The sequence below is a fragment of the Pholcus phalangioides genome, unplaced genomic scaffold, assembly GCF_987345545.1.
Source record: "Pholcus phalangioides strain wild (caught in Gottingen) unplaced genomic scaffold, Ppha-v1.0 ptg000042l_1, whole genome shotgun sequence".
Taxonomy (NCBI): Eukaryota; Metazoa; Arthropoda; class Arachnida; order Araneae; family Pholcidae; genus Pholcus; species Pholcus phalangioides.
This window is the reverse complement of record NW_028301628.1, coordinates 5,900,138-6,110,875: the sequence shown is the minus strand read 5'-3', so window position 1 is coordinate 6,110,875 and position 210,738 is coordinate 5,900,138. Positions and strand designations below refer to the sequence as shown.

Sequence of the window (210,738 nt, the reverse complement as noted above, 5' to 3'; positions counted from 1 at the left end):
TTTTTTTTTTTTTAACCGAGCACAACTCAGGTCTATCGCCATAGGCAATTTTCTACCTAGTGAGTTGTGCCGGAAGTGTTATTGTGTGTACCTAACAGTCTGAGTGCGTATCTAGTATTGTGTATGATTTTTCAGTGCCGCCATCTATATCTCAGAAGTGAAGTGAGTGATGTGTCGTGACTGAATATTTGTACTGTTTGTAGGTCTGTTGCTCTCGGTGGCGAGACTTTTTAACGGGGAGATCGGCTCGCATTTGCGCCTCGAAGTTGGGAACCACAGAAAGTGACTTTTACAGCATTCTGAAAATCTTACTGAAAATTAGTAAAAAAAAAAAATTATAGTACAGTGAAATCCCTCTTAGGAGTCACCTCCTCTCTTATGCCCAAATAATAATTTTGTAGAATAAAATTATACATTTATATATATATATATATATATATATATAAAACCCCTGGATAGCGGTCACATATTTTTTGACAGACAATTTTTTTTTTCATTCCATCTGTGTCTGCAAAAGAGGTTTTATATATACTATATATTTCTCTAGTCTTGATCTTAATGGTTGATTATAATGTAGGCGAAAAGCAGAAATTCTACAATTCTAAATGTTCTACAGTAAAAAATTGTCCAAAGAGTTAATTTAAATTGACTTGGATATACAACAAAAAGTTCGTTATAATGAAATTTTACCCTGCAATTGTGTGAACTTTCATTATAACGGGGACTTTTATGTGTACTTTGCATTATTAATGGTACAAAAAGTGTTCTTAGCTTAATCAAACAACATAGCCCACTATATGGTCGACCATGCTATATTAATGCAGTTTGAAGTCCATGTGGAAATACTGCAGTCGCCATCCAGGGCCGCAACTGGACGCTTCGTCACCCGGGTCAAGCTCGCATTTTGACGCCCTCTTGTAATGTTGAAGGAGAGGTTTCAGAGAGAAATTTGCGCCGCCTGCTGCCATTTATCCAGAAATGTCTAAACTTCATTAATGTGTTATACAACACAGGAACACGGTTCGTGCTGCTATCTGTTATTCAGAAAGCAAACGATAAACTACCATTTAGTATTATTTCTGAATCATAGATGGCAGCAAATTCGTGACGTACGATAATTTTCAATCACTGGTTAAACATTGAAATTTTTATGTCAACAAACATGACGACCTGCATGATGGATTTGAAGCCAGTCCGTGGGCCAGGTTCCTGACTTTATTGCTAATATAGGTTCCTGTCGACGTAAGAAGCGCCAGTTGGGGATAAAAAAACAAACGCGTCAATGGTTGTACCGATAACCAAGTACAAAATAATCATATTCATTACATGACTTGACTTGACTTGAAAAATTAGAGTCCTCTATACCTACATTCATTACATGATATTCAATTATATTCATTACTGACGGAAACATAGTAGGTCTTGACTTAGTTTCTCCCGTAATCTACGGCTTTGACCAATGTAATTTCATAACATGAAAAATATTTCCTTGATAAAGGGTTTACTGTCATCTAGTTTTCAAGGATGACAATAGATCTAAATTTTTATTTTTTTTTATAAAAATTAGATGGCAGCATCTGTTCTATAATCGGTTCCATTTTTTCTGATATTTTCGAAATATGTCGATAGATTGTTTGGACGTTAAATTAATGTTCAATAACTAAGCGAAAAGAAATTGGTGCACACAGAGCCCTATATTTTACTAGTGACCTCAAATTTAAACAGCACATATATATTCAAGGGCGACCAAACAAACATCTTGAATCCTTTTGAGATGGGGGGGGGGGGGCGGCTCTTATCTTATGCCGTTAATCAGGACTTTGGAATGAATACTATTATTATGCAAGGGGAAATTATTATTTGGCTGTAAAAGAGGAGTGTCTCCGTTAAGAGTTTTACTGTATAGAGGGAGTAAAGCCGAAATTCGGGTCTGTTTCTCGAACCCTTCACAAAATTTCGGATCTGAAAAGCGGACATAATGCATATAAACGCATATGTTACTGCGAAAGCCCTAAGTTGGCCAGTTCATCCGGCCAGTGTCCGAATTTCGCGCTTTAGTGGGTACTAAAGTATACCGGTCCCTGTATATCCATATATATGGATCACTAAGATATCAATATTTAGATTACTTTGATCGTTAGGGTTGCCATAGCAAATCGATATAATATTTATGATTAGCTATGGTTGATTATAAATGGCCATAATTATCGCAAAATAATACGCTTACGTGATGACCCCGAATCATAGGGATCAATATATGGGGCCGACCAAAGCCCGGTGAAAGTCCACATTTTGGACATTGGGCCGGGCCAGTCCGTGAACTGGCTAACTTCTTTTAGAGAGAGAGACATCATCATCATGCCCCCCCCCCCCGTCATTCAAGTCTCTCTCCACCTATGGTATGTGCATAGTATTTGAGATGAAACAAGTCAAATGTTTTACATCGAACACTTTTTTTTTTATTCTTCATGTACACAGAGTACAAAAATAATCTTTGATATACATATATACAAATCTTCAAAGTAGTAAGTAATAAAACGTTAAAAACATTCTTTTTTTTCTGTAGTTGGTCACTCGGCACAAAACTAAAACAAATAAAAATCGCGTATAAAAATAGCTACCGAAACTATAACATAAAACAATAGTCATCAAGATACTTGGAGATATGCATATTCGATAAACTACATGTATAACATGTACAATTTGCATCGAGTAAAACATTTAATGAGAATGAATTGAGGTAATATATGCGTGCACGTAACGCATGAAAGTTGCTTCGACACACATTAATACAACCTCATCATTGTAGAGGTTCATCATATCCGAACATACAACTGGAAAGTTTTTTTCTGAAGTTTGAATAAGTTTGCCAAACATTTTATAACAAATATTTGTATTAAAAAATGACTAGATGTGTGTGTGTGGAATGATTTTTCTACCTTAAGCTTCATAGAACATTGTTTATGAGAAATACAAGGGTTAAAAGCTTTTCGTTTTCAGTCAGGTATCATGATATAGTTATTCCCAAACCAGGTGTCAAAGCATCCCAGAGATTTTTGAAATGTGCAGAGAAATATTTTGGAGTCAAATCATAAATAATGTAAAATATTTGGCGAAACTCAGAAATATGTAAGTATTTGTTGAAAGTCAGGGAGGAAATTGGAACTCAAGAAAACATTCTGAAGGTCAAGATTTTGAATTAATTTTTTTTAGAAGTCAGGGAAACTTTTGAGTTTTGGTCAAGGGGAAATGATGATGAAGATTTTATTGGAAATCTTGCTTAACAAAAGAGTTTTTTTTTTCATGCTCGGCTCATCCAGAATATTCAAACTCGAATCAGTATGATGCTAATTTTCAAATGCAGTTTGTGTATGGGTATTTAATTGGAAAACTCATTCTTATTTTAACATAAAATCAGGCGTAAGCATCAAGTGCTCTCAGGCGTTTCAGTGCGCACAGCTGTGGTCGCAAGCAACGTGTTTGAAAATCCAATATGTAAAATGCATTTTGAGGAATAGCTCACTGTCTGAAAACAAGCAAAAGATGCCGAAAACAGCATAAGTTCAATGGTATTACTGACAAAGACAGTATAAGAGTTCAATGGTTTTGCCGATAATAATGTCCAGGAAATCATCAGGACCTCTTTGTTTTAAAACAATTTTCAAAATCCAGGTCTTATTTTAATCTCAAATAAATTTTTTTCTCGATCGAATTCGCATTTAAACTTTCCAAACTTTTCTTCTCTCAAAACATGATATGCACTACCGTACGACACCATAAATCTCTCTCATTCAACACTCAAGTACAGACTAGAAACATTCAAAATTTTCTAAAGATAAAAAAAAATACATCACAAAACATCGAAATTATAGCAAATGACTTGACCAACTACAAAATAAGTTACATGAATGAACGATACAGAAATAAAAGAAACTATTGCTTCAGAGAGATAGTACAATCATGTAATATTTCCTTGCCCGTCATTAAATTTCATCCAAAAAGTCACAAAGACGCTATTGCTTTACAGGAAACTTTTGACAGTAAACACTATCAAAAAACATTTCTCAAGGCTGCTTTACAGACGAGTACTCCTAACTACTGGTGTGGCCCATAACCAGGATATGTTTCACATAGAAATTCTCTGATGTATAGCAATTTAATCGGAACTATCTAGTATAAGCTTATCAAAAGTATATCGACATTGTTTATAAGAAAAACGAATTTTTGAAACTACTAATATTTTGTTATTGCTTTTTTTTAAATTTTCATTGATTGCTCAAACATATTTCGGTACTATCCCCAAACTCAAAAATATAAATCCTCCTCAAACATCCCGTATTTGAGGATTATTGATAAAAGAAACACGATTCGTGGCTTTATTGCAATCAAGAAAATGGAAGCACTATATTAAGAGGCATTTGTTTATGAAAATATCGAGTAAAAATTTCGAAAAAAAAAAAAAATCCAGATGATATCACGAGTTTTTTCTGGTATCGAAGTGAGTGACCTTCTGAATACAACTATCCTTTAGCGTGACAGAACTAGATTTCAAATCTAGGCAGAGCACTCTTCGTAGTCATTAAATGATAATTAGTCTTTTCCTGATTTCAAAAATAACGGGTGATAAAATACAGTAAGTGATCAGTGCAGGACAACAATTAGAAACGAAAATTTACTCTGTCAAACGGAAAACCAGTAAACCTCTGATTTTCCTGTCGGCACCCCTCCTGATCTAGCGCCTGTGGCACCAGACGCTCCCCGCCTGTTGCAGTCCTGGATAAGAAAACCCGAGAACTGTCACCCGATCAACTGAATGAGGTCTTATGTTGTTCACAAATCACAAAGTCTTGGGGTCTGACGCTAGTTATGGCCAATTTTTGAAAATTGTTTTAAATCCACTTTCATAGATAGATACGGGTGAGGGGGGAACGACCCCCCTCTGCTTAGTAAAGAAAATTAATTATTGGCATAGGTAGGAGGATGGAGATGGACATTCGCCACTCTCCCGTTCGCTACCAAAGCGTCCTAGATACTACCTCATCTAGGAGGCTTTGCCACTACACACGCCCTCATTGATTCGTCCGCCCCGTTCGAGGCGAGGAGTCTGTTTCCGCTTATGCTCACTTTAAAGTATTTCTGAATAGAGTTTATCATTATTGCTAGCATTTTATTGTGTCGAGAATATTGCCTCATTGTTTTGAAATTTTTTTCTTCTTTTACTTATTTGCGTAGTATATCAAGTACCTATTTCACCATTTATTCAACAGCTTAATCCATAACTCAACCGCCGAGACACAAAGACTTTGGTTAAGGAAGACTGAAAAGAGGGAGGGGGGGGGGGGTGGGTCCAGGTCTGATATTAATTTTTTTTACTATAAATTTACTACAGAGGGGATTGGGGGATCCACCGGAGACACCAGTCTAGCGATCAAGACCTCTTTTCATCTGAAATTACTCGCATATACGAGAAAAATGGGACAAAATGAAAAAAAAGGAGCAAAAAAAAAGGAAGGAAAAAAAATGGAGAAAAACAGAGATTTTGAAGAAAAATTTAGAAAAATTCAATCATCTCAGTTTAACCGCAATCCCGAAGTTTTGAGTCTCTACTGCATTCATGAGGCTCCAATTTAGCAATCACATACAAAAAATTTTGGGTGTCAATACCGAATTCCTAGTTGTCGTAGCAACCTGGGATTTGTCAAACCATGTAATATTAGATTCTATGAGATCGCTCAAGAAGGAAGACGATGAGGAAAAAAGATTTCTGAGCGAGAGGGGAGGGGGTGAAATGAAGATGAACAAAAAGGTTTAGAAAACTAATTTTCAAATGCTCATTCAACATTATATGGGGTAAGTGTTGTCAACAGTCAAACAATTTTCCAACTAGATTCTTCTTCAAAAACAACTAGAAACAGAGGGTTTAAATAACCACAATTAATTTTAGCACTTATTCAGATGACCATACGTACTACATTTCCCGAAACATTTCCGTATTTTTTCACAGACCATCATTATTAAAGGTACACAGGAAAAATTTTGAAAAAGACCAGAACAACAACTAGCAAAAATTAGATGGCTGTCATTTCCCACTAAATGGCCAAAAAAAAAAAAAAAAAAAAAAAAAAACCAGATCTAGTTGGAAAATAACTAAGTTGACAACACTGTGTGGGGTTGCCAAAATGCATGATTGCCTCGAATGACCAAGTATGAAAGTTGCAGCTCTAGTAATGAAGTTAAGTTTCGTTGCATAAAGAAAAAAACGTCTGTCCAAGTAAAAAACTGGGGAAAACAAATTGGTCTGGAACTATAACAGTGAAAAATAACGTGTGGAATTTTAGTTTGTCTAGTTATGAATTACGACTTGAATCAAGAGGTATTAGTCTTCATTTATTAAGGAATGACCGCATTCGAACTAAAATAGTTTTGAAGGCTCAATTAAAGAACGACAGTTGATAGGCCACACATGCAGATAGGAATCACAATTTTATAAAATGGTTCACTTTATATTATACCCGTTACCCAATAAAGTGTCCAATTGTCTTTTTTTGCATAATTGAATCCTCAACCACGTTTTCACGGAGGATGAGGTGCTCAGATATGTTGCAACTGCGTTCGTACGAACACACTATCATCTAATCACGCAAATACACTCGTTTTAACATCAGAAGAGACTATACAAACACACATGTATGGATAAACCACAGGATACAAGACTAGGACATGCAGTAGCCATTTCCATCTTCTTTCATTTTACTGGTAACTGCTTGCATCCATAATTAAAAACATGAACCTGCAAACTTGAAGGGGAAAAAAAGATAACATATACAGAGCTGAAAATTTTTTAGCATTTCATTAAGGGGCAATTTTATTTATCACTATGAATATAAAAAATAGCTTTCGTTATTATTACCTGCGTTTATGAATAGCATTTATTCACCGTCTATCTTCATTCACCTGGAAAGAAGAAAACAAATAATTGAATAATACGTTTTACATAAATTGAACACATCTTAACCAGCATTTCTCAAACGAGATTCTCAGAGATATTGTTTGGGGTTCCTATTAGAAATACTGTGGTGATGAACAACATAGACAAATACAATATGCACTTAGTTCTGACACTGCCCTAGAGAACCATGGGCGTAAACACTTATATTGTGGGCCCAAGCCTTCCCAATATTTGTCACCATACACTCAATAGTATAAAATTCCCAGAAAAATCTGCTTGATCGTTTTTTCCCTGGCCGAAATTCAAAAATTTCCATGATTTTCCCCGTCCAAAACTCTGGAAGAAAGAACTACAGTATAATTCAAAATCTTAAAATCTTAACCTTCCAAATTTCAAATTTTCGAGTTTGTTTTTCCCCCTTTCACAGAATCTTTCCCCTGACTTTTTTCCAAATATTTTACATTTGCTCTGACTTTCCTCAACCATTTTTCCACTTCTGGTGAGGCCATCCCCCCAAATATTTTCAACAACTTTATGCCTTATGCAGAGAACCCTCTTCATTATTGGAACATAAATACTATTTCAAGAATTCCACAAATATAAAAAAATATTGAGAAAAATTGATCTAAATATAACATAAAAGGTTTATATGCAATTCATGTGATACATTTTTATTTGAAGACATTTTTAGGTGGGCGAAATTTGAAAGTTTGTGTAAAAAAAAATAATATTCTTACGAATTTTCAATTTGTCATTTTTGTTGTAGTGAAAAAAATTGCACAAAGTGAAATCACATACGTCTACAGACCATATTAAAAAATTTATATCATATGGCACAGGAAAAAATACAAAAAATGGAGAGAAAAATGAGCATTTTTCATTTAAGGTGGAGACTTTAGGGGAATTTTTTAAAATCTAATTTTCTAATACAACTACTGCATAAAAAAAAAAAATCCACAAATTCACTACTTCTTATAATACGTAATCTGATGCTGTTAATCTATAACATGTTCACTTGATTATGAAAAAAAATCTACTTGGTTATTTTATCTACTAAATACAAACATACATTACTTTCATCTTGCTTTTCGCTGCCTGTAGATGTACTGCATTTCTCTGCTAGATCAGCAAAAGCATTCAGAGGTGGCAGATCTCCGATAATTCCCCGAACTTCCCACCTTTTATGGCCAACAGAGGATGAAGCTGAACTGTGGGTACTCGAACAAGTTGGAAAATTTGGTTTGTTGTATGATGGGATATCATCTGTATCTGCAAAATATATATATATATATATATATATATATATATATATATATATATATATATATATATATATATATATATATATATATATATATATATATATATATATATATATATATATATATATATATATATTATACATATAAAATTTCAGACAATGATAGAATAATTTGGTTTAGAAAAATGGATAGTCATGAATATGATCTGCGTTTTTCATATATTTTAGGCTGTCCGGACTTTTCACTAAATACGGTCGAACCTTGTTAAGCCGATGTCAAAGAAACATTAAAGATATTTCTAATATTAATCTGAATTTTGTATTAACCAAGTATTAACTAACAAAACAGTGATTTCATTAATGTCCAACATGAAAAATATTTTGTTCGTATGAAGCAAATTTATCTTAACGTTTGACTACATTTCTAGTTTTCATTTTTTCCCCAATGAATTTTTATACTTGAATTCATTGAAAAAAATTCTTTCTCCAGCAAGGAATAACTTCCTCAGTCTTTAATATATTTTTGAATTTTATGTTTTCTACGTTTATCTTTACTGTGAAATTGCCTAAAATTATTTTCTGCAGACAGATGAGTATGAATAAAAAAGTCACTATCAAATTTTTACAATAGCTAGAACTAATTTTGAGGGCTCTATGAGAATTTCATTCAGCCAGGGCCAACTTTGGGCTGTTTAATGTCCCCAACAGGCGACGCAGGTAGCTACTAAGGAGAATAAATGAGCAAAGGAAATCAACTGTACCATAAGACATAGATAACTCTGAAGCGTTTTTATCATAGTCTTTCCTGTTTTGTCTGCCTCTCGATGGAAGAGTTCCGCAATTGCCATCATTGCTATGAGAACTCGGGGGTCTTGATGAACGATTTCTGACACTTGTGAATGCCTTACCTGGAATTGAAATTTTTCGAATGATTTTCCAGTAAAGAATTTGACGTTTTTCCAAAATAAAGTTTTATTTCATGAACTATGTATACATTGGCTGTTTCACCATAATTGACCGGAAGGAATATAAAAAATTTCTGTGGTTCATTTCGAAATTCAACAAAAATATGAAAAATGATCAGCGAAGAGCCTGGAATTCATCTGTAATAGTTGAACTCCCAAATCATTATTGGGGAAATACAAAAATTAAAATTTGTATACGATTCCCAATATAAATAAATGTCAATTGATAAATTTTGCGCCTTTCTTTATGAAACAAAGAAATTTTCCATGCGAAATTTGAATCAAAATTTACCGAGATATTGCAGTTTTTCTCATCTAACAGTCTTTGGGGACTAATCAGTTCGCAATTAAAAAAATAGTAATCTAACTTATAGTAATTTATTTGGTAATCTAATTTATTAAAAAAATTAAATTAAAGTATTACTTAAGGAAAAATAATTTTTTCTGATTGAACCAGGATGAATTATGAATAATTAATAAGCAGTTTAATGATTTTTTCTTTACTGCCAAGAATTATAAGATAGATATTTACGAAGAAGGATTTTCCACATACTGGAAAGAAACGCACACATTGCTCATGAATTATTCTAAATTAAGTGCAAGAAAATTCGAATTAAGAAGAAAAATTATTCAGATTCAAAATTTTCAACTATTTACGCAAATTTTCAACACATCGTAACCCACGTATAATACCAAGTTTGAAGGTCTTTCATCATTCGGAATTTCGGGCTTTCATTTAGATAAATGAATAATAATAAAAATGGTCGCAAAATATTCTTTTAATCATAAACTCCATCTTGTACTATGGGTGAAAACACGAAATTTACTATTTTTTTAATTTTCTATATAGAATGCTAGTCCAGTATTTTTACAAACATAAATTTATTAATGTTCCCCATTTGGCTTCTCGAAGGCTAAATCGACTAAGAAATTTTCCCTGGTAAAGGGCCAAAAATCACGAGTTATGACTATTAATATCTCGATGAATTTTGATCCAAATTTTACGGGTAAATTTCTTTGAGTTTTATAGAGAAAGGCGCAAAATTTACTAATTACCATTTTTTTGGAATAGGGGGTGCATAAAAATTTTAATTTTTGTATTTCCCCTAATAATGATTTTTGGGGAGTTCAACTATCACAGATGAACTTCATTCTCTTTGCTGATCATTCTTCATATATTTGTTGGATTTTAAAATGAATCATAGAATTTATATTCCTTTCGGTCAGTGTCATGGTGAAACAGCCTGTGTATATGTGTCTTTCTCAATAAGTTAAATCCCAAGAATATATGGAAATACCAGCATGATATTCTGCAATGAAATTATTGCTGTACTCATTCCTTGACACTTTTGGTTGACACTCTTCAGCAAAGGAACTATTCCCATTCTGGCAACTCTTTATTGGGCTTTCATCATTAATGCTCGTGGTGTTTGTGAAGAAGTCTGTGAAAAATTATTGATAAACTGAGCGAGGATAAAAGCAATATGTTCATTAGTAAAGCATTCAAATACTTATAATGCCACATATACTTGCATAATCTAAATATTATTTTAGAGCCCAGGAAAAATGCCATATAAATGCTTTTTTTTTTACCTATTTACAAACTTTTTTTTGTAAAATGTTTTTTTTTTGAATTTTTTCTACTGTAAATGCATATTTCGATATTGATTTATGTTCATTTGTGAATTTCAAAGGACTTATTCTGCAGAACCTAGATATCTATTGTATTTAGAACTTACTAGCATCCTCTGTTGTTGATCTAAAACACTAATTTCTGAACTCGTCCATATTAAAGAAATATTTATTTCTTTCTTCTGTGGAAAAAATTATGTTTTAAGTTATTATTTTGATTAAATTCATCGCAGTTGAGCTCAATTATAGCAAAATTTAATGCAGTCAAATATCAGCAAATCTATTTTTCAATTTTATCTCATTTAAGTGTAATGAACAAATAATTCATTTCAAATCAATTTAAGTTTCGATTTTGTGCGTGCCAAAATAATTAGTTTCGATTTTAGTGACATCTATCTTTGACTTTAAATATCATTTTCTGATGGTACACGTATAGAGAGAGATTTTGGCCATATATTTTTTCAATTTCTATCGTTTTTTTTTTCGGGAAATCAATTTCCTCAATAATTTACAGACTGATTCAATATTTTGTTGTGCCCCACTTTTAAAGGAATCGGATACAGTGGTTAATATCGGTTAATACGATGTTTCTTCTGCTTTCACGAGCCAGAACCATTGGAAAAACATTAAAAAAAACTTTACCATTGTAATGCATTTATTTATTATGTTTTGAATGTAAGAAACAGGGGCCAACATGCCCGGGGCATGCAAAAATTTTGACCGTTCATACATTTTTTGGCATATGCCTATATAACCGCTTCGTTCGATACATAAATTTTTCATATTACTATTATACTCCCAATCTTGAACGCTGATGTTTCGGAATGACGAGAAGTACTGTGAGTTGCAGCACTATAGTAATAATGCACAAATAATCCAAAGCACTCTTCGGATTATTTTCTAAAAAGACTTCTCATCGCTTTTCTTTCGGCGTTATTCATTTCTAACGCTCCCACTGTACGTTTTCCCGCTTAGTACGACTTATTTTCGTAGTCTCAACTTTTACTAAAGCCGTATGCACTGTGTTTTTTTTGTCTCGAGATTATCTTTCGGCTCGTGATCTATGAGTTGATTCCGAATTGTAAATTTCTTGTACCATTTCACATCGGCGTGGACTATTTCTATGTTTTACCATTTTTCTATATATTTTACACGTATTTTCTGTACTTTATTTCTATTTCTACGCTAATTATTGCAATCTATCATTGAAACAGTAGATTCAATGAGTGCGGCCAATTTTTAGCCAGTTTTCGGAAACTTAATATCGTATAGTTTTTAGTTACTTTTCCCTTTTCCATTAATTATAAATGCCCTTTTTAATGCCCATTTCAAGCATTTTCAATGTCTTTTTAACGCCTTTTTAAAGCATTTTTAGTCTCTTTTAATGATTATTTTAAGCGTTTCTAGTGTCTTTTAATGCCTATTTTAATCATTTTTAGTCTCTTTTAATGATTATTTTAAGCGTTTCTAGTGTCTTTTAATGCCTATTTTAATCATTTTTAGTGTTTTTAATGTCTATTTTAAGCATTTCTTGTGCCTTTTTTGCCTGCCTATTTAGACCATTTTTAGGGCTTGAGAATTTAGGGTCTCTAATTGTTTGATATATGTAAACCACTTTGGTGAAAGGTTAAGAGACTTACTATTCATTTCAATTCGTTCACTGTCATTGGAAGAATTCATATTATTGAAGGCAGTATTCTGTAACAAGGCACCACTTGAGTGCTTTTGGCTGATGATATCACTACTACTCGGTTTCAAGAAATATGTGAATGGGACGCCTATAAAAATAGGTGAGAAGTTTTACAATATCAAAAAAATTATAATCCAAGAGTGCCGAATCATAAACGACGAAGCATTTAATCGATTACTAAATTATAAAGTGCGTATATATTCGATTTATCAGTCCAAATATTTTTACCTGATGCAGTTGATATCATTCCATTTTGACTGACTCTTCGACCAAATCCAGATGCTTGAGATCCCATGAGTGCAGCCATAGTGGACTGGATATTTTTATCGGCACTGCTTAGATTTTGAGGCAAAGTTCTCTGAGGCATCAAAGATGATGATCCGTGTTTGAAACCAAATATTCCCATTGAATTTCCAATATCATTGTCCATGCCACTTCGACCCAAAGTGCTCCAAGGAGAAGCATGTTTTCCAAGGTTTCCTCGATATACCTATATAGAATTAATGTTTCAGGATGATAAAAGAACTATTTGTCAAAAGAAAAAAAAAAACAAAACAAAACCCATCATTCTCTATGTAAGAAATATTTCTTGAAAATGATTGTTGAACCCACACACACACGCACAGAAATTTATACAATACATTACATGTGTGTAAGACATTCTTCAAATATGATTTTGTGCATATTTATTTCCAAATGATACGCAATCCATATTTGAAATCACTTCATAAGTGCTCAAATGTTCACAGTGAATGTGAAGACATTATTATTCGGCGGAGGACGCGGCATGATTAAATTTTCATTATGCTGTAAATGCAACATAGCTTGAGCCCGTTTAAACTCTTTTAAGTCAAGGAAATACTAATCAAAGGAGTGCAAAGAATTATTGTCGGTCAAATGAACGTTTGGGGTGTAAAATGCCACCCAAGCATCAGGTCTTGTTGCTGAACCTACCTTCTAACCGTTTTGCAAAGTGAGAGAAAGCATATTTCCTTTGACCGATTCACACAATTGTTTATAGTAAATCTGATAAGAAATGAATAGACATGGATGTGTATTCACATTTTCCAAGTACTGTATGCTCAGTCTCATGTTCACTATAACTTAGAAATGGCGAGTAGTGCTATTAAAATTTTAAAAGTAACAGTTAATTCAAGGAAATGTCAGACTGAAAAATTGTTAATAACCTCATTTGCTTGTTGATCTGGAGGTGGTGGCATCACATCAGACCAATTTACAACCGAATTTTGTGTGGCTCCAGAGTGTGGAAATTTATTTTTCATTTTTCTAACTTGATGACCATAATCACTCACTAGAATGTAAGAAATAAATGTACGTGAGGAGAAGAAAAGTCAATAGATAAAAGAATACCTCATTACATGTTAAATTGAAAAAAAAATTGTGTTTGAAGGTCACATATAATTAAATCACTATTTTGCAAACCACAAAAAAAAAAAAAAAACACACACACACACACACGCACGCACACACAAAAAGCTTTTAAAAACAATGGATGAACAAAAAAACTTTCTATGAAAACATTGATAACCATGGAAAATGAAACTTTTTTTAGACGCTTAAATTTAAAGAAGTTTATAGATTGGATTATTTTCTACTATAAAGTATTCAATAATATAACTTCTTTTATGAAATCAAGAAAAACTCAATAATGAAGTCAAAAATTACTGGATCTTTTATTCTGTTAGATGCTTGTTTTAATACAGTTAAGAATGGAACACTTACTACTGATAAAATTTCCTGTTTGTTGGTAGTGGTTCTGACTGCCCAAGAGTGGATCAGACATGTCTTCAGCAACTTAAAATATAAAACAAACACAATTATGAGATAGGTGGGTTTACTATTCTATTAAAAAACATTATGACCTTCCACCATTTTATTAACTATAAATGACACATGCATCATGTAGGATTTATCCTCACAGAGAAACTGTAAATCATATTACGGTAATAGTATGACTGTAAATACTATTATCAAAAAGAAGATTAGCCTTTTATTTGTATAGACTAGACATTTAATTCCAAAAAATAGCTTTTTACAGTTCAGGGGAACGATAAAGGGAACTTCATATAACTTCGTTAAGTGATTTTAAATAAGACAAAATAAAATTTAGTTTAGGACACACATAAAAAGAATCAGTTTGAGGGGCAAACACAAAAATAGCAATACGATATTGAAGATCAAACTACTTTTTTTTATTGGAAGAGTCAGGAACACTTTGATTGACCTCAATGGAAGACTTCATTTCAAGAAAAATAGAAAAGCTTCAGTCAATATAGAAGCTTGAGACAGAGCTTCGTTAAATTGAATTTAAACAAAAGTGAATTCTTAGTTCATACATCGTCCTTCTTATGCCAGAGACATGAATGTGCAAATTTCAAAAACTTGTGAATGACATTTGAATGTTCACTCTACCCATGTTGCTGTATGGATGTTATTTTCCTAAAATATTATTTTGTAACATGTTTTTCAAGAGGGAGATACATATTCCTGGAAGAACTCAGATAGCAAAGTAAGTTAACCAACCAGTTGATAAACCCAAAAAGTGAAAATTTACACATTCATGTTTTTGGCATAAAGGGAACGATACAATACTTGTACCTGATTGTATACTGTAACTCAGTGTTTCTCAAAGGGTGCGTCGCGGTTCTTAGGGCATCACAGCGAGCTGGAGATATTGATTTGTGTGCCTATTTATGCTTTAAAAAAAAAGTCCCTTTTACGTCCTCTGAAAATATCTACTACACTATTCTAGAGAGCAGCAGATAAACCATGAATTGGGCAAGGGAGCAGTTCGTGACAAAAGTTTGAGGACCACTGCTGCAACTCATTCCAAAAATCTTACCATAATTTGAGTGTTAAAATAAAATAAAGTGTAAAAAAATCTTGCAATATCACAGATTAATGTAATTTTAAAGGTAAATAAAGTGCAGTGATTATGCAAAGATAAGTTGATGACCCACCTTCGTTGATGCGCATGGTAAGATCATGAAGTTTATCAGATTTTTTGCTCAATTCGGAACTGTTGCTTTTGCATTCGTACACCTGACAAAAGATAAGTATTCATGTATAAAAGAAAAAATACAATAAGCAAATTTTTGGTAAAATTATTATATTTTATCACATTTAGCGCACAAAATTCTTATGTTTATGCTATTAACTTTGAAAATCTGAAAATAAGAGACATTTATTTTTAATCGCACATAAAATTAACTGTTCTGTTTAATAAAATACAGTGATAAACACCTCTTTTTTCTAATTGTAGATATTGCAGATTTTTTTGTTTTCGATATCAAACAATGCAGTGTAACATACTGTAAATTAAAGGTATCATGATATGATAGAATTGCCATATAAAATCTTGAGATACAGAACTTTCTACATACCATTTATACTCGTGTATAAATCAATTTTTTTTTGTTCAAAATTCGTTTTGAAATTAAGGCTGTCGACTTATATATGGGTGAGTTTTTGAGGAGAGAACCTTGCTCTCTGTGATGGGACTTTGGTGGTCCTCAAGTGGGGGGGGGGGGAAATTAGACTTATACACATTGAAAATTCAAGGATCAGACACGGATCAGATCACATCCCGGAGAGATATTGAATTGTTGTCAAAGAGAGGGGGTATCCAATATCTTTATTAAAAACACAGGAACAAAGCCACCTCAGACGGAAGCCACATCAGTAATCGGCAAAATGAAATCATGATATAACACCGATCCCAATTGGCTGCAAACGCCAACGGGGGGTCAAATTATAAATAAGTATGAATGTAAGGTGATGGTGAACAACTATCCACCATATAAAAACCTATTAATTGTCAGTTAGTATTAGCTGTGATTTACAATCTTATATATAAGATTATCAATAATCTTGATATATAAGATTGCAAATCACAGCTTATACTCAAGTATATACGTTAATTTGATTTTTGATTATTACTATCATACCACACTAATTTTACACACACTGGGTTAATTGGGCTGGAAAAGTCCAAAACTAGAGAAATTGGAGTACCCTGATGAAAAAGACACCAGGCAGATCATACATATCAAATATTTCATTTTATATACAATGCTGTGCATCTTTTATAATATCAATAATAGATGACACACTTGATAATTTATGACACATCAAGTCAGTGTCATAAAGAAAAAAAATTAGAATACACAATTGTTGGTACAAACAAAATTATACTCACCGATCCAGTGGTCTGCTTGGGTGCATTAATAAGGGTGGTAGTTGCATAAGGAGCTAAGACACATGGCATCTCTCTTTTGTAAAATGTAGCCATGCTATGAGTATCAACTTCAGCATAATCAGGAGCACAGACACTGAAAGAGAGAAGTAAATATTGTTTGAACTATTTAGTTTGAAAAACATCTGTTTCGTGCATTTTGGCGCAGATTAACGACAATGTGCTGGAGAGGAGAACTTGGTGGGCAACAAGGCCATACATGACCATACATTTCGTATTTTACTAGACAGAACAAATATACTTCATATGTTATATTTTACTCTTGACATGTGCGGGGGGGGGGGGACGCTCCGGATCTCCGCACTTGGGGGACCATCATAAGAGCATCAGGAGACCTCAGACAAATAAATTTTTCTGAGGCCCTTATCTGACTAGAAATGCCTCCCTACCAATTCACGCGCTCGCTCAAACGCGAAAATCTTGACCAAATATCATTATCATAAGGTCCCGGGTCCCACCCATGCGTTAAGACAGTTCTTCTTGCAAGTAGTTTTTCCTCTTTCATAGTTCTGAAATCCAGCTTTTTTTTTGAATCCATTATTCATGATTATACAAATAGAATGGTGATAAGGGAAGTTGAGAATGATCATTAAGCGAATAACACAAGTTGTGAAAATGATAATTTTTTTTTTGAATTTCAGAAAAATGAATTCGAGAGTCACTATCAAAATAAAAAGACAAAAAATAAATCAAAACTTTGCTTAGGAGAGTTCTGAAAATAAGTGAAACAATTTCAAATTACAAAGAAATATTTTTAAAAATATTTTGAAATTTTAAGATTACCATATTTATTAACGAAAATTTGTTGGAACTATCAAGAGACACATGCACCTTTACGAAACATTATTTTAATGTTCAGAAAATCTCTTTTGATGTACCTGTAATAGTTATGTTCCACAGACGAGTCGGGCTTCTCTAATATTTTTATTTCAGTAGTATTAACTTTTTCTGCATGATTGGAGCTCAAAGTCTGATTGATCCAGAGTGTTTCACAGGAATTCATGCCTCTGAAAATAATAATGATAGAAAAAATATAATAAATACAAAAGTAATATACATAACATACATAGTTTTTGTACAAAAATTTATTTCTTTTTTTTTTATGTTTATACTTCGAATAGATTTGAAGAAAGAGAAACAAAAATGAAATGCGTTTAATTTTTTTAAATATATATATAATAGAAAAAAAACTTACCTCATGCCATCATTCTTGTGAATCGGAACTGAGGAAATTAAAATATATATATATAATTAATTCTACAATGGAAGGTTTCATTTCATGAAAAAAGAATACAATTTCAATAAAATAATACAGCAAATGAAAGAAATATTCAATTATATATGTGTGATTGAAAGTCATAATTTTTTTTTTCACTAAAACAGTGAGAAAATTAAACAGTTTAACTGTAATCTTGTATCTTTCCATGTTATGTCACACTTTTTATTAATGTACATACCATTGAGCTGAACACCAAGAGCTTTCTTCCATGCCAGTCTTCTCCGCAGAAATACAGCTACAAGAAATACAGACAGCAACAAAAATAAGAAACTTCCGAGCAATGCTATGAACCATGGCTGTTGCACAACGGTGTGGAAAGTTGAGGAATGACGAGAGAGACCACTATCAAAATTTTCAACCATATGTGGATCTAGTAAAAAATAAGGAGCAAATCAAATTAATTGAATGCATATAAAAAAATAACATGTTTTAATATATTTACTCATTAACTAAAATTAAAAACATTCATAAGTTTTTTCCTTCAAAAAGATAATTAGTTCAAACTTAAATGATCAAATAATTAAAATTGGTAACAAGTTGCAAATTTCTCTTCCACTTCACCATCAATTAATTTGGGTGAATATATCACTGAAATCGTATGCATATAACACAAACCATTAGACAACAACAGTTATCAGTCAGATTTTTTTAAAAAATTATCTTTAATACTTACCTATGAATAATGGTAACAGTTTAGTTGAAGGTCCAGTACCGGCACTGGTAAAAGCCAGAGCTTTTACTTTGAACCGAGTGCCAGCAGTCAAGTTCCTAAGAACTACAGATGTTGTAGTACTGTTTGCTGTTATATTTGAATGTAGGTTGGACTCATTTTCATAAATTTGGATCTGCAATTAAAAAAAAAATAATTTAAAGCCCTTCGTGTCAAGAATTCAAGAAAAATGAAAATTACAAAAAGGGGTTGACAAGATAATTTATCTGAAAAAAATATCTGAATAACTAAATTAATATAATATCATCATCTCTGTATTATATTTTTATATTGTTTAAATGCTCTTTTATATCATTCATATCACATACATACCTCAATAATTATATAAAAAAAATTCATTCGAATAAAAGAATGTGAGTACATATATCATTATTCCATGATCTGTGATCTGTACATAATCTGCTTAGTTTTTCAGAGCAAAAAAAAAGAGAAAAAAGAAGACAATAATTTTCCTTGACTGTCTATATTTGAAAAAGTGATTGTTTTGTGGATAATCTGAACGAAAGCATATCCGAATTTGTGTCTTAAATGAAACTCTTAAACATCAGTGGCTTGATTATATAGAATGGACGAAAACGCCCTGGACACATTTAACAAATTAATAACAAATCAACCGATTGACATAGAGGCACAGTTTGTAATAAAATAAATGTTGTATTTGAATCCCTCCCCGATTACTATGGCCTAGAGTTTTTTGATAAATTAAAAAACGTTAAAATTTTACTCATAGTTGGTACTGTAAAACCAAAAACGACGTTACACATAAAATGCAACGCATTAATTAATGTTCATGACAATTTGCGTTATATAAAACTTCCATATTTAAATACGAGCAATCTTTCACCTATTTAGATATAGCCTGAGCTGAAAAGGGCGCTCTCATATTGAAAAGTGTTATCTAACGCAAATTGTCATAAACATTATTTATGCACTGTTTGTGTTGCATTTTATGTGTTGTGTCAAGTTTTTCGTTTTACAGCAGCACCTATGAGTAAAACTTGAAATTCTTTTAATTTATCGAAAAAATCTCTAATCCACGATAAGTATTTTAGTGCAAACCAAGATTTTTTATGTCAATTGGTTGATTTGTTATTAATTTTTAAAATATGCCCAGGACTTCTGGTCTAACCTGTATATCTTAACAAAATTTTAAAGGTATAAAGTGAGAAAGAAAGAATAATAAATAACATAAGAAAGAATATGCTAAAAGGAACAAAAGGAAAAAAGAATCAACTACTGTAGATAAGAACATACTGACATAGAGTGTAGTATAACAGTCTTTTAGAAGAGAAACATGTTATTTTTTGGCCTACAACATATCAAAGAAAGATATTTTCTGGACATTAGTGCTGAGATGAATTTCTTAAAGAAAAGTTACAGGTGGAGACGGGCAACTTTTCTTTCCAAAGTTCATCTTGGCATCCCGAAATATGAATTACTTATAGAAACAGAAAAGATCTACCAAATTTAAAAAGATAATTCAGATATCAAATACGACTATAAAAATCAATAACAGTGTTAAAATTAAATCTTGTGTCTCCGCTCATAATTTTTGAGCAGTCTGAAATAAACTTATTTCAAAATATTAAAGAGAATAATAGTGCTATTATTATAGTCGAATCCCGTTATGACGAACTCCAAGAGACCGGAGAAATCACTTTGTTAAAGCGAAATTTCGTTATAAAGGAATTCCAAGTTTTTGCATTGTTCCTATGTAAACTTATCTGGCGGATTATAAAAATGTTCGTTAAAACGGGATCGAGATTTTCGCTATATCTGTATTCGTTAAAACGAGATCCCACTGCATGTACGTAAACCAAATATAAAGGTCTAATAGAAATATGACAACTTAATATGGAGATCTAATTGAAATATGGCAACTTAATATGGAGATCTAATTGAAATATGGCAACTTAATATGGAGATCTAATTGAAATATGACAACTTAGAAACATGTAGAACAAGTCTACACTTCTTGGTGCTGACGATTCACTCGCTTGAAATACTTTTCAATTTTGTAATATATCATATGTGCATCAGACATGAAAACTTAACAGAAATTCTGCTTGTTTAAGGAGTAGATAATAAATATTATAATGAATACTCACTAAATATCCTTTAAGGCCTCCATTGATATGTTGTGGGGGTGGAGATGACCAATATATGGCAACGCTGTTGACATTTAGAATCTCAACATGCAAATTATCTGGAGGTGCAGAGGGTGCTGGAAAAAGTGAGTGGAAAAAAAACATGTCATTATGTGTAAAAAAATATTTCTACCTTTTCATCAAATTGATTTACTAACTTCAGTTGGGAATAATGCACAACCGCTGGTGAAATTGATAAAAATAGAGAAATTTATCAAACCTACAAAGACGATTGGTTTGAATCCCTTTTACCGTAACATATGCTTCCAAAATAATTGTGTGTGAATAAAAATATTTTGAATAAAAAAAATAAAAACATTTTTTCACAAAACAGAAAAAAGGTACGAACCATCTTCAAAAGTCTGTGCGCTTTGTGAGTTGCTTGGTGGTCCTTCGACACTCTTGTAAAATGGCACTAGAAAAAACTCATATTTTGTGAATTTTCTGAGATCAGCCAGGACATAAGATGAGGCACCACCGTTCAACACGGTTACCATATTGTACTTTTGTGAACCTGAACTGAGATCTCTGAATCTGATATAAAATCCTTCTACATGTTCTGCTGCTCCTTGTATCTGAAACATAACAGGTATGATGAAAACAGAATGTTATATGCAAAGTTTTTGATATATAGTAAAACGTCCCGTAACAGTAATCTCTGAACGACGCCCACATTTTATTGAACGCAACGCATTCCTTTGGATTAACATTAAGGTTTACAACTGAAGAAGGATTTCTGGGACAAAATTTTCACTCTTTCGAGACATCATTTCGGTGTCCCCTATGACATATAAGCCTCATTAGTAAAAATGGTTATGAAAATTACCAGCTAGATGAAATGCATTAAAAACTAGATTTCTCTACGAATTATTCCATCTCACACATTCGTCGTTTGAAATTTCACAGAAAAACATTTTTTTCCAATTTTTCTTCAATGATTCTTCCTGTTTATTACTGATTTGGTGGTCCTACTATAGCGGGGTTCCGTGCGGTCGCATGCGTTGAACAGGTCTAGTACCACCCCTGTTATGTCAGTAGTTTCCTAAATGCGGTCCGTGGCTCCCAAGGTCTCGTAAGTAGTTGCTAACAGAGGGTGTATAAGATCTTTTCATAAGAAACTCATGTCCATATTCAATGAAAAATGCCTTACCATATTGCAAAAAGCTTCTTTTAATTAGTTATGGTATATATTTTTATATATATAATTCATATGAAATCAAAAATTTCATTTTTTTTACTCAGAAACATTAAACCTCTTAACAGCAGCAACCTCTCAATAGCAACCACATTTTCTTGGTCCCGTTAACGGCTGCTGTTGGAAAGCTTGACTTTAACACCCATTTACATACTTTTACCAGAATTTTACTTTATAGCTTACCTTCCAAAATATCTTAACAGCTGTTGAGCTTATTGGTCTTATATCTTGGAGTTCCACAACAACTGTACTAAGTTGGATTCTCGCCTCTTCTAAATCATAATCAGGTAACATATGTGGAGGCAAACCTGAAACAATTGAAATAGTACCATAGAAATTCCCCTTTAGCTTTAACAGGCATTAGTTTGTCCTGTGTGTGTGTGACTAAATAAGAACATGATTACATTGTGAAAATCCCATCAGGTAAATACATTTTCCAACATCAAATGGATCATAAATAGGAAAAGCTGCATTATAAACACTTATAAATAAAAACATCAATCAGAAAAAGGGGGCATTGCAGAAAACATTTGATAGGAATGGGAAAATCTGAACCATTGCAGGAACTATTTTGTTGCGTAAAAAACACCAAATAGATATACAAATTCATGAGGAAAAAAGGTGCATAACTATGAAAACATGAAATTACCTAATGTTTTAATGACTTTTGAAGTTGGACTTGGAAGCCCCAGGCCATGGGAATTTTCGGCTCGGACCAAGAACACGTAATGTGTATCTGGACGAAGGTTTTGGACAACATGGGATTCAGAAGCAACGTGGTGTGCAGTGACAACCCAACCACTTTGGAGATCACTACTATAATATTCCACTAAAGATGAGAAAATATTTTACTTGTATATATACGACAATCAATATCATATTTTCATAAAACTGGGACACAACGAAATTGCGTCCCACAGGAAATATACAATGCCGAATAGTTTTGACCTGCTGAACATGAATATCACCATGAAAAAGTTTTATTAGTTCTGGTTGTGGAGATATTTCCACGTTAATAGTCAAAAGTGCTTCACGAGTGTTATTGTAAGGTTAAAAAGTATTAAAGACCCCACAGAATCACGTTAACGAAGTAATATACAGTAGTCAACCTCTATTCTGGCTGACTGCTGTAGGGCAATTTTAAGACATGCTCCTTATGCCCAGTTTAAGCGCAATGCAAAACGACGCAAGTGTTAGACAGACGCCAAATTTATTGAACTATTATACTGTTACACATTTGTGTTTCTACCTTTTTTTATGTTTTTATATATATTAATGCCTCCGTCTATTGGTTAATTTTCCATATATTTTTGTGTTATTTTTTCTATATATTTATTTTGCTTCCTATATTCTGATGTTTCATTTCACAATATTGTATCGTGCTATTGTATGCATATAATTTTTAAGAAAACCATAGTTAATCCAGCTTTTTTATGGTCAAATTCGTATTCAGCACCGAATCACATAAAGAAAGTAAGAAAAGACTATTATTGTTTCTGACACAGAAACATTTTGTCAAATTTTATTGTTCAGTGTAATTGCTTCTGGAATGTCCAGAGAAATTGGAACGATGGATCAGAATCATTGAATCTTCAGAGAAATACTAAAATGAATTTATAAGTTTTTTCAGAGTAGTTCATACCACGGTAGCCAATGAGAGGCGAGGCACCTAAATTACTGCTCTTCTGCCAAACGAGTTTTACCGACGTCTCTGTCACATTTATGGCTGATGGTTGACCGGGAGGCCCAGGGAAAGTGACAGCGTCTGGGGCACGATGGAATATAACGTTTGGATTTCTTGGAGCTGCAAAGAGAAATAAATTTCTTATAATAATTAAAACTTCTTGCATAAAAATAAATTCAAAATATAAAATGTGATTTGAAAGTGACATTTTTAAAAAGCAATAAATTTTTTTTTGTTAACTTATTAGGGAATATTACGTAGGTATACACATATGACATGCTAAGGAACAAGGAAATAAGTTTTAAAAATCATAGTGAGTTCTCATAAACCAGGGATATAAGGGACCTTATATATTTTTGTATGACATTTCCTCAAACATTTCTGAAATTTCTTCTTTTCGTTCTTTTTTTCATAGGTTTCTGGAATTTTTTTATTCCTTTTTCTGGAAAGAAAGTTACACTTTAAAACAAAAATATGTTCATCAGCGTGTATTTATTTGAATGCTTTGACTAATTGCCACCGTCAAGACCATAGCAAGAGCTAATGCCATGCACTGGGAAGGAGTTACCCGGAGATAAGGCGCCTATCTATAGGTGGCCTCTGTAGAGGCTAATTGCAGAAGCTCTCCCCAGACCCGGCTCAAGAGTATCATGTGCTTTTGGGCAAAGTAATATTCCTGGATACCTCATACCTGGTTTGAAACAAAAACTCATACTAATTTACATATTTTTCAAAATCACAGCAGAGCTAATTATTATTATTCACCCGAACCCCCAGTTCCCGACCCTGCCTTGGTAGAACCTGTGTGTTAAGATGACCCTGGGAGTCAGGTAACTACGCAGAGAGGGACACAAGGGGCCCGTTCTCTCCTCCAAGAAAATCCAAAACTAAAAACATTTTTGTTAAATATCGGAAGAAAACACTCTTATTGGGTATTTTGATGTATTTCTAGTATTTCAAAAATGTTTTTGAAGGTTAGTAACTCAAAATTTTTAGAATAAATTCTTTGTACAAAGCGCCAAACCCAAACCAAAACCTGCAATGCCCCCTATACTAACACTGTGTGTGTGGAATGCCCCATTCATTGATAAATACCTTCTGTTGTGAAAAGCGTAATGGAAAAAAAAATATATATTGAAAGCGACTATTTTTTGTTGGGAAACTGGATAAGGCCGGAAATACACCAAAAAAGCTTGATAAAAGTTATTTTATAAAATTTCAAAAATGCAACCAACAAGCGTGCCGGTTACATTCGAGCGAATATAACCAATAGGCTTATTGGTTGTTTTTCTTTCACGTCCTGTAAAAAGGTGTTTTATCAAAATTTTGTAGCGTAATCTGACTTACGTTGCTGCTTATTTGGGCTTTGTTTGCGTGACAATGCCATCTGTTGTAAAAATATGTAAGTGGTGCTGTTGAGGCTGTGCGAGAAGACATACATATCCTCATTTTTAAATTTCGGTGTTCGGAATCTGATAACCCTATACATAAACCCTTTGTAAAAATTATATCAACAGGACATTCACTATAATTTCTTGCTCGTAACCCATCGATTAAATTATCTATAAGAAAAAAAAAAGTTAATTTTTTATGGAAAATTCAATTGCAGCTAATTGATTATCAACTTTTTCTTACTGAGGTAGGTTACAGTTGAGATTAATCTACAAAAGTTAAATGTTTTGTGAGGAAATAGGACATATAGATGTAAATGGAAAAATCAACGCATTTTTTTTAATTTAGAGAATTAAAGCAACCATGACCAACCACCCTCTTCCATTTCTTGAAAATTTCATTAGTAGTGATATAGATAGCTATATACTAAAAATTTGCACCCGTGGATAACATGTCATCACAGATTATAGGCAAGAAATTACGATACGTTAAAGTTTCATTTTATGCTCACGATTAACGAGAACAAGAACTCAGATTTCAAGAACTCAAGTCAATTACAAACATACGTCACAATATATTACTTACACTCGACTGACAACGAGGCACTCCATGAGGTTTCTCCACTTTCGCTAGAAGCTGTGCATGTATAAATACCTGAATCTGTTGTTTGGAGATCTTAAATTGGAAATCAAAAAAAAAAATAAATGTCATTTCATAGGGTTAAAAATTATGTGAAAATGCCAAAAAAAAAACAAAAAAAAAACAAATATAGCAAGAACTCTATAAATGAATATTGGATAAGAGGGAAAACTCCGGTTAAGTGGACATATTTTTTGTCGCTTTCTCAAATGCATGACTCCCACAAGCGTGGACCCGAAAGGGCTCTAACCAGAGACTTGGGACAATTTTTTCATAATTTATTGTTTTTTCACACTATGAATTCACTATAGAGGGCTCCGCTTCTGAATTTGGGAGGGGGGCATGGCCATATGTAAAGGGGAAAAAAAGCCTCACTTGAATTAATGCCTACTTTCACACAATGTGAGTCACGAATTTTAGGCATGCTGGAAGTGTTTTAAACCTGCGGGTGCTCGGTTTGAAAGCTTTATATAATCAATAAAATTTTTGTTTGTGAATTGATTCTGGGGTGCTCGGGCTCACACCCGGTTCCGACGCCAGTGAACGTCTTCAATATATGTGAAGGGTTTCACGTTAAAGAACTGATTCCCGTCATTTTTTCAAATCCTTTAGACGGTCATGCCTAACACGTCCCACCCGGGTGCTTTATATCGAGCGTGATTAGCCGACTGCTTCAGGAAGAGTCTAATGCGTCATATGCCGCACTTTTTTGTGTGTAGATCTGTATTCTATGGTGCGTAATGTTTTTCAAATGAATGGGTGATGAAAAAAAAGTATATATTTTCAATATAGCATATTATACTCCAACAGTCGAATTCCGATGTAATGAACTTCGATTTAACGATTTTTTTTAATATAACTTAAGCGTGTGTAGCGATACTTAATTGTGTAGATATACAGGATGTTCTGTTAATGGATCGGCAAACTCAAAGGATTGTTAGTAGGCATCAAGAGGAACAAAAATTGCGTTGAGAGGGTGAAAATCACCTCGATGTTACACACACAAGGAGGTGGATTGGACACGCGGGGACCCGTTGCCTGGCCTCCACGTTCGCCGGATCTCAATCCGTGTGACTTTTTCCTGTGGGGTCACCTTAAATCACTTGTTTGTGCAACGCCAGTGGACACACCGGAGGACAGCGCGGATTGTCCTCGCTGCGGCAGACATCGGAAGCATACCTGGTATCTTCGAGTGCGTCCGGGAATCGTTTTTACGTCGTTGTAGACTGCAATGACGTCAGCGGCCGCCACTTCCAACAGTTCTTGTAATAATAAATCTTTTTGTAGTTATTATTGTGTGTACTTTTTGTCGCTCCAGCGTGACGTCGAAACTTGCGTGAGTTTCTCGCGATTTTCCACCTTCTCAGCGTGGTTTGTGACATCATGTTCTCCATTGCAATTTTCGTTCCTCTTGATGTTAATGTTACGAAACGAGGAAAAACGTTGCATACTACACCTCACAGGTGTAGTATGCAATCCTCTTCAGGAGAGTGCAAGCTACTTCATTGATTTGAAAACGAGTCATGAGCCACTTAGTCAAGTGATATGGAAATGTGCCGCGAGACACTCAAGTGATCTGTAAATATGCCGTGGATTGCTTAAGTGCTCTGGAACTGCACCACGGTGATCTGTAAATATGCTTCGGTACAATTGAGTGATCTGCAACTGTGATGCGGATCACTCGAGTGATATTTAAATGTGCTGCGGGCCACTTGGGAAATGTGAAACTGTGCCGTGGGTCACTTAAGTGATCTGAAAGTGTGCCGCGGGTCACTTAAGTGATCTGAAACTGTGCCGCGGGTCACTTAAGTGATCTGAAACTGTGCCGCGGGTCACTTAAGTGATCTGAAACTGTGCCGCGGGTCACTTAAGTGATCTGAAACTGTGCCGCGGGCCACTTGAGTGATTTGTAAATATGCCGCGGGTGAATCAAGTGATCTGTGAATATGTCATGAGTCAATCAAGTGATCTGTGAATATGTCATGAGTCAATCAAGTGATCTGTGAATATGTCATGAGTCATTCAAGTGATCTGTGAATATGTCATGAGTCATTCAAGTGATCTGTAAACATGTTACAGGTCGATCAAGTGATCTAAAAATGTTTTGCGGGTCACTTGAGTGAGGTGAAACTGTGCCAGGGGGCATTTAAGTGATTTGGAACTGTGGCGCAGGTCACTTAAGTGATCTGTAAATGTTCCGCAGGGCACTTGAGAACTTTAGATATCTATTAAGGCCCCGCCTATCGCTCAAGTTATCTGCTAAATATGTTATGGGTCACTCAAGTGATCTGCTAAATATGTTATGGGTCACTCAAGTGATCTGCTAATATGTTACGGGTCACTCAAGTGATGTATAACTGCACCGCGGGGTCACCTAAGTGATCTGGAAATGCGGCGCTATGTTCATTTTCACAAATTAGGCTTGAGGTCGTTGTCCACATCAGATGACACCGAGGGCCACATTTGCTCAAGAGCTGAGCATATATGCTGTACATAGATGAGAGTTTGAACCTCATCTACCTTTTCTATCTCATTAAGTGAGAGTAGAATAGTAAATGGGAAGATCCCTCCCCACCCAGTGCCGGGTTTCTTCAGTGGACGACGTACAGAAAACTCCTTGTTGTACGCGAGTGACACTATCCACGTATGTCACTGTACAGGAGTGTATGTGCATAGTTTTCCCACTTTAAATTTTCCCTCGTCTCTCATTGAAAGAAAGAAATAGTTCACACAAAAAGACGCGAACTAACCGTCGATCTGTAGCGTTCCCGAATCCAAGACAACGAAGCGAGGCACATTGATTGGTAGAGGCCCATTATTCACAGACCATCGAATGGATGGAGTCGGACTTCCTGTTGCTTCACATGGTAGCATAGCTACGGTGCTCAGAGGCAGAGTTTGGTTGGCAGGACCAAGTAGGATGATTGGTGGAGGTAAATCTCCAACGGCTGAAAGTAGAACAAAAATAAATAAATATAGTTTATAAAATAACGGAAAAAAAGGGTCGATGGAGGAAACAGATCGACATTCCAAAAATACATTTTCTTTGGTCTACAATTTTCTCTGAAAGTAAATAAGAATTTCTGTCAAACATAAACAGATAAAGACAAATATAAGCATTTTTTTTATTATTATTTAGGAAAAGAAGGATACGTGATTGAATGGGCGTAAAAAGAAGAGAAAAGTAAAAAAAAATTATATTTACCTGTAACTTCCAAATACGCTTTCGCCATGCTCGATCCAATACCAGAGATTACAGAACAAATATAATAACCTTTGTCTTCTTTACGTACTCCAGAAATAGTAAGAGTGCCTTCTCTGGTCACTGAAAATCTTCCGTAAGACCTTTCAGGAAACATCAGTACCTGAAATTATGAGATGAACTCTCGCTAAAATACACGAGAACAAACGAGGAAAAACACAAAATAAAAGAGATGCAAGTATTATCCGCATTGTGGGTTTTTTTTTGTTGTTGTTGTAGTTTTCATCTCATCCGAGTTACTGACGGTAAACAAACACGAAAGAAAATTGCTGAAAGTCAAACATTTGAACAAACACACACAAAACAACAAGATGAATGAATGTAATTTTCGTTTGCTTCCCGACAAGTTCCCTTTACCTTAAAATTTTCGCTTTCGTTTTTCTTGAGAGGGCGAAAAAAAAAAAAAAGAAACTAACCTTTAATTTCAAACAGTACATACACCTTAATCTCTTGAAGTTTTTCACCGAACCGAATTAATTCCACGTAAAATATAAATGAAAGAAGCAGCACATTGTTAATTAAAAGACATTTTTATTAACTTGGAATGGTTGTCTTGTGCTTAAGACGAACGCAAACATGGTTTAGTAATTTTAAAATACATTTGAGATTAATTAATTTAAATTCTCATTTCTTGAATGTGAAATGTTGAAACACAGGAGCCTTCAACCTTTCAGACATTGCGGGCCAAATCAAACTTATCACGAAGCCGTGAAGCCATACCACGATTATTATCGATTATTAAACAGGGTTCCCAAATTTTTATTAAACACTTTTATTTTTTCTAAATTTATTTATTTCATTAAATTTGAATTTTTATTTATTTTTAAATATTTTTTAAATTATTTCATTAATTTTTTTCAATTAATTTTTTTTTTATTGAAGACATTTTCCCGATCATACTGAAATTGCTTTTTTTATTAATTTTAAATTTTCATTACGCATTAAATTATTTCTTCCAAAAATTCTTTTTTTCCATGAATTATTCATGAAATATTATTTGGAAACTTCTGAAAATTACTCTGAACGATTCTGAAATTAATTTTAACAATTCTGAAACTATTTTTTCATTGATTATAGATTTTTATTCATTATGGAATTATTTTTTTCAATTATTCTAAAATTGTTTCTTTCATTAAGATATTTTTTAGCATATCTGTAAATTCTATTATTATGTTTTTCCTTTTGGATTTTGGCCGAATTTGTCCTCTCGACATATGTAGCCTATATGAAATCAAGGCGAAACGGCGACATGACCACAGAAAAAATTGCTACCGCAGGGAGTCCCCCATCGAGGGGTTAGCGCACCAACTTCTCGATGAGTATATAAAGCAAGCCTGCCGTTCGGAATCGGCAATAAATTGTAGGTCCCGGTTTAATTAGCCCTCGTGTGCAGAAAATGACCGTGGTTTCAATGAAATCAAGGCCTCAAAAGCCCTCCCCCCTATGACCCTTCGTATCTCAGCCCATGATACCAAGATTTGAAAGTTTAAGGAGGAGTCTATTGTGCGGAACTTTATCATAGGCTTTAGGGAAATCCAAGAAGATGATATCGGTTTGTAACTTGTTATTAATGGCATTGGAAAGGTCATGGATGAAAAGGGACAGTTGGGATGTAGTAGAAAGGGATCGTCTGAAGCCGTGTTGGTTCTTTACAACAGGAGGAAGTAATATATATTGGTCTGAAGTTAATGGGATCGACGGTTTTGCGAATGGGAATAGTTTTATTGATTTTCCAATCGGTGTGGGGGGGAAATGGCAGTGTTTAATGAGATGTTAAATAAGATTAGAAGATATAATCTGAGATTTCTTCCGCGTAATAGTTGAGAATGGAGTTCGGAATATCATCAGGGCCTACAGAATGGGCCTACAGTTTTTTTAGAAACTTTAAATTTTTACTTTTCTATTCATTATAGAGTTCCCCCAACCTAAGTCCACGGACCAGAGGTGTTAAGTGAAGATAAGGCAGTTGTTCTGCACAAGCAGGCATGGAAATCTAATTCTAACAACGAAAATTGTTCGACTGTATGCAACTAGTATTAATGATATTCATATAGATTCGAATAATTAATTAAGCCTAGATTAAATTAGTGTTCAATCGAATTGTTCAAGAAATTTAGCTACCCTGGAGTTCAGAACGGTTGAGAAACGCTGCTTGGTTTATACAATATTTTAGAGAAATTACGAATATTTGTAGCACATGAATAGAGGCCGTATCATTCATATTTCTTCATAAGGGCCCCTTGAGCAGGGGCCTATGCATTTAAACGAATGCTACAAAGGACGAAAAGCGGACTTACTATTTCATCAAACACCTTTTATATTAATATTTAATTAATCTACAAAAAAATTACTCTATATACACAGTATGATTAGATATGTTATTTTAGATGAATTATTATATGTTATTAGATGAATAATTTTTATTCATTGATTTGAATCGAATATATATTTCATTCATTCATTCATAAAACATAATTTCTACAAGATATACAGAAGACTGGATGTTGTGAAGATATTTATTATTTGAGATGTTAATTTTTTTAAGGAAGGAAAAAACTCATCTCTGCCTCTACCGGGAGTCGAACCCGGGTCCCTCGATTGCCGGACGAGTGCTCTGACCACTAAGCTACAGAGGAGATAGAGATTTTCCTTCGCTAGAGCGTATATATGCCGAACGGAACCGTGTAATGGACGGTGAAACCGATCAGCTAATAGCTCATGGACGACGAGCCACCAGAGGGCTATATATATGACATGAATGTCGCTCTCCACTTGTTAATACAAGATATACACTCTAGATATATACGCTCTAGCGAAGGAAAATCTCTATCTCCTCTGTAGCTTAGTGGTCAGAGCACTCGTCCGGCAATCGAGGGACCCGGGTTCGACTCCCGGTATAGGCAGAGATGAGTTTTTTCCTTCCTTAAAAAAATTAACATCTCAAATAATAAATATCTTCACAACATCCAGTCTTCTGTATATCTTGTATTAACAAGTGGAGAGCGACATTCATGTCATATAATTTCTACAATTTATTTTGTAGTTTGTAGTGAAAAGTCTCAGCAACAGATGTCAGCACAAGAATATTTTCGAATTCGAGAAACTCTTTTCGACTCAGCTACAAATTTACACGTTTCCCGTAAGAACTTTTAATTAAACAGTATTATATTTGTGAAAATGCGCACACTAACATTGCATTACATGTATATACAAGGCCGTATGGAAGGGATGTGCTGTGCTGGACATGGTCGTCTCCAAAGCATCATGGGCCTCCCAGGAAAATAGATTTTTCTGCGGTTCCCTACTTGTTCCATGCCTCCCTCTCTCGCTTACCAATAATTTACATGCTGAATCTCGAAAAACTTAGCCTGATCTCATTATCACGAGGCCTCTCTGTCCTTGAAGCCCCCGGGTTATTTCCATGCCCGGGTAGGCCTATGTGCTATGACGCCACTGACACTGGGGAGGGGGCATGGCTGCCATAGCAACACCAGGGGTCTCCAGGCAAAATAATTTTATGAGTCCCCCTCCCCCCCCCCCAGCTGAAATTGCCTACCTAAACATTCATATATTTACCTTCGAAAATCATTGTACATATATACCAAGTTTGATTATGTATATATTTCATTTATATATATTTTTCCGGTCCGCCAAATATTTTCATTATTTATTTATCTCTTGTATGTCCACAAATGTTATCTCTCCTATATTCCTATCTATTCCTTTTTTGCTCTGATTCGCAAATTATTTCCATATTAGTTTTTTCACCGGTAAGCAAATTATTTTCTAAATCAATTTTTTACTGGCCCGTAAATTATTATTTATTTATTTTTTGCCGGTCCATAAACTATTTTTCCCATTTCGGCTGGTCCGGGGAGGTGTGAAAAGGTTGAAGAACACTGATGTAGAACAAATCACGGTTTTCCAACGACCAATCACGAATTTACATGATCATTTGACCCACCATTTTGGTCCAGCCTACATAAAACAGCAAGGACTTTGACCTACCTGAACGTATGGATTTTATATGTCAGAGCATATATACAGGGTGGGCAAAAAGTCCGTATAAACTTTAAAAATTCATAAAAACCGGAAAAATAACCGAAATAAAAAACGGTTTGCAGGGTTGGCATCGGTAGGTCACGGGAATTTTTTTGACAGGGAAAAAAACTCAAAAAGCCGGTAGGTGTCGCTGACGTACAGAAGTCAAAGAAAAGATACGCAAATAACGAACAGAATGCCTCCAAATCGTTTATTACAGCAGTATGTGTTCCACATGACCACCACCACAGGGAATAACATTGCAGGCGAGTTACAAATTCAGCAACGGCAGAGTGCAGCAGGTACACACACACACACACACACACACACGGTTCACAACACAGTGAACTGATTGTATATTAGGAGCGCAAGTTCTCATAACCGTCTCATTGGCATATTTCCACCGAAGTCACTTGTTCCAGTGCCACCAATCGGCTGTTTTTTTATTTTTTTTTTCTTGAAAAAAATTCCCGTGCCCTAGTGATTCTAACCCTGCAAACGGTTTTTAATTTCGGTTATTTTTCCGGTTTCTACGAACTTTTTGCCCACCCTGTATAAAGTCCACAGGGACTTATACTTATAAATAAGCAAATAAATATATAAATATATATATATATAAACGTGCCATCTTTTCATGATTTAAATGGTAATATGATATTGCTTTCAGGCACACTCATTAAAACTCAAAGAAAACGCAGCGTTCATATGTGATGCATATAGGTGCAACATAGTGGTTCGCCGTGAAGATCTAAAGTTGATGTAGTCTGGAGATTGAACATTTATGATGTCTCCTACCTTTTAACATAGTAAAAAACTTTCTTATGTAGGAATATTGTTAAAAATATTATTTATACATTGATTTATTTCAAAGTTTTACCACATATATTTGATTATGTAAGTTATTTCACGAGAGTACAAAATTTTACATATCTCGAATACTTAATTTTTTACAAATTTTCAAAAAACAAAACAAAACAAACACATTAAAAACAGCATTCGAGCATGATAAAATATATCATGACATCAATTAAACTGAATAAAAATTGATTCAAAATAATAGATGTTCAGATCCAAAAATGGTGAAGATTTGAGATCCATTCATAAACACTTGGATTATAAATATTTTTAAAATTTAAATTTTTGAATAAGATTGAGTCGATAAAATCTCAATCTTTTTCACATCGTTTTATGAACTCAATAGTTTTACTTATTTTTAATCATTTTTTTTTCAATTACATTGATTTTATGCAATTTTATCATGAGCGCAAGCTGTTTTTAATAAATGTTTTTTGAAAATTTGTAAAAATTGAAATATTGGAGGCATGGGAAAGTTTGTACTGGTATATAATAGTGTATACAATCAAATATAAGTGGTAAGAATTTTAAATAAATCAATGGATAAATAATATTTTCAATAATATTCTTACATAAGAAAGTTTTTTACCATATTAAAAGGTAGGAGATCTCTTAATGTACAATTTATGGCTTGTAATGCATAATTCTAAAGACGACGTCGTGATACACATCTCTGAATAATTCCTGCTGTTGTAAAACCTTGTCAGCATCTTCACTGCAATAATACATGTTCTGTTAGAAAGTGACACATCGGGAAAGTATGTTGAGATGGAATTTACTTGCGGACCTGTGCCGTCTAAACACATGGGCTCACCCGAGCACGGCCACGACCTCCTATATAAGGTTATCTAGGTGGTCGTGGCACGGCACGGGGGCCTCATGAAAAATATATCTGATTAAAAGTTTCGACAGTAAGCATGCAAATTGGTAGGCGGCCATTTCTAGAAAGGTTCAGAGAACGCTCTAGAAAGGTTCTAGAAAGGTCAATCTCTTCACCTGAAGGCAGGCCCGTCATTTAGGGGGAAGGGGGGCTTTGAAAATATTTTGCCCTGGCTTTTGAAAATACACTACAAATGGTATATATATATATATACAAATATATTATATATGCGTACCTTTAGTACATGCTTTTTTGCCTCCCCCCCGGAAAAAGTTGAAATGACGGTCCTGCCTGAAGGGGGTCCATGATGCTCTCTTTTAAGGGGGCAACCTATTTCAGGCTAGCTAGAAGCAATTAATGTCAACATCGTAATTTGTTCACAATTAGTGACATTTTTGGCACAATAATTGGCTATTTCGTTGAAAATTGGCACCAATTTTTGTTAATAATTGGCTCTTTTGTTGACAATTGGCAGCATTTTTGGCTGTAGTTAGCAATTTCACCGACAATTACTGTCAATAATCAGCTGATAATCAGCAACACTTTTGGTAAGAATTGGTGATGTACTTATGTTTATGATCTCAATTTCTTATTGTTTTCTTCATATATTATGGTCATCCAAAACCAAGTGAAACATTTTCATTTTTGTAGTTGATTGCGTCTGACGCATCTGAATATAAAGTTCATATTTAAAATGACTTGGAAAATGTCAACTGCGGTTGTAACGGCACCTCGGTTATAACGAAAAAAAATCGAATTTGACTGCACACACATATATATATATATATAGTTTTTAAAATAATTTTTCTTCGAATAAAATATACCTGGTTTCCTTCTTTAGTCCAGAACACAGATGGTGGTGGGCTCCCAGTTGCTTTACAGGCGAATTTTGCGATGCCGTTCAGGCCGACTCTTTGATCTCGAGGAGTTACCAAGAATAGAGGGCGAGCTTTGGGAATAATGCAATTCAGATGTTAAAAAATGAAGACAAGTAAAAAAAAAAGTAGAAAATTGAGTTTTCTGGATGTTATGTCAAAACTAATATTTGGAAAGAAAAGTGATTTATTTCCTCGGGAATCGAACCTGGGTCCCATCGCAGTACGGGCAAGAGCGCTAACCAGTACACCATAGACAAACTTTTCAATTCCTTATAACACGCATTAGTAGCGTGAAGCACTGAGTAGAGACGGCAGCTTCCCTCAATCACAGCAATTTTCGCAATGCAAGGGGACCCGGGGTCGATTCCCGGAGGAGACAAATCACTTTTCTTTCCAAATATTAGTTTCGGCATAACATCCAGAAAGTTCAATTTCTCAGTATATTTCGGGCCGAAAGCATGCCATCTCTTAATATAAAAGTAGGAAAATTACACAATGTGAAATTACTGGAATAAATTACTTCCTGAAAAATAAAGAATTTGTGTTTCTCTAAAGGTTTGAAAGTTTCTCCTTAAGGTTTGACATTTGTCATTTTGGTAAAACATATATCGAGTCTTTTATTTTCATTTTCTATGAAAGCCCCATTTCTTATGTTTCCAAAACAGACCTTATTTTGTTTATACGACGCTTAAAATTGAAGCTATACGTTGCGTTCTCTTATATCCAGTAATTTGTGAAAGAATACTTTGAATGCGTTTCTGCGAAGAATGCTATTTTTGACTTTTATTTGAGTTTGAAATATGATTTCAAAAATCTATTAATTGTATCATTACAAAATATAAATATGATATTTTTTGCCATATATTACTAAGGTAATGAACTGAACTCTAAGATCTTTCACACAGTATTTGTCTAATTCTACATCAACAGATTTGGGTGTAACTTATGAGCACAATCCTCTAAATGTTAGTACCAAACCTGTATCATTAATAGCTAAATACACAGTGAGGAAAATAAAAGAATTCACAGAATTTTTCAATCCAGTTTCGAATATTACATGAATTTATTAAAAATTTGATATAAAATTGACTTCTCCATAGGTAGGTAGACATAGGTAGTCTAAAAATTACTATTGTTTTCATCATTTTGAGACACTTTCTACAAAAAATGTTATTAAAGTTCATTCCAGTACCATGGTATAGAAAAGTGCCGAGAAAGATAGTCGGATATCCTGTGGGGGGAGGTAGTAGGTGATTAATTGTAGGTAGCTTACAAGAAGAATAAGAAACGTGTAATAGTACATTCTTATTCGGAAAACAAACCAAGCTTCTAAGCAATTTAGGGGTGGAAAATGTGTTTAAGTCCATGCAGTACTGCTATCAAAAACAAAACAATTCAACGGGACACAAAGAATGACAGTTTTCAGGATCGTATCCATGCAATTTGCAGAACCTCTCTACGAAAGCACTTGGTTTCAAACCTCATCAGAAAGGTCATAATAACGTGACGTTTTATTTTTACTTTCCCACACGTGAAATTTTCATACTGGATAAAGCATAAGAATCTTTTTGAATGCATGGGATAGATGTGTTAGGTCCTCATCAAGGCAAATACCTGCATTTTCGTTTGGTTCTTTGTGATCCCCTTTTTCCCCGGCCCTATTTCAGTACGTCCACAACAAACAGTAGGAGACACGACGACCCCTTCCGGTGATTACACTATTCCGTGGGAGATACAAGTTTTTCTATCACAAGAGACACTGCATGACACTTTGTTGATTGTTATAAGTATTTTTTTCGCTATTATTTGGACTGTTATGAACTCTCAGAATAGTGTTTATCTCAGTAGTGTTGTATGATGCTACATGGGGGGTGGGGGGGGGGGGTTGAAGTCAGAGTGGTGTAAGTCGATTAATACTCATTTTCAGTAAAATAAGGTTTTACTAGAATTGTTGTCATAGTTATCCCATGTTAAAAACTTTGATTTCCACAATCTATTGAAGCTGGCAGCTAATTTTTTTCTTTCAACAGTTTAGCACTTCTACATTGTATTTCTGGGCTTGTTTCAGAATTGTTGAAAATGTGACTAAACCACTCCGTCACTTTAACCTCCCTCATATACATACATTATAGTATATATACACAAGAATTTAAATATGCAGCGTGAAAACGAAGTACTGTGTATAAGAAATGTATAATAGTACTGCACAACGTGTATACAGCACTATTATACAAAAAAACACGCTTTTAAGCAATTTCAACTTGAAAGTTCGTAAAAGTCCTAATTGCTATCAAAACAAAAATGAATTCAACGGGGTGTAAAAAAAAACAAAAAAAAAAACGGGCAGTTTTTTCATAATCATATCCATGTAATTTGCAGAACCCTTCTACGAAAACATTCGGTTTCAAACCTCATCAGAAAAGTTATAACGCTCATGATAATAACTTTGCGTTGTATTTCTACTTTCCCGCACGTGCAATTTTCACACTGGCAGAGGAATGTTTCGGAATGCATAGGATATATGTGTCAGAGAGGTCCTTATCAAGACAAACATTCGTTTTTTTTTCCTTTTGTTCTTTGCGATCCCCCTCGGCCCCATTTCGTCCACTTCAGTACGTCCATAACAAACAGTAGGAGACACGACGACCCCTTCCGGTGATTACACTCTATTCCGTGGCAGATTACAAAAGTCTTTCTATCACAAGAGACGCGTCAGGGATTTATTCGCAAGAATGAAGACCTCTTTGCTGGTTCTTATTTTTTTTTTTTTTCGTTTTTATTTGGACTTTTACGATCTCCCAGAATGGCTTTTCTCTCAATGGTGTTGTATAATACTATATATATATATATATATACGTATTCCACCTTCTAACTCCATGACCATTCGTTGCATTATCAAGCCAGTTACAGTATGTGTGTGTTTGATGTCGGGGGGCAGTTTTATGGTCTGAATCGGTGTGGTAAGACGAAACTTAATGTGATTTTTCTCTCTTAAGATTTCTTCACACATCGAAGTGGCTGCTTGCTCTTTCTCTCTCTCTCTCTCTTCAACTTTATAGTTGTTTTTCTGGAATATGGCTTGATGTAGACGTCGAGATTAAGGACACTTTAAGACTCACATTAAAGATGGAGGAGCAGATGGGAGGGAGCGAGAGAGAGAAGAGACGAGATTTTCTCTCAGTATGTATACAGTATACCATATATATACAACATCCACGAACGTCTTAAGAACGGGCAATGAAGGAAAGGAAAAAAAAATACAAGAGGTAAGAAATATGGGTTTTTACGATCTTGGACCGTAATTATTGTGCTTTGGATATTTCTTTTCCCCCAATTCTTAGGACTCATAAAACAAAGTATTGACTTTTTGGTGCGAAACGTTACTCAATTTTATACCTGATGGAAAAGTTATTTCAAAGGTAAGATGGATGAATCGGAGTTTTTCCTCCAAAATATTTCGTTTTTTTCCTTCTAATTTGGATTCTTTTTCTCCTCTGAGAACCATTGTAATTTAAAACTTCTACTATTTTTTGAAACCATATAATACAAACCTACGATATTTAATACTACTACTTAACCCAGTGGTTCACAAACTTTTTCCACACGTGACTTCCTTGGGTTCGTCATAGTTTATCTGCGGAGCCCCAGAATAAGTTTTCTTTGCTACGAAAGAAACATTTCAAAGCACTGAACATGCACACATCAATTCCCAGACAGAAGTTGGCGACGCCTCCTAGGAGCTGTGACCACACACTTTGAGAACTACTGACTAAACCATATACATGCATCTCGTACGCATTCCTCCGCGCATCTAACGACTCGTTACATGCCTGTACGTGGTAGGCGCGCACGCGCACGTGTGTGTGTGTGTGAGTATACACGCGTGGCCCTAACGTATTTATGTTGTTAGTTGTTTGAAAGAAGAAAGAGTTGTGCTTGTTTCGTGTTCTTGGTAGTACTGGCAATCGCCTTCCATATTTTGAAGTGAAGATGGTTAATGCTCGAATTTCCATGGTATGTAAGTATCATGTTAAAGGTCTGCCTCTTTTTGCGGAGAGACTTTTGCAAATGGGAGACCGGCATTCGCACCTCAAAGTTGGAAAACCGCAGAAAACCAACTTCAGCCGACCATCACCGTGACGACCAATAACACCTGGACCGTGACCTGTTTACACCTGGATTCTTACGATGAAAGCCTAGCCCACGATTCCCATACGACCGCAAAGGGCAATATATTAATTAAGAGTTAAGGGAAGCTGTATCATAAGAATGTACATTTTCTTATATTAGTACAGAAAAAATTCCTGAATACAATGCAAGAAATGCTGAAAGTATACGGGATAAAACGATTGCTAAGTATTCATATGGTTACTATTAATGCAGCAGGAATGACTACTGCTGACTACGCGACTATCTGAAGGCGAGCTGGTCTCTTAGATAAAAAAAAAAAATCTTTCCGCAGAGAGCAGGCAGATCTTATACATAACATAACATGAAAATTCAAGAGTCTGTCATCTTCATTTTTAAATATGGAAGTTGGATGGCAGCACCAGCAGATGAAACTACCACAAATCTCACAACAGGAATACGTTAAGGGCCGCACATGCTCTCAGAACCACATTGTGGCATGTACAGATTCGTTAAAAATTCTGCACAGGAATGGGTACGAGGTGCATGTACGGTTCAGTAGTAGTATATAGTATAATTTTAGGTTTATGTAGCTGCTAAATATGAGACTACAGTAAGGGTTTTTCAGATCACTGGCGTATTTGTTACAAGGAAACGTTGTCGAGATGATGTCTTCAAAAGTTTTGAAAAAGATACTCCTGATTATACTTATTTTAATATGCACAAAATTACGTAAAAATCTGGCGAAATTATTACGGGCCATTAAAAAAAAGTGTAAATATTAATATTTTGAACGCCAATAGATGCCAAGAATGAATTTAAACATCCTTCAACTCTCTTTAGGGTGTTAGAGTGACGTCACTCAAATAACACATGATCAAGTGCAGCGCAGCACGAAGAAAAAAAAACTAGTTTCTAGAACAGAAAGAAACTGGATGAAAGAAATGAAAAGAAAAGAAATAGCTGTTTTTTTCAAAATAGATATTGCCAAGAATCGCGAGAGGCGATGAGTAGCCGATATATTATCATTTTCAATAATTTTTCGCGCCTTTGATAATTGTATTTTACCAATAATTTTTTCTGTTTTTATGTGTATGTGGGTGAGATGTATGTGCTTGTGAATTTTTTCATAATTTTTTCCGGACGACACCTTGGGAACCCTTTTCTTGTTAGTTTTGAGCATAAAAGAACAGCTGTTCACAATCAAATTTAAACTGGCAGTCCTAACCAGGGCCGTCTCAAAAGTATCATAGGTCCCTGAGCAACATATGTCCATGGACCGCGACTTTGGAAATTACAAGGTGACCAGTTCATCACCTTAGTCTCAAAAATCGCAGTACCAGGTATCATTATCATGAAATCCTATTACGCACCTGAAGCCCTCGGGCCGTCAGTTAAGACGGCATCGGTACCAAGTTAAATTATCCTTGATGTGCCAAGAAATGATAGTGGTGGTGCGTAGAAAATCAGTAAATGCATAATTAATAGGGCAGCATAAGTTATTAAGACGCACAGATATTTTCGTTCAACGTCCAATGGCTGTCTCACCCTACATGTAGTACGAGAAGATAGGATTCGTGCACGTCCTAGCCGTTTTATATCTTTCCGGTGCTTTCAGAAACCAAAGCCATTTCGGATGTTGAGCACATACAGGGTGTCCCATAAATTCGTGAATAGTTTATAAACACATAAAAACTGAAGGAATTGGTATGTTTGAATGCGGTTTGCGAGACAGTTATTATTACAGAAACTGATTTTTTTTAGTTTCAGGAAAAAAAAAAATTAGTTAAAATTTTTGTCCATAGGGGATGCTGCACGAAAACAAATCACAGGAAATATGCAAGTCAGAGTCCTATAAAATACAGGGTGTACGATTACCAGCTCATTTCTGAATCTTTCTGTTACCGGCATTTACACAAGGTTTTCATTGTGATGTACACATTCACAGATACACACAGTGTATTGATGACGTTGTTTTACCTCAACTACGAAACACCGACTTGTGAATTTACGAACATCCCGGACACAGAAGAGATTGAAGGAAATTTCAGGTTTAACATCATGTGATCCGCATTCGTTTAACGCTCACTATTCGAACTTATTTTTGTTTCCCACTTAAAAAAAATTTCCCTTCGTTTGAATAACTTTTTTGCAAACCGCAATTGAAATATACCATTCCTCCGAATTTTTATGAATTTTTTAATTATTTACGAATTTATGGAGCACCCCTGTAGACTGAAAATAAAATTGCATTACTATCCATTACTTGCAAAAACTTCAAAATCGAAAATAAGCAATGAAAAGCCACCTTTACACTCGCAGCGAGCTTTACAAAACTTCAAAATTTCTCCCTCTCTAAAGAGCGTCATTCCTCTGAGAAAGGTTACAAGATAAATTTCTGAAACCTCAAAACCTAAAAATAGCTTTCATTCAAAGAATTATATTCGAAATTCTCTTTTCAAAAAAGGCTACTTGAGGTAATTATAGTCTAATTAAGTCTCGTTTAGGTATTTATACAGTGAAAAATAAGGGCGGCAAAAAACAATTTTATCTAAAAATTCACACATGGTGGAAAATATGAGATAAAACACAGAGCCTGTGTGTTAGAAAAGAAATACAGCTTGGATGTAGCAAGTTCTCGGGAGAAATTCCAAAGCAAAGAGAGATACATAGCCATACTCACAGTGTACGGTGAGGGTAACCGAGGCCGACGCAATCCCCGCAGGATTCTCCGCTTCGCATATGTAAGTGCCTTCATCAGACGGAGAAACGTCTTTGATGAGAAGACTTTTGTCTTCGCGAATCTGTGCCCTAAGAAGAAAGATGATAATAAGAATAGTGTTGGGAGAGGGAGAAGATCGAGAGAGGATTTCACAGAGACTTAAGCAGCAGGTATGGGGGGGGGGATACCTCATTAACTGAGTGCCTTGACGTTTCCTGAGCCAAGGATCCTTCTCCCTTCTCAGCTTGTCATCGTGTCCACAGCACGAGGAGAAGAATCGTTAAAATAAATGAAGATTCTCTTCTTCATCTCATTCTTATTTCCTCCCCCCCAACCCCCTTTCGTCCATCTTCTTCGTCCCCAAGGGTGAATATTATGTTCATATTAATATCCGTTTACGTGCGCCCCCAAAGTTTAATTTCTGCGCCAGGAAGAGACGGTAAGTTTAAGAAGAAATACGGAGATAACTCGCGGAATGAAATATTCCACCCGATTTCTCACGACGAGCGAGATTTAAATTCTTTATTTGGTGATTCTCACGAGGGTTTTTGAATTGCTGAATTCAATTATGCAAATTCGGAAGGAAAGTTTAATGAAGAAACTTTGAAGAACAAAAGTCGAGTCAATTTCGAACATGGGGTATATACTAAAAGGATCTATTGATTAATTTAGTTTGTTTTTCCTCTAAAGTGCAAATAGATTACAGGAGATGGGATTGAAAATTATTATTGCAAAAATTTGGATGGAAACTCAGACAACCGTCCGAGTGGCCTGGTGGTACGATGCTCGTTTACCACCGTGGAGGTTGCCGTCAGGTTCAAAATTCGAACCGGGGCAGAATATAGATAAGACGATATTTTCCCTGACGAGTTTGAGGCGATCACCTATAGATGGCACTTTCATTTCCAATCCAACTCGATAACGGTTGTAAATTGCAGTATAGCCGGAGTTGGTGAAGTAGTCGACCTTCCGGATCGAAATACGAGATCCAACGTTTTGAAAACCGAACCCAATCCCGATGCGTCACTGAAGATTGATGTTTGTCGTATATGGCTGGGGTGGGAATTTTATTATTATTTCTCTTCTAAATATTCCATATATATATACATAAGATAAAACTAGTATAGAAGATAACATAAGCAACATTACATACAACAATTACACATCAATATATACAACAATTACACATCAATATATACAACAATTACACATCAATATATACAACAATTACACATCAATATATACAACATTATACAAACGATCGATATATATGCCACGTTATTCGATACACAACGTTATATGCATAGAGAATAACCCAAACAAACATTATACAACAATTATACATTGCTATACAGCATTACACAAATGATCGTGATCTGTCTGCCTTACTTGTTTATTACGAAGTTTTGCTATATTTTTTCCAGGGACTGCAGAAATTTGTGCAGTCCCTTTGCTGAGTTTTTATTGTGAAGAAGATTGCTCCACCAGTGTTTCATATTTTTGCTTCGTTTGATGTGTCGAAATGAAATTGATTAGTAAATCTGCAATCTAATAATACGAGAATCTTGAGATACGAGATCCAATGAATTTATTAAGACCTACGCGGAAGGTATATCCCATGGTGTTGCAGAATTAAACAAAGCAATTTATTAAGAAACCAGAATTGAACTTGTGCTCAGAAACCAGGTAAGACGGATACTGTTTATAAAGAAGGACTTTTGCTGGTATTCCTTGCAATAACACATTGCAGAAGCTGCACGAAGCCATTTAGGATAAGTTCATAGATATAAGTTCGATAGATCTCATCCTCTCAACTTGTTAATACAAGATATGCAGGAAACAGGTTGTTATGTAGAGATGATGATTTTTGGAAAGACAAATTCACATTTGTCTCCACTTGGATTCGAACCCAGACCTTGGTAGTTCGAGTGAGTGCGCTACAACTACGCTGTAGAAGCAATGAGGAATTTCTTAGAGCATATATATGCTTAACGGTACCGTGCGATGGACGGTGACATCAATGAGCTTTTGGCTCATGAACAACATTGAGCGCCACCAATTAGCACAGTATTTCTCAAAGTGTGCGTCGCGGCACCTAGGGGCGTAGCCAATCATTGTCGGGGGTGTCACGGCAAGCTGGAAATATTGATTTTTGTGCCTATTCACATTTTAATGTGGTTGTTTTATAGGGCAAAATAATCTCCAAACTATTCTAGGGAGCCGCTAATGAACCATGAATTAGACAAAGAAGCCGCGGGCTGAGAACGTTGAATTAGTGACGTAGTTTTTATGCGATTTTTGAACTTCAAGGCACGAATGCAAGCCATTCTCCCATTTGAAATAGTCTCTCTCCGAAGAGAGCAGGTAGACCTTAACACGGTACTTAGATTACATGAAAAAATTCAAATAATTACCATCTTAACTTTGAAACATGGAAGACAGGTGACAGCACCAGCAAGCACACAAAACAAGCACAATTCCGACCGCATATACAGAGTGATTCGAAACTCAACGTACAAACTTTTATGGGAGGTAGAAACCACAGAAACAAAACAGAATCACACAGGCATATATCACCGGATACCTCAACCTGATCAGCTGGAGGATAAACGAAAATGCAGAAATGACAAACCAATAATGAGTGAAAAAACTCGTTATTTAGCGATACCTTACACGTTGACAGTACGTGAATCCATTAAGTTTCAATACAAGTGCTCAAAGTTCTTACCATCCACAGTTATGTGCGTTTGAGGGCACTGTTACCCGCTGGGAGGCTATGTTCGCCAGCGCTGTAGTTAGAATGCCGCGCTAATCATTTAAAGTTCCGATTGCGTACGCAGAGCATGCAAAAATTTACGAACGCACTTGTGTTATGAAACTTGACGTGTACACGTATTGCCCTCGAGTAAAGTATCACTAAATAAGCAGTTTTCCCACCCATTATTATCGGCTTGTCATTTCTGCATCTTCGTTTATCCTCCAGCTGATCAGGTTGAGATTTCTGGTCATACATCCCTATATGATCCTGTTTTGTTTCTGTGTTTTCTGTTTTCTATCTCCCCTAAAAGTTTGTATGTTGAGTTTTGAATCACCCTGTATATATAAGTACGTTAGAGCCATGTATATATATATATATATATATATATAAAACTCACACACACACAATATTTTCCTGCATGTACTGATTCATTAGAAATTTCGTAGAGTAATGCGTAAGAAATTTCTCATTGCTTCGTGGTAGTGCACTCGTCCGGATTGCGTGAGGGCGAGTCGGGTCCCAATAGAGGCAAATGTGAATTAGTCTTTCCAAAATCATCACCTCTACATAAAACAACCAGTGTTTCCTACATATCTTGTCTTTAAGTTAATAGAATTTTGTTGCATGATGTAGATGTATAGCGCGCTTATCGATGTTGCGCAAGGTGGTTTAATACAAAGAGGGTGATAGGTTACACCCATACATAGTCCAGATCTGTGAACGCGTGACTTCCACTCAGATTCGGACTTTTGAAAACAAACTGTGTAGCAGTGTTCTTCAACCGTTCGCGGACACTTGCCTCTTAGTAGAAATTTCCTGAAAATCCACAAAACGTTTCACCCGATTCATGTAGCCGCTACATATATATAATTTTCGATTTAGTCAATAAAATATAGTCTGCTTACTGTTTATGCATTTTCTCCCGGTCCGAAAATTATTTATCCTTTTCTTTTTGCAGGTTCGCAAATTATTTCCCCTTATTTCAGTAAAAGTGCCGGTTCTGTGTAAATGATTTCTTCTATTATTCATGTGTTTTTACTGATCCAAAAATTTCTTCTCCCATTTATTTATTTATTTTTCGCCCGGTACAGAAATTATTTCTCCTATTTACTTACTTTTTGCTGGTCCGCAATCCATTTCCGATGGTTTGCGCAAACCTTCAACTACTTTCACCTGTCTGCACTTGTAAAATGGCTTAAGAACATTCCTCTATAGCAATGTTTCCCAAAGTGGGCGATGGAATGGTCAAGGGGCAAGTTGACTTGCTTTGGTGGGGGGATAAGGAAAAAAAATTGAATAGGGGAGATAGGAACAAAAGGTTTGGGAAAATATGTTCTATAGCAAGAGGCGACGAACTACTTTTTGTTCGAGAGCCAACATAATGGTCAGCTGCAGTGTCGGCCACTGTGGTGGTCGAGTGGCCATAGTGACGGACTCGCGAGGTTCAAACCCTAGTGGTGGTTGCCTGAAGTTTGTTTTATGTGGTTCCTAACTTCGAGCCACGAATGCGAGTCGATCTCCACGTTAAAAAGTCTATCAACACAGAGCAACACGTCTACAAACGGTACAAATATTTAATCATTACTCTTCCTCACTTCACTTCTAAAATATAGATGGCAGTTCTGAAAAATCAGACGCAACACTAGATACTCACGCAGACTATTAGGTACACATACACTTCCGGCACAACTCACTAGGTAGTAAATTGCCCATGGCGATAGACCTGAGCTGTGCTTGGTTTGAAAGAAAATGAAATAAAAGCTGCAGTGTCGCGGGCTGCATCAGGGTTGTCACTCGGGCGTATAAGCCACACCAGCGAAATGGCACAGAAAACTCTCAGATTTGTATACGCCGCAAGTAATGTGGTGAAACACGGGCAATTTGGTCACTAAACGTTTACCCCGGGATCTGTATTCCTCAACTTCTTCGTAAACCGGCACTTAAGCATTGTTTATCTGGTTACATTTCCATCAAAGTGCATCAATCGGCACCGTTTCGCGCATCGATAGAGATTTTGAGAGAAGATTTATTAGCATTGAAAGCGTGCTAGAAACCAATTGCATAGATCGCATTGACCATCTACTCCAAAGGTGCCCGGAATGAGTGCCTTCAAAAAAGGTTCGTCACAGTGAGCAGAGCATCAAAATTGCATTAAGATACATGTACCAAAGCAGGCAACTTGCCCAAAAAATAAGAAAAAAAAAATGTCCATAACAAATCTTATGAACGAATTTGTGTGATCGAAAAGGCGAGGTATGCTGAGAACATGGCAAATTACTTTCGCTACTAGAAATAATGAATGTAATTAGTGAGTAATTTGTTAATCAGGAAGTCGCTGTTGGAACCAATAGCTCAAATATTGATCACAAATTTAATTTACACAAGCAGCATTTTTACTTTGTCGAGGCCTCATGCGGGGCCAGCTGTTGGCCACCCCTGCTCTATAGGATTATGAGTAATTATAAGTTACGCCGTGCAGCAAAATAACACCGTTGAAAGTATTGTTATTTTGATGGCCTTATGCACAATGCTCAATGAGTCACTGAAGCAGTTTTATTTCTCGGAGCGTATATCCAATTTTCTTCTGGTGAAAGAAGTTGAACAATTTCACAGACCGGCGGAAATGAGAGAAATAAGTTAATTTTCAGACAGGCAAAAAATGAATAAATGGGAACAATAATTTGCATTGAACATTGAAGGACCGGACACATCCCGCTCCCCGTCTCAAGGAGATATCGAAGCGTTCATCAACGCTACAATAATTTACAGTCAGGCAAAAAAAAAAAGGGATAAATAGGAAAAGTAATTTACAGACCGGCAAAAAATAAACGAGTAGGAGAAATAAAATTTTACGGACCGATAAAAAAAAAAACATATAGGAGAGCGCACCGGCAAAAGTAAATAAATGGGAGGAATCATTTGAGGCCAAGAAAAATAAATAAGTAGGAGAAATATATAATTTATGATATGGCAAAAAATGAATAAATAGGAGAAAAAAATAATTTGCGGACCTTCTGATATCTAAGACAGAAATAAAGAAAAAAGCCAAAATATAGAGAAGGTAATATATTTATTAAATCTAAAAAATGCACCGGCTATATGAATAGTTCGGAAGGCTTCGCGGATCGGCATGAAATTTTCACGGATCAGGGAATAAAGAACACCGGTTTAAAGCGTAATTTACATGAAAAAAAAAAGCCTTGAGTAAATGTTTGCTTACCTTCCAACAGGCATTTTACCATCTTGCCTCCTCCACGTAACAGTCGGTAAAGGGTCACCTCCAACTTTGCATTCGAAAGCGACTGCTTCATCGGCTAAAACAGTCACGTGCTCAGGTTCTACCACGAAAAATGGTCTGACTGTAAAATGGAACGGAAAATTAATTAATTCTATATTGGAAAGACAAATTACTGCACACAGTAAACGATTGCTCGATTAAGTGTCAAATCAAATACAAGTACATAAATTCAAATAACGTGGCATCTCGGAAGAATGAATAAAGCCTATAGAGAAAGAAAGAGTGTCCTGGTGCTCGGAGTGAATAAATAGTATCCAAAGATCAATATATAGGTACATACCTCTAAAACCAAAAATATTCGGAGAAAATGACGAAAAAAAAGAAGAAAAAAAATGCGTTTGATGCCAAATTCAGAGCAAGGATGAAGGAAATTTTAATGGAAAGCATGGGAATCTTCAGTGCAGGTGGATGTCTACCACGAATATTGAGGCATATTCATGTGAAATCTACCGACTGAACACTAAGTGTCCGCAAAAGTTGTCTCAACAAGAAGACAAGTAATCAAATGCTACTGTATAATTGGTGGAGTTCTGATCTATTTTTTCAGATGGCACCATTAAAAAAAACATTTTAAGGATTTAAGATCCATCGATCTTGGCGGACATCCAATGATTGCTGTGTCCGATTCAGTTTCATGCACTTGTTTTTAAATGCTTCTGTCAAAAAGTAAGAGTTTGAAAAACTGATATGATTGATTTTAAAAGAAGGGGCGTCTGCACTTTTAAATTCAAACAATATATATTATAACCAAACGCCATTTACTGTGGCCGCGAGAGCTCTTTAATATGCATCTGCTTTGCACAGGACTGTCGATGTCGGGCCTTGGTTCTTTGTACACGTTTTATGTATCCGAGGGAAGACTACGATTCTGAAGAATTTATATGGTTTTTACAGAAGACCCTTTAATATATAACCAAATGATTTATGCCAAATTTAGAATAAATTAATATCTAGTTACATTTTCCAGTACCAATGACTTTTCCCCATCACATACAGTAGAGTCTCGTAGTATTTGTAAAAGTACAAAAAACATAAAATAAAACTTACATTTTTTAAAATGAATTAATCAATTTATATGAAAGTGTTTGCCACCACAGAAATATTTGTTTGTATACTCTGGACGTATCAAGCGATCCCACGCATGTATTTATATATATATCTTTATTTCCTTTCTATCGATAAATTATTATTATTAATTGAAAAGTAGTAAGTAAGTAAAGTAAGTAAAGTAATTTAGTTTGAAAAATAACATCAACTAAAAACGAAATAAATTTAATTTGATTTTTTAAATCGAAAAGTTTCAAGTCCTTTCTGCTAATGCATAATTTCAAGTTTGCACCTAAAGCGAAAAGAAAAAATGGCGTCTTTCCGAATTTCGCTCCCCCCCACTTAAAATCTGGCTACGCCGCTGCGAATAACAGCACATTTCTCGATCTTCCTGTACTGGTGGTTAAATAAGGTTTGCATTGTGATGTTGACATTGGTGGATGAAGCACTTTAGGTGAAGTTGTTTTTCCTCTGCCACGAATAGCTACCCTGAAGCTTTACGAACGTTTCGGACACAGAAGAGATTGAATAGAGATTCGGGTCCAAAATTCTGTGATTTTTCATTCGTGTAGCGTCCTCTATTGACGAAAGTTTGCGCCATTTTTTCCCCGTACCAAAAAAGATCTTCCCATCGTGAAAATAATTTTTTTTTTCCAACCACATTCAAGTATACCAATTCCTTCGATTGTTATGAATTTTTAAACTACGAATTTTTTTTTATGGGACACCCTGTAACTCTCCCATTCACTGCTTTGATATAGGCTCAGATACTCATGCCTCCAGTAATAAGTGAGGAAGAAAACAAAGGCCTAGATATATTGCTTTTTCTTTCGGCCGTTCGGTCGAATAGAGAAGGCGATTAGATACTTCCAGGAAGAGCATTTCATTCCTTTCCTGGCTCAAGAAAACGGACTTCGGCCTTTAATAACGCTTTCAGCACATCATATGTATCTCTTTCTCTCTCTCTGCGAGGCTTGGCATGGCTACTAACAGCTCACAGATAGGAACATTCGTTAATGCTTCTGACAGAGAACAAAATAAGCCAACTTGGGCACGTATTGGGCTTCCTGCCATTCGGTCTGTTAATAGATCCAATAAAAGCACGTCTTCCATATTCTAAGGCTGAACGAGAGAGAGAGGAGTCTTGGAATTCGTCTCTTCCACTAACACTATACGTATATCCATAGCAGTTCGCATTAGTCAAGTCAGGTGCGCAAACTAAGGGGGGAAAAAAGAGAAGAAATAAGATCTCTATTTTACTTTTTCTTATCTCGATCCTAAGAAAAGGAGTGCAATCGAAAAGCGTCTGGTGCAACGTCTGAAGTATTTTGTTTTCTAGTTTGGCAATTTTCATTTTTTCATTGGTTCTCCTGGCAGGGAAAGTTACTTGTAAAACTGATCGCGTAGAAATCTTTTGGGAATTTGCAATGATAAACCAAGCAGCCACAACACAGAGAGAATTTCATATATATATTTTTCCTTGTGTTAATCTAATCGAAATAAATTTTAAATTGAAAGCATTGCTAGTATATCAAATATAAATAACATATTCAAATTGAAACCGTTTTCTATATTTTATCTGTAATTTGTTTTGGGGATTACAGCTTTATATTAAAAAAAAAAAAGAAAAATAAATTTTTCTTTCAGATTTGGTGGAAAATATTTGTATAGTGTATATTTGGGTATAATTAAGGCTTCAAAACTGATCTAAGCCCAAATTTTTACGATCTAATTAAGCGTATGAATGCGTAATGGGAATTAATAATGACAATATTTATTCAGCTTAAGAGTTTTTTTTTAAATTATCATAAAAATTGATTTTGTTGATTCAGGTGTTTTGTGGAATGAAAAAACTTCCAAAACGATATTTATATTTGTTTCAAATAAATATTTTCTGTAATTCGATTAATGAGGGAAATGACTCTAATGGATAATTTGAAAGACATCTATGAGAAAGTTAATTTTTTAAAGAATGGCTCGACGTTCACATATAAAGGATCCTGGGGCAAACATAATATCCATAGCAGTTCGCATTAGTCAAGTCAGGTGCGCAAACTAAAGGATAAAAAAAAAAGAGAATATAAATGAAATTTCTATTTTATTTTTTCTTATCTCGATCCTAAGAGAAAAGTGCAATCGAAAACGTCTGGTGCGAAGTCTGAAGTATTTTGTTTTCTCTAGTTTGGCAATTTTTATTTCTTCTTCTCTGTTAGGCATTGGTTCTCCTAGAATTGAAAAAAGTTGCTTGTAAAACTGATCACGTAGAAATGTTTTGGGAATTTTCAATGACATAACAAGAAGCCACAGTTGAAAGAGAATTTCCCATATATTTTTCTTTGTGTTAATCTAATTGGGATAAATTTCGGAAAAATAAAATCTTAAATTGAAAACATTGCTATTATATTAAATATGAATAATATATTCAAATTGAAACCGTTCTCTAAAATTTATCCGTAATTTGTTTTGGGAATTACAACTTAATTTAAAATATGGAAATCGATTTTTTTTTTCAGATTTCGTGAAAAGTATTTGTATAATATATTTTGGGTATAATTACAGCTCTAAAAAATGACATTTAAATCTTTTTACCATCAAATTAAGCTTATGAATGCGTGATGATAGCTGTGGGAATTGAATAGATAATGAGAATATATTAATTCAGCTTGTGAGTTTTTCTTAACTATTATATCAGAGTTAAGTTATATTTCTTCATTAATAAATGCTGGAATTTTGTGGAACATTTTCAGTTTTTTCGTTTTTTGTTTTTTTTTGCAGAGAAATAAAATTAGTTCAAATTTTTGTACATAGAAGGCGTACATAAAGGCTGCTCTATGGAAGCAGATCAATGGGAATATGCAAATCAGAGTTCTATAAAACGCAAGGTGTACGATTGAAAGCATTATTTTTGAATATTCATGTTAATGGCACTTTTCATTGTGATGTTGTCTATTGGTGCATAGAGTACTGTTGGTGAAGTGGTTTTACCTCAGCCACGAATCGCTACTGAAGCTTTACAAACGTTTCGGACACAGAAGAGATTCAGCAGGTGACGTAAGTGATCTGTAAATATGGCGGAGATCACCTGAGAGATCTAGAAATGTGTCGTGCAGGTCCGTAGCCAGAAATTTCGTTCGGAGGGGAACCACTTTTCATTTCGGGGAGGGGGCGACGACCACTGTGATAAAACAATAGATTTGGCCATCTTTTTCCTTTTTTTCGGCCATTTTCTTACATTTCGGGGGGGGGGCAGAACACCAGAACTCCAAGTCCCTCCTCCCTAAGGCCTTGGTGTCGTGGGTAGCTTGAGTGATGTGGAACTGCCCCACGGACCGCTAAAGGGGGGAAGCTCTAAAACTGTGACACGGGTTAATCAAGTGATCTTTAACACTAGAGTGACAACGCCAGTAATTTTGACACGTTTCCGCTTGATTTCATGATGAACCAGAATGTTTAGAATGTTGTTGAAATGAATGTTGAAAAAAAAAATGGGCTGACAAATTTTCAGTTATATTTAGAAGGACCATCACCAGTGAATTCGACCGGTAACGTTTATAGGTCCTTTCATAGCCATGCACAGTAAATACATCGTCAAATGATGGCATCAAATTTCTACTAATATAGATATGCTCATTTCAGCTAATTGAAAGCATTCTTAATGATCGACTAATCACAAAAAAATAAAAAATGAAAATACTCATATGGCCAAATATGTTGCGATGCAAATCATTGAATCTTTTCCGAAAGATAGTAGGGAAATTTGAACATGTGATGATTGTTTTTCCTTTATCAGTACTTGCTGGAATACTGAAGCAGAATAATACTATCTTTGCAGGTATAATAATAAAAGATTGAAAAGAAATTTCATGTGAAATTCATCAAGAAAAACCAATTTATATGTAACGCGTTTGTACAAAAATAAGGTACATTTTGTGTTTTATTGGTAAGGAAAAGGAAAGTGCATCGGCAATGAGCGTTTTCCACAACATTCGACTTAATTTCAAGAAATGCGTGGTCTATTTGTATAAGGAAAAAATAAAATAAAATAAACTGGAAAATTTAGTTTCCTTCTTGTTGAAATTACCTAATATAAGCTTAGAAATCCTTATTTGCTCAGGAATCAGAATTTTGCTAACAACAAGTGCTACTGCACCAAGAAAAAGACAGCGATGTCAGCTCCCGCTTTACAACAAAACAAGTGATAAATTTCCCATGTGTAAAATGTGTGTAAAAAGTGTAGAAATTGTGATGTGCGAATAAAATTTGCAATTATAGTTCTTAGAATGTAAATACTACTTTTTTTTTTTTTTTTTTTATCAGTTATGCAACGAGGAACATTTGTGTGGGTAGGTATTATACTTTGAACCTGAGTCAAAACTGACCATCCAAAAAATGTTTTTCGGATGTTGATATATGTTTATTGTATGTCAAAATGGCCGTTTAAAAAAGAAAATAAATAAATAAAATTAATTAATTAGTTAATTAACTTAATTATTTAATTAATTATGCAACCTTACGCATACCTCATGTCGGAAATTGAAAAAAAAATAATTAAAAACATTAAAAACCGTTAAAATTAATCTCCGGCCATTTTGAAGGGTATCGGCCCTTCTAGTGTTATATATATATGTTACTGCCAAAGCCCGAAGTGCAACAAATTCGTGAAGGGACCGGCCACTTCGTGGATTGGCCAAGAGTTTTGGCCAAAGTCCAAATTGCAGAAATGATTCGGACTTTGGCCGGCCATTGCGCGAAGTGACCGGAGATCCCTGGCCAAAGCTCTATGTGCAGATGTCAGACGGCCCAGTGGGAGTCAAATTCATTTTTTCAATCGCCAACGTGTGATACATGGCTATATATAGTACCTGTATTTTATTATCTTCATGTGAGAGAGAGGGAAAAAAATTGAAATTTGACAGAAGAAACTATAAAAATAATTAACTATTAAAACACACACACACACACACGCACGCACACGCGCTATAATATTTTAACTATAATAATGATTATATAAACATAGTTTTTTCTGATGAAGAAAAAAGTGATTAAAAAATCTTGCCTTTTGATGGGTTGCCATAACTAATGTGGACATAATTGTCCCGACAAAATAAGCTAACTTGATAGTGATCCCGAATCATGTCTTTTGTTATCGAACTTCGGCCAGGGATCACTGGCCACTTCACGGACTGGCCGGGTCAATATTTAACGAAATTGGCCAATTCGCGAAGAGGCCGGCCCCATACAAAATTGACCAAATTTCGGACTTTGGCAGTAACATATTAACATATTCAAGTGATGTGGAAAAGCATCGCTGGTCACTTGAGACTTAGATGACTTGGAAAAGGGCCGCGGGTTCTTTAATTGATCTGGAAATGTGCCGCTTAGTTCATGTTTACAAAAAATATGGGTTGAGGTTTCACGGGCCCGATTATATGACTCCTAGGGCCACATTTGTCTCGAGTGTCATGGGTTGAGCATGTATGTTTTAAGACAAAATTCATGGAAAAAAATGACGGCTCTTACCGTGAACGGTCATCGTTGCCGGCGAAGACTCCCTGATTCCAGCCAAGTTTTCGGCCACGCACCTGTAAAGGCCTTCATCACTTTGCCGGACGTCCGATACAACGAGATTTCCGGTACCAGTCGTCCTGAATCTCCCTTTACTGGTGTTTAGGATGTCTGGCCCTTTCTTCCAGCGTATCGTCGGTTCCGGGTAACCTTTCGGAGGGATACATTCCAGAGTGGCAGCGTCACCCATCGCTACTAGAACGTTCTTCGGCGACATCCTGAATTCTTCACGCAGAACTGAAAAAAAAAGAGAAAATATATAAATATAAATATATGTTACGGTAAACTGAAATAAATCCGGCTATTACGCATAATTTCCAACCATTTTGGAAAGTGACAAATTTCCCTGAATTTATAACTTTTACCGGCGGTTATGCATAATTACCCAAATTTCGTTGGTAAGTTTAATAAATACTATAAATATTACCACATTTAACAGGCGATTATCATAATATCCAAGGGTCTTTGGTAAACATGACGAATCATCAAATTAAACACATTTGCCGGCTATCATGCATAGTAGCCATTTCGAATTAGCAAATATGGCAAATCGGTTCCTTTGCCGTGATGAGATTTATTATTTAGGTGATCGAACTTGTGAGCCAGTCTGAACAGGATATAGTGAACTCTGATTTAACGATTTTTTCCAACATCCCAGAAATAACTCCTATAATTAATTCTTATTTGATGAGTTCTGGAATTGGGCCTCGATACAATGAATTCCTAGCTAACAAATTTTACGATCGTACTCCGATATAACGAATTCTAATTTTACAAATTTTTTGATCTCCCATATAATAAACTCCTATTTAACAAATTAATTCATTTAACGAACTTTTACAAATTTTTTGTGCTTTATGATTGTACTCCAATATAACGAACTCCCATTTAACAAATTTCACGATCGTACCCCGATATTACGAACTCCTAGTTAACAAATTTTTTCGGTGTAACGACAGATTCACTCAGGGAGAGTGAATCACCTTTTATTTACCTCCCGTCCCCATCGATGATTTTCCAGTAGTTTCAGCAATAATTGGTGTTTTTGCCACCATTTTGTCATGTCCCGTATTTTGTCATACTTAGGATCCCAATTTTCCGTATTTGCCCCCTGAATGAAATAGGTCTGAATGAAAATCTCACCGTTTTGAGATTTTCATGAAATACATTTTTGTTTGCTGTGATTTGCAATAGCCCTTAATTTCAGTAATATTTAGCAATTTTATTCAGAATCGCATGTTTTGATTTCCGTCAGTGATATCCCGTATTTAGAAATGCGATTTCCCGTTTTTTACTCAATGAAATATGGTCATTTGAAGTATGAAGTTCTAATGCCCAATTTTCATTTGAACCCGAAAGATATTATTGTACTTATACAATATCGATTTCACAATCAATAATATTTCACTCAATTAGTGTTGGAATATAAAGTCTGTTGCCATCGTTACAGACCACTGCTGGTCCACGGACCATAGGTTGAGAAACACTGCGCTGGGTATTATTCATAATGCATAATCATCGGAAAAAGTGATAATTTCTTTAGCATTTATCAAATTTACTAACGACACTTGGGTATTATGCATAAACGCTGGTATAAGTGATACATTTATTGAGACGTTTGGTAACTGCATAAAAACCGATTATTATGCATGATAGTATAATAACCTATTTATCACATTTATCGTAACACATATACATAGATATTCAGTATTTATGGAGTTTGGAGCAGATTACTCCGATCACTAGTTTTGAATTGCATACGTTATGAAATATTCATAGAATGTCCCTCTGGTTTTAATGGGATCGGGCTTCCAAGGTGGGGGGGGGGGAAAGGGAGAGGGTGGGGAATTCTTACGTTAAATTATCATAGTTACCGTGCGAGCTTGAGATTGTTATGTAAAGAAAATGTATCAGAAAGAAAGGGACATGATCAATGTTGGATGCGATAATGATATTCGAAGTGATAAGGTTGGGATGCCGGGAACAAAAGCTCTCAATGACGTTAGGATATTACCGAAGAAAATATGGTTATAAGGGGGTTGGGAAAAGTGAATAAGTAATGTTGCATGGAAAGATAATAAACCCTGTGGGAGGGTCGCTTCTGGGGTTACGGAGCTCGATTAATAAACTTGAACATTTGGATGCGTGGAAGAGTTTATCTCGTTGTGTCGCTTTCATTTATTAAGTCTCTTCCCTGACACCAAGAAAACTTTGGCTTCCGTTCAGTTACTGTGTACATATATGGGAAGAGAGTGTATGAGTGTGAGACCACGGACGGAGAGAGAGTAGTGCGTATATAAAGTTGCATATTTTCAGTCGCTTACCAGATAAGTGATCCTTTAATATGCTAATGAATAATAGCCTTTTGTTTCACAAAACAATCGTGGCCTCTTAAAAGAGCTCTCATTAGTTTTGGGTATTACCCCCTTTTCCCTCCAAAAAGCCGCTTTTCTCGACTGCATTTCCTCTTGGTAGAGATATTAAAGTTTATTGACTGCTTGCTTTTTAGTAGAGAGAGAGAAGAAAACACGGAAGGGAACAGGAGATTGTTGTGCTTCATGATATTACGTGTATTACTACCTAAAGAAATTTTTTTTGCAATTCGTTTCGTGTCTATAATCATGCAATTTTCGTTCGATCAAACATATCGATTCCTTTCGTGGACTTTCGTAAAAAAATTCTAAGATTAATGATGGTGATAACCATAGAAAATAGATTATATCTAATGAAATTATAACCAATTCACAATAATTGATTAAGGTATCCGATTACGTCTCTTGTAACTTCTCTATAAAATGGCACTGGAGTGAACTTCAATAATATTTTTTTATAGAAAGTGTCTCAGAATGGTACGAACAACAATAAATTCTGGACTACTTATGCCGTTTTCTATGAAAAAGTCATTTTTATGTCAGATTTTAAGAAAAGTTCATGTAATATTCGAAATAAAATTGTAAAAAAATATACGAACGAAATGTTTTATTCCTTTTTCGCAGTGAATTCATCTCGTGATGGTGCAAGTTTGGTGAAAACTTGAAGGATTGTATGGCAATGTATGTTCATACGTTAAACCAAAATTTGTTCGGGGGGGGGGCGGTCACTCAATTGATTTGGAAATATGCTTGGGATCATTTAGGTGATTTGGATATATACGCCTTTGGCATCTTAAATGATCTGGAAATGTGCCGTGAGCCATTATGGTAATCTGGAAATGTGCCACGGCCATTTAAGTGATTTGATAATCTTTCGTGGCACACATGTGTGGTTTGGTAGTCCTCCACACCGGAGGACTCGGGGCACACTTGGCTTGCGGGTCATGGGGGTGAGCCTGTATGGTTTGTTATGTGGGCGGGCAGAGTGTGGAAGGAAAGAGACGACGACGAGAAAAATGAAACCCCATTTAATAGAAGCAATGAGAATAACTATTATACAGCAGCGGTCAAGTGGAGGCAAACAAGAAAGTCCCCAAAAGAGGGAAAAGTTGCGTACATGGGGAAAGAACATGAATACACACAGTAAAAGGGGGGGGGGAAATAATATCATTTCAACATGGTAGGTATTTTCCCTTATAGGCACACAAATGAATGTCTCCAGCTCGTCGCGACGCCTCTGACAAAGGTTGGTGACACCCCTCGGAGCCACGAAGCACACTTTGAGAAACACTGCCTTAGTCCTTTGGGGTCACAAAGTGAATGTAAAGATTTATTAATTTTTTATTGTTTTTCGTAGCTTTTGTTTTTGTGTTGTATACAGTTTGTCATGTTTTTGTTCAATAAGAAAAAAAATTGTAGCCAACAATGTACATATTCTTTGTTACCGGCAAAATTAATATTTAAAATTCATTCTAACCAACAATGTTCTTTCAAATAGAAAAAAAACACACAAATTGAAAATGCTTATTTGATTCTTTGCTTCTGAAAAAAAAATGCTCTAAAAATAATAATATCTAAATTATTTACCACGTTGCCGTATTACACAACTACCATACCGAGAAAACTAGATGTTTTTCTTCTATTTGCGCATTTATTTTTCAGACGTTTCTTTACTATGTTCAAAAAACCTCATTGTTGTCAAGGAAAACCACAGAAACGTCGAAATTCTAACCAGAATTATAACACGAAGGATAATGGCGCAATAATTTCCAGACAGTAACGAGTTTCCAACGCAGTTTTTATTCCTTTACGGAGGTATTACGGCTCTGGCATAAATACTCCACTTAGAAGAATACGTATTATAACTTTGGTCTTTTCTCGCTGTTGTTTCTGTTGTTTTTTTTTTTTTGAGGGCCTCGTGGACGTGGAGAAATGAAGTAAGCACGTTTCGTTCCACGGGTCCTTTAGAATTTCGTTTCCTTGGCACTAATTAGGAAAGAGAACGTAGTTTTGTTTGCAACACGGTAAATAACAATTTGCTAACTATCGCGCAACAAATCAGAACACCCCTCCTCAACAATCGTTAAACATCAACCTCCCTCTACTAAAACTGCTGCTAAAAACTAAAGAGAGAAGAGAAAAGAACTGCTGAGATGGTGGAAAAATGCTCTTTTGAGAGAAAATGGTCTTGCCTGGGAAATATAACAGAGAAAAGATCCGAAAAAATTAAATTATGTTTATATTTTTCCCAGTTTTTCTTGCAGTGAAAACAAATAGATAATTTTTTTTTCCGGAATCGCGGGAAAATGTATTATATTTAAGGCTATAACGTGTGCAAAAAATAATGTTTTACAAAAATATTCAATGTTTTCTTTCTTGGAGAAAATATCGTATCGTATTTATTCACATTTTAGATAATTGCTTTTATGCATGATGGATGTTATATCTATACGGCATAGTACAGGGTGACCCACAAATTCATGAATAGTTTAAAAAATCATAAAAATTCAAGGGATTGGTATATTTGAATGCGAAAAAGTTATTTTCACAATTTTTTCAGTGGGGTGGGGGGAGGAATTCAAAAAAAATTTTTTGGTTGAAAAAAATTGTTTTTAAAGTTAATGCATGGTGTGTGAATAAACGAATCAATATTTTTCCAGTACAAAATCATGGTCATTCTTTAAAATTTTCACGATTTATGATTAAGATTAATAGAAATTCGCATATCGGATCGTTCGCCGTTGCGGCTTATGGGATGATTTTCACTCATAGTAGCCAAACTTGAGAGTATGTATTTTACTTAAAAAAAAAAAATAATAATAAAGTAATTAGCATCATTTATACTAAGGTTTTCTACTAAAATGCTGTTTTCTCAAAGTTACGTTTTTTTGTCAGATAAGGAAAATTTTTTCACACACCCGTTGTTCAAATGCTTCTAAACTTCGTGTATCTCTTGACGCTGAGGTATTACATGAGCTAAAGAAAGGATTTTTCATCAAAATGATCTAGAGATTTTCCTGGCACAAAATATTGTAAAATTTTAAAATGGTTTTCGAAAAAGTTACATGTTGAAAACAAAATAAAAAGAAATTAAATAAAATCTTTAAAAAATCTCGTTGAATTTTTAAAAAATATGAGCGGGCATTAAAAAAAATTGAGTGAGACACTAAAATTATTTTAAATCTTCCTTAAAATCAGGTGGTTTTTCCCCATAACAAAGCATGAAAAGCAAAGATTATACACCTACCCCCTTAACTCAGTGTTTCTCAAAGTGTGCGTCGCGGCTTCTAGGGGAAGTTACCAACCTTTTTCAGAGCCTCGCGGCAAGCTGGAGATATTGATTTGTGTGAGTATTAATGATTTGAATTAGTTCTTTTATAGGTTAAAATATCAACGTAACTCTCCTGGGAAACAGGGCTGGAACCGGGGGGGGGGGTTAAAGGGACAACTACCCGGGTAGCAAACTCAATGGGGCAGAAAATTTTAGGAAAGAACAAAAATACTATTCTAAATCCATCGACGTAGTAGTGGAGGTAGCAGAATTATGTTTGCACCCCCCAAAAAAAACCCCTAGTTATGGCCCTACTGGGGAGCCGTGGATGAATCATAAAATGGACAAAGGAACTACGGGTTACAAAAGTTTGAGAATCACTGCTTAAACTCATTGCTTTATTATAAAACATAAATCTAGAACTATAACAGTTTTTGCAATTACAAACATGAAAAATCGGAAAAATTCACGAGTTTTGTAGAATAAACACGTTCATTAAAGTTGACAAAATCTTCTTGAAAGTCATTTAAATACCATTGAACGTTTCGTATAACGTTAAACGTAACAATGTAAATGAAGTAGCATTGTAAATAAGTATTATAAATATGTTATATGTTTTGAAAAAAAAATTTAAAACTCATTCCCAGATTTTAAACGGTGAAAACTTGAAAAGCTTATCCTCCGTTGTTTATCTGAGCGTCAAAAACACTCTCTTCAAAGACGAGTAACATAGCAAAGGCAAGATACAAGAAGTATCTCTCTTTATCATTACATACATTTAATTATTTTCTGGAATTAAAAAAAAACAAACAATTATTTCTTTCATATAAATAGCATTTAAATTTTTGAACTCATTGAAGCTTTTATCAATAATTCTGAAAATATTAAAATGTGGGGAAGATTAGATTTTCCCGCTGCAACATTTTGCTTTTTGTAGGGAGAAATATCCAATTATGATTTAAAGAAAGAAATTCATCAAATGCCAATAAATATAACGCAATAAGGGGTTTTTGGTGCACGAAAATTTACTAAAATACACATTTTTAAATTTTTAAATAATACGCACTTTTTTCGCGTCCAACCGCGTTTGAGTGTTCGTTCTCCCTGCAATTGAAGTAAACTGGTGACAATAAACTGGCTTATATATATATTTATGCTAATGTTTCCCGTTAAAATGCTCTTTTCTTAAAGCTATGGTGTTTTTTTGTCATATAAGGAATATTTTTTCAAACGCCTCGTTCAAATGTCTCTAAACCTCGTTTGTCACTTAGCACTGAGCTGAGGTATGACAAGATTTAACAACAGAATTTTTCTTTAAAATAATTAAGATAATTTTATCAAGCAAAATATTGATCAATTATAGTAATTCTTGAAAAAGTCGCATGCCATTAGTATTTTAAAAAAAAGATAAATATTAATTGAAATCATAAAAGCTCCTGTTTAATTCTATGAAAAATATCGACAGAATTTAAGAAAAAATATTGAGTAGTTGAAAGTAAAAATATAAAAATTTTAAATATTTTCAAAAAAAGGTGATTTTTCTGCCATAGAAAGGCATAAGCCAAACCCGTGCTACTACCCTTAACTCATCGCTTTATTTAAATGTCAATATATCACAGCTTTTGCAGTTGAAGATTAAATTTCCCAGAGGCATGTTTACGAGGTGCATGTACAGTGTAGTAGTAGCAATTAAAGACACATGACAGTCTGAAAAATTCGTTAGATTTTGTAGAATAAACACGTTCATTAGAGTGAAATACTCTGAGGAAATTTTTTCAAATGCAATTGAACGCTTCATATAGCGTTAAACGTAACAATGTAAATGGAGTAGAATATTGAAAAATAAGATACATTTTTAAAAATATGTATAAAAATCATTCCTGGTATAAAACGGTGCGAACTAAAGCTTATCTTCCGTTATTTATTTGAGTGTCAAAAACACTCTCTTCAAAGGCGAGTCACATAGTATAGGCAAGAAACAAGAAGTATCTCTCTCTATCAAGTGCCCATTCAGCTCTCAAATGGAAATCGCTAGAATGTAAGATAAGAGACGAGGCAATATACTGATTCTCTCACTCTTGATAAATTTGTATGTACATCCCCCAGAAGCTGATAATAAGAAGAAAACCAAATTCATCTTGAAGGATACTCCTCAAGGATCAAGAGGCAGAATGTTGTTTAAATATATATATATATATATATGTATAACTCTTTAATGGGGTATATGCAAATCAGCTTTATCTCAACATTCGCGTCTAGCTCGCGTGGATCCAATACTTCATAATTAAATTTGACTTTTCATTTAGAGCTTGGCTTTTTCCGGAAGCATTGAGTACTCGATTTCTTGGATTCTCTGTAAACACGAGGATGAATAGGAAAGCTCTTATGTAAGATGGAAGAGAAATCTCCTTGAATGGAGACTCTTTTTTTTTTTTGGAATCAATAAAATCTGTATAAGTACTACTTTTAGTTTTACGAGATGTTCGAAGTTAAAGAGCTTCTCTTTCTTAAGACAGAATATCTAAGAATTCAGGTGGAAAAAGAATTTTTTCTTACGTGAATACTTAATAAAACAAGTCACCTTGATCTGAAATTCAAGCAAGTTTGATGAATTGGTTCGGTAAGCAATTTCGAAAGTTTTGTTGCTTTTTTTTTTATATTTTTGTTTGGTAGTTTTTTTTTTTTTAAGTATATGTTTGCTGATATTGTTTTTTGTTTTTAAATTCCCAAGGAATCTTCTGTTTAACAAAATTGTATTCTCTGGGTAAAACTGGATAGGAAGGAGGTGAATGAGTGTATGTGTGTGTGAGTTTCGGTCGATATCTAAGTTGTGGCTCATTGCCAAACGGAAGCTTTTGTGGGTTGCGGTGTCTTCCAGAAAATTTCGATTTTGTAAGAGAGAGAGAGAAAGTGTAAGAGAAAACACACAGAAGAAAAATGATGGATAGAATTTCTAAGGTTTGGTTTTTTTTCCTTCCTGGGAACATAAATCGCATCAAAGAATTCCGGATTCTAGTAAGTGAGTGTCCATATGTTGAAGTATTGATTTTTTTCCCTTAGCTCACCTCCCGACTGACTGAAGTCGGGAGGTGAGCTAAACCGAAAATTACTGAGTCATTCAAGAATATATTTACAATCTGAAATCAGATATATCTTTTTACAAGTATGTGCAATACACTGGGTGTCTCTCCTAAAGTGTATGAAGGGAATGAAAAAATTCTGTTTTAAATCAAAATAAAATATGAAACATTATACGTAAGAAGCAATATTTGTGTGATGAAAACTTTTAGAAAATGAATATTAAGAGAGGTACAGGGTGTCCCATAAATTCCATCCAACATATTCCACCCTCTCCCCCCCCCCCCAATTCCTACGGTTTGATGGAATTATTACACTTGAATGTGGTTTGCGAAAAGTTTATCCTCCCGAGCGGAAATTTTTGTTTTTTTGGTGCCGAAAATTTAGTTCAAAATTTCGTCGATAGAAGGCGTGGCATGAAAACCCTCCTGAAAATATTACAATCTTGAGTCTTATAAAATGACGGATAGGACTATCAACTTATTTCTGAATTTTCTTGTTACTGCGGTGTAACATTGGTTATTCATTGTGATGTCGACATTGGCGGATGAAGCACTCTTGGCGAATTTGTTTCACCTCGGCCACGAATAGCCGGCTGAAGCTTTAGGAACGTTTCTGACACAGAAGAGATTGAAGAAAGGTTCAGGTCCAATCACTCCTGCCGATTTCCTCTTTCTTTCTGTCGACAGATACGCATAATAATTTGTTTTTTCTGTTCAAAAAAATTAATTAATTAAAAAAAAATTCCACTTCGTGAGAGAACTTTTTTGGAAAAACCGCATTAAAATAAGCCAATTCCTTCAGTTTTTATGAATTTTTAAGCTATTTACGAATTTATGGGACACCCTGTTTAAAAATTATTTCAATACGGCTCTGAAGCAAAAAAAAATGTTCAATTCATAAAACTTAAGCCTCCCTTAATTGCATTGAATGAAATTAATTCCGTAACTATTTGGATAAAAATTCGCTGAGGTATCCGTGATTAAAATTTTTAATTTTTGCACATACTTAACACTAAAGCTCCTGGGAAAAAGCAGACGCGGATCCAGGACGATGTGACGGAAGGGGTGAATTGGTATAAGTTCGTTTTATCGTCCCGTATTTGACGGGAGAGATAATTTTTTTCATAACATTAGGCTCTTGAGAGGAGCGGTCATTCCCATCACCCCCTTCTCTGGATCCAAGCCTGAGACAAGGCAGGCGTTTTCAATTGCGAATGAAGCTCATTCACAGACATCTTCATCTGCGAATGAAGCCGAGGCAGATACCTCCAGCAGCGAATAGAGAGGAAGCAGGCATCTTTAACTGCGAAAGAAGCCGAGGCAGAAATCTTCAGCTGTGAATGAAGTTGTTGCAGACGCTTCAGCTGCGAATGAAGTCGTTACAGACATCTTCAGCTGCGAATGAAACCGAGGCAGAAATGTTCAGCAGCGAATGATGCCGAGGCAGATATCATCAGCAGCGAATAGAGAGGAGGCAGGCATCTTTAACTGTGAAAGAAGCCGAGGCAGAAATCTTCAGCTGTGAATGAAGTTGTTGCAGACGCTTCAGCTGCGAATGAAGTCGTTACAGACATCTTCAGCAGTGAATAGAGAGGAGGCAGGCATCTTTAACTGCGAAAGGAGCCGAGGCAGAAATCTTCAGCTGGGAATGAAGTTGTTGCAGACGCTTCAGCTGCGAATGAAGTCGTTACAGACATCTTCAGCAGTGAATATAGAGGAGGCAGGCATCTTTAATTGCTGAAGAAGCTAGGGCAGACATATTCAGCTGTGAAGGAAGCCGTTGCAGACGCTTTAGCTGCGAATGAAACCGTTACAGATATCTTCAGCAGCGAATGAAGAGGAGGCAGGCGGATCCAGAGCGATGTGTCGGAGAAGCGACTTATTGTATAGGTGCATCGGATCATTCCGTATTTTACGGCACAAACAAATTTTTCACATACTATTCGGCTCTTGAGAGGGGCGATCGCTCCCACCGTTTCCCTCTAGATCCACGCTTAGGGAACCCCCAGAAAGATGCTATAGGCGCCTTAATTCACACTAATTCGCCTTAATTTTTACGCGTTCTCAGGTATGCCTTTGAAATATGACACTGAATTTTTGTGTTTTATTCACTGAGAAAAAACTGTCATCATTCAGCTGTCGTCAGCTGCTGAATTGCTCCCGTTGCATATAGACAATAGGGATAACAGAAACTTACAAATTGATGGCGAATTGATATTTTCTCGTCCTATTTGTTCTTTTTTGCTGGCTGGCAGGTTAAAAAAAACGGTTTTTAGAAGTTTTGAGCAAATGTCTAATTATGAGGATTATTTCTATGTTTTCCTAATAGAGAGGAATGCTAGCAGCAAGAAATATAAAAGTAATTTTTTCCGCATGTGAAGAAGAATGGAGGTAAGGGGTCATTCTAGTATTACGTCTCAGCATCGAGGGGGGGGGGGGGTTCGGATCGGATTTGCAGACTTTTGATGACAAGGGGGAGGGGGGGGGGTTTGAAGGTCGCTTACGTCATCAACCACCCTTTTTGAAGATATGAAATATTCTAAGCTGCTGACGGGGGAAGGTCAGTGTTTTGCTGACTTTTGCTGACGGGGGGGGGGGGTAAAAAATGGCTAAAAATCTGCTTACGTAATACTTGAATGGCCCCTAAGCCACTTATTTTTACAATTAAAGGGTTACCCTTTTTTTTGAGTATGTTATTCAGTTCCATGAGCAACCATCTAGTCACCTGGCATGCGTGAGAGCAGTAATCCAATTCTTTCCGAAAGCTCTTCTAGTACAGGGATGCACAACCTTTTTAGTCAGTGGGCCAGATATGCTGCATTTCTGCCACTTGAGGGCTATAAACTTTTGTAAATATATGAGTGACTAATATGGAACGTATTTTACTGGTGACATTCCAATAATCTTGGACGTTCCAACTTTTTCGTAGAATTTCCTACTTTTAACTATATTTTTAACGGGGTTTGCTTGAATTTTGTACCTATGCAGAAATCAAGAATTAAGATCATATCCCATGACTTATAAATTATATCATGGTAATTGTGCCTTTAATTATCATTTAGAGATTCATGCCACATATTTTTCAAACGTATACTTTTTTGGTAAATTACATTTTAATTCATTTTTTGGCAAAATATAGCGATAATAAGACAACTTGACAAACTTCTGACAATTTCTTTGCCTATAATTATAGGCATATTGCATATTATAGCTAAAAACTTACCAATTATAATTGTAATTCTAAACAATTATAATTGGTAAGTTTTTAGCTATAATATGCACCTTCACTCACCTTTGACAATGTGTTTGGTGATAATTTGTGATACCTCGTATGGATCCCGATTTCCCGTATTTTCATGAAGGAAATATGGCCAGCCCTGGTATTTACCGTGGTATGTATATTGATACTTTTCTACCAGAACCCCTTTCTCGGGCCAAATGCAGTCCTCGAAAAAGAGGTTGTGCACCATTGTTCTAGTGAGTAACTTTCTTATTTAAATGCTTGAAATCAAATTTGAATGAAAAATTAGGTTTCAAAAGCACATTTATTAAAGAAATGAACATGTAATAAAATAAATAATAAGATTAGTTTTTAAATGTCTGGGAATAAAGTCTGAAATTTGTATGATTAATATTTTTTTAATAAAATTTCATTACCAGCGACTTCTATCGTGGCATTCCGGCTTTTGGCCCTTCCCACTTCGTTGATAGCTTCGCACCAATATGTTCCCGTGTCGTGTTCTCTCTTATTTTGCAAGACGTGTAAGAAAAACAGCGAACCACTCGGGAATATCATGCGGTTTGGAGTATCGTCGACAAGGTAACCTTCGTGGTACCATTCGATGGCTGGTTCAGGATTCCCTTCAGCTTTGCAGTTCAGTGTCGCTGGTTCATGCTTCCTCACCAAGATGTCCGACGGGTGTTCTGTAATTCTTGGTGGCCTCAGCTGACCTATAGAAAAGAGAATAAACATATGAAATTTTACTATAAGAGGACAGAATGAAGAAATATGACGAAGTCGTAACTTCGCAAAGTATTCAGTGAATCTATGGACACATATCATTTATGAAGTTAAAATTCAGGGTGTCCCGTAAATTCGTAAATAACGTAATGCAAAAATTCATAAAAATTTAAGGAATTGATATAATCGAATGAAGTTTTCGAAAAAGTAATTTCTATGAAGGGGGGAATTTTTTTTAGCACAGGAAGAAATCGGTTCACATTTTTGTCTATAGAGGACGCTAAATGAAAGTAAATCATTGCAAACATTTTTTATTGCACAGGCTACCACGGTGCGTTAAAAAGTTTATTCATCATTTATTAAAATTATAAATGATGGAAGTTGTTAGTTCTGTTTTTAAAAAAAACCGTCGATTTTTCTACTCCCTTGTATATACGCCATCTCTAAATCTTAAAAAAAAATAATAATTCTTAAATTTTCTTTTATTCCAAGTTCTCAGGAAAAAAAACGCTGCACATTACACACACAGTGGCGTATGAAATCAGCAATCAGAACCTCTCTCTCTCATCATAATTAAACAATTTTACGAAAAGGACTGTCAAACATATAAATATTCTCATATTTAATAAGCTAAATTTAAAGCTACATCAAAATAAAAGGTGCTACATAAATTTTTTTAATTATTTAAAATTTTATAAAAATTGTAGGAATTGGTATATTTGAATGCGGCTTGCAGAAAAGGTATTTTTACGAAGGGAAGTTTTTGTTTAGTACAGGGGGAAAAAATGTTCAAATTTTTGTCGACAGACAGCGCTGCACAAAGCAAAACACTGGAAATAAGCATGTCGGAGTGCTGCAACATGCCAGTTGTCCAATTAACTGATCATTTTTTAATTTTACTGTTATTGGTGCGCACATAATGGTTTGGTTGTGATGTTGATATTGGCACTATTGCTAAAGTTGTTTTACCTCACCCACGAATCGCCGGCTGAGGCTTTGCGAACGCTTTGGATGTAGAAAAGATTGGAGAAAAGTTCGGGTTCAAATTTTTGTAAATAGAACACGCTGAATGAAAGCAAATTATTGGAAGTATGAAAATCGGAGTCCTATAAAATGAAGGATGTACGATTAATAGTTCATTTCTGAATTTTCTTGTTACTGGCGTTTTCGTAAGGCTTTCATTGTGATGTTGACATTGGTATGAAGCTTTATTGGTGAAGTTGTTTTACTTCAGCCGCGAATCACCGGCTGAAATTTAGAAACGTTTCGAACTAGGGGAAATTACAGAAAGGTTCAGATCCAGGATTCTGTTATTTTTCGCGCATCGTCCTCTATCCACAAAAATTTAAACTAAACCTTTTCTGCACCAAAAAAAGTCCCATTCTAAAATCCCTTTTTCGAAACCTTTCAAAATACCAATTACTTCAATTTTTATGAATTTTTAAACTATTCACGAAATTATGGGACAAGCATATAAATATATGCCAGCGTCAAATAGTCTTTCAGTACTTAATTTTATATATATAGCCTCACAGTAATAATATTTTTCATAGTTACTGACACAACAAATGCAAACAAATTTTTTTCATCACATTAGTGAAGTCACAGCCACACATGCTGTACAACAACAAAAAGTTATTGTCGTAAATTGCGACGTCTGACAGCAAGTTCAAAATATAAAATGGGACTGATATGACCTCGTCTTATCTGCAAAGACGATTCTAAATTTTTACCTTCACTGGCTGCAGTATTGAACGTTTAAAGGACCCTTTGCACATAGGCAAAGCTATGCATCTAAGGGTTAAATGGCTCATTCCTTCGTATCTGATATTTTCCCTTAGCCACCAGTCCCCTTTGACCCCCCTAATTTGATTTTTACCCGTGCTCCCCCTGGAATATCTCATTATTCCAAGGACTATATAGCTCTAAGGTCAAGAAACACTGTACTAAATAACATTTAATTAATTTCACTATATGTATTTGCTAGCATGCATTGGGGGAAAGTCTGGATTACTTGTGAGATGCGTGTCTTCATGTAATCGATTTAAACCTAAAACAAAAGGTTTAACGGCTTCTATACATGCAGAATTCCATTTTTTAATATTCATTTTTGGGTGAAATTATTATGACAAGCATTTCACAGCGGACCACTCTTTTATATACAGGGTCTTGTAAATGCTAGCACGGCCTTTATCACATCAACCGTCGGTCGTACAGGTATGATTCCAATTTAAAAGACACTCAACAGGCGTTCAAAAATTATCTTTTACGTTTTAAGTCAGAGTGAAAATACAGTGTGTAACACAATAAAAAACTAAATTTTCATACGTTTACCCTGTGCTCTACCATCCAATTAGAAAGTGGTTGCCCTGTCTCTCCTGATGCCAACAAAGAAAATTTCATGTTTTTAAGTGCAATATTCACAGAGATAAATGGAGAAAATTTGGGGAAAAATTAGCGTTAAATTAAATGCGAAAAACCGTTTTACCCACATTTAACGCTGTTTTTTCTCAAATTTCCTCCGTTTTTCGAATTCGAATATATCAATGAATATTACACTTAGAAACATGGACTTTATTTTGTTCTCATCAGGAGAGACAGAGCAACAAATTTCGGATTGGAAGTTATAGCATTGGGGGGGGGGGGGCGTATGAAAATGTAGATTTTTTGATTTTGTAGCACACTGTATTTTCACACTCCAAACTGGTACGGGGTAATTTTTGAACACCTGTTGAGCATTTTTTAGATTCGAACCATACCTCTACGACGAACGGTTGATGAAATAAAGACCGTTCTAGTACTTACAGGACACCCTGTATATATCAATTGGTAAATTTCATATAAAGTTTAAAAATATGTCATAAATGTTCGATCAATTCATATACATAATAAGTATAGTTAGAGTTATGGGAATGTTATTTCCCGATATTTCCCAATACAACTTCAAAAGTTCAACTCAATTATCAAAAAAAAATTACGTAACATTTTAACGCATAATTTTTTTCAAATTTCCTAAGTTTTCGGCGATCCGTTTTTTACGAAGTCTAGGTACAGATTTCTTTGAAGAAATTCAAACTTATTTAAGATTTATTTTTTAAAAGATATATTTAAGAAAAAAAATTTCACTCATTAAATTTACGAACGACCATAAAAAGTGACTAAAACGTATTTACATATTAAAAAAAAAAGGAACTCCTTCTATATTACTCGATCGTTTTTTCTTTCGACTCACTCATAAACAGCAGTAAAAGTCAAGAGCGAAATTTTTACATAAATAAATTTTTCAGACGTCCTGGAAAAAAATAAATATATACATACATAGGAAATAGTATACACACATAAACTACCGTATGAATAAATAAACAAGTAAACGGAATCGACTCCGATATATATATATTCAAAAAAATGTTTCGCAGCTTTTGAGAAAATTTACCAAAAAAAAAAAAAATTCCTATTTTATTTTTCCTCATTTCTCTCCATCCTCATGAGGGATTGCCGTTCTCTAAAGCATCGGCAGCAGTAGCAGCAGCAACAACAACCGAAAATCGACCAGGTTCCCAACGGGTCTGATGCGAGAAAGCCCCACCATCCCAACCTTCTCTTATCGACTTTCCGAAAGAGAAGAAGGCTTCGATTCCGCAACGATCCATCCATCCATAGGAGGAAAAGAGAGAGATGGCTTCAAGGCATTGGGACCGGCCGTGGATGGCATCAACCTTCCATCCTAGTTCCTACTCTTAAAACGTTAACCTGGCCCAGTTAGATGAAAAGGATGGATAACATATAGGGTGTCCCAAATTGGTTGAATAAGGGATATCTCTGTAACCGTTGGCTTTAGAGACATACTTTCAATTACAAAACTTTTTCCAATGACGTGCGTAAAATCTACGTACTTAAAATCTTAAAAATTGTTTGAGGATTCGTATACATAAAAATAAAAAAAAACCTTTTTACATAGTCCCGTATGTTAAAAATCCGAATTAGAAAGTTGTTGCCCTGTTCCCTCTGAGGCCAACAAAAAAAATTTCACGTTTTTAAGTACATTATTATCGTGAGATATTTGAATTAAAAATTCAGAGCCAAGTTGGGAAAGTACAGCATAAACTAACGGTCAAGCTCATTATTCCCAAATTTTCATCTTCCATAAACGTATTATTATCATAATTGAAAATAAATTGTTATAGTTCAAAAAAAAAAAAAACTCAATACACATGCAATACATGAAATAAATACATTGTTATAACTAAAAAAAAACTCAAATGTTTAAGAAATTGGTGAGTTGGTGACTTTAAGGCACCTGCAACTGCTTATTGTATCAGCTCGATCGGGCTGAAGGCAAACAAAAAAGTTAAGAAACAACCGATTTGAATTACGGGTTTTCGAGAAATTTAATTTCTTAATTTTACTTCCTAGTCTCTTTCATATTCGGATCATTTGTAAGTAAAATTAGAAAATGAAGAAAAGAGTATAATTTTTGAGAATTTGAGGGTGTTTAGTCTGATTTAAGATACCCGACTATCTTTCTTGGTATTTTTATTATTTTTTTTGTAAAATGGAAGTGGATTTAACTTTAATAACATTTTTTTGATAGAAAGTGTCTAAAAATGGTGTAAACAATAATAAATTTTGGACTTCCTGTCATTTTCTATGAAAAAATCATTTTTATATCTAATTTTAAGTAAAATTCATGTAATATTCGAAAAACGATTTCAAAAAATTCTATAAATGAAATGATTCGTTATTCTCACAGTAGCTTCGTCATTCTCATTCAGCTAGCGATAATGCACGTTTATGAACCAGAATTTAAAGAATTTTAAAAGTTACACTCAAATCTGTTGATACGAGTGTGGATTTTGAGAAATTTCATTCAAGATATCGTTTATATATCACTGTAATTAGAGAAATGCGATTCATGTGACAGACCTTAGCTTTTGGTTCATAACTTAACATACATAACAGAATGTCATTAAAATTTTGTAATGACACAATTGATTTACTTTTAGAAATTATATTTCAAACTCAAGTAAAATATCAAAAACGGCATTTTTCGTAAAACGCGTTCCAAGTTTTTATCTACAGATATAAAAACGCATACTTGATATAAAAACGCAATACTAAAATGAGTTTAATTTCGGTTCTGAACGTAATTTAAACAATGATGGAGAAGATTTTTGCCTGGATGAAGATTTTTGCTCAACCAAGATACATGAAATCAATGGGCTATCCGGATATTATGGCGACGTAAAAAAAATCGTCATCCATCTCTACTGCCGCCACCTGCAGACCACTAGCTGAAGTTAAGAGCGGCTGCAATGTCTTTACCTAGCAAGTCATGATGTTGCGCGTGTTTTGAGGAAAAAGGGAACGTCTCTCTGTGGTATGATGGCCAGTGCGCTTTTCCGGTATGCAAGGTGTCTTGGGTTAGATTTCCGGTGGCGGGAACGACACTTTCTTCCGAATTCCCTCGGCATGATATCCAGGCAGCCCATTGATTTCAAAACAAGGCCTGTTTTGGACTCTCAAGAAATAGGGCTTTCATAGGAAAGGGAAAAAAAATCGATATTTTCTCCCAAAATAACGTTTTTTACGTAGTCGGATATCTTATAACTACGTTTCAATTGAGCATTTCTCGTATTTGCACGTCCTTTCGAGATGAATTCTCGAACGTCGTATAAACGGGGTTCTACTGTAGAGATACGTAAAGCCATTTTTTCCCCCCATCTTCTCTTACCAATACCTTTCTACAACATTTCTTTTACTCTATTTCACGTGTGTGTAAGGATACCAAGCTAATATCGGGATTTTGGGTCGCTTTCAGTAGGGGTTGTCACACGACCCGTGTCTCCAGATTAAATGCTTGGCTTTAGGGGGGGGGGGGAGAAATGGTTCTCCCTTTTCTTCTTGGAATCCTCCATTTTTACTTTAACTGTATCTTTCTCCATTTTTCTTATTTTCTTTCTCCCATTTTCTCCCCTTCGAAGGAAAAGAAAAAAAAAATTCTTTCCCCATTTTCTTTTTCTTCTTCTTTCTTATTTATATCTATCTATGTCTCCGTGCATTTTTACTGGTATTTTTTTTTCTTTCTTTCTATATTTTATTCGAGTTTTTAGGTTATGATAGCGTGTTCTTGTTGTCTGGAGGATTTGATGGCATGTCAGACTGGCAAAATGGATGATATTAGAAATAGCGAGTAATCGCTAGATTGGCTTTTCCTTTTTTCGCTTATTTATTCTCTCTCTATATCTATCCATATATATATATTTTTTTTTCTTACGGAATGACGCTTTTTCCCTTTCAAAGTAGCTGTCAGCCTTTTTTTTTTATTCCTACCATGAAAAAAGAATTGTCTTGTCATTTGGTTGTTCGTTTTTCCTTAGAAGGGGAATTTCTGTTATTTATCACTTAGTGCCAAGTGGTTTGAGATGAAAAGGGTGGAAAAAGAATGGAATTTGACTTTTGTGAACTCGTCATTTTTGTCTTTCGTTTCTTTGAAGTTGAACAAGAAATTAAATAAGAGAATTAATTAACGGGATTGTATACTGAACATGACAAAAATTTGATTCAGAAACTCTTTTCTTGTTTCATGCATTTCTTACTAAATTTTTATAAAGAAACGAAAAAAAAAAAACTTTCTTGGATTCATTTTCTGAGTTGTCAAAATGCCTCTCCTATAAGCTGTTTTTACAACTTTGATCATTATTAAAATTATTATTATTTTTAAGTACGCATAATTGTTTGAATTAGTATCATAAGGTTCAGGATTAATAATTTTTTCAGGCTAATAAATACAGCATTTTTATTATGAGCAATTGTTATTTGTTTTTGTGACTGGCAGTCACATTTTTTTTGTATTAATATATCACCATCAAACACAAGGACGTGAACTAGGATTACTAAACTAGAGGTAACTTGGATTTCTGTGAAGAGAAGGGGAAAGGTCAAAAGTGAATTTTTCACCCTTCCTCCTTCCACTTTAAACCTTAAAAATGTGATTATTTTACAACAGTATTTTTGTTTTTCCCTGAAATTCACAGCCCCTTTAAGAGGTCTCCTACCCTTTAACATGGTGAAAAACTATGCTCTAGTAGAAAAATATTAAAAATATTATTTGGCAATTCATTTATTTGAAGTTTGGTACACATACTTTTGTTTATATATGTTATACTATACCGCTAAAGCGTTTTACATACCTCTAATGCTTACTTTCTTACAAATTAAAAAAAAAAAAACCATTATTAACCTTGCACGCATGGTAAAATAGCATATCATTGTAATTGAATATAAATTGATTGAATATAAAGGAAACTGTTCAGTTCATAAAATTACGATTTCGTTTATTGTTTGTTTATTTATTTTTTAGCTTTAAATTTTAAAAACTTAATTTTGAATAAGATCGGGTCACTGAAATCTTAATCTTCTTCCCCATTTCATAAATTGACATGTTTTCTTCATTTTGAATCAACATCTATATTTATTATTATATTGATGCAATGCTAATTTACCATGAGTGGAAGGTGTTAATAATGATTTTTTCTTTTTAAAATTTGCAAAAAACTGATTCCTGAAAACGCTTAAAACATTTTATTGACGTAAGATAACATATACAATCAAATATGTGTACAAAATTTGCAGTAAAACAAATGGTTAAATAATATTTTTAATTATATTTTACTAGTGCACCGTCTTTTACCATGTTAAAAGGTAAGACACCCCTTAATTTTGACTCCTGGAGGTGGTGACATCCTTGTTTCTCTCGTCTTGTTCTGGCCCTGTCAAACATTAAATCTCGAAATTTTTCAGAAAAGTTTATTTCTGAGCTAAAGTATTTGAATAAATGAGAGATTTTATGAACTAAAAACATAGAATTTTTTTTTATTAATTCTACACATTTTCGTGTGATTTGACTGAAAATTTGATTCGTCCACATCACACAGATCACAATACATCTCTTTAAATGTTTAAAATTAATTAATTTCAAATGTCCCAGTAGAACCTTATCTGAAATATAGTGATGTTGTTCATAATCTTGGATAAGAAAAATTTCGCTGTGAAAAAACTTTGACCTTTGAAGACCGAACACACCTCACTTTCCATCTCAGAAAAACTAAAACTCAGTGAAAAAACTAAAACAAACCATTTTGACGCTAATAAAGATTAAAAATCGTAAAAATTAGCTTGTTTTATATCTAAGTATATTTATTAGGTATTTTTTATTTTATTATCTATAAAATTTTGTGGAATCTTCGATGTCGCTATAACTGAGTTCAACTGCACACACACACACACACACACATTTACTAATAATTTTTGAATAATACTCAGATATTGCAACTACAATCGTTGAATTAAATTATATTTGGTCCAGAAATAACATTCATAATTGATGTTTTTTTTCTTGATAATCACTTCAAGAAAGCGAGGCTAAAATAATCTTTTTCAATGACTACATAAAACGATTTATCACACAACAACAAAAAAGCATAGCATCCGTATTATGCATGTTCAGCAGCGTTAGTGTGTGTCAGCAGCAGTTGGGTATTTTTTTTCTTTTATCTTATGTATGTATATCCTCGCTCCAAGCTATGCTCTCACTTGCTCTCGACTCCAGAGTTTTGTGCTCTCTTTCTCTCTCTCTCTCTCTCTCTTCCTTTTCCCGTTTCATTTTATTTAGTTTTTTTTCTCTCACAACAGTGTTTTCACTCTGGGGAATTTTTGCCGATGCTGACCTTCTCATAGAATAGATAAAAAAAAATTCTTGAAGCACTGCCAACATCATCGCCGTGCGGAAAATTTTCCACTACGCGTATGTTCTTCGGAATGGAGAGTGCAAAAGATAAAAAAAAAAAAAAAAATCGGGAAAAAATTTAAATTCAGGGAAAAATAGAACTGGAAAAAGAGGAGAATTCGCTGCTCCGAAGCATAACTAACTCGGAAATGGGAATTTCTTTTCTTTTCGTACTCCAAACGAAATTGGGTTTTGTTTGAAGCACATTTTCAGATAACGAACATAAAAGAATGAAATGCTCTTTTGTATAATATGTGAAATCTTCACACGTGTTGTCTCCTTAGGGATTTCTACTACTTTATAAAGTAAACCGGATTGAATTCAAGACACAAACACAGAAAAATCTCAACTTCCAATATCAAGCTCTGCATGAATAGATGTCAGAGAATGGGATATCTCTGATCAAAATGAGACAAGAATCCAAAAGTTGTAGGATTTTTTTTTCCTCTTCTTGGAAATGGAGGAAACGTTCTACTATTCACGAATCGGAGACGATATCAGTTGATGTTATTGTTATAAATAACAAATGATACAGGCGTTTCTGATTCTTTCAGCTTATATTATAGATCACAGAAGAAACTAAAAAAAACGAATGACGTGTATTCAGTGCGAGTTCGGTGCTCTTTTAGGATTACGGGAATAGAAAGCGATATTTTTTGAAATAGAGATTGCTAGAAATCAGCTTTCCGGTATCTAGAAAACTCAATAAATCTATCAAAGTTCAGTAAAAAATGTACACGTTTTTATATTTATTTTTAAGGGATCCCCTACCTTTTAACATGGTGAAAAAACTGCGTTAGTAGAAATATTACTACAAATGTTATTTAATCATTAATTTATTTCAAATTCAGTGCACTTATATTTGATTGTATATGTTATCCTATATCAATAGAATGTTTTACGTGTTTTCAATCATGATTTTTTGGGAAATTTTCAAAAGAAAAATCAGTATTGACACCTTCCGCGCATGATAGAATAGCATGACATCAACGCAATAGAACAAATATTGATTGAAAATGAAGAACACTGGTTAATTTATAAAATGAGGAAAAAGATAAGATGGAGATTTCATTTACTCGATCTTATTCAAAATTAAATTTTCAAGTTTTAAATTTTAAAACTAAAGGAAATTAGATAATTTTTTTATAACTCAAGCAACAAATTAATCTCAACTCAAACTTAACCTTAAATCTTTTCCATCGTTTTATAAATTAAAGCTTCTTTTATTTTGAGAATCAATTTTATGCAATTGCATTAATATCATGTTATTTTATCATGCGCACGGTGTTGATAATGCATTTTTTTTTTAAAATTTGCAACAAAATAACTATTAAAGGTATGTGAAACATTTTGGTAGCAAGAGATAGCGTGTACAATCAAAAATATGTGTACTAAATTTAACATAAATCAACTGTTAAATAATGTTTTCCATGATATTTCTACTAGGCATAGTTTTTCACCATGTTAAAAGGTAGGAGGCCCCCCTCCCTTAATACACTATTGATATTACTCCACTATTCTATTACATATTACTACGTCTATATTTTATGTTCAAAATATTCTTTACATATGTTGTTCTTCTAATAGAGTATTCTTTAATGAAGGCAAGTTTTTAAAATGGATTATTTTCATTGTTATTGAAAATCTATTGTAAATCAAAATAAAAAAAAAAACTGTGTTTTTGATTCAGTAACCTTTGCGATAACAATAGGGTATACAGCTATTGTCCGAAATTTTAAACTAATATTTTTGACACTCAGAGTTTTTAATTTTTTGTGTAGCATTAACAAAAATTAAAAATTCTATAGCTATTGTTTACGAGAGAGAACATTCTCTTCACAATAGATCTTTCAAATATTTACATCAATGGTTACTTTAAAGCATCTAATTATGAACAATGAATTTTTAAATGAAGTTTTAGATAAAGAAATAATATACAGATAAACCGCCGTCTATCACATTTGCTTTTGAACAAACAATATAAAAAAACGAGTTACTTGAAACTAAACCACAGTTTTTAACGTTGAAACTTTTCTATGGCACGTAATTACAAGCTTCACACTAAAATTCAAAAATAAAAAAATGTATCTTAAATTCTGGTGAATAAGCCACTCGTAATTTTTATTCCAAAAACTAAAAAACACACTATTTTCGAAATAAAACTAAATAGTAGGCATTCGACTTTGACTAATTTCGTAATATTACGTGATATTAGACATCATTCTCTGGACAAAATCCATTTTTCTCATAGGAACAAATTAGAATTTCTTGAAATCAAAACGTCAGTGCAAAAAAAATTGATTTGAATAGATTAATAGAAAAACAGATTTGAATTTTGAATTAGCCCCAGGAACTAAAAATTACTATTTGACGTTATATAAGCCGAGGTTTTATTACGGGAAATAACAGTAATTAGCATTCTCTCGTTGCAGACTTAATACAGGTGTTGCCACTTATTGGAATCACGGATAATGTTATCAATAGGGTATTGTTATCACTTTTGCAGAGAATGGAATAGACTATTATTGACATGGGAAAATATCATAACAAACATTCAATTGCGGATTTCGGGACTTCTGTTTATGTTAGCACTTTCTTCTTGGTCGAAAAAATTTTGAAGCTAAGGTTATTAACCAGACTTATTTTTGCTATGTAAGTTATTGCTATCAGTCAGCAAGACTGTATAGGAGGTTAGGAGGTTTACTTCCCTCTCTTGTTGACGAACGCTTCTGCACTCAGTTCCCGATATCCCAATCGGACCGTAGTAGCCTCTACGATCCATGTACTTACTGTACGTACTAGCTACTAAATCTTCAGTTCAAAATTTTCGTCTGAAAGACATTCTCAAGCGATATATAGAACGTATGTTAAGAAAAGTACATATCGTAAAATCCCTGAAGGATTAGGCAGTTCGATTATAACTGCGCCTCACAGTGGCTGAATAAAAAAAAAATATTTTAACTTCAAAGGAAAAAAACAATTCCGGACGGCAACAACCAAGACGGCACCATTGAACATTTGTAACCAGTTTTGAGGAAAACGAAAAACGGAACGAATGATCATTCTATTTCTTCTACGCTCATTTCTAAAAATGGGTTACTCTTATCAGAAACCTCAAGTCTCGATGTGGTCGCATTAACCTTTAAATGCGTGCGTAGCTTTTTTTACTGTATGTAAGATAAAACTTCAGAATCGTCTTTGTACATAAGGTGAGGTTATATTCTTTCCCTGTCAAATTTTTAATTTGCTGGTAGATGTCCCAATTAACGACAGAAACTCTTTGTTTGTTGTAGAGCATGCGTGGCCATGATTTCGCTAATTTGTTAAAATGCGTTGTTTGCATTCCTTTCTTTTTGCACTTTTCTTTAATCACAAAGAAGGTAGTTATGTATTTGAAAAGTAAAACTAATTGTATTCATTTATTTTATTAGCAATTTTTAAGGCTTTGCACGTCTTCAATAAGGCGATGCATAAGCAGTACAATTCAAAATGCATCTTTTTAAAACGATTTTTCTGGCGTTCCATACGTGCCATTAATTATGAAAACAATTAACAGAGAGAGAGAGAGCTCTAGAAAATGTAGCATTTAAGGGTTAAATACACGGTATTAGTAGAATTTCGATTAAATCATGGCTTTACATGTTGAGGGGGGATATACTTCAGAAATCTTTCTTTACTTTCGTCACACAGAAGTTCTTCATCCGTATTGTTCTGAGTAAAAATAACCTTACGCATACGTTTTAACTTTTTAATCGATTGAAGATACTCCTTCTACAACATTCGTATTCTTGATAAAAGTTTTAAAATGCTTTATAAAAGAAGTGACCATTTCAATCTGAAGTTACATAAATCTGTAATACAATTTAGACGTCATACTATGCAGGTACCAAAACCAAATATAACACGTTTCCAAAATTTTTTCCTTTGTTTAGTTTCCAAAATATTTAAAATTTACTTCCTCATTTAATAATTAAAACAATCTTCATTTACATCTGCTTTTAAAAAATTAAAATCTTGGTTGTTAACTCGAGAAAATTTAAATGATCTATTTTTGCCATTGTAATATAATCCTCTTTTATCTCGCATGCATCTAAATGGGGATTTTTTTGACTATGAACTACATGCCTGTTGCCACTTATTTCATAAGTATTATACATACGTGATTTTTTCTCTTTCGTTATTATTTGTACCGACAAACATGTAACAATAATTACTTTTGTGGACTCACAATCGTGCATAACCCCTAAATGTTTTGTGTCTGTGATTAACTGACTAAAAATATACTATGGTCAAAAAAAGAATTAATTCCACAGTTTTGATATCTTGAATCGATAGAAAACTCATAAAAAAAAACCAAAACCATCTCATATAACACATAACAGATTCCAAAAAATCCTCTTATATTACGGTAATAATATATCTCAGTGACACGTGACAGGCAACTGATTCTTGTCTAAAGCTTTGGTATAGGCAATTTTATAAGGCGAAAGTAATGGTCTTAGGGTACGTCCATAGTGAACCGCTTCTCGCTACTCGCTTTATCGCGGCTGAAAAAAGATCGTGAAAACTCATTGGGGCGGCCATAGTGCGCCCGCCTACCTGCTTATACCGGCTCAAACTGCTTTTACCCGCTTTAACCAGAATGAATTATTATTTCTTTTTCTCGCTTGACCGGCTCACCGCTTGCAGTTTTGAACGGATACTTTCCTCTAAGTGTTCGTTTTTGGAATAGTAAATCGACGGAGTTTTTGTAACGATCAATTATCGTTATTGCTAATCGATGATTAATTATGACATAATAAAAGCGAAATCGTTAATCATTAAGTAATTAAAGAAAATTACCAATTATAGTGAATCCAATTGGAGTTTTTGTGACGATTAATTATTAATACTAATCGTTAACTAGATGACATAATAAAAGCAATATCGTTGGTTAATTATTAATTAAGGTTAATTAACGATTATACTGAATCCAACGGAGTTTTTGTGATGGATAATTGTTGCTAATACTAATCTTTAATTAGTTATGACATAATAAGCGAAATCGTTAATTAATTAAGGATCATTAATTATCATACTAAATCCAACGGAGTTTTTATGACGCCTAATTATTGTTAATACTAATCGTTAATTAGTTGACGTAATGAAAACGATATCGTTAATTAATCAAAATACCGTTGGATTTCGTTTTATCGTTACTAATTATTGATCATGATTTAGTTTTATCGTTAATAAACTAATTAACGATAAAACGAAATCCAACGGATTTTGCCGTTAATTAGTTAATTATCGGCCAGTTCAGTTTTATCGTTATTAGTTGATTAGTTAATTATCGATCATGATTTAGTTTTATCATTAATATAAACTAATTAACGATAAAACTAAATCAAACAGAATTTTGTAACGATTAATTTTCGTTTTTCTAATCGAAAATTTGTTGTGGCACTAAAAGCGAAATCGCTGATTTATCATCAATTAATTAATTTACTATAATTAGCGATTACACTAAACCCATTGCAACTTCAAGGCGAGTCCTATTAATTTCATGTACATTCGTCATTCTTTCATGTTTAATTTTATAATAAATATTTTTTGTTGTCAACAAAAACACACAATAGATCCCCACGTGATAGCTCAATGATGCCAACTGCCCATGCAAGCAGACGCTCCCGCGAGCGGTGCACTATAACCACCACCAGCTAGAATCGCGCGGGATCATCTCGCCTTCTACAACTGCCGCGGTTTAAGCAATAAAGCGAGAAGCGGGAAGCGGTGCACTATGGACGTACCCTTACGCCTATTGAACGCCTTAAATACGTCAGAGGAGGTAAAAAGCATAAAGGGGGGAAAAAATAAGAAAAATCTTTAATCCAACTTTATCGATTCCGCTTTTCTACTAAAACACCTCACCTCAGCGAATAGGAAGTAGAGCGGAACGACAACGATTTTTACCCCAGTCATTTCCGTACTTCCTCCATTCCTTATCCGGCATTTTCTTGCAAGGAGTCGGCCATCCTTTCCACCATCTCCTTTTATACGAAATACACACATATACGGATTTCCTCTATTCATTCTCCTCCGAAAAAAAAAATGCGATCGCGAGAACAAGTTATGTCTGTGCGAGCCGTTTCAAAGGCCTTTTCCTAATATAAGCTTTTGCCATTTTGCATGTATTTCATTCTTCGCCCCCCCCCTTTTTTTCTCTTACTCAGTATGGGGAAAAAATGAAATACATAAGAAAAACAATATTGCTTTTTTTTCTTCTGTTCCCTGATATCGTGGGGGATTTTTTTTTTTGGAAAAAATTTTTATTCTTATATTTTTTTTTTGGTGCCTCTCACTGCTTTATTTCTCTTCTGGCCGTTGGCAACACATGTGTGATATAAGATGGGAAATGAGAACGGGGCACTTTTTTGAAAAATGGTTCCATCGTTACGCGGATTGGGTGCTTAATGTCTGCCCCTACTTCTCTGAAAAAAAAAGGAAGAAGAAATTCCCATCTTCTCAGTATGAGATTGAATGAATATATTTTTTTTTATAAAACTTATAGATTTTAGGGAAAGAGAGAGAGAAAGAGTACGTATATATGCGATTTTTCGCCCGGTTTTCCTTTCTTTTGGTGCTTTCCAGACTTGGGAAAATGTTTCCGATGACCGTTTTTTTTTTCACGTGACATGGCACCGTATCTCTTACAGCGAGAGGAGTGTCATCGTGTCGACGTTGCACTTGACGTTTACTAGGCAATTTAGCTTTTTTTTTTATTCATTTTTCATTTTTTCACTGTATATATGTAAGACGTATTTCAATATTGCTAGAAGGCAAAGTTGTACCCTTCTCTCTATCTCATTTTTTCCTTTGTGCCATTCCTTTTATGGTTTGATTTATACTTACGATATATTCTTGTGACTATCCACTTTGTTCATCGTAAAGTGTTTGGAACGTTTTTCCTTTTACCCCCGATCGCATGTCTACGATATTTTCTTTATCTGACACCGTAAATGAATTGCGTTTTTTATTTCTCTCTCATGAAAATTCATCTTCAAATGTTATCATCACGAAAAGCAAACAACCTGTATAAGATTTCAAGAAATATTTCACGACTCAGTTTGTTTAGGTGAACTAAAATAAAATTGCCGTATTTTAAATTTAGTACGCCTATCATATTTATAATACACTCAGTGTATCGCTTTGATTATATAATACGTGACTTGTGAATGTATCAAATGATAGACCAGCTCCAGAACTCTGTTATAAAAAAAATCTGTAAAGATTGTAACTACGATTGCTGATGATTGCTGAATGGAAGTTAGTGCATAAATGTTTTTTTTTTGTGCAAAAAAATTAGTTCGAATATTTGTCGATAGAAAGTGCTGCACGAAAGCAAGTTATAGGTGAATGGACCTAAACCTTTCTTCAATCTCTTCTGTGTCCAACAAAACGTTCGTAAAGCTTCAGACGGTGATTCCTGGCTGAGGTTGAAAAAATTCACCAATAGGGTTTTATACATAAATGTCAACATTGCAATGAAAACCCTATGTAAACGCCAGTAACAAGAAAATTCAGAGTTGAGTTATTAAGTGTAAACCCTGAATTTTATAGGACTACGATTTGCATATTTCCAGTGATTAGTTTTCGTGCAGCGTTCTCTATCGAGAAAAACTTGAACTGAAACTTTTTCTGAAAAAAAGAGAGAGAAAGAAAGAAAGAAAAATCCTTTCGTGAGAACAATATTACTCAAATACGGTATACTAATTCGTTTAATTTTTATGAATTTTTTAACTATTTACAAATTTTTGATCCACCCTGTATACGATAAACGTACTGTGAAAACTTAATTATATCTTCAATTATTATCTTATATTACCTTATAGCATAATGAAAAATTATATCTCCCTTTTGTTCCATTTATGCTCTCTTATAATCTAATTTGTTTGATACCTCAGTATTAACGGAACACAAATGTTCAATGTTGGTTTCTTTGCACGTATTATCATGTTGCAAAGTAAACAACTTAATGAACTGAGCTATTCGTAACATTTCATAGTTTATTTACCCGTGATTATCAAACTGAAATCATATACAGATAAATTATTTTATGAATGATTCTCAATTTGTTAAGTTGCTTACTTTGCAACATCATTATATGTGCAAAAAAACAACATTTAAAATATCCATTGATCATTATTGTCTGTTATGAACTTCCCAATAATCTCAAAATATTTGAACATGTTTATTTTAGATGATATATTTTCGCTATCTCAAGTTACTAATGTACGAGAAATTCAATTTTTTATGCTTTGGGTTCGGCAATTTATCAAAAAATTACTTTGATATGGCCGTTAAGAAAACCGAAACTGTTAATTTTTGTCAAAATTTTTATCGCACTTCCAATAATTGATAGGTTTCTACAACAAATTCTTTTAGCGAAAAAAAAAAAAAAAAACCACAGAATTTTCCAATCCTTAAAAAGTATCATTAAAAACCCATTTTTGCTTAGAGTATTTCAAGAAAATTGTTATTTCAAGTACACGAGTTTGCTTTGTGTGGAAAACCCACTTCTACGGGTAAGAAGTAACCGAAGAATAATTTACTGACACGTAAAAATAAGCAAAATATTATTTTTGAAAATTTTATTAAAGATTTAATAAAGTTAAAATTATTAGTTCAAAAAAAAATCAAATCTGTAACTATATTTTCAGTATGAAAATTTAATAAAAAACAACTTGATTTTTTTTTTTAAATTGTCTTGAATTTGAATAATCAAATAATCAACGAAGAAGAATTTCGATGAGATCTGAGAATAATTCACTGACCAGTAGCAAGACTAAAACAACCTAGATACACCACAAGTTTGCATCAAATAACGTTAAGCTGTAATAAAATTTCACGTTTTTAGAATTTAAAAAATTATCGAATTTACGAATAAATAGATGTTTAAAAAAACTTTAGTAGTTCAATTGTTATTATTCGTCCAGTATTTATGATTATTTTTTCAACAATAGGTTATACAGTCTAAATTTGTGATTTTCGTTTTCTGCACATTAACTACAGGAAAACTAATTTCTAAAGTGTAGTACTTGATATGATTTTAATTATTCCAAATAATGTTCAAGCAATTGACTTTATTGACTTAAATACATTCTGAAATCTGAAAAACAACTATAATCTCCTAAACGCCATTAACTGCTCCATTTCATTGGTCACTTGACTATACATTCATATAACCATTTATTAAAACATGTAAAAAAATAAATAAAATCTCAAATTCCACGAGGAAAAGGCAAGTTTATGCAAAAGAAGAATTCCAAAAAAAAAGACGAAGAAAAATGTATAACTTATTTTTTTACCATAAAATATTCAAGTAACGGTTCATTTAAAATTTATAAATTTTTTTTTCTAGCTTTTACGGGCTTATAACTATAATTATGTGTGTAGTTTCAAGCAAAGAAACGATCGTTTCAAGACTCAAAAGTGTATTTGGCAGAGAGCCAATGATGGGTTCTCTTACTTTTTCTTTTTGAAATAAAATCGAAAAAAAAATTTAATTAAAAAAAAAAGTTGAATATTTCCCAAAAAAAAAAGGCAAAAAATGTCATTTCGAAGCCCATCAGGAAACTTCTAGGATGAGCGTTTAGAAGAGTCGGTGCTCTTCTTAAACATGCTTAGGTACTTTAGGAGATCACTTTAGAATGTTCTAAAAATGACTTATGAATAGAAATTCGTGTAATTTAGAAAAAAAAAATCCTCTTCTTTTTCGATAAAAATTAATGGAAATATACATACATTTCGAAAATTACGGTTTAATGATTTTTCAAATTCCTTAAATTCAGTATTATGTTGACGATAAACTATACTACTGTATAATATAAATTTCTCGGTTTGTAGTATTTGGAATTTTTATCGTTATACTGTATATTATCTATTTTCATTAAAATTTGAATTTTACAATTTTCAGTTGAATGTGCTCTGCCATGCTATTTTTATGAATTATCCTGAGTCTTCCCACAGAGAGCAGAGGACTCATGATGATTACATAACATGAAAAATTGTGGCATCTTCCATTTAATGAACACATGTGTATACTGATTGATACTTTACAAAATCTTCTATTGGTATATAATAAGATTTTAATTAAGATGAATGTATTATTTAATTAATTATTTGAATAATATATCACTTTTTTCAAATGAAATATTTGTCTAGGTGCGCTTCAGAATTTAAACAACAACGTAAGGGATCTCATATCTTTTAAAAATAGTCAAAAAAGTCTCCAAAACTATGCTCTAGTACAGTGTTTTTCAACCTATGGTTTGCGACGGTGGTACAGGAGGTCCTGGTTATTTCAATTCTTACATGAAAAATGTTTTTATTGGCATTAGTAATATTGTTATGCGTTCAAATAAAAATTAGACCTTCATACTTATGGAAACCGTATTTAACGAAGAAAATACTGGAAATCTAATATAAGTAAAAATATGATGTAAATCGTAACCAAAAAATGAAATTTATGAAAAATTTGCTAAAATTGCAGAAGAGTCGGAAAATAAAGGACTATGCGGTATACCACAGTAAATTAAAATGTATCGCATGGGGAGAAAACCATTCATCATTACTGGGGACCAGCTTTATTACGAAAAACTGTGATATTAAATACGCTAAAATACACACACAGGGCCAATTACCACCAAAACCATTGCAATAAGTTGGCAGAAGTCACCAATTGTTACTGAAATCACTGAAAATTACTAATCAGTGAGAAAGGGGACTACTGGGACTCTCGCAGTAAATTGAAATATAGTTCAATAAAAAAACGTTGAACATGACAAAATATGTAAGATCTAAGATGAGTAATTATTATATATTTAGCTTTAATCTATGTTATGAAAGTTATGCCCATTACGATTTTGCTGCCTGACATGTTTGTGTTTGATGAAAAATGTTGCGATGATGTCTAATGCTATCGAATAAAAGAGAAAGCTCACGTGAGGAAATTTCAAATACTATGGAAGCCAACACGGAATTCCAATATGACTTTGAAGTGGCGAACAACGCTTTAATTAATTGCTACAGCAACTTTGTTTCAATCGATCCAATAATTGTAAATGTCCGACATCTCTGAACCAATATCGGTCTACAATTTCAATATTAATTTCAATCGATCACAAACAGAACACACGAGATAATGTCTCTGGATATCTTCGGTCAGAAGCTTTGAATCGATCCCCGATTTTCGCTTATATAAATGAGAGCTATATACTCAGCAGTTCTTTTTAATGTCGCTGCCGTAAGTAGCCATTATCTTAGGAGACAGGAAAATGCTTGAAACGTCAACTGCTTGAAATTTTCCGTCCTACCCATTCTTTCCTCAATTTATTCCGATTCCATTTACGAGCAAGTCACTCGGATTCCGGTCTCTGGAGATTAATCAATCCAGCTAAACCGTAATTAAAGTCTTTAAAGTCTCATTAGGGATAAGTGACAGTGCTAGTTATTTTGAGCAGCTCTCTTATGCATACATATACTTACTATGCAGTTTCGTCAGCAAGTCGCTGAGCTCTAGAGGAGGTTCTTTAATCTATTTATTTGTGCACGATGTATTTTCATTGAAAATTCTATGGTCGAGGGCCTTGAAATATAGAAGGGTATGTTTATTCGAAGTTGGTTTAGAGTACTCTTTTGTGAAAATGGTGTTTAGATCGGAGGGTCTCCGCGGGTTACCTTTAAAGCCCGTATTTTACGGGACATTTCGGTGATTTCGGCCGTCCCAACTTTTCTTTATAAAATGTCTCGTTTTCCCAACCCCCCCCCCCTTATTTTCAACGATGCTTTACTTGAATTTTTGAAATCAAGAATTAAGATTGTTTTCATGACTTATAAATTATATTATGATAATTATAACTCCATCATAATTAATAATAGTTGTATAAATATGCATTCATTTTGTTGTATTCATATGTTTGCACATTTGTCAAACATATTTATTTTTTCGGTGAATCTCTTGTCTTTAATAACTTTTTGACTATGATAATTGGCAATTTTACTTGCATTTGACAATTGTTTGGCTATATTGTCAATTTTACTAGCATTTGACAATTGTGTGGCTATATTGTCAAATTTACTTGCATTTGACGATGTTTTTTTACTGTCATTTCCAATTTCACTTGCATCTGACAACTTTTTTGGTGATAAATGGTGATATCCCGTATGAATCCTGATTTCCCGTATTTTTATGAAGGAAATAGGGTTAGTTATACTAAGTATCTAATATTGCTATCGGTACCCTATGGTGGGAGGTTGTACTTCCCTGGTTTAGATTATTAAATGTTAACTTATAACTAATATTTCTTCAAAGTAGGTGTTTTCAGTGAGTACTGAGCAATGACTCAAAGACCCATTGGTCAACCAAAGAGGGTTCCAAAGGGGCTCATTAGCTTTGCCTGAGTTGCATGCGGGATGGGAGCATAGACATTTTTTCCCTTTGAATTTCGGATTTTTTCATGAACACCTGCCCTGTGGACCCCCTTGGCAACCTTTCGGAAAACACAACTATTATCAGGGCCCCCGTCCACCACGAACCATCAGGTCATGAGATTTTCTGGCGCCCCTATCCAGCTGAAATTGCCTGCGTACCAACTCACATGCTTACTCTTGAAAACCATAGCAACCAGAGCCTCAACTAGATACTTGGTCAGCCGGGGCAAGCACGCATTTTTTGCACCCCCTTGTAATGTTGAAAGAGGGGTTAAAGGGTGAAATTTGTGCCACCTCTGTTCCGGTACCCGTGGCACCAGACCAACCTTTTCCACCCTAGTTGCGGTTCTGATAGCACCGAATAACATCATCACGACACCTCTTATGCATTTGGAAACCACGCCTTGGGAGGGTGGGCTCATGTATTAAGCCGGCCATTAATGCTCAAAGTTTTCGGTTTTTTACCCATACTTTTTTTCGAAATAGTTTTGCGTGACATGTATTACCGGTGGCAAAAAAGTTTTCGTTCAGGTACAAACACACTAATTTTGGAACGTTAAAAACACAAAACAAAACAAAAAAAAAAAAATAAAATAAAAAAAAAATAAGTACAATAATTTTCTCTGGTAAAAACTTTTGGTGAAAATCAATCATTCTGAATACGGAATAAATGAAAAATATATAAACTTATTCCAATGTGGCCTTAAAAATCAATTTATCAAGTGGCAACACATGGGAAAAAACTGTTTGATCAATACTTTGGTGTGAAATGAATGTTTAATCCCACACACTCTGTTTTAAAAATATGTTGACTCGAAATATTTGAATGAAATAATGTTTACGCAGTTACAGGGTAATCAGACAATGTATAAAAATGAATGGAACGGGGTTTTCATCATCATAACCTTTTCGGAAACACTAAGTGATAGCTCCCAAAAAATATATTTCTGATGATCTCAAAAAGCTGATAATTCCCATGTCGGAAGACGGAGTTACTCAAAAGGTATTTTCAGGATTGTTTAACTGCCTTCTAAAAGTACGGTGAACTTTCTTTGGAGAAAACATGAGATTTCCATAGAGACTAATTTAATTGCAATAATTCACCCGGGTTTGACTGTATGTAAATGATCTACATACTGAAGATGATCGCAAACGATCATGGGGGGAAAAATATGTAGGGGATATTTTTGAGAAGTCAGTTCTTAGTTTTTTCCGTAAAATTTTGACATTAATCTTTCTTAAAAGAAAATAAGATTCATTTTTTTTTTCTCTGCTATTTAATCTAAAAATCTGGATAACAATAAAATCTAAATTAAAGGAAATTTTCTCTACGCATTGATAATTTAAAACATTATTCGGAAATGTTTAAAAATATTCATTAAAAATGGTGCTGTTAATCCATAAAACAAGTCTTAAATTTGATTTAAAAAAAATTGAAATCCATCCCATAATTCTTTCCCAAAAAATATGCGTTTACAGTCTCTTTAATTATTTTCGTTCATCTGTAAGTTTCAAGACAAATGATTGGGATTTTAATTACTCTTTTGTCATCTATTCGATTTTAATTGGACATATCTCAATTATGCATGAAATATTCAGAATTGAGTCTCCATTTAAATACAGCATTGAAGATAATAAAAAAATAAATACATTTTTCTGTTCTCGGAATAACTTAAAACTTCCAAATGATGAAATTGTGCCATTGGCGTATCAAAACACGAAGAAACAGGTGTTCTCTTTACGAAACTAATTATTTCCACCAAATGCAAAAAAACGAAGAAAATATTCTCATCATTCATGAATAAAACCATAAATAACTCTAGTCGGAAAATTTCTATTGTAAAAATTCCAATAAAAAAAAAAAGAATTATTCATAATAATCATCACTATTCGTGCCGTTTCCTCCTTCATTATTCATAAATATTTCGAAATTTTTATCTCACGGAGGAAATGTTTATGGAAAAATATGAATCCTATCTTCACGTGTTAAAAATTTGTATTCTTTCCAGTTTAAAATGAATGTGTTTTAGTCTCCTTGTGTTGTTTCTTTTTCTTTTCCTCCCCTGAAGCAATATTCCAATAAATCCTGGATTCATTGTACCCTTTTGTGAAATAATTCCAGCCGTAAAGCCATTATGAGAATAGGAAAAATAATAAATTGGGAGAACACAGAGGGTTTCTGTCAACGGGTGAGAATTTTAGAGCTCTTTCCTACGATGATTTCCATTAGATGTAGTACTTCGTAATCGATCCATGGTGCTTCTCTCATCTGTGCAGTCAATCTGAATTGTAAACGAGAATTTTTAAGGGGTTCCTCTTTTTCAGAAAACAAAGGCAAGTTAATTTTTCAGAAAACATTGTGATGGTTCAATGGCGGAGGAGTTTATGATTTTAAAGAGAGACTCTCTTGTAAAACTTTATTTTTAATTTTCTAGAACAAGGGTGCACAATCTTTTCCGTTCGCGGGCGAGATATGTGTTATTTCTGCCTCTAGTGATCCAGAAACATGAATATATTACGTGACCATATGATCCGCATTTTTTTAAGAGATACTACAGTAATTTTGGCCGTCCCGGATTTTCTGTAAAATGTCCCGTTTTTCCTGATTTTTCATGAATCTCACTTGAATTTATATATTTGAATGAAATCATGGATTGTTATTATAAATTATACGATGATAATTGTCGCTCTAATCATGATTAATTCTAGTCGGATAAATATATTTCATTTCATATATTTCTCAAAAATATTTTTTTTGGAGAATTACATTTTAAGTGGGTTTCGGTATATCTCTATTTTCGCCATTGGTGATTTTTCAGCAGTTTTAACGATAATTGGCAACTTTACCAATAGCTCCTATATGTATATAGAAAATAGTGATTTTACTCACCTTTGGCAATTTTTTGGGAAAAGAACATCAACTTTACTTCTTCTCGTAAATTTTTTTGGATACGTTAGAAACTTTACTTCCTTTTTAAATTTCTCTGAAATTGATAATCTCCCTTAAATTACCAACATTACTTTCCATTGAAAATTTTTTTTGGCTATAATCAGTAACTTTACCTCCTCTCAACAAAATTAGTAAATTTATTAATCATATTAGCAATTATATAAATTAGTTCATTTGATAATTTATCTCACTCAAATTAGCAACTTTACTTTCCCTTGACAATTTTTTGGACGATAAAGGACGATGGTCAGTACTTCCACTTTACTACAAGATCTTTCTTCGATCTCTCTCCAACCATAACCTCGAACTTTCTTCTCGCACATCGACTACAGGGAAAAAGACCCTGTTTATCGCGCCATCCCAGGACTGTCATTTCAACTTTTTTCGGGGGGGGGGGCTCACATGAACTCGATGTATGTGTGTATATATATTTCAATATTTGTATGTATATAATACCATTTTTAGTGTATTTTCAAAAGCAGGGGGCATCCTTGACTCCCTCAATCCCTCAAATGCATGCACCACCACACCTTATATGGGCCCGATGGTATTAGTGGTCCCTCCGAAGAATTGCCTCTTGGAACTCGCCGGTTCCCATCATGTCGGTGGCTCTATTATTTTAAAGTCCGTCCAGGCGCCAGAAACTGTGACACCGTTTTCGGCTCGCGGTGTTACAATATTAACCAATATTTATCACATTTACCGTAACAGTTACATCTTATAGATAGAAGTTTGATTTTGTAAGTATATTTATTGATTGAGCTTTGGACAATAATTGATCTAATTCAATCAGTTTGTTAAATGCTGTTCATTTAATCAGTGAAATGTTAAATATTTACAGGGTTGAATATTACGGCTTTAGGACAATATTATATTGGTAGGCACACACAGTTATACAGATGTCATGAACGTATTAAGATAGTTTTAGGCTCCAAGCCATATAGAAATTACATAGGAGATCGGATTTTTCAAAATTAATTCGACACAATTAATTAACAATTAATTAATAAATTAATTAACGCCACATTTGAAGAATAACAACAAAACAGACATATACGACAATGCAAATTTACATTGTGGCAGGGCCGTCTTAAGAGTATCATGGGTCCCCGGGCCAAGTAATTTTTCTGAAGCCCTACCAGGCAAATTCTCGAAAATTTCAACCAGACCTTTTCTCTTGAGGCCCCCAGGCCGTGCCCGGGTGGGCCCATGCCTTAAGACGGCACTGCATTGCGGACATGAAAGAATAACTCCCTGTTTTATATTTGTAGTAAAAACTAAATTTGTGTACATGATCTTTTTTGTCTCAAATTATTTCCAGTTTGGGTGAGATGGAAACATACCCTTCGAAAAGCGGAAATATCAGAGCAATTAGGGTAGCCATCCCTTCAGGTAGGGTTACCCGGGAATGACTTTGAATAATTTTCTCCATTATATTAAATTGCAAAACAATTATTCTTATATAAAAACATAAACAAGAAATTTTTATATTTCCCTTTCTCTCTATTAAAGCAACTTTTGGTAAAAAATGTTCTCATGAGGGAGATAATACAAAATCGGAACCAAAGTCTAGGTTTAGGGTAGTGCAGTAGACTCCACTTCTTAAAATCACGGATAATGTTATCATTCGGGTATTGGTATCACCTTTGCAAAGTACGGAATGGACCAATAGCAAACAACATGGGAAAAAATTCGTTGTTTTATGATATCGTGACTTCGGTTTATATTATTTTTTTTCGTCAAAAGTCTTATTAGCGCATTTTCCCCCTGTAAGTTATCATCAGTCTGCAAGACTATGCAGGAGGTTACAAGAGAAGGTGTACCCCTCCCCCCAACCATTCTTTGTTGACAAACATTTTCGTTCAAAATACCCTAATTGGGTCATAGTAGCTACCATAGTATCTAGATTCAGAGTTTCGAATCTGGAATCCCCTGGAATCCTGAAAGACTTTCTCAGGGAATCTATTTGGAATGTACCGTACAATAAAAAATATCTATCACAATTCGTGAAACACCCGGCAGTTGCATTCCATTTCCTGACAATGACTGGAAAAAAATCCAGGATTTTAGCTAAAAGAAAACAAAAATGGCAGTTTGCAGCCAGTTGAGTGGAAAAGAAGAATGGAGTTGTCCCGTTTTCATACGTCCTGTTCGTATAAACATGATCATCATATTATTTTGTGGATTTTTTCGGATACAGTTACCAATTGGTTATTATTATGAGGAACCCCGAGTCCCGATGTGATGACATTGAATGACGTGTACTGTAATTCGTAATCGATCCATAGTGCTTCGCTCATCTGTGCAACCAATCTGAATTGTAAACGAGAATTTTTAAAGGGTGCCCTTTCTCTGAAAACAAAGGAAAGTTAATTTTTTAGAATGCATTGTGAGAGTTGAATGAGAGGCGGAGGAGTTTATGATTGGAGAGAGACTCGTAAAACTTTATTTTAATGTTCTAGAAGGTCTCTACCATGTTTCTCTCTTTCTGTTATTTTTTCAAAGCTAATACATCCATAGTCTTAAGATCCACAGGAAAGCGAACTCTCTCTTTTTAGGGGGGGGGTGTTAGTGTTGAGAGCTTCGCTATTTGGCACCATTTCCGGGCGTCCTCCTCATTCCAATCCGTCTGCATCTTTCTGTGCCATTCCAGAATGAAAACGGCGACCGTTCCCGATGCTAATGGGAATAGGATAAGAGCGGTAATAACCCCGGGGCCCCACCTGCTGCCCGCTTTGCTCTCTCTCTCTCTCTAGTTTTCTCGTCTACAGTGTGGTGGTGGTGGGCTTGGCTCAGCTCGGTTCGGCTGGTCGATCGCACAGGCGATCGAAGTTCTTATACTCTGTGCCAGCAGTAACAGCAGCAGCAGCAGCATGGCCAGAGGAAACTGGCTGTTTGGAAGAAAGAGGAGAATGGAAGATATGTTAGGGACCCCATGGGTTGTGTGTGTGTGATGGAAAAGTAACGCTGCGTGGGATGAGAGAGAAAGTGATGGTGGCATCTTTCCATTTTTTTTCCCGGTGGACGCATGTGTATTTCCCAAGTAAAATAACGAAAATTCAGCAATACAGTAAAGAGATGCAAGTGTTTTTCTTAAAGATTCACCTACGTAAACAAAAATTGAAAACAGTTTATTCAGAAATTATATATTCTATTTTTCAATAAAATACGGGCAACTCAAAGAACTCAATACTATTAAATTGCAGTTTGAATATTATTTTCAAAGTGATAATACAGTGAAACCCCCCTCTTAACAGTAATATTCGCAGGTGCGGTAGTATGTATGTCATGTCATCCATCCTAGGCATGTAAAAACTTGGACAGGGAATGCACTAATTTTTTCCACCAAATGCCTAACACGGGTATCCCTCTTTTATCCCACAAATGTTTTTGTCTCGACGTTGTCCGCAAAAAAGAAGTTTTGCTGCAATATCTATTTACACACTTCGGTAATATTTTGTATTTTTTTGTGCAAAATTAAACACACGGACCAAGAGGAATCGAATTGATTTGGAGAATCGGTTCTTTCTGTAGTGAAAGTCAAAATTTGTTATAACGACATTCAAGGGGGAGGGGAAGAAATCGTTTCTATAGATATTATGTTGAGTTTTTGATGTTTTTTACTTGTTTACTAAGGAGGCAACAGGCAAAATGCCAGTTCGGGTGGCTAAAAAACCGAAAAATACCCATAAATATATGGATGTCAAATATGCACTACCGTGAATTAAAAACGCAGCACCTTTTGAATACGTTGAGCTATATGTTTCAAAGTTTTACCAGAGATAGTAAATATGTATTTGAGTGATCACAAAATCAAAACAAAATATTCCTTATTTCATTTTTTACGGAGGGCTCATTCCATAAACAATCGACCAAAAAAAAAATTAAAAAGTTGCATGACGGACTCGGATTTTCTTGAAACTCGGTACACGTACAAATGCTGTTAATGTGTATAAAAGTTGCCAAATTTTCATCGACCTCATTTTCTTATTTGTGGAGCTACACAAATTTTAATTTTGTGACAAAAACAAAAATTTTTTCGGAGTTTTTCAAAGGTTTTGCTTTTGCCACGAAATATAAATTCATGTAGCTCCGCAAATAGGTAAAGCAGGTCGTTGAAAATCTGAGAATTTTCATGCATTAACAGCACCTGTACCGAATTTGAAAAAAATCCGAGTGTGTCGGTGATGCAACTGACTATCAAACTTTGTTTTAGATTTATTATGGAATGAGCCCTCGGGCGGGGGTTATAACGGAAAGAAAAACATCATTCATTTTTTTATTTTGTGATCATTTACTAAACTATATGTTCACAATCTCTGGTAAAAATTTCAAAAAAATAAAAAAAAATATCGCAATGCGTTCAAGGTGTATTTTTAATTTCCGTTGCTGTATTAAAAATTTAGCAATCAGAAATAGAAGCAATTTCCATGGAAAAAAAAAACTAAGATCTACGTCAAAAATAAAGTACAGCACCCATAAAACATTATGGTTGTCTTTATCTAAATATGTATAGGCTCTCGATTGATTCCAATATGAATATCCCATTCCCTTTTAAACGTATCAAGTATTCTGACGCATTCAAGATAACAATATACTGTAAGGTATTGTCATTTTTATTAGCATCATTGGGTAATTTTTATCATCGTCATCAGGGTTGTTGATAAATGGAATAGATTACCCCTGGGGATACTGAATTCTAAAACAATTGATACGTTTAAAAAGAAATACGATAAACATATGGGGGTAAATCTAGAAGCTATCCATACTAAGATAAGACAACCATAAATATTTTTTATGGGCAGTGTACTATATTTTATCATGTATGCATAGTTTTTAGTTTATATAATTGTACTTTTAATTGGGTTGCTGTATTTTAGAAATATATGACATCCGTATTTGTTATGGACATCTTTTTCTCAGCCACCTCATTGAGCATTTTGTCTTGTATTCGTATTCGCATATTATTATAATCATTAAATTGCTATATTCAGATTAGAAATAATAATATTAATTAAATTTTGGAAATTTTTTATTGATGAACTCAATATTCTTGGTATGCTCATTCAATCAAAACTCATAGTATAGAATATGTGAAGTAGGGTGAAGAGAGAAAGAGAGGGATACAACTAATTTTCTATTGATTTGGAGAGTATTTCACTGAAATTATAAATTGAGAGAGAGAGAATAAAAAATGTTTTTGAAAAAAATGTAAAAGAATCACTTGTGAACGGCATCTGCAGCAATTTGGTGAACTCCCAATAGTATGTAAATCAAATATCCCGTTCCTACTTCTAACAGAATTTACAAAAATGCAGGTCTTAGAAATTCGAGTCTAAAACAAACCTAGCTACACCCAACCGAATATCATTTTATCAATTTTATTTACGCATAAATAAAAAATCATTTTCACATAAATTTCGTTCATATAGTACATTACATGAATTCATATCAGAGTATTTTTCCTAAAATTCAAGATAGCAATTTCCGGTTCCTTCAGATTATCAGGATTCTATCGAATACAATATTTCTTCGTCGATACATATATACTGAAGAAACGGGTAAATAATGCATTCCAAGCATTCAAAAAAAAAAAAAAAAATAATGGATATTCCTATACTTTTGTACGGTGATTTCAATAATATCGCTCGTACTTAAACTAATGCTGCATGAGGAAACTATACACATATATACATTACTAAACCTCCATCTCCTTTTCTTATAATATATAATAAGAATAAGAAAATTGGAATAGATATCGAAAGAGATTTTCTTCTCTTCTTATTTATTTTTTGAAGAAATTCTGAATTCTTTTCCGTCAATTTCCTTTTGGATTCAAGAATTTTTTCGGCATTTTTTTTTTTCGTTTTTTTGGAAGAATTTTTTTCCCATTTAGAGGATTATTGATCGGTCGATTTCGATAAAGGAAAAGCGAGTTGTGATTTTTTTTTTGCCTTTTTTATACAAAAATAAAGGGGAAAAAAATTTCCATTTTCACTTCGAACGGATAAGTTTTTCTTTTTTCTTCAATTTTCTTATTTTTTCTTCTCTCCTCAGAAAAGAAGGCATATCATCATTTTATTTGTATATTTTCACGTAAAATCGATGATTTTGAATGCATGGGAGAGTTGCTCATTGAATGCAATAAAGGATTTATTTATGATTGATATTTTGTTCGGAATTACTTCGGAGAAGGAAATCTATTTTCTTCTCATGTATTCGTATATGTGAGATTCAAAATTGTGTGGTGAATCACGAATACAAATAATAATAATAATAAAAAAAAAAGGTGAGATGAATTTGATTAGATACTAGAAAATATATCATTTTTCTTTCTTGGAAACTTTCTAATCAATTTATCGTGTGGAACTAGATTATATCTGATTAATGACTGGCATTCGATGTTTACAAAATGTTATTTAAAAAAAAAATTTTTTTTTTGAACAATAGTCTCAGAACATCGTATAGAACCATTGCAAACATTTTCAAAAACCTTTGATTACAAAATAATTTGCAGAAAATTTTATCAGTACAATATTACTTCAACTACAAAATGGAAAGTCACAATTCAACTAGAAGCAAAAAAAGGCATGAAACTCATTGCTAAAATTTTAATAAAATAAATTACAAATTTTTGAAAGTTTTGTCAAATATTATCTTGATAGAAAAATATTAATACATCTAGTAAAATAATTTAGAATAGTGTTCTTTTCAATTTTTTTTACTTAGGACCGTTGAGATTAAGTGAACAATTTTGCGGACCAGCATGATTGAGAGAATCAATTTGCAAACCGGAGCAATTAGCAAAAAACTATAGGAGGAAACTTTCCTAACTTTATAACTTATACTTTGTCATACGCGAAACATCGTTGAACAAGGACCTCTACTGTCACCTATCGAATAAAAACAAAACTATATGATAGAATTCTTCAAGTAAAATTGGTTGTTGATTTTTAAGCCGGTTGATGAATGAATAGAGTTTGTGGTATGATACCATTTACTTTCTATATTGATTTTCATGATGCACACCGGTGTAAATGTTATGCATCATAACACCGGTTACTGTGATTTTATGCAGACATTTTCGACACAACATAGCAAAAAAAATTAATTGCCCCGGAACCCCCCCCCCCCTGCCACCTACGCAATAACAACAAAACTATTTATTATAATCCTTCAAGTGAAATTGGTTATGTGTTTTAAACCAGCGTGTGACATGAAAATAAATTGTATATTGGTCTGATGCTATGTATATTTTTTATTTACATGCTCATGCATTTTTTTATTTACACATTGGTGCAAATCTTATGTGGCACAATACCAGTTACTATGCTTTCATGTTTACGAAAAACTAATTTTTGGCTAACATAAAAACATAGTAACCAATATTATGGAGCACAAGATTTACATTGTACAAATAATCAATGTATTGATATCGTACCACGTATTCAAATATTATTCATTTTCATGAATAATATTTGATTCATTCCTTTACTGTGAAACCAGCAGTCAATTTTACTTGAAGATTTTACAACAAATAGATTGTGTTCTTATTTAATATGTGGCAGCAGGGGTGCCAACGCAAATTTTCTCTATTTCTATCAATATTTACGCGAGATTTTATATGAAAATATCGGAACGTAAAAGTAGAATTCGAATTCAACAAAAATGTTCTAGGCAACATAATTTATCATTCTGACGTCAGCTATTCAATCAATATAGCATCAATATCTACATTTTCACTATCCAAAGTTTTTAATTTGGTTCTTGAGGAAGCTGAAAAAAAGGCCAATAAATATTCAAAATCCCTTACATAAGAATTCACGTTTATCGAATTAAAAAAAAATACTCATTAAATATTTTATTATTTAAAATCGGTATTAAAATTTAAAATATCAAGTAAAACAAATATATTGCATTCATGACAATCTAATACCCAGGTATATCTTAACTTAAAAATATGATATTTATTTCTCAGACACATAGTATTTATATTATCTATAGATACACTAAATATTTAAAAATAAAACTTCATATTAATCCAAAGTACACCTCACGGAAAATTCTATTAAAATTCTCAAACAAGCGTGAAATTAAAATTTCTCGAGCCAATTTTTGAGATTTTGTTTTTTAAATTCCTGCGTCACTCCGTAATTTATCAAGCGTTTATGTAGTTAATCATTTTTATGAATTTTACTTCAAGGGGAAACTGTTCAGGGTTCGGAACAAATCTACGTAATTTTTAAGTAAAAGGAATAAATTTATTATTCATTCCCATGTGCAAAGCTTTTATGGCCGTTGGTAGTTCAGGGGGATAGGTTAACGAAGCTTCAGTGTTTAATGGTCTAGGAACACAAAATTATCAAAATATATATAAAATGTAATTTTTTTGGTCTAAACTAAGCATCGAGAAAAATCGGCCATCGCACTAGTAACACTCATCTATGGGCCCAAGAGATTAATTAAAACTAAATGGGATTCTGCAACGAAGCTATAAAACAGGAAAAATAATCTCTCTCTCTCTTGCATAATCTATTCAAATTTTTAATTACAACTCTCACATCTCTGCCATCTTGGTACAAAAATTTACTAAAATTCTTTCACTTTCAAGTGATTATACCTTTAAAGTATTGAGGAGAAAGAATCATGTTTAAATGTTAGGCTTAAGTTACGGTAATTATAAATATTTGTGTATATATAGTTTAGAAAATGAGTCTACTTTTTTCAATTATTAAATGTAAAGCACTAAGGGGATACGAACGATTAAAGATTTAGATTTTTATATAAAAATTTTATAAAGCTACTGACGCGCTTAAATATTAATTGATAGTTTTTTATGAATAAATTAAATATAAAATTATATTAATAGTTCAGGAAAGTTGAGCCTGAAATTTTTTTTCATTATCATGTCAGTATTATATTCGTATAATAAGTGAATGGTCGGAATAAAATTAAGATCGGATAGGTTAGATAATATTTGGATTAAATTTTTCTATTTTAGTGCTTTTGAATATTTGAAGGAAAAACTATTTAGTTACGAAGAAAAATTCGACTAGAAATACAATTTTCTTTGTTTGTGAAAATATTGTGTTTTAAAATGAATAATTCATAAAATTAGAGCATAGAATTCAATTCCTCTTTTTACTAACAAAAATCAAGGGCACCGCTTTCAAAATTATAAATGTAAATGAGATCGCTTTCATTTAATCGAATGGAATTGACTTGAGATAAAACTACGGTTTTAATAATTTCATATGAAATTTTTTACTTGGCAATTTTATTGATTAAAATTGATTAATGTGAGATTAAACATATTTTTAGTGTAATGAATCAGTTTTTTTGCTAGTAAAATACTGTCTTTTTTAAAATAAAATTTAAAAAATAATAAAAACTCACGTTTCAAAATTTTTTTTAATTTTTTAGGATTTTTCCCCCCTGAAACCAAATTTAACACTTTAGCTACGTATATCAGAAATTATTATATTAATGTGATTTAATTAATGTTATCCCTAATCACTATTAGGCTAGTATATTATACAGGATGATCCAGAAGACTTGACCTGTTTTGAAAAAAAAAATCATTTTAAAAAAACTTACAGGTGAGACAAACGGTTTAAAGAACTTGAAAAAGAGAATGTATTAAAATATTTTTTTACTTTCTAAAAAATTCTAAATGCGTGCCTTTAGTGACGCAGAGGATGCCACGCCTACATTACATTTCTCTCCATGCTATTTGTAACATAAGTATTACAAAGAATGTAAGAAAGAATAGAAGTAAAACAGTTGGAAATAAGATAAAGAAAAAACTTGGAGAGCGCGTTCAAATACTTTAAGCGCTTTGTCTCTATCTTGAACAGTTTTTTTAAATAATTTTTTTCAAAACAGATCCAGACATCAGAATCACCCAGAATTTAATGCAAAAGCAGATATAAAATGAAAATAAAATCACAAATTCATTTAAAAAGTTTAGTGGCAACAATCCAGCAGAAATAAAATCTATAAATTGTGAAAAAAAACCCAGTTTCGTTTATTTCAATTCTTTGTAACACTCATGTAACAAATAACATGGCAAGGAATGCTTCATATCCTTCACATCACTAAAGGCGTGCATGTAGAAATTTGTAAGTGAAACAAAAACTTTTAAACCCATTCTTTTTCAAATCCTTGAAGCCGTTTGTCTCTGACTTTAACAGCTTTGTAATTTTTTTTTCCAAAACAGATCAGGACTTCTGGACCACCCTAGCGTTTTCGTATATGAAATAAGTATTGCTGATGGAATTTGTGAAAAAATATTGTCACTTAGTATTTTCAAAATATTCTGAATTTCGCACAAGAACAATAAAAAAAATTATGTAGAAAGAGCTTGTTATATTAGGTGATTACTCTTATTGAAAAGAAGTCATTATATCTTAACGAAATGATAGTAATACCAAAGATAATCATTGATCACTTCGATTCCGCAAGATAAAAAATGGATGAAAAGCCTTAAAAAACCCGGATTAATTAAGTAAAAAATTCTAAAACCACTTTAAAATGCCATGAGATTATTTTTGAAAATTTTTCCCTAAATTTTAATCATTAAAAATATCTTTAAAAAAAAATTCATTTGTGTAATGCAGTGAAACTAACATTAAAAAAAACTAAAAATACAAGAAAAATAGGAAAAGTGAAGAAAAAAAAAAACCCACTACGAAATGCTCTGACGGTTTCCACCAAAGTTATTCAAGCGTCCGGCGCGGTAGGCAACAGCGCGAGAAGAAAATTCAACGCTAGAAGATCGAAACACAATTTACTGAATAGGGCTTGAATACTGAGAACAAGATCTGGAGGAAAAAAAAATATATAAAATATATATGAAAAAAAAAGGAAGTAAACGTACAGTAGGTTGACAGAAATAAAGAAAACGCCTGTAAGAAAATCACAAGAAAAAGGGATAAGAAAAAGGCAAAGAAAATCAAGACAAACGGGTGACAACAATTCTCAGTGGACAAGCTCAATGAAGCCGGAAAAAAAAACGAAACGAAAAAAACACATACAAAATAAAGATGTCTCTTGGGATATCCCCTGAAAATAAAAGAGACTAGGCCTGTCCTGGTGGCACTTTCTTTTGCACACGGTACTTTTATTTTTTTCTTTCAAGAAAAGAACCTTGAGAGTCTGAATCAAGAGGAGTGAACGAAAAAAGGAGAAGAATAGGAATCACCGAATGTTTATAGATGGTTGGAACAAGGGAAAAAAAATGGATTTCTATTTTGAAAAAAGAAAGAAAAATAAATAAAATATTTTTATATACAGAAGGAAAAAAAAACGTAAATGCATTCCACCGATAAAAGGTCGATGGAGGTCGAATCGAAGTCGCTTGTCAAATGGCAGCAATTCGCGCTTGTCATTCGAACAATTTCAGTGGAATGGACAGCGTTTTCTTCTTATTCCATGTATAAAATGCTACATGTTATTTTTTTTTTTTTACTTTCGGATCGTCCGCGAGGAACATGAACATTTTTTTATATTCGATGTTTCTTTAGGGGGGGGGGGAAGGGAAAATTTTTGTTCTATACTCAGGGAATATTCGCATGAAAATTCGGGAAATTTTGTTTATACTGAAATACGTGATAGTTATTGTGTATGGGAATTTTTTTTGTTTGTGAAGGTGTAAACGCAACCATGACAATTATTCCGCGTGAATGAGGAGAAAAAGGAAGGATAGGATATATATGGTGAGGATATTTAATTTTATTTTGCGTGCTAGAATAATTTCTTGGGAGAAATTGTGATTTTTTTAGAGTTATATTTCACCATAATTCAGAGAGGTATTAGAGTTTTAATACTTTTACAACATCATACAGGGTGGTTATAAATAAACTGACACTACTCATAGCAGTGTCAGTTTATTTATGGGTATTTTGATAAAACTTGGTAAAAAGGATATATAGACCATGGGGAAAAGAAAGATTCAATAAAAAAATGGTTCTATTTTTTCCCACCAGGTGAAAAAGTAGCGCTTTTTATCACAGTTACCTTTTTCCTATGGAACAAATAAACTGGCACTCTCAGCCTAATTATACTGACACTACTCCGACCTATTTAGCGCCCATCGTGGTGGACGCATTCATTTAAACTTGGTATATACGTTGTTTGAACCATGAGAAAAAGATAACTGCGATAAAAGGAACATTTTCACCTGGTGGTCAAAAGTTGAACTATTTTTTTTATTGAATCTTCCTTTTCCCAATGGTCCTGATTTCCTATATAAAAAGTTTCATCAAAATACTCCATCAGAATGAGCGCTAAATACGTCTGAATAGTGCCAGCTTATTTATAATCATCCTGTATTAGGATTGATTGAAAGCATTCGAGTGAGGATTCATATGTTGATAGGGCAGATTTCATCAAAGCAATCTGTAAGGAATGCACTTATTGTTTATCAGAAAAAAAAGTCACTGTAAGAGAATATCTTTCTTTCGTTGAAACCGAGCACAACTCCGATCAATCGCCATCAACTTTTCCACCGGCTTTACCACGCCATCGTTATATTGCACCGGATGAGTGTGTGTTTATCTAACTGTTTGAGTAAGTATCTACTTATCTATATTTCAAATTGTGAGTTAAATGCAATGAATAGGTCTGCTGCACTTTGAAGCGAGACTTTTAAACGGGGATTCATGCCTTGAAGTTGGGAACCACAGAAAACCAACTTCAGCTAACCACCACTGTACCCCCCTGCGGGAATCAAACCCTGGTCTTCGCAAAGTGAATCGATCACAATGGTCCTACGACTGCACAACGGCACTACGTGACATCTACTTCACCACACACTAACTCCGGCCATCTCGTTATACTGAAATTTTACTGCGTTTAACGAAATAGGAACATCTGACAAACATCCAAATACTTGAGAAGGCAGATATCGTCAGTGGAAAAAGATCTTAGGTTAGTCCACATGGCACATTAAGCAAGCTGCGCAAGGCCATCATGCCATACGTTTCATATTAAAATTTAATATAATTATATTATAATTATATAACGTATGGTCGTAAGTGTTTCGAAATGTGTAAGGTGTTAATTATTGTATTTATTTATCTTTAAAGTATCCGGCTACATTGAAAACGTCATTTTGGAGGAAAATATAGATTTTTATTTTTTATGGAAGCCCCATTCTTTGTGATTCCAAAACAGGCCATGCTTTGTTTATATGATGCTCAGAATCGAAGTAACCACTTTAGTGTTGCGTTTGTACATACAAGTGATCAGTGAATAAAAACTTTAAACGTGTTTTACGAAAAAGGATATTTTTGACATTTCTATCACTTGAGTTTAAAACATGATTTTTAAAAATATATTCATTGTATCATTACGAAATTTTAATATGATATGTTGCAATATATTGTTGTGATTATGAACCACAATCTAAGATCTATCACATATATGTTTTGAAATACAGTGTTTTATAGACGAAATGTTGGATGAAATTTCAAAACATTCACACTTGAATGTAATTTATGAGCATATCATGCAATCAATTAAATTTTGGTTCATAACCTGCAACATCACTTGTTTAATATGTTATGAAAATCACAAAAAAACCAAAAAACAAACAAACAACTGAATAACATTTCATTAACAATTTTTTTTCAATCGTGTTTGAATATTACGCGAATTTTGCATAAAATTTGACAGAGAGAGAGAGAGAGAGAGAGAGAGAGAGAAGAAAATGACTTTTTTCCATAGAAAAAATAACAAAGTAAAAAATTTGTTTCTGTTTTCACCATTTCGAGACACTTTCTATCAAATAATGCTATTAACGTTCACTCCAGTATCATTTTATGGAAAAGTGCTCTCGAACGTAGTCGGATACCTTAATAACGTTGTACAATAAATTCTTCTTTTTACAAGGCAAAATTATATTATTGTTCTATCTGATGCTTTAAAAATTCCAATTTCCCAGACAAAAAATGTGGCAGATAACACGCAATGGTATATAACCACACAAGTCTTTTAACGTATAGTTATATTACTCCGATTATAAGAAGAGAAATACGCTTATTTACTGCTGGCGAAGTCCCGATATCTCTATTTATCTGCCTTGATTGCTCAGCTGAAATACAGGTAAATGATAATTTTGTCAGATGCGACTCCAATGCTATAAATCTTCATTATTATTATTATTAACTGACAGGTTCTTTGGTGCGTTTTGTTACTCAGCCATGTTTCGATAAGATATAGTAATCACATTTTCGAGATCTGGCATTAGGAAAGGAAAAAGGCCAAAATAAGGTAACTCGTGCCAAAACAGAGTGAGACAAACACACATAGAGACAATTTATCGTTCCCAGCTTCAATATTCAGTAGAGCGTTCTTGTCTTGTCCCGTAGTTAGCTGCAGAATGGATGGAATTGGAGCTGTGACAAATTGGCAAAGCGACAAGTGCGTCAGTAACAAATCGCTGCAATGATAGATGAGCAGCACATTTCTACTAGTACTGCTACTGCTGAAAAGGCAACTCGAATTTGAAACAAGGCTCTCGGGAAATATAAGCTTCGGCAATAGCTAGCTATATGCCAAAGACTTGTTGCCACTTTCATAAAATAAAGGAATCATTCAGAGACCTTCGAGGGGAAAAAACCACCATTTGTTATCTTCTTGAAATCGCTAATGAAATTTTTGAAAATCTGTTAGGAATTCGTTCAAGCGAAAAAAGACTGATGGCACTCTGAGGAGATGAATATTTCAAGAGAAGTGACATTTATTGATTGAAAAGTCCTTTAGAAAAACACCAAATATTTACAACGACATATTTTCGTATTTCAAGTAAAATTATTTCATGTATCTGTAATTATTAAACACTATCAATATTGAAACATTATAAATTTTAAAATTTTATTATAATCGTATGAATAAATTTATACGGTTTTTGTAAAATTCTGGAAATAAATCAGGAAAATTTATTAGGATGACAATTTAAAATTTTTTTAAGCGAATCAAATTATTAATCAATTATTTATTAATCACTTGACAATTTATTGAGCCATACTTGATAAAAGTAGGTATTGATGTATTATGCGTATTTAATTGGAAATAAAATTTCAACATCGTGAAAGGATTATTAAAGCTAAATAAAATTTATTATACCTCTCTCACCAAGAATAATACGAAATGAGTTCTAGACCATATTGTCAAAAAAAATAAGGCAAAAAAATTTATAATTTACTAAATTTAAATTAGAGACAAAGACATATAATATAAAGGATGAAAATTAATTATTACAATATAAAAGCAAAAATCCAGAATGGGGAAAAGCCTTGGCAAAACTTGAAAAAAATCTAAATCCGTGTTAAAAAATGAGCAAAAAAAAAAATGGAAAATGCTCATAAAAAACCCAAGACTGATTAGGTTGATCATTTACACTGACTTAGATCATGGGGTAAATTATATGGCACTATATTGTGTGATTAATTACAAAAAATTAAGAATTCATAATTAATCAACAGACGTTGAAGTGATAATAATTATGCTATTGAACAGCAAAACAGTTCAATTTGGAATGTCAATAATTGGACAACCTTTTGTAAAAGCACAATCTTTGTAATGTTGATTCATGCATATGCGCTGGAATTATGGGTTTGCTGCTTCGAGACCAATTCGAGTAAAAGACACGTTTTCAGCTCGTTGCAGAATCATTTGAAGGGTGATTAAGAGTAACTAAACTCAGCAAAAAAGCATGGACGATGTTGATGGGTCATTTCATACGAATCACTTTTTTCAAATTGCATGTACTGAGGGCGCGATAGCCCGGGCCGATAAGGGACTCATATGAAGTACCAAAAGATGTTTAGAGGTGCCGCGAGCTCGATACCCTGTTTGACTTCGACAGCAATTTTCCTGACACAGAGGTACAACAGAAACGGTGACATGATCACAGAAAAGGATTGCTACCACAGGGAGTCCAACATCGAGGGGTTAGAGCATCAACCTCTCGGTGAGTGTAGAAAAAAAAACTGCCGTTCGGAGTCGGCAGTTGTAGGTCCCGGTCTAATAATCCCTCGTGTGCAGACAAAACTGTACAAAAAGAATGATCAAACGTACTGCTTGCATTCTTATGAACTTTTTCATTTTCGTACATAAGATAGGACTAAAAAAATTTACGAACATGTTTCGAATGGTTATGTGACTGATGGCGATCAAATGACTTCGACGTTTTCAGTGAGAAGAGAAGTGAATCACCAGGAAAAATATTAAGGTCGGTGAAGGTGCTGTGAGCAGTCCTTCCTACATAAGATAGCAGCATCTAGCAGCAAGATCCTACAGCATCAAACCCAGCATTGTTGTAATCGGGTGTTTTGTATATGTTACAAGCGCACCTTATACAGGGTCATCAGGGTTATCTTAATAAATTCGGATTCCCTTTGGTCGAAATATTTTTCAGGGTTCCTTTTCGGCTTCTGCAAAAAATATTAAACATTGGTCACCCCATTATGAAACCACTGATCTAGTGTGTAGTAACTCGTCTGTTTCAATCGTAACATCCTTCGAAAGGAATCGTTAAAAAAAATCGTAATCTTAAAGTATCTCACAATAAAAACAGAAAAAAAAATTATTGTCTCTTATTGAATCTTTCGATGGAAAAAAAAATGCACTCGTATACATTTAATATGTCTTCATTCTCTTTGTGTTACTTATATTCATACTACTAAAAGTATTATGAGTACAATTCTTAAAATAAAGATGTTCAGAAAAATTTATATATTGAATAAAAATTTGTTAAGAAGATTATATGAAAAAGTTACGAATTTTCCAGTGAAACTAATTAAATACTACATATCGTATGAATTTGTTATTTTTTCTTCAATTTTTTGAACTTTTATAAATTATATTTCTTTGCTGAAAAGAAATTATAATCAAAATAATTTGTATTAAACAGTAACATGTTTTTTGCCATTTTTTTCGTGTGAGTTTAATAAGATATTCTTTGGAAGTTTTTCGTAGATATAATGATATATTTGATTAAGATTTTTAACTAAATTATCTAAGTAAATCGGATTAGAACTTACGGTATATTGAACCGAGGGAATTGAAATAACCTGTATTGTTTGTAAAATACATGAGGGTATATTACATTAAATAACCCACGACTGAATGTATTTATTGTAACAGTATTATTATTATTATGAGTGAAACTCAGTTATTATGAAAATAAAAATAATTCTAACATTTGTCCGTTTTTGTGCGGTTATTAATTTTTAAAATACAGTCGGCCCCACTTAATCGGATATAGGATAAATGGGTACCCCGCTTAAACAGATAAAATCCTCCTGAACCAAAATTTCTCCCATAGAGGCAATATATTACGCTTCACACGTCAACTGTTAATACACATCAACCACTATACACATAATGTTTTTATTGAACGAAGCATTTGGAATTAATAAAAATGTGTTACTAGAAGGTTAAAATTAAAAAAAAACCATTTGAGAGTTGGTATTGGCCACCTACAAGTATTCAAGTTGCCTTCAATAGGTATATTTAATTATTTTATTTTTCTCTGTTAAATCAACAGAGAAAGCTAATTTTCCTAATGAAAAGTAAAAATCTGAGGTGTTGTGATCATTGTAATTAAATATATATAAAATTGATTTCCTGTATGTGTGTCTGTGTATGTTTTTTATTCAAATCTACAATTTTAGATCAATCGTCGTCAAATTTTGCGTATATATGCCAAACGGGACCCGCCTTGAACGAGAGGCTAATTTAAAAGTTCGTCAGAGCTGCGAAAATGTCCGAAATGAACAAAAACTGTCGGTCAACAATGATTTCGTAGGCTCAACAATCACTTTCGGAATGTTTAATTTGCTCACTGTGGTTCCCTAGCAATGTGTTTCAGACATGCATATTCATTTACAATGGTTTGTCACTTCTTTAATCCTACCAGTATTATATATAATAGTACATACATTCGTTTATAATGGTGTTTGAAACTTTTCCAATCCTCCCATATTAGTGTTCATCCTTCTCATCAGTTTTCAAAACCTTGGTTGAAAAAAAAAATTGCTTTATACGATGACAATCTCCTGGTCATGGGTTCAAGCATTGTTTGTTCTTGCATTTTTTATTTAAGGGGGGGGGGGGGAAATACCAACTTATTGATATAAACTCATCATATACAATCAAACACTTGGTTATAACGACATTAACGATTCCACACACAAAATGCTTTCATTATAACTGAGTATAACAAATTTTGTGATAGCACATTATCAAAACCTCTTAGAAAAAATTCATCAGATGCAATTGAATCATGTGCAAGAATTTTTCATTTCGTTATGATCAGGGTGACTATATTTTACAGAAAAAAAATGCTGGAAATCGGGAACGAGATATTGTCAAATCTCGCCAAAGATTTTATCAATTGTCGGCAAAATTGCCAATTTTACATACGAACAACTCTTGGCAAGAAATATCGGCAGAGAATCAAAAGTTTGTTTAACGGAAAAAAAGTTCAACATGACGAATATTTGAGATGGATATGTTTTGGATTTTTTTGGATGTTTTTTGTCATATTCATCATAATAGAATTTGTGAGTTATGCTCCATCGCCTATTTCAGAAAATATTGTGAATTAAATTAAGTTTCATTGAGAAACAGGACATTATACGGAAATAACTCACATCGCCATACATATAAACAAGTTGGAGTGCATATACATGTAATAGATATTTTTTTTTTCATTGTTAGGTATCAATAGATGTGATGAGTGTCAGTTCTAAAATACAGTTCAAATTCATGGAAAAACGTCTCAGAAACAAGAGCAAAAGTATTTAAAAAGTAGAAAATACAGGTTGTATAGCTAACAGGAGGTATGGCATTTTACTGACGAATCGTTGATTCTAGAGGTATACTTCCAATTATAAAAAGTTTTCAAATAACGAGATAAGATATGTCACGAAGATGATAACGAAGACTCAGATATGTCATTCATATTTCAAGAGGGTTGTAAGTTATTAAAATAAAATAAAAATATCTTTTATATGGTCCCCGTGTGGCCCAAAACCCAATTAGAAAGTTGTTGCCCTGTCTTTCTTGATGTCAACTGAAAAAAAAAAAATCCATGTTTCTAAGTGCAATTTTCAAAGAGATATTCGAATACGAAAAACGGATGAAATTTGGGAAAAAATAGCGTTAAATTAGAAATACAGTTTTACCCGCTTTCAACGCTGTTCTTTCCAAATTCCCTCAATTTTTTTGAATTCGAATATCTCAGTGAATGCACTTAGAAACGTGAAATGTTTTTTTTCGTTGCCATCAAGAGAGAGATAAAGCAACAACTTTCTAATTGGGTTTTGGGGCACATGGGGACTGCATAAAAAGGTTAGTTTTTTATTTTAATAAATATCCAACCACTTGAAACATGAATGACATATCTGAGTACTCCACGTTATTTCGAAACTTTTTCTAGTTGGAAGTATACCTGTAGGATCAACGGTTCACCAGTAAAATACCATAACCCCTTGTTTGCTATGCACCCTGTATACATTGGGTTTTCATTAACGTTAAAGCAAGGCTTACTAACATTATTCTCCATGGGAATTATCCGCGACCGCGAATTATTTATTTATACAATATTGTTGGTCCTGGGGCCTATACAAGAGGATGCGATTGATATTGAAAAAGGTATTGTTTGATATTGGACAAAAATCTAGTGATAGTGGGGATTCGACAATAAGCTTGGGAGTTTGTTCCATTCACCAATGGTATGAGGAAAGAAGCTGTATTTAAAGCAGTCAGTGGAAGCAAAAATAGGTTTTATTTTAAGGGAATGGTTGAGTCTTCGAGAGATGTAAGATGGTTTGGCTAAGACACCAGAGGTATCTATGTTGAATTGACCACGGATAATTTTGTATAATAATAATATTAATCGAGAAATGAGACGAAGAGTAGAGAGAGGGAGGAGATGAAGTTGATTTTGAGTTGAGTTTTTTGAGAAATTTTGAGTTCGTTTTTGAATTTGCCTATTGACGTTATAGCCAAGGTGTACCCGTTACGACTGAGCGTTCGACTGCATTTCAAATTCTTACCTCAATTTCAGCGACATCTCTTCAAAAAGCAACAAAATTTCGTGGTCTCTTGGATGCCATTATATATATAACCGACCTCGACTTGTAATTTGTTATGATTACAACCACCAGATACATATAAGTAAAAAAAAAAATCAATAAAAAATATTCTAAATTATAATTTTTTCAGAGGAAAAAAAATATCACCGGGTTTAGGGAAAGGAAATCGATTTAAAATTGTTAAAGCAACAACATAGGAATCCAAAAAACTAAGAAAGGAAAAAAGTCCTGGATACGAAGGTGAAAATGGGAAAAGCTCTCGGAGAGTTTGAGCTATGGGAAAAGTCGGAAATTGAAAGGAACGGGAGGAGATAAAAGAAAATGTAGAGAATAAAAAGAAAAAAAAAAACCTGAAAAAATGTAGAAAATACTTCATTCGCGTACATAGTTTGTGGCATACGACTTTTCTTCATGCCTGGCAGCTCTAAATCGAACACATATATATATTTTTTTGCTCAGCACTATTTCTTTTCGAGCTTTATCTCTCTCTATTCCCGCTTTGCAGCACTGGTAATACATATACTACGTATATGTGCCACGTTTTTCCGATACATAGACCTATTTCGGTCAGAAATATTTATATGCATGATTTCGGGTGCAAGGTACGAGAACGGGGGGAAAACTCATATATATATATATATATATCAGCTAACAATTTATATGTCACGATCCGTATATCAAACATGCTTCGAAGACCCTTCTTTGTACCCTATGACGTCACGTGCCATTTTCGGTATGCACAGTTATATATATATATATTTTTTGCTTGTTTTCGTGTAGAGAGTGGTACTGTCAGCTGAGCCTTGTGTGGATGGATAAAAGAAGGAGATTATCTGATGCATTAACGTATTAGTCAGAGTCGGAGGGAGATTAAGTTTGTTGGGCTTTTGGATTATGTGATGTGCTGTTTTTTTTTTTTGGTGGTTTTTGGGAAGAGGAAACAGGGTTCTGCTCTGCGATTTTTTTGTTATGAAATCCAGATTGATTTATCGGATAGAGATAGGGCTTCATAGATAATATATATAAACGCATTTAATACTTTCAGTAATTACAGAAATGAGGTCATATGTTCGTATTAAAAAAATGAAATCAAATTTACTATAAACTTCCTGCTGAACATGAATATCATCATACCGTGAAAAAATATTATTGGCTCTTGTTTCTGAGATATTACCATGTTAAAGCTAAAAAGTGCTCACGAGCGTTATTGTAAGGTGGAAATATGGTAAGCACCATAGAACAACCACATCAGGGATAATGGTCAACCTAGATGTTGGCTGGCTACTGTTGGACAAGAGGTGCTCCTTTATGTCCAGTTTAAGCATAATACAAAACGAAGTACGTGTCAGGACGCCAATAAATGAACTATTAGGGTGGATTCACACCTACAGGCACTCGCCGTGTCGAGTCTGACGCGACAAACATCCTTAAAACCCATACCGTAAAACCAATGAACGTATTCATATTCATTGCATCGTGACTGCGCAGGCGCAGACAGACATTTTCATGTTAAACAATGTTTGTCGTGTCTGACACGTTACGGTGAGCATATGCGGATGTGAATCTAACCTTACGCTGCAATGCATTCGCATATCGATGCATTTTCGTCATGTTTATATGTATTTGTAATGTGTGTATATGTATTTTCAATGAAATTTATATGTATTTGTAATGTGTTTACATGTATTTGTAATGTGTTTACATGTATTTGTAATGTGTTTACATGTATTTGTAATGTGTTTACATGTATTTGTAATGTGTTTACATGTATTTGTAATGTGTTTACATGTATTTGTAATGTGTTTACATGTATTTGTAATGTTTTACCGGTATGTATACTAACGTTGTGCCTCTATACTTATATTGATGAAGGTTCTATGTATTTGTGTTGTGCTTTTATGACTACTTATTTTATTTTCTGTATTTTCATGATGTGTTTCGGTGTATTGTGTTGCATTATTACAAGTTAAATTAGCACCTTATTATTGTTACGAAACATATAAATCAAACAAAAAAAAAATCCATCAAGGGATCCTATAGGATCCATACTGGTGGACACATCAATTTCATAAGGGTGCAGTCATTTTCAATAGTTGAATCAAGTATATAATTTACATGTATAATACATCCATTAAAATGAAAAATTAACGAGAAGAAAAAAGAATTATAAACACAGAAACAAAAAGGGGGAGAAGGGGAAGAAAACAGAATAATATCTATAAACACATAATTGGTTGTTATATAAATCATGATTTTGCACAAATATTGATATTCATTGATGAATCTGGTGGTGTATGCAATGAAATTCGTGTGTAATCATGATTAGCAATATATATATATATATATTTAATCTATAGCTCGAAAATTGCGTGTAGATACGGCTATATGTATTTGCACATTACACATATCTATACACTGAGATTTTCAAAACTGTCTTCGATGTTGTTTATGGTAAATAGGTAATTCTTGAGCCGTGTTTTAAACAAAGGAAGAGATATAGAACTGAGGACATTGTTTGGAAGATTGTTATAAAATTCTGGGATGAGATAAGTCAAATGGTTTTTCTCTACTGTTTTGTGTATTAGAGTAATTTGTAGGGTACTGTTGAACCTGGCTAATGATCTCGATATATTTAATGGTAGGCAAATCTGATTTTTTTTAAGAAGAATTATAGATTTATAAAAGAACAAATATCTCAGTGGAAGTATATTTAAATGATGAAAAAGTCCATGTATATAGGGGTGGTGTAATCGCCAGTAATACATCTAATTATTTTCTTTTATATTCGCACAATAGGGTGAATTGTACTAATGTAATTAATGACTGCTCCAGATAGCAAGGCCATACAATAAATGCGAGTGAAAAAACGAGTAGTAAAATGAAAGTAGGGAAGAAAGGTTTACTTCGTCTTTGATGTGATAAAATTTATAGACACGAATTTTTGACCAAATTTACTTCACGTGTGATTTACATTTAAAATTTTTGTCAATGCAGACACCGAGATATTTGATGGTGGATGTTTGCACTAACGGTGAACAGGTACAGTGTGAGTGGTAAATTTCCTGCACCTGTTTACCACCAATTTGCATACCAGTTTACCAGCAATTTGCTGCCAGCGGCCGAGTGTGCAGTGGTAAGATGTTCGTCTTCCACCACGCAGGTTGCATTGAAGGTCTATGGGTTCAAATCCGGGGGAAGAGCATCGAAAATAAGTTATTAGCTATCGAGCCTGGGGTGACTACCGATAGATGGCGTCTTCATTTCCCATCCGACTTCACTGGTTGACAAATTGGCGTAGGGCGGTATATGACCAGAGTTGATGTGCGGTAAAGTAGTAATTTGCGGTCAAAAGACATAAGTAATCACCCTGTATATTTAATTCAAAAAAAAAATTAAGTAGCAAACTTTGACGGAAGTTGCATTTTTTTTCTCGAAAACCATTTAAAAATTGATGAGAATGTTGTGTGTTATAGAAATGCAAATTTTTAAGATTTAAAAAAAAAACTACCACTGGAGCAAAATTATGAAAGAAAATTTAAGAGAAAATTTTTTGACCTGAACGATTATTTTTCTGAGATTTTTTTTTACCTCATAAAAGTCAAAATAACTTGTTCGAAAATGAGTTTTCGTGCCTCTATAACATAATTTTTCTTTAATATTTTGAATACTTTTTCTTCCTCATCATAAAATTCTGGTTTTTTTAAATATTTTTTCTTTATTCATTGTCATGCAAAATATTTTTCTGCTTTCCTTAATAGAGGAATCAGTGTTTTTTTCCCCTGTTTTTGGGAATTTTCATTTTAGGTACGTGACAATCAAGCATGATGGCGTTTTTTTCCGCTTCTACTTATAACATAAACCGGAAGATCAGGAAAGTCATGTTCAATTTTTTTTTTTCACAGTAAAGAAGGCATTTAAAATTTTCTTTCTTTTTTTGGGGGATTTTACGCAATTTTCGTTCTTATTAGTTATTTATTAATTTTTTGGACAATGCAAAAAAATATATCTAGGTTACGAATATTTTATAGAAATTTACTTCTTTTCATGACAATTATAGATCTCATTTTTTATGTAATTAAGAGTGCTCTCTTCCTTTGATATTTACACTTCTCCTTTGTAGATGATATTTATGCTCTTCTGTTAGATGTTATGATCTTATTTCGCTCCTATATTTTACATCATAATCATGCTAGTCTTTGCTTTCTGACTATGCTCCTCTTCACATGATGATTTAAGCATTTCTTCTTTTCAAACGATAACGTAGTTCTTCTTTTTGATAATATTATGCCCTTCTTTTCACAGGATAGCTTCGCCCTTCTTTTTAAATGATAATTTTTCTCTTTTTTTGAAGTAAAATTGGGTCTTTTTTTGAGTGACGCAATTATGCTTTTCTTTTCTGAATGATAATTACTGTCTTTTTTGAATGATAATTATTGTATTTTTGAATAATAGTTATTGTCTTTTTTGAATGATAATTGTCTTCTTTGAATGATAATTGTCTTTTTTGAATCATAATTATTGTCTTTTTTGAATGATAATTATTGTCTTTTTTGAATGATAATTTATTGTCTTTTTTGAATGATAATTATTGTCTTTTTTGAATGATAATTATTGTCTTTTTTGAATGATAATTATTGTCTTTTTTGAATGATAATTATTGTCTTTTTTGTATGATAATTACTGTCTTTTTTAAATGATAATTATAGCCAATGATAATTGGGGATTCTTTTTTTAATGAAATTTATTTCATCAATGAAACAATATGTTACCATTGACATTCCTCACAATACTGTGGCCAGATTTTTTAAAGGCCACTTCTATAGTGAATTTATATCGTGAAGGTATTTTTATAACAAATGTTACTGATATATTTTTAAGAAAAACATGTTAATATAGAATGGGTATTTAAAGAATCAAATGCAAGAATATGAATAAGAACATTTACAAAAACGTAAATTATAGTTAATTCTTAAACATTTATTTTTTAGCTTAATACTACAAATTTACAATTAACTACAGTTCTGAAGAAGTTTCATTCTCTTGTATATAGTTTCACCAATCTAAATACATTTTATACGTTCGATGAAAATTAATACACTTTCTCATGATTATTTAAAACTATTCATTATAATAAATACGTGTATTGATTGATGAACACGATTTTCATATCGATATAGTAGAATTCAAATTCAGAATCATTCACTGTTTGGGTAAATAGTCTGTCATCAAAAAAATGGTTTCGATATGTTACAAGGTGTCGTAGAAATGCATATGGTATCACCAACCTAATTCAAATTCGTGTATTTCTCACACAATTAAAGTTCGTTTGAAATTCGTATACCTAGCATATAAAGCATCATGTAAACGTCATCCACGCCCATGTTGATACTCGCTTCCCCAGAACTTCATACCTCTACACTTGATACTTTAACTAGCTAATATTCGGAACTCATACCGTGGAATCTTTAACATCTAACTCAGCACAGGGATGCCTTTATTCATTACACCAAGGGCATACTCCCGTTTTTGCGAGGGTATTCTCCGTATCAGCTTCAGAGAGAGAAGAAGAGATGATGCCATGTCGGTTCTAAAGCTAATATAATTTATACGACTCGATAATATGTATTTATTGAATGATGAGTGAAATTTTCGTATCAATATAAGAGAATTCAAATTCAGAATCAATCAGTGTTCAAGTAAATAGCTTGAATCATCAAATAACAGCTTCGACATGTTACAAGGTGTCGCAGAAATATGTATGGCATCGACAACCTAATTCAAATTCGTGTATTTCTCTCATAATTCAAGTTCGTTTGAAATTCGTATACCTAGCATATGAGGCATCGTGTAAACGTCATCCATACCCCATGTTGAAACTCACTCTCACAGAACCTTACAACCCTACACTTGAGACTTTAACGAGCTAATCTTCGGCACTCGTACTGTGGAATCCTTAACATCTAACTCAGTACAGGGATGCCTTTATTCATTACACCGAGGACATACTCTCGTATTTGCGAGGATACTCTCCATAGCAGCTCCAGAGACAGAGAGAGAGATAGAGAAGAGGAGACGATGCCACACCGGTTAACAAGTTTAATTCTAAAGCCGATATAATTTACGACTTGCTTAAACGTTTCAGTTTGAGATTAAAGAGGTGGGAGAGTAAGAGTAAAATTTCTCATTGGAAAGGGGGATAGAGAATGAGAATTTGAAAAGGGAGAGAGGATTTTGAATTTAAAATTGCTTTTCCGGTCTCTCTCTCTCTTTCTCCCACAGACCATTTCTTGCAATACGATGACGGTGGCTTTAAATAGTAATTCGGAATGTCATTCCAATTACCAAAGATCCACTGAGGTGTAGTGGAAATAGTTAACTCGGCAATTGCCAACAAGGAATTTCGTACCATCAATTATTTGAAATTAACATTTAAATTAGGTTTTCCCAAGTCATTTTGACAAGTTCAAGCACTGTGGAATAATTTATTTCTTCATCCGTGTGAGAGAGGTACACAGCACTTTACATGTGCAAGTAACGGCGTGGGATTTAACATCATCTCTAAAATGAGTGTTTTATTAGAAGTTTAGCGAGCCTGTTTATGTGGAACGGAAACAATTTCCGGCTTTTCATTTTCTGTAAGTGTCTGGCATTACTTTTTGGTGTGGGAAAAAGGAAATTTTCCCATCGTTATTGGAACTCGTTGGTAGTTAATGACACTAGGGGGGGAGGAGAGCGTAATTGAGGTAAAAATACCAGCGCGTGTTGCTAATAGCGAATTTTTCTTCTCAATTTCTCCCACAGCAATGTTGTCGAGTTTGGAATTGATATGTTATTATGGCTGCTAAAGTTTCACGCCGAAGGCATATTGTGTGATTGGAATGAAAGAAGCTCTTGAATGATCTTTCCGGGTGATTAAATTCTTAGCCCTTGTTATTTTTTAAGTACATTTCATTGACTTATAGAGGGTGATTACTTAATTCCCCCTTGCCGCTATTTACGTGCGAACCTTTGGTCCTAGAAGCGTACTTTCAATTAGAAAAATTTCCCAAACAACGTGTAGAACTTGGGTATTTATATACGTACGTGGTATTTTATATACGTACATTCATGTTGCAAGGTATTGTGTAGTTATTGAAGTAAAAAAATTGACTTCTTATACGGACACCCTGCCTTCGATAACCCAATTAGAAAGTTGTTGCCCAGTCTCTCTTCAGGCCAAAAAATAAATTCCATGTTTCTAAGTGTAATATTTGCTTTTGAATTGAAAGATTGGGAAATAACAGCAAAAACTGATGCAAAATGCACCCTCCCACATTCATACTCTTTTTTCCAATTTTCTGTTTTTTTTTAAATTCAAATATCTCAGTCAATTTTGAACTTGAAAACGTGGAATTTTTTTTCTTTGTTGGTCCCAGGAGAGGCAGGCTAACAACTTTGTTATTGGGTTCTTGAACACGGTGCCCGTATGAAATGTTACTTTTTGTACTTCAATAACTATACAACCCCTTACAACATGAATGACGCATCTGAGTTCCTTACATTATTTGTATAATAATTTATTGTTTTTTTTAATTATTTTTATTTTTATTTTCATTATTTTTCTAATTGGAAGTATGTCTCCGGGCTCAATGGTTAGCTAGTAAAATGCGGCAAGGGGAAATTAAGTAATCACCCTATGTATGATATGTAAATTTCGGATGTCCATTGAACTCGTAGACCAGTGTCTCTAGGTGGATGGCAGCACTGAAAAATGCTGACACAATACTACATACGCACTCACACTACCAGCACAACTCAATCGGAAGCAAATTGCCTATGGCGATAGACCGAAGTCGGCTGGCTCGGTTTAAAAAAAAAGAAAGTGTTTCTAGATGACGGATAATTAGTCTGGGAAAACTTTTTATAACTGATAACTTCGGATAATAGGAATTTATAAAATACTGTATATTCAAACATTACATCCGCTAGCCACGGCACAATTTCATATAAAAAATTAATATAAAAAAACATGTTCTTCACGGGAAGTATGATAAACAGAGCCCAGAAGTTGAGGAAAAATGCTATGTGTGAATGCCTTTTTTCTGAATATTTTTAAATCTTTTTGTAAAAGAGTTTTTTTTTAGTTTTTTCTGTTTATAGACGCCTATTTTGACATTGTTTTACGTTTATCAGGGAACTCTAAAACTATATTCTGTGCATAACTTAGATATTTCAGGGATTGAAAACTTCAAAACTATTGCTGTTTTTTTTTAAATTTCAATTTTTAGTATTCATTCTTATCGGAAAGGCCCCTCTCTCACTTTCTTCCCAACTCCATTTAAACGCATATGGGCATAAGTGCCTGAGAGATAGACATCTGATGAAATTTGTTAGGCATAGAAGTGACAAAGACGTTTCATCTCAGCTGGTACATGGTTTACAGACAGCATAGTTTATGTAAGAGTTTGTGTATTCGATTCTAAATCTGGTTCGCATTCGATTCTAAATCTGGTTCGTATTCGATTCTAAATTTACTTTGCATTCGATTGTAAAAATGCAATTGAATTTACATTCGATTGTAAAAATGCAATTGAATTTACATTCGATTGTAAAAATGCAATTGAATTTACTTTCGATTGTAAAAATGCAATTGAATTTACATTCGATTCCAAACGTTCAACCTATAATCGATTTATATTTGACACCAAAGACTTAATTCGATTTATATTTGACACCAAAGACTTAATTCGATTTATATTTGACACCAAAGACTCAATTCGATTTATATTTGGCACACAAATATTTAATTCGATTTATATTTGGCACACAAATATTTAATTCGATTCTAAATTCGATTTTTCAATGCTATATTCGATAGTTAACTTAATTTATATTCAATTCTTAATTCGATTTATATTCAATTCTTAATTCGATTTATATTCTATTCTTAATTCAATTTATATTCTATTCTTAATTCGATTTATATTCTATTCTTAATTCGATTTATATTCTATTCTTAATTCGATTTATATTCTATTCTTAATTCGATTTCAGTTCAATTTTATATTCGATTATAAATTCAATGTACATTCGATTATAAATTCAATGTACATTCGATTATAAATTCAATGTACATTCGATTATAAATTCAATGTACATTCGATTATAAATTCAATGTACATTCGATTATAAATTCAATGTACATTCGATTATAAATTCAATGTACATTCGATTATAAATTCAATGTACATTCGATTATAAATTCAATGTACATTCGATTATAAATTCAATGTACATTCGATTATAAATTCGATATATGTATATTGAATTCTAAATTCGATATATGTATATTGAATTCTAAATTCGATATATGTATATTGAATTCTAAATTCGATATATGTATATTGAATTCTAAATTCGATTTATATTTGTTTATAGCAATTCAATTCAATTCTAAATTCCATTGTGAAAATCCAATTCCAATGATGCTCAAAAACAACGTTGAGAAAATATTCACTTTAATCACTTAAATGTTTCTATTCTTTCTATGGTTAAGAAACAATATCTTATTTTAAGGGAAAAAGTAACAAAATTCAAAATAATCGTGAATGTGAAAAATATTTGGGATCTTTCTTGCATTTATTTAACATTCAATGAAAGTTCAAGATAATAAATTAATCCCAGACACTTTCACATTCCAAGAAGAGAATTTCCAAAAAGACCTCCTCCACAAACTTGCATAATATAAAACGGACCAAAACAAACACGTTTATTCTATTCTGTTTTGTTTTTATAATTTTTCGTAAGAAAGGAAATTGGAATTCACAGTTGAAAAATAAATAGAGGGGAAAAAAAAAATCAAACTTGATTATTCTTAGGAAACGAAATGGTGATATCTTATCGTATTCCTCGACTTTCTGGGGAAATAGAATTTTCCCGAACTTTCTGCAATGGAAGTTTCTCAATTTTCGACACGATTGGGATTTTCGTAAAATATTTTCTTTATACGTGAAAAAAAAAAAAATTCCATCTTGAAATCAAGAACATTTAGAATTTTTTTTAAAGAAAAATTTATATTCTTTTTTTATGAGCGGGTAAAGAAAACCTACAAAGTGTGAAATAAAATTTGTTTAAAATTTCAAGGAAAAAAGAAGAAGAAAAGTAAATTTTGTAGAAAAAAAATAGGCTTCACGCACAGAAAAAAAAAATTAAATTACTTGAAATTTCATTCTGAGGAAAAAAAAAAATCTGTGAAACTAAATAAGTATTCAGTGTTAAAGGAGAAATCCGAAAAAATTGGGTTTTTGATTTCAGCACGTATTTCTATGCAAATACGTTTAAATGAATTTTTTTTCCTTTATATTATTATCACATCTCTCTCTTACCGTAATCCATTTTGAACAAATTCTATGAAAGACTTGGAAAATGAGGGAAAAAAAATTAAAACTCGTTTCCAGATATAGCATGATTTTTTTTTTCATTCTCTCTCGGGGAGAAAGAACTCGAGTTTTTGACGCCATTGCTTGAGATAATTTGCATAAAAATCAAATCCCTTTTTATAGCTGACTATATAAAGAGAATTTCTTGGAAATACTCAATTATGGGTGACGTTGAACATAAAAAGTCTCTTGGGTGTTTAAAATATTAATAGAGATTTTCAAATAAAAATATGCAGATGCATAAAGGATGTTGCAAACGAGGAAAAAAAAATAGGATATATAGCAGTATTATTCAACTTCTGGTCCACGGACTGGTGCCGGTTCGTGGGAATTTTCAACCGGTCTTCGAGAAAGTTTAGTCAAATCTTTGTAGCCGCTACATAATTTCAGATTTGAAAAATAAATAAGTACTCTCTAAATTTGCTTTTATTTAAAATTTGCTATCAGCTGGTCCGTTAAGTATTTTTCTCCGTTTTTTAAAATTAATTTTTATAATTTTAAATTATGTAAAAGAATTTTATAACTATATTCTATGTAACTTAGATATTTTAGGCATTGAGAACATCAAAACGATTGCTGTTTTTCTAATTTCAATTTTTAGTATTCATTCTTATCGAAAGACCCCCCCCCCCTCCCACTCTCTTCCCATCTCCATTTAAACGCATATAGGCATAAGTGCCTGAGATATAGACATCTGATGAAATTTGTTAGGCATAGAAGCCGGGCCGTAACTAGAGGGGGGCAGGGGCGCTAGTTTTAGGTGGGAACAAAGAACACCATTACAAAATTATCGAATTAAAGCTGTGGGGGGCGAAAAATGTTTGCCCCGGGCGGCAAAAATCCCAGTTACTGCATTGATACAAGTGAAAAAGACGTTTCATCTCAGCTATACATAGTTTACAGATAGTATAGTTTACGAAAGAGTTTGTTTATTCGATTCTAAATTCAATTTACATTCGATTCTAAATTCAATTTACATTCGATTCTAAATTCAATTTACATTCGATTCTAAATTCAATTTACATTCGATTCTAAATTCAATTTACATTCGATTCTAAATTCAATTTACATTCGATTCTAAATTCAATTTACATTCGATTCTAAAAATCATTTAAATTCAATGCTAAACTCAATGTGTATTCCATTATAAAAATGCAATTAAGTTTGCATTCAATTATAAAAATTCAATTCAATTTACACTCGATTCCAAAAATTCAACCTGCAATTGATTTGTATTTGATACCAAAATTTGAATTCGATTTGTATTTGATACCAAAATTTGAATTCGATTTGTATTTGATACCAAAATTTGAATTCGATTTGTATTTGATACCAAAATTTGAATTCGATTTATATTTGACGCAAGAAACTTGATTCGATTTATAATTGATAACAAAATTTTAATTCGACTTATATTTGGCACAAATATGTAATTCGATTTTAAGTTCGATTTATATTTGATGCAAATAAATATTTAATTCAATGCTAAATTCGATTCTAAATTCAATGCTAAATTCGATTCTAAATTCAATGCTAAATTCGATTCTAAATTCGATTATAAATTCAATGCTAAATTCGATTCTAAATTCGATTATAAATTCAATGCTAAATTCGATTCTAAATTCAATGCTAAATTCGATTCTAAATTCAATGCTAAATTCGATTCTAAATTCGATGCTAAATTCGATTCTAAATTCAATGCTAAATTCGATTCTAAATTCAATAGTTAATTCGATTTATATTCTATTCTTAATTAATTTTAAATTTTTTACTGGTTTTTTTTTGCCGGTTCACAAATTACTTTCTGTATTTATTCATTTTTTTATTCGTTGCAAGAAAGCATGATTTTTTTAAAATTCTCTCTCTGGGAGAAAGAACTCGGGTTTTAGGCGCCATTGCTTGAGATAATTTGCATAAAAATCAAATCCATAGCTGACTAAATAGAATTCTTTGGAAATACTTAATTATGGGATATCGTTGAACATAAAATTCTCCTGGGTTTTTGATATATCAATAGAAATTTTTCAAATGAAAATATGCAGATGTGTGAGATGTCACAGTCTTTCAAGGAAAAAAAAGGGGTATATTTAACTTTGTTCTTCAAACTCTGATCACGGACCGGTGACGGTCCTGGAAAAAATTCCGTCCAATCTTTATAGCCGATACGTAATTTCAGATTTTAAAAAAACATATATAACAAATAAATATTGCGAGTCTCTAAATTTATTTTTTTCTTTATTTCTGTTTAGCCATCAGCTGATATGTTAGTTATTTTTCCCCCTGTATTTGTCTTTTGCAATCGTTATTTTACATTTATTTTTTGCCGGTCCGTAAATCATTTTCTAAATTTGTTCCTTTTTTTTTCTGGTTTGCAAATTTTATCACCATATTTATTCATTTTCTACCGGATTTTATACCAAATTTACTTTTTTTTTCCAGAGTGATGGGCCGTGATCTGCTTAGGAGGAGAGTCCTATGAAATGCAGGGTGAACGATTAACAGCACATTAAATGCAATTTTTGAGTTTTTCAGTTTCTGGCACTCAAGGATTTCATTGTGATGTTGACACTGGTGGGCAAAGCACTATATGTAGAGTTGTTTTACCGGCGTTACGAATCGAACAGATTGAAGTAAGGTTTGGGTCTCTAAAATTCGGTGATATGATTTTGAGCAGCGCTCTGTATAGACGAAAATTCAAACTAATTTTTTTTTCTGTACCAAAAACGTCTTCCTCTTCGTGAGAAAATAACTTTCACACGAACCACATTCAAATTCCTTCAATTCTATGTATTTTTAAACTATTTACGAATTTATGAAATGCCCTGTAAATTTAACCGTCCCAAACAAGAAATATTTTCTTAGCTTGTTCTCTCACATAAGTAAAAAGAAGTCAACAATAAGCCAACAATAAAATGTGATGGAAATCAAACCATCGCGAATATCCCTCAATAGCAATACGGTAGAGCTTTCGGTTCTTTTCATCGCGAGATCTAAAACAAATGCTTGAAAAAAATCGCATAAAGTAATTGATTCAATTTATAAATCCTTTGTGTCGGGGATAGAAAACGGTAAACAGATGAAAGATCAACCTTTTAAGATACAAAGAGAGGAAAATGTCGAGACAGAGAGAGAGAGAGAGAGAGCAGGAATTGCATCAAAGCTGAGCAAACATTTTGCGATTCCCTCCTCTTACTCCCTTTTTGCCAAACCAACACCGATTGAGAGTAACCGTGGCCACCTTGTAGATTTTGCCTCCTTTTGCTCGTGTGGATTCGACTCTCTCCTATTCCCTCAACCTTCCCCCATCGTCCATGGGGTTTCGTTCGTTACCAGTGATCGTGACCACGCCTAGCTAGCTAGCCTAGCTCTAGCTATCTATCCCCCTCCTGTAGATCAACTCAGAAGGCTTTCCCTGCCATCCATGCCACGTCGAAGATATCTGCAATTCAACTTCCCCCTCAGCTAAGCACATTCCTAGCTTGCCCCCCACTAGTCTCTAGGATATTCAGCGTGGGGAAAACCTTGCCCAACTTTCTACTTTTTCAATACCTACTCCCTTCATCCAAGCTTATTCGCCTCCCTTTTACCCGGGGTCTTCCTGTGCACGCCGACACCACTACCATCACCTAAGCAGCCTTTACCTAGTGCATATCCCCAACCTTTTCATCCTGATAATTCACTTTAGGGGGTTTTCGAGAGGGATCAATAATTCCAGTGGCGTTTTACAGTGGTAGGTTTGCATTAGGGGCGGTAGCGAGGTGAGTGTGTCACATGTGTGACAGAGACTTGCCAATGTCACAAGGAAGGTAAAAGGGGGACATCCTTCCTTGTCTTAGCAGTGTTTTAGAGTAAGAAGCCACAGTAGCTACCGTGGCGCATCCTCACATGATTCGGTTGTCGCCGCAGGTGGTGATGGTGCTGATGGTGAGTCTGATGATGGCTTCTTGTTGGAGGTTGTTGTTGGCTTTACACTCTGATGAAAAGAGAGGGGATTTCAACATGGATGTTCGAATGAAAACTGTGTCTATCTCTTTTTTTTTCTTTTATAAAAGGATGGTGTTATTTAACTTTGTAGCCTGTTTCCTTAATTCCGACGAGTCTGAAGATTTCTAATGAGTTCGGAAAATCCCTTTTAAAATCCTTTTCATTGGATTGGTGGTTGTATATGTGATGTGTGTGGAGACTTTTTCCGCTATCTTGAAATCCCCGGATTCCATCGATGAGATTAGTGTTAGATTTTTTTGACCGAAAAAAATGAAAAGAGGGATTTTTTAAGGTTTATTTTTTTTTTCTCGAGAAATGATTAATGGGTTTCAAGAAAAGAAATGGCATGAAAATATAAAAGTGTAAAAATTGGAAGATGAAAGACATGGAGGATAAAAGCTGAGAAAGGATTTTCTTTTTTTTCTTTTTGGATTTTATCAGTCAATTTTTAGTTCTTTTTCGTGAGGGAAAAAATTTTTCATTTCCGTTTTTTCTGTATTATTTTTGATTTAAAGAAATATTTTTGATTTTTTCCTAAAAATAAATTGTAAGTTATTCACGTCTGTAAATCATGTTAAATACAGTAATTTACCTCGTTTTCGTCAATGATGGTGGAAATTTATTCAATTTTTATGTGGCATTTCTACGAATTCAGTGATGGTTGATAATGCTGATTTCGGGGTATGTATGTCGAATGACTGATTTTATTGAGCTTGGCTTTTATACAGGCTGATTCGAATTTTTTGTTCACAGCACTGCATCTGCAACTGTAACTTTCGGAGCACAGGGTGTAACATAAACTTGTAAATACAGTAGTTTAAAAATTCATAAAAAATTTAAAGAATTTGTATATTTAAATCCGGTGTGAAAAGTTATTCCGATGAAAAGGGTTTTTTTTTTGTTCTGAAAAAAAATTGAGATCAAATTTTTGTCAATAGAGGACGCCGCAACCAGTGCAGTAGGACCTAAACCTTTCTTCAATTTCTTCTGTTTCCGAAATGCTCGTAAAGCTTCAGCTGGTGGCTCGTATCTTAGGTAAAGCAACTTCATCAATAGTTCTTTATCTATCAATGCAAAAAAATGAAAACAAACATCAAAACAAAAACCTTATGTAAGTGCTAGCAACGGGGATATTCAGAAATGAGCTGTTAATCGTACACCCTGTATTTTATAGGACTCTGCTTTGCATATTTGTAGTGATTTGCTTTCGTAAAGCACTCTCTATCGACAAAAATTTGAACTAATTTTTTTTTTGTACAAAAAAAACCTTTCCTTCGTAAGAATAACTTTTTCACAAACAGCATTCAAATATACCAATTCCTTCAATTTTTCTGAAGTTTTAAACTATTTACGATACTATGGGGTACCCTGTATACTTCCAATTACCAAAACTTTCCAAATAAAACGAATTTTTTTTAATGTTATATTTCTTTCTGAATGATTGGTATATGGAAAAATAAAGAAATTAACATTTTGTAAGATATAGTTCTCGTATGTTAAAACGTCCAATTAGTAAAATTTAGCACATGCTCACAAAAATCCACAACACAAAGTATAAGATATAAATATTTTATACATACAGTCGACGCTCGTTGTAAAGACCCTCACAGTCGCACAGAAAACGGATGTTATATTGGGAGGTCATGATACAGAAAGTTTGAATTGAAAAATTAGCATCTTAAGAGAAAATTCTATTATTTGTACGGAATAAGATATTATATTATTTATTTTATTTTATGAGATAAACAATTGCAATGCAAATGTAGGAGGTTGAAAAATAATAATGAAATTGTAATAATTAATTGCACGAATGTGTGTGTGAACGACGTGCATGCAATATATATGGTATCACGTTGCTTATTTCATACAGCCGTGTTGAATGAATGAAAACAAAAAAAAAGTGCTGATTTATAGTGTGAAAGCATGTCAACTCTTATCTGTATATTAATTGGAAAACTATTATATTTTTTTTAATGATGTTGTAGAGTTTCTAAAATTTCTATATTGATGTTCTGCTTTTTATGTGAGTTGTATACTATATATATATAATGATTTGTAATTTATTACTACATACTTCACCAAACACCAACTCTGGCCATATCGCTATATTGCAATTTACTGCCATTAGTGAGATGGGTTGGAAGTGAAGGTACTGTCTACCGGTGGTCGCTTCGAGTTCGTTTGGGAATATATCTTATCTATATCCTCCCTTGGGTTCGAACCCGGGACCCTGACAAAAACCTTCACGACCGTAGACGAGCATCTTACCACCATGCCACTCGGGCACACTGTAATTTATTACTGGTATAGGGGCATTACGGAATCCAAAACACAGGCAATTCTGGTGGTTGATGTCTGAATCTTTCCAATAGCGACAAGTCCATCGTATTCGTATGTATAGGACACCCTGTACTTCTAAAGTCAAAGGTTGCAGAGACAATGCTATGAGCAAGCAATTGGAATCAGACTGTATAAAAGCCAAGTGCATTAAAATAAGCCATTCGACATACTTAGAAATCAGCATTATCAGCCATCAATTAATTCACTAGTTAATAGAAATTCCACATAAAAGTTTGATTAATGTCCACCATAATATTGACGAAAATGAGATAAACTACTGAACTTCACATGATTTACCGACATGAATACAATTTATATTAAAAAAAAACAATTTTTATCAAATTATTTGTTCGTGTATCCTTGCATAGGTCTGGTCCCATAGGCTGATAACCATTGTTATTTATTACATATACAGTAGAGCATCGATTATCTGAATACCGTTCGACCGAATCATCGGTTAACCGAAAGCACTCTAGTCAGCAGATTCATTGCCTTGAGGCGGCTGTAAAGTGGCTAGAACAAGAAGAATGCGGATGCTGTCTTTAAAACGTTTGCGAGATTTAGGAGCAAAAATCGAGTCTAATCTCTGAAGCAAAATAAAATTTAGAACTTGTCAAACTAGGCTAATTAGTTCTCTGTGTTATTTGTAAGATGTGTGACACAAAATCTTTACAGTTTGTGTGTAATGTTGCTGTTTCTTTGTTTCATATTGCTCCTATGACATTGATCACAGTTTTGTTTCTGTGAATGATCGGTTATCCGAACATCCCAGTCCCCAATCGTTTCGGATAATCGATGCTCTACTCTGTATTATTATTGCTCTGTATACTCTCCCCTTATCTGGAGGAAAGTGATTCAGTATCAATGCCTGTTGAGTGACATGCCTTCTTATGTCGTAGTCAGAAACTTTCACAAGTTCCTTCCCCACACCAATCCGGAGGAACTCCTTCTTATCAGCCATGCAACAGTTACAACTCATCAGACATCCCATTGTGTCTCTCGTCATTGTAAGCAGATTGTACCAAATATTCCATTACTAAAGATCTATTTCAAATGCATTTAAGGACAAATTTCACAGAACTAATATATTTTCAGAGAAAATGGGCGAGCTGAGTTGGGACGTTACATGGGGATGAATTAGAAAACATTTAGGACTTATTATAACGGTCGTAATAATAATACGGTCGCAATAACGAGTGGCCATTATAATGAGCGTAGAATGTAAAACCTAATCAGAACTCGGTAAAGAAAGGAGGAAAAATGTAGTTTAATTCAATTTATGTCCGTGTTTGAAAGTCTTATATACTGAAAGAGGAGGAAAAAAAAAGACAATAATATGGCCAAAGTGTACAAAAATATACAAATCTAAATCGGTTTAAGAGGAAATAGAGAAATTATCCTATTTCAGGGCACCACGTACGTGCTTTTCTTTCACGACCGGAAAGAGAAACAACAAAGTCTAGTTTCTTGTTTTCAGTATAAAAATACATAGCAATGGCCGTTTTTGTGAAGCCACCATCACCAATTGACCTTTTCAGCGGTTCCACGCACGTAGGAAAGAACTAGAGAAATACATTCATGGGGTTGCCCCACCTCTTTACTCGGTTGATTACCAGTTAAAAGAGAAAAAAAAGAAAAACACACCGGAATCGAGCAAGTGCATTACGGAATCTAAAACAGGCAATTCTGGTCGTTGATGCCTGAATCTATCCAATAGCAACAAGTCCATCGTAATCGTTTTTTTTTTTCTTTAAAAAGGGTTCCCTTTAGAATTGAGACTATAGACGAAGGGTTCCTTTCAAATCAACCTTTTTTTCCCCCGATGCTTGTTTGTTCCTGGATGTCTTTTCTCCTTGGTAGAAAAAGAAGGACATCAGAGAATCCACTGAAACACGCTTGCTGAAGCTCGAGCGTCGATTCTCTTGCGCTCGCTCATGGTCACTCTTCCACATACAACTCAGGTTCAAAAAACCTTAACCAATCAATAGTCGTTTACAGGATTGTAGAAGAGAGAGTGATGGCGAAAAGGAAGCCATACCCCCCCCCCCTGAACAACAACAGCAGAAACGCTGGTCATATACATGAATACACAACTGTCTCTTCAAAACCTTCCGGCCAATATTTTATTCAGGGTTTGTGTGTGTTTTCGGCAAACCCGCTTTAAATCAATTAAGAATGTTTCATGCATGGAAGACTATTTATTAATAAGTTAAATTTTAAGCGCTTGTTATATAATGCAACTTCGTTTTGGATTGCCAGCTGTTAGACACAAACTAGTTCTTTACCTACCGAGTCTGGAGCAACCACCGGTAGATGGCACCTTCATTTCCTACCCAACTCCACTGGTTGGAAATTGCCATATTGCGATGTATTACCGGAGTCGGTGTGCGGTAAAGTAGCTGTTAGACTCAGGAATTAATATTTCACAGTTGATCCTTTTCATATATTCAGCTTTTACAATTGACATGAACGGGAATCGCAGGCCCACCTGTTCTTCGTGTGTCCAGCTTACAGATCTTTACGAAATAATTACTTGCTCAGGCACGACTTTACCAGTTTTAATCAAATACTAATAATAAACAACACTAATATTAAACAAATATATTATTTACTTGATTGTATTCTAAGACACCGGCTTTTCTATGCTGATCCATTTGAGAATTGAAACTATAATTTTCCAGATTTATAATCTAGTCTTGCGTAAGGAAGTCTTAAAAAATTGCATGCATTTATTTCGCATATTTGTCTTAATGTATATGATTTTTTTTTCTTCCTCTTAGTTTCATTGTGCTAATTTTGTTTTTGTGCATTGTAATACAATTATATAATTGCCACCTTTTTGAAATTGGCACTTCTCAATTTAATTAAATTATGTTATCTTACCCAAAAAAGCGAAAACCAAAAAACACACCGGAATCGAACCAGTACATTATGCAATCTAAAATAGACAATTCTGTTCTGGTTGTTGATGCCTGAATCTATCCAATAGCAGCAAGTCCATCGTATATTCGTACATATATTTTTTAAATAGGGTTCCCTTTAGAATTGAGTCTCTCTATAGACGAAGGGTTCCTTTCAAATCAAACTTTTTTTTATTCGAATGGTTATTTGTACCTGGATGTTTTTTCTTCTTGGTCGAAAGAGAAGGGACATGAGAAAATCAACAGAAACACGCTCACACTGAAGATCAAGCGTTGATTCTCTTGCGTTCGCTCATGGCCACTCTTCCACACAACCCAAGTCCAAAAACCTTAACCGATCAATAGCAGTTTACTGGATCGTAGAAGAGAAAGAGTGATGGCGAATGGGGCCATATCCCCCCCCCACACCCCAGAACAACAACAGTAGAAACGTTGGTCATATACATGAACACACACACACAACTGTGGCTTCACAAACCTTCCGGCCAATCTTTCCTTAAGAGTTTGCGTGTGTTCTTTCTCAGAAGGGACTGGCTTGCCCGTACATTTTCGGTTATGTGCTGCCTTTAATATAGAAGAGGGGCTAAGTCATTAATGTCTGTTAAGAAGTTTTGCACGCACACTGCTTCGTTATATATATGTGTGTGTGTGTGTGTGTGCCGGGTACGTATTCCTTGCTGTTCCGTTTTGATGGATGATTTTTTGCCCGGCGCTGAAACGAAATGAAATGCTCGAACGCCCATAGCTTTTCTCGTGTGTAATGTGCTCGCGCTGCTCGTGATACGAGCAATATGTGTGTTGTTGTTGCTGTGGATGGCGTGTATGGGAATGAAAGACACGTTTTCTTAAATTACTGTGGGAGAAATCGCGGAATTTACAGGGACCATTAGTTTCGTAATAACGGCCGTTGCGTTTTTCGTACGCACAAATCCTCGCTGACAGCCATCGTTGTTTCTAAATCATTCGAGAGAGTATTTTTTCCGGAAATGTTAGGTTTATTTTCTATTCAAAGCATCTCGTAGAAACTAAACCTTTATGTATTTCATATAGATATTATTTTTACTAGCAAAAATACCCAATTCTTGCCAAATGAAGGATACTTTAATCTAAGACCAATGCCGTTCTTCTAAACATGGCCTTCGACTACATAGGAAGGTCTTATGATTATGATATCTGGTACTATGATTTGAGCAAGTATGTAAACTGCTACGTGATGTTCTTGAACTCGTGACTCTCTTGGAACGACCCTGGTTAAGACTGACAGTTCAAAGCTGATTACGAATGACTAGTCTTCCATGCTCAAAATCAAGAAATGCACCCGAGATCTGAAAAACCCACCTTGTGTGATACACGTGTTCAATACACAAGTCTTTAGTAGTTCAGGTTTTGCTTCAGAATCCCAGTGTAGGTATTGATTCTCAGTATCTACTCATTGTCTCGCTGTTTAGAACCTTTTATCAATTAGACTGATAGTAAACACACATGGGTTGCAATAATTTAGGTTAATTTATCTTTATAACTCAATTTCACTTATTGGAAAAATTTTGAATACTGATTAAATAAGAGATGATTCTTGAAAAAATGATTCCTGAACTTATTTAAACTTTAATTTACTAGTTACCTAATTTTTTAAAAGAAATAGCCACTACAGTTAAGCAGAAAATTGAATCATTATTAAAGTACTCTGCTCTGTGTGCCTGGGTTTTCTCCATTTACTGGGAGCATTGTAAATGGATAAACATGTCCGACACACATTGTTTGGAAGATACGATAACCAAAGTGTACATTTCAAAAGTCATTGTTGAGGCCGAGAGACCATTGTTGCCTTTTAAAGTTCAAGTAGGGTCTTGTTGGTATATATGCAAAATTTAGCGGAGATCGGGCCAAAATTGTAGATTTGTTGGGGTATCCCCCCCGTTAACCTCTTAATATGATAAGCTGTAATTCTGGGGATTTCTTAGGAAAATATTTTAGAAAACCGCCAACGGGGTTCAAACTTTGATCTTCCTGATGAGAGTTTAGTTCAGTGACCCATGACCACACAGAGGTTGAAGCAAAATCTACCCGGCTTTTGAAAATACGCTAAAAATGGTATATATATATATATGCATACATTGAGTAGTGCATGTTCTTCCCCCCCCCCCTCGGAAAAAGTTGAAATTACGGCCATGGGGCCATACCGCGCTTTGAAGGGGGCTCGCACTAACGGTAAATTATTGAACGCTTTCGTCAATTCTGAAATGACCGTATTTCTTGCATTAATTCTGAATTTTTACAACATTCTTAATTTATTTCTTCCATTTAGCCCATTGAATTCAATTGAATTTTTATCTCAATTTCCAAATTCATAATTGAATTTTTATCTCAATTCTGAAAATTTTTTCTTGCATTTTAATTCTGAATTTTCGTTAATTCTGGAATTTCCCCCCATTAATTTTGAATTTTCATCAATTATGGAATTTTTTTTCCTTCCGTTAATTATGAATTTCCCTCACTTTTGGGATTATTGCTCTCATCAATTCCGGAATTATTTTTTTTCAGTAATTCCGAATTTTCATTGGTGAAGGAATAATTTACTTTCGATTGTTTCCAAAATTCATCAAATCTAAAATTTAGTTTCAAAAATTGTTTCTCTCATTAGTTTAATACAACTTTCACAGTGCTGAATTGTCATCAAGTTTGGTGTTAATTTATATTTAATTATGTGTTTAAAACTATTTTTGTATAAATATTTCTTAGTATTCCTGCATGTTCGGAAATAATGGGTGCCGATTTCCTCGCCCCTACAGGATATATAAAATCGGGGCAAAGGGTGATGGGGAGCCCAATATCTTTGATGTCTCGAAATTGTCGAGACGCACCTGGCCATCACCTCCTAGAGATAGAAAGCCTCTGCAATGTTTGCCATAAACGTCATTCAGACTACCTAGCAAGTTTGCCACATTTTGAAACACGGCATCCTATTTCGTTTCTTCTTATTTTGGCGTAGAATCTTCCTGATTGGCTCACAAATACCGCGTAGTGATTGGATGTGGGGCATAGAAATCGCCAATTCTGAACCCGATCATTTCTTTTCCTCACAACGATGATACTGGCACGAGCAGGGAATTTTTTTTCCCTGAATATTCTGAGGGAAAATGGACTGCTTACTGACGTCACAAGCTGAGTGCGGAGACATTCTATCTCTATGAACTTCTGACCTGGCCCAATTATTAATTTCGCACCGGGCCAAGTGTTTCCTATGGGCCGTGTCCGGAAAATTCAGACAATTCGTCGCCGTACAATTCATAACTGATAAAATTCACCGACAACAGTTCGACATGAGTGAACGATCGAGTGTGTGAATGAATGAAAGAATGAGTGAATGATTGAAAGAGTGAAAGAATGAATGAGAGACCGAGTGAATAAATGAGCTATAATGAGCGACTGAACGAGTGATTGAGTGAGTGAATGAGCGAGAGAGTGAGTGAATAAATGAATGAATGATTCATTTACCCCCCTCCCCCAGGTCTTTCACTTGCTTCCTAGGTTTGGTAGTTGTTTTACTTCCCAAGTGTTTTACTCACCAGGTCACTCACTTTGTCATTCATGCAATAGGTTATTTATTATATTCACTCACTCATACTCATTACTCACTCACATGATCGCTCATTCTATCATCGACTCAATAGGTTGCTCAATCTGTTACACACTCAACCACCTGGCCACTCACTTTCTCACTAGGCCGCTCACTTACTAGATAACTCGGTGTACCACTGGGCCACTCGCTATGACAGTCGCGCGTTCTCTCACTGACTAGGTCATCCTCTCACACATAAGGTCATTTACCCTATCTCTAGGGGTCACTCGCTCACCAATACCATACTACTGTATCATTCACTGAGTCACTCACTCGGTCGTTCCTCACTCACTTATTGGCTCACTGACTCGTGTCGGATTGCTGGCCGGTGAATTATCTTAGCGAGGAATTGTTGTCGGTGAAAGTGAGGTGTCGTTACAACCGAGTTTGTATTTGGCGTAACGAATGGGAAAACATACATCGCGCAAAAGATCACCAAACATGGCAACCCGGGAGAATCTCGAAAGAACACTCCCCTCCGGAACATTGCCTCTGTGAAATGTTTGAAACTATGTGCCCTCTTATTACTACTGCTTTTCGTATCCGCTGGAGTTTTATGAAACATGCCATTCCGCGTCCAAAACCTTCTCTTCCAGCCTCCCATTCCTAATTTTACTGCAGTCCAGGCCAGAGAGTGTGAGAGAGAGACGCGACGCGTGCATTTCTAAAATTACTTTTCATCTCTCTCTCTAGCCAGTATTTTCCAGACTTTATCAAAGAGCAGCTTGGGGTGGTACTCTTTTGCAAATGAGTAGCCCTCCTCTTTTCAGAACTTCCTCGGCATAATTAAGGAAGTAAATTACCTACTGAGGAACATTATTATTAAATTAAAATGAATTGTCCACTCAAATCGTAGATGAACTCAAAAGCGGGAGATTATTACCATATGCTCGGCGTTTTAATGTATGTGTATGTGAGGAAATACTGAATTTTTAAGGGGTTTCGGCGGAAATGAAATTTGCATTAATGAAAACTCGCACTGATATGATCATTAAACAGGCACTTTGGGTGGGAATTCAATTTTATTGCGGAAGGCTTATTTATGAAGGCTTTTCTTATTCGTTGCCGTCGTGTCATGTTAAGTAATATCAAATGTAGCACAGGTGTGCACAAATTTTACAGCCTGCGTTAGGTGACCATATGACCCGTATTTTCAGGTTATTTTTTGGTCATCTCGACATTCCCAAAAAAACGTCCCGTTATTTCCCGTATTTTGAGCGAAGCCCTCTTGAATTTTCGTTCTTTACTAAATTAAGGATGAAAATCATTTTCCCAACTTATGAAATACAGTCGAATCCCGTTATAAAGAACTCTAGGAGGCCAGAGAAATCACTTCGTTATAGCGAAATTTCGTTATAAAGGAATTCCAATTATTTGTATTGTTCCCATGTAAACTTATCTGAGGGCTTAAAAAAGTGTTGGTTAAAACGAGATTTTCGCTATAACGGTATTCGTTAAAACGGGATTCAACTGTATATTATGATGAATATAATGACTATAAATATAAATATTATTTTCACGTATTTGTGACTTTTTTGAGCGTTTTTTTTTCCCGCGTAGAATTCATTTAAACCAACTGCAATTGGAGTAGTGCTTCACATTTCCCGCTATCAGTTTCTTTTTTGGCAATTTTGCCAATAATTAGTGACTTTGCTCACCTTTGGCATCATAAATATTTTTGTAGAAAATCAAAAGATTGAAAAAAAGTACATGATGGGGACTCCCCTGAATATTCCCGTACGTATTTGGGACCTCAATTTCCCGTATTTTTGTTGCAGAAAAATGGTCAACCCAAATCCAGTATTTTACAGAACATTCTCGTATTATAAAATGTCCCGTTATTTATATATATATATATATATATATATACGTTTTATAAAACTGTCCCCAGATGAAATGTGATTTTTACAACGAAGCTTACGTGAGTTTTCATTCTTTACTACAACAAGGATTAAAATCATTTCCATAACTTAAACATTGTGTTATGATAATTATAGCTGCAATCCTCACAATTAATTACAGTCATATGCGCATCACACACATATTTGTCGAATATATACCTTTTTCTTTGGTGAATTACATATTTATCCATTGCAGCTTGCGGTAGCCCTCTATTTCCCAGCATTGACGATTTTTCAAGAAATTTAGCAATAGTTGGCAACTTTGCTTGCCTTTGACAATTAATTTGGCTACAATTGCCAACTTTATTCACTTCAGAGATCCACGGAGCTCTCGGGGATCCGTCTGCACTTCTCAGGGGCTCCGCATCAGAATTTTTTTCTGTGAAAACAACTCCGCGAATCAATAAAGGTTGAGAACCGCTGCCCAAAGTATAAAGGTGGGGTTTTTTATTAGGAAGAACTATTACTTATATCAGTGACAACAATTGAATATTATTTCATTTAATTGGAATTAATTTATCAAGTCTGTCTGTGGCTGTCGTCGCGTGGAACATAGGTTGAGAAACGCTGTATTATACTATTTAGAAATCATGTTTTCATGAAAATGCTCGTGTTTTAGTTCTCGAAGCTGGTGCATAGACACAATTGGATCAATCATAATGAAAGTATCGATTTATAAATATGACCGTTATATCAATAAAAAAAATTTAGTTGATTAATGTCCGGGATGGCAACAGTCACGAACTTCCTTGACCTGAACGAGTTAAGAAATGATTTACAGGAGATACAATTTATATCATTTTTTTGCGTCTTGTCCGCGGTTTTGCGTGTCTTTTTATCCGAAACAACTAATCGTTATTCTTTTCGTGATTCCAGTTACCGGATATTGTGTTCCATTATTAAAATGTTACTGCCAAGAAGCACGAACATCACATAAGAAAAAAAACTAAAGAAAAAATGCTTAGAGGGGAAAAAATAAATTCTACATGTTTTTTTCCCCCATTTTTTGCTTTAATTTTTTTATTTCTACTTCAGCTGTGTAATGTTATCCCAATTGCTAGAAAATGTCTTTTATTCTGAAATATTTCGTGAATTACGTTAGATGACGTTTATGGGAAATTCATTTCATGCTTTAGAGGTGTGTGTGTAGTAATAATTAGGGCTAGGATTTACATGACTATGTAAATCCTATTGCATTTTTTCTTAAATGCATGTTTCTTAAATTTTTTCCATATTTCACTATTTTTACGTGATAAAGCATATTTTAATGATTTCAAGGCATTATTTTGCAAATTGCGTTTTCAATGAGAAATATTTTTTTCATATTGTCATCCCATTTTCTACTGAAGGACTTATACAAGGTCAAGGTAAAAGAAAAGGGGAATTTTAGTGTTCAGAACACCTTAACGTTGGTCCTAGTGACACACAACACCACAGTTTCTTCTCCTTTCTTCAAGCTAGAGCCAGAATTTTACGAAGTAGACCTGTTCCACGCTGGCCGTATCCTGCAGGTTTCCTGTTGATCCCTTAAGTTCACCTTCCTGTCCTCCTGCACCCCCCCCCCAAGAATAACATGACAGTAAATTGATTTATGATTTATGCTATGTGTTCAAGAAGTGTTGTCACGTGTCTTCGATTTCGGAAGTATTATTTCAGTAGGTTTTTCTTTGCTTGGATGCATTACGACATCAATACAGAAGAACAAGACGAAATACAGAACTTCATTATGAAGTCGAAAAAATACAATAAATATTTCGCACTAAACGGGGGAATTTTAAATTAACCAACAAAACAGTGAATTCATTATGTTCAACGTGATAAATATTTAACATAATATTTTTATATTATGTTAAATATTTGTATTTTTTATGATAAATAGTTATCATAATAATCAAAAATTACATTGAGCAAATTTGCCTTGAGTAGGTTCGACTACGCTCCCATTTTAGAATTAAGTTCATAGATAAATTTGTATTTTTTAAGTTCCCCCCCCCCTCCACGACATAGGTTTTCAGGCACTAAACTGTCAGTTCGGTTCAGAAGCCAAAATAATTTTATAAAAGAAGCAGTGTTACCGATTCTATAAGAGACCTATACATTTGGTAAATTAAAGAATTTTAGTTCAAGCAACTGATGGTTTAAAATTGTCTTAATTGCAGTAATATTCCTCATTCGTACATCATTTCATTGAATTAATTTTACCGGAAATGGAAGAGAAAACTTTGGAAATCGAATTTTTCTTGTTTTATAGAGTATATTTTTAGTTTATAAATGCATTTTTTATGGAGCATTTTCAAGTAGTTTTTAGGTCATAAAAATCATAGCCCTGGTAATAATACATCAGATAAATTCAGAAAAAGAAAAGTGTTTCACTATTGTATGTACAGTGTACTGCCTAAAGTATCTGAACACAAACATCAGAAGAGAAAAATATGCTGTTTACAAAGAAAATAAGACATGTCAAACTCAGTTATAATGATATCGAAGATTCCACGAAAGCTTGTCTTTATAACCGAGGCTGACGTAAGCAAGACTATTTTTTGACGAAAGATGTAATCAGAGGCACACAATGTATGACGTTTTAATTTCTTCATTATTAGGGTGACCAAATTGAAGCTACCTTTGCAAACGTTTAATATAAGGACCTATTAATATAACGTAATTTTTTCTTGGAACGGGGGGAAAGGAGGTTGTTATAGCGGACATCGACCATATCGTTACAGCTAAAAAAAACATTATATCACTTTAATATACTGTTTTTACCCATAATTTATTTACGTTCTAATGTTTCTTGATTCTTCATAAATTTAAATTAAACTTAAATTTTAGTTTGCAATGAAAAAAATAAAAAAAAACCCTGATTCGTCCAGAATTTGAGCTGAAAATGCATTATTCCTCCCTATTTCCGAATTCCACCTACGTCAGGCTAATCGCAAAAGGGTGTACGTGATGAAGAGGTTGAGAATCTTCAATGCCGTCCACGAAACAACACAAAAGTTTGCTGACGCAGATAACTACTGATCTTCAGAACCCTCCCGGTAAAGCCATCATCAATACTTTCACTCACCTACATTCACCTCACGGTGCTGAATTCTAATCAGTTTTAATCAATACCAGGTTTAAAAATAGCCTGAAAACAGAGAGAATACAAAAATGCTGCTGCTGTTGCCAAGAGTTAATGTAATGTCAGGTAGAGAAGAGAGAGAGATAGAGAACTCTCTTCCCCTGGTTATGATACAGCATAGACTTTATGTTTTTTTAGAAACCTGTGATGGATTTTTAGATACTAAGCCATTGGTAGCCATTGGTAGTAAAAAAAGAACAAATAACGACCCGAAACTACCAGAAATTTTTCCCATCGCAGTCAGAAAAGGAGGCCACTATAATTGAAAGTCATTAATCAAAGAGAAAATGATAGGTGTTAATTAATGTTAGTTTGATAAAAATGGCACCTTCTGGACTCGGTAATAGATGATGGCCGTCTAACCATCGTGTGCAATGGTTCTAGTTAATGCTGCCGGGATATGGAGGGTGGGCGAAATGAATTATATTGAACTGGGAGGCGTAATGGTTTCGAAAAAAAAATATATATATATTTCAGTCTTATTCTCGGTAAGTGAAGCGATTATAATATTATTAAAAAAAAATGGGGTTTACGTACGTATCTCTCTGTTATTCAACTTTCTCGTGATAGAAAACGTTTATCCTCTATTTTTGAATCTCACGAGACGCATTATAATTTATGAGGGTGTGTCTTGCGCAAAAGCAACAGCGATGGAAAATTTCCATTCGTGAAAATATAGGTTCTTATACACTTAACTCGTGAGGATATCGATATCGTCGAGCTACACAATAAAGAAATATCGATTTCTATCTTTATAATATTTTTCAAGAAGGAATTTCTATAACTTTTACGATTGATTTTGATAGCATCGGAGATCTTTTTAATTGTCGTGATGATCTGAGGACGTTTTACTTGGTCATCAGGGCCGTCCTAACAGCAGCACGGGCTTCCGGGTAAAGTGATATTCTGAAGGCCCCATCTTGCTGGAGGTACTTGCCTACCTTTTACACACGTTTATTCTCGACAATCATAGTACCAGATCTTATTATCATACGGCCTCCTATGAACTCGAGGGACCTTGGGCCATGCCCGGGTAGACCCATGCGTTAAGACGACACTGCTGGTTATTCAAACATGGCCCCAGGATAAGACTTTCCACGGTCCCCAAGGCCAGGTCTTTCACGGGACTCATCAAAAATGAATTTATAGTGTGCGAAGAAAATTGATAAAACCCGTTCCGGGCCCCCGGGTGGGAGCCCTGCCAGTCATATCCGCGTGGGAACCATGCGTGTGATAGCTGACTGAGTACATTCATATGCACGTTTGAGGTGGGATGAACCATCTAAAATTAACGGATAAACAGTATTTCTTGGCATAAGCTTCCAACTGTTGTTACACAAGAGCTTTTCTTTAGTTCTGTAGTATCAAAAGCTGTAAAATATCGGAATCGAACAACGAAATTGAATTTCCAATTATTATTAGGTTGCCCCAAATATTGCTCTATTTCTATTTTTGTTTGTATTTTACTATCTATAATACCCAGCGGTACCTGGGTTTCCTCAATACAGTATACTGTACTGGGAAAATTGAAGAAGTGACAAACCACTGTAAAGGAATAAACATGACACGCATTGTTAGAGAACCACGGTAACCAAAGTAAACATTCCGAGAGTCAAAGTTGAGGTGACCATTGTTGCCCTATGGTTTTTCGCCCATTTCGGGCATTTGCCTTGATCTGACGAACTTTTAAAGTAGCCTATCATTTAAGTCATTTTAGTATGTATGCTATATTTGGCGGAGATCGGTCTAAAATTGTAGATTATTACAGATATGGTAAATCTCTGTCTGTTTTCTTTTGTTCAATTCGTATTGTTTTAAGGTTTCCTGCTGTGTCTCTCTTTACAGGCTTTTCATATATGCGTCCTCGCTTAGAATGTCTTCGCTCATCTAGCTCAAACAACCATATGGCTCCAGACTGAGAGTCTCTAGACTAGGCCATGATTTACAAGTAAAAGTCCATCTACACACGATTCAAATTTCGACATCAATTTTCAGCAAAAATACGGCAACTTCATCATAATAATTACAAGCTTGTTTATAAGAACTTTGTGTTTTAAGGGCCAGTGATTCTCTATCTTTTCTGGCCTGAGGTCCTTTCTGATCTTATTAAATTCCCGCTGCTCCCTTATTCCATGATATTGGTCTCAAATATAGCTCAGCTTTTTTTTTCCCTAAAAACCCAAAAATGATATCTTTTACGCTTGAAAATAAAAAAGGGAATTTCTTAAATATGTACTTGATCAGCGTTTCTCAACCATTCTAAACCCAGGGACTAGTAAAATGTCTGAAGCAAATCGATGGACCGCAACTTACATCGTGAGTAATTAATACCATATTATCCGTATTTTACCAGACATTCCTGCACTTTTTTGGTCCTACCTACATTTGCATTCAACAGTGCTCCCATTTTAATAAGCAACCCTTATTGAAATTGTGAACTGGAAGTACTCAAAATTTAAAAATCATATTATGCTAATTATGGTGATAAATAGTAATATTCAACACACACACGTTTTCATGTTCAACTTTCTATTAACAGCCCATGAACATCACTTCCAGTCAGTAACTTTACCAATAATTGGTAATTTTTTCGACTCTCTGCAACGATTCTGGCAACAATCAGCATTGTCCCGTATTTTGTTGTATTGGAGACCCCAATTTCCCGTAATTATATTTCCCGTAATATGCCTCAATGAAATAAATGACACTCCATTTATGTGTGTGAACAGCGTTTTTCCCCTGAAACACATTTTACTTACTGTGATTTGAAGATGCCTTTTATTTTCCAGCCTCTCAGCAATTTTAGCAATAATTGTAAATTTCGTCGAAAACTGTATTTTTTTCGGAGCCATATCCCGTGTTTAGGGTCGAAATTTTCCATATTTTTCTCGATGAAATATGGTCACCCAGATACTTTTATTTGAACAAATAAGTATATTTCTAATTGAAAATATCACATGCAATTGAATAATTTTTCATTCAATTTGAATGAAATCATCAAGTCTGCCTACGCATCACCTGTACCACCTTCACGGACCATAGGTTGGAAAACGATGTGCTTGACCATCGAAATAGATTACAGAAATTCCGGAAAATCATACTACCTAATCTTGAAAATACCATTATTTCCTCAAATCGAAAGAATACAACTCTTTTTCCAGAAGTCATACGTAAAACTTTTTATTTTCCACAGAGACTTAATAAATGCGACTCTTCAAAGGAATCGCGAGGAGGCATATTAAAGAAACACAAAATTTATTGGACGTATATATGCTTCTCCAATAAAAGCTGAATAAATGCAAATATATAAATACTCTTTTTAAAAGTTATAAATTTTGAGGTTGAAGAAAAATCTCGAAAGAAAAATAAATAAAGAGAGTGGAATAGCACTTAGTGAGTAAATGAACCAAATCGCATTTGGCGCAGAACAAAACGAGCGACAGCACGCACTTGTCGTAACTTACCATTTAGTGGGGGAGAAAATGATCGTAAAAAAGGATTTGGATTAAGCGCCCGGAGCTTACTGAAGGGAAACTAAAGCTATTTTCCTATTTTATTGTGTTTAGTTTAGTTCCTTTTTCTATTTGTTTCTATTATCCTGAGCCGTTTGCTTTTATTTACTATATCTTTCGACATGTCTCTGTGCTACTCTCTCAGAACATACCAGAATTTACATTAAAAGGTTTTCAATGTTTCCAGTACATTTCAAACACAATGGGAAGGAAATGCTGTTAAACTTATATATGTATATATATATATAAGACTGAAATCAAAAGTCTCTTGAAGTTTTAGTTTACTTACAAATCAAGTACAAAGTGATATCAATTACTATCTTAGATTCGGAAAAAAATCTTAACTTTTGATTGGGAGATTTTATCGATAAAACTATTCAGAGTCTCATAATGGAATGCTTTGAAACACACATGCTTAACTCATCATGGCCAACAGACCATATAGGGGCTCTCGGAATCATCTGATGTTTTCCACGATCTCAAACCTAATTTTGTTAAAATTGACTGAATCGTTGTTCATGCAAGTATTGATTGAGTAAACAGTGATTATCTTAGATTGCCGCATTTCACGGTGAATGCCAGTTCCAGACCACTTAATCGGCTAGCGGCAAAAGTTCCAGGTCACTCAAAAGACCTGCGGCTCATTTACAGATAACTTCAGCGGCCCGAAGAATATTTACAGTTGTGACCTGCGGCACATTTTCAGATTACTTAAGTAATCGCGACGCAGTTCCAGATCACTCCCGCAGCCCGCAGCACATTCACAGATCAGGGTGATTCACATGCGGGATGCATGTGTGGTGTAGCAGTAGTAGGTAGGGCCTCCAAAAAATCGCTCGGGGATCCATGATGTTCTTAAGTCAGCCACCTCGTTGGGCAATTTGCCTGTTGTGGCGTTGTATTTGTATTTAGTGACCTGCGGTGAAGTTCCGTAACAGGATGTGAACGGTGCTCGTAATTCAGGAGAGATGAAAGACAGGACCTGCTTTTCTCCTAAGTTTGGGTCTCCCACCCCCCAAATATAGTTTTCTTTGAAGTAAATATGGAGGGGGGGGGGCAATGCTTATATTTCAAAAAGCAGCCAGTTTTGGGGCCCTGGGCATGTGCTCCGTTTGCCCATATGAGAAACAGGCCCTGCTGAGAAACTCCCGCACGGGATAGTTTATGCTTTGGGGTGACCACAAATCGTCGAAGAAAAATACGGGAAATTGAGATCTCAAAAATGTCGTAAAGTACCGAAAATAGCCAAAAAATTGTCAATTAAGTATCACTGAAATTATTAAAATATCGCCAATCGCGTGAAGTAGAAGGATACTACAAAACTCAGTAAGTTAAGATGTATTTCAGGAAAGAAGGAAAAACATTGAAAAAAAACTAATAAATGAAATGTGTATGATGAATACATAGTAAAGTCGTAGTTATCAACATAAAATTTACAAATTATAAAAATTAATTGCTTCAATTTTAGATATTTAAATTCCATTTAAACTTCGTAGAAAAATAAAGATATTCTGGAAATAGATTTTTCTAAAAACAGTCAGGATATCGAAAATTACTGGGTCGTTCCATAAAATATGCATCGTGTGGTAACGCTACATATTTTTAGGAAACATTCTCAATATTTTGTTGCTGTTTTTTCAACATAGCGAAAACAGAAACATATTCCGATCAAATTTATTGATAATTTAATTAATTAATAAGCATCAAAAACAATCCTAGAGAAAAATAAAATAAATCAAGGGAAAAAATATTAACATAAAAGAGAAAAGTAGGAAAAAGTAACGTCATCTTTCGGCCTCTGCCATTGACAAGCGGAAGAATTAATTGCAGGAAATTGAATTACATGGTTTATTTAACTTTTTTTTTGTTTTTTAGAATATTATTTTTCCTTTTGCATATTATTATTATTATTATTCCTGATGATCATCAGAATATTTTTTATCATTTTTCATCAATCGTTTTTTTTTTATATTTTTAGTAACCACGTGACGAGCTTAAATCCACTCAAAAGACGATGTTTAAAGGGGGAAAAAAAGGAAAAAATTCAATAAACGCCAATAAAATTCATACCAAACGAGGAAAAAAAGTATTTTATGGAGAAAATGAATAAATTTTTTTGGTTCATGAAAATCGGAAATTTTTCTATGAAATATAAATAATTTTATCAATTTTTTTTTTACCCTCAAGCAATGCGCAAAAAATCATTATGAAATTTCAAAAAAAAAAAATGCTGAATGATAATGATTTTAATCAGCAGAGTTATGTTAAGAATGCATACTGTAGTTGAACAAATAAAAGAGAAAATCAGGAAAATGTCTCTTTTTCTTTTCAGTATTCAATGCAGCGATTCTCAAAGGGTGTATCGTGACTGTCATGGGCTTCACAGAGGCTCCTGAGATGAGCCGTACAAATCTACTTACAATCCAGTTATAAATCCATTTGTTATGCGTCACCGGTTTCAGGGTCGTATTAACGATTTCGGTGGACTTGGATCCAGACATTCTTAAGGCATCCGAAAAGGCATAAATTTATGGCAGAAAGCACAGAAATGCTGAAAAATATCGATACCTGAAAATAATATCGAATGCTGGGAAATAAGATCACACTAGAAGGAAATTAATGAGAAATAAGAGAATTGAAGAAAATATGAAATTAATGATAGAAATACGCGATTCCAGAATTAGTGGAAAAATAATTTTAGACATTCTAAATCGAGTGAAATTAATAGTTCGGAAATTGATGAAAAATCAAGAATTTGTGAGAGAAATAATTTCAGAATAAGGGGAGGCTTCCAATAACTTGGGGGGGGGGTACTCTTTTTGATTCGAACCCTGTGCTCAGGCCCTATTATCAAATTTGTTAAGACACTGTTATTTACTGAAAACAGTAGAACATTACTGAGAGTAATGATTCTAGTGTTGATGAAAATGCTGAATTCATGAAAGAAATAATTTCAAAATCAGTCAAAGCTTACAATAATACGTGCCCTCTTGTGCTCAGGTCCTGTTGACCAATATTTTAAGAAGCTGTTAGTTAATGAAAAGCATAGAAAATTAATGAGAGAAATAATTTCAGAAGTAAAGAAAATGTAGAATTTATGAAAGAAACGATTTCAAAATCAGCGAAGGATTACAATAATTTACGGGAAGGTGGGGGGAAGCCCTATTCGATTCCGTGCCCTGAGCCTAGGTCAACCTAACTTTAAAGACGCCACTGACTTTCACTGATTTCAAAAGCTAAACTTTTTTGATTAGAAATATTTAATAAGATTTTCGCAAATTAAAAATAGACCAGTAGGTCGTGAAGTTGGTTTTATTTTTGGTTTTGTGTCACGTCTACAAAAGACTAAGAACGCCTGGAATTGATGAATATCTTGGTTATTTTTTCACGAATAGCAGAATAAGACGGTTATTCATTTACATAATCCAAGTCAATTACAGAGGTGATCGGGACTAGTCGAATAAAGTTCGTCTAGTAAATTTCTCTCCAACAACTTCCAAAAATTCCCATTCCCAACACAGATATCCAAACATTCAGGTACACTTACGCGACTTCCTATATTTGACATGGAAATGAATTTTCCATGCTGAAGGAATAGCCCCATCTCTTGACATAACGAATACGGTTTTATCAAAAAAATCAAATCGTGTAAATGTTTGAATTCACCATATAATTTAATATTTCATCCGGTATTCAAAGCTTCTCCCCCCCCTTACCCAGAGATGGGTTAAAGCAGCATCAGCACATGGCTCCGAGCTTTCACAAGCTCGTACTTGCTCCTTGAAGCATCAAGAGTGATCAGTGCATGTGTCTGATTTCATGCTTGCGAGCACTTGATCAATGCTTCGATTGAACACCCTGTAAAAATTGCATTCAATGATTGCAATTAATGCGGATTTCTGGTATATGAATGTCAAAGGTGCCGTAATATGCGCTCTCCGTTTGATGATGGGTATAGGCAGTGCTTGCCACTCGAAAAAAGTCGAAGACCCCTGATTTATGACAATGATTATCCAAATCAATAGAGGCCTACGTTATACAATGAGATCTCTTGCTAAAGTACCCCCTCCCACCTTTTATTCCATTACTATGCATCACAGCTTCAGTCGACGCCTCACGCCCCCCCCCCCGAAAAAAAGTCCGAAAACAGGGAATGATCGTTATGGGAAGTTTTTCCGTATAAGAAACTAGAGAAACTATCGGTGAAAGGGGTCCCGCGTCTGATTTATGCTGCTACGCATAGCTCAAGAATTTAAAAGCTCTTATCAAAACTAATTGATCAAAATGAGTCTACACTTTTCAATAAAAAAAAAATCCCATAAATGGTACACTTGGTACATCGCATAAACATTCAGCCTGTGAAGGTAAATACCAGCATCAGGTCTTGATTACAAGTCTCGACTGAGAGCATATTATTCTTGTCTTTGATTTATGCGTGCTTACAAAAACTGATGTTCCATGCCACTTTCAAGCTCGGCAGAAAACTATAAATTCACCAAATATTTACTCATTGACGTCCTCCAGTCCCCGTGTGTTGTATCTATATAATTGTCTATTGTAGTGTTATCTTAAACCTTCCATTGTTACAAATAGCATCATGGAAACCGGTTTTGAATGCACACACACACGGGAAAAAATCTAACTAGGTATCTCTTTTCCCGTCCTCATTATCGAGCATTAATGTAATCGTATCTTCCTTTTTTGGCAACTTTCTGCTCAGACTGCTCAGAGAAACCTTAAATACACTTCATATAAAAAATTGATAGTATCGTGACATGCGACGGGTTAAGTGCAATCAAATTCTTGTCAGAATTTCTGATATTTTGAGAGAAAGTGCCACCTCAATCTCAGATGATTACTACTTTCAGCCATTGCCTATTCATGAATCCAGGCCTTTCGGGAAATACTCTTCTACCTCAAACCAATCGATAAACATCTTGAAAAATTTTCAAGAATTCAACATATGGTTTGTGAGCAAGATGGACATTCATTTACATAATCCAAGTCAATTACATGCCCTGATCGGAACTAGTCGAATAAAGTTCCTCTAGTAGATTTCCAAGAACTTCGTGGAACTTCCAAAAATTCCCATTCCCAACACACATACACATACACAAACATTCTTCTAGACTTACGACTTCCTATATTTGACACGGAACTGAATTTTCCATGCTGAAGGAATAGCCCCATCTCTTGACATAACGAATACGGTTTCATCTAATTACTTACTTCCAAACGCATATGCTCACACTCTTGGATAGTGTAACGAAATTAAGCTCTTATCAGGTTCCTGAGGATGGTAGCGCGATATGGATTCCGAGCAAAAGTGTTATTGCAAAGAGGAAAAGGTGCGTGTTATGAAATATGCAAATGATCATGGCACTTCCGTTTGCAGCAGGGGACATATAAGAGAGAGAGAGAGGTGTTCGTGAGTGTGTGTGTGTGTGAGAAACTCTAATGGCATCACAGTGAGGCGAGGAGATGTAAAAGACGTTGGGAAGAGTGCGTGTACATACGTCTGCGTCAGAAAAGAAAATGGCAAGGGCGATATGGGATTATACAAAACGGGTATGGAGAGTGAGAGTACCAGGGACCATGCTTAGATTGTTATGGGACGAGAGAATTCGAGGAGAAAAGAGAGGATATAGCCGTCTAGTGTATGGGCAAAGGAGGTTTGGTAGATGTCTGGATGAAGAACGGTATCAGAATAACACGATGATGCTCTTAAATGAGATGGCATGAGTATATGGAAAAGCAAAAGTAGGTTCCAGAATGGGTGGTGGAAGTACTGCGGGGTAAGATAAATACGAAGAGTTTCGTTAAGAGTCGGTGGCAATGGCTCTCCCTCCCTCTCTCTCTTTCAGATTATGCTGACAAGGAGTATGTATGTGTACTGCACGCACCTTGCCCGAGGCTTATTTATGTAAGGGATGAAATCCTTGTGTCTTAAGGATTGGTGGGGAAAATGAGAAAGCATTTTTCTGTAAGGAAGGATTTACCTTGAATCTGTGGTATTAACTTTGTATGTTTTAAAAGCAGAATTTTCTCGAACATTGTTACTTTTTGGGGTCTGGCGCTCTAGGCTTTAATGTTCGCGGTTTTAGTCTGTTTATATTAATCATGAATTTTTGATACGTTGTTATGATATTATTATCGATGAATATTTAGTTGAAATTATGTGTTTTCATTATAAGATCAAGGGAAGGGATTCCTGAGGACATTGGTACGAGTTTTATGAATTATATTTTGGTTGAATACATTGCTTTCGGAATTTATTTAGGTGATAATAAAATGTTCAAGAAACTTTTGAAAATTTGGTCGATGAAAAGTAATTGGTGTGCTGTTTTTAAGAAAGAAAATATATTTATGATAGTAGTATTTTTCTGGTTATATTCGTTTGTTGTGACAATTTCGGATTATTCTTGTCAATGACATTTTTGGGGACAGCTGAGGAAGAAAGTATTTTTTTCCCTAATAAATGCATGATTTTTCTAAAAGAATTCGAATCAATTTTTGCTTCACAAATTTACCTAGTATGAAAATACTTTTGGAATTTTATCTTTTCTTCATTGTAAAGTCAGGTCTTTGAATAAGATTATTCTTAAAAATGTTTCCAAAAAATGAGAGTTTTTATAAAACAAATTGCGAAGTTTTTGAATTTCAAATTTTTTAAAACTGCTATTCAAAAAAAAAACTATTTGCAGTAATTTTTTTCAACTTTTAATGAGCAGTGTATGTGTTTTACGTTTTACGGAAAATATAATTGAGAGCATTATGAGCAGAGTAATGAGCTTTACATGCTTGAAAAATATGATGAGTGACAATTGTTTACGAATGTTTAATAAACAGTGAATATTTTGAAAATATCAAGAGCAACAATGTTTTTTGAACGCTTGAAGATGAGGAACGTTTCGAAAACATAATAAGCAAATATGGTTCAAACCTTTATATGCAACCATGGTTTAAAAACTTATGGTAACTGAAAACACTATGGTGACAATATCTTAATAAAAAAAGAATTTTAAATGTTTTCGGAGCAAAAATTGTTTTTACAATCATTGGGGATAACTATTTTTTGTTTGGATATTTTTAGTGGGGATTTTTCAAATCATTCTGAGCAACAACTGATTCGGAAAGTATTCTGAGCAACACAAATTCGAGAAATGTTCAGTAAAGCAATAGTTATGAAAACATTGGAAACACATCTGGGATAACATCGCGAAAAATCACTAAGTTTCAAAAAACATTTAAATGTGGAAAATAAATTGAAAACATCAAGAGCAATTGATTTAGAAAAAAATTCAGATCAACAATAGATTTAGAAAAAAGGTTCTGAGTAACAATAAATTAAAAAAAAATCAGAGAAAAGATAAATTAAAAAAAATCAGAGAAAAGATAAATTAAAAAAAATCAGAGAAAAGATAAATTAAAAAAAATCAGAAAAAAAATAAATTTGGAAAAAGTTCTTAGCAACAATAGATTCAGGAAACGTTCTTAGGATTAATAGATGTATAAAACGTTCTGAGCAACAATAGATTTGGAGAAAAATTAGGGAAACAAAAGATTTAGAAGAAAATTCAAAGCAATAATAGAAAATCGAAATCAATTAACGCTAAAGGTTAAGGGAAAAAAATTCAAATTATAAAAAATTTCAAAACATAAGTCGATTCGAAAAACATTGAGAGCAACAAAAGATTTAGAAAAACAATCAGAATAACAATTAACAACATCGAAATATGCTGAGTATAACGTTGGAAAATGTTCATAGCAACAACATTTTTAGGAAACTTCCAGAATAACAATTATCATCAGAAACATTCTAAACAACCCAAATCTAAAACAACTAATTTGAGCTGCAATTATAAAAAAAAAAATTTTCAGCCAACAAATTCAAATGTTTAGCACATTAATCCTACAATATTTAAAATTAAAAAAAATAATTGCATTTGAGATAAAAACTAACGAATTTTCAAAACATTTCAGATTAAAAAAAATTTAATTTATTTTCCTTCAAATAAAATATTCCTCAGATATTACATTTTTATAAAAATTCCTATTCCAAAAGTATCTTAATTACTATTCCCAAATCAGCTGGAGACTGGAAAATCTATTCAAAGCGAGGAAAAAAAATTATTTGAAGAAAAATTTGAATCGATTTTTCTAAACGAAAAAAAAAAAGTAATAATGGAAATAATGAACAAAGTAACTAACCAACGCCAACCTTTCCAAGACAGTAGCATATAAACATTGATCTAAACATAATGAGGTCCAGGATAAGAAAACTATTATAGTGATACTTAAATCATGAACAAGATTCAAAAATTTTTCCTCTCCCAGAATCATCATTTAATAACTAACTCTCTGAAAGAACAAAGGAAAAAGAAAATAATGGAGAATTAAAAATAATTGTTTTTTTTCCTTGCAGAAAAGATAATTGGATTTGCTTCAGCCAAGAAATTCCAATATTTCATAAGCGTTGTTGTTTTATTTTTAAATGAATTCCTCTCTACAATATTAACTAGAGTTTTCCCCCCTTTGTACATTTAACAATATATATATGTGGTTATTTTTAATTTTTCCATGGAATAGTTACTGTTTCGTGTTCTTTTTTAAATTGTTTTGGGATGTCACATAAAAAAAATAAATAATGAGAGTGTTCAGAAAATATTATGCTTCTGATATATTAGGTTGATTCTCCGATGGTTGCTATTGGTCAAGCGCTTTGGGACTATGAAGGGATCTTGGTTTTGACTTGGATGTTGTTTGAGAATCATTGTTAAGATGCATATTGTAGGAAAATCATTGTTAAGATGCATATTGTACGAAAATCATTGTTAAGATGAATATTGTTTGAAAAATCATTGTTAAGATGAATATTGTTTGAAAAATCATTGTTAAGAAGAATTTTGTTTGAAAAATCATTGTTAAGATGAATATTGTTTGAGAAATCATTGTTGAAATGAATATTGATTGAGAAACATTTTTAAGATGAATATTGATTGAGAAACATTTTTAAGATGAATATTGTTTAAGAATCGTTTTCTCGTGAATATTTTTGAGAATTTTAATCTTAACATGATTATTGAAACTAAATTGGTGCCATGAATGTGGTTTGAAATTAAACTGTTGACGTGAATATTGTTTGAGAAGTTTGGTGTTGACATGAAGATTTTTTGAGACTTTTGGTCTGGACATGAATATTTTTTAGAATTTTGGCCTGAAAATGATTATTGTGTGCGTTCCGAGAGGAATCGTTCAATGAATATTTTTTTTAAAACCATTTTTTTACGTGATCATTGTTAAAAAACAGTTGTTGACTGTATCATTATTAGAAAAGCTATTGTTCGCGTGATCATTCTCTCTTATAAAATCAGTTGATGATGTGATTATTCTTGGAAAATTAATTATTGACGTGAATCTCGTTTAAAAATTTCGGTGTTGACCTGACTGGTGTTTGAGAATTTTGGTCTTAACATGAATGCTCAATTTTCTTTTTCAGCTGATGATTTCTTTCTTCACGAATACTGTGTGAGAATTTTGGTTTTAATAGGAATAATTGTTCATGTCAAACTGATTCTATAACATTCCTGTTAAAATCAAAATATTTTTGAGAATTGAGGTTTTCATCGGAATATTCATCGATATCATTGTTGACATGAGCGCTTTCTATGAAAGCAACTTGAATACTTTTTGAAACCTATCATTTGAATATTTTTCAGCTTTAGCGTTTACATATTTTCAAAATCTAACGTTTGAATATTGTTTGAACCTTATCATTTACACAATTTTTAATATCGGTGATAATGGAAACTTTTTTAATCAAATTAATTTGAATTTTGTTTAAACCTTTTTTGAGACCATTATTGGAACTATATTTTTTAGACCGTTATTGGGACTATTTCTAAAAATACTGTAGAGCTATTTTTGAAACTATTGTTGAAATAATTGTTATTAACGAACAGTTCCTATGAAAGAAACATGAATATAATAATACTTTCAGTAGTATTACTATCAATCAACTGTTTTATATCTCTCTCCGAAGTTACATACATATAGTTCGAACCCTGTTTATAATATGCTTATTATTTGGGAAAAAACACAATGCTGACGTGAATACTGAAAATATGAATAAATTGTGTTCTCTATCTTATTCTCAACTTGACTATTTCTTGAAACATTATTGTTACCTGTAATCAGAGTAATACTCAAAATTTGTCTATCTGAATGTCAGTTATTTTCATCAATTAAAAAGAAACTCGTAGAGATTTCACGAATTATTTGCTAAAACAAGGTCAATTGAAACGTGTAACTAACCAAAAAAAAAATTCCAAAAATTTCTGGTCCCAGAAAAAATATCTCCTTATACAGTAAATCAGTATTATAGTAATAATTTCGGTTCATACTCATACTCAAAGTGTTTGATTTGACTCCGTAGAAAATAGAAATAATTTTTATAATTATTTCAACAAAATAGGATAAATTTAAATTTTTGAATTATCAAAGTAAGGGTTCATAAACTATATCACTGTCACGTATACATAAATCTATTAGTATACTTAACGATGAGCAGTTTGAATTATCGTGATAATCTATAAAAAACACGTAAAACAAATAAAAAATATATGCATATATCAAGTGGAGAAAAATTAGTGAAAAGTGAAAAATAAAAATATATGAAAGAGTATTTTTAAATCATTTAGACATGACTCTTCAGATAATTCCTTTGAAATGTTGGAATTTAAAAATCGAAATTTCTAAATTTTCACTTGTAATTATGTAACTATTCAGTATATATTTCATAAAATATAATTGCCTTGCTTGAATAGTAATAAAAAATTATCCATTGTTGTAATATGATGCGAGTGTTTCTTTTCTTAGAGATGAGCATTGCTTTGATTTATGTATGACTAGTCAATGAAATTTTATTTTCAAAGGTTAACCACATTCAAGTTCTTTGCTTCATCAGCTCTCCAAAACAATTTTTCCGACCTTTTTCGATTAGTCGGAAAAATTATTGAATTGCCATTCTTCAAAATCCGCGAGATCCTTTATTTTAAGAATTAAAATCTAAAACACAGTTTTTGAACGTTTTAAATTTTAAGTGTTTCTTAAAAGATAACTCTTAAAATTATTATCTCAAGTATAATTTTTAAAGTTTTTTTTTTGAAAGTCTCTTTTGAAACGTTAATCTTTTCAACGTTAAAATGAAGTTGTCAGGCACACCTGAGGAAATTCCAGTAATTAGTCACACTCGAACGATCCGTTTTCTCATGAGACATATTAGTCAAAGAGGACAACACTTTAATTCACTTTCAATGAGATTAAGGCAACGTCAAAATCGCCGGCATTGTATATTTACGTGAATTCTTGTAATTATTAGCAAGATTAATTTTTAGTGACTCTTTATCATTCAACAATATTTGAAAAAACTTCCCGAAATGTTCGTTATCCTTCACAAATTTATATCCAACTCATTTTGAATCTTATACAATATAAATTTCAGCATGTAGGGAGGAAAATGAGAGCTAATGGGCAAGGGCCGATTTCAGAATTTGGTTGTATTTTTTTAAATGTTTCTTTCACACCTGAATGAAAGACAATAATTTAGCGGCTGTCATTAATCATAAAAAGTGAACCATTCATGATTATTAAAGAAACAGAAAGGCAGAAATTAGTTATCTAACCTGAAAAGTACGTTTGATTTTTTTTGTTTGTTTTTGAATGATTTTGAAATATTAATTTTTTTACATTGGTGAAGATATTGCTAATTTGTATTCTTTGCACATCGCACTTCTCATAAATCTCAGTTGAAAATTTCTTGTGATAAACATGTGTGGTTTAGATTTCAGAAATATAAACTTTCACCGTGTTGAGACCTAGTCTCTTCGCAGAGAGTAGGCAGACCTACAACATGATACTTACATGACATGGAAATTCAAGCATTTACCTTCTTCACTTCAAAATATAAAAGGTTAGATTACTGCACAAGTAAGAACACGAAACAAGCGCTACTCCCGCAACATAAATACGTTAGGGGCAACTAATGAAGTCAGAATATACATTCTGACATGAACTAATTCATTTGAAATTCAGCAATTCAGGATTTTTTTGAAATTGAGGAATGTGTACAAGGTGCATGTACGGTTAAGTAGTAGTAGTAGTGATATCCTGTGGGAACTAATGGGAGAAGCAAAATAGGGTCTAATGGAACATGTAGTAATGATTTAGAGCAGTGTTTCTGGTTTTCTATTTTTCCAGATTTTAAATAAGTTAGGCCTTATAGTGGAAAAAGATATTTCCAATTATGATGTGTTTAATTTTATACCTATTGAAACAATGGCTTCTTTTCAAAATAATGCAGATGAAACTCTAAATAGTTTTGCTAGTGTAATCTCAAACCATAAAAAATCAAAATTTCAAATACTGCCCAAATAAACAAATTGTAAACCTATTCGAAAGAAACTGTAGACCTACTGGAAGGACATGTATGTCCTTTGAGGTCAAAAGTGTATGTTGAATGTGTTTTTGTATATATTTGTATGTTATAATAAAAAAAAATTTGTATTAACAAAAATTAGATTCAGTATGCTTATATAATAAAAAACAATGATATTTCATAGTGTATATCCAGTTTTTTTGCGGGTTTATGTTTCTTGTCCCATTAGACCCCAAGCTTCAAGCTTGGGGACTTACAGGACAAAAATATAGATGTATAAAATTGATCTCCACTGCAAAAACAAATGACCCTATTTTGAATATTTTTATTGTGTAACATATACATGTATGTTCGTCTCAATGTAAAAAAAAAAATCAAATTTTATTTTTTCACTTTGAGAAAAATAATGAACTAAAATTCCCCCCCCCCTTCCCATTAGCCTTCATTTTCCGCTATTTGTCGGAAGATATCTGGAATTAAAATATTTATTAGGATGTTCCCTTGAGAGAAAATGTTTCCGTGGTGTCTGTCTTTGTGTCTTTCTGTAAGGAGATATATTGTGTGAGTGAGTTGTCTCCTGTGAGTGATAGGTAATCGGCCGAACATAATCGCCATTCATTTGGACGACCCCCCGAATATTCCCCAATCGCCAAGACAAGAAAGAAAGCTGAAGAAAAAGTACAAAAGGCTGCAATAAGGAGAGAAGAAAGAAGCCATTTAGTGGGATGTCCCGAGATCTCTGTGCTGTCAAACAGCAATGCATCAATCAAGACTCTTTTTTTTGCTCTTCTATCTTCCTCACATTCTCTGTCTTTACCACGAAATTCCAGGAAGAATGTGAATATTCTATCGTTACACTGCTTACAAAACACGAAGATTTTTTTCCAGTTTTTTCCCACAAAACAATGTACAACGTGAGAAATTAATTTTGAAAAACGCATGAAGTTACAGATGAATTTTCTAAACATTCTGCTTATTTTTAATTAAAGATATTTAAATTCTATAAAGCGACTGAAACTACCTCTTTAATTAACAAATTTTCAGAAAATATTCAATTTTTTTTTATTAGCTCATCTAAAACAATTTTATCACCAAAGTTCGTAAATATTTTGTTTTTGTATATGATAAGTTTATATAGCGAATTTTATATAGTAATATTACTTTTAGTATATATGTAGTAATTGTTTTGAACGCAATAAACAATTCTAGAAAGCATTTTCTGAAGTTTAGTGTTCAAATTCGATCACACTGCATGTAATTATTATTTTTTATAAAAATATAAAAGCTTCATGAAATTTTTCTAAAATGTTTCGAATAATGATGATTATGAAATGAACTAAATACCTAGATATATGTTCAGAATTTATTATTTTTGAACTCTTTAAATATAAGATATTAAGAAAAATATATTTAGTGTATCTCAAAATGTTTATTGCACCAAAAACTATAGCAGCTTGTATATTTGAATATATGCAGTAGTTTTTAGTATAAAATTTATGGCGTGAATACTAAAAATAAATAAATTTCCGAACATAAAATCTACAATATTGCAAAGCGTTATCAAATATTTCATAAATTTTACTATATTTCCTTATTTTATACCAATTTTTATAATTAGAAACATGCGTTTTGCAAAAACTGCTCTGTAAATAACAAAAAGTTTCAAATTAAGTTTGTGGAGGGAACATGTTCTTGGGTAAAATAATTGTATATTATACTCAGTCCCAAAATACATGTATTGATATATTTATGCTTTCCAATTCTTGGCGCAAAAGTTTGATGGGCAACGATCTGAGTTCCAATATGTTTTCAGTTTACTTGTACGATTCAAATATAAAAGTTATCGTTATAATGATAGGATATTTTCTGATAAAATAATACAAAAAAAGTTCATATTTGCTTATGAAATTTAAAAAATCCAACAGAGTCATAGAAAAATTAATGAGATGGTAAAACCACTTTGGATATTTAGTGGGTCTCCATGTCAGTATTTTACGAGCCCAATCAAAGTCTGCATATTCATAGTTTAGAAAATGAATAGAATAAGTAATTAGATACACTTTGCTTTGTCTTTTTTCCCATTATTTATCAATCATGAAATTATCAATTGAAATGATGTTTACGTAAATTATACTTATAAAATATATTGATAAATTCTATCAAATTAGATAAATTATATTTAGATGAATGAATAAGTTTAATATTTTCTAATTCAATTTTCTTGGAAAATAACTAAAAAAACCAACAAGCACGCCGAGTATACGATAAAATACTAAAGCATGACTCAAAATTTGATTTATTTTAGATTAATGTTAGTTCTTTCAAAGATAATTGAGAATTTAATTTTGAACGATTACAAAATTCCTAACTAACCATGTTTTGAAATTTTTACAAATACATTCCCGAATAAACAACATCACATGATGTAGAAATATTTCGTCATGCTTTTATTGTGAATATCTCTGGTGTTTTCAATATTTAAAAATATTCATATCTGAATTCTTGCATGAAAATATACGCAATACTTAGAAGAAAAAGTACAAATGCTTACCTTCCACGATCCTTGCTCTAATAACAAAGACCAAGAAGCAAATGTATCTCATTCTATCAAAACCTGATAGAAATTTACCAAACTTTCCTCTCGCCATATCTTTAAATAACTTCACTAATCCTATAAATTCACGATTTTCTGATTAAAACGGGAATGAGGACTTTCCACACACACTCACAGACACAGAATGAATCAAAGGCTTTAGAGAGTTTTCTTGCATAGATAGATGTGATTGAAGCATTGATGATGCGAATCACGGCATCATGATGCTGATCAGAAACAGTCACGTTATCACAATTTTAATATCAGATATGTTTGGAGATTATCTAGTTACATTCTCAGCCACAAAATTTTTTTAGAAAGTCACATTTTTATCACTCGTAAAAAGTCCAGGACATGGTAGGTTATTTTTTGTGTTGCAGAAGTAAGGTTGCCTACCCCGTATTTTTCTCTTTCCGATGACATCCTGGATAATACAAGTTTCATCAATTCTTTTCTCCATGGTATTTTCAATTTGTGTTGGAGTTATTTCCATATTTTATTCCGGAATCCATTTAGTATAATTTTAAGTCACTGCAGTTTCCCGTAAAAATAAAAAAGCAGCTTTAAGAAAGGCCGTTGACACAAAAGGTCGATCAAAGTCAAGACAAAAGAATCAACATCCTTCACGTTTCTCCTGACGGTTTGTTTCTTTGCAACATTACTCACTATGCAGCGAAGAAAACTTTACGAGACTTATTACATAAGTGTATAGAGATCAGTGATTACGATGTTCGCGATTTTTTTCCTTTCTTTTAGGAATCAAAGTCTATCGTTGATCATGGGAATCTATAACTTGAGTTGAACATGCGTGTTTGGCAACAAAAAAATTGTATTTTTTCGTCCCGGATTTTTCCTCTTTTTTTTTGCTCAACTTTCACTCCCGGCCGGGAGATTGTCCCTCTCGCTTCTCCGGGATCCTCCGACGACTTGAATGCTACCACTTGTTTTCGTGCGGTGTTCCAACCTAAAGCTTAGGGTTGCCTTCTTTTTTACTCTCTCGCCACCAATACCAGCTCTCGCACGTCTTTTTTGCGGCCAAATTCGGCCAAACGCGCACACACACACACGCACAGTCGAACGAGGGTGTGCAAGGATTTCGTAGAAAAGTCCTCTCTCCTCCTTTTATTCATAATCCTCGGGAAAACCGGAAATCCTTTTTCCGGGAAACATGATGCCAGAGAAGTTCGGCGTAGCAATTAACAGCGTCAGTTTTTGGGGTAGATAGAATAATGAGTACATAAAACGGCTTACGAATTCTAAAAATTATTTTGAATATCTATCGAATAATTGTTTGAGTTGTTCGTAGTTTCCACGAAAACTGCACAATTATTTTATTCTCATTGATGGCATTATTATCAGATAGTGTGCATTCAATGGATATTCTAAGGAAAAGGCCAAATTAAGATCTATTCTTTCCTTTGGCGTATTTACGGCAACAATATCGATGTACTGCTCCAAAAGCTCCAGTCAGAACTTCACTCAAAAAATAATCAATTATGGCAACGAGATATCGATTTTCTGTAGTTTCTTCATTGCTTCGATATGAAACAAATGATTGATGGATTCTACGAAGTAATAGATAGCGTACTGAATGTGATTTTGGGTTATTAAATTACCATACACATTTACAATTATAATCAAGCACATATAATATGTACAGGAAGGTATGCCATAAATTGGTAAATAGTTAAAAAATTCATAAAAGTTGAATGAATTGGTATATTTGAATGCCGGTTTGCAAAAAAGTTATTTTCACAAATTGGCGATTTTGTTTTTTGATGCAAGAAAAAATTTAGATCAAATTGTTGTCGATAGTGGTCGTTGTGCAGCGACTACTATCGATAATCTATTTCAAAGATTGACAACTTTCTACAATCTATTCTGAGTCCGAAACGCTCGTGAAACTTTAATCGGAGATTCACGCCTGAGGTTAAAAAAAAACTTCAATAATGCTTTATCCACCGATGTCAACACACAATGAAAATAATCTTATGTGAGCGCCTGTTGTAGAAAAATTCAGAAATGAGCTGTTAATGGTACACCCTGCATTTTATAGGACTCTGTTTTGCGAATTTTCTCTGATTTATTTTCCTGCAGCGGGCTCTATTGCCAGAAACTTAAATTAACTTATGAATAAATATATGGAATATATAGTGAAAATAACTTTTTTCGCAAACTGCATTCAAATATATTAATATTTATACAATACCAATTACTTCCCTTTAATGAATTTATATATATATATATATATATATACATATATAGTAGGATAAAAATACAAGAGAAATTAAGATAAAAATTGAAGAGGTAGTGGAAAAGTATCTTTTGAATGACAAAAGGGAAAGTGCTGCTCACTTTTAAAAATATATATATACAAAAAAGGAATTACCTTAAGAAAAAGGAAAAGAAATTGAATTTTATGAGAATGAAATAGAGAACCTATGCAGTGGTTCTTCATCGGGGGAACCCCATGCATGGTTCGAAAAGTGTAGGCGCTTCTGAAGGGTGGCTATGCCTAATTGCATTAAAGATGCCAACCCTTATTCCCCGACGCTTGCCTTCGCAAAAACATGTTGAATGAAAAAAAAGACAATGAAAAAATGTTAAAAAAACAATATTATAAAAATATATACAGAACTTCAGATTATAAGCTCAAAGAAGCATGAGAAAAAAATATACAAAGTTACAGGAATAAAATAATTACAGTGATTATTTTACAAGGATCATGAAAAATGTCAAAAATAAATAAAAAAATCAAAAATGAAGTAATTGGTGTATATTTGAATACAGTTTGCGAAAAAAGTTAAAAACAACACAACACACTTTAAGGTACTTAAGTTGTCATTTTTTTCCAAATTCAAGAAATTTGCTTTAATGTCATCACTTAAACCTATTTGTTCTGATGTATATTTATACATGGCAAATGACGGTAAAATAAAACCAATTGTACCGATTTATTTTCTCAGTTATTTTGTATTTTAGAAAGTACATATTTTAGTGACAGCACAAAATATGACTGTATATGTGTAAAATACTTTTATCATCTAGAAAGAGTAGATTCCTTGCCAATATAATTTTTTTAGAGCTGCTTAAGCTTTACGTGTTCATAGATTTATAAATTTTCATCGAATTAAGGGAATCGCAAATATAATTCATTGTAACAACTATTCAAATTGCTAAGAAAGAATTTATCAGTCTATAGATAATGTAACAGTAAAATGAAGAAAAGCTGTATTTTTCCTTTGATTGGCCATTGCAACTAATTAAAAATTCACCCTAATTAAATTCCTGTGTTGATGTATTGTTTCAATTAAAAGTGTGCTAACGCAGCACCCATTTGCATCGTATATATATTTTTAATTGTATACTTTTTTACGGGATTGACCATTGGCAGTTAAGATTCATTGGGGATGACTAAAATATTCCGTCAAATCAGTAAATCGTGTTTGATTCCCGTAAAATAAACTGGTAATATTTTCTGTACAGAATCAAAAATACTGCAATTATTTCATTAACTATCTCTCAATCACATTGATCTCTCCAAAAAACTATCAAAATGACTGAAATCTTATGAAATCATGGGAACAGCTTAAAAGGATTTCATATTTTTTGGATTTAGGAGATGGTCCGATTAATCAGATCCGTTTATCGCAGTTAAAGATTTTAATTGAGTTAATCGACTCGATCATCCAATCTATATTCAATTAAAACTTTAGTTAAAAGTTTGAAATTTAACTTGATTTATTTGGCAAAACAGCTTAAATGTCTTATTATGTTTCTATACATAATATTTTAGAGTAATGTTTAGGAAAACGCGCAACAGTATGAAGATCGAAAGTAGTTTCGAAATCAGTAATTTTCTAAAAAAAAAGACAAGATGTGTGAGAAAATTCCAAGATCATTATATCAGGAAATTAATTTCAACAAATAACAAGTTCAGTGCAGCATTATTTTTTAAATCTAATCCTTATATTTGTTTACGTCTAGAAAATAAGGAGGAAAATTGATAAAATATATTTTTACAGCATCAATCGGTATTATATGCCAATACTACGTTTGTTATAAATGGTTAAACATTCGAAAATATTTGATTGAAATTCGATATATCCATTAAAAATTTTGATTAATCAGCAGTTAAAACTTTTAATCGATTCCCACAGGTTACTTGGAACATATAAAATATTGTATTGATCATCATCAAACTGATCAAATCTCCAAAAACTCGTGTCAAGCTTAAAACAACGACTAAAATTTATCGATTTATTGATTTATAAAGCCGTTCAAAGTGCATGTTCTAAAGATTCGTGTATGCAAAAATAATAAAAATATTTCGGAAAATCCAGAAATAAATGAAATAATTTTTTTGTTAAATTTTTGTTACCGTAATAAAAATAGGCTGGACTTTTCTCGAATGAAAAAGAATTCCGTAATTAAGTACAATTTTTGTTTTTAGCTATTGTGAAATCTGGAAGCCATCAGGAATTACTTTTCTTTTTTTCTTTTCAAAGAAAATTTCTGAGGAAAAAGAGAAATCTTTTCCCCCGTTTTTCTTTTGAAAAATTACAGGAAATCTCCCCGTTCTTTTGGAAGTCATTTTTCACCATTACTGTAGTAATTTTTATTGTTTTATTACTACCTTTGAGCTTTTTTCTCCTCATTTCACACACATACACTCCCTTCTTATTCGCTTTGAAGAAAACAGCGTTGATTTTAGATCTTGTTTTTTTTTTTTTAGTTTTTTCCTCCCCCATACAAAGCAAATTCTCAAATAGAAACTGCTTTCTTGAAGAATTTTCTTTTTTCATTTGAGATTTTCTTGCTTTTTTTATTCTTTTCAATGGGAGAAAATTTTTATGAGCTGTGGAAAAGGTTTTTTTTACCATTATTATTACCTTTCTTCATAAACTTCTAGAAAAATGAAGAAAAACTCTTATATTTTTGTGTTATCAAGCAAGAGATAAGAATGTCAGAGGATCTCTACACGTACAGGATATCTGTTGGACTAAACATGCTGTTTGATTTTTCTTGATTTTTTGAAAAAAGAACGGTTTTTCATTAATTTTGCAATAAAAATGAATTTTGAGAAATATATCCAAAATATATTTTTGAACAGATAGATATTGTTATTAATAAATATCTGCGTAGTCAAGTTATTTTAAATAAAAATAATGAAAAAGGTTGACTTTTTATACAAAAAAATGACTCAATTGGGAACAAAATTACAAGATGAGGTAAATTAAAAACTTGTTGAAATTCCTTTAAAAGGAATTTCAACAAAAAAAAATTTTTGAGTTAATTGATAAATTGTCGAAATTACTGATTAGTAATTTAAAAACTGCTGTCATTTGAAAGAATTACTGCAATTGTTAAAAAAAATTTTAAAAAAGGCAGAAAGAATGACAATTTTTAATGCAAAAAATATTTTTTAATTAAAATTTCAGAAGAAAATACCTTTGCGTGTTATTATAATCAATTTTTGTTAATTTCAATGCTATTTGAAGGCTAAGAACCCAAAATGTCTTTTTAAGAAATTCATTACGACCCACTAAATTCATTGCGAGCACATATGGTAAACCCTTGGCGTGCGAACCAAATGTGGCCCTGGGGTTATTTGGTTTGGCCTGCCCTTCTTCAAACCTAATTTTGTAAAAATGAAATAAGCGCCACATTTACAGATCGCTTGAGTGACCCGTGGCACAAATCCAGAGTATTTTAGCGGCCAGTGGCTCATTTTCAGATCACTCAAATTGGCCTGTGGTACATTCATAGATAACTTAAGTGACCCGTGACACTGTTCCAGAACACTTAAGTGACCCGTGACACTGTTCCAGAACACTTAAGTGATCCATGGCACATTTAGGGATCCCTTGAGTGACATGTGGCACAGTTTTAGAGTACTTAAGCGGCATCCAGTTCGGTTCTACACCACTCAAGTTACCCGTAGCCCATTTCCAGATTACTTAAGGGATCTGCGGCATAATTACGGATCACTTGAGTGATGCGTGGCACAGTTTCAGAGCACTTAAGTGGCCCGGACACATTTACATATCACTTAGATGCGCAAAACATTTACAGATCACTAAAGTGGCACGCTAGGGGACTTATCAATAGGGGGAGTGTTACTTCAGGTGCCCACGAACTATCGAAAGATTTTGCTCATTTTGGCGCGCTGAGTAAGAGATGCCATTAAAAATATTTCATATTTTCATAAAGGGTGGTTGATGACGTAAGCATTGTCCAAACCCCGTCCCTCATTGTCATCAAAAGTCATCACATGGGAAACCCTCTCCCTCACTCCCATCGATGCTGACGTAATACTTGAATAACACCTTATGACAAAAAAAACTGATTAAACTCGAAGAACATTTCCAGATCTATTAATCTGCTCGCTGCACATTTGCAGATAACTCATGTGGCTCGCGGCACATTTTCTGACTTACCTGAGTGACTCGAGACACATTTCGAGAGAGCTCAAGTGGCCCGCATTCTCCAAAAGATTGAGCACACTTGGTATAAAGTTAGATAGCCATAAGAGTGACGAGTTTAGGCTCCAGCGGCTTATTTAGTAGGAGCTAGTGCAAGCTAATGGGAAAAAACGCAAGAAATGCGCAATATTTTTTTAATCATCCTTTAATAAAAGTTAATTATTTTGTAAAATCATAATTTCGTTTAATAAAATCGTAATCAAATATAATATATTTCTGTTATGAAATAAATTTCTATTCAGTTTTTGTATTTTAAATGACGATAGCAATATACGTAAATTATGAATTTTTTTAAGGAAAGTTCGTCTCATCAATAATAATCCCTATTAATAACAGAAGTTATTTCAATGAATAATTGCAATAATTTAATCAATGTAGTTATACCATATAATGATACATAATGGTAATGTCATAAAGAGGATAATCGCTTTGGAATATGTTTTTCGAATATTTTCGCTATTTTCTCGCGCATTAATTTTTCTCCTAATCCAAATATACAATTTATGATCAGTCTCTGTGAAATATTTATACTGTAATGGAAAATTGCATTCGCTTCGTGTATTTTCCATCCGACGTGCCAATACGACGAATGTAAGGTTTTCCCGAGCTATCCTGACGCTCATATTTCGGTGGTACCTATTCCACTTCACGGATTCGGAATCGATGTCCGAGTGCATATCGCAATCATTATGCTAATTACCATTTCCATGATGACAACTGCTGTAATTGGACACGATCAATCACACGGTTGAGTGAGAATTTCCATGATGTGAAAATCCTTCAGAGGTAATACTAATGCTAATGATCTGTGAGGTCATTACTATTAAAACTGTATCAAACTGAATGTTTTTTTTTGCTTTTATTGTTCTTCCCAAACATTTTCAATATCCAAATTCTTTCAAAGTTCGAGTTGTATTTTTATTGAACTGATAATTTTTTCTTTCCACATTGAATTATGCTGGAAAACGTGAATTATTTTGAACGTCAAATAGAACTCGGGCTGAAGAAAAATGACAGATTTGAAGCAGTGGAAACAACATCGAAATCTTGTGTTGAATTAGAGATAATCGAGTGAATTAAATTGGTTATGATCACAGGTATTACGCAATATAGCATCAACAGAGTGGTTACATATAATACATCTCTGGTCCCATCAATTCGTAATTAGTACATTCATAAAAATTGAAGGAACTGATATATTTGAATGCCCGATTTTTGTGAAAAACTTATTTTCACATAGCGGGATCTGTTTTTTAGGACAAAGAAATTAATTCAGACTTCTGTTGATAGAGATCGTTGTACGAAATCAAATCAAAGAATTTTGGATTTGAACCTTTCTTCAGTCTCTTCTGTGGCTGAAATGTTCGTAAAGCTTCAGCCGGTGGTTCGTGAGGTATAAAACAACTTCACTAATTTGTCTACACCACAATGGAAACATAATGCAAGTGTCATCAACAAGAAAACTCAGAAATGAGATGATAATCGTACCCCTACACATTTTATAGGACTGATTTTCGTATTTCCGGTGATTTATTTTCGTGCAGCACCCTCTGCCAACAAAATTTTGAACTAAAATTTTTTATTACCAAAAAAATATATCCCCTGTCGTGAGAATAACTTTTTTTTGCAAACCACGTTAAAATATACCAGTTCCTTCAATTTTTATGAATTTTTAGACTATTAACGAATTTATGGGACATCCTGTAAATAAGATTACGATTGGTTTTGATCCAAGAAAGTAAATCAGATCGTTATAATCAAGTTATGTTCAATGTTGAGCTAGGCTCATGATAGCCTGTTCTGACCTAGGCTCGTATAAAGAAGAGTGATCTGGACGTTCATCTTTCAACAAAGAACAGGTTTGCTATTCCAAGAGCTCATTGAAATACCAAGATGATCATTCCACCAACTTTAAGCGAAAGTGTGAAGCCAGTATTGTCACTGTAACGAACCCTACTGTTTGCTACCCTACATTTTTTTTGATGATTTCTGAGGCATTACTTGGAGCGGCAAGCCTATACTTAGTTCAAAGTTGAACGATGAGTGCATTACCTTTATAGGTGCCTTACCCGTTCTATACGGTGTCTCAGAAATTGTTGAAAAAAGTAGCAGGATAGGTAACAGCGATCGGCTATAGCGATAATACTGACGTCATACTTTCGCTCAAAGATGAGTCAACCTTATTTCGGGACTCTAACCTGGTCTAGTAGAATAGATCATCCCCATCAGGTTATGCTAAGTATTAAAGTATTAAGCTATAATGGTGCAACGGATCAAAAAGAATAGGTTATGCTGAAAATCGAGTTAGTCTAGGGCCCGTATTCACCGACATGGTTTAAACTGTAGTCACAGTTTTTGGATAAGAAATCCACATAGATTGGTTAAAAACATGAATTGTTTTTTAAAATCTGTGTCGATCTCTTATCAAAAAATTGTGACTAGTTTAAACCATGTCGGTGAATATGGCCCTTAGTGAAATAGTGACTGTGATCAGGTTTCGCTCGGTATTGTGCAAGCCTAATTAAATAGATCCCAAATTTTTAATCAAAGAACTATTAATTATTAAATTATGAATCTCAGAATGGTTTTGGACTATACATTCATCACGATGATTCTTAGGTTATGCTCAGCATTTAGCTGATCTAATGAGATATATCATCGCGGTCAGGCTAATACCGTAATTGAGGGAAAAAGATCGGCCCAATCAGGTTAGACTAGATAGTCAGTATTGAGCTTGTCTAATGAAATAGATCATTGCGGTCATGTTTATGATCAGAACTGCGCATGGTCTAATGAAATAGATTGTCATGATCAGGTTATGAGAAATATTAAGCAAATTTAGTGGAACTGAATCAAAACAAATCTGATGAGATTTGATCAGATATGAGCTAGTCTTGTGAAATAAGTCTTTAAGATCAGTATTGAACTAATCTGGTGAAATAGATCGTCAATATCAGGTTATGATAAATATTTAGCTAGTTTAGCGAAATAGGTAATAACAGTCAGGTTACGATCAACAAGTCTGGTGAAATAGATCAACACTATCGGATAATGGTCAGCTATTCTGGTGAAATAGATCAACCCGATCAGTTTATGATCACTAATTATAGTAATCATAAACTGATAGACTAGTCTTCAACGTCCAAACGAGTTATGAATTCCATAACCCCTATAAGTCCAGAAGGGAAGTAGAATTCTCGTCCTAGAGATATGAACATAGATAATTCTTCACTTGTGTATCATGCTGAAAAATTATAAATATAATTCATATTATTGTACACCATCAAAAGATTCAAATGAGCTAGGTCGGCCAATTTAGAAAGATAGCGCATCAACCAGCTACATCCTGAATGTTCATTAAAAGGAAGATATAATGGAAATAATATTGGAGTGGAAAGTTCACAGCTAATGCATGTAGCAGCCATAATAAGATAGTTTATAGCTCTGTAAACCCCCTCAAAAACTAAAATACAACCCCGAATAACAAGAACCAGGAACGTTTGCCAGAAATCACACACACACACATAGCAATCCAACCCCGTCGTTTCTCGTTAATCACAGCCAATGTTAACCTGAAGATTCCCATTGATAAACATTCTTCAAATTACCAACCGGAATGTTCGAGTTACAGATGTTAGAACAGCTTGAACAGCACGTTCTTTAGGCGAACGTTCTTCGGAGATGATCGCTGTTGCGGTAATTAATTTCCATAATTTACGCTTTTACAAGGAGGTACGAGCGTGTATATGGAAGGGAGGGGGTGTGTGGAGGAATCGGTTAAGTATGAGTTAGGAAGAGATGTGTCTGTCTCGCCTCAGTTTTAACAAGACATGCCCGAACGCGAACGAACAAGGCGAACACGAGCATATTGATTTTAAGTACGGTAATTGCGTGGATCTCTCTCTCTCTCTCTCTTTCTTAGTCTTGTCCTTGTAAATATGCAAGAGCAAGAGCGAGAGCGAAATTACTTATTCAAGAAGACGTTTTGATGAGAAATCTTTCTGGAACAGATGTTCCTATCTTCTTCATTCTCTACTTTTACATGGATATATGCATACAAGCTTGTACCCGATGCTAACATCTATTGAAAAGCTTTTTTTTTAATAACGCGTAACAAAAAATAAAACTTTTTCTTTCTCCTCGGATAAAATTCCTTATTTCTGTGTGTTTTCTTGGCCTGAATAATCATGGAAATAATTATAATTCCGCCCTCAAACTTCGGTTTCCTTGGTGAGGCTATCAATATTTGTAAATTGGTCGTTTACAATTGGCTGATTGGGTGACGAATCTAGAACTTTTCGCACTGATTATAATTTTTAAAAACTGAATATATAACTTCTAGAATATAAGTCACGTACCTAGACGTTTTACCAGAAGGTAAAATTTGAGTTAATTTTTAAATTAAAAAAAGCAATGGGATTTTTTTTTTCCATCTTTATTCCCATATACACTTCATCTTTACGTTTCAGCTCCCAAAAGTAGTTGCCATGATATTTTTGATGTGTTCTCCCTTTAAATACTTTACTGTCAAAGTCCGAGGTGCGGCAAATTCAAGAGGTGGCCAAAGTCTGATGTGCTGATGTGAGACAGTCCGGTAGGAACAACACCCATTTTTTTTTTCATCGCCAACGTGTGGTACATGGCTATATTTATTTATAGTAGCTGTATTGGATTCGCTCCAGCTTTCCTTGAGTTTTCCGCGATGAGCGTGGATGATGCGATCTGCCATTTGGAGAAATAATGGAAATTAAATTTTCGTATATAGATTTTTATGTTTTTCCCTCAGGTTTTTGTCCAGAGTTAAAAATGCGGAAAGATATAATTCCAAGCTTCTTTATCGGTCATTGGCTTTTTTGGGAAGTTCTTTGTATTCCATATTCTTTACTGTAATCACAGTACGTATTATATACAGTATATTGCATTCTACACACTCGTCTTGGAAAATTCAAAAAGAGCACGAGTGCTAACCAAAAAGAACACCTTCATCAAATAATTTTCAATTTGGAATATCTATAGAGAGGACTTATCGAAAATATCTTAGAAACTATTTTTTGCAGGTGAAACGTGAAGATGAAGTGTATATGGGAATAACTCAAATTGTATTTTCTGTTAAACTTCCAGATAGGTGAATTACATTCTAAAAGTTATTCGCAGTATTTAAAATTATTATAACTGCGAAAAGTTTTTTTTTTTTTTTTTTTGTCATTTTTAATATTACAGTCATCCAATCAGCCAACGATAAATGACTCTCACCACAAAACAGAGTTTAAAGCATAAAATATTGCTGCATTCAGTCTTTTTAGTGGCAGATCATTGGGAAATGTGGCTTTTTTAACCACAAGGACAAAAATCGTGTTAAAAAAAATGAACACTAAAGAAAACTTTAACCATCTTGTCGCCAGAAAAGATAAACTTTTTGGCTGATTTCTCGCTTTCTACATTCACTTCACCAAAACCTCCACCATCTGCATATTTCTTCGGAAAGATTGAACTTGGCGAGAAAATCTGGAGGGCTGATCCGGTAGTAAAAAGTGAAAAGGAGGGAATGGCCGTGGTTGTCATGGTAACGACGGGAGATCAGAATCGATCGCCAAGACCAGTATATACGATCGGCAGGGTCCAGGGTTCGAGTTCTGTTACGAACCCGTCGTGCAGTGCGGTGCAGTACAGTATGCCCAAGATGGGTAGAGTTGGAGAGGGTAGCGCTCATAAAAATGCTTCTTTTCCCGTCTTTTCCTGACACCTCTCCCTTCCCACCAAGACATCTACCTATTAGAACTGTTTGAGGGGTAGGGGCAGTAAGATTTATGTGAGTGGGAGGAGACATTGATGGGAAAGGAGAGTCAGAACCCAATAGCGAATTAAGGGCAAAAACTTCAGGGAACGGTAGGGGGACAGGAAAGCGTTAACTGTGATACTACATTGGTACGAGGGGGGTAGGAAGCTTCTGGAGAAGATCTTCAAGAAAATGAGGAAAAAATCGGCAAGTTTCACTGAAGTGGCAGTTCAAAATCCACTTTACGAACACATTGTATGGATTAATTAAAAAAAATATCCTGATGGAAAAAATCGTATCTATGTAAATTAGTTTCGGTGAGACAGTAATTAAGCTGCGCCTTAGATTTTTTTTCTTAGAGTAAACAGTACAAAAATAATTGGAATAAAATCAAGGAACTAGAAGCAATTGCACTGAGTGGCAATCTTGAGGAGGCGGCAAATAAACTTGTGAATATATACAGTTGGCCCCGTTAAACGAATATCAACGATTCCGGCATATAATATCCGATTATAAGGGGAATTATTAGACTGCACTTTCATACCGTAGTGTAGATTTTATATTCAAAAAAATATACTGTATATATAATTATAATACCATTCAAGCATCAATTAAAAAAAAAATAGCATGCCAATAATAGTGCTAAAGGCAGCTAGAATATATAGTGTGTCATACAGGGTACATAGCAAACAGGGGGTATGGCATTTTACTGGTGAACCGTTGATCCTAGAGTTATACTTCCAGTTAGAAAAAGTTTCCAAATAACGTGTATTACTCAGAAATGGCATTCATGTTTCCAGGGGTTGTACAGTTATTAAAATAGAAAAAATAATTTTTTTATATAGTCCCCGTGCTCCCCAAAACCCAATTAAAAAGTTTTTGGCCTGTTTCTCCCGGCTATCCATGTGAATGTATCTCATACCATGAATACTGACGAGATATAATTTGGATATATACTAAAAATTATCACTTTAATTTTTACTTTGATAAATTTGGCAAATACTTGAAATTTATCGCCTTTTTCTGTGATTATGCATAATATCCTAGTGTATGTAATTGATGAATTCAATAAACATGAAAAACTCCAAATGAGTCTAGTATGTGTGATGAATACAGCCGGATCCCGATATAATGTTAACAAATTTTACAATAGTAATACCCCGATATAATCATACAACACATGTATTAATAATCATGTATTATTATATCAAATAGTATGATTTATCATGATTACCAACGACGCGACGCTTTGGTATTATGCATAATCATCGGTAAAAGTGGTTAATTTAGAGAATTTTGTTTAAGAACTATGCTTGGGTACGATGCATAATCGCCATTGAATGTAACAAATTTAGGGACATTTATCAAAATCACCAAAATGAACGGTGATTACGCATAATAACCGGATTTATCACATTTACCGATATTTTGAACTTTTTTTCCTGTCACCATCAACCGCATTCGCATGTTCAGGCCTCGGCCAACATTATTGTATAAATAAATTATAAATATACAGTGCAGCCTCCCTTAACGGGCACTCCGTTAACGGACGCTTTTCTGAATCAAATCGACGGGCCCCTCAATACATTTTACTATCCATTAACGGACACCCCCGAAATCTCCGATCCAAAAGGTGTCCGTTATCGAAAGGTTCTACTGTATCAATTAAAAAATTCAGAACATAAATTTTTCTTTTCCTTATCAGAAGTCTCGGCTGATCGATTTCAGTTGCAAACATAATCAACGAAGAAATTATTGCTTCTTTTTTTTTTGTCTAGTTGAGAAAATATTTGATGTTAGAAGCGCGATAAAAAAGGGGGGAAATGCGATAAAATTCTTGCGTTTGTACAGAAGGAATCGATAAAAGAAGTGTGGAGGTATTACCGGAATAGAGCAACAGAACTCCGTGTAAATACAAGATGTTTACGAGAAAAGGAGCTGAATGCTGATCCGGAAATGATCATTCCACCATTGGAATGATCTTTATTTATATATGTGTACACACTGTATATAATATATCCTGTTGCAGCACACGATAACCTATCATTTCCGATCTCAAGTAACGGCTTTCACTGCCCTCGCGTGAGTAAAAAAGTCCACCAGCCATCAACGTCAGACAAAATAAACATCACCGTTTCCGCATCTTTTACATTTATTTTCAGGAAAAGACCGGAAAGGAAAAAAAATGTATTTTATAGTATCGGGGCTGAAGATATAGATAAAAACGATAAATAATCAGATTTTTCTGTTTAAGGTTCAGTTTTATTTATTTTTTATCAGCTGTAATCGAAAAAGAATCTAAATTTCTCAATTATCATTCCAATTTAATGTGGGTTTTCTTCTATTTTATTTTACGTTGCAATATTATTGAAGGAAAAAACAGGAAAATATCGATTATACGGGGGTGTCCAATGAATACGTGAATCATATACATGCTCAACCGATGGCCCGCGGGACAAATGCGGCCTCGGAGTCATCTGATGTGGCCCACAACTTCAAACTGAATTTTGTAGAAAAATTATCTGTAAAGTAGCACATTTACAGATCAGTAAATGGACCCGCGGCAGAATTCCAGACTCTTTAAACGGCAGGTAGCACATTCACAGATCGTTTAAGTAACCCGAGGTAGAACGACAGAGCCCATAAACGGCTTGTGGCACATTTAGAGATCACTTGAATATCAAGTATTGTATTTACTAATCACTTGAGTTACCCGTGAAACATTTGTAGGTAGCCTAAAAGATCCATGGTGCATTTATAGATAGCTTAAGGGGACCCGTGGTGCAATCCGACATCACTCAAGTGATTCACGGAATCGTTTTGACAGATCCCTTTTCCCCCCACGGCACATTTGAAGACCACTCAAGTGACCCGTGACATATTTACAGATCACGTGAGTGACCCGCGGAACAGTTCTAGACTGCTTTAAGTGACCCGAAGCATATTTATATTTCATTTGAAAAACAAATGATGCGCATCATATTTATATTTCACTTGAGTGACCCGCTTCACAGTTCTAGAGCACTAGTAAAGTGGCTCGCGGCACACTTACGGATCACTTGAGTGGCCCATGACATGTTTTCAACTCAGTGAAGTGGCCCCGCACTCTCCTAGAAGTAGAGCACCCATGATGTAAATACTGTAGTTCAAAAATTCATAAGAACTGAAGAGATTTGAATGCGGTTTGCAAAAAAAGTTATTTTCACGAAAGGGTTTTTTACTAATAAAATTTTTTCTATAGGGGGCGCTGTACGAAAGCAAATAACACAATTCCTTTCCTGAACCTTTCTTCAATCTCTGCTGTATCCGAAACATTCGTAATACTTGAGCCGAAAATTCATGGTCCAGCTAAAAGAACTTCACTGATAGTGCTTCATCCACCAATGTCAACATCAACATGGGAAACCTTATGTATATTACAGGAAAATTCAGAAATGTGTGTGAGCTGCTAATCGTACACCCTACATTTTATCATTTGATTACACTGATTACTCTGATTTGCATATTTTCAGTGATATGCTTTCTTGCAATATCCTCTATCGACAAAAAACTGAACTAACATTTTTTCTGTACAAAAACAATTCCTCTTCGTGAAAATAACTTTTTCGCAAACCATTTTCAAATAAACCGATTCCTTCAATATATGTATGTTTGTGAATTTTTAAACTGTTTACAAATTTATGGGACACCCTGAATTTATTGCCTATAGCATCGGTTCCCAAACACTTTTAGTCGGGGATTCCCAGGAAGTCTTGATGTCCTCCATGGACCTCCCATTTACAGCAGCAGAAACAACAACCATCAATCATCAAGAATGATCTCGAACAATGGAGGTCATTATATCCAGTACTAATAAATGTGATGCGATAGGAATGTCATCTACTGAACTGCAAAAAACGTAAAACGACGCGTCATACTCCTCAGTGACATCAAGAGATGTCACCACAGGTACAATTTTTGTCACATCATAACAATATCACTACTACAGTCTACCAACATTGCAGTAGTACTTTCGCAAGTAAACTAAAACTTTTCAACTAATTTATATTACTTTTTTCAACTTGGCATTAGTTGGTTAATTAATTAATTAATTAATTTTTTTATAATTCCTGAATTGGACAGTGGACCCCCAAGAAAAAGGTCGTGGGACCCCTGGTGGTCCGGGCATCCCCAATTGTTAAATTCTGCTCCAGAGTTCGGTTTTTGTTTTATTCCAAAAGCACCTATGTTGCCAAAAGTAGTATAAAATGGTAGATTAGAAACAAAAATATATTCATTTAGAAGGATTGTAACATCACAGTCACAGAGTCATATCGCCACAAAGAGAATCATACATGGCAGCACTGAAAATTGAAAAACACGACTCTAAATACGCACTCAGACTGTTAGATACCTATATACAAACACACATACTTCCGGCACAACTCAACCGGTAGTAAATTGCCCATGGCGATACACCGGGGTTATGCTCGGTTTGAATGAATGGATGCCTGCGGTTATACTTTTTTCATAATGGGAGACCAGCTTGTATTCGAGCCTCAAAGTTGGAAAAGCGCAGAAAACCAACTTCGGCAGCCACCACTGTGTCGGCAACGTGGTTCGATCTGGATCCTCACAATGAGAGTCCAGCACGATGCCACACGACTCCACAGCGCCATGGGTTCGATGACTTAAGGTTATTTAGAAAATTTCGTTCACTAGAAATTTACTGAAGTGTAAAGATTCTCGCTCCTGAATTGAAAGGGGGCCTGCCTCTCTGGATAGGACAGGGGAGCCATTAGCGAAAAAAGGTAAGGAAACACTATTGTGAAATCTCGACCAATCCGAAAGAGACCTCTAGTAGTTATGGTGTGAGAATTTCAAAACATAGACGGAGACATTCTCCACACAGATCGTCGTTCATTGATTGATATTTATATATAAATACTCGTAGAAAGAATACTCTATTGGACGCAGCGTCCGCCACAGCGCCCCCAAGCGGTGAGCCAGCTGAATACGCAACAGTAATCGAATTCAGAGTTATCTGTCTTTGGTGGTGATCATTTATACTATACAGGATATGTTTGGAAACGATTTGGCAAAGGGGGGTTTAATATAAATGAGATAGTTTCCTTGAAAAGGTTCTCCGGGAATATCTGTCGAATGAAAGAAATAAACGTTAATGAAATAATGCAAAGGAAGGAAAAAAAGACATAAAAGCAAACGATGTATATATATAGTTAAAAAGGAAGATCCTCCTCCGAGTTATAAATCGTTGAACGTTCATTGTTACATGTCGGAAACGTTTAAGTAATTGATTTTTGCGCTTCAATGTATCAGAGGGATGTCGTTCGAACCTATGGCCATTTTCCCAAACATTAATGTCCGTTTTTTTTCCCTCCTCCTCCTCCTACTCTTCGCTCAGAGGCATATAACACGAAGTAGGCTACTTCATCATAATCATCAGGATGAGATTAAATATTTAATCGAAGCAAGAAATTATACTAAAATATGAAGAAAAAAAAATCTAAATCAGCTTCGTCTCAGGAAATTATGTATCGGATCGTACTAGATGGCAATAAAAAAAAAATACGTACAATGGGGGGGGGGGAGGGGGAAATGTGTTACAACATTAAGGGGGGAAAAGTTATGGATATTGCTTCTTTTTTCTAAGAGAAAAGATGCGCATCCACTCGATTCAAAAGATTTTTATCTACTGGTTCCCAGTCTCTGTTTCTTTCATTTCGAGTATGTATGTGCATCTACGGCAGGAAGTAATTAGCCACAAATTTCCCAGAAAAGTACTGTACACGGTAATGAACGTGTTTCACCACTCGTTGAAGACTGAAATTACCTAATTATAGAAAATTCAATTATCATATCCCCTCTGTTCTCCTCTTCTTTCTTCTCTTTACTAAGTAAACTTTGTTCCATGGAGAGGAAAAATTTCAAACTCATTGCCATCCGCCTTAATGTTGTTGAAGATATATGTATATATATATATATACATATGTAGATTTAAATTTTTTTCCCCCTTCATTTACTTCAAATCCATCTTTGCCCACAACTTCCATCATAACATAATTGTCAGATTTTTTCCTTTAATTACAGTTTTTTTTTTAAACATGTTAGTATATTGGTCTAATGATCTTTATCTAATCAAAACGACGAAGGATTTCAGTAATTAGTATGTAATTAGATGGTTATATATATATATATATATATATATATATATATGCGTTAGTGAGTGTGGAAGATTTTTGAGCAAATAGATGGATGATAAGCATTTCATCGTGTGTTGTAAGACTTTATTAACTATTTAAAATATACAAAACGCCTATATTTGAAGTTTTTTTCTGGTTCTGAGAAGTCTACACACATCCATATCTATTCATCAGAAAGCTAAAACTTTGAGACCATCTCAATGAAATCATCGGAGAAATGTCTTAATGATGGTGTGGGTGTATTTGAGGTCAAAAAATATATCTGGTTCCAAATTCACCTTTTCGAGCAGAGTTTCCTACGTAAAGTTTATTGTGGAACCCTTGATAATTGTAAGACTGTTTTCCCAAACCCTTCATGATAACAATGCTCTTCTATGAAACTCAAACAAATTTTTGAACATTTATCTAAAAAAAAGTGTCGCTACTGCCGTCTCAAAAGCATCATAGCTCTAGAGTTAAATAACAGAGAGCTTAGCCACTACCTCTTAATACACATATTTATTGTCACAAATATGACCTTATGATAGAAGCTCCTGTGGAAAGGAGGTCTCCGCATGGCCCCGAAAAGGGGGGGGGGGGTTGGGGCTGACAGGGATCCTACCTGGGGCCCCGAGATGATTCTCATCAATTTTTGGTTTTGTACGCTATAAATTCTTACTAGACGGGCTCGTGACCAGTCTAACGTGGGGGTAGGGCTACCAAAGATCCCAGCCGAGAGGTAAGCCTACTTCTTTTTTTCTTTTTTTTTAAAGCTGAGCACAATTCAGGTCTATCGCCATGGGCAATTTACTACCTAGTGAGTTGTGCCGGAAGTGTAAGTGTGTGTACCTAACAGTCTGAGTGCGTATCTAGTGTTGTGTATGATTTTTTAGTGTTGCCATCTATATCACAGAAGTGAAGTGAGTGAAGTGTAATGACTGAATATTTGTACTGTTTGTAGGACTGTTGCTCTCTGTGGCGAGACGTTTTAACGGGGAGATCGGCTCGCATTTGCGTCTTGAAGTTGGGAACCACAGAAAACCAACTTCAGCCGACCACCACTGTTGTGACGGTGGGGCTCGAACCCGGGTCTCCGCGATGCGAGTCCGTCAATATGACCACTCGACGACCACAGCGGCAAGTGGGGGGGTTACTTTTTTTTTTTTCAAACCGAGCACAACTCAGGTCTATTGCCATATGTAATTTACTACCTAGTGAGTTGTGCCGGAAGTGTAAGTGCATGTACCTAACAGTCTGAGTGCGTATCTAGTGTTGTGTATGATTTTTCAGTGCTGCCATCTATATCATCAGAAGTGAAGTGAGTGATGTGTAGTGACTGAATATTTGTACTGTAAGTAGGACTGTTGCTCTCTGTGGCGAGACTTATTAACGGGGAGATCGGCTCACATTTGCGCCTCGAAGTTGGGAATCACAGAAAACCAACTTCAGCCGACCACCACTGTGGTGACGGTGGGGCTTGAACCCGGGTCCCCGCGATGCGACTCCGTCATTGTGAACACTCGACCACCACAGCGGCCGGGGGGGGGGCTACTGCTGGATGTGGGGCCCATTGGTCGCTGTGCCCGGAAACGGCATAGAAGAAGAGGCCCTCCAAATATCTCAATCCTGGGAGCCTGGCTCTAGGTTGTGGGGGGTCATGGATGAGCACCGAGATGCTCGGGGGGGGGGGGGTTAGTCCTACGTGAAATGTGCTCTCTGTATTTTTTTTTTCCAGATAGTGGGCACGTTCCCTTTTATTTCACCTGCACAGACCTGTTTTTTCTCTGGGTACAGAATTTTGATATTTATGCGAAATGACAAAATAGCATGCTACCTTAAGGAATTTTTCTCTGCTCACCAAAAAAGCTAGAGTTACATACAGGGAAGCATACTCGGTCATTCTCAGATTCTAAACGTCCGTACTTTGTAAACTTGTTCACCATGAAAAAATGGTGCCTTTCTCTTTGTTTTTTTTGTCCATAATCAATAAACTTGTAAAAGTAAAATGTCTTATATAATTGTATAACATAATATAGTAGCTATAATACCCGGCGCTGCCCGGGTTTTCTTCAATTACTGGGAAGATTGAAAAAGTGACACACACACCATTACAAAGGGATAAACTCTTATACATAATACTGGCAGCTTGAAGAAATGACAAACCATTGTAAAGGCATATATACATGGTTAAAACACCATGTTTCTTCTCCCCCCCCCTCCCCGCAACGCAAGCTAACCCATAGGATACTATGCTATACTCGTAGCTTCTACCACTTCCCTGGACCATTTCGCCCCATTTCTCCGAGATAATATTGCACACGTTCGGAAACACTGGGCTAGACGGTGTGCTTGAGACTCGAAAAAAAGTTGAAGATCCTTTTTCTAAGAAAGCCAAAGTGAATATGAGGGCTGGAAATATGAAGTTTGTCTAAAATGTTATTCAGTGCAGCACTACACAATCTAAGGTCTATTACATGTATTTGTCGAATTACAGTATTTTATACGCGATATGTGAAATTAAATTGCAAAAAACTCACACGTACATCAACAGATTTGCGTATAACTTATGAGCAAATCATACAATTCTTCAAGTTTTACTTCTTAACTTGCATCATAACTAGATAAATGTACTGTGAAAATAAAAAAAAACATTTCATTCATAGAATTTTTTGCAATCGTGAAGAATTTTGTAAAATTTTGTTTAAAATTTTACATAAAAGTAACTTTTTCTCAGAAAATGACAAAGGAATTGAAAAAAATTATTATTTTTTCAATCATTTTGAAACAATTTCTATCAAAAAATGCTACTACTTAACCGTACATGCACTTCGTCCACATTCGTCTACGGAACTTCTAACGAATTGATACATGTTGGAATGTGCGTGCACGTGTTGTGAACCTGCCGTGGAACTTGTTTCTGTGTAATGCTTGTTATGCGTAATGCCTTCATCTACCATCAGTTTTTATAGCTATGAGTGAAGTGATTGAATAATTGTATGGTTGTAGGCCTGTTGCTGTCTGTGGCGAGACTTTTTAACGGGAACCCCGCATTTGCGGCTGGAAGTTGGGAACCACATAAAACCAACTTCAGCCGACAACCACTGTAGCGACGGTGGAGTTCGAACCCAGATCCGACTGGTCCACTCGACCACCGCAGCGGCAAAAAAAAAATGTGATTAAAGTTCACTCCAATACCATTTTATAGAAAAGTGCTAAAAAAAAGTAGTCGGACACTACTGAGAATATTCGTGTTAATTGGGGCTGCAGTTACTATCTTGTGAGTGGGCATAAGAGCATAATTGTGCCAGGGGACTATGGTACTGTTATGACAGCCATGGTTGCATGTCACTTGACTAAGGCGCGGCCAAATCTTTTCTCGAACTGTATGTACCTGTAAACGATGCCATCTTCCCACATTATTATTTAACAAGTTTATTATTTATTTATAAAGTTTGCTATCGCAGTCTAAGTATTTAGTTTTTACTTCCCCATGGTGATAAATCCATCATAAAATTTTTATTCCGCATGGAGCCAAAATATTCGTCCACGTGTAAGTACAAACGAAGCTTTTTTATCGCTCAAATACGTATTTCCCACAGTTGCATTTCTAGAATCTGGACGTCGGGAAACGCCCTGGTACTCTTGGGACCAATTACGACTTGAAGAGCGCCTTATTACACATAAAATAGAGACTTATAGATGTTTTCTTCCGACCGTGCATAGGCACGACATCTAGGTGTGTGTTCATTCCCTTAAAAAAAACATTTATTCAGCAAAATAAAAGCCATTCCATAAGTATTCCATGGAATATTACGTTCTCATGGGTGTGGTCTATAAAGATATTGGTAACCATTTTTATTTATGATTAAAATTTGAAGAAGAAAACGTATCATTTTTAAGTGCATACACGCAATGAATAGATTGCAATACATATATAATTATTTTTAAATAATTTTTCATGAAAAGGGAATTTGATTTTTTAAAAATTATTAAAAAAATATAAAATACAAAAATTTTGAGACTTGAAAAAAGAACTATAATAAAAAATATAAATCAGTTTTTGAAAAAGTTTTATGAAGATTGAGAAATTTCCAAAAAATATTATAAAAAGGGGCAGCTGAAGTTATTGAAACAGAAATTTGAAATGTTACAAAAACTAAAAAAACGGAAATTTGGAAATTTTTTATAATGAAAATTAAACTAAAATTAAAGAAAGATTAGAAACTAGAATTTTGCCCAGAACTTATCATAAAAACAGAAATCTGAAATTTCACACAAAAATTATCCTAAAATGAGAAACATGAAATTTTACGAAAAAATAAATACAAAAGGAGGAAATCTGAAATTTTACAAAAGCTCATCATAAAAAGTAAAAATCTGAAATTAAAAAAAATGGAAATGCAAATTTTTAATTTAAAAAAATAGAATAAAATTCTTAAATATTGAACAAAAACCTTTTTAAAATAAGAATTTGGAATTTTACAAAAGCTATGAAAAAAAAATTGCGATTTTGGGAAAAACTATGAGGAAGAATCAAAATTATGCGAAAATAAAATCACCACCATACCAGAAACGTTATTTTTCTTAAAGAGAAGATCTGAAAATTTACAAAAACTCAAGAAACTGAAAATTTGGAATTTCGAAAAAATTATCACAATGCTAACAGCTGTAAAATATTCGGAAAAAAAACTATTGAAATATAAATTTTAAAATTAAAAACAAAATTAATAGAATTATGAAGATTTTTCCAAAAAGGTAAAAATATGAAAATTTTCAACAACAAAAAAAACCTCATTATTTTATAAAAATACAAATATGAATGCTTTCCAAAAACAATTACGAAACACAAATTGGAAAATTAAAAGTAAATAAAAAACAGAAATTTTCAAAAAAAAAAAAAAACAAAACGAAAATTTTCAAAAAAAGGGCAATAAAGACCCAAATTTAATATTTCATTTGATAGGTATATAAAATACGGTATTTATTTTCTTCCCTAAAAATAATGTCGTGGATATTAGAGTAAAAATTGATTGAAAATTTTCAGCGGCGAAGGCCGGTGAAACATTTCATAATTTTACGGTAAGAGGATGAGAAAAATAGAATGAAAAAAAAAAAAAGATAGCAATTTATATCTGCCATCTTTATTACCCTGAGGCATTTCTTCAGGGAAAATAAACCTGGAAATGATTTCCTGTCTCGATATACCTTTTTCTTTTCCTATTCCGTTCATCACAAAAGATTTTCTTTTGATGAAAAAAAGAATTTTCTAGAACTTTTTGATGAAAAGGGTTTTTTCCTTCACGTAAAAAAGAAAGAGTGAAATGTCAGAGCTATTTTCCTTCTTGGACTTTTTTTCCTGAATTTTCTGGAGTCTTTCCCGTTCAGTATGTGAAGATATAATAACGTTATACCGGTTGACTCTAATTAAAGTATTTCATTTCAGAGCCATCTGGATGACAAATCAAATAATAACAGTTTTCAAATGTACAATGTGTCTCATAAATTCGTGAATAGTTTAAAAAAATTTATGAAAATTGAAGGAACTGGTATATTTCAATGCGATTTGCGAAAAGGTTATTCTCTCACGAAGGGGGATTTTTGCTTTTGATACAGGGGGAAAAAAAGGAGTTCGCATTTTTGCCGATAGAGGGTACTGCACAAAAGACTGGCAGGAGTGATTGGACCTCTGAACTTTTCTTCCATCACTTCTTTGTCCAAAACTTTCGTAAACTTTTTCTCAAACAATTCACTAATGAAACAATTATAGTGAAACATTTCCCAGTTACGCCAAAATTCCAATGAAAATCGCATGCAATCGCCAGTAACAGGAAAACTAAGAAATATGGGCTGTTAATCATTCACTATAAATTCTATAGGACTCTTATTTGCATATTTCCATTGATTTGTTCCTGCACTGCCCTCTGTAGACAGAAATTTTAAACCAATTTTTTTGTACCAAAATAACCCCTTCGTGAAAACATTTTTCTCGCACTCTGCCTTCAAATATAATAATTCTTTAAATTTTTATAAATTTTTGAACTATTTAGAAATTTATGTGTTACTCAGTATTTCCGTTCATTGCAAAAAAAATTATTTTTTATTATAGAGTAGACACAACTAATAAAAATAATACAAGCAAATTATAAACATAGTCTAGTGATTTTTCTGGGGCTCTGCCTGGGAAATTCTCGAAAAATTCAACTACTTGTTTTTCTAAGGCACCCTTCTCCCCAAGGCCGTGCCCGGGTGGGCAAATGCGTTAAGACGGCACTAAGTGACCATAACACCGTTGACCTTAAGACCATTTTACTGGACATTCTCGTAATTTTGATCATCCAAACCTTTTTATAAAAAACGTTTCGTATTTTTCCGTATTTTCAACGAGGCTTGCTTGAATTTCTTTTTTATTAAAATCAATAATTAAGGTCATTTTAATGAATTATAGATTATATTATGATAACTGTGTACGCTCTCTATTATAACTATACACCTAAATATATCATACTTCCAGTCATTAGCGATATTCGGCAATTTTAGCGATAGTTGGCAACTTTACAAGCTTTTGAGAATCTAATTAGCGGCAAATTTACCTGACTTTGACAAATGTTTTGGGCTATAAATATCAACTCCACTTGTCTTTGACTATAATTTTATGTTGACTCTACATGCCTTCGAATATTTTTTGGCTATGGTCAGCAACTTTACTCGACTCTGACTATTTTTTTTTTCGCTATAAATGCCAACCATACGTCCTATTTGCCTATGCCAATTCTTTTCGGTTGTAATTGGCAACTTTACTTGCCTTTGATGCAGGCGTGAATCCAGGGCGATGTGTTGGTAGGGCGATTTATTGAGTAGATTCGTCGAAACTTTCTGTATTTTACAGGACAGGCCACTGTTGGAAGGGAATGATCACTCTTATCATCCCCCCTTCCAGAAGATCACCTGCTCTGACAACTTTTTGGCTATGATTGCCACTTTCACTTGCCTTTGACAATGTTTTGGATGATAATTTGCGATTTCTCGTATGATCCCGATTTCCCGTATTTTTATCTAGGAGATACGGTCAGCTTTGGGATAGATCGTACAGTGTTAATTATCTACCGGGACACCTTTCGCTGGCCTGGTGAGCCGCATTTGGCCCGCGTGCAGCAGGCTGTGCACCCGTTTCGGTTCTTGAAATGGGAACACTTTGATTTTCGGACTTGAACGCGTCACCAAAGTCATCAACACTACCGCTCATGCGCTATTCTACTATCATTTCCGGTGTCACTCGAGGATGAAACTGCCCAAGTCAAGTCTAAAAAAAACTTCTCACTTCCGGACATCACCCATGAGGGGGAGAATGAGGGGTTAGACCCCCCGACACATCATCAGTATGCATTTATGCACAAAAATAAATAAAATACCATCAAGCGTTTCATTATGTATACGGTCACGAAATGTATTTGCGCATGCGTAAATTAAGAGAAAGAAGAGGAAAATGATCGAAGGATGAGGGGATATCATAATTGTTGTGAAGAGCGAAAATTGGGAGAAGAGAGAGAGGGAATCTGTCCCATTAGTGTCCCAAAAGGGGGTTTCATCGATACCCCCGGATACCTCTCGCCCCCCTCCCCCTCCGACGAACGGGAACCACCCTATCTGCATACGCACCTCTAATACAATGTATGCTGATACAGAAACCCCCCTCAGGGTCTCGTATGACTCAAAGTCAGGTTGTGATTCACGTGCAGCCAAGCGCGGGACACTTGCGCGCAGTGTACACTGTACACACTGTTTAAGGGGGTGACTCACGGTCTTATATAACAATGGATTGAGCAACACTACTTTTTTTTCCAGTTTTTCGCCCCCCTTTTGCCTTTGTTCCCGCCCTGATTTCAGCTACTTTACAATGGGGTGTGGAATTAAAAAGCTAATGCCACGGAACAATAATAATAATAAAAAAATCGACTACTCACTTTTTTGGATGCGAAATCATCCTACGTACACCCTGCACTCATTGTAGAGGGCTCTCCGGGGAATGAAAAAGACTGTGGGCCCTTGAAAAATTGTGCCTGTATGTGAGGGTATAGAATAAGGATACTCAACCTTTAGGAGAGTGCAAACTACTTCGTTGGTTTGAAAACGTGGTGCTGGCCACCTAAGAAGTCTGGTACCGCACCGCAGGTCACTTAAGTGATGTGCAAATGTGTCGCGGGTTACTCAAGTGATCTGTAAGTGTGTCACTAGTCACTTAAGCGATCTGTAAACGTGCCGTGGAGCACTGGAGTGACCTGGAACTGTACTGTGGACCACTTCAGTGATCTTGAACGGTGCTACGGATCACTTGAAAGATCTGTAAATGTGCCACGGAGGACTTGCGTAGTGACCTGGAACTGTGCTGCTGGCCATTTGAGTGATGTGAAATGGCACCGCAGGTCACTTAAGTGATCTGTAAATGTGCCATTGACCACTTAAATGATCTGGGACAGTGCCACGGATAACTTAAGTGACATTGCCCTACGCCATGGGCCACTTAAGTGCTCCGGAACTATGCAGCAGGTCACTCAAGTGATTTGTAAATGTACCACTTAGGGGATATGAAACTGCCCCGTGGGTCACTTCAGTCATCTGGAATTGTGCCGTAGGTGGCTTGAGTGATCTGTAGATATGCCACGGGGGACTTATGGAACTACACCACGGGCTGCTTATAGGGTCTGGTTATAATATGTGCCGTTATATATTGCTCTGGTCTGTGTGCAGCGGGCCACTTAAGTGATGTAAGGGATGGCTCTCATATTCATGGTACCAAAATGTGAAGGGATAAAAAACGATATGTAATGTGAGATTATAAATTGGGTTTGCTGTTACCAAGGTCTGTAAGTTAGGTTGTTGCCGGAGCACACATCTCTTTTCCCTGTGGCCCATTATGCAGACCCTGACCTTTTCTCAACATTCTATTGGGTCAGGAAAATTTCTGCACATTCAACTCAAGTTTTGAAGCAAAGAGAAATCGAAGGAGTGGAGTGAGTGACAGAGTGATAGAATGACTCATATGATCACTGTGTCACTCTATCACTCTGTCACTCACTCCACTCCTTCGATTACTCATGCGGTTACGCATTCGTTCACTCACACGGACATTCATGCGGTTACTCGCTCGGTCATTCATATGGTTACTCACTAGCTTACTGGCTAGCTCATTCACTAATACATTTGATCCTTCACTTGCTCACACTTTCATTCCCCTCTCCCAATCACTCGGTCACTCACTCACTGATGCCGAACTGTTGCAACACCTTCTATAGCAGAAAGTCTCCGCGCGAAGCTCGTGACGTCACTGAAGTCGTCCATTTCACCTATGGACATTGGATATAATGCAAAAAAAGATAAAGATATCGCATACGTTGGACTGCTATATCCAACGGCTACAGGTGAAATGGACGACTTCAGGGACGACAAAGCTTCGCGTGTCGACTGTTGTCGGTGAATTTCCCAGTGGCGATTTTTCCGTCGGAGAATTTTTTCACGGTGAATTTTCCGTAAACTGATAGCTATAAGACCACGGCGAAACAATACAGTGGGGGAATCTCCATAACGTACACTCTCCGTTAGCAGACCCCCTTCCACTTTTGAAGATTGTAGAACATTGCCTCAATGTATTTCGTTATATATTGACCGACACTCACCGTTAGCGGGGAAAAATTTTCTGTCCCCCATGCCATGGTGTCCGTTATCAAGAGGTTCCACTGCATTAGGTTGCGACACATCTCTTTAAATCATGTAATTTCCAAATAAGTTTTATATGAATATATAGAAGGATCATTTGAAATGGTAAAAGATGTGATAGTAAAATCGATGTAATCAACAGAGATTTACATAGTCATCAGCATAAAATTGGTAACGGAATCTATCAATGTTCTAATAACATAAAGGAAGTAAATGTTATAATATGTAGTCTCTCTTCAAATGGAGAATCAACTTTGTGAACGCAACATACACGACGCGAACATGGCTTCTACGAGAAGTGTTTTGTTCAACATGATGACCCAGAACTTGCCGTAACGTTTGACGAGCGCCCGCCCGATGTCCGTGGAACCGCATCTGAACTCCGAACTGTCTTTGGTCCGATTTAAGGCCTTCGGGACGTCATGGTTGACATCAGAAGGTTTCGCAGAATTAGAAACTCCCAATAGGAAGTTTGCGGAGATCCTTCGAGCTGTTGGGCTGGCTGTCATAGGAGCCAGAGATTCATTATGTACCCTAAGGGTGCTTTTAAACTTCATGGAGCAACATTTCAAGGAAACTTTCACGGCATTATTATGTTGTCGCAAGTACGGATAGTGTTGGCATTTGCATTTTTTCCACATCGCGTCGTCGTCGATTCGCCACAGCTCTCTTTGTCTCGGATTAAGTTTGACGATAGCTGCGATGACACTCGGCGAAATCACGAAACCGGTCACCTTCAGAGTCTCGACATTGCCGTACAGGTCTCCGGCACGGGTGTGCTTCAGATACATCGATGCTTCGTCTACCTTCTGACCACATATTTTGAAGACGCAGAACGCGAGGTTCCTCAGTTCAGTTTTCGTTTGCATGTTGTAATAGGAACTTAGGTTCGTATTTTCACGACAGTAGGTCTGGAAAGTTCTGCGGAAGTCCCATATCTGGTTCCAGCAGTCATCGAGGTACATGAGAGCTTCTTTCCTGAGTGCTGACGAATCGCTTTCGTTTAGATACCAACCGAAATACTCGTGAGTGTTTTGAACGGATAGTATTCCTTCACGTACGTTACTGTCCGGACGATGAAGACTCAGTCTTTTACAAGTGACGATAGGTGGTGCGAATATGAGGATGTAATTCGCGGCAGAAGCGAGACAACTGAAATACACAACTTCGTCTTCAGTCAAGAACTTGAAGTTGATGACCACCAAATTGGTCCCGATTTCACAAGCTTCTTTGACCTCGTCTCTCAGCAGCAATCTTTTCTCTTGGTTCTCGCAGATTTTCATTTCTAGCACCAAGTCCTTGAGATGGTTATCGGTGCAGACGTAGCAAGATGTCCCAAAGGACTCGAGAAGTAGCCTGCACAGTGAATTCCTTTCTTTATCACTGGTGTGTTTCATTACCAGCATTATTTTGGAGAACTTGACGTAGGCTACGGTTCTTGGATCGAAGACACTGTTGCCGCCGTTTCCTTTTCGCTCTTGTGAAATACCCATAGACGGGTCGTCGTTTGAGCACCGGTATTTCAGATCATTCATTTCAAACGCATTAAGTAAATTGACACACAGCTTCATAGTCTCTTACTTTCCATTTGTATAAACATTATAGTTCGGTATTTAGATATTCTTAATCAAAGGTGAGAAATAACATGTGTGTGAATGAAGACGCCTTTATAACTGATCAACTGAGCCTTATTCCTCTTTCACTAATCAGCTTTGTCAATTTAGATTTAATAGCAGCCCTAGAGGTCTTAAACGAATTTGGGTAATATAGGTGAAAAAATTTCCTTTCAGAAATTATATGGGTTAACCTTATGCGGACTTTAGGTGGACTCAATATATGTCCGCATCAGGAAACAATGGTATCCTTACAACGGCCCCTTAAGATAACAGAAAGGTCCCCCGTGAATTTGTCTTCGCAGCAGAAATCATAAGCTATACAAATACTGCAAAGGAACAAACTTCCAGGAGCCTTACTCATTGCGGGAGAGTTGCTATAAAGTATGAACCGTACTAACGAAATGACGGAAAAACCTCTGGACCGCAAAAAATTAATAAATAATGGTGTACGCACGAGGCAGTTTGGAATCCTGAAACGTAAGGTCACAGACTCCTGTCTCCATGCTCACGTGCACATAGAAGACGAAGATTGAAAAACAGCACGTGAGAGAATGAAATGCTTTAGTCTTGGCAGCCAAATGTTAAATTATGTGCCACCGTTTGAAATCCCTGGCGCGTCACGGATGCTTCCATCAGGTTTCTAAAGATGTGTGGTACAACGTCCTTATCACTTTCAACGGATCCATCGTACATCAGTTCTTCATCAGGCCAACAACATAAAAAATTCAAGCATTGTAAGTACAGGCAAAAAACAATCTACCTCGTTGGTGCTTTCGAATTTGGAAGAGAGATAACACCGTATGAACGCATAGCACTCATTCATATACACAGCACATTTCAGCATTCACCAATTCGTCAGAAATTTTGGCCCTGGTGCAGTCCGTTGGCGACCGCTGGCCTTAGTGATGCATAGTGGCCATTTCAAGTTCGTGAACTCGGTCGTATTGCGGCTTCCGAGGAAGAGTTCACGAATGTCGACGTCAGATAAATGCTGGTCAGTAGGTGAAAACTGTGCTCGTGGTCCTGCACTGATTTATAATTTTGATTTGTCTATTCTTTTAAGAAATTGGCACACGTAATTTTGAGACTCTCTGTAAATATACATACGTTCAGGGCCACAACTGGGGGGGGGGGGGAGAGCAGGCGGATCTGGTGCCCCAGGTGCCGGACCGGGGGGGGGGGCACGCAAATTTCATCCTTTCGCATCTCTTTCAACTTTACAAAGGGGGCGTCTAAATGTGTGCTTGCCCCGCATACGTCTACAAAAATGCCACCTTAAGCACTCTCCAACGTGGCTAGGTCCCATTTAAGCGTTGTGAAAACAAAACTCGTGTCTAGAACGGGAAGGAAAATCCTATTCGTTAAGCTCACTGGAATTAGCTGTTTTCTTCAAAAAGAAAAGCGTACTGAGCCATCACGTTCCGGCCGTCCTTGCTCTTCGAATTACACTCATACACTGTAATATCTTCCTCTCATGACGTCCCCCCACCACGCCTTCCTTGAGCAAGCAACAAACCCAGTATTATTGAAGTCTATTTTCAATGAAAAATTCATTGATAGCGTAGTTTTTCTCTGGCAGTACATGGACACTGCACCCCACACACATACACGTACGAAAAACATCCACGTTCGTATTCGAGTTTGTTATCAGTCAAGAATATTTGATATTGACCTCTCTCTAGAGGGTATTACAGAATATATAAAAACAGGAGCTCAATATAATAACGAAAGTAAAAACACCTTATTTCAGTATATGGTATTTTTACAATTGAGTTTTTTCGAAGTTTTATACGAAGGAGGGGAAAATGATGAAACGAGAATATATCAGTTATAAATAATTGCCTTGATCCCGAAGTTCAATACATGCTCTACTCAAGGAAAACCTTTACACACGTCCATGTTTACTTGCACAAGTATGTCTGTACAGGCATACTTGTCAGATAAGCCTGAACATGTGCAGCGGCCTTCAACAGCCCGCTTATTCAGGCTGTGAAAGCAATCATTCCCCTATAGAAATACCACCCTATTCATACCATCATCTAAGGTAAACCTTAGTTTTTTAGATGTTTTTTTTTGAGGAGGATCAATCAAGTACAATCAACCTGATAGGACTGTTGGGTAGATGTTCTAGTTCTGAGTGAGATCTGAAGAACCAGGCCGTAACAAACACCGCTGTGGTGGTCGAGTGGTTATAGTGACGGACTCGCGATGCGAGGATCCGGGTTCGAACCCCACAGTGGTGGTCGGCTGAAGTTGGTTTTCTGTGGTTCCCAACTTCAAGGCGCAAATGCGAGCCGATCTCTCCTTTAAAAAGTCTCGCCAAAGAGAGCAACAGTCCTACAACGATAAATCATTCAATCATAACACTTCACTCATAGTTAGAAAAACTGGTGGCAGATGGCAGCACTACACATAACAAGCATTACAGAGAAACAACAAAACTTCACGTCAGGTTTCACTACACGTACATTCCCGCATGTACCGATTCGTTGGGGGGTTCCGCGGGGGGGGGGGGTGCATGTGTGGTGTTGTAGGTAGGGCCTCCAAAAAATGGCTCGGGGATCCATGATGTTCTTAAGTCAGCCACCTCGTTGGGCAATTTGCCTGTTGTGGCGTTGTATTTGTATTCGTTGTAATTTTATTGTATTGTAAAGAGGGAGCCAGCGAGTCTGGGCAGCACCTACTAGGGATAGAAGACCTCCACACGGGTTGCCAAATTCGTCTGTGACGTCATGAGAGTAGTCCGATAAGACTACTTGGAATGCTTACCACATCTAGAACCACGTCTTTCTATACATCGTTCCCTCTTATTTTGTCGTAGGTTGTCTCACAACAAACCACACGGCGATTGGATGTGGGATGTGCCCTATCGTTCCTTTTTCACACGACAACGCTAATATACTTTCGTACGAGCAAAGAAATTTTTTTACATCAAATCATGCTAATAATTATGTTTTAAAACTTATGATGTGCGGTGTTTTCAACTGTAATGTTGTAAATTACGAAAATGAATCCCGAATGTCTTTGTTCCGTCTTTAAATTTCCGGCAAAAAAAAAGGGGGGAATAGCGCAGGGCCATCGACGCTCGAAAAGACTTTGTTGTTGCTTGAAACTCCAGGGTAAATTTTACTCTTTCTATATTTCTCATTGATTGAATTTTTTTTGTTTATTCTGATGTTTTAAAGAAAATTCTGTTACCACGTTAAGAATTTCAACACACAAAACTGAAATTCTGATACGTTTTAATGTACAGTATTTGCATTTATTAAAGCACTATTTTTTTTTTGTAGGTAACACAAAATAACTCTTAGATCTTAATTTTTTTTTTCTCAGCAATTAATTGTTTCTTTCTCTTTTTTTGTTATAGGTTTGTGAGCATCATTTCGAAGAATGTGATATCATTTGGAAAACTTGATGCCAAGAAAATTTAAGTTCCCTTAACTAATTTAGAAATAAGATAGATGCAGTGCCATCAGTTTTTGAGAGCTATCCAAATTTAGTAGATGAGAAGAGTAGTCTCGTGCAAGTAGAGATGGAAAGTCCAAGAAAAACTTGAAAATTGCAATTGCGCACAGCTTAAGTGACAGAATGTGAAGATGAGAGAAAAAAATATCGTTTTGAACCGATTGAAGATAGTGATGGAAAAACAATGATTGAAAATAATGATGTTGATACCTTTATTTGGACAAAAAATGTGCAAATGATAATATATACAGGGTGAATTCGAGCTATTCTGCCAAACGAAAAGGGGGCGATAGAGGAGCCCAAGTGGATCATGAAACAACCTACCAACCCTGTCCTATCTCAAAGCGTTTTCGAGTTATGGTGGAAAATCGATTATGGAAAAAAAATGCGTCAAGTCTGAAAAAACCAGAATATTTGTGAAATTTCTAAAATACCTGTCTTTCTTTCAGATAGAGCACAAGTCAGTTCTATCGCCATCTATAGGCAATTTACTGTCTAGGGAGTTGTGCCGGAATATGCGTGTGCGTACCTAATAGTCTGAGTGCGTAGCAAGAGTTGTGCCTGATTTTTCAGTGGTGCCATTTGTATTTCAGAAGTGAAGTGTAATGATTGAATATTTGCACCGTTTGTAGGTCTGTTGCAAGACTTTTTAAAGGACAGATCGACTTGCATTCGCGTTTCAAAGTTGGGAACCACAGAAAACCAACTCCAGCCGGTGACGGTGGGGTTTGAACCCTTGTTCTCGCGATGAGAGTCCGTCACTATGACCACTCGACCACCACAGTCACAAAACGTTTCCAGTTCTAAAAAAAATATCTACTTACAACCTGACATATATATTTTCCAAAAACTTGTCCATTCGGCCAGCTATATAGAGAGAGGGCCTAGACAAAACTAAATTGGTCTTCCAGTTTAAGTTTAGGAGAAATTTAGTCGTTTGTTTGCAGTACAAGACTGAAATCTGCGTTCGTCGAAGTAATTTTAGTAGGTTTTGGCGACAGTTCAATTTTTTAACTTCACCGAGCTCTCAGCGCATGCAGCTCGCCATTAAATACGGATATCTTGTAGATAGAGGTGGTATCACCTTATAGGATTTTTTGTACAAAATCAAATTATCGTCAAAATCTGTATCCGCCAATTCCGAATTTTCGACAAATATCTACTTCGACAAACGCTCATTTCATTGAAACAAAACACTAAATTTCTCCTGAACCGGGAAACTGATATGGTTTATTCTAGGCTCTTTTGGAAGCTGGTGGAATAGAATATTTTTTGGCAAATTTAACCGACAGTAGCTAGAAGGGTGTTTGCAGAATTGGTGATTAAAATTTTGGAGAAAATTGGATTTTGAACTTTGCCAATCGTTCAGCGCTTGCAGCTTACCATTAAAAACAGATATTTCGATGACATTGGCGTCATCTTATAGAATTTTTTCTGTTCTTTCCAAATGTGTGCTTAGTTTGCGTATAGACCTTTCAAAAACTTCACTAATAATGGTTTTTTCATACTTGACGCATTTTTTTTCCATAATAGATTATCCACCATAATTCGAAATCGGTTTATGGTAGGACAGGGCTGGTGGGATGTTTCATGATTTCACTCTTGGGCTTGTCTATCATCCCCTTTATTTCCTTTTTGTTAAACAAACAGCACAATGGACAAAACAGACAAAAAAAAAAAGGAATTTAAACAAACACTTTTCGACCCAAAGGGATATATAAATAACCTTCCATGGGTCTTATTGATACATTACATAGAGAATTTCTGGGCAACATACAAAGGTATATTTTACTAAAATTGCTGTGCGCAGGCAAGTCACACCAAATATAGTGCTTTAAAATGTTATACTATAGTCTGATGTGTCAAAATACAGATATATTTTCTAACAATAAATATATAAACAAATTTTACTCCTTTTATATGCAATTTCATTAACCATCGAACGAAACGAACCTCTCAATATCTGCTATTTCCATTATACGATCGTCTATAGCCTTTTTAAACATATAAAATGATTGCTGTTGTCTAATAATAACATCAAATTCTCTACATATTCTTGGAGCAAGAAAACATATTGATTTTTTGAAAATTGTTTTCTTTAGGTAATGGTATATGATATAAATATTGTGATCTCATAATGCTTCTTTGTATATTCACTCTGGGATACCAATCAGGATTCTTATATAGGAATACTAAAACTTTATACAGGTAAAGTTGAAGTATATTAAATTGGATAAATGATACTTTATTATGTGAAGAACTGTTGGCAGAATAGGTCGGATTCACCCTCTATATATATTTTACATTTCATTTGCTCCATAGAAAGCAGCTAAAAAATGTGCAGTGGTCAACAACGAGTTTCAAATTACGGTTTTCATCGATGACGTTAATTACAGTTCCTAATTAAGGCTTTCAAAAATTTTCCTGAACCGCATTATAACTACCACATTCGAAATTGCGAAACTTTCACAAATTTCCACCTATTTTCAAGAATAATATATATATTTTTCGATTGCGAGCTGATAACTGCTTCCCCCAACAATAAATTTGACTCCGTCCATCGCTTTTAGTTCAATCACTATGGCACAAAAAATCTGCTATAACGTGTGTGGCTTTCTAGGAAGAGAAATACATTTTTTGGTGAAAAAAAAAATAATTTCTGTATTATTTCTACTAATTGTATATTTCTTTCTCTTTTTTTCTCGTTCCTTCTGTTATTTAACTGTGAACAAGAGCTGATTCCGCCCAGTGGCAGTTGATTGATTGGAGGGGGAAAGGGGAGGGGTGTGTTTGGAAAAAAACATACTTTGCTGTAAAAACAACTTCAACGCCTTTTTAGAAGACGAGATATTTTGGGGTGACTGAAATAAAGAAGATCAAGTTTGACGAGATATGTCGGGATTGCTGCTGAAAGGGCTAAAATGTAACTTCTAAAACTGAAAAGATAGATATATTTTATGCCAGTACAGAATATTTACAAAAAAAAAAGGCAAGATAATTTTTATTTGCAGCCAATTTTAATATCAGAAAAAAATTCAGAGTTTTTTGTTTCTCTCTCTCTCTCTCTCTCTCAAATCCGCGTAACATTTATTTTTCCAGTTATATAAATTTCCAATACTTCTTGAACGGTCTTTTCATACGGTCTTTTTCGTCCGTTTAAAAAACGCCGTTTCTGCTTGAAAATTCTCCCCTGTGCAAATGGACTACTCGCGTGACGTCACGAACAGCATGTGGAGGCCTTGTATCTCTAGGAGATGTTGGTCTGGGGGTTCCAGGCACTGGACCAAAGGAATTCATCTTTTTACTTTTCCTTCAACATTACAAATCACATTATATATTGTAAAAAATTTCAATCTCCAAAAAGGTGTATGCCCATACTGAAGTAACGCGCACATAACATCGCCTTTTCTTCACGATGAAGCAAACGACATTCAGCTTCTTTGAAATTGCATTTTTCGCTCATTTTGTCTTTTTTTTTTTTAATTTAACCACACCCAATACTTCGGACAATTTTAATTGAATGACTAGGTCGCATATATTCGATCAGTGAAACAGTCTAATTTCATAGAGAAAACAAAGACTTCATACAGGGGTTCTTCTCAAGTACCTTTTCTAGACTTCGAACTTGGTTCAAACTCCTGATGTAGTACGTAGTAGTATAACCATTGTCCACATAGCCTCGAATCCACTTGAAGCTAATTTCAAACTGGAATTTTTCGATACTGGGATGGGGAAAACCTACCACGGTTCAACGTAGAAACTCAATTCCAGAGTAAAAATTTTCACAAAATTAGTCAAATTTAATTTGAAGGAAGAGAGAAAGAGCGACTCTTCAACACGCGCTCTATCGACGAGCTTCTCGACAATGCTCCATCTCCCAGAGAGAGGTTCGAACATCTCTACAAGAGGACTCTTCATGATCGGTCTCGAGATTAAAATCCAAAAAAAAATTGGGAATAGTTCCCGTTGCGGCGTAACACAAACGCGCATACCATACTTTTCGTATCCCAGTGAAATTCTTGGAGTGCTTGTCCTTAATCACCAAACTGCCTCGCTCTTCCTCCCCCTTTTCTGCAATCTACAGACCTCCTTCCCTTGTCTATGGATTATTTATCCTCTTTTTTTTTTTTTTGCTTCCTTTTATTCTCAAGTACACGGTACAACGTACCAAGACGTTATACAGAGAGAGAGTGAGAAAAAAGGAAGAGGAAGTAAGGAAAATTGGGAATGGTTGCCCCATCTGTTCCATTTCCTACTTAGGTTGGGACCGACATTAACAGCAAAAGGAGAAGTCTTTGCTGCCTGGTGCTTTAATTAGATCTTCAATCAGTATTGCAATAGGCTATTTTTCTTCTTGCTCTCCACCCTGCCCTCTTTTTTTCCTTTGTTCGGATATGCACTGGGGATATGGTAAAGAGGAGTTATAACGCTTTTGCCTTGTGTCACAAACGGCGAGTAATTGCCCCGAACGGATATATCGTTATCGGAAAATGATATGGATGGAAATGTTATACACTATAGAGAGAAGAAAATGGCGGAAAAGTAAGAGAGAAGGTAAGAGTCCATTAAGTGTTCCGTTTTTCCCTTTTGGCAATATTCGAATTACGATAACATGAAGAGAGAGAACAAGAAAAATTTTCATCTTTGCGAAAACTGAAGGCTTCCTTCTCCCATTGGGAACCAACTAGATTACTTTTCCCCTCTTGAACCTTTAGTAAGTTTAATCAGCAGTATTGCTGTTCGAAAATATAATATTCTCGTTCGATTTCTTTTGTTACCTTGGAAGCTATAATTCACATCAAAGTGTTTTATCAGTTTTCTTAGGAATTCGTGTTTAGATGGTAAGGAAACGGGAGGGGGGGGGGGTGTGTAGCTTCGAGGAGAGCTCCTATGCCAATAAAGCCAGAAGCGGATTTACGGTTTAGTCGCCCGTGGGCTGTGTACGAATTTTACTGCCCTTCTATCCTAGTCTAATTTTCTTGGCCATTCATTATTCAAATTCGTCACCCCACCTCCCGTCAATATGCATCTTTCCTTAAGCCACTCTTTGGTCACACAACCAGTGTCATACCCTTGGGGAATCTTTTTGTCACTTTCATGCTCACATACTCTCGAGGTACACACACTTGCTAGATCACTCACGCTGCTTGCATATTTTCTTTCTTGGTCAATCTTTTGACCACTCACTGAGCTGGTCCTTCAATCCCTCGGTCACTCTTTTTGGTCATTCACATGCATGCACATTGTTTTGGTCATTCACATGCATGCACATTGTTTTGGTCCCTTAGATGCATTGGCGTGCGCAAAGACGAGTTTATCTCGGCTTGAGGGCCTCAAGCGGGGTTTATATTGTTATTTTGCAGGAAAAAAAAATTAAAAAAACTCCCTTCAGAAGAAACAAAAATTGTACCCCTCTCCCGAGATAATTCTGCTGCTTACACCTACGCTCACATACTTACACACTTTTTGGTCACTCATAGACTTAGTCCCTGGTTCTCTAGGTCTCTTTTGGTCACTTACGCGTTTGCAAACTCTTTATGTCACTGGTTTGATCACACAAGTGCTTGCAAACAATTGAGCTGGTTCTAACTCCCCACGAAATATTTTAGGGTGACCCAATGGGGTACACATGAGGGTGAAAGGGGGGGGGGGGAGACCTTCAGTCGATGTTTTCCTGCTTTTATGCAGTAAAAAATTACCCGCCTCTGCCATTGAGAAAACAAAAAAATACTGGATCCTCCCCCCCCCCCCCCGAGAAAATCCCACGTACGCCTATGAGGTGACCATATGACTTGTATTTCAAGGGACATTTTCGTATAGTTCCTGAAAACAAATGGTTTTTTTTTTTGGAATAAGTTTTTGTTCATTAATAGAAAGATTTTCTTGAATCACAGAGTTTACGTTAACTTTGAGGAAATCCCGTCTGTTAGAGAAATATTCACAATTTTTTTGTTTGGGTTCCGCGAGAACTTTCAAGTTGGAAATTTCAGGGCTATAGAGAAGGAGAGCGAGTACCCATTTCTCAAGGTTCGAGCCCGGGACAAAGCAAAGAATTTGGATAGAGATCAATAATTACAAGTATTAATGACCGTGACTGTTATACAGAGCACCGAGCTCAAAAGTGCTCCATTCTCCATCGTGGAGTAACACAATGTTACATTCAAGGACGTAGCGGGGGGGGGGGGACTTGGGGGTCTGGTCCCCCTTCCCCCGAAATGTGAGGAAATGACCGAAAAAAGGGAAAACGATGGCCAAATCCATTGTTCTGTCACTTTGGTCCCCCCCCCCCGAACGAAATTGCTGGCTACGCCCCTGGTTACATTGGTATAAAAAATAGCATAAAACGATAATATTTGAAGGCGGAAAATATTGTCTTATCCACCAGTTTGTCACACATTTGATGTCTTCGTTCGTGAGACTGTCTTAAACATTGCCTTAAAAGATGAATTATTGAATGTTTGAATATTTCCAAAAATAAATATACATGTATGCACAACCGCACTCACATTTTTCAAAATTCAGATACATATTTGTATGGAGGATGTTTTTAGGCCTTAGATGTTTCACAAACACGCGAGCATCATAATTGGAGGTCTCTCTCAGATGTTGGTGACACGGCTTTTCTTGTTTTTCGAAGTAGTTTCAAGATAGTTCCTTGATGTGGGAAAACATGGACGACACCTTCAAATCTTTGTACAGATCAGTGAGGCGGAAAAATTTTGGGGTGCTCCAGCGAAGCGCCTGAGGACGCGATTCTGGAATCGTTGTAATTTGCACAACTGTATCTGAAACTACTTTGAATCTTGTATTTGAATGCATATTGTCAAGGGTCCTCTAGGTACCCTAAAATAGGGAGAGGGGTTAACTCAGGGCTCTAACTAGGATTTTTACCGCCCCACAACTTTAAAATTCGATAATTATGTAACGGTGCCCTTTGTTTCCACCTAAAACTGCCACCTCCTAAATTTTTCCGCAAGGGGCAGGTGCCTCCCCCCTCCTCTAGTTCCGGCCCATTGGTGAACTCACTGTATAACCTGATTCTCTTTGTTGTATGTCTGACCTCACACATGCTTTTTATAATTGTATATGAATGCAAATACATGACTAGGGGTCATAATAGGGGCCCATTCTTTTTTCTCCTTGTAACTCAGAATTTTTGCCGGCACGACCACGCCCTCCGGAGCAATGAGCTTACATCGCGTAAGTGTCAGAACCTGGTCATGCTCTGTTCTGTCAATTGGTTGATTTTTGATTAATTTTTTAAATTTGTCTAGGACTTCTCGGCTACCCTGTATTATAGAATTTTCCTATTTTACAATCCATCACAGTCTTCAACTTCACAAAAATCATTCAAGAATCCAACCAGATGAGAGTGTGAAATTTGCTGAATAATTTATGGGCATGTGTTCCATTTTCCCATGATAAAAAATGACAGTGTAAGTGTAAGGGATACTTACACACACTCTCAACCAGAATTCTAAGTTTCTATTGTGCCCAAGGAATATTGGAATTTCTACCAAAATTTAGCTTAACACTCGAAGGTGAAATTTGGCTTTTTTGGGATCCACGTAAGCAATAGAAACTTTTGGAACCTCCCAAGTGTCCCGCGGCCACTGTAGAAACCACAGTCAGTTTTCGGTTTTGGCAGTGATAAACATCTATTATCTCATAAGGTAATAATTATGCTATCGTAGGGCCCGTGTTTCTCAACCGACGGGCCATGACATCAGTCAAACCGCGCTGTGAGTGATTCATTTCATTTTTTTTCAATTATTTCTAATTACTAGTGTTTATGACCGGGTCTTCCACTCAAAAAAAGAACTCAACTGGGTCTTGGGCTTATGCTATCCATTCGAAGACTCGGTGTTACCCTTTTTTTTAAGACTCCTTGAAGAGTCCTAACACATTGTTGAAAAATTAAGCGATTATAATCTGTATATATTAGACTGAATTGTTCATTGATCCGTTTTAATTTGTTTCCATCCGTTTTAAAAAGAAAATAATTACGCCATTTTCGACACACTCCGCATTATTCAGGAACACAATTTTTCCTGACATTATTGAATTCAGTCATAATTCAATAGAAATTGAAGGAAATTTTTAAATTTGTGTATCGACCCTAGACATTCTTACGAGACTCCCCCCCCCCTATTCTTCGGCGTTCTTTAGTGTCCTGGATATTTAATGCTCCAGTGAGGAAGGGAGACATATACAGACAGAGAATGTCTCTCCAGAAATAAAATATAAAAAAAAAAGGACTCGGGGAAATGGGAAATCATTGTGTAAGCGGCGGAATTGGACAGGACTCCCGACTCCTGCTGGTCACAAAGGCACAAGAGAAAAAAAGACCCAGGGAAAGGAGCGAGAAGAGACAAGGCCCTTCTTTAGAAAATGTGTTATATCACCTCTTACCATCCATCTTGGCCCTTGCTTCTCCACTTATTCCACTCCAACCTACTGAGTCTTTTCAAGGCTATTTTGTTCATAGAAGGCAAGAAATGCGAACAAAAAATGCGTGTATATATATATATTGTGTAAAGACGAAGGATGAACGAGGGGGAGCTCTTAGAAGACACTGCAGCAGGGTTGCCAAATATGTCTCTTGGTGTGCAAGCGGGTTATATTATACATTATATAAGGATCTTTTAGGCGTTCAGCAGGGTGGGAAGAAGAATGGATAACGTTCTGAAACGATGAGAGGGAGTATAAGGAAGAGGTATGATCAATGAGGGGGATGACACTGAGTATAATAATGTAATAATGTGCAAATAATGAGCGATGAGGCTAAAGGCTAAGCGAATTCATCACGGGTCTGTGGTTACATTTACCGCCTCCCTTACCACCGTTGGAAGACTTTATATATGGTAAATACTACAGACATATCGGGATAATACCTATCGTGGTAGTAGGAGAAGCTCTTGCCTCTGTCAGGTCTTACGACGCTAAGCTTCACGACAGAGGGATTTAGGCAGGGAATAGAGATTAGTTCTATATCAGACCATGGTGAAGTTTGGGAACTTTCTTAGCGGCATACTGAAAATATCAAGCAAAATACATTAGATTAGCACGTTTAGGGGTTGGCATATTTCCACGGAAATAAAATAAAAAAAATCGGGAAGCACTCTTCCTTCCAGCTGTCAACTTGAAAGGTATATAGGCTTTCGCATATTATCATTCATATCCGGGCATTTTTCGGTAGCTATTCGTATCAACCTGCACCAGATGGCGCCGCTACAATAAATTAATTTTCTATATCCTTCCAGTACTAAGTTTTTTTTGCATACCTGGTAGGTGATTTTGTGCCTTTGATAGCAATCGATGGTAACAGAGCAGTTTCGAGCAGAATAGGCAAAAAATCTTAGCGATACCCCGGCAAATACTCTGCGATTGAAGGTATACTCCATCTGTTGACCAAGAACATGATCAATATTGTGTTGCACAATTCGTATTTCGCAAGAATTTTTTGCGCTATATTAAGTTATGCGAATAATTGCACGGTTATAGTATGGAAGATTTTAAACTTTTGCAATCTAAAGGAAAATTACATTTTAAATTCGTTGTCTAAAAATCAAAATATGATTTTAACTTCTATAAACAATTTTATTTTTTGAGTGCTGGAAATCCGACAATAGCACACTGAAACTATCTCCATCTATAGCAACTTAATAGAAATTAGTAACATGGAGTGAAATTGACGTTTTTTGATCAGAGTACATCACCAACGTGATGGTTAAATGTATGTACTAATAAATCCTGTGCGTTAATCTTGTATGTAGCGCCATCTCTCTGATATTAGCAACACCAATTGCTGAGAGAGAGAAATATAATTTGGTTCTCCCAACATTTTTATTCTGTTGTTTAAATCCCATAATAAGCTATTTCTTGTTGATTTTTTATAAGAAAAAAACAAAGATATCTCAACTCCTATTCGTCCAGACATGTCGAGAAAAAGATATTAACTTCAAAATTTTCTATCCTCACCCCCTTTTTTTATTACTTCCTTTCCTATGCCCATTTAAAATTCTAGAATGAGCATAGCAGAACTTTTTGATTTAATGGCCAAAATGGTCCTTAAGATGGAGAAGATGCGGCGAAAGCCGGTGCTTCATACCACTGGTCACGGTAACGGTAACGGTAAGAAAAAAACTGCTACGAAATCTTTTTAAAATGGTAACACTTTTAAAACTATTTATTTATTTCAATTTATTTATCGTTTACTGAGAGCTAGAATATGTATTTCAAATGTATCTTAGGGCAGTGGTTCCATACCGGGCCCTAACACTAGTCACATCACATCACATCGGATTGCGAGTGATTTGCAGTTCCATTTTTTTCCCCATTAATTTCTCGTTCGTTGTGTGTATGACTGGGCTTTTCACTTACGCAAAAGAGATTTACCGGGCCGCGGGCTTCCAAAGGTTGAGAACAGCTGTCCTAGGGGTTCGTCATCGGCCACTGGATCGACTAGTCGCAACGGTTTTCGTTCCGTGATTAATGTTATTTTGAATCGTCAGTATCATGACGAGTGATTTCGCCTAATAGCTACAAGCGTTTTGTGGCGTATCGTCACGGATCAACGGTCTTATTGCTTCAACTGAAAGCAGTTGTCTTCAAATTACCGACAGCGTTTCCCTCGGTTTATTTTGGCCCAGGGTAAAAACCTGGCCCTGACCATAGATGTGGCTCGTCAGAGATAAGTTCTAGACTTTTACAATTGAGTCATGCCGCTCTGCTGTATGTATTCCAATCCCATTGACAGGGCCCAAATTTTGGGACATCGCAGGCTTTCGGAAAATGCTCACGATGACAAAGAGAGGGATCTCGAAACCTTTGAGGAAAATATTTTTCCCTGGATTCCAGCTAAATATGACAACGATGGTTTTGTTTAGGATTGTGGTTATGAGAGAGTTATTGGATGTAATTCCAGTGTGTGTGTACATCGAGCACCTAGTAGATAGCGCGACAAACAAAACCACACCTAAAAATTAACTCATGGTGTAATAATTGATTCATAACACCTTTATTACAAGAGTTCAAGTGTTTTTGAATTCGGTATTTTTCCAACTTAGATAAGAAAATAGAAATAAATGTCTTTAATGTATTTCCTTCCTCACAGTGTTAGGCGCGTGTTTTCAACGGAGAAACCTCTCAAGTAAATGTTGCTTCTGTGGATATTTTCCAGTAGGAATGGAGAGTTTTAATCACGCAGGAGGAAGCTCCTTAGAAGCAGGAGAAGCTGCAGCACCTTATCCATTTGTTTGCTCGCTGAAGGCAATTTACTCTAGCAGTTTTCTTCTAGTCTTTTATTTATTTATTTCACTATATGTGCTCTTTTTTTTCTTTTTTCATTATTTTATCCTCTTTTACTTCTCTTTTTTTTTTTCGTACCCTCGTGTTTTTCCTTCAACACTTCGAAAGTTTGTTTGCTTCTCGCTGCGAGTTTTTCCAAGTACTCAAAGATTAAGAACACGGAAAAATAACTGAAAAAAAGAGAGGTTTTTTTCCTATCTCTTTTCTCTTGGTACGAGTTTTCTGTTTTATTACGAATTCATGCCGTTCTTACCATGTGTGTCTTAAGATCTTACGGCTCTCGGTTCAAGAATTTTGTTTTCTTCTTTGAAGAATTTTTATGAGTGCCTTCATGATTGCTTTTTGAACTGATGATAAGAGAGAGAAAGAGAGAGAGAGAGAATCTGAATTCTATATATATATATATTTATTTATTTTTCTATTAATTTATCAGTAGGCAATCTTGTTGATGAGATGGATTTCATCTGCATTAAATTGTTTTCTTAGACCGTAAAATTTACTTCAATGTTGGTAAATGTTTTTGTTGCTTATTAATATTGGTTGGCTGTCGTTAGAGTTATCGATATTCGATTGATATCGATGTTCCTTTTGGTTTTCAATGATCAAGATCAAGCTTTGATTTCAAGTAGTAGAATGACGTGATATGTGACGTAGAAAATTTGGTCATTTTCATTGGAATGACGTCAGTCAGAAAAAAATTGCGGGTTATAAAATTACGTTAATTTTCGGTCATTACAAGATCACAAGACATTATTAAGTCATCAAATGACCATGTTTTAGAAATTTTGAAGGACCGGACACACACGCGCAGCTTCACATTCTAGTGAGATATCGAAGCTTAAAAATATTTTAGGAAGAAAGTGACGTCATAACAAGATGAGAATATTTTTACGGCACAAAATGACGTCATTTTTCCGTCACTGCTTGGTGTGAATATTTCCTCAACATAATACTGTATTCCGATGAGAACATGCTCTTCTGAGAAAATGAATGTTGAATTGCCTCATCAATAATAGAACGAATTTTACGGGAATGGGAAAGAATTGTAATGTGATATGCAATATAAATAATAATTTTAGGATGATTCCATAAATAAATGCGTACAGTTAATGATGATGATGCCAGGATTTATACAGTAATGATTGATGTTATGCACCCCTGCTGCTATCTACCAATTATTACCAATTATTACAAATATTCAATCATTACACTTCACTCACAATTTGAAGTATAGATGGCAGCACTGAAATATCATACACAACACTAGCTACACACTCACACTGTAAAGTGTACACACTCACTTTGTTCCAGACTCTGCCTCGAAGCTGGGCAGGAAGAGATCTCGGCAACGGGATAAGTCCGGTGGCAGAGACCCTGGCGTTCATTCATTCATGCTATCTACCAAATAAACTATCAGAGAAAATTCTTGCAGTAAAATTGGTCGTTGGTTTTAAACTTGTGTGTAGCACGAAAATGAACAGTATTTGGTATTATACAACATCCTGTTCATTTTTTTTTTATGCTGCATGCCTCTGTAATGCAGCAGAAATTAAATAATATATGGTGTCCTAAATATGGCACATTTAAAAAAAATTCCATGCTGCATACTGATTTAAAGCTAAAAGTCTAATTTACTTTAATTAATCCATAACAAATAATTTTGATTTTATTCGGTAGGTGGCAGCAGGGCCCCTAGCACAAAGATCTTCTATTTCAATATTTATGCGCATTTCTCTTTTACACAGAAAAATCGGAACCTGAAATTCGAACTCACTCATCAATGTTCAAGGCACATAATCGATCATTCTAACACAAATCTTTTAGAATAATCTTTAACAAACATCTCTCATTCGCACATTACTTTTCTTGAAGTTGTCAAACAAGCTAAAGAGACCCCCTTAGTAAAATACGTTGAAAATGTAATGATGGCAATTAAGGATGATGGGGATTATATGAGCTGTTATAGTTTCATCTACGGTACCACGATATACGAATTGGGATTCAAAGTTTCATTTTTCAGTAGTTGGACATTCACAGTTTAATGGCTTCAGCATTGTTTCTGAGATGTAAAAAGGGCTGCATTAACTTCCATGCCATTAATCTGTTTTATTCCTGACACAGCTGGAAGTTTTTCTTCTTATAAATAGAAATTTCAAACCATCTTTCTTACCCCGCTAGTGACTTTAAGAATTGAACGAAAAGCTTCGCAGCAGGCAGGAAATTTCCATGGACCAGCGGTTGAAGAACACTGCTCTGTAGACAACACTATGAAGTTTTACTACAACACTGTAATTGCTACGACAAAAGCCATCCAATATTTCAGGGCTTCAAAGTTTATGTTTGAATTTTTACCTACTACGCACGTGTAATGATATACGTGTTTCGCATAGCTGAGCATTTTTCGTGTATAAGTATAGAGATGAATAGTGTCTCCGAATTATTATCAAGCTCTACATTCCACACTAACTTGTTCAGGCTCTGAACAAACAAACAGGAGAACCAAGATCCGACTCAGGAGAAGTTTCCCAGTTAGGAGTCGTGTTACATCCGACCATAAACTCAGCAAGGTCGAACTGAGCTCTCCTCCTGCAAATAATCATCAACAAAACTCACGTCCGCCCTATAACCGACTTTTAAATCGATGGGTCTACGTCGCAATTGGATCACACGGGAATTCCTCAAACAAATGAAGAATTTCATTCATTCTGCGTATCAATTGTTTTATTGATATTATTATCACTGGAAGGCGTTTTTTTTTTTAAAGAACTCTAAGGGGCCCACTAAAACTTTTGAACATTGGGTGTCCAATTCATTAAGACATCCCCGATAGTTAATATTTTGAATCCGAACTTCTGGGAGGAAAAAAAATCAATGGTTGTACATAATTCTTGGAACGAGTTTCTCTCCCGAGGGGGAGTCTCATACCGACGAGAGGAAGAGAAATCTATTAGACCTTTAAATATTGCCGTGAAGTTTATTGCCGAAATTTTTCAGCTCAATAAAAACTGAACATCTCTCTCTCTCTCTCTCTCTCTCCAATCGGATTCAAGAGCAGCAGATGGCGTCTACGAACAGCGAAATAGGAATGTACCCAGAGCGGAAAGCAACAAGACATCGCCACTACCCGACATCATTATTACCCACATTGCTCCTGATCGAGATTACTCCGAGTACAACCCACTTCGTAATTCCACTTTTAGAGAGAGAGAGATAGAAACCTTAAAAAAAAAGCAAAAATACAGAACTTCCTGGAAAAGATAGTAATGTCAGACTCCTCCAAAGGAAAATGTCCAAGAGAGAGAGAGAGAGAGAGAGAGAGATGGCTAGAAGGAAAAAGAGGGCACAGCAGCACCACCGAGCAAGACAGACAATTCCGCTCGAGTAAGACATTGATTTCCAATAGCTCGGTCCATCGAACCGAGCTTTCGAATGATCGTTTCTTCTCTCTCTATCCCTCTCTACCCCCAGCCGTCTTATTCTTATACCTTAGAGCACATTTCCAAATCCTTCGGTAGCGGGAGAATGCGGAGGCCAGACCAAGAGTACGTACCAAATAGAGGAAGATGGAGGAAAGTCGGTGGTTGGAGAGAAGATAATGGGATAGACGAGGAGAGAAGAGCACAGACAAGAACAAGTTCCCCATGTTAGCTGCTGCTTCTACTAATAATAATAAGAAATAGTAGGGAAGAAAAAAAAAAAAAAGAGAGGTAGAGAAATGAAAGGGTAGAAAAGAAATCGAATCAAACTAAATGAGAAATTCTCACAACCCGCAATGAATTGCTTCAATTCCACGAAATCAATGCCTTTGGGACTGCAATGGCGTGTCGGAGGAGGAGGATGGAATTCTTCTTTCTTATCCTTTTTATTTTTTTTCATTTGATACTAACAAACTGATTCGTTCAACGATCTGTAAAAAATAAAATAAAGAAATAAAATGAAAGACAAGTAAAGAAATGGATAAGAGATTATCGAAACACATCTCTGATATAATTACATTAACTTTTTCCCTCTTGTTGCCAATGGCGTTAATAGAAGTCTTTCGTTAAAATGAGACCTTTTACTTGTTTTTACTGCTTCTTCTTTTTTTTTTTTATAATGCTATTAAAGCTTAGCATCATTGATTCTTGACAGTGATATTTGAGAATGATCTTTTAAGACATGATGGCTTACGTATGTGTATATGAGCTGTAGGATTCGTCTGATTCTGTGCATGAATGTTTGCTATGAATCCGTAAAAAATTATTATATTGGAATTGCAAAGCTTTGCTACAACGATATTTTTCCAAATCGTATTCGAAATTGCCCAAAGGCTAAAGTTTTAAACTTCTCTCGATACAACGATATTTATTACTTACGATAAATTCCTACATAACAGTGGTTCCCAACCGGGAGTGCACGCAACGCTGAGTTCGGGAGAGCTTTTTTGGGGGAGCGAGACGGGGAAAAAATCACATGTTGACTGATTATTAAGGAAAATTAAAATGATGATAGAAATTAAATTTTTCGATTTGACGCCTCATCTTTTGACTTCTGCTCACAGAGATATGTCATACGAATTTTGCGTTGTAAAAGTTTCTTTTTCGATTATCGATCGTACTTGTTTTCCATTTCCGTTGAGAAAAAATACCATTATTTACTATACCATTATTAAAACCAACTATTTCGGGGTTTGTTTACGTTGACGTTGGTAGATTTGACGCTGTCGTGAACACACATGACTCAGGAAAAATTTCAAAAAAAATCAGTCTTGTTAAACGAAAACATTAGTTCATAGTTGCTGCGGCTGGAATCAATAAGTGACAAACTATTCAATGAATCTTTTTTTCCCCCAAATCTCAAAAAGAAAAAAAAGTTAAAATATAGTAAGTTTTTTTAGTTTCGTTTTTGAATTAATTTTCAGCAAAGGTGAAACAAAATTAAATATTAGCCATAGCCCCAAAAAATATTAAACAATAAATATTAAATTCATAGAAATCAATTATTGGATAATTAATGTAATCAATTGCAGAGAAAAAAAACCTGAATTTTCTAACATAAAAAAAAATGTATTATCCAAGGGGGTGCGGGAAGGAAAAAAGGCTGGGAACCACTGCTCTATAACGATAATTTTTGAAGAGATTTCCAAACTGCTAAAACGATATTGCGATTAATTAATTCCACAAAATGATCGCGTCAGACGAAATCGTGTAAAGTGAGTTGAATTTAACATGGGGAGAAAATAGGGATGGGGGAGATTTACTTCGGAAGGATAAGAAAAAAATGAACCCAACTTTCAGCGGCAAAATAATTTTTTTTAATGAATTATATATTTATTCAAACTTATAAATAAATTTCATCAATTCAAGCTTAATGAATAGATTTATTGATACTTTCTACTTCATTCTTTCTCAGGACCGCAACTAGAGAGAAGCAGGCGGGTCTGGTGCCCCGTGTGCTGGACCAGAGAGGGCCTCAAATTTACCCCTTCACCTCTCCTTAAGCATTACAAGGGGGCGCCAAAATGAGTGCTTGCGCCGGCTGACCAAGCATCTAGTTGCACCACTGCTCTGTCTTCACTACTTCTGATTGAATCCAGTGAGTGGGGATGTGTCCTTTCCTGAAGAGCCTGATATGATGGACTGATAGCTTTTTTTAATGAAAACAGTCAAGATTTAGCTGACGAGCAGCGTTCTTCGTTTCTTTATAAAAACTTAAGAAGCAAAGCTAGAGAATTCTGAACATCCATGGCAAATATGACAATTCTAGATTCATTAGGATCGTCTTCTTCCATTGAAATTCTGATGGAATTGTCGATGTGTTAGCAAAAGATGCTCATTAGTGAGATCTGGCGAGATGTGGATTTGAGTGTTTCATCTATATTTGTCGCGTGCACATCAACAACTCCAATGGATTTTGTTCTTTCAATTATGTCGTAACTCTAATTTGCAAGCCAATTTTTTTTTAGAACTAAAATCAAGCTACAGACCAAATTTTTGCAGGTCGTCATTTCTGAAATCAACTTCGCGTTATAGCAAAATCTCGCAAAGCGAGGGATACCTGCATACAAAAATGCTGTGCGATAAACTACTTTACAGGGTGAAGCAATTGATGACTTAATTTTATTCATCAATCAATCAATTACAATTTTTTGCTTGGAAATAACACTTACAAATGCATTTTGTTGATAATGCTATCTATCGATATAACGATAACCTCCCCCACAACGATATTTGTTCTTCGTCCGCAGAGTATCGTTATATCGACGATCGAGGTCTCACCGCATAAAATTTTTCAGGATAAGATTTTTTTTAAGAAATTGACAGACCAGTTCTTAATATTTATAAACCTTTGAATCTAGCTGAATTATTTCCCAATGTATTTTTTTTCATGACTTTTGTATTGTTAGATAAGCTTTTGGCATGAGCCAACTTTGACATAAGGAGGCTCTGGGAAAAGTGGGAATTGGGGGTGCTCTGTGACTCTAGGGTCAAAGACGTTTGGCTAATCTAGTGTTTTCTAAAGTTGAACATATCACCCCCTGAGAAGATGGTAGAGGCTACTTGTATAAAATAGGATCCCATGGTTTAGCTCAAGTAGTGAGACTATGGGAGAGCAAAAATCTATTAAGAAGAGGGAAGTAGAACAAAAAAAAAGTTTGGGATCAGGGCCGCAACTAGATATTTTTTTCGGGGCAAGGAGGCATTTTAGCGCCCACATACAATGTAGAAGAAGAAGTTAAAGGGTGCATTCGGCGCCCCTTCAATCCAGCGTTCGGGGCACAATACCTGCCTGCTCCCCCCCGGCTATGGCCCTGTTTGGGACACTCTGGATTAATCAGTAAATATATGTTGTTTAAATTTTAGGAGGCCCTAAAAATCAGGGGGCCTACTTACCCATGCAAAAATCGGGCATTAGATATGAGTTAATTGTATAAATCAAATAAGAACTCTCGCTCAGTGTCTCATTAAAATATTATTCTATATAAGCCAAGACCAAACCTTTCGTGCTCACACTAAATCAAGCCATTTACAAAATAATGTTCTTTACAGGTTAATGTAAAACAATGAATTGCTTTCTCATCGAAGCTCACTGACC

The 210,738-nt window shown here is 34.6% G+C and overlaps 1 protein-coding gene across 2 annotated transcripts; it reads right to left on the bottom strand.

The window, feature by feature from the left end:
- Positions 1-2,496: 2,496 nt before the first annotated feature.
- Positions 2,497-160,026, bottom strand: LOC149063911 (protein sax-3-like). Of its 2 annotated transcripts, none has more exons than XM_089254899.1 (29): positions 159,078-160,026; positions 67,654-67,947; positions 55,229-55,510; positions 48,584-48,722; positions 42,567-42,694; positions 35,702-35,826; positions 29,045-29,204; positions 28,590-28,787; positions 25,786-25,875; positions 23,767-23,928; positions 22,774-22,953; positions 22,308-22,432; positions 21,279-21,504; positions 20,891-21,006; positions 18,726-18,897; positions 18,231-18,422; positions 17,969-17,996; positions 17,652-17,780; positions 16,717-16,849; positions 15,479-15,560; positions 14,241-14,312; positions 13,685-13,809; positions 12,726-12,987; positions 12,448-12,585; positions 10,474-10,617; positions 8,972-9,118; positions 8,019-8,218; positions 6,911-6,954; positions 2,497-6,797 (listed from the first exon to the last, which is right to left on the bottom strand). In XM_089254899.1, the coding sequence occupies exons 1-28, from the start codon at positions 159,172-159,174 to the stop codon at positions 6,934-6,936; spliced, it is 4,167 nt and encodes a 1,388-aa protein (XP_089111025.1). In that variant the 5' UTR covers positions 159,175-160,026; the 3' UTR covers positions 2,497-6,797; positions 6,911-6,933. The 2 variants fall into 2 exon arrangements, with proteins under 2 accessions (XP_089111025.1, XP_089111026.1); XM_089254900.1 differs by having other exon boundaries at positions 8,024-8,218.
- Between the last annotated feature and the right edge of the window lie 50,712 nt (positions 160,027-210,738).

What these genes read in the sequence shown, in the direction of transcription:
- LOC149063911 (XM_089254899.1), bottom strand. Translation starts at nt 159,174, where the DNA reads ATGGCGAGAGGAAAGTTTGGTAAATTTCTATCAGGTTTTGATAGAATG. An exon ending in GGTTACCCTCACCGTACACT is followed by an intron (nt 35,827 to 42,566) that starts GTGAGTATGGCT and finishes TTATTCCCAAAG; the next exon opens with CTCGCCCTCTATTCTTGGTA. An exon ending in GGACTAAAGAAGGAAACCAG is followed by an intron (nt 29,205 to 35,701) that starts GTATATTTTATT and finishes TCATAATTTCAG; the next exon opens with GTACTGATGTTTCCTGAAAG.